At 38.1% G+C, this 288,358-nt stretch overlaps 1 protein-coding gene across 1 annotated transcript; it reads left to right on the plus strand.

The window, feature by feature from the left end:
- Positions 1-29,138: 29,138 nt before the first annotated feature.
- LOC137769941 (contactin-associated protein-like 3) lies at positions 29,139-199,847 on the plus strand. The gene is made up of 24 exons (XM_068552128.1): positions 29,139-29,232; positions 42,216-42,409; positions 86,873-87,020; positions 99,550-99,753; positions 100,719-100,894; positions 101,950-102,093; positions 105,541-105,802; positions 111,066-111,212; positions 120,990-121,161; positions 129,061-129,167; positions 132,356-132,475; positions 142,944-143,141; positions 146,753-146,909; positions 152,599-152,726; positions 160,575-160,745; positions 162,090-162,308; positions 164,810-165,049; positions 165,617-165,844; positions 167,108-167,241; positions 168,059-168,146; positions 180,519-180,749; positions 180,987-181,058; positions 184,973-185,268; positions 199,836-199,847. The coding sequence occupies exons 2-23, from the start codon at positions 42,284-42,286 to the stop codon at positions 185,164-185,166; spliced, it is 3,666 nt and encodes a 1,221-aa protein (XP_068408229.1). The 5' UTR covers positions 29,139-29,232; positions 42,216-42,283; the 3' UTR covers positions 185,167-185,268; positions 199,836-199,847.
- The last annotated feature ends 88,511 nt before the right edge of the window (positions 199,848-288,358 follow it).

Here is a 288,358-nt window from a genome sequence, read left to right on the forward strand (position 1 = left end):
AGGTCCTGGTTCCTGTTAATACAGTTCTAAGGAATGGCTGGTAGGATTTTGATTTAAAGGCGAGTAGATATAATAAAGGGAATCTGATTAGCATGCGAAAATAATTCAGTAATTTGATTCAGGTCAAAGAAAGTAATTTTAATATAAACTTCTATTATGGAAGAAAATATTTTAAGAACTGTTAACTATTTTAATGTCTCAGATTTGGCTGATGTAAGAAAAATAATATGTTTCTATAGACATCTGTTCAAATGTTTGGAGATTATCAAAATTAAGGATTTGTCATATAGCTTTACGTTTGCTGTGTCTTTGATGATTAGAAACTTGAGAATAAGGACATTGCGATACACTAAAAGTATAATAATACAACATAAAAAGAAAAATATAGCTGTGTAATGTCATCAAGCTGGCTAGCTGCTGTGTGTCTGTGATTCTTAGGCTTCTCTGCAACGTTGTGTTAATTCATGGAAGTTTTCTTTTTTTAATTAATTAATTAATTAGTTAATTTTTGGCTGTGTTGGGTCTTCATTGCTGCACTGAGGCTACGGGCTTTCTCTAGTTGCGACCAGCGTGGGTTACTCTTTGTTGTGGTGCGCGGACTTCTCATTGAGGTGCCTTCTCTTGTTTCGGAGCATGGGCTCTAGGCGCAAGGGCTTCAGTAGTTGTGGTGCGTGGGCTTAGTTGCTCCGCGGCATGTGGGATCTTCCTGGACTAGGGATCGAACCTGTGTTCCCTGTATTGGCAGGCGGACTCTTAACCACTACTCCACCAGGGAAGTCTCGATTCACGGAAGTTCTGATAAGAAAACCTGTGAGCCTTGACATTTCAGAGCACATCCTTTTCTATGGTGTGAACCATGCCGTCATTGCGAGGGGTTAAAAAAATTGGGGGACTGAAAGAGGATATGTTGACTAGAGTTTAGTTAAGGTATGCATAAGAGAGTTTAAGGGAGAAAACGCCAAATTACTCTTTGCTTTCTTAAAGTGACAAGGAACATTTCTGAAAAATATTTTTTCTGGCATAGAACACAGTAGAATTGACAGATCTCAGAGTCAATTACCTATTAGAGGTAAGTCAAATGATCTATTTTGAACTATGGTACAAGGTTAACAAACATAATATTGATTTTCCAGATTATAAGAATAAATTTTGGATCATAATTATTTACTATTCTTTTGTCATGATGAACTACTGATCTATTTTAAGAAACCTGAAAACCTGATCTTTGGGAGATTTGCATCGCTATGGACTGATTTCACTTGTTCTTCTTCTAAGTGATAGGATTCATTTGTTGGAAGATAGGCTGCATGTTTGCCTAGGAAAAGTTCCTTTTCCTCATGAATATTGCTGCAAGGTGAAGCAGGAGTGGGGAGATACATCCTGCAGGCTATTGCGCATTTGAGCATGAAAAGGACATATGTTGTATCTTATTCACCATCCCAATTCCCTAGGGATGAGACTGGCTTACCCACCCTCCCAAGGCCTCCTTCCCAACCCCCAGCATCAACATGCCCAGAGCCTTCATGAGCATCTTCTTCCATTTTCTTAGATGGAGGTGATGCCGAATGACTTCCTGGGTTGACTTGCGTGGATTTGGCCAGCCAAAGAGGTGTCCTTCCTCCTTCACTACTTCCTGTGGGATCCATCCCCCTGAGGTCTTCCACTGTTATTCCATTTCTCAGGTGTAAGAGGGACTGAAGTGGGAGGGTGGCAGTGAGAATGAAAAAGTGACACAGCACACAAAGAACACTTTCAGGACTTAATGGTTGTTTGATTATATGTGGAGTAATAAGAAATGGGAGTGTGAAGGACTGGGGTACTGGCAAGTGACTTAAACAAAACGGGGAATTGTTGGTTCACATCATTTCATTTCAGGCAAGGTTAGATCCAGATGAGGCTGTGCCATCAGGATCAGCCTCTCTTCATGTTTCCGCTCTGTCTTCCCAGTGTCAGCTTGATGCTCAGGCAGGAATCTGCTTGGTAGCTCCATGTCCAAGGTCGACCTTCCTAATCACAGTGATAGAGAGAATGCTTTCCTCTATTTGGACTTTGGTTCTTATTACCCTGAAGCACTAAGCATGTATTTATTTGTTTATTCCCCCAACTCAAGCTCCAAGAAAGCAGAGACTTCCTCTTTCTTTTTTGTTGTTATTCCTACTTCCTAATCCCCAGAGCACAGGGATGGTCCTGGAAGACAGTGGGTTCTCAATACATATTTGTTGGATAAGTAAAAAGGTGAATGATTCTCTTTCCCCAAACATCCAGCAAGATCCCCAGATCTGACTTTCACTGTTTTGTCTGTGTTGTGACTGCTCTTATCCAGCTACTGTGACAGGAAAGGTTGGCCCTCATGACCAGTGGTGGAGCCAGGAAGTGATTGCAACTTGATCCTTGACCAGGTGCTTTGACTGCATCACTTTGACAAGAAAGCAAAATGCACAATCCATTTAGGTAATTAGTTTAACATCTATTATGAAAAGCACTAGCTTTCAGGCTCTTACTGGCTTCATAGAACAGATGCTTGGTTACATGTCTCCCTCCTTAATCAGATTTTAAACTTCCTGAAAACAGAATCACGCTTCTTTGTTCCTGCAGTGCTTTGCTGATGGTACTCAGTAAGTACCAAATAAATGGAGAAATTAATATATTTTAACTATGCTACCTTGAAAGTATATAGAATATCTGCAGAATCCCCCTGTGTATTTTATGATCATTTTTTAGGTGGCCTAATAAAAATGAATTTTTATGTGACTATCCCTGAGCTCTCTACTAGCCAACTGATTTGTTCATGGAAGGATCCATTGGCTGATTTTGAGTGTTTTGTTTTCTTCCAGTAGGAAAATGCCTGACATAACTTCTGACCCAAGGCTTTGATAAAAAGCATGGTGCCTGTTCTAAAAGTTGCTGGGAAGCCCTGAGGGAGAGCTTGAAAAGGCCAGGTGTCAGGGGAACTACCAAAGACCAACAAGCAGCAAAGAGGAGGCCTTCTGGCAGGTATTATTAGGCAAGATGACTGTTATCTAGGGAGATCTTGATCAAGTCTGATCTCAGCAAGGCTCCATATTCAGGAGGAGCCTGAAACAGAGGTGCCTGGGGGCAGTGTGTAATTGGCATTCTCCACAAGCCTGCTTCATAGTGTCTACCTGATACTTGAAGCAGCATCTAATCCAGGTGGGAAAGGCTCACTGCACATCAGGGCAGAGGGCCTGCAGGTGCACAGGTGGCCATTGCACTTCAGTGTAGGTGTCCAGTTGTCTCCTTGACACCCATGAGGCTAAATTCATTTGGGTCACAGCTGCCTCTGGGAGTGAGAACCATGGACTCTGTGTCCAGTAACCTGCAACATCAAGTGGAAGCTCCCATTGTGCTTGCAGACTTGACCCCCTGGTCTAGGGTGAGGCATTTCTGAGTCTGTTTATGGCTGGCCATTATTGTCAACAAAACCTGTTACTATCTTTGAGAAGTTTTATGACTAGCTAGCTCAAAGGCATGACAAAATGCACATGCTATCACTTAAAGACTACCTCTATTTTCAAACAAAGATCGTTCATATTTTCAGAATTACATAGAAGGGCCCAGTGGAGGTATATAAATGAAGATGATTCCAGCAGCACTCCTTCAAACAGCATAAAACTATAGAATTCAACAAGATGTACTAACATAATGAGTCACACTTTCAGATAGGCAGTGGAGTGGAGTGGCTATGAAAGGAATGTTTGGATTAGGTTTCTGCTTCCACTGATGAATGCCAGCTGTGTGACCCTGGGTAATTTGCTTATCCTTTCTGTGTCTCAGCTTCCTTGTCTCCAAAAATATAAGTAATAATTATAACCCATCTCATAGACTTGTTATGAAGATTAAATTAATTAATATATATAAATAATGCCTGGAACATAGTAAGTCCTCAGTGAATTTTAGCCATTACTATTGCTCCTGTTGATCTCAAGTGTAAAATCAGAAATGTGACTTTGGTCCATGACTTTGGGTAGAATAATCAGATAAGGAATTTTAGGGAAAGGCATTTATACTGGGTATTTCCATTATTCAAAGTATTATCACTAATACTGCAAGATTAAGACAATATTACAAAAGAAGAATATTTAAAAATAAGTTTATGTCATAGAATTAGAAACTCTAACAGTACATTGATATGTTTCAGCTTTCTGTAATATTATATCTCTCTAAGCAATAAAGCTTTTCAGATTAAGCTATTTGGATTAAATTGTCACTAGCAACTTTGACTTCTTTTGGTTTTATATATTTTTCCATTAGCTGAAAAGGACTCCCCAGATCAAGACAATATGCTCCTGAAACATATACTGCTTGTTATCTGGCTGTTTTTTATGAAGTCTTCTAAGACATATAGTATCTGACCATCAATATGGGTTGTTTGACATTTATGATAGTGAAATGAGTGTTAGTGTCCAAGTCAAACATATTTTGTATGCTTTGGAATGTCATCTCACTTAGAATGGGTATGAAAACTTTGGTGTGGATCCTTGGAAAGAGAGCATTACTGTTTGATTGTGAAAGGTTAGGTTTAGCCCCATCTCTTGAATTTTCTCATGTCCCTTTTCTTCAGTCATCCCATCACTGACTTATTCAAACCCTCTAAATCTCTGGCATTTACTATTGTTGTCTTCATGATTTTCCTGTCTCTACCTCACCTCCTTCTGATCCATTTGCTATCCTGCTGCCAGAATAATCTTTCTAAAGACCACTTACCTGATGATCTTGCTTTTCTGGGTAAAGATTTTCGAATCTTCCCTCACATCACACACACACACACACACACACACACACATTTATTCCTTGAAAGGTCCCTTCCCTTCACTTACTGTTCCTAGTCCCTCCTTTAACTGACCCTAAACTACAACCACCACCTAGCTACACTGGCATTCTTCCATCAGGACTTTCAGTTACCCCTCCCTCTACTTCTGGCACTTTCTCTCCATGTCTTGTCTTCCTGTTGAATGTAGTCATCTAGGCTCTTACAGATCCATTTCCAGGAAACATATGCTCACAATAAAAATAAAAACATAAAATGCAAGAGGAAGAATCATCAGAAATAATAAACTACAGAATTAGACCAAAATAAATGTATATATTGAAATAGATTTAGGATATAAAATTTGTTTTATATGTGTAAAGAAATAAAAGAGTAGAAGAATGGAAAGAATAAGGGACTATCAAAATGATCAAGTAGAATTGAAAAAGAGTAGTATTGAGAAATGAAAAATGTAATCACTGAAATAAAGAATTTAGTGAATGCTGAAACAGCAGATTAGACACAGGTGAAGAGAGACTCAACAAATTAGAAGACACATTTGAAATAAATAAGCAGCATGCACCACAGAGAGATGAAGAGATGGAAAATATGAAAGCCAGGTTAGGGGACAGGGTAAAGCGATTGATTTTTGTATCTGATCTGAGTTCTAGAAGGAACAGCATGTGGGAAAAAGAAATACTTAAGAGATAATCTATGGGAATTGCCCAGAATTGAAGAGAGTCACCAATGTTTAGATTCAGGAAACCTCTCAAATCCCTAGTAATACAAAGGAAAATAAATTCCCACCCAAAACAACACTTTATATTGGAACTGTAGAACACCAGAATCAAGAGGTGTTAAAAGCAGATAAAAGATAAGTATAACAAATAAACAAACAAAATCAGAGACAAGAACTGTTAAAGTTCTGAGAGGGAATAATTACCAACCAAGAATTGTAGACTCATTGACTTTTTCTTTCTCTTTCAAGAATGAAGGTAAGATAAAGCCATTCACAGAAATATAAAATCAAAGAGCATTTAAGGCCAATTAACCTTCACTAAAGAAGTGTTAATGGATATACTTAGCAAGAAAGAAAATTATTACAGAGGGCAGTTATGAGTACTTATAATCTAGTAGCTAGAAACAAATGGCAGGTCCTCAGGTATAATCACATATTTGAACAGTAATAAAGCTGTTTGTACAACAACATCTTTATGAAGTTGATGGAATTCAAAGGAAGAAGACAAGATAAATCTAAGTGAACAATTGAAAATATAGTTGGAAAAGGCTTACCAGACTTAAAGCATTCTAAGGTCCCTGCATTATTTTGTTTAATTTTAGGCTTTGTTAAATTGTTAAGCAGAATGCAGTGTAAAATTTTAAGGATGACCACTTAAAGAAGAGTAATAAGACGTATACATTTCAAACCAGTAGGAAAAATGGAATGGGATGGGGGTAGATTTCAGTCTGTTCAACAGAAAGCAAGAAGAGAGGGGAGGAGAAAATAACTGAGAAAAATAGACAAATAAGCATAAAATAGAATAAAATGAAGTGATAAGGATATAGAGATTTGAATAAATTATTTCTAACTTTGATTTTAAGGATATATATATAACAGAAAATATTATGCAGGCTTTTCAATTACATGTGCAGTATTTACATTTTTACTTAACCATAAAACCAGTTTCAATAAATTTAAAAGAATTAGTAACATAAAAATAAAATTTCTTAAAACTGAAAAGCAATAATGTATCTCACTTACAAAAGCTCATATTGTGCTGAGTTAGATGAATGGAAAACAATAATTTAAAAAAAAATACCTAGAAACATGGTCACATTTTAAACCACCAAAAATAATGATATAAACTTATTTGCTATAATGGAATGAGAGCTAGTTTAACTTCAGCAGAGCTGTAATACAAGAAGCAAAAAGAAATATAGAAATAAGTATAAGTTCTGAAGGAAAATAACTTTTTTACTAGAAACTATTATTTAAACCATTGTAAAACATGAGTGGAGAGGATGAAGAGGGAGACTAAAATCTTGCTAATATTCTTTGAGAAATAAATAGAATTTAACCATGGACATTGTTTAAAAATTGAGATAAAGTATTGCGTTATAAATAGAAGGATGATCAGGAGAAAATAAATTAAATGTGATATTTTGTGTGCTTTTCAAAATCATGAAACTGATTTTCCTCCTCAGAAATGTCCTGTTTTCTGTTTCATGTTTTAATATGATTGCATGTTTTTTCATTAATTGTTCTTTCATCTGATAGTGAGAATATTCTTGGTTAAACAGTGAAAGTTTGTTTGTACTTTAGAATAGGTGTATGAGGCTATTTAAGCATGTGGATTTTTTTACCCAATCTATTTTTTTTATAGACTACTGTTGGCTTGCGGAAGCAGACCTGTGAAAACTGTTAAGGATGATGAGTAGCACCACTGGGTGGATTTGGGTGACACAATATAATTCACATCCTTAACATCTTACTATTATTATACGTAGAAACTTTCACCAATTATTGTTGCTGATAAATAACTGAAACATTTTCCTGTAAGTGATTAAAATATTTGTCGAATTCTCAGATTTTTAAATAGAATGAAATTGGATCTTATGATGCATTTTCTATAGAAATCTGGAGTTCCTTTTAGGTTAACAGATTTGTATCTTTTATAAACTAATTTTAAGTTCTATAATCTTATATAATGCTTATATGTAGTCTTATGTATAATATACATATAGTCAGGTTTACGAAAGAGAAGACCATTTCCATACCTGGTATAATTCAACAAATTCTGTGAATTTTTAATTTCCACTTGCTGCGGAATTAAAATGTTTCACCTTCTATTTGACATGAGTGCTGTACACCAGCACAGTTTGGAAGTTTTGTACAGAAAGGGAAAAAAACACCCTCTTCAGAAAAATTTTTAAAGAAATGTTTAGTTGTACGTTGTGAAAATAATACCAAATAGCTATTTTATCTTTTTTTTTTGCAAATATGGACATTTTTTTTAATCATCTTTTTTGGAGTATAATTGCTTTACAATGGTGTGTTAGCTTCTGCTTTATAACAAAGTGAATCAGCTATACGTATACATATATCCCCATATCCCCCATATCTCTTCCCTCTTGCGTCTCCCTCCCTCCCACCCTCCCTATCCTACTCCTCTAGGTGGTCACAAAGCACTGAGCTGATCTCCCTGTGCTATGCGGCTGCTTCCCACCAGCTATCGGTTTTTCATTTGGTAGTGTATATATGTCCATGCCACTCTCTCACATTGTCCCAGCTTACCCTTCCCCCTCCCCGTATCCTCGAGTCCATTCTCTAGTAGGTCTGCGTCTTTTTTCCCGTCTTGCCCCTAGGTTCTTCATGAACATTCTTTTTTTTTTTTTTTAGATTCCATATAAATGTGTTAGCATACGGTATTTGTTTTTCTCTTTCTGACTTACTTCACTCTGTATGACAGACTCTAGGTCCATCCACCTCACTACAAATATCTCAATTTCGTTTCTTTTTTAGGCTAAGTAATATTCCATTGTATATATGTGCCACATCTTCTTTATCCATTCATCTGTCGATGGACACTTAGGTTGCTTCCATGTCCTGGCTATTGTAAATAGAGCTGCAATGAACATTGTGGTACATGACTCTTTTTGAATTATGGTTTTCTCAGGGTATATGTCCAGTAGTGGGATTGCTGGGTCATATGGTAGATCTGTTTTTAGTTTTTTAAGGAACCTCCATACTATTCTCCATAGTGGCTGTATCAATTTACATTGCAAGAGTGTTCCCTTTTCTCCACACCCTCTCCAGCCTTTATTGTTTGTAGATTTTTTTTATGATGGCCATTCTGACTGGTGTGAGATGATATCTCATTGTAGTTTTGATTTGCATTTCTCTAATGATTAATGATGTTGAGCATTCTTTCATATGTTTGTTGGCCATCTGTATATCTTCTTTGGAGAAATGTCTGTTTAGGTCTTCTGCCGATTTTTGGATTGGGTTGTTTGTTTGTTTGATATTGAGCTGCATGAGCTGCTTGTAAAAAGTGGAGATTAATCCTTTGTCAGTTGCTTCATTTGCAAATACTTTCTCCCATTCTGAGGGTTGTCTTTTCGTCTTGCTTATGGTTTCCTTTGCTGTGCAAAAGCTTTTATGTTTCATTATGTCCCACTTGTTTACTTTTGTTTTATTTCCATTTCTCTAGGAGGTGGGTCAAAAAGGATCTTGCTGTGATTTATGCCATAGAGTGTTCTGCCTATGTTTTCCTCTAAGAGTTTGATAGTGTCTGGCCTTATATTTAGGTCTTTAATCCATTTTGAGTTTATTTTTGTGTATGGTGTTAGGGAGTGTTCTAATTTCATTCTTTTCCATGTAGCTGTCCAGTTTTCTCGGCACCACTTATTGAAGAGGCTGTCTTTTCTCCATTGTATATTCTTGCCACCTTTATCAAAAATAAGGTGACCGTATGTGCTTGGGTTTATCTCTAGGCTTTCTATCCTGTTCCGTTGATCTATATTTCTGTTTTTGTGCCAGTACCATACTGTCTTGATTACTGTAGCTTTGTAGTATAGTCTGAAGTCAGGGAGCCTGATTCCTCCACCTCCGTTTTTCTTTCTCAAGATTGCTTTGGCTATTTGGGGTCTTTTGTGTTTCCATACAAATTGTGAAATTTTTTGTTCTACATCTGTGAAAAATGCCAGTGGTAGTTTGATAGGGATTGCATTGAATCTGTAGACTGCTTTGGGTAGTATAGTCATTTTCACAATGTTGATTCTTCCAATCCAAGAACATAGTATATCTCTCCATCTATTTGTATCATCTTTAATTTCTTTCAACAGTGTCTTATAGTTTTCTGCATATAGGTCTTTTGTCTCCCTAGGTAGGTTTATTGCTAGGTATTTTATTCTTTTTGTTGCAATGGTAAATGGGAGTGTTTCCTTAATTTCTCTTTCAGATTTTTCATCATTAGTGTATAGGAATGCAAGAGATTTCTGTGCATTAATTTTGTATTGTGCTACTTTACCAAATTCATTGAATAGCTCTAGTAGTTTTCTGGGAGCATCTTTAGGATTCTGTATGTATAGTATCATGTTACCTGCAAACAGGGACAGCTTTACTTATTCTTTTCCGATTCGGATTCGTTTTATTTCTTTTTCTTCTCTGATTGCTGTGGCTATAACTTCCAAAGCTATGTTGAATAATAGTGGTGAGAGTGGGCACCCTTGTCTTGTTCCTGATCTTAGAGGGAATGGTTTCAGTTTTTCATCATTGAGAAAGATGTTGGCTGTGGGTTTGTCATATATGACCTTTATTATGTTGAGGTAGGTTCCCTCTATGCCTACTTTCTGGAGGGTTTTTATCATAAATGGGTGTTGACTTTTGTTGAAAGCTTTTTCTGCATCTATTGAGATGATTATATGGTTTTTATCCTTCAATTTGTTAGTATGGTGTATCACATTGTTTGATTTGCGTATATTGAAGAATCCTTTCATTCCTGGGATTAACCCCACTTGATCGTGGTTTATGATCCTTTTAATGTGCTGTTGGATTCTGTTTGCTAGTATTTTGTTGAGGATTTTTGCATCTATGTTCATCAGTGATATTGGCCTGTAGTTTTCTTTCTTTGTGACATCTTTGTCTGGTTTTGGTATCAGGATGATGGCGGCCTCGTAGAATGAGTTTGGGAGTGTTCCTCCCTCTGCTATATTTTGGAAGAGTTTTAGAAGGATAGGTGTTAGCTCTTCTCTAAATGTTTGATGGAATTCCCCTGTGAAGCCATCTGGTCCTGGGCTTTTGTTTGTTGGAAGATTTTTAATCACAGTGTCAATTTCAATGCTTGTGTTTGGTTTGTTTATATTTTCTATTTCTTCCTGGTTCAGCCTTGGAAGGTTGTGCTTTAATAAGAGTTTGTCCATTTCTTCCAGGTTGTCCATTTTATTGGCATAGAGTTGCTTGCAGTAATCTCTCATGATCCTTTGTATTTCTGCATTGTCAGTTGTTACTTCTCCTTTTTCATTTCTAATTCTGTTGGTTTGAGTCTTCTCCCTTTTTTTCTTGATGAGTCTGGCTAATGGTTTATCAATTTTGTTTATCTTCTCAAAGAGCCAGCTTTTAGTTTTATAGATCTTTGCTATTGTTTCCTTCCTTTCTTTTTCATTTATTTCTGATCTGATCTTTATGATTTCTTTCCTTCTGCTAACTTTGGGGGTTTTTTTGTTTTTCTTTCTGTAATTGCTTTAGGTGTAAGGTTAGGTTTTTTATTTGAGGTGTTTCTTGTTTCTTGAGGTAGCATTGTATTGCTGTAAACTTCCCTCTAGGACTGCTTTTGCTGCATCCCATAGGTTTTTGGTGATCGTGTTTTCATTGTCATTTGTTTCTAGGTATTTTTTGATTTCTTCCTTGATTTCTTCAGTGATCTCTTGGTTATTAAGTAGTGTATTGTTTAGCTTCCATGTGTTTGTATTTCTTACAGATTTTTTCCTGTAATTGATATCTAGTCTCATAGCGTTGTGGTCGGAAAAGATACTTGATATGATTTCAGTTTTCTCTAAATTTACCGAGGCTTGATTTGTGACCCAAGATATGATCTATCCTGGAGAATGTTCCATGAGCACTTGAGAAGAAAGTGTATTCTTTTGTTTTTGGATGGAATGTCCTATAAATATCAATTAAGTCCATCTTGTTTAGTGTATCATTTAAAGCTTGTGTTTCCTTATTTTTTTCATTTTGGATGGTCTGTCCATTGGTGAAAGAGGGGTGTTAAAGTCCCCTACTATGATTGTGTTACTGTTGATTTCCCCTTTTATGGCTGTTAGCATTTGCCTTATGTATTGAGGTGCTCCTATGTTGGGTGCATAAATATTTACAATTCTTATATCTTCTTCTTGGATTGATTCCTTGATCATTATGTAGTGTCCTTCTTTGTCTCTTGTAATAGTCTTTGTTTTCACGTCCAAATAGTTATTTTATCTTTATATATGTATCTAATGAGATACCTGAGAATGCACTGCTTTATTCAATAGTAATCTCATTTTTTATTTACTTGTTAAATATGTGCGTGCACGCATGTGTGTGCATGCGCACACACACACACACACACACTTCCTAAAATGATTGGGTTTTCTACTCTTGTAACAGCAGTGGCCTGTATTTTTGAATAAACATGAACAATTAAACATAATGATTGTTTTATGGAAACTTTTTGGTCAGAGACCCAAGTTTTCAGTGAACTGTTGCTATTAATAATTAAATAATTTTTAGGTAAACATTACATTAAACAGCAATGCTATATTATAATAGTGTACCTCAGTAGATTAAACCTGAAAATATTTACCAGGAATTAATTGTTTTAAAACTTTAGGTGTCATTTGGATCCAAATTCTAAAATATAAAATTTTCCTTTTTCCCCTATATGTTTTGTGTATATTCTTGGAACTCTACAAAGAAGTTACTGTCTTGTTTTTTTTCCCCTCTGGCAAAATGAGAAAAGCGGTATTTTATGGAGGGATCATTAACAGGTACTTGTGCTTTGAATGGATTGATTGTACTTGCTGCCTTTAGCTATGAACATCTTTTTGACAACTGTCCCCTGTTGAATATCTTGGAGAAAAGAAGGAAGAGAGGAAAGGAGGAAGACAAGGAAGAAGGAGAGGGTGGGAGGAGGAGAGATGGATGGACAAAAGGAAAGTATTTCCAAATTGCAAGACAGCGTATGAATGGAGTTTTATCCTAGTTAGACAAGCTTTTTGAAACTCCCAGTTGATTATTTAAAGCACCAAATACACATTTCTTTGCAATGATGTGTATTCTCTTTTCTCATTCTACCACAAAGCAGTGAATCTTTAGCTTTGGAATATGTTGGTTATTTTATTTTAAATTTTTTCCAATGAAAATGCCCAAATTACCAAACATAGTGTAAAAATTTCTTGTGTAACTTAAATCTTGTCCTAAAATTTTAACAATTGTTATAGTATTTATGGATCAAATATTATAGTATAGGTGTTATTTTTTTGGTAAATTTTGTAAGTTTTTAAAGTTACATGGACTTTTAGAAGAAGCACTCCTGTAAATATAAAGGAACATCTAACCCTTTCATGTTCATCACAGGTTTTTAAAAAATTTGTGCAGCAGTTTTTAACTCTTCTACAATCATATAATACAGAAAGAAATACATAATTTTAATACACTTTTTTTTTTTTTTTTAAATTTTATTTATTTATTTATGGCTGTGTTGGGTGTTCGTTTCTGTGCGAGGGCTTTCTCTAGTTGCGGCAAGTGGGGGCCACTCTTCATCGCGGTGCGCGGGCCTCTCACTATCGCAGCCTCTCTTGTTGCGGAGCACAGGCTCCAGATGCGCAGGCTCAGTAATTGTGGCTCACGGGCCTAGTTGCTCCGCGGCATGTGGGATCTTCCCAGACCAGGGCTCGAACCCGTGTCCCCTGCATTGGCAGGCAGATTCTCAACCACTGCGCCACCAGGGAAGCCCAGAAATACATAATTTTGTCTCCAGTTTTTAGTGGAGAAAATTGAAGGATAAAAAAAATCTCTAAAGTTTCAAAATAAATTATTCACTCAAAAAATATTTATTAGGGGGCTTCCCTGGTGGCGCAGTGGTTGAGAATCTGCCTGCCAATGCAGGGGACACGGGTTCGAGCCCTGGTCTGGGAGGATCCCACATGCCGCGGAGCAACAAAGCCTGTGAGCCACAACTACTGAGCCTGCACGTCTGGAGCCTGTGCTCCGCAACAAGAGAGGCCACGATAGTGAGAGGCCTGTGCACCGCGATGAAGAGTGGCCCCCGCTTGCCGCAACTAGAGAAAGCCCTCGCATGGAAACGAAGACCCAACACAGCCAAAAATAAATTAAAAAAAAAAAATTTATTAGGTCCTTGCTCCATGAAGCAACTTATATAGCAGCAACATTTGTAGAAGAAAATTATGTGATTTTGGCAATTACAGTAATTTGGTAATTCACGTGAACAATGTATGAACAGAAAAATATAAAATTGCACACTTTTTTATTGAGTAAATTTGACTTGTAACATTGCATATGTTTAAGGTATACAGTATGTTACTTTGATACATTTATATATTGTTAATGTGATTGCTGAAGTAATATCACATTATATAATTATAATACACATGATCACGTTATATAATTATAGTACAGTATTACTGTCTATTTATTATACTGTTCATTAGATCTTCATGGCTCATTTACCAATTCTTACAAGTTTGTACCCTTAAAGACCATCCTTCTTGTCCCTGTCCCTGGTAACCACCGTTTTATTCTGTTTTTCACAGGTTTAACTTTTAGATTTCACATGTAAGTGACATCATACAGTACTTGTCTTTCTCTATCTGACTTACTCTCTTAGCATAATGTTGTAGCAAATGGGAGGATCTCTTCCTTTCTCATGGCTGAATAACATTCCACGGTGTATGTATACCACATATTTTTTTACCCATTCATCCACTGATGGTCTTTTGGGTTGTTTCCGTATCTTGGCTATTGTGAGTAATGCTGTGATAAACATGGGAGTGCGTATATCTCGTCAAAATCCTATTTTCATTTTCTTTGGTTGTATACCCAGAAGTGGAATACCTGGAGTATACGATAGATCTACTTTTAATTTTTTGAGGAGCTTCCATCTTGCTTTCTATAGTTGTTAGACTAATTTACATTCCCACATCCTCACCAGCATCTGTTGGTCCTTGTCTTCTTGATGATAGCCATTCTCACAGGTGTGAGGTAATGTCTCACTGTGATTTTGATTTGCAGTCCACTTATGATTAGTGATGTTGAGCATCTTTTCATGTGTCTCTTGGCCATTTTGATGTCCTTTTCGGAGAAATGACTATTTACTTCTTCTTCCCATCTTTTAACCAGATTGTTTGTTTTTTGTTATTGAGTTGACTGAGTTCCTTATATATTTTGGATATTAATCACTTATTCGATAAATGGTTTGCAAAATTTTTCTCCCATTCTGTAGGGTGTCTTTTCATTTTGTTAATTAATTTATTCTTTTGATGTGCAGAAGCTCTTGAGTTTGATGTAGTCCCATGTTTTGATTATTTTCTTTTATTGTTTGTTCTTTTGGCATCATGCCCACCAAATGATTGCCAAGACCAATATCAATAAACTTCTCCCCTAACATTTTCTTTTAGGATTCTTATGGCATCAGGTCTTATGTTTAAGTCTTTGACCCATTTTGAGTTAATTATTGTGAGTGGTGTGAGATAGGGGTCTACTTTCAGTGTTCTGCATATGTTTCTCCAATTTTTGCAGCACCATTTGTTGAAGAGGCTATCCTTTCTCCACCGGGTATTCTTGGCTTCCTTGTTGAATACTAGTTGACCGTATATGCCAGGGTTTAATTCTGGGCTCTCTATTCTGTTCCGTTGGTCAATTTGTCTTTTTTCCCCCCAAGTACAATACTGTTTTTCTACTATGGTTTTGTGGTACAGCTTGAAATCCAGAAGTGTGGTATCTCTGGCTTTGCTCTTTTCTCTCAAGATTGCTTTGGCTGTTTGAGGTCTTTTGTGGTTCCACACACATTTTAGGATTGTTTCTTCTATTTCTGTGAGGAATGCCTTTGGTATTTTGGTGAGGACTATGTTCAATTTGTTGATGGCTTTAGAACTATTGATATTTTAACAATATTAACTCTTTGGATCCATGAACATTTGTTTGTGTCTTCAATTTCTTTGATTTTGTTTGTGTCTTTCCATTTGTTGGTGTCCTTGATTTCTTTCAGCAGTTTTGCAGTTCTAATTGTACAGATCTTCCACTTCCTTGGTTAAATTTATTCCTAAGTATTTTATTGTTTTTGATGCTATTGTGAAAGGGATGGTTTTCTTTATTTCTTTCTCAGATGCTTTATCATTAGTGTAGAGGAATGAAATTGAGTTCTGTATGTTGACTTTGTATCCTGCCAATTTACTGAAATTGTTGATTAATTTCAATAGTTTTTTGGCTGATTCTTTGGGATTTTCTATATATTCAATCATATCATCAGCAAATAATGACAGTTTTACTTTGTCATTTCTGATTTGGATATATTTTAATTCTTTGTCTTGCATAATTGCTCTAGCTAGGACTTCCAGTACTATATTGAATAAGAATAGTGAGACTGGGCATCCTTGCCTTGTTCCTGGTCTCAGAGGAAACACTTTCCATTTCTCTCCATCAGGTATAATGTTACCCTTGTGTTTGTTATACATGGCCTTTATGTTGAAGTATGTTCCTTCTATACCCAGTCTGTTAAGGGTTTTTATTATGAAAGGATGTTGTTTTATGTCAAATGCTTTTTCTTTCTCTATTGAAAAGATCATGTGATTTTTATTTTTTCTTTTATTGATGTGATGTGTTGGATTTATTGATTTGCATATGTTGACCCATCCTTTCATCCTAGGAGTAAATTCCGCTTGGTCATCGTATATACTTCTATTAATGTGTTCTTGAATTTGGTTTGCTAATATTTTGTTGAGAATTTTTGCACCTATGTTCATCAGGGATATTGGTCTATAGTTTGTTTTTCTTGTGGTATCTTTATCTGGCTTTGGTATCAAGGTAATGCTGGCCTCATAGAACAAGTTTGGAAGTGTTTTCTCCCCCTCAATATTTTGAAAGAGTTTGAGGAGGATTGGTATTACTTCTTTAAATGTTTGATAGAATTATCCAGGGGAGTTTTCTGGTCCTGGAGTTTTCTGTGTTGGGAATTTTTAAATTACTGATACAGTGTCCTTACTCATTATTGGTCTGTTCCTACTTTCTATTTCTTCCTGATTCAGTCATGGTAGGTTGTGTGTTTCTAGAAATGTATCCATTTCTTTTAGGTTGTATAATCCATTGGCATATGATTGTTCATAGTAGTCTCTTATGATTCTATGTATTTCTGTAGTATCAGTTGTAATGTCTTCTCTTTTCATTTCTAATTTTATTTATTTGACTCTTCTTTTTTTTCCTGAGTCTAACTAAAGGTTTGTCAATGTTGTTTATCTTTTTGAAGAAACATTTTGTAGTTTCCTTGATCCTTTCTATTGTTTTTCTGGTTTCTATTTCATTTATTTGCATTCTGATACTTACTATTTCCTTAGTTCTGCTAACTTTGGGCTTAATTGTTTCTTCTTTTTCTAGTTCCTTGAGGTATAAAGTTAGGTTGTTTACTTGAGATTTTTCTAACATCTTAATGTATTTATTGCTATAAACTTTCCACCCAGATCTGCTTTTGCTGCATGCCATGATATTTGATATGTTGTGTTTTCATTTTCATTTGTTTTGAGATATTTTTTATTTCCTTTTTGATTTCTTCTTTGACACAATGGTTGTTTAGACGTGGGTTTACTTTCCACATGTTTGTAGATCTTCTCATCTTCCTCTTGTTGTGGACTTCTAGTTTCATACCAATTGTGGTCACAGAAGATAGCTGATATGATTTCAGTCTTCTTAAGTTTGCTAAGATTTGTTTTGTGACCTATCATATGATCCAGCCTTAATGTTCTATGTGCACTTGAGAAGAATGTGTGTTCTGCTACTGTTGGATGGAATATTCTATATGTGTCTATTAAATCCATTTGTTCTAAGGTGTGGTTCAAGTCCAACATTTCTTTGTTGATTTTCTGTCAAGACAATCTATCCATTGCTGATAGTGGGGTATTGAAATTCCTGCAATTACTGCATTGTTGTCTATTTGTTCCTTAATATCTATTATTACATACTTGTATATTTCAGTGATCAGGTTTTGGGAACGTACATATTTATTATTGTTATATCTTCTTGATGTAGTGACCCCTTTACTGACCTTCTTTGTCTCTTCTTACCTTTTGTGGCTTGAAGTGTGTTTTGTCTGATACAAGGATGGCTATACCCACCTTCTTTTCATTTCTATTTGCTTGGAGTATCATCTTCCATCCTTTCACTTTGAGCCTATGTGCCTTTAGAGCTGAAATGAGTTTTCTGTAGAGAGCATAGAGTTGGACCTTGTTTTTTCAGCCATCCACCCACTATGTGCCTTTTGATCGGTGAGTTCAATCTGCTTACATTTAGGGGTGATTATTGATATGTAAGAATTTACTATTGCCATTTTATCTTTTGCCTTCTGCTTATTTTGTCTCTCTGTTGTTCCTTTTTTCTTCTCTTTCTGTCTGCCCTTATAAGTTGGTGGTTTTCCATGGTGATTTGCTCACTCTCCCCTTTTTTATGTTTATGTTTCTGCTCTAGATTTTTGCTTGTGGTTACCATGAAGTTTACATAAAACATCCTACAGGTAAAATAGCCCCTTTCCTGCTGATGCCAGTTTATCTTCATTCACCTATAAAGGTTTCATCTGCTTACTCTTCCCCTTTTATATTTTTAATGTTAGAAATGATCTCTATGCTGTGATTTCATTACCAAGTTGTAGTATCTATAGCTATTTTTAATGCTCTTTTCCTTTAACCATTATATTATAGTTAAGAATTTAATATACTGTTCTAGAAAAGATTTACAGTATTCTAATTATGAGTATTTATCATCTTAATCAGAGTTTTGTGTACTTTTGTCGTTTTGTTTCAGCTTGAAGAGCTCCTTTCAACATTTCTCATAAGGCAGGTCTAGTGGTGGTAAACTCCCTCAGCTTTAGTTTGTCTGGGAAAGGCTTTAATTCTCCTTTATATCTGAAGGATAACTGCCACATATTCTTAGATGGAAATTTTTATCTTTCAATATTTTGAATATGTCATTCCACTATCTATCTATCTCCTGACCTTCAAAGTTTCTGCTGAGAAATCTACTGTAGCCTAATGGGGGTACCTCTGTAGGTTGCTGTCTTTTTTTTTTTTTTCCCCCTGGCTGCCTTTAAAATTGCTTCTTTATAATTGAATTTTGACAGCTTCATTAAAATGTGTTTTGGAGGTCTTTCTGTGATGAGATAACAAGATATTCTGTTAGCTTCGTGGATCTGTATATTCATCCCTTCCCCAGATTTGGGAATTTCTCAGCTATTATTTCTTTAAATAAACTCTGTCCCCTTCCCACTCTCTTCTCCTTCTGGGATGCCCATTATTCTTACGTTTCCCTTTCCAATAGAATCAGATATTTCTCATAGGCTTCACTTTTTAAAAATCTTAGCTCTCTCTTTTCTTCCACTTGAATTATTTCTATATTTCTATCCTTGAGCTTGCTAATTCCTCTTCTACCTGATTTGCTCTATTTCCAGTGCATTGTAATGCATTCTTTATCTCATTTATTGAGTTCTTCAGCTCCAGAAATCTGTCTGATTCTTTTTTAGAATTTTAATCTCTTTGGTAAAGTATTCCTTCTGCTTGTTATTTTCATTCCTAATATCATTGCATTGCCTTTATGAGTTTTCTATTGAATTTCTTCATAACAGCTATTTAAAACTCTTTATCAGTTAGATCACAATATTCCATACCTTTGGGTTTGGCTACTGGAAAATTGTCTTTCTTTTTTTTGCGATACCGTATTACCATGATTCCCTAAATAAAAAATGGAACACCATTTTTATTTAGGTAAGACTTTGTTTACTTTGATCCTAAGAATGCAACAGGTTGGTAGTTAGGAGCCTTCCTTTCCAGAAGGTGGCGCTATGGCACAAGTTTTTGGTTTCTCTTACCAGCGTTAACTAGCGGCTTCTAAGATTGGGAACCCACACAGTTAAAACAAAACAAAACAAAAACAACAACAACAAAAACAACGCATGGTGGCAGAATGTGGGCGCAGGGGAGAGGTGTGTGTACTTAGCACTTGGGGCTTTGTGGGTGTCCATGGCCTGGTAGAGGTATCCTCAAGTTGGGATGGGGGCGGTGTCCCAGGGGTCCTTGGGTGGTCGGTCCCCTTGCCTCCAGGGGCAGACAGCAGGAGACATTTTACTTCAGTTCTCTTTGTCTGTCTACTTACCTTTCCTTTCCCTCTCCCCATTCACTGCAGTCTCTCCTCAGAGAGAGCAACTGGTCCCGCCGGCTGTAACACACGTGGCTGGGCAGACTTCCAGTCACTGCCTTCATCCTCCAGCTCCTCTGCCAGAAAGGTGGTGCTGGCTCGCTGCCAGAACAGCAGCCGCCTTCTGTGCTGTCACAGCCTCCTGCCACCAGCTCTGCAGCCACTTGCCTCAATCCCTGCTACCTACTCCATGGTCCAATCCACCCACTTTAGATGCACAGGTGGATGGATCTCTTGGATGTCGTTGTATGCTGTGGATAGGTGCTTTTTTTTTTTTTTCTGGTTATGGACGTCCTAATAGTTGTAAATCAAAGGAGAGAGAGAAAAAAGGAACGATTCACACTATCATGATACTGACGTCACCCCAAAACTGCATATTTCATTGCTCTGTGACTATTTCAACAATTTGAGTAAGTTGTGTGGAATATTAGACTTTGCCCCTTAAATGGATATTTCAGATTTATATACAAGCAAGGAAGTTTTCCAGTTAATGAGCTATGGATAGTGAAAGTCTTTTTAAACTAAATATCTAAAGTAATATCAATACTAATATGAGTCAACAGCTGAGTTTCCCAAGTGCATCTTTCTGGGCACTAGCGTGATAGGGCTTCAGAGTTTTGAAAGTATGTCTTTTACACTGCCCAACTCTCCAAGTCTGGTTTAATAACCACAGAACATAATACAGATACCAGGGCTACTCATATGAAAACTGCAATTTAGTGCACACTCCTGGTGGCCACGTTGAGGGTCTCTCCTGGCACAGTTGAGGTTTTCATCCACTGCAGAGATCTCTCAGCTCCTGTCCCGAGTGTTGTACATTTCCTTCTCTGAAGAACAGAATGTGTCTGCCTTAAGTACACAAATAAATCCTCTCACTAAATCAGAATTTCAGGGGCAGGGATGGGGAATTGCCCCTTGGGTATCAGTGTCTGAAAAACTGCTGTGTCTATTTCTCCCCTGAATTTCATTGCACAAAATTATACAATCTTGATAAATCTAGAGATGTTACTTCTAACACAGACATGTTCTCATCTTTCCATTTGTGAATTATTTTTGAAAAATATCTGAGTGTGTTGGATTGCTGAATTTTACTGACATGCCCTGTTTAAGCAGGAATGAGAATGCCTTCTGAAATGAATACTTCATTGGCAGTCCCTTCCTATTAGTGAGAACCCCTCTTCTCTATCTATATTTTCCTGGGTCCCACTATCACATACCTACCCCACACCCAGCCTGGAAATTAAGACCGCATGATTTTTCTGTTAGGATGAACTTGGCTGTTTCAATGTTTTAAGCTCAATATATGTCAGGGTTGAAATATAACTTAGATATGGAGATTTAAGAAAGTTGCTCTCGGACTTGTGATCAATTTAATTCAGCAAACATTTATCAAATGCTTACCATGTGCCAGGCACTGTGATAGAAGCTGAAGAAATAAAGATAAATAGTGGTTCTTTAAAAAAAAAAAAAGTGCTGTTCTTGTATGAGAAGCAGTATGATTCATTAAACTGGCACAAGTTATAATTTTAGAAACACTCCCACCACTGGGAATCTGTTCCTTTTGTCGAATATAATTTTTCAGCAGTCATGAGTGAATAATAATTGGGATAATTAAAATTGACCTTTAAAACAGGTCTAAATCCTTGTCTGCTTAGGGTGCTGAAGCAGGACAATCCATGAAAAATGACAACCATTCTCCCTCCAGATATTTGATTCCTCTGAAGGCTGGTAGAGTCACACACCCTTGCACAATTTTAAAACCATGAAGGGATAGAACTAAGTTTTATAAATGGGCTCCAGGATGTATAACTGGGGGGAAAAAAACCTGAAAGTTTCTCTTCTTTCTCAGTAAGTTATTTAAATCATAGCACTTATTTTTAAGTGAATACTCAGGGTAGTTGATAAAGAGAAAGCCCCCCTGCCCTTTTTTAAAAATAAACTTTATTTTTTGAGCAGTTTTAGGTTTATGTAAAATTGAGCAGAAAGTACAGAGATTTCTCATATACCCCCTTCCCTCACACATGCTTAGCCTCTGCCATTACCAGCATCCTTCTCCAGAGTGGTGTTGATACTTTTTTTATTTTACAATTGGTGAACCTGTGCTGACACATGATAGTCACCCCAAGTCCATAGTTGATGTTTCACTCTCGGTGTTGTACATTCTGTGGGTTTGGATAAATGTATAATGACATGTATCCAGCATTATATTATTGTACAGAATAGTTTCACTGCTCTTAAAATCCCTTGTGTTCCTCTTATTCATTCCTCTCTCCCATCTAAACACTGGCAACCACTGATCATTTTACTGGCTTCACACTTCTGTTTTTTCCAGAATATCATATAGCTAGAATCGTATGGTATGTAGCCTTTAAAGACTGGCTTCTTTCACGTAGTAATATGCATTTGGGTTTCTTCTGTGTCTTTTCATGGCTTGATGGATCATTTCTTTTTATTACTAATGTTCCACTATATGGATGTACCACAGTTTGTTTATCCATTCCCTACTAAAGGTGTCTTGGTTGCTTCCAAGTGTTGGCGTTTAATGACTAAAGCTGCTATAAACATTTTTGTGCCTGTTTTTGTGTAGACATAAGTTTTCAACCCCTTTGGGTAAATACCAAGGAACAGACTTTGGATTGCATGTAGGAATATGTTTAGTTTTGTAAGAACCGGCCAAACAGTCTTCCAAAAAGGCTGCACCATTTTGCATTCCCACCACCAATGAGAGTTCCTGTTGCTCTACATCCTTGCCAGCATTTGGTGTCATTCGTGTTCCAGATTTTGACCATTTTCACAGGAGTGTAGTGGTATCTCATTGTTGTTTTAATGTGCATTTCTCTGAAGACATATGATGTGGAGCATCTTTTCATATGCTTCTTTCTCATCTGTGTATCTTCTTCAGTGAAGTGTCTGTTAAAGTCAGCTTAGGACCATTTTGTAATTGGAGTTGTTTGTTTTCTTATTGGTAAGTTTGAGTTCTTTGCATATTTTGGATAAAAGTCATTTGTTCGATGTGTATTTTGCAAATATTTTCTCCCATCCTATGGCTTGTGTTTTCATTCTCTTGACTGTCTTTTGCAGGGCAGAACTTTTTAATTTTAATAAAGTCCATCTTATCAGTTCTTTTCTTCATGGATCGTGGCTTTGTATCTACAAAGTCTTTGCAGAACACAAGTTCATCTAGATTTTCTCCTATGTTATCTTCAAGGAGTTTTATAGTTTTGTGCTTTACAGTTAGATCTGTGAACCATTTTGAATTAATTTTTGTGAAGGGTAAAAAGTCTGTGTCTAGATTCATGTTTTTGCTTATGGAAGTCCATTTGTTCCATTACCACTTATTGAAAAGACTATCTTTGCTCTATTGTATTGCCTTCGCTACTTTGTCAAAGGTCAATTGATTATATTTGTGTAGGTCTACTTCAGGGCTCTCTGTTCTGTTTCACTGATCTATTTGCCAGTTCTTTTGCCAATACACTGTCTTAATTACTGTACCTTTATGGTAAGTCTTGAAATCAGGTAGTGTCATTCCTACCACTCTGTTCTTCTTCAATATTGTTTTGGCCATTCTGGGTCTTTTGCTTTACCACATAAACTTTAGAATCAGTTTGTTGATATCCACAAAATAACTTGCTTGAATTTTGATTGAGATTGCCTTGAATCTATAGATCAAATTGGGAAAAACTGAAATCTTGACAATATTGAATATTGTCCATGAAGATGGAGTATCTCTCCATTTATTTAGTTCTTCCTCGATTAATTGCTCAGAGTTTTGTAGTTTTCCTCATATAGATCTCATGCATATTTTGTTAGATTTATACCTAAGTATTTTATATTTTTTAGGTGCTAATGTAAATAGCATAGTGTTTCAGATTCCTAATTCCACTTGATCATTGCTGGTATATAGAAAAACAATTGACTTTTGTATTTTAACCTTGTATCCTGTGACCTTGCTATAACCACTTATTAGTTCCAGGAGTTTTTGCATAGATGATCTTGTCATCCATAACAAAGACATTTCTTTCCTAATCTGTATCCCTTCTATTTCCTTTTCTTGTCTAATTGCATTAACTAAGACTTCTGGTAGGATGTGGAAAAGGAGTGGTGAGAGGGAAAATCTTTGCCTAGTCTTGATCTTAGTGGGGAAAGTTTCCAGTTTCTCACCATTAAGTGTGGTGTTAGCTGTAAGTTTTTGGTAGATATTCTTTATCAATTTGTGAAAGTTCAACTCTATTCCTAGTTTACCAAGAGTTTTTACCATGGATGGGTGTTGGATTTTGTCAGATGCTTTTCTTCATCTATCGATAGCACCATGTGATTTTTCTTTGTTAGCTTGTGGATGTGATGGATTACATAAACTGATTTTTGAATGTTGAACCAGCCCTGAATACCTGGGACAAATTCTACTTGTTTCAGTATGTAATTCTTCTTCTATTTTTTAAAAATCTGTTAAAATTTTTATTTTATTTTACTTTATTATTTTGTTTTTGGCCACACCGTGTGGCTTGTGGGATCCTAGTTCCCTCACCAGGGATTGAGCCCGGGCCCCCTGCAGTGGAAGCATGGAGTCCTAACCACTGGACTGCCAGGGAATTCCCTATAATTCTTCTTATACATTGTTGGATTTGATGGCTAATATTTTGTTGAGGATTTTGCATCTGTGTTCATGAGAAATATTGGTCTGTAGGTTTCATTTCTTGTAATATCTGTGATTGGTTTTGGTATTATGGTACTATTAGCCTCATAGAATAAGTTAAAAAGTATTCCTCTGTTTCTATCTTCTAAAAGGGATTATGGAGACATGGCATGATTTCTTCCTTAAATGTTTGGCAGAATTCACCAGGGAAGCCCTCTGGACTTTGTGCTTTCTGTTTTGGAAGGTTATTATTATATTATTAAAATAATTATTTGAATTATTGTTTTAAATTTTTTAATAGATATTTGTCTTTCTCCATCTGACTTATTTCACTTAGTATGATAATCTCCAGGTCCATCCATGTTGCTGCAAATGGCATTATTTCATTCTGTTTAATGGCTGAGTAATATCCCATTGTATATATGTAGCACATCTTCTTTATCCATTCATCTGTCCTCAACAAAATACTAGCAATCCAAATCCAACAATACATTAAAAGGATCATACACTATGATCAAGTGGGATTTATCCTAGGGATGCAAGGATTTTTCAGTATCTGCAAATCAATGGCTGTGATACACCACCACAAGTTAAAGAATAAAAACCATATGATCATCTCAATAGATGCAGAAAAAGCTTTTGACAAAATTCAACACCTATTTATGATTAAAGACTCTCCAGAAAGGGTCATAGAGGGAACATATTTCAAAATAATATAGACCATATACAACTAACCTACAGCTAACATCATACTCAACAGTGAAAATCTAAAAGCATGTCCTCTAAGATCAGGAGCAAGACAAGGATGTCCACTCTCACCACTTTTATTCAACATAGTTTTGGAAGTCCTAGCTGTGGCAAACAGAGAAGAAAAAGAAAAGGAATCTAAATTGGAAAAGAAAGAAGTAAAACTGTCACTGTTTGCAGATGATATGATATTAGACATAGAAAATCCTAAAGGTGCTACCAGATAACTACTAGAGCTCATCAATGAATTCAGTAAAGTGACATTTTCTTTGCTGAGGAATTTTTAGTCTACTTTAGAACATAATGCATATTGAAAAGATGCCATTTATATACAGTTGTGTATAAACTGGATTTGAAAGTTCTGAAGAAACTAAGAGCATGCATCACCAAGGAGCTGTAGTAATCCAAAGAGGTTTGTCTGGGACTGTTTTTTATTTATGGAGGGGGTAGATTTAAGTAGTTTTAGGAGGAGTCAAGGGTCTGGAAAACACTCAGATAGTGTCACTTAGATTGAGAGGATTAAGGCAACTATGTTTTCCCCAGCTATGGGAAGTTCCAAATTTCTAAGATTTTACCTGGAGAAAAGAATATATATATAATTTTTAAAAACAGAAGCTGAAATATTGTTTAATAATTTCAGTATAAAGCTGTTCTGTTGTCAGGACAAACAATAGGCTATTGATTAAAATGATGTTACAATAGGTACAACTACTGAGACAATGTTTGCTCATTTAATACATAAGAACTTATTATAGAAGCATGCACACAAGGATGTTCCGAGCACTCTGATCTGAATCATACATAAATCATGAACAATTACGGTGTGTTTGTATTTTCTATAAGACACGTTACAATGAATCATCAGTTTTTACCCTTTAGAGTTCCTAAGCTTTTCTGAGAACATTTGAGCTTCTGAGTACATTTGAACTTTTGAAGGAATAAGTGCATTTCAAAACTGAGATTATTTCATAGAATAATTTCTTATTAATATGAGTGTTATTATGAAGAGAAATAAACTTGCTTTAGCCTATTTAACTGTAATATTATCTGTCTATTTTCATTTGTTAATTCTTACAAGATTATTACTTGTACTCACCTCATTTTCCCCCTAAGCGGTAAATAGTTGTACTTTTCAGTTGTTTTGCCATCTCGTTTGTTAAAAACAATTATTTATGAATAATTGTTGTAGCTTTGAAGCATTTCAGGATTCATCTTTTTTTTTTGGATAGAAATAGTATGTATCAGACTATTGATAAGAATAATATTCAGGGGAAATCAAATATTTTTTAATGATTCCAGAAAAAGAAAATTAAATTGTGTCTTAACAAGTTTGGCTCCAGGAATCGTAGTATAAAATATAGACATTTCAGATTGAAAACAATGGTTAAGGAGATTTTTGGGTGGCATCTGAGACTTCACCTTACTTGAATGTAATTTAGTTAAAAACACAGTGAATGTACTGAAAACACTGTCCAAACACAGAGCCGCTCTTTTCCAAGTACCTTATTGGACATGGTCACGTTTTTTGATCACGTGCATTCTCAAATTTGACTGTGTGGAAGTGAATTGGAACAACCAATTAGGGTTGTAAAGAAAATGATCACTTTTAAAATTGTTTCTCAAAGGCAAAGATGACTTCATAAGAGCGAGTACATCTTACTCTTTTTTTTTTTTTTCTTTAAAGACTAAGATTCATATGCCTTCTTTTGAGGAAAGAATAAAAAATGAGAATATGGCTTGGAACGTTGAATGCTGCCTTCTATATCTCTCTATAGGGAAAACGCCCTTATAGAATATTTTGAAGAAGCTTATGTGATGTCTTGTCTTACCATACTGAAAATAATAAAAGCAAACACTATTAATCCTCATAGAAACCCTGTGAATTGTGTGATTCCCCTTTGTCCAGTTGTGTGATTCAGTTGTGTGACATCCTCATTGTACAGATGAGGTAACTGAGGCTTAGGGAGGGCCAGTGACTTCCCAAGAGTAGGCAGCTTGGTAAATGTCATGCCCACACCCTGTCTGGCTCCAGAATCTACACTTGGTCCTCACTGTTTCCAACCCAGAAAGGAGAGACCCCAATACGGTGAGATGAGAAAGATGTGAGCAGAGGGGACTGAGTGGGGAGCGTCTAGGGAGACTCAGAAAGGAAGCCGTGCTGAGGGGGGTGGGGGAGGCTGGGAAAGGAGCAGGCTTCCCAAGCTAAACAGTTGATGGAGATAATCTTCACTTACCCTCAACCAGCTCTGTGACTTTGAGCAGGTTACTTAGATCCCTGGGACCCCTTTACCTAAAGGGGGAATGATGCAGGCCTGGTCTGCTCAACAGGCAGAGAAATTGTCCCCTGAGAAATTGTCACGTTAACATTCGAGTTAGCACAGCTGACTGTGGATTGTGGATGATCCCAATCTTCTGGAATTTTCTGAATGGCTAATAATGCCCCAGTAATGTCTCAACAGCTTTGTACTTGCAGTGCACACACTCACAACGGGTGTTTCTTTGCTCTTCCTTGTGCCAAGGACCCTTCGGGCACTTTGCTGAAGCCTGACCCCTTCTCACAGCAATGCTTGTAAATGCATAAAATGTATACATAGGGTTACAAAGTAAATAGTTATATTGAAATGCTGATATCAATGTACTAGAAATTGTAACATAGTGTCTTCTTAGTTATTAGCGCATTCAAAAACAAGATCTAGTGGTGACTTTAATAAATACTGTTATTTTGAAGTAAAGGGGACCATAAACGATATTTCTAGATGTCTGTGACAACGATTGCTATTAAAATATCTGTAACTTATGTTGGTAACATATGCACGGGCACTGGTGAATGTAGTCTGGTTTGTCTACATTTGTGACTGAAGAATATGCTAAATTTTAGCTAGAGGTTAGTGAAAATAAAGATGTAATTTTCTTCTATTCATCTCAACAGACCCCCTATATCATATTTGTACCACACGTTAAGAACCCCTGAGCTGTGTGGTTCACTGCTTCAAGTTCTGTGAAAAACCCTCCTGAGCTTTGATTGAACTTCTAATGAATCTTTAGATCAAGCTAGGGAAAACCAGTACCTTAAAAGTAGTCTTCCTATTTGCAATCATTGTAGTCTGAATTTATGTAGTTTTTCTTTAATGTCTTTCAATACAATTTTTATAATAATCTCCATAAATGTCCTGCAAATTCTGTAAGATTCATTCTTAGATCCTTTATATGTTTTGTTAGTATTTGCTATTCTATTTAATTTAATTTCTAACTATGGATAAGTTTAGAAATACTATCAGCTTTTGTATAATGAATTGTTAAGCTAGCCAATGACTTTCAGAATTTCTACCTCCATAATCATATCATCTGGAAACGATAACGGTTGCTCTTTTTTATCCAATTTTGTGCTTTTAATTTTTAAATTTTCTCTTACGTACTGATAGGACTTTCAGTGCAATGTTCAATAGAAACGGTGGTGTCTGTGAAAGTGTTCTTTCTGATTTTCAAGGAAATACTTTTAATATTTTCCCATTTAGGAGTGATGTGCTGGAACCAATTTTTAGCAGCTAGCAAGAGCCAATCATTAACTTTTCATGAATTTTGCATGAAAATACAATCATTATTAAAAATTAAATTATATAAACATAATTAATTAAATCATATTAAAACAAAAGTAATACATTCTGAAAACTCACCACTTCCTACTTTATTTTATGTCATCTTGCTGTTATCAGTGCTCTTGAGGTTATTTACATACCTTGTGTCTGCGTGGTGAAAATACTATATAATGATTCTTTTTCCAACTTCCTGGTCAGTGACATCACGTTGATAGCTGTGAATTGGCCATGGTACGAGTACCATGTTTGCCACAGGCTCTAGCATTTTCCTAGCCTGTTAACTAAAAAGAAAGGAAATTAAGGAAGAAGAGAAGGGAGGGTGGCAGGGAAATAGGAAGGAAAGGAAAGTAAAAGGGAAGGAAGAAGAGAGGAAGAGAGGACAGGAAAGCTTTAATCAGTGTACTAACCCGCACGTGGTGTTTCCCCCCAGATAGCTGTGACGCTCCTCTGGCGTCTGCCCTGCCCCGGGCTTCCTTCAGCAGCTCCTCAGAGCGATCCAGCAGCCACGGCCCTGGCTTTGCAAGCCTTAATCGCAGAGACGGTGAGTCTGCAGCTGTCTTCTTGTCAATCCACGCTGATTCTTTCCCAGAGAGAATTATTTTCATTTTTAGTTCATATTCCTTCTTATAGGTCAAAACTTAATTATATTGAGTTTAATGAAATTGAAGAAAGCAGCAGGTTCATCATATCTGCTAGTATTCCTCTGCTAGCTTTCTTCTTGCTTATGATCCATTTTTTGGTTTGTTTTGATATCTTCCTTCCCTATTGATTGCCAGCAAATGATCATCAATAAGATTTATGAGAAGGGAATTATTGGAGTCTAGATTTTTTCCAGGGTTATCATCCCTTTTTAGTTTTAGGACCGGCGACAGAAGGGTGACTAGTCAAGTGCGCTGGTCATGAATAACTAAAACAAGACAAGAAGGAGCCAGTGCTGCAGCCACTGGGGAAACCTGATGTTTGCAAGATGTGAAGCTGCCAAAGGATGTCATGGGAAAATGACTCCATTCCCAGGACTTGGCCTGGGAGGAGACCAGGTGAAGGCTGCTACTGAAAATAAAGATTCCCTTCCTATTAGTGGGAAGGGAGTTAATGACTTACTTTTTGGAAAGGTCCATTTTTGCTACTTGAATGTTGTCGAGTGAATTACCTCTTCTATTGCACAAATACTAATTCAGTGGATTAAATAAGTGAATACATACACTTCAAATTCAAATGCTTTGCTACTGTTTTTGATTAACTTTTATTGGAGTATGGTTGCTTGACAATGTTGTGTTAGCCTCCACTGCACAACAAAATGAATCAGCCATACCCATACAGATATCCCCTCCCTTTTGGACTTCCCTCCCATTTAGGTCACCACAGTGCATTAGGTAGAGCTCCCTGTGCTATACAGTATGTTCCCATCAGTTGTCTATTTTATACATAGTATCAATAATGTATATATGTCAATCCCAGTCTCCTAATTCCTCCCACCCCACCCCTTTCCCCCTTGGTATCCATACATTTGTTCTCTACGTGTGTGTCTCTATTTCTGCTTTTGTTTTGCTACTGTTTTAAGGGATAGATTTTTTAAATGAAAGATTAATTCAGAAAGTAAAAGTTAAAATTAACTGTGTCCCATGTAAACGCACTGCTGTAAATTCTGGAGATACTACTAAGGAATTGAGTGTTTTCCTCCCTTTCTTTGACATTTCTAAGATCAGAGTTAAAGTCTAGCTTGAACTTTACTGTGTCCTTAAGGATCAAATTTGGGAACCTAGTAAGTGATCAAATAGATTGGCAGGGAAGAGTAAGAACACAGGTGAAGAAATTCAATGAGCTCAGGATGGGAAGGCATGTCCATTAATTGTCCACCTTCATGGTCTTTTCCCAGGAAAAAGCATTTTGTGGCCAGATATTTACTCCTCAAAGCATCATTCATAATCATTTTTAGCACCCCAGTAAAAATATATATTCTCATTGAAACCAGATTTCAATGAGATCAGTTATCAGATTACCCATTTTCGGTCTGGTGGTTATTCTAATATCAGCTTAACATCTAAACTTTCCAGTGGTTTCCCTAAAATTGTAAAAACTAAATAAGCCATATTTAATTAGTTTAAAGAGGCCCGAGGGGCTTGTGTGTTGTGTTTCTAATTTGCATGTGTAGAGTATCTTTATGATTCAGGCCTCCAGTGCTATCAATATGGTGGCACTGGGAAGTTTATAAACATTAGAAGGGAAAATCCTGAAGCTTAAGATGAACTTATTTCCATTATATTTAATTAAAAAACTAATAACTCAGAATATTATAAGCCATCATTATAAAATGGTAAGTACAAAGCTTATCTTTTATATTTAAACTAGTCTCTTTGCAAATTTAAATTAATTATTTTAAGAGTGGCAATCAACTGATGAGGGTTTTTTTTTCATGGTTGTTGCTACTCTGATTGCATATAGTGTACATTTCACTAAATATCCCTAGATATTACCACCTGATTTCAGACCCATTTCTAAAGCATGCTTTAGACAGCACAATTTATCAATATTCCTTCTGAAGGATTATCTATATGTGTTTTCTGTTAAAAGCCAGCATCCCAGAGTATTGACATTTCCTTTGCCTTGGTAAATGCTGGAGAACATATTAGTTCACTTTAGTTTAGATGATTATGATGTAAAATGTGGATAGTATGAAATGTGGATGAATATAATGAGGGCGATGATTCTTCATATATAGTAGTTTTAGCTTTTTGGAATATTTTGTGTATGATCTAGTGAGGAAAATCATGTTAGACTCCCTGATTGTATGGTTAAAATTTCCTTGGTCTGTGTTGTGGTATTTGGAAGTTTTAAAGAAGGTGGTCTGTCTTACACCCCTAGTTTCTTATTTTGCCCATAAGTCATTGCGCTTCTAGAATGTTCATTAAGAATTAGAAATGTCTCAAATATCACAGCTTCCACCAAGAACTTTATACATAGCAGCTGATCAATTCATCTACCTGATACATAAAGGTAGTAAGAGAATAGTCTATACGTAATTTTTGATTGTATGTGTGTGCATATATATAAATTTGACCCACTGTATAACCCCCCAAAGCCAAATAATTCAAACTTTAAGGCATTTTATGATTTTAAAGTACTTCACTGATTCAACACATAACAAATGTTAATTAATTGACTAGAACTTATTGCACATTTCATGTTTTCTCTTTTACATATTTTTTACTTATGCAGTTTATGTATTTATTTTGTTTTCTATTAATTTATGAAAAGTAGTAAAATATTTCTTAGAAAAGACTTTGCAATAAATAGAAGAAAGAAGTCTATGAAGGATATTAAGAGGAATGAGCAGAGAAGTTAGGAGGGATCCAGGCGTTTCTAGGGACAGGTGGGCCAAAGCAGAGAGATGCAGACCTTGCATCTTTGAAAACCATGATTCCTGAGCATGTTACCACCTGTTTGCCAGTGTTTTCTGTGAGCTCCCTAATGGAAGTGTTGGTTATTGTAGAGATAGTAATGGGCTAGTATCATCACTCAACATTGGACTAAGTGCTCCTGGAGTTTACTTTTGAAATTTCTAGTCTGGTTCCTCTAGCATTCCCATTTTGAAGTCTGGGATTGGGTTCCAGATAATACATTTAACAAAGTATCCCCTCTGAGGTCATACACCTTACCTTTTTATACAGAGAAACACAAATTACTGGAAATGCCTGAATGCATAATTTTTCAGAACTGATGGGTTTTTTTTAAGGGGTAAACCACAGACACGTACATGTATTCATATACCTATTCAAGAAAATTGATGCCATTAGATAAAAATGTAAAGTTCTTGAAGCTTTACATCTTTACAGTCAAATTGGGTTTCACTATTCATATTAGCTGAATTTGTTTCCATCAATATTAAATTGATATTTCCTAGAATTACAAGTGACCTAATATTTCTCATATAAAATCAAGATTGCTGAAATCTGTGTATTCTAAATAAGAACATGCTATAATATTGACTTCATTTTTTTCTTCTCAAAAATCTCCTAAAGGAACTTTATGCCGTTTATCCAAGTTTATTCAAAACAAAAGTTAAAAAACCAAAACCAAAAGTAAAAAAACTACCTTAGAGTAAACCACGCTGGACTTTCATTCTAGATCTTGCATGTGAAAATAACCTTTTGTTTTTACAATTATTGTTACTGTAGGTGACCCTTCATGAAACTGGCTTTAGCATTTCAGATGCTGCTTTCCAACTCCGGATAACATGTTCTTTTTAGCCACGTGACGTGTCCTCTTTAGTCACCGCAGGCATGGTGGTGAGATGAGTGGTCTGGCCAGAGCTGATTGAGATTGATTAGGAGGAAGTGTACACACATTTTGTTCTCCTTTTTTGTTCCCCCAAAGTGCTTGCATAAACAATCATCCCCAGAAAGAGGGACAACTCCATTCATGGCCCAGATGCTGAAAATCACGCCCTCTAATGCGGCAAGCCACTCATCACTGACAGTGCAAATGAGACTGCTTTGAATTTAACTTGATCAAAAATGGCATATCAGATTACTATATTGTGTATTGCCAACAGAAAGTAGATGGAGACAAGCTGAACTGACTGGATGTTTTCTTTTCTCTTTGTAATTCTTCACCTTTCCCGTACCGAGACATTGATCATATTTCCTCACAAGAGACTTATGTGTTGGTGGAGCCAGGAAAGATTTTGTCTAATGCTCCCAATACAATTGATGGCTGAGCATATTAGCAACAATTCTCAGCGTTAAGATATTTATTTCTCACTTTAGGAAGTACATTTACTAGTACAAGTTAATACTCCAGGTTTTAGCAGGAAATAAATACACATGATTAGATTAGGAGAAAATGCTTAGGCCTGGGCATCAGACACTAAATATTTTCTTATAACCTGGAACGTCTGATTATTTGGACTCTGCAATATCCCCAATAAGCTGTGATGTAAAATTCACTGTTTTTTACAAAGAAATGTTAGAAAATGGAAAGAGTGAATAATAATTTAAAATATCTAGACGTATATCAACTCCTGATATAAATCAGAATATTACTGAATACATCAAAAATGTTTGATGCAAATCTTATAATAATAAACTTGTCCCTCATATTTTTTCATAAAATCGTAGTTCTCCAGTATTTCTATCTTTTATTCACAGGCTAGGTGCCTGGTAGAACTGGTCAGTATTCCCAAATACTAGTCTGAGCAATTCAGATGGCAATAAAAGGGCTTGCAAACCAGATTTTTATAAAGGCATATGAATGTACTGGGGACTTTTTGCCTCTGGATGTCAGATTTTTCATTCTGTTTATCTGTGCTTCCTAAAAGTTTTTAGACCTATTAGGGCCAAGACACATTCTTTTTCTGATTTTTCTTAACAAATGATCCTGCAGATGCAACTGTGGGTATTGAGTGCAGTGGACAGGCCAAATGTAATAGCATCCATGTAAAATACACCCATGTACTAAAGCACAGAGCACTGTCTTGGTGACCATGCAACTTTATTAAATCACGGCATGATGGTAGCATGTGAGAGGAGAAGCCCCCAAATCCCAGGGTTCGTGCAGACCCTGCCGTACAGTTGTCACACAGAACTCATCTGCTTAGGTTTTCCCATGGTCCTTTTCAAGGTCTGGAGTCTCCAGGTTACCTCCATAGAACCTAAGATGCTAGATGAGACAAACCAGAGCAAACCAAACGTGTTTTTCAGCGTTGTCAACAACCTTCAGGGAGGCAATGTTGTCATTTCTCTCTACCAAGTAGCCCAAATTATAGCACTACCCCCAGAATAAGGCAATCCTCAGTCTCTTTTGGATTCAGTGGACTCTTTTGAATGGGTGAGCATCTTCCAGGGATGCTCAGATTTCTTTGTTCCTGCTTCTTTCCAAGACAGTGTTTGGGTTTACAGAAGGGCTGGTGCCCTCATGGAGCTGGATGGTGGGGCTTCTCACGTTGCGGCTCAGCTCCTTGCTATCTGCTGAAGGGAGTTTGTCTGCTTTTAACGCTGAGGGTTACTTGGCACCTGCTCCTGAAGCCTGTGGCGGATTTACCTCTTGGTAAGACCGTGTTCCCAGGGAACAGGTCATTGTCCCTTCCGGGATCTTTGCGATGTCACTTCTTGCCTCCCTGAAGCCTGACCATGAGTCTCATTTGGTTTCCAGCCTGAGCAGCCTTGGTTACAGGTTTAATCTGCCTTTGCCAAGTTGACCTTCTGTTCAGATCCAGTCAGACTCTCATCTCACTTCTGTGCCCCCTTTTGATGGCCTGTGGGCAGTCTGGTTCACCATGCCAAGGGGAAAAAGATCGTCAAATGGTTTTGTCCTGGCAGTTTAGTCCAGAAGTAACCTATCACTTCCACTCAGAGCTTGTTGGCCAGAGCTGGTCACATAGCCCCACCCAACCACCAGGGGGCGTGGAAATCGCAATCCTCCAAGTGCCTGGAAGGTAGAAGAAGGGAAATAGTTGGCAACCATTAGTAATGGCAATCATTACTAATGTGCTAAAGCACTAGTGTGCTTGCCCCCTACAAGGTGATCTCCCAAAATTCCAAATGGAAGCCAAGACAAAGCCTTTCCACAGCTTGCTTATTCCTCTCACTTTTCTGATCCCCCTGGGACTTCGTTCCTGAACAAGGTGTCTGAATCACCCTCCCACCACCTTTTACCCTTCCTCCATTTCCTCTCTTTCCCACGATCGTCTGGGTTCCCATCTCTTCTTCCTGCCAAAGAGGGAGACATCACACGTCCTGTTTCCTATTTTCTTAGTTGGTCTTTGCCCTCCCTGGCTTCTCTAGGGCTTCACGGGATAATGATCACTGGCTAACAGGATTTACCGGAGAGGAATGAAAAACACAACAGTTTATCCTTGCAAAATTATGTCTGTGTTTATAATCTGCCCAGTAAGTATCTTATGGTGGCCACAATTTTGCCATAGTATTTTTCCAAGAGTAAGTACTGCCTATGACGTACTTGGCAACTTCCCAAAAGGTATGTGGAAGCCCTTCTAAGCACTATCCAAATTCAAAAATAGTTGTCTAGCAAATTCTACTCTGTTCTTTTCCAAAGTAATTCACTTTTATATCATGTATAATATACAGAAATGTTCATGAAAGTTATTTATTTAACAGTATGTATCCTTGACATACACCATGATGTCTTTGTTTACTCCACTTTTAATAAATATTATTGGCATCCCTATGGAGATATATTTTGTCCCATCACATATTGCTTTACTCATCCAATGCAATTGGATTTTGTCCCATCACATATTGCTTTACTCATCCAATGCAATTGCATTACCTCTTGTAGGGATATTCCCTTTTTCTTGTTTGGAGTCACTGATGAAAGACGTACCAAGTGAGGTGACCTTCAATCCTGCCAAAGGGGTGAGGTTCAATTAGCAACCTTTCATGAGGCATCTGGGATCACTAATGATACATGGATCCTATGTTAAATCAAAGCACACAGGAGTCTTGAACTTCTGGTTTAACTTGTGGCACAGAGACTGGTCCAGGAAGACCACAGCCAGTGACAAAGGCTAATGGACTATCTCAGTGGACCCTGTGGTCAGCTACTCCCACCTTTGCTCTGAACATTAATGAGGAGCTTCTGGACTAGGGGCTGACTGGAAGATGGTATTTCAGGGGTTCCCTGTTCTCTCTGTCCTGTGAACCTTGCAGTAGACTCTTCCCTTGTTGCCATGTTTCCTCCAAGGAAATCCAGTGGAGCAGGCTTTTCTCCGACACAAAATAATGCCATACTTTGCTGGGGATGAATGCCTACCCCCCAAAAAATGCACCTTTGTCAGTAGTATTTACATTTTGTGATGCTCAGACCTCATCCTTTTTGCATTCTCATTTTACCACTCTATTTTGTATAGCAGCTCGTCTGTACATATCTCTTTTTATCCAAGGCTTTCACAGTGTGCTTACAAATTGTAATGAATTCAGCTACATAACATCACTAAAGAAAATGTAAGTTTTACCATCAATGGACTTTTTTTCCAAAGGCTTCTGGCTAACTGAGCAGTCAAGTATGGATGGATAATTTAGTACTCATGGTTTTATTTCTAAGCATCTCACCCTTGCATTTCCTGACATGATCCTACACTGAATTTAATTAAAAAGAAAAAGGAGCTATTGCCTTAAGAAGAGTAACGGTGTGTCCCTGGGAAGTGGTGGGGGCCTTGGAGCAGAACGCCTGGCCTCCTGCCTTTCTGGGCATCCTGGATTCCCCACTGTTCTCTACATATCAGAGGGAGATGCAGCTATTCTGAGTGGCCTCAAGAATGATCTGGAATCATATCTGTTCTGAATAACTCAGGGGGCCTCTGAAAGATGCACAATGATGCTTTTATAGAATTAGACCAGATCTCAGAGCTGCATCTCTCATAAACATGAAGATTTCACGGGAGATGCACAAATAAACTTGGTCATACATTTTATTCCGTCATGCATGAGGTATTTAGTACATGTTCGGATGGTTTATAGGCTTGCTGGGCAATTCGTATTTTATTTCTAAGGTGAGAAATTAGCAAAATCATCTTATAGTCTTGTCAATACAGAACTTCAAACACATAAGAACTGCAAAGCCTGAGATCAACTCAGATCTGAATGCCTCGCTACTGTGTGTTTCTTTAAAACTTGGTCAGGAGTGTCTATGAGAGAAGCAAAACAAAACACACAGTAGCAATGGATTTTTGTTTATTTTATGCAGAAAGAGCTGCAGCGATGAATGTTAATTGCCAAGGGCATTGAAAGTTGTCCCTCGGGACACTGCACACACAACTTAAGGGAGTCACGTGTGAACAGTCACACTGTACTTTTTTTCTTTAATATCACTGGCATTTAATTTGAATCACAAATTAACAAGTATACACTTATTTTTTATTTAATTTTAAATTGTCTGTTTACAAAACCATTATAGGGTATGTCTGCATTTAGTACAGGAATCTGTTTTACAATTAGGCAGCTCTGTGTGATTTTTTCATTATGGATGCACTTTTTGGAAAACTACCTGTTGTCTCCTGCTCAGGCTGCTAGCAGACTGCAGGAAGCACAGCAGAAAAGGAATCAGAGGTTATCTAGACAGGTCCAGAGGGAGGATTTCTGCATTTTTTACATCCTGATAGCCAGAAATGGTATATGTAGATAGTTGGAATTGCTCCTTAAGAAATCAGAGCTGGAGCAAATGCTTAAATTTCCCTCAGCAGTGTAGGCAGGGTTGTGACAAAAACAATATGTAAATCCCAGAGATCTCTGAGTGGGATGGTCAGGGAGCATCCCCAGGGCCTGCTGCCCTATGGCCCCTTTTTCCTGGGAACATCTGTTACTCCTGCTTATCCCACCCTCTCCCCACTCACCCAGCCCCGCCTGGAATCTGGAATGAATTTTCTGTGAATTAAGATGCATTTAAGTGAGGAAAGAAATACACGGAGCTTGATGAGCTCCCATTTGAGACAATGTAGTGAAGATCTTGGAGGGAAACTTCCCTTGGTTACAATTTCAATTTAGCCATTTACTTGCTTGACATTTAGATGCCCTGGAGATAGGTTAGTCTGTTCACTTCAAATTATCCCACTTGACTTTGCTCCCTTCGGTATCTTTCTGCTCTGGACCTTGTTCCAACTTGAAGAAGGCATGAGCTATTCTCCTTTTCACCTCTGGGTAATTTCCACCTCTGGGTAATTTCCCCCTCTGCACAAAGCTGACACTCATTATGACAGTGCATGCCCCGTGGCCACCAGGGGCATGGGTCATTTTCGTCTTGATCAGTGACCAGAATAATTAAGGCCCTAGCTGAGAGTTTCCTGTTCAGCCTTTCCTCTCCCCAAAGACACAAGTCACTGCCTGTGTCTGAGCCAACGAAAAGTGGAGGAAACAATCACACAGGCATAGCTAGAGACAGAAACCTTCCAATATATCTGCCAGTATATCAATATAAAAGACAGTCCGGTATTGATAAGCAAACAATACTGAATAACTGACAAATCGCAGGGATATGTTCTTAGAAGGGGTAGAGAATGAAAAGGGAGCTAAGCTTTAATAAAATACCCTCACCCGAACCTAAAATGATTGTTTTTTGCTTGTCTGCAAAGCAGAGACTGTAACACCCGTCCCACTTGCCGGGTGCATGGAGGAGTTGTGAGGTAGCACTTAGAGCATCTGGGAGGGTCCTGAACACATCACATGCTTGTGACAAGTTTTGGCTTTCCTCATTTTCTCTCCTTTATCTAGTATAAAGTGGCAGGTAACGGGCCATTCAGTAATGAAAAGACTGCAATGCCCCACACTCTGGATGTCACCCCTCTTTCACCATGACTGTCTCCTGACTTGCGATCGTGTGTGGGAGAGAAAGTATTGTGCTAGATGCTCTAACACAGCTTCTTGTTGAATTCTCAGTGCAGCCCTAAAGCATACCTATCACACTTTGCTGGGAGGGATGTTTTGTGTTCAGTGTCCTAAGCTGTGGAACCTTGTTCTGTGCAAGTCAGACCCTCTGGACATGTTTTCCTTTGTATGAATTGTGACACTTTATTCAACTAAGGGGCTGAGGCAGGAGACAGGACGGTGACAATGGAAAAAGACAGTCTGTGGTGTGGTCAGGGGAAGAGCTGGGTGGGAGGGCAAGTGCCTTTCTTGTGGGTTCAGCACTGGTGACTCCAAAACAGTAATTGCAAATCCCTGGGCTCTGTTTCAGGGGGTGTTGGTTCCCAGGGGGAATTTACTGAAGATTTGCAACATTGAATAATGCAGGCTGATCAGTTTCAGAACCACTGCTCTGCAGCTAAGAGCTGGTGGAGTGGCTGTGCTCAAGCGTACCCACTTTAATGTTGTTTCAGTGTATTTTGTTTGGTTTCCATTACAGAACAGTGATCTCCCTTACCCGTCAGTAAAACTGTTCGGGGCTCCCTAACAGTCCTCAGGTTATATTTGTGCATTTCCCACTTTTTCCAGTCATTAGAAAAAAGGGCATATACCCCTGTGGACTGCGTGCATGGGCGAATGCACAGTAATTCAACATCATCACCCTACAGGGGTCTGGGGATTACGCCGTGGCTGTGTTACCCAGCTGAAATGAATTGCTTTGCAGCACAGGGAATTCTGCAGTTTCATTACTTTATCAGAGTACCTACTTAATCAGATAGCTTAATTTGCATACCAGTAGCACCTTCTCACCACAGGTAATGAATATGAAATGTTCAAGGTTGATTACCTGCAGATGGTGAAGAGTGGTTGACAGAGATGTGGCTGCATCTGTGGGAGAGGCTGGTCCCAGGGCAGATGCTGGAAGCATGCTGATGCTTTTTACTCTGTTGCATTTCTGTACATGTGGTACCCGTGTTGATGATACTTCCCGCTTCAGGAGAGATTAAAGATGACAGAGAAAGATTGTGAAATGCAAAAAGAAGAAGTATCTTCAGTACATTCTTTACAACCTTGATACTAAGAATACAGGACATTTAGCAGTTTCTCAGAGATTGAAACTGATTCATATAAAACTTCAAATGTAGAACCTTTAAGTTAAAATGATCAGCTAAAAGCCAACACCTAATTTCTGACTTCTTTTGGCAATTATTATAAAATTACAGGCAGTTGCAGAGTAATGTTACTTGGGACTGTTAGTTAACCCTCAGCTAGAACCCAGAAGGACTTAGCATTCATCAAACATTAGATGGGACCTTTGCACAAATCAGTAGAAGTAGCAGGGAGGTGTTGGGTGGTGATCAATCTTGTTATTAAAGACAAAGAAAGACTGAAAACTATCACAGGTTGGAAGACACTAAGGAGACAAGGTGACTAAATGCAATGTGGGATCCTGGAACAGAAAAAGGGAGTTAGTGGAAAAACTGGAGACATCAAAATAAAGTTTGTCGTTTTGTTACCATTGTACCAGTGTTAATAGCTTAGTTTTGATCAAAATACCATGGTGATGTCAGATATTAACATTAGGACACACTGAGTAAAAAGTAGACAGGAACTCCCTATCCCATCTTTGCAACTCGTTTGTAAATCTGAAATTATTTCAAAATAAAAAGTTTAATAATGCATTACAGAACAGCCAGAGTTGTGGCATGTTTAAGATGTGGATCAAAGGAAAAGACATTGTGCTTGTGGTTGAGAGGAAATTTTGGAATTTTGGAATAAAGATTGCAGGAAATGAGGAAATCTTAGAAAGAATTTGAGTTTTAAAGAATTTGTAAGCTTTAAATTTTGCTAAGGGTTATACACGTAGTGCCGTTAGCGGAGGACATAGTGAAGCAACGGATGTGCCCACTTGCTAGTTTCACCTCCACACCCTGATGTAAGCGCTCCACTTCCATTTTCCTTTGAGCTGTCTTGTAACCATGTCACACACCTCCTGACATGTACTTGGTCGTAACAGCTTTTGTAAACAGGACATGGATGTTAATAATAGCCCCTAATAAAAAAGATAATAAATGTTGTCTAAAGTGTCAGACCTTATTATGAGAGCCTCAAATTAGATGTCAGGACAATGGGGAAAATTTTTTTTAAAGCTAGTTTTTTTGTGTTAGGGACTGTTTACATGACACTGTGTTTTCTAGACATGGATAATTAGCAAAATATCAGTTCCAGAATGCATTTCAAACCTGTTTCCCAATTTTTATATTGCATAAAAATTTAAATTCAGAAAATTTAATATGACATCTGAATCCAAATTCAAAACTCATGTTTCTGTTAAACTAGAAGAACAAAATATATCAATAATACATTCACAGGTATCCCTAATTCTTCGGTGTCTCACAGGCACTGGAGAAAACAAAGCACAGTAATTTCCACTCTGCGCCTATTGTCTTGAATACCTGAGAAACTCCTCCCCATTCACTTCCTCTGGGTTCTCGCTCACCCTCCTTGCTGACTTTTTAGAACTCTCCCTCCCTGCACAGAAATCACTTTCACCTCCACCCCTCCCATATTGCATTTCAAATTGTTCTTTGAAATGTCTGCTTCTCCTATGAGTCTGTAAGCACCATGAGTATAGGGCTATGCCATAGCCATCTTTGTTATCCCAACATTCAACATTGTACTTCCTCATGCTGGGAATCCAGAATTAAGGTTTTCTAGCTTTATTTTCCAACAAAGGAAAGTTTGTTATTTTTCAACAAAGGAAAGTTTGCCCTTTGTTTATGTCCAACAAAGGGCAAGTCATGCATTGAAGCCAGTAACGACACTAGTTCCAAGCACTGATGTAATGGCATGGTGTTTAGTTGTCCACCTGTTACATTAAGCAATTTCACTTAGCGGGACACCCCAATACCAGAGAGTCAGGGGTTATGAACTAAGAAACAAAACAATTAATATAGGCTTCATCCATTTACATTTAACCTGTGTTTTTATTTTGTGTTTGCGTGTGTGTATGTGAGTGTGTTTGTATAATTATGAGGCATTATATAATGCAGAATTTGAAACTATGATTTTCATAAATCTTATTTATGACCCCATTCTTACAGGTTAATATAGATTTCAAAGATTTCTCTGTCTTTACCGGTTTTCTTATTTTTATTCCCACAAAAAGGAGCTGGTGGCTGGTCTCCCCTTGTGTCAAATAAATACCAGTGGCTGCAGATTGACCTTGGAGAAAGAATGGAGGTCACAGCTGTGGCCACCCAGGGAGGATACGGGAGCTCCGACTGGGTGACCAGCTACCTCCTGATGTTCAGCGATGGCGGGAGGAACTGGAAGCAATATCGACGAGAGGAAAGCATCTGGGTATGTGCTTTATTGAAAAGCAGTCTGTCGGAGTATGAATTATGCCAGTTACTGCATGTTGCTGCCCATCTGTCAGATCAAGTATAGAAACAGAGCCTCCTAAGTTACTTGAAAATGTTTCCACTGAATGTAAGCCACATGTGATGTTCCAGAATACACCGTCCATGGCTAATTTATGAAATAAGTAAAACAATTTTATAATGTAGGGAAATATTGAAAATGTCTTCCCATTATTCCTTTAAATAGTGTGAAGTCTAAGGAGTAAATAAGTCACATACGACTGATTTTATTTTTGTTTTATAACAAACACAATAGTTTATATTGCCTCAGCATTTTTAAATAAAGCGAATTCATTTTCTCTGTGCCCTCTGATAAACTGAAATTTCTGAAAGACCCTGAACATGTAAAAATAGATGTAATGGAGAGTCTCTCTGTGGAGGACTTGTTGAGGGATATGTTGAGTTCCTGCTCCAACAGGAACTTGGGCACCATGTGGCCCCTTGTAATTTATGGACAATAGATCCCTAGGGTTCTTTGGAATCATAACTATTTTACATCAGTGACATAGTTCCTACTTCTGATTACATATCCATGCTTCTTTTAGAAGAATTAAATTTTGTTTGCTTAACTTTTTGAATATTAAAATTTATGTAATTTATTCTTTATTTAGCATTTCATATCTTTAAATCACAGTCTGCTCTGAATGAGAAGCTCTAAAAGTAGAGTGTTGTAAAGGTCTGCAGCAGGTTTGCAATTGGCTGATGGGGTGTGGCCTGAAGAAGATTCATCAGGTGGAGAAGAAATTACTTTTTTCTTCTTATTAAAAATATAATTTAGATGGTTGCCAAGAGCCAGGGGAAGGGAGTAATGGACTGTAAGTGTTTTAATGGAGACAAAGTTTCAGTTTGAGAAGATGAAAAAGTTCTTGAGATGGAAGGTGGTGGTGTTTGCACAACAATGTGAATGTTAATGTCCAGAACTGTACACTTAAAAGTGGCTAAAATGCTAAACTTTTTGTTATGTATATCTTACCACAATAAAAAATACACAGTGTATCTTCCATTTAATTTAGGCTAAGAATGTTGTATAACTTAAAAAAATTTTTTTCTTAATTGTCAGGGTAAGAAGAAAATTGTCAGCTAAAAAGCCGTTATGTCTTAGCACATAGCTTATCTATAAAAGTAACAGGCAACAAAATAATAATATTCGTTGTGTAACAAACTGCCCTCATTTAAATTTCCTTAGAACTCTGCAACTTATTATAACTTAATAGATTGTGGTCTACTTAATTTCTTATCCCTGGAGGTTTTATTAGTTAGTCAATAAATGTTGATGCAAATTGAATCAAGAAAAACTAGTTAGTTGTCTAATACTAGATAAAAGAACAAAGTGGGAAGGGCTATGTGAGTGTTTTTAGGGCTGGCTGACCTAAGGTTTCCAAACAAGTAATTGCCATGTGTATGATCCGAAGCAGATATTAATGTTGTGCTTATTCTAAGAACACCAAGTCCAAAGCAGGGTTAAGGTCAATATTGCTTAAGTAAGTTAAAGCTTAATGAAACATCTACTTACATAGAGAACTTTTGTTCAAAATTAAATATTATTTTTCAAAATTAGTTAACTAATAGTTAATGCCTACTTATTCTTCATTGTATTAATTAAGGTTCATATTTTCGCCCCGCTCCAATCCCATTTGATTGAGCAACTCTAACAATTCTTGTTTTTAGTTAAGCAGGTTGGAGAGGAATCATATGTAAGCATCACCCTCTGCTGATTTCTTTAAAGGTCAGGCACCCTTGGGGAAGTAGGGTCAAGAATATAGTGGCATTATTAATCCTAGATCATGCAGGTGAGGACAGAAGTGGACCCCTCAATCCTATCCATCCTATCACACAATAAACATGGGTAAAGTGGCCTGCCTTACACTCCTGCTGAGCTTGCATCCCTCCCTGTGTCCCCAGCACTTCATGGTGCCTGGGGCCGAGCACGTTGGTAAATGTTTGCTGAATTAAAACGAATGAGTGGAATCTACGTTCTGGCAGGATGCCTTCCTTAGCTCCCTGCTCTGTGCTTCTCTGTAGCCCTTGGTCTCAACTTAGTGATCCTTGAAGCTCCAGTGGAGGTGTTTCTCCTCTCTTACATTTTGAGCTCCTTTAGGAAAAGGGCTCATCCTCACATCTTCTGCGTGCACCACCATGGGTTAAGTGAATTCATCTCCTAATCTGGGCCCAACTATACACAACTGGCATTGACAGCAGTAAATCACACTAGTTGATGATTCTGACATTATACTCACAGTTTCTTTAAAAATTGGGCTGGTTTGGCTGCTTTCCAGACCTCTCACAAAATGTCAGCTGCTCTTAAAAATCAACCATACACTTTACCAGAGGTTCTACCCCTTCTTCACGTGGTTGTTTTAGATATGAATTGCTGATGTTAACTTGAGAATGAATTTAAATTTTAAAAAATGTCCTTGAGATATTATACTCTTCATTAGTGAAAGTAATATGTTTATTCATGGTGCCATTTACTTAATTTCCTATCACTGCTTTAACACATTTTCATGGATTTAGTGACCTAATACAAGACAGAGTTATTATGTCATAGTTCTGTAGGTCTAAAGTACAGTAGACCTGGCTGGGTTCTCTGCTTAAGGCATTTTTCCTGGAGGCTCTGGGGAAGACTTGTCCTTCAAGGTGTCTGGAGATTCCCAGAACCTTCCCCAGGTTCCATGATTTGCTGGGAGGATTCACAGGACCAGTGTGTAGTCATACAGCTATGATTTAGCACAGTGAAAGGACACAGAGCAAAATGAGCAAAGGAAGAGGGTGCTTGGGGTGAAGCCCAGAGGAAATCAGGCCCAGGTTTCTACAGTCCTCTCCCAGGGAAGTCATATGGGACTAGCTTAATCCCCCAGCAGTGAGTTATAGAAACCCACATGGAATATTACCAACCAGGTGAACTCATGTACTGGGGGCTGGTCATGTAGGCACCCTCTGCCTTGCATGTAACAAAATCCCAGACTCCCAGAAGGAAGGCAGGTATTGAGTATGAACCACAGTGTTTGAACAAACATTAGGCACAGTAAGCCACCTTTATCATTAGAGTCTTGGGAATGGGCCAGCCTTGCAAGCAGGCCTTTCAGAGGGCAGCAGTCAGGACTGCCCTCCTGATGCTTCTGCATACACACTCACTCACTTCCTTGTGGGTGTAGGACTGAGACACTGATCTCCTGTAGGTTGCCAGCTGGGGGCTGGTCTTTGCTCCTAGAGGTTTCCCACATCCCTTATGCTTTCTGTGTGGCCTGTTCTTGCAGCAGCGGGTCAAGTCCCTTTCATCTTTAAATTGCTCTTTGTTCTTTTTCTCCTTCTGCTGCACCTCTCTGATTTCCTCTTCTTCTATCTGGAGAAAGTCCTCTCCTTTAAGGGCTCATGTGGTTAGACTGGATCGACTTGGGTAATCCAGGACAGTCTTCCTAACCATAATCCCATCTGCAGAGTCCCTTTTGCCATGCAAAGTAACATATTCACAGTTCCTTTCTTTAGGGCCTGGACATCTTTGAGGCCTTTCTGCCCACCCCACTGTATTTATACATCTCTGATTTTTTTTTCTTTCTGCATTTGGTATCCTTTCCTAGCAAACACATTTCTCATTGGATCTGAAGATGTTTTCCAGAGTCATATGAAGTCATGTTGCAGGGGTATCTGAGCACCTGCTCGCAGTTGGTGTGTCACAGGTGTCCCCCCTGAGAGGCTGCTGCCCTGCCATCACTAGTGTAGCTCTCACCCACAGCAGTGTCCCCAGCTTGTGGCCTCGCTGATGTAACCTTGACCCCCAGCAAGAAAGACTGTGTATTGGCTTTCTTCTCAGGAAGCCTCCTTCTACTTTTATAAGAAAGTCCAAATCAAGCACTCCTTCTCTGGCCTTAAAAGTTTTGTGGATGTTCTCCCTGTCATAATTATTTTAACTTTTCTTGTTCTTCTGGGTCTATCTGCTGTCTGTGCTAACTTTGTCCACTAATACATGTTAACTCTTTCCAAATTCCAAAAACTCTGAGAAAAAGGTCTATCCTAACTCCTTACTGAAAATGGACATGAGATGATAATAAGACAGAAGATCTTTACTTATGTTACTTTGGGCAAGTTGTCCATATGCTTTGCCACATGTCTGCCATGGAATATTAATTAATATGTGAAATGCAATGTATACCTCTCTAAATTCTCAAAATTATAAAATTGAGACATGGCTGGCCACAAAGTCTTTGACTAAAGGATTTGAGGACTGCAGGTCCAGTTACTGAAGGCTAGTTATCCAAATTGATTTTCTTAAAAAAAGAAATTATGTTCTTCACTGGTGATATGTTCCACTTTAATATTTTTTCTTAATGAGTGACTGCTTCCATGGCTGAACTGGATTTCTATGTGAAAATAACCAAAAAAATTAAACAAATACTCAGATCTGTGAAATACATTCCAAAAGGGTTTTATTTAAATGGAAATATAGGCATGTGTCTTACATGACAGAAAAGGCATCACCATCTCTCACCAAGGGATGCACTACATCTCAGGACATACAAACTCTTTTGATGTGCAGAGTAAATGTCCTCACTTGAAATGTAGTGGAAGAAGTATCACTGTTTGAACAAGTTTAGAAGGGGTGCATTTCCTATGCGATGTGAACAATCATGGTTTATATCGGTCATTTAGTAAACCAGGTGGCTTGACCAAGCTTGGTGCTAAACGTCCATAGGACTTAGAAGATGAGTTTGCAACTTCAGCCCAACTAAATCAGGAAGTGGCCAGAGTCTTAGGACACTGAGGATCATAGAACAGCATTGCAGTGAGCAGTGCAGCAGATCAGTGATCACTGACAAAGCTCACTAATGTTTATTTTCTACTGTTTCCCTGAGAATATGTCAGCCAACACTTACATCAATCTACTGTGACTCTTAGATTCATTACAAGAATTTTGTGGGGCAGCCCTTGCGAACCAGGATTCTTACCTGCAAGCTAATGTGAGCTCTGAGCTCCCTGGGGGCCTCTGGACCAGGCTGGGGAGAGGTGTGGGCGCCAACCACTGTCCTGCTCTGAGTCTGGGTCTGTGAGCATCCCTGGTGGGCAGGAGAGGTCTGTGAGTGGGCAGCCTAGAGCGCTGGCAGTATTCTAGAGGGGTGTTGGGGCAGCTCCATCACCACCCTCCTGGGCACCTATTTGGTCTTCTTGGGACCCTATAGCAAGCCTTGTCCTTCCCAGACCACCTGCCTGCCCTGACTCTGTCTCTTCTCCCTCCCCGTTCCAGTTGTTTGGGAACAATGGGCTGACTCAATGAGAGCCAGGCCAATACCCACCTCTCCTCTCGGGAGACCGTGCCTAATGGTGTCCACTGCAATGGTGTCCTCTGTTGAGGCTTATCTGGCCCAGGGACCACTGGGTCCCTATTGGCCATGGGGACCTTTCCTCCTGCAATTCCTGGGTGTTTTTTCTTCTATTTTATCAATACTTTGTCTTCATTCTCATCTCCTTACTATTTCTCCCTCTTCTCCTCTATCCTTCTATTCTTTCCTTAGGTATTTTTTTCACCTATCATTAAATACTTTTCTCCTTATTTCTCTCTTCTCTCTTCATTTTTCCCTATATCCCTCTTCTATCTGTATTGTTACAAATTCTAGAAAATCAACTTGAATCAGTCTAGGTAATTTGGGAATCCGACCACACGGAGAAGGGGAGGATTTAGCTGGGTCTCTGGAATGGCTGTAACTAAGAGGCAGCCCTGCCCTGTGCCTTCTGTGGATTAGCTTCTGGCATTCATTTTCCTATATTGGTTCAAAAATCTGAGGAAATGCTCGGACTTACTTGGCTCTGGCTGAGGGGAGTCTCAGATCTCACCACCTGTGAAGAGCTGATCTGATCAGGACGGCTCCCAGGCCACCCTACACTTAGCACCGAAGCCCCTGGATTGGGGGGTGGGGCCATGTAAAGACTTGATGTCCACCCTAATGGGGGCACTTAGAAGGGAGGGATGCTGGGAGTGCCATATTATCAAATTTCCTGTTCTTTGTCTCTCTCTCTCTCCATGACCTTTTTGCTTTCTTTTCTATTTCTCTGCTTTCCTCTTCTTATACATCTTATCTTTCTACTCCTCGCCTTCCCTTTTTCTCTATGAATTAAAGGACCTAGATTGCTATGAGTCCTGCTACTCAACATGTAACCTACGGACCAGCAGCATCACCCGGGATCTTGATACAAATATGGAATCTCAGCCCCCACCCCAACCTATTGAATAGAATCTGCATTTTAACAAGATGAGCAGGGGATTCCAGTACAAGCTAGATTGTGAGAAGCACTGACTGGGATGAACCAAGTCCCATCTGTGGGGGAAATTGTTTTGCCCCTTAACTATCCTCCAGCTGCCTGGATCAGAGGAGACTGTGCCGCCTGCTCTAGGATGCAGCTTATCCCACGCACGTGTTAGCCTGAACAGGTGATGCTCTCTGTAACAGGGCCTCAGGAAGCTTGCTCCAGTGCCCTCTGACTGCAAGACACCCTCTTTCTCCTTGATAGTCACCAACCTAGGGGGGCGGAGCCCAGGTATTTTCTCATTGTTATCAGTGAATAACAATCAAGTGGTTAAAGTTAGTCCTATCTTTGAGAACTATAATATTTCCTGAATCGCTATACTCTGCATTCATTAGGAGTTTATTCTTCGTATTAAAAACTCATCAGAACTCTAATTCAGAAGTTATATCCTTTATGAATTTAAGGTGGAAATTGTTATTCAAAATGCATTGAATTAAACTTAGAATTTAAGTGCATTTTTCTTCCTATGCAGGCCCTTTGTGTGAAAAAGGCATTCTTCTAGGAAAGGACTGGCAAAATATATTTGAGAAAAATAAGAAAAGAAATTACTTGAAATAAACATAAGTTCTAGTATAAATAATTCTATTTAATAGATTTCTTTCGCCTTGAAAAAATAGGTAGCAGTAGGTCCTTAAATGAATATAAAATAGACATAGCAAATCGTTTGAACCTTTGTTCTTCTTTAGATCATTTCCAACCTAGAACACCAAGTAGACTAATTAATAAGGCTAATTAATATTGTATTGAAAGATTCACAACAATCTCACAGTGCTCTAAGAGAGCAACAAAGGTGACCCCAAATTTGCAGGGCAGAAAAAAGACACAGAAATACTGGAAGCATGGGGGTTGGGAAGGGGGACTGTTTGTTATACCTGCACCACTTCATTTATTTAAGAGAAAGAGCTGATGCACATATGGCAAAATATTTACCTTGTTAAAATAAATCTAGATTATCAGTACATGCATATCTGTTTTGGGGGGATGTTTGAAATATTGCATAATCAAATTAATAAAGAATATTGGATTCAGGTTTAAAAGAATTACGTTTACTTGGTATAAATAGAAAGATCATATGACTGTGTAGTTTCAGAATAAAGAGGGATAAGAACAGTGTCAAATCATAATAAGAAAAACTGGACTCAGAGATAAGGAGGGTTTGTATGTAAGGAAGCAGACACTCTGCTAAGTGTGAAGCTCTATTGGTAGAAGGAGCGGAAATTCTCTTGACAGAGATTCCTGCTAATTCAGTCATTTAAATATATGTTGGTTTATTTCAGGTCTAGGTTAATACATTTATTGCTAATGAGTTGATGACTCAACAGAGCCAAGCCCCACATCAGGTAGGAGGTTGCAAAGAAGGGTCTGCAGAGTGTGCCTTGGCTGTCTGAGGCTTGTGCCAGCTCCAGGCTTGCCGATTTCAAGTTTGGCTCTGAGACTGGGTGGTTTTGGGCAGAATAGGAGCAGCATTTCAATGATTCTGTATCGATCTCTTCCATGTACTTGGCCTTGTCAGGGACACGGCCCTCTCCTTCCTAACCGTTCACCTCATTACGTCAAGCGCATTGATCCCCGAGGCAGTGACTTTGTACCATGGACAGTCTTGTTGATTGCACTTACCATTGTGGACCACAGTTGAATTTTCTGTACATGTCTCCCCCTCCTGGGCTCTGAGAGCCGTTAGGTCAGGGGTTAATCTCCTCAGAGGGCCAGGCCTATTACAGATTCTCAATAAGGAGTTGTTAGATTGAGTTAAGGAAAAGTTGCTGTTCTCAAACAGACCTCAACCCAGATGGTTAGTTAAGTTAAAACTTAGCCAACTGTGTGATGCTGCTTGTGTGATGGGAGCCTTTCGGTGCCAAGCCTAAGTGTAACAAGAGGCTTAACATTTCTTCCCCACAAAGTTGTACAAGGACGATGCCCTACTGAACCTGAGAGAGAGGTGGTTCCATTTGCCCTTCATTGCAGGTCTCAGTGACAATAGAGATAAAAGCTGGATTTGGTCTGTCGAAAACTCTCAGAGCAGCTGAAAAGGTTGAGGCAGAGAAGTGAATGAGACACCTGAGCTGCTACCACAAAGTAGCTGATGGGTCCCTGGAAACCCAGGATCCAGTAACAACTGCCTCTTACCAGGGCCAGCTGCGTTCGGTGGGTGTGGAGCGTCCTTCCTTCCATTTGTCGATTACAACCCTTCCCAACTTGAAAACCTTCACTCAAATCCCTTTTACTCTGTACTAAAATTGTGTAGACATGCCCTTCTTTTTCTACTCCTAGGATTTTTCATTTTTATTTCTCAAGTATTACTTTTCTTTTGCCATATTTATTCACCTCGTGCTTATTTCCCATCAGTTCTGGCCTCAGGGACTACAGCTTGTTCATCCCGATATCCTTTGTACCTACTTTATTGCTTTGCAAAAGTAACGATTTTGCTCATTTGAATTGCCAGGTGTTATCAGGTTGGGAGGGAGGGGTGTGGTGGTGAGTAGAATTTTTACTATGCAGCAGGATAAATAGCAACTCTTGAGACATCTTACAAATTACAGTTTTACTTTTCCTGGAATGAAGTAGTTCCAGAAGTGGTGTTATTAGAGATATATGGAAATTAGGATATATTTTATGAAAAAGGTAAATCTTAAACAGTAATATGAACAGAGTATGGCAGAGTTGTGGGGGAAACAGCTTTATAAGTAGACTTTTTTATTCATTTGGGAGATGGCAAAAATATTGTTTTTGATCAAGAAGAGTAAATGATGGAAAAAGTGAATTTTTACAAAAAAAGGTGCTCCGGCAGCAGACTCATTGAAAGGAAGTGCTGCAGAGCCAAGTTTTGGGAAGGGGGAAGGCAGGACAGCCCAGGGAGCATCTCACCAGGGTTTCATGGAAATTCTTCCTCGTGACTGCAGTTCTGGCAGCTTAGCTTCATAGGATGTTGTACTAATAGTGGGTCTCATAGGGAACGACAGTCAAAGTCTACAAATTCTACAATTTGCACACATAATGTAAATGTACAGAAGGCACAGATATGCTATGTACTTCAGGCTATTCATGGGTGATTTCCTGGGTCTGTTGTTTTGACATAAAAGACTCAAGTGGTTTGGTACCAAACTAATTGGGATCTTGAGAAAATGGCCCACAGCAGAGGTGGAGTGTTTAGAGCACTGCTGTGTTCACAGCCCTTGATAACTCCTATGGTTTCTGCACTCTGCAGTCCTATGCCACTTAACAGTTAGAACAATTTTCTGCCTTTGATGCAGACCACATTTTATATATTTGTATAGACAAAAGCAATGATGAAATTTTAAAATTTTGCAAAACAGGAAGACAGGCTTTGAGTACTTTTTTAATATTAATATCACAGTCTCAAAACTCTGAGATGTTGAGAATTTCTGATCAGCAAACCTCAAACTTTCAGAGTGGCTAAGATTAGGGCAGCAGTTGAGAAGCTGGATGCTGTTCAAGCATGTTTAAGGGTCTCAGACAGAGAGAAATATTGGTTTAGACCAGGGGCCAGCCAAGTTTCTCTATAAAGGGACAGATAATAAATATTTTTGGTTTTGTAGACCATGCAGTCTCTGTTGTGACTGCTCAACTCTGCTATTGTGTGAAAGTAGCCAGAAGCAATATGTAAATGAACGAGTGTGGCAGTGTTCCAATAAAACTTTATTTATAAAGCCACACAGGCAAGACGGGAATAAAGACACAGACCTACTAGAGAATGGACTTGAGGATATGGGGAGGGGGTGGGGTGAGATGTGACAGGGTAAGAGAGTGTCATGGACATATATACACTACCAAATGTAAAATAGATAACTAGTGGGAAGCAGCCACATAGCACAGGGAGATCAGCTCGGTGCTTTGTGACCACCTAGAGGGGTGGGATGGGGAGGGTGGGAGGGAGGGAGATGCAAGAGGGAAGAGAAATGGGAACATATTGTATATGTATAACTGATTCACTTTGTTATAAAGCAGAAGCTAACACACCATTGTAAGGCAATTATACTTCAATAAAGATGTTTAAAAAAATAATAAAATAGAATAAAAAGCCACACAGCCAGCTGGTTCTGGGTTTAGGTTGCTTACCCCTGGTCTAGTCCACTTTGTATCTATTTAAGGTATGATGTACGGATTCAGTATGAAGAAATGAAAATTACAACGTCTGTGTGACACAATGTAACCTCTCCCACTTGAACTCCACAAAACCTTTGCTAATACTCTTGCTTAGGACAGTCCTTTTCAAACTGTGTCCTAGAAAAACTTTCTTTTCATTTTCAATGTATGCATGTAATTTGATGTCTTTCAGAATAAGATATAGATAGTATACATCTGATCTATGATATTATTACATAGCATTTAGCATAAAACTAAGGTTAAAAAGAGAATCAATTTAAAGAAAACTATTAAACCAATAAGAAGTGTTATACTGAGTACTTAGTGAGTGCCTGACACTGCTTCATGCGCTTTATACATATTTATTAAACACATCCTCACAACAGCCTTCTTATGCCCAGTTTACAGAAAAGGACACTGAGGCATGAAAAGTTCAAGTTCACTATCCTCAAATCACAGAAATAGTTAGTGATGTAACAAGGATTTGAACCCTAGCTGTCTGGCTGCAGGGCCCACACTCAAACCACCTTACCACAGTACAGAGGATTCATGTTGGAGGTGAATAAAGTGATGATACAGGATGGGGATCCTCTTCCTCAGGGCGTGGGAAGCAAGCACTCTCAGACAGTGCTGGTAGGAGCATAAAATGGCATAAGATGGGGATATGCCCAAAGCATATACCCAAAGCGGGATCTTGAAGAGATGTTTGTACACCCATGTTCATCACAGCATTATGCACGTCCTTGGAGGACAATTTCTATAAACTTAAGTGTTCAAAAGCACCCGCTATTTAGAGCGCTGAAGATGACAGCCCAAAAGGAGTAATGCTTTTAAGTCCTGTCAATATATCGTCTACACCAAGTAACAATTCCACTTCTAGGAGTTAGTCCCACAGGAACACTCAGAGGTGCACAGAAAGTGCCTGTAAGAAAACTAAGTGCATTGTTTACAGTCAAGATCCAGTTTTCTGTCAATAGGTGAACACAAAGAAATTACGATACTCCATTTTATGGAATAATATAGTATTATATTGAATTCATTCCTTTGAAAACAATGAGGTTATTTAATTAATTGATCTGTTTATTTATTTGAGGTAACGTTGGTTTAAAACATTATATAAGTTTCATGTGTACAAGATTATCAAATGCATTTATTCATAATGAGATTTAAGAAACATTTTTTTTTTTACAGCTAGGAAAAGGGATGTATTTATTGTGCTTCCATTAGAAATTTCCAAGATGAACATATACGTATATGTGCATGTAAATATATATAGACTATTTCTGGAAGCATACAAGATAAATTATTAATAGCATTTCTCATTCTGGGTAAAGATATGCCATGAGTACGCGATGAATGGTATTTTTAAACTACATGCGTATATTGCTGTTCAATTCAATACCAGGTTTTGAAAGGATTAGAGGAAAAAAAGCAAAGGAAATACAAAATAGTTTTTTAATTGTGGTAAAAAAAACATAACATTAAATTTACCTACCTTACCATTTTTAAGTGTACGGTTCAGTGGTGTTAAGTATATTCACATTGTTGTGGAATAGATCTCTAGATCTTTCTCATCTTGTAAAGCAAACTTAAACCCACTAAACACAAATTTCCCTCCCCATCCCCTCAGTCCTTGGCAACCATCTCTCTACTATCTGTTTCAATGATTTTGACTACCTTAGATACTTCATATTAGTGAAATCATACAGTATTTGTCCTTTCGTGATGGTTTATTTCAAGTAGCATAATGTCCTTGAGTATCCATATTATAGTGCATGACAGAATTTCCTTCTTTTTAGGGCTGCATAATATTCTATTGTATGTATATCCCAGATTTTGTTTATCAGTTGCTATGGTCTGAATGTTTGTATCCCACCAGAATTCATACGTCGAAATCCTAACCCCTTAAGGTGATAGTATTAGTAGGTAGGGGGTTTGGGGAAGTGACTAAGTCTTCCACTAAGAAAGGGCTTAGTGACTCATAAAGAGGCTCCAGAGAGATCCCTACCTGATTCCAACATGAGAGAATGCAACAAAAGTCTGAGACCCAGGGCTTCCCTGGTGGCGCAGTGGATGAGAGTCTGCCTGCCAATGCAGGAGACACGGGTTCGAGCCCTGGTCTGGGAAGATCCCACATGCCGCGGAGCGACTAGGCCCGTGAGCCACAATTGCTGAGCCTGCGCGTCTGGAGCCTGTGCTCCGCAACAAGAGAGGCCGCGATAGTGAGAGGCCCGCGCACCGTGATGAAGAGTGGCCCCAATTGCCGCAACTAGAGAAAGCCCTCGCGCAGAAACGAAGACCCAACACAGCCATAAATAAATAAATAAATTAAATAAAATTAAAAAAAAAAAAAAAGTCTGAGACCCAGAAGAGGGCCCTCACCCAAACTTACTGGCACCCTGACCTCAGACTGTCAGCCTCTAGAACTGTGAGCAATAAATTTCTATTGTTTGTAAACCACCCAGTCTGTGGTATTTTGTTATATCAACTTGAATGGACTAAGAGATCTATTCATCCATCTACGGGCAGTTGGGTTGTTTGCACCTGTTGGCTATTGCGAATAATGCTGTGATAAACATGGGTATACAAATATCCCTTCAAGATCCAGATTTCAGTTGTTTTGGACATATACCCGGCAGAGGAATTGCTGGAGCTTATTATGCTAATTCTATTTTTACTTTTTTTGAGGAGCCTTCATATTGTTTTTTATAGTGGCTGCACCATTTTGCATTTCCACAAGGGTTCCAATTTCTCTGCATCCTCCCCTAAATAGTGTTTTTATTTGGTTCCCTTACCCACTGAAATAGCCTCAAGATATGTGGGGAGATGCAATCCACATGGACCCTGAGTGCTTGTGTGCTCTTTCTAGATAGGCTAAGAGTGAAGGCTCTAGCTGCATTTTATCCAGGCCATTCTCAGGGTGTGCTAGAGAAACAGCGGTCCTGAGAGATGAGAGGCCAGCCTCCCCCAGACAAGGAGCAGGTCTGCATCTTCTCATTACAAGAGCAGTGAATCCCCCGAGCGTGGTGCTTGATCCTCTAAGGCAGCCCACTGCCTTCATCATCATCCGTCCTGGACCCTTTGCATTACCTGTAGCACATAGGGAGGTTCATGGGAAACCGAGGCAGTATTCACTAAGCCGTGTCTCTGCCACGTGAACAGCTTCCAAAATGGTGCCATTTCTCAGATGTCTTTCTGGATGACCATGAACTATACGACGCTCAGTCTCTCTGTGCTGGTGTTTGGAATGCTTTCAGTTATCGTCTTTTCTCTTTCATGGTGCTTTTGTGCTGATCTTGTTTCCCAAATTATACACTCAACCTAAATTATGTCAAATATAAGATCTGTGTACTAACTGTTAGAAGTCAAACCATTTATATGGCCTTTTTATTAAACATAAAAAATATAAAAATATGCTCATGACTTACTTGAGATTTTCAGCTCAAATTGGGATTTAGACTTAAGTTTCCTTCATGTAAGTAGATTCTAAGTCATTTCCACAGTGAATATATTCCTAATACAGGCTTTTAGATGATATAGATAAGAGTAAGTACTATTTCAACTTAAGAAAAACCTTTTTGGGTGACTTTCTTCTTTTTTAAAAATTAATTTTATTGAAATAGAGTTGATTTACAATGTTGTGTTCATTTCTGCCATGCAGCAAAGTGATTCAGTTATGTATATATACACATTCTTTTTCATATTCTTTTCCATTATGTTTTATCACAGGATATTGAATATAGTTCCCAGTGCTATACAGTAGGACCTTGTTGTCTATCCATTCTATATATAACAGTTTGCATCTGCTAATCCCAAACTCCCAATCCATCTCTCCCCCAGCCCTCCTCACTCTTGGCAACTTCAAGTCTGTTCTCTATGTCTGTGAGTCTGTTTCTGTTTCCTAGATAAATTCATTTGTGTTGTATTTTAGATTCCACATAGAAGTGATAGCATCTGATATTTCTTTTTCTCTATCTGACTTACTTCACTTAATATGATAATCTCTAGGTCCATCTGTGTTGCTGCAAATGGCATTATTTCATGCTTTTTATGGCTGAGTAGTATTCCATTGCATATGTGTACCACGTCTTCTTTATCCATTCATCTGTCGATAGACATTTAGGTTGTTTCCATGTCTTGACTATTGTAAATAGTGCTGTAATGAACATTGGGGTGCATGTATCTTTTCTAATTATAGTTTTCTCTTGATATATGCCCAGGAGGGGGATTGCAGGATCATATGGCAACTCTATTTTTAGTTTTTTGAGGAACCTCCATACTGTTTTCCAGAGTGGCTGCACCAGTTTACATTCCCAGCAACAGTGTAGGAGGGTTCCCTTTTCTCCATACCCTCTCCAGAATTTGTTATTTGTAGACTTTTTAATGATGGCCATTCTGACTGGTGTGAGGTGGTACCTCATTGTAGTTTTGATTTGCATTTCTCTAACAATTAGCAGTGTTGAACATCTTTTCATGTGCATGTTGGCCATTTGTTTGTCTTCTTTGGAGAAATGTCTATTTAGGTTTTCTGCCCATTTTTCAATTGGGTTTTGTTGTTGTTGTTATTGAGTTGTATGAGCTGTTTGTATATTTTGGAAATCAAGCCCTTGTTGGTTGCATCATTTGCAAATATTTTGTCCCAGTCCGTATGTTGTCTTTTCATTTTGTTTATAGTTTCCTTTACTGTACAAAAGCTTGTGTGTTTGATTAGGTCCCATTTGTTTATTTTTGCTTTTATTTCTATTGCCTTGGGACACTGACCTAAGAAAACATTGGTACTATTTACGTCAGAGAATGTTTTGCCTATGTTCTCTTCTAAGAGTTTTATGGTGAGGTGGCTTTCTTCTGGCATATATAAGGGTAAGCTAGGGCTTCCCTGGTGGCGCAGTGGTTGAGAATCTGCCTGCCAATGCAGGGGACACAGGTTCTAGCCCTGGTCTGGGAGGATCCCACATGCTGCGGAGCAACTGGGCCCGTGAGCCACAACTACTGAGCCTGTGCATCTGGAGCCTGTGCTCCGTGATGGTGAGAGGCCCACGCACCGCGATGAAGAGTGGCCCCAGCTCACCGCAACTGGAGAGAGCCCTCGCACGGAAACGAAGACCCAACAAAGCCAAAAATAAATAAATAAATTTATAAAAAAAAAAAAAGGATAAAATCAATCAGTTCAATTTAAAAAAAATAAAATAAAAAAAAATAAAAGGATAAGCTGTCTCTGAGATTATATTACATTGGTTTGGATGCATGGACAGGAGTGCATCTGTCTGCCATGCACCCTAAATACCTATAGGGTGAGCTCCGGACCTGAAGCACATGACTCATCTTCCAGTCATTTTCCCAATTACCCTGTGGTATGCTTGAAAACCTCTGCTTATTTTATTGGCATACTCTACCTTTCACTTTGTCCTTGAGGAGGGATCAGTTAAGAGCTAAGGAAGAGCAGTTTTGAAGAAGAGTCGAAGGTCAGGGCATTTTTCGAGAAGGAGCTGTGCATAAGAAAGAAGAAGGGCAGGTGGTGGAAATATCAGAACTTAGCCTCACACTACAGCTATGGCCAAGGGAGAGAAGTTCAAAATAAATAATGTTTGATGTGCATTAGACAAATGAAGTTTATTTGGATTTGAACCCCTGCCTTCTCTTTTGTGTTTTTTAATGTTCTTAATCATTCAACCTGAATGGCTTATCTTCCTCTCAGAGCTTTGAACATTTTAATGATTCAGTATCCTTCTTTTTTAGAAGAGAGAGAAGAGAAAAATCACTTGAGCAGTGGAAAGAGATCCCTGGGGAGCTCTTGTGTATGCTGCAGCAAATGCTTTATTAGCTAAAGTTCCCACTGATGGAAAATTCAGACATAGGAAAAGCTCCTACATATTGGAAGAAAATTTGAGAGTTACCAAAAAATATCGTCAGAATGGAATGCAAAATTACTGTGGCAACACTTTTTCATCCATATATACCCAAGTAATAATAAGTGAAATGGTCAGTGAATTACATCGCCAATAAGTTTTCTATCCTTAGATTAAATAAATAATAAATACATGAATCACTTATTAAAGGAACCTGACTGTGATATCTAGGGTCTTTTGAAAACCCTCCCCTGTCAAACAGTACAGGGCACCTTTAAACTGAAAGGAATTAAATCTCTCCCTGTATTAGTTTCCTAGGGCTGCTGTAACAAAGTACTGGAAAATGGGCTTAAAACAACAGAAATTTATTCTCTCATAATTCTGGAGGCTGGAAGTCCAAAATCAGTGTCTTGGCAGGGCATGGTCAGGGCAAGGGTCTCGGGAGAATCTCTTCCAGGTCATTCTCTTAGTTTATGATGTTGTCAGTAATTCTTGGAGTTCTTTGGCTTGTAGATCATCACTCCAATCTCTGCCTCCACTGTCATGGGGTGTTCTCCCTCTGTGTCTTTATTTCATCTTCCCTCTGTGCATGTCTCTTCTCTTCTTGTAAGGACCCAGGTCATATTGGATTAGGGTCCACTGTCATGACCTTATCTTAACTTGATGACTTCTGCAAAGACCAGATTTCCAAATAAGTTCACATTCACAGGTTCCGGAGTAAGAACTCCAATATATCTCAACATGAACATGACAGTGGCCTGGAAGGACAGAGGTGGCTATAGTCAAACGATGCTTATCGTAAAGGAAAAGAGGCACTTTCTCATTTTGTTTGTTGTGCCCACTTTTTGTAAGGGAAGAAGAAGATTAATCTGGAATTGATGAGAAATTGATAAGAAATGCTCTGGACACCAAGGCAAATGGAATGTGAGAAAATGAGCAAATAACACCCCTGAGTACTACAAGGAGTGGCATCTAGAAAGGGAGGCTGGAGTTTGTGTCAAGGTGAAGAACCGTGGTTGGTGTCTGACATTTACTGAGTGTTTATTGTGAGCCAGGCATGGTTTTAAGCATTTCAGGTGCGTCATATCATTTAATCTTTCTCCATGAGTGTCTTCATTTTACAGACGAAGAAACTGAGGCTCAGAGTTACACAATGGTCAATTTCTGTGTTACTCTGGAATATTCTAAGGTATGATTGAAGTAGCCCTTTATTTTCCTGTTTATTATTATTATTATTAATTACGTGCAGTGAGATAGATTCCCAGAGCACACAGAAGAAAGAGAGGATGAGAGGGAGGAAGACTTTACAACGCAATCGTGTTCTTGGTGGGGCAGAGGCAAGTCTGGGTCACCTTAGGGCTGGGTTTAGGAGGTGAGGGTGCACCCAAGGGCAGTGGTCAGAAAAGACCTGGAGAACTGCTGACCTCAGGATCCTGAATGGACACCTATGTGCTGTGGTTTTGCTGTTGTCCCAGCCCAGGCTGTGGCTCTGTTCTTAGGGATCTGCCATCTTTGCTCAAGGTTCCACATAGAAACAAAGATGCTGGATTGTTTGGTGCCTTTGTGAATTCTGTCTCCCTACTGGGAGTAAGATGTAGAATAGACACAGATGTTCCTGCCAGGCTTGGAAGCCAGCGATGAGGAGTTCAGCGTTGGACAAAACGCATTCCCTGCTTCATAAAGGGGTGTGGACTTGCTCAGCTCAGGACCTGGGGCGTCTTGGTTCAGGGAAATGAGAGGCAGAGCAGTTCCAGGCCAGGCTTTGCTTTTCTGCCCTCTTATCTGGACACAACCTCTCTGAGCATCAGTTTTTCCTGAGTCTTTGTCCTTTACTGCTCCTTTCCTCAGTCATAGGAAGCCCTCAAGATGCATCAAGATGTATATTATTCCCTAAATCGATCTGAACCCAATGCCTGGTCCTCAAGAACTACCTTAGGCCAAGAATCAACCAGGGAAGGGGAGAAAGGATGAAAGGAGGATGCAGGGGAGAGGTGCACAGGTAAGGGTCCTAGCTCAGCTGTCACCTGCAGAACAGAAGCAAGTGGCCTTGATTGTTCACACCTCACTTTACCTGCCTCCAGGTTGGAGCCTGAAGAGCTTGACTGGATTCAGTTCTATTAGAAAGTTGTTAGGTCATTTTCAAATTTCATTTTAATTTATTTTCTCATTTACACTTACTTTGGTTTTGCTTTCTGCTTTTTTCTCCTGATTTTGGCTTTATTACTTTCAAGTAACACTTTTCTTTCAATCACCATTTTCTTCTTCTTAATGCCAGTTTACATTGTTTGCTAAGGGCTGATTTTGTTACCTTCACTCCTGTTTTGTCTATTTGACAGCCCCCTGAGATGATCTGTTTACTGCACTGTGTTCCCCAAGAAACAGTGGGGAAGCTGCCTAACAGACAGTCTCCTGGGAGACTTTCCGCTACCCGTTTTCAGTGGGAAGCAGTTTCAGTCAGAACTGGCTCGCTCATCATAGCTGGGTAATATAAGCATCCAAATCACAGGGGGTGGGAGCACGTGGCCTCTCGGCGTTTATCTTGATTGAATCATGGGTGTGTAACTTTCCGTCGTTCAGCTCTTGATTTGTATTAATGATTCAGAGTTCATTACCTTAAGATAAAAAAGGTGTTCCTGCTGGCAAGAGCTAGATAAGATTGTGGGCAATTTGAGACTCTCACTGTGTGAAGTTGATGATGACTATATTCCCTGGTAAGAACTGAGAAATTCTGTCCTGTCCTGCCACCGCGTGACACCAAACAGGGTACAGTCGCAATGGGCTTTGTGTCACTGACATGAAATTGAGGATGGGCCTGGTGGCACCCACCCAGAGTGCCCAGGAAATCTGCAGCAGTGGCTGGGACGAGTAGAGTTTCCCATTACCACAGGGAGTTCATAGGCAGGAAACTTTCTGTTTCTCATTGTATCAGTCTGGGTCTCATTGCTAACACTTCACCTAAATGAAAATGCACTTTTACTTTGTTTAAATTTTTCTTGTGGTAAAATATACATAACATATAATTTACCCTTTTAAGTATTTTAAGTGGCATTAAGTACACTCACATTGTTGTGTCACTATCACCCCACTATTCATCTTCAGAATTTTTTTGAGAGGTAAAACAACTAATATTTACTGTGTATATTTTTTATACAATTTTTAAAGGTTACACTCCATTTTCAGTTATTACAAAATATTGGCTCTATTCTTCGTGTCGTACAATGCATCCTTGTAGCCTCTCTTACACCCAATAGCTTGTACCTCCCACTCCCCACCCTTTTTTTTGCCCCCCTCCCCCCGGTAACCACTAGTTTGTTCTCTATAGCTGTGAGTCTGCTTCTTTTTTGTTATATTCACTAGTTTGTTATAGGTTTTAGATTCCACGTGTAAGTAATATCATACAGTGTTTGTCTTTCTCTGTCTGACTTCTTTCATTCAGCACAATGCCCTCCAAGTGCATCCATCAGAACTTCTTTCATCATCCCAAACTGAAACTTGCTACCCATTAAAAACTAACTCCCCATTTCCTTTCTTTCTCCAGGCGCTGGCAATCACCATTTTACTGGCTTTATAAATTTGAATAGATAGCTCATATAAGTGGAATCATATAATTTTTGTTCTTTTGTAACTAGCTTATTTCACTTAATGTAATATTTTCAAGGGTCATCCATTTTGTGGCATGTGTCAGAATTTCCTTCATTTTAAGGCTGAATAATATTCCACTGTATGTATATCCCAGATTTTTTTAATCCATTCATCTGTTGGTAGATATTTGGATTGTTTCCACCTTTTGGCTATGGTGGATAATGTTGCTGTGAACATGAGTGTACAGATATCTCCTTGAGACCCTTCTTTCAACTTTTTTGGATATATACCCAGAAGTGAAATTGCTGGATCATATGGTAATTCTATTTTTAATTTTTTGAAGAACTGCCATAACGGTCTTGCAAGTGGCTGCACTGTTTTACATTCCTACCAGCAGTGCACGAAGTTTCCTATATATCCTTGCCAACACATCTTATTTTCTATTAAAAAAAAAAAATAGCCAATCTAAAGGGAGTGAAGTAGTATCTTACTATGGTTTTGATTTGTATTTCCCTAACAAACATCTTTTTCTATGCTTATTGGGCATTTGTGTATCTTCTTTAGATAAATGTTTATTGCAGTACTTTGTGCATTTTAAAATCAGATTGATTTTTTTGTTGTTGAGATGTACAAAGTTCTTTATATATTCTGGATATGAACCCCTTGTCATATATATGATTTGCAAATATTTTCTGTTGTTCCATTGGTTGCCTTTTTCACTCTATTGATAATGTTCTTTGATGTATCCAAGTTTTAAATTCTGTTGTTATGTTTTGATATTTCTTCTTTTTCAATGTAAGTATTTATAGCTATATGTTATATTGTTATCTATTTTGGCTTATGTTGTCTGTACTTTTGGTTTCATATCCAAGAAATCATTGCCAAATCCAATGTGATGAAATTTTTATACTATGTTTTCTTCTAAGTGTTTTATAGTTTTAGGTCTTATGTTTAGGACTTTGATCCATTTTGAGTTAATTTTTGTATATGGTGTAAGGTAAGGGTCCAATTTTATTCCTTTACATGTGAATATCCAATTTTCCCAGCACCAATTGTTGAAAAGACTGTCCTTTCTGAATACATGGTACCCTTGTTGAAAATGATTTGTAGATCACTTTGTGAAACATTGACATCTTAAAAATATTGTTTTCTAATCCATGAACACAGAATGGTTTTCCATTTATTTGTGTCCTTAATTTCTTTTAGCAATGTTTTGTAGTTTTCAGAGTACAAGTCTTTTGCCTCCTTGACTAAGCTTATTCCAAAGTATTTTATTCTTTTTGATAATGTTGTAAATGGAATTGCTTTCTTAATTTTATTTTTGGATTGTTCCTTACTAGTGTATTGAATTGCAACTGATTTTTGTGTATTGATTTTGTATCCCGAAACATTGTTCCCTGATTAGTTCTAACAATTTTGGGGGGGAGGGGGTGGATCTTTAGGGTTTTCTACTTATAAAATCATGTTGTCTGCAGAGATAATTTTACTTCTTACTTTACAATTTGGATGTCTTTCATGCCTAATTTCTCTGACTAGGACTTCCAGTATTATGTTGAACAGAAGTGACAAAATCTAGCATCCTTGTCTTGTTCCTGATCTTAGAGGAAAAGCTTTCAACCTTCACCAAAAATTATCATGTTCAGTGTGGGTTTTTCATATATGGCTTTTTATTATGTGGAGGTAGTTTCTTCTATTCTTAGTCTCTTGAGTGCTTTTATCATGTAAGTGTGCTGACTTTTGTCAAGTGCTCTTTCTGTATCAGTTGAGATGATCCTGTGCTTTTCCCCTTCATTTCATTAATACTGTATATGACATTGCTGGTTTTCTATATATTGAACCACCCTTGCATTCCAGAAATAAATCCCACTTGGTCATGGTGCATAATCCTTTTAATATGCTGCTAAATTTGATTTACCAGTATTTTGTTGAGGATTTTTGCATCATTGTTTATAAGGGATGTTGGTTACAGTTGTCTTTTCTTGTAGTGTCTATGTGGCTTTGGTATCAGAGAAATGCTGGCCTCAGAATGAGTTAGAGAGTGTTCCTTCTCCTTTAAGTTTTGTAAGAGTTTGAGAGGATTGGTGTTGGTTCTTCTTAGTTCTTCTAAATATTTGGTAGAATTCATCCATGAAGTCATCTGGTCCAAGGCTTTTCTTTGCCAGGAAACTTTTGGTTACCAATTAAATCTCCTTACTAGGTCTATTCAAATTTTCTGCTTCTTTTTGATTTAGTTTTGGTAAGTTATGTGTTTCTAGGAATTCATCCATTTCACCTGGATTATCCAGTTTTTTAGTGTACAGTTCATAGTAATCTCTTATAATCCTTTTATTTCTGTTAAATATGTAGCCATGTCTTTGTCTTTATTTCTGATTTCAATTATTTGAGTCTTCTTTTTTTTATTTTCCTTAGTCAATCTAGCTAAAGATTTGACAATTTTGTTGACTTTCAGAAAACTGACTCTTGGTTTCATGGATTTTTTCTATTGTTTTTCTAGTCTCTCTTTGTTTATCTCTGCTCTAATCTTTATTATTTCCTTCCTTCTTTGAGCTTTCAATTTAATTTGTTCTTCTTTTTCTAGTCCCTTAAGGTGTAAGGTTAGGTGGCTGATTGTGATATATTTCTTGTTTTTCAATGTAAGCTTTTACATTATATTTTCCTCTAAGTACTGCTTTCCCTGCATCCCATGAGTTTTGGTAAGTTGTGCTTTCATTTTCATTTTCATTTCATTGTTTTCGTGATTTCCTTTAGTTCTTTGTTGGTGTATTCCTTTAACGTTTTGAGCATACATAAGATAGTTGTTCTAAAATCTTTTTCCAGTAAGTGCAAAACCTGTTTCTTGAGGTATGGTGTCTGGATATTTATTTTGTTCCTTTGAATGAGCCTAGTTTTACTGTTTCTTTGTATGCCTGGTGATCTTTTGTTGAAAACTGGGCATTTTAAAAAACAGCCACCTCTCCCAGTCTTCTTATACTTGCTCTACACAGGGGAAGACCTTTGTAATCAGCCTAATGTGATGTCTTAGGGTCTTTTCAGACCTGTGTTGTCTCTGGACCAGTGCGTGTGTTTTTTTTCCCCAGTTCTCCTATTTATACATCTGCTTTTAAATGTCTTGCTTTTCTAAGAGTCTCACTCTTGCTTACTCTTGGGGCCTTAGCTGTCCTATTGTACTCCTCAATCAGTAATCTCTTGTCCTTGGTGTCTGTGGGTCTATAGTTACCTTTGCAACCGTTTTTACAAATCATACCCGCTGCTTCCCATGGCTCCCTTATTCTGAGATCTGAGCCATTTTTGTTTGTCTGAACTCTGAGTTAGGTGTCAAAAGACCAATCCTTAGGCAGCCCACAGACAGGTTAGAACATTGCAGATCAGTCTGCTCTCTCTCAGGTTTGCAAAAGGGGGCTGGGGATCTGGCTGCCACTTTCCTCAAGCTGCACTAAAAGGTGACTAAAAAATGCCACAGGTTTCCTACCCTTTTAAATGTGACATTTTTTTGATGGTACGTTTGCTTGGTTGTTGTAGATCTTTGACTCATTTCTATAGTTTCTATAATGCCTTTTTAGTCTGTTTCTGGTTATGTACTTAAATCAAAACAGGAACATATTCTCGTCACTGCTGGAAGAAAAGAGTCTTTACTCTGCCAACCTGTCACGTGTGATGGATAAAAGGGCCCTTAGGACTGCACGTGGACACTGTCACTTTTTACAGAGAACCAATTGACCTTGTATAACTGGAGATGCTTCCCCTCAAACACAGCTCTGCTCCCTCTGCTGAGGGTGGTGTCAGTCTCTCCAGATGCTGCTTGAAATGGAACACTGCATGCCTGGACACCCCACAAAAATAAAGGGTACTGACGTGCTCCCAGGCCAATACTTGTTCAGGAAGTGAGAGAAGTACTGTAGATATAAAAACATGCCAGTTTCTAAGGCAGCCTTCACTCCACATAGGAAGTACATGGCCAGGATTTGATTTGATAAAAGATTAGTATCACAGTTAGAAACCAGACCTGACCCTGAGCTCCCTTAATGACTTCATCTAATGTCTCCCTGTTGACCCACCCAGGCCTTATCTTATCCTGTGTCTGGCTATCATTGGCTCTGCCGGTCCCCTAAGCCCCTCCCTGCCCTAGGATCTCCTCTCTCTAGGTGCATTTCAGGTGACCTACACTTACCAATTTCTATCAGATGTTTCCTGAGGGCCATCTGGATGTGATCCTAACAACCCGGGCTGAGTGATGCCACTTTGTGGATTCACTAAATGACACATTTCTGTGGGTCACGTCCTCCCAGCCCAGCGGCCCTAACAAGCACCAGCACGGAAGCTGCTGGCAAACGCTGGGAGGAGCCCTTAGTACTGCAGGGAGCTGCCGGGGTCAGCCTCTCAGGGCCCCACACCCAGGGCTCATCCCAGGAGACACTCCTGAGGAGGGGAAGGCAGGGCTGTGCCCTTGAGGAAGGAGGGACCGCTCACCTCTCTGACCTCGGGCTGGAGAAGGACGAGGGCTCGGGACCGCGGAAGACGGCAGGGAGCTCGCCCTCCTCCCTGAGAGCTCGGTGAGCTGCATCCAGGCGAGGAGGTGAGACCCTGCTCACTGCCCCTCCCTCCGGAATGCAGTCACTGCTACTGAGAACTCTACCCCAGCCCTGATTTCATTGTGGCTGGTTAGAAAAAAGGGAAAACAAACAAAACTAAAACCAAAACCTGACTCTGCACCAGAAGATAAATGAACTTCCATGTGTATGTAGCACCTTTTAAGGATTTGTCTAATTCCAAATGAAATGATCTCTATTTTAACTCATTACTGATTACTAATTTTCTTCATTTCAGATACAGTCTATAACAATAGATTCCCGTCTGTGTTCTGAAGCAAATCCCCCAGCCTCGCCTCCCACCCCTGTGGGGCCTGGGGAGAGGGGAGGCATCTTCCCCCAGAGAAGGTGGGCATATTCCCCCCTCTCCCCCGTGCCTCCCTGGGCACCCCCTTGCCTGGGGACTGCGGTCTCCCTTCCTTACTCTCACACTCAGGGCCCCTCACAGAATGGCCCTGACCTGACTCCCCAGACTCTTCTCACCATCCTGTTTCCTAAACTTCAGCCAAGTTCCGCCCAGCATCCTGCTTGTCCGGAGAGTGTACCACCTTCTTCCAAGTCCAGGCCTCTGCATGGAGGTTTGCTCTACCAGAAATGCCCCTCCTCTTGTGGCAACAGTTTAAATTCCTCGTTATTAAATTACAAATCTGCAGCCTCCTCCTCCTTGAGCATTGCCTGATTTCCCAGCAAACGTATCTGCTGCAATTCCCTGCAGAATCACGTCAGGTCAGGGGCCCCTTGGTGCTAGTTTCGGTTCCTGCATCCCAGCCCGTGCATCCCTGAATGCACAGCTCCGTCTCATTTGTCTCTGCCTTGGGTGTTTCCTCATCAGTTAGTCTCCGTAAACGTTGTGAGTGAAGTATTTTCTACATTTCCAGGTATAAGCAGCTGCCATCTCATAAGATAACTTTCTTAAAGGAAGTGATTCACGGTGTATAGAGCATATTGTAGTTTAACCAGTGGTGGGGGGCAGGGTTGATACAAGTTTCTTCTCATTATTCCTAATACCAGCTCACCAGAGTGATGCTTAAAGGCAAGGACAGTTATGCTAATTTTTGCAGAATAATTTTTAATTCACAAAAACCATTAATTCTAAGACTGAAAAGTTGTATGTGAGATAAGCGTATGGTTACTACATCCACAAGCAAATTTTTACAGCCCTGGGACATTAAGATGCCCTTAAATCCTCTTGGAACAGGTTGAAAGTTAAACTGCATTGAGGATTTCTGAATTGCTGATACTATGATATACCACAGTTCTATAGTTCATCTAAATTAATAAAATGAGATTTAAAAATCACATTCAAAATTGAGCAAAAGCCAAACTAACTCTTCGTATTAATTAAATGATAATAGTGAGAAGTATGATTATCCCTTTTGTAAAACATACCAAAATTATATGTTAGATTACATTCACTTAGCACAAAATGTCTTTCAAAAATAAATTGTAAGCACTAAACAATCTGAGGGATACACCTGCACAGTTTTAGTTGCATATCTGCGTGTACATGACTGACATCCCTGACAGCTTGTAATTCATGTTTTAAAAAATGATTCAGTATTTTAAAAGAATATAGCAGAAGGATAGCTTCTTATGCCTAAATCACCTGTTGTGCAAGGTCCTCACTCTAATGCATTTTACACAATAGGGTTTTATTAGTCATAAACCATGGCTGACAGTCATAAGCGCCAGTGTAAATGGGGAGAATGAAAATAAAGATGGGGCCTGAGAAACTGAGCTATTGTGAGCCAAGGTCCGGGAAACAGACTCTCTAATAGCTTATTGGGTGTCTAGGAGCCAACAGAACCTTCTAGATAGTCTGTATAGGAAATCATCTAGCTTTCCCAAACTGCATACATTTGGAATTAAAATTCCATTTGCTGCCAGTATCATTGTAAATGGGGGAGTAAGTCCCCCTTGTAGGGTCTTTAAGGGCCACTGCAATATTTCTGCAGAAGAAATTACAGGGTTTATTATACTCACAGGTCCTAGAGGAGAAAACAGGGCGCACCTCACCATTCAGCAGCCACCCAGCAGGTGGGGAGTCGAGAGAGACTGAGGACCTTGGGCAAGTCTGGGTGGAGCAGAAACAAGGCTTGAGGAGATTTCATTGTTTCTTGGAATGTCTAGGTCACAGTCGGGGAGGGCAAAAAGGGAATCTTGCGGCAGGAACCAGCCTGGGCACACCCACGCACCTGGTCCCCTGGGTGTTGAGGCAGCAGGAAAATAGGAAATAAAAAAAAAAAAATTACAATCCAATCATCTTCACTCTTTATTCTCATTTTCAACCTTATTTTCCAAAATATGGAATCCTTAGTTCTCCGAAAGTTAGGGAGAGGAAACTGGCTTCCTATTAGTTAACGGTGATGCAACATTGAAACACTGGACATCCCGCTGAGGTTTCCATGGTGTCCGCTGGGCTCTGCAGCACCCAGCTCCTGGAACTTTTCAGACTCCTCAGTGAATTCATTATTGTTTAAAAGAAAAGAACACCCCGTCTTTCTGTTTTTGTTCCTTCTGTCACTGTTTTTATTCTACCTTGCCTCATTCTACAAACCATCGGCCATGGAACTCCTGTATAGTTTTTCATTGTACATAAAACACCAATACATCTTCCATCGTGGAGGTAGTCAGGGCAATCACTGTTACCTCTCTTTTGCGCAGAAAAATGGAGGTTCATGGAGATTAAGAGAGGTATACAAAGTTGGAATCACAACAGGTCAGGGACTCTAATTTAGTTCTTTGGACTTAAAAAAATATTGTTTTCTCCACAAATTCATCACTGCCTCACTAAGTTTATATGTGCAGCAAACATGGACAGAAGGCTCTTAGGTCTGGGCATTCATCACTACCTCCAGGGAGGGAGCCCAGGGGCAGCGGTGCTGAGAGCTCTCACTGCCCTCAATCTCCCCCTTTGCTCCCCTGAGCTCAGGTAGGACCCTGTGGGCAACTCATATGGTCCCCCAGGGCTCTCCTAATGGGTCCAATATTGAAGCCAGGACACAGACCCCATGGGGCCTGTAAACTGCCTGCCCATTTGCACAAGGATGACAGGCAGACTCAGTGATAGGACAGGCAGAGCCCACACAGAAACAGTAAGGAAGTCACCTGCTCCTCTGTGCTTCATTGAACCTTTGAGAGACAGACACGGAACTGAAAATGCCATCCTTGTATCAGGACACTTACCACACTTATGTCACTTTCAAACACAAAGTCAAAGAGACTTTATGTCACTCAAAAACACAAAGTAAAAGCTTCTTCAAGACAGGAGGTGAACAGGAGAATTCTATCTTTGAATATTCCTACAATATTTGTAATGAGTATTTAACATGAAAAAAGTAGTCAAAGTATTTTTCTTAAAATCACCTCCTATGCAGCTATAAAAATCTTTAAGAAAAATAGTCCAGGATAGAAATATAATAGAGACTGCACACATTCATGAATTTATCTGCCTCCTAACGAGCCCAACTTGTGAAGTGTAGAGCATTTTATATGTTAGAGGCATAATTATAAATCGCTAAAATACCCGCTTGATCACACTGCAGTACATTTTCATTGCTTTACTTGAATGCTCACCTAAGATTTTTCTCTGAAATGTACTCAGAGCAGAGACAGTTATACAATGAAAGTGAGAAATTGTAAGAGCATAACACTGTCTTAGAAATAGTCCATGTAGAAACCACTTACCCCAGCACAGTCTTTCCACATGTTTTATGTTCTGTCCACAGAGCCAGCCCATGGCAGCTCATAGTAAGGCGGTCAAAGAGAGTGTTCTGTCCTTTCCCTCTTACCTACTCAGACATCAACATTTTCTCCTGCTCTTTCTGTGTCAGCTGCTCTCAGGTGAGAATAAAGGAGGTGAAAATGTGAGCTTTCCTAGGAAAGCTCTGCCTCTGTCTCCCATCCTCTTCAGAGCCTTACACGGCGCCTGCTGGCAATTGTGGTTCAAGTAATATTGTTGGATGAATAAACGGATGAGAGACCCTGACTTAAAAGATTCACTTTGTTGTACAACAGAAACTAACACAGTATTGTGAAGCAATTATACTCCAATAAAGATCTATTTTAAAAAATAATTAATTAATTAATTTTTTTAAAAAAAGAATGCCACAAAGGGTAGTTCCATTTCAGAAAGACACTTCTTAAGATTGAAAAGTCTTTGAGATTCACAGTAAATCAATATTTCAATGCCATGGTGGCCCCTTAGACACTATGGGGAAGACTAGAAGGGATATTTTGAAAGACACTGACCATTTCTAGTATATTTCAAATCGTACCTCATGGTTTGCCCAGTGATTATAAATTTGATGCTGTTCATCATATAGTCCTTCTTTATAGTGAGGCGAGCGGGGGCTACTCTTCGTTGCAGTGCGGGGGCTTCTCATTGCGGTGGCTTTCTCATGTTGCAGAGCTTGCGGGCTCTAGAGCACAGGCTCAGTAGTTGTGGTGCACGGGCTTAGTTGCTCTGCAGCACATGGGATCTTCGTGGATCAGGGCTCAAACCCGTGTCCCCTGCATTGGCAGGCAGACTCCTAACCACTGCGCCACCAGGGGAGTCCCTGTAGTTTGTCTTCTATAGACGTTTATTCATCTGTAGTAGCCTGTAGTAGTCAGGTGTTAAGTTTAAAGCATTAATTCTGCTATCTTGCTTTTTTAGCATTTTTGTGAATGAGATAAATCTTTGCTTTTACTTATTTGTAAAGAGTATATTACATTATATTACATTATATATTTGCATTTCTGAAATTTTTATAGCTAAGACATGATAAAAACATGGGAAGATCTGCTAAACTAAAATGGGGAATTTTCTTCTAAAACTTCGATCTAATGTCTGTGAAATAATCCAGAAGAGAAGTAATAACAAGCAGTTTTCTTTATAAACCAGGGAACATCAGTGAACTCTTCCTTGCATTTCAACCAGTCAGACTGATTGAATTCATATTTAGGTGAGAGTGATTACGCTGTCGAGACAATTAAGTGAGGTGATCTAAGCCAAGTGCTTGGCTCAGGGCGTCATTTATGGGAAGCTCTCCACAAACACACAACATCATTATCATTATTATTTCATGAATAATTTGATAATATATTTGCTCCTGGCTTGGATTCTTCTCTCTTGGATACTTTTGCTAGCACAAAATTTTTTTTCAATTATTGTAAATTTCACTAAATTTTGGAAACTGATGATCTTTTGTTGCCTAATGGTAAAATACCATCGGATTCTGATTTGAAATGGTACATAGAAAAACTCCTCTCTCATGCAGTTAAGAAGTGATTAGTTAGCAGTGTGCAAAACATTCAGGTAGAAATAGTGCCTCCAGGAGCCTCTATTTCAGAATTCCCCAGATAAGGGTAAACTCCCTACTCCCTCATGTAAACCGACATGTTCATGTTATTGTAGCATGGTTTGTCATCCCGTTGGTTTGGAAGGAAACTAGGATGGTAGAAAGAAACATGCAGAAAGATGCAGTCCAACTTAAGTAGAACCTGTTTTTAAAAAGTGACCCTGTGATACTAGCCCATTAAAAGCTCCCTTAGAAACCTCTGACATCCCCAGGGTCAAACGTGCCTCATTCAGTGGCTGTTTCATTATCTCAGTCCAGTGGGTGTCATCCTAGGCACAAGCTCCACCATCACCTTTATTTTTGTTCTTCACTCTGCCCAGATCAGAAGCTGCAAGTTGTTAGGGAACCAAAAGTGCAGCCCCACTAGAAATGGGTAAAAAAAAAACCCCAAATGTTTGTTTAGATGATATTATCTATCAGAGCTGGAGAGACAAGAAGCCAATCATGAGAGAAGAGTCTCTGCTGTATATTAATGTGAACTTTTCTGGAACAACATGCTCTCTTTAGCTTTTCCACATGTCTATAATCACTAAGGGCTTGTCTAGCTACATGAAAAAAACAAAACCAAAAGCCCCACAACTGCCTAGAAGCTTATCAATATCAGAAGGGTACATCATTTTAAGTCCATTCAGTATAACACCATGCAGCTGTTAAAAAAGAATGAGCAACACTGAGATGTTCTGACATGGAAAGAGCTATAAGACTTGAGTGGTTTAAATGGAAACAGGAGGTTGGAGAATAATTTGCAAAATATGATTCCATTTCTGTTAAAATGCATGAAGACAGCTCATGAGTGTTTGCACAGATTAAAAATATGTATGACTATGATGGTAAAGGACTAGAAACACATCCACTGATGGTGACCCGTGGGAAGAGGGTGGGCAGGTGGGTAAGAGATGATTTACGTGTTTTATTCTGTACACTTAGTCTTGGAATATTTTATAAGAATGCGTTGATGTCTATAAAGTAAATAATAGTAAGAGCAGATACTTAGCACTTACTATGTGCCTGGCACTGTTCCTCAAAGCATGGTTCTGAAGTGAGTACTGTAATCATTTTACAGATGGAAAAACCGGGACACAAATGGGCTGAGAAAATTGTCCAAGACCCCCCATTTAGTGATTGACAGTGAGGTAAACAAATTTATTCAATAGCATAAAGAGGGTTGGATCACATGAGCTCTAAGATCTCTCTTATTTTTTTTAAACGTTTGTTGTTGTTGTTCTATTTTATTTTTGGCTGTGTTGGGTCTTTGTTGCCACTCATGGGCTTTCTTTAGTTGCACCCAGCGGGGACTACTCGTTGCAATGCACGGGCTTCTCATTGCAGTGGCTTCTCTTGTTGCGGAGCACGGGCTCTAGGCATGTGGGCTTCAGTAGTTGTGGCCTACAGGCTCAGTAGCTGTGGCCCACGGGCTTAGTTGCTCTGCGGCATGTGGGATCTTCCCGGACCAGGGCTCGAACCCGTGTCCCCTGCCTTGACAGGCGGATTCTTAACCACTGCACCACCAGGGAAGCCCTCTAAGATCTCTTGAGTGATCATGTCTCAAAGGGCTAAGAGGCTGGGCTATGGATTCAGATGTCCCTTGTAATAAACCAGCTCTGAAACTGGCTAGTTGTTCACCGGGGGCAGGTAACTGAGTCCTTCTGAGCCAGTTTCCTTATCTGTACAAGGTAGAGTAGGCACTGCCTCACAGCATTACAAGTGAGGACATATAGGGAGGAACGCCTAGAGACCCAGTTGGACCCTCAGAGTTGGTATGGAGATTATTTTAATCTCAAAACATTTGGGAATCAACAGATGCAGAAAGAGCTTTCCTTATTTGACTAAAAGCAGACATTTCTGAGAAATGAGGCTTCTATGATTCCCTCTTCAAGACAGGTCTACTCCCAGGAGAGAAATCAAGAGTAAACCTACCACAAATCCCCTCTCTGGGGAGATTCGCATAGAAGAAGGAAAGACCCCTTGAACGTGCAGACACAAAATCACAAAATTACTTATCGTTCATTTATTCTTCTAAAAGAATAGAAGTTCTTTCTTCCACTTTCCTTTTCTCTGCTAAGTTAGATATATAAACCTCTAACTTTAAACATTTAGTGAGATAGTTACTTCTCTTGTTAGCTCCCATATATATGAATAAACTTCTTCTCCTGTTAAACTATCTTTTGTCATTTTAATTTGCAGGCCCCTAATTACTAAACCTAATAGGGCAGAAGAAAAGTCTGCTTCCTGACACTAGCAATTGGTTGGTGAATGATACCATCATTGCCTGTGACTCTGAAATCACAAGATCATAGATTAATCTGCATATCTAAAGAGTCCAACCTGTACTCTGAGGTTAAAAATAAGATCATCAAAGCATACTGAAGTATGGATATAAACATTTCGAAATGATAAAGATCTGGCTGTACACATAACATGTTTCTTCAATTCTGTAAAATTTTATGTAGGTGGAAATTTTACTGCAGAAACAAATTCAAAGACTGAAATTACATGAATAGAATATGGTGTAGCAAAATTTAGAGCTGAGCAAATGTGACATATAGTTAACGAGATGCATGCTTTTTATTATGTCACATTTTAATTAAAAATGAATGGTAATCAGTCCACAATAGTGACTTCAGTTGATCCTGCTTCTACATGGTTAAAGCAAAAATAAGCTCCTGATCTGCTCTTCAGAAGAAAACTATGGCCATGGTAGATCTTTTTCTCTTTCCCTTTTGGAAGAGAAAAGGGGAGGGTGTCCCCAGGTGACAGGGACTGGAGTCTTGTGGGCCCAGCACACTTCCCTGTTGGGAAGAGGAAGGAGGAAGTATTTGCTTACGTTTCCCCCAGTGCCTGGAACCTAAGCTGCAGCTTCCCTAGAACATTGTTAATGATGAGAAGGATCTCATGGCAGAGGGATGGTGGCCACCGTGCCTAAACCAGGAACCTGATGCCTTCCCTGTCTTAGATTGTGGAGTTTCCTACCAGAAAATCTGAAAAGAAAGGATTTATGGGAAGCAGTAAATGCAGAAGTAAAAGACAATTTTTTTTAAGCCGATATTCATTTTTAATTATTTATTTATTTATTTATTTTTGGCTGTGTTGGGTCTTCGTTTCTGTGCGAGGGCTTTCTCCAGTTGCGGCGAGCCGGGGCCACTCTTCATCGCGGTGCGCGGGCCTCTCACTATCGCGGCCTCTCTTGTTGCGGAGCACAGGCTCCAGACGCGCAGGCTCAATAGTTGTGGCTCACGGGCCTAGTTGCTCCGCGGCATGTGGGATCTTCCCAGACCAGGGCTGGAACCCGTGTCCCCCGCATCGGCAGGCAGACTCTCAACCACTGCGCCACCAGGGAAGCCCAGACAATTTTAATAAACCATAAAAATGGTTAAGTTGGTGCTGGGTTGGAAAGAGTGGCTTCTGTGTTCTTTAAGCTTTTCTGTACTATTTGAATTTTCTAGCCAAGTGTGCCTATGTCTATTATTTATTTTTTATGTCACCAGGGATTTTCTGACTAGTGAGACCACAGACTACATTTTTTTTCATTGTTATTTTCTATCAAAAAACAATGCAATACATACCATTTTTAAAAAGGAAACAAAGAAGAATTTCTAATCATGCATCAATAAAAAACAAAAGAGCACAAACATACATATATATTTTAACATATTGAGCAGATCAATATGTTAAAATATATAAATGTTTGCATAGTGACCTGAAATAAATAGATTATTTAGTCATAGACCTTTTCATATGCATTCTATAATAAGTCTTCTGAGAGATGAACTTTAATCTTTCCATCCAGAACTTTGGAGTATCTGAGATTTTGCCCTATTTGCAAGAAGTTAAGCTGCCATTTTCCATGGATGCAGGTAGAAGACAGAAGACTTATGGGTCAGAAACAAAGGACTCTATTACTTACTTGGTTACTCATAAACCACTGCAGCCAGCATGGGCATCCGAATATTTGCCTTGGTTCTCCTTGACCCTGAGTCACACAGGGGCTGTGTGGATAGGCCCAGATGGATGCCTGCACACACAGTGGGTTATAATACAAGAGTTCAGGGAATCAGAATCTTTTGGGAGGTAAGCATGCTTGCCCTTACCTCTGGAAGAAGACATTATCTTACAAGGCTGTTTTCTATATAAACATCCTTGGAAAGATAGCTGAGAATAAAGGGCTGTCGGTGCTTCTGTTTGTAAGTTGTGCAGAAATGTGAGAAACCCATGGAGAATTGTCTTACCTCTGCTCTGACTAACACACAGCCTTTTACTTTTCTTATGAAATGGCAATTATATGTTGCAAAGGACTTATTTCACATTTACTTAAACTTAGTTTTCAAATATATATTTCTTTGTCCTATTCTAAGATTAACTTCTCTTGTGTAAGAGTTAATTTTGAAATTACAGTGTGAACCGTATGACCCTAATCATTTTGGTTTAACAGTATTGCTAACTCAAATTTAAAATGCTGAGAAAAAAGCATCTCTATTTTGTCACTAAAACTACCAAAACAGCTTTAAATACACAATTAGTTTAAAAACAGCTGTTTGATCTTGACATATTTTTTTTAAAGAGCTTTTTGATGTGGACCATTTTTAAAGTCTTTATTGAACTTGTTACAATACTGCTTCTGTTTTATGTTTTGCTTTTCTGGCCCTGAGGCATGTGGGATCTTAGCTCCCTGACCAGGGATCAAGCCTGCACCCCCTTCATTGGAAGGCAAAGTCTTAATCACTGGACCACCGGGGAAGTCCCGATCTTGACCTATTTTTAAACATATTTGGCTAAATCCTATTTAAGTTAACACTTCCTCTGAAATCGGAATTGTGACAAACACTGTAAGAGAGCTACTATTTTTTGCATAAATGAGAGCAAAATCTTGTGGTAGTAAGTATGTTTCCCTTACAAACATAGTGTAGGATAAATCTAAATATTCTGATTTGAGAAGAAAATTTTGAATGGAGGAATTTTTCATTCCACTGTTGCAGGATTGTCTACTTTTCCCTAATATTAAAATGGACAGTTAGCCTCTTGAAAGAGGTTAAAAATCCATACGGAATGTCTCAGAAGGGTTTAGTTGTTCAGTGGCTTTCACTCTTCCTCACAAATTATTTAAAAATGGAGTTTTTGTTCAAGATGTCTACCATTAGCGTGAAATTTATTTTCCAGTTTTATTGAGACGTAATTGACACATGACACTGTGTAAGTTTAAAGTGTACAACATAATGATCTGATGTATGTATATATTGTGAAATGATTACCACAATAAGTTTAGTTAACAAACATCACTTCACATTGTTACACATTCTTTTTCTTGTGATGACAAGTGTGAAGTTTGATGCTTACCTGGTTCTCTTCTTTTGGACTTTGGCAAATCTAAGAATTAATCCTACCACACATAGCCTATACTAGTCTACCCAAATCTAACAGTTAGTAAAGACATTAACACATTTATCTGTTTGTATGTTTTATTGAGCACAAGATAATAATCTCATTCTCAGAAGCAATGAAATCACCGAAAGAGCCAAATCTTGAGAAAGCCTCGTAGAGTTGCCCTGTTACTAGATAAAGCGCTTGGAATATATAAGTATGTTGTGTCACGCGTCTTCCTGTGACCTGTGATTGTTACTTGAAAGTGTGGAAATGCAGAACAGATCTCCTGTTATTATGAAAGGCCCATCTGTGACAGGTGGAAAGGAGGACGCTATGTTAAGAGCTTGTTCTGTGCAGTTCTCATGGAGGTGACTTGTGTCCTATAGGGAATGTCTCCAGGCTGCATTCCACTCTGGGTTCTTTGCCTCTGGCAGTTCTCCGTGATCACTCCTGTATTGGGGTCCCCCACGCCACTCCCAGGCTCCATGATTCACTGGAAGGACTCATAGGAGTCAGCCTAGGGTTATATTCACAGCTGTGATTTATTACAGCAGCAGGACACAAAGTACAGTCAACAAAGGAAAAGGCAAGTGGACCAAAGTCTGGAGGAAACCAGAGGCGAGCTCCCTCGAGTCCTCTGCCAGTGGAACCACACAGGACACGCTTAAGTCCTCCAGCCATGAGGACAACATGTGTGAAATGTTGCCAACCAGGGGAGCTTAGCCTCAGCCTAGGAGCCCAGGCTTTTATGGGGGATGGTCATGTAGGCACCCTCTCCCTGGTACATATCAAAATCCCAGATTCCAGAAGGAAAGCAAGTGTTCAGCACCAACCACGTTGTTTGCATAAACATCTTAGGCAGTAGTGAGCCACTCTTATCAATTCTGGGAGTGGTGAAAGCCCTCCCAAAATTCAGGTGCCTAGACACCAGCAAGCCTTTCTCAGGATGGTGACTCAGGCCTGCGATGTTATCACTGTTATCTCTTTTGGTTCTGATTTTTTTTCTTCTTTTCCTTCAGTCTTTCTTACCTTCCATCCTATATTCTATTATTTTAATAAGATGATCTGATTTAACACCCTTAGTTTCTTACATGAAAATACCAGCATGGTCCTGCGCTAAGGTGGACAGAACACACCAAGTCCTTCTGAAGCTCTGGAGGCTCTGCTCCCGAGGAGGGCACGACCAAGGCCCTTCATTCATTACCTAAGAAATGGTCATTCCCTAGTAAGGCGCTTAATCTGTCACATTTCAACAATAAGGACTCAGGGTAATTTCCCTGAGTCCTTAAGAGTGATGACTGATAGAGGACACCTCTGAACTGGCCCTCTCTATAGGAGCAAACAAGGAGCCTGCACTGGAAAGAATGGAAAGGCCTAGAAATGACCAATTGGCCCTGAAAATTGAGTCAGTGAACAAGTGTCTGTTAGGCCCGGACGGTGTGGAATGTGGTTAAGGATGGTCTGAGTTAGCTAGGAGGTACCATCGTGGTCCTTCTCAGACACATACTCTTCCGGGAATTCAACTGGCAGACACAATTAAACTTGAAAACTTCCTGAATTTCAACAATGCCACCGAGTGCCTTCTGCTTGCCAGAACTAGACTGGTCAGTGATGGTCTGAGGAGAAACTTAAACTACTTTGGAAATAAGGCCGACTTAGAGAGTGGTAGCGAACATGGCACCCACCTAGCATACAAACCTTGTGAGACCCTGAGGGTCATGAGTATAATGGATTGTGGCTGAGCCGTAAGGGACTCACCGATCCAAGTCACTCAGCAAGGCCACCACAGGCCAATCCAGAAGCTAAGAGTATTATTTTCCTCGGGCTGCAGTAACAAAATGCCACATTCAGACGGTTAAACAACAGAAATTTATTTTCTCACAGTTCTGGTAGCTAGAAGTCCCAGATCGAGGTGTTGGCAGGGTTGGTTTCTTCTGAGGCCTCTCTCCCTGGCTGACAAATGACTGTCTTCTTGCTGTGTCCTCACATGGTCTTTCCTCCGTGTGCACACTTCCCTGGTGCTTCTCTGTGTCCAGATTTCCTCTTCTAGTAAGGACACCAGTCAGATTGGATTAGGACCCACCCTAATGGCCTCCTTTTACCTTAATCACCTCTTTAAAGACCCTTTCTCCAAATACAGTCACATTCTGAGGTACTGGGGGTTAGGGCTTCAACATAACAGTAGGTTAAAGGAATTCCCTACCATTTGAAGTAGTTTAATGTTGAACTAAACACGTATTGGGATCACTTTAAGTCAATGGAACGTCTTAATGAGAAATCTTCCTAAATTTTGTACAAATGACCCAATTTGCATATTACTATTTTCAACATATACAGGAGGCCACTGGGTTAGTGCTATTCTCCCAGTAGTCCTGAAACAGTCTAGACTCACAGTTAAATACTTTAATTCCTTTAATTTCATTAATTTATTTAATTCCTTGAAGCTGCTAATAGAATATGCCCACTACCCAGCACTCCTTTGAGGCATTCCTTAATAACACTAACCATACTTCATTTTCTTCTTTTGTGTTACTCTTGAAGTTTAGAAGCCAATTCATTTGTCAGAACTAAATTTGTGCCATGTATCAAATAACATACTTTTATTTGCAGTGTTCTAGTATTGTTTTCAACAGCCATATATTGATTTTGAGACAGGCTGGGACCTGGGACCCTTTGCTGGGACCTGGGGCCCTTTGCTGCAGTGTTGCAGTGCTTGCACCTCGACACACCTCTCCTCGAGCAACAAAATACAAAGAAACTGTATGGGACTAAAAATAACGACGTGCACGCCCAGTTGGGGCAAATTCTGGACAAAAGATACAAAGAGACCAAAAAAGCCAACTGCCACTTTTGAAGATGCCAGAGCAAAAGCAGGGTACTGCACGTGCCCCCTGTACACAACACCACCTAAGCGGTGGGCAAACCACCTAAGCCACCCTTCTGGCCCGACCCCTGGACACACCCCTGCCCTCACGCCATATAACAGGGGTCCCCAACCCCCAGGCCGCAGCCTGGTGGGAATCAGGCTGCACAGCAGGAGGTGAGTGGCAGGGGAGCGAGTAAAGCTTCATCTCCTGCTCCCCATCGCTCACATCACCTCCTGAAACATCCCCCCACCCCAGCCCCTGCCGGTCCGTGGAAAAATGGTCTTCCATGAAACCGGTCCCTGGTGCCAAAAAGGTTTGGGGACCACTGCCATATAAGCAGCAAGCTCGCCCCCGCTTAGGGAGCACGCAAGCAAAGGAACCTGTTGCTTGTTCTCGCTCCCCGCTGCTGCAGCAGGGGCCCCAATAAAGCCTTGCCTGAATTTCTTGTCTGGCCTCTGATCAATTTTTATTGTTTAAGGACGCCAAGAACCCTGGTCGGTAACGATTTCAAAATATGGTCTTGATGTCATTGGAAGTAATTTTTTTCTGACTTTTTCTCTGTTTTCAGCATCTTTGCCAGCAAAAGATATGTTCCCAGATGTCTTCTAAAATGTTTTCTTCCTGATCATTTAGAAAGATTGGGAAAGAAAGAGTATTGAGAAACTTGAGCTGTACTTTTGCTGCACAGGAAGGGTGAGCTGTGTTCCATCCTAGATTAATAATATTTCAAACAGGGGGGGAAAAAAAAAGTAAAAGCCTATAACTTTAGCAATGTGTTTGAAAAATACTTGATTTCAATAATATTTCTATCATGCTTACGTTGCAGCTGTCTAAACAATACAGATAACAAAAGCATGTCAATTAAAAGCAGCATTTAGGACCCAGTTTCACAGATATGCATTGGCCCTGGGTTTCGGATGATTTCAGGGCCAGGCGCTGTGAGTTCCTCTGTGGTGTAGTTGTGCTCAGCCATGGGGCAGGTGGGTTCCCTCTTGCTGTAGGAGAAGGTGGTGGGACACACGGAGATGGTTATCTCTCTCTGCTTTTGACTCTCCTGACTTGCTTCCACCAAGAGGCCATAAACCCAAACTGGAAATACTGATTAAGTGCATACTTTTTCCAACACATTGACCACAACTTGAGATTTTCCTGGCGGAATATATTACATAAATGTCTGGAAAGCAAATTATTTTACGTGCACTTTAGGTAGATGTTTGCTTACTTTAATCAAGCAGAAGGAGAGATTATTCTTTTACCTTCTGGAACGTGTTGAGGTAAACTTATCTACAGAAGGGAAAACTTTAGAGTTCACCTGGTACAAAGCACCCGCATCTGGATAAACTGAGGGTGTTACCGAGTCCAAGCTCGTTCTGCTCACCGCACAACAGGCCAATAAATCGGAGATGACGCGTTGAGGGAAAGAATACGACTTTATTCCGAAAGCCAGTAGACCGAGAAGATGGCGGACTAAAGTCTCAAAATAACCATCTTATCGGGGTTTGGATGCCAGTTTGTTTTATAGCACAGAGATGGGGAGGAGATGAGGAGGTAAAGTAAAAGGGCCATAAGTTTTGCGAATATCCCCTGGAATGGCCAGCCTCAGGGAGGGGATGTGTTAATTTCTTCTTAATTGCAGCCCATCCACCGGTGGACAGAGTCCGTATGTTTCCCTGAACAAAGGCACTTTGGTTTAACATTCAGGCAGAGGGGCAGGGTTCCCCGAGGCAGGCCATTATGTACAGACAGTATCCTTTTAGTGAACAAAAGCAGCGGAAGGCAAAGGTTAAAGTAAAAGAAACAGATCCAACGTGTAGTCAGATTTGGTTCTTCCCTGTAACAAGGTCTCAAAGAGTGAGTGACTCACTCCAGGTCACATATTCGGCATCACAAACCGTATTACTGAATTTTTAGTTCACTCGATAAAACTAAAGTGAAAGGATACTTTCCTCAAGTTTATTCATGTATAAATGTTGTAGTATTTTGCAGTTCAAGAAAATATTAAAAATAATTAACAAGACCATTTGCTTTAAAGCAATTTAGTACAACTTTTTCATTGTCTAATTATAGGAAGTAATCTTAGTATACTTTTTCATGGTCTGTGAACCTCTGGAAATAACAGGAACAGAGTATTATTATTTTTAACAATAATACTTATTATTGTTCCCACATTACTCATGAAGAAGCTGAGAGTTGGGAAGATAAAATGTTTTGTCTAAGATCTTCACGGTCCAGCAATTAAAAAGGCCAGAATTAGAACATGGGGATTTCTGTGTGCCCTTTTAATCCCAAAAACATCCTACCCCTTACCTCAGAGGTGGTAAAATACTCTTTTAACAGTGTGCTTGAATTATGAATCCCTGATTTCCTAGTGACAGAGAGTAGAGACAATCTTCATTAATTTTTAATGCATTGAGACCTATTGCTATAAGCAGTGCCTCTCACATTTTGAAGTAAAGAATTGATGTAAAAGTCTTAAGTCACAAATACTTCAAACTTAAACTGATAAATGCATTATAGGCATCTTGAAGGTCGTTCAGTACAGCATTGTGATGACTCAACATTACACCAGAAACCATGGCCTCATACCGATCCTTTCTCATGATTGTTTAGATGCCACTGATGTGATTGCTAAACAAGCTAAATGAGGACTTGGCAGCTTTTCAGAAGCATCATCAATTTCTAAATAAATTATTTTGGAAATACATTTATAGCATGTGAGTGGACCACAAGCCACAGACTCTAGTCACTTTCGCACGTAGCTAAAAAACATGCTTGTAGAAACTGAAAACTTTATCAAACAATATTTGTTCTTAATAGTGGATAAAATGTTCAATTGTGATGTCCTTAAGCTATTGACTATTGAATCTACATCAAACTGAAGTGGTTCTGGTGATCAATAGTGCGAAGAGTTTTGTTGCTTTGTTTTTTTAATTCTGTAATAGCTAACAGAGGAATGCTATAAAGGAAATGGTTAGATTTAAGCCTATAAAATTCCTCACACTAACTCATCAAAATTCCAGGATAGAAGAGTCTTGTTCCTACTTCACACATGAAAATGCTGACTTCCCCAAGGTCACAGAGGTAACAAGATGGAGAAGGATTTTGTGGAAGCTGGTTGCCACAGGTTAGCTCTGCATAGGACTGCCTAGTCCACTGTTGAAACTCTGAACCTAGAGTACGGCTGCTGAGGAAGCAATGGTGGCTCTTGGCTTCCATGGAGGACTTTTCTTCCTGCTCCTACGAGCTTCATTTTTTCACTTGTTAGAACAAAGCAAGAGTGGGCCTTTGTTCCTGACATTCTATGCTCAGCCTGTACATTTATGTCTGTTCTAGAAACACCAAAGCAAAATTATATAATCCAAATAATAGATTATGCCACATTTTTAAAAGATAAACATTAGCTTAGTAAAAAATATGAGATTATTTCAGTAATAAGCCCCAAATGTCTGAGTGGCATGCTAGTAGAGATCCCTTCTACTCCAAACTCATTTCATTTAAATTTCTGTATCTTTAAAGAAATGTATCATTTATTTATATTCAAAGGAACTATTGATAGTTCTGTATAGGACAAAAATAATGTAATTTCTTGAAATTAGAATTAATTAAGATAATCATATAGGTATACATATATGTATACATAGGTACATACATTTCAAATATTTGATTGTGATTAAAATCACATATAATGAATGTTTTGTGTGCAGATCTCAGAAGTTGTAGAGTGTGTTCTTCATCTCCTCTATTCATATACTATTAACATCGATTATTCTCACCTGAAATATTTCTTGAAGCGTACTCTGTCTCAAAAAAAATGAGTATTCTGTCTTAAATATCATTAAAACAAAAAGAGAAACTCCTTTTGCTGTAGGGCGTTGTCATCACACCAAGCTGAAGTACAGTTTTCAGAGTTTGTATTCAATAAACAAAATACTTCAGAAAGAAGTAATATTATATAAGGAACATAAAACAATTTAAGTAGCATTCCTAGGAAATAATTTCATTATGTAGTTCATGCTGAGGTTTACAAGTTTTGTCAGCTACTAAAATAAATATCAATTTTACTTCTTACCTTGAATTATAACCTTAGAATTGCAGCAAATGTAAGAGGCAATGTTCCTCTCCTGACTGTTTATCTGGAGGTCTTGGACATTGAACCTGAGATTAAATGTAAAGACGGGATGCAGAGTCTGACAGATGAGCTCTCTCTACCAAATGCACCAGTAATAACCAAAACACCAGCCACGGCCACAAGCAGGGCATCCACCACTCCTGGAGCATTTACCTCCAGGTGGGCAGTGGGTGGGTTACATTTCAGACATTATCTCACTTAATTCGTACTCAAATCTTTAAAGTAGGTTTTACCAAACTGGTTTTGTAGACGAGGGAACTGTGACTTGCAGCAGATATTACCAGCTTAAGGCCACGCCTTAGGCAGCGGTGGAGCTGGGAAAACGCTGCTTCTACCCACATCAGCCTGGGGTCCAGTGTAAAGACAGGGAGTGGACATTCTTGAGTTCTTCTTTGGAGCATAGAGGCAGTGAAAAGAGCTTACTTGATATTGGCACAACGGTTGTTAACACTTGAAAGAAAAGATGATGTAGGTCAAAGATTTCACTTTCATTGAACAAGAGAAATGATTGAGTGCCTCCATGGTGGTGTTTCATTCATTAACCAAGAAGTTCGTTCTAACACGTGAAAAAATGAAGCTCGTAGGAACAGGAAGAAAAGTCCTCCATGGAAGCCAAGAGCCACCATTGCTTCCTCAGCAGCCCTACTCTAGGTTCAGAGTTTCAACAGTGGACTAGGCCGTCCCATACAGAGCTAACCTGTGGCAACCAGCTTCCACAAAATCCTTCTCCATCTTGTTACCTCTGTGACCTTGGGGAAGTCAGCATTTTCATGTGTAAAGTAGGAACAAGACTCTCTATCCTGGAATTTTGATGAGTTAGTGCAAGGAATTTTATAGGCTTATAATCTAACCATTTTCTTTATAACGTCTGGGACACGTGCTCTCATTACATTTGAGTTTTCTGGGTTTTTTTAGTTCCATCTATTTATACCAAGGAAATCTCCCTGGTGGTCATGATTCACAAACTTGATTACTGGCTTTGTTTGGTTTGGTTGTTAAACCTGGCTCAGCATTTCACAAAGCTAAATAACTAGGCAAGCATCATTTCTTGTAGAACTAAAGAGTCTTGCTCCTGGGCTGCGTAATTGTATCTGGCTCTTTGTATTAACTGCATGGCAGGTAGGTGGGTTTGTCCCCCTAGTGCAAGTGAGCATGAGAAAGCATCGACCCCTTTTGTTCCCTAGTTTTATTACTATTAAATGGAGAACTATTATGTGAACACCTTTGACTTCTGGATAATAAAAATTTGTGAAATCAAAGAGTGCAGAACTTGAAGGTGACCCATCCCAAAATATACTGCATTTTATGTTTTCACTGTGGGTTCCAAAAAATTGGTGAAATTTAGATAGTTTTTACATTTGACAGTAGATTTCAGAAGAGACCCATACCTGAGAGCCCTTACTCTGTTTTCGGAGCTTAAACTGGTCAGGTCTTGGATGGGGCAACGTTTTCTGTTAAGATGCTATATGTACAACAACATCATGCATTCTTTGTTTTCCCTTCTTGCTGATATTTACATTAAAAAGAACACCATGAAAAAGAAGTCACACTCCTTATAACAAGTTCCTTTGCTCTCATGCTGACCCCTTCTAGCATGAAGCCAGATGACTACGGCTAAGAAAGCACACCTCTGTCTTGTAGCAGGTGGCATTGATGTGTTTCTCCCAAGCACCCCCTAAATGCTGATGACTTGGGGCAGCCTGACAACACACAATGAACACAGGGATTGAAATCCGAAGCCCCAGGATCTTGTCCTGGCCATGCTGGATAATAGCTGTCCTGCCTCCACAGAATCTTTCCATTTTCTCAGGCTTGAGTTTTGCATTTATAAGTTACAGGTTTTGAACTAGAACACTGATCAGGTTCCCCCCTAGATCTCAAATTTTTGGATCTAGGATTCTTATTGCAAAACCTGCAGGTTACCATTGTGCTTGATTGTCCTGGATGTGAGGTTGCTTGTGAGTGTCTTGATTGCTTGGAGGTTAGGAAATGATTTAGGGGATGAGTAACTTTCTAAAAGCAAGCCTTCAAAAGTAGCAGGTTTATAGCTGGTTTAATTTTGCCATTGAAACTTAAACTACCCTGCAAATAAGGAAAATTTAGATGATGGTCACTAATCCAGGCATTGAAGAGAGGTTGTTACATCCCTCTTAAATGTTAGCAGAGTTTCTCAAAAGCAAGTATCCATTTGCATATTAACAAAATGAAGCACTGATCGCTCATTAGCATGTGAAGTGACAACAGGAAGAAGATATTCTGCAGACACATTGACGCCTTCTCCATTTTCTCCCAGGGTTTCCCAGGAAACACAAATGCAGACAGCGTGGTGCACTACAGACTCCAGCCTCCCTTCGAAGCCAGATTCCTGCGCTTTCTCCCCTTAACCTGGAATCCCAAGGGCAGGATTGGGATGAGGATTGAAGTGTATGGATGTGCATACAGTAAGTGGTGTTTATTCCCCGATGGAAATCGATGACGGAGTGATGTGTTCTAAACACCAAATTGAAAACTGAACTTGACTTCTTCAACCTTTTAAATACCTGTGCATGTAGAACTGGGTTTATGGAAAGTCTTGATAATATTATAGTTATTTTAAGGTTGAATTCAGAGGAGGACCTGAAATGAGCCTTAGAATCTTAGATTCGCAGAGCTTAGCAGAATATCTGTTTCATAGCAGGGAGTTCATAAAATGAACAAAGTTCAAATCAAGAACAGTTACATATTGTGATTGATGGTGCCGTCTTCTGACACTGGGATGATCCTGTGGGAACACAGGTGAGTGCGTGTTCCCTGTTCCCCATGATGACTCACTTTTCCCTCTACTTTACTTGCATCGCTGTGGAACCTTCTTTTGAACATCATTTATGTATTATGTCTTCCCTCTTTTCCCCACTGATGATAAAAGTAAAAGAGCTGGCAGCCAATGTGAGCATAACGTGAGCATAAAAGCATTCAGTGAAATATATAGGGGATCAACTCTACAGCTGCCATTTTGAAGGTCCAGAATATACTGGTATTTCTTAAATTAACACAAAATGAAAAAATTAATTTAAAAAACAATATTCTAGAAAACTGGAGAATAACCCAAAGAATGAGTTGGATGGGAACATCTTGGGTTTTTGATCACACCTCATTCTGTACCTGATCAGACCATTAACTTTGCAGAAAAGTGTAACCATAAGATCTACCGTATACAGGATATTTAATGTGTCAGATCCTACCTCCTACGGACATTTTCTCATTCAACTCCCACACCAACCAAATGAATTCAGTATAGTAGTAATCTCACTGCTTCAGAGAAAGAAGAAACTGAACCTTGGAGAAATTAAGAAGTTTCTGGAGCTATTACATATTGAATCTAAGATTTAAAACTATCTGTCTTTTTTCCTCATTTTGTTTTCATAACTACCATACTCTTCAGACATTGATTTCTTTATTCCCTCACTTGTCATATATGAATTTATTTATTTGCAGAGAACTGTATTAGATGTGGGGGATGCTTCTAAAATTATTTATTTCTTTGTCAGGATTTTATGAGAAGTCATAAAATTGTACAAAACAAATATAAAATGTTGTAACATGAACATGGGGCATGGGGAATAGAGTATTCAGTCAGTTGGGTGAGAAAAGGAACCTTTCCAGCAGTCGGTTTTCAAAGTAGAGGGCATGGGCAGTGAGACAGGAGGCAGGGATGGTGCTTGTAGGAAGAAATAGCATATATAAATTGTGGGAGCAGGAATTTAGTGTTCTCGTGGTACAGGGATAGGGATAGGGGTGGACATGAGTTGTTTAATAGCAATGGTATCATTTCCACTTTGGTAACCCAACAGACAATGGGTGGTTCTGGAGGTGAGTCTCACCAAGCCACCCATCCCATATTCAAGGGTCACCTTCAGCCTCTGTTTCATACCCCTTCCTAATGACCTGTCCCACTTTGGCTCTGCTTCCTAACCCCACCTCTGCTCTCTAGTGTTTATGAGTCCATGGAACATTTAGCATAGATCGTGTTGCATTGCTATGAATCTATTTTCCCTCTTTCCATTGATCATTAACTTTTATTCTTTTGTTTCTGGGATCTTTTGGTGTGCTCACTGCTGCAATGGCTAGGACACCTGATATTTAGTGTTTCTCTTTGATCCCATGAAATTAGTGTCTCCTTTTACCATTACTCTGGAAATAACTTGAGGTTTACTGACTTCAAAGCAGAACGTGCTGTTTGATGGGGATTTGCCATTAGCTTGACGTTCTTCGTGAGGAGATATTACTCTAGTTTCTTGGGTTAGAGGTCGGTACCAGGAAGATCAAAGCTGCGTGTCTGATCCCCTGAAGGGCCAGTTGGCTGTACAGCTGTCATGGAACCTGCGTGCATCCTAAATTGAGCAAACACGAGCTGTTGGGCATAAGGGACTCCTAGCATAAAAATGCAAACAGAAAATAATCACCACTATTTGTAAAACAACACAAAATACATTCCTCAATAGTAGTGGCTCTGTTTTGTCTTCATTCTTATTATTAATAATTATTCAAGTGCAGCACTTTTCATTTTTATTTTTGGCAGTAATTTACTGTGATATGGTTTACAGCTCAAAGTGATAATTACTATCATTTTTGATGTGTATTTCCACTGCTCTGTTGATAGTGAGAGAATGTCCAAATTGCTTATCTTGGCATTTAATGTCTCTTATATGCAACTTCTCTTTTCAGTTTCATCTCTTTACATTCCATTTATAATGATATTTACTATTCCTGTAAAAATTGCAGATTTTCATGGCTTCTTGGCTTGGCATATATATTTTCACTAACTGAAAAGCCCTTCCCCCATTTCTAGAGTAGAAATGGAGTGCATGGGGTCTTCTTAGAGCCCCTGCTGACCTGCATACCAAGGCTAGTGTCTGGCATGGGGTTCCTCACTTTCCCTCACCCCGCCCCTCTCTAGCAGTCCCCTCCATCCAGTGTCAACATTCCCTATGTACTTGTTCTAGGCTTTGTATTCCACTCTAAAAGGGTTTCTCTTTGAGTTTTAATCCACTTTCTTAAGTTTTCAACAACATTTACATACTGTGACCAATTCCAAGCTGACACCCTTGACACAGGTATCTGAAGCCCCGCACATCTGGATAATTATCCCCAGTTCCACCCTCATTTCTTTAACGAGGTTGTTAGTCATCTTTTGGGTCTCTTCTGTCCCTTCTTTTCTGCCATCTACTTTGTCTCCCCATGTTCGTGCTCCATGTCATTCTCAAGTGTTCCTTTGTCATATTGTGTTGTATTAGCCCCACTACTGTAATGTAATTTTATGTTTATCACTGTGTTTATTGTTTGAATAAGAGAGGGAAGGAAGGAAGACAGGAAAGGAGTAGGGAAGAAAGGAGAGAAAGAGTGCATAAATTGTTAGAAACGTGGACTAGATAGGCACAGAATGGTAAGCCCCGTGGGGGTCTACCAGTCATCCATGTGGCACTGTAGTCCTGTGTCAAATCAGGCATTGAAAATCAAATTGGTTAAGAGGGAATAGAAGAAGGGAATAGAACATATAATTGCCTGTTTTAAAATCTTGTGTTTATTTAAAAGAATACATAAATCACAGCAAGATCTTTTTTGACCCACGTCCTAGAGCAATGAAAATAAAAACAAAAATAAGCAAATGGGGCCTAATTAAACTTAAAAGCTTTTGCACAGCAAATGAAACCATAAACAAGATGAAAAGACAACCCTCAGAATGGGAGAAAATATTTGCAAACGAAGTAACAGACAAAGGATTAATCTCCAAAATATACAAACAGCTCAGGCAGCTCAATATCAAAAAAACAAACAACCTAATCCAAAAATGGGCGGAAGAACTTGACATTTCTCCAAGGAAGACTTACAGATGGCCAAGAGGCACATGAAAAGATGCTCAACATCACTAATTATTAGAGAAATGCAAATCAAAACTACAATAAGGTATCATGTCACACTGGTCAGAATGGCCATCATCAAAAAATCTACAAACAGTAAATGCTGGAGACAGTGTGGAGAGAAGGGAACCCTCTTGTACTGTTGGTGGGAATGTAAATTGATACAGCCACTGTGGAGAACAGTATGGAGGTTCCTTAAAAAACTAAAAATAGAACTGCCATATGACCCAGCAATCCCACTACTGGGCATATACCCTGAGAAAACCATAATTCAAAAAGTCACACGTACCCCAGTGTTCATTGCCACACTATTTACAATAGCCAGGACATGGAAACAACCTAAATGTCCACTGACGGATGAATGGATAAAGAAGATGTGGTACATATATACAATGGAATATTACTCAGGCATAAAAAGGAATGAAATTGGGTCATTTGTAGAGATGTGGATGGACCTAGAGTCTGTCATACAGAGTGAAGTAAGTAAGAAAGAGAAAAACAAATATCGCATATTAACGCATATATGTGGAATCTAGAAAAGTGGTACAGATGAACCTGTTTGCAGAGCAAGAATAGACACACAGACGTGGAGAACAGACGTGTGGACACAAGGAGGGAAAGAGAGGGTGGGATGAACTGGGAGATTAGGTTTGACATAAATACACTACCATGTGTAAAATAGATAGCTAGTGGAAGCCCTGCTATATAGCACAGGGAGCTCAGCTCGGTGCTCTGTGATGACCTAGATGGATGGGATGGGAGTGGGGAGGGAGGTCCAAGAGGGAGGGGATATATGTATACATATAGCTGATTCACTTCATTGTATAGCAGAAACTAACACAACTTTGTAAAGCAATTATACTCCAATAAAAAAAAAAAAAGAATACATAGACTGTTGCAGTGAAAAAAATGTAGGTTTTACATAACAGCATCAACATGTGTCAATATTTATAAATCTGTTGTTAACATTCTATAAAAATAATGTGTATTTTGAAATATTTAGGGAGGATATCAAGAGAAAAGTCTGCACATGGAACTTCCTTCTGTTCAGTACTGGTTCTGCTCTAAGTAGATTTCAGCTTTGAAAATGCATTAATAGGAACAGAAGAACATAGGATGAAAGGAGAAATAGTCACCATGACAAAGAAAAACTCTGGAAGTTAGTAATGGTCTTTAGTCATATGAGAGAACACTGATCTGTATTATCTATTCCAATTATGGCAACAGTAGAAAATACTCAAACTCAATTAGAAAAAGTGTCAGTTCAATTCAGTACGTGTTTACAGAACTTTAACCCCATTCAAGGCCCCCCACTGAATAAAAGAGTAAGGCACAATTTCTGTCCTCCAGGTGCTAAGGAGCCAGTGCAGGTGAGGGGAAATGTCAATATTTTGTAGACCAGCTAAACTTGGGCATAGGTTTCTCATTCTCAATTTATGTTCAAGTATAAATAGACGATAGATTTTTATCTAAGGGTAAAAACGATAAATTTTGCTAAACTTTGATAATATAGCCTTATGGTTTTATCTGATATTAAGTAGAAAAATATTAAAGTTAAAATAATATTAACCCTAAAATCTTATGAAACAGAACAGCCTCTCATATTTTTGTATATAATAGACATTTGTTTAGTGCTATTTTAATTTATTTAATTTCAATTAAAGTTATTACACAATTACTCACTGATTTATTTTTAATCACCTCCCAAATTATTGCATCTAAAGGAATACATGTAAGGCTTTTGCTGAAAGTAAATATTGAAAGACATACCAATACACACCTAATAAAGTGCAGCAGAACAAAGTGGGTTATAGTAACTAAATTAGTCTAAAGGAATAACTTCTAGGCATTTAAAATGTTATAATTTGTTACCAGAATTTTAATCCTGAAATGACCTGTGATGTTTGAAAAACCTCAGAGTTGGACAATAGGACCAATTATTAAGAAAACGGAATCAATCTCTTATCAGGAACATTGTTCTTTCACAAGTACATAAAACTTAGTGAGTTTCAAATTGCTTTCTTGACCTGATTCACCCCACCCCTTAACCTATTCTTCTTCTAGTTTTCCCGGTCTTGGCTAATGATTCCATCATTCGCGGGAACTTACACTAGAGACATGGGAGTCACCTTTGACACATGTGTCCCTACACATCTAAAGAATATCAAATTCTGAATATGCTCTCTCCAAATTATACCCTAAGTAATCTCAAATCTCTCCAACTCAAACTCACCCACATAATGCAACTCAACACTTGCCAACAAACTCTTTTCTTTGCGTAAGTGGTTTACTTGGCTTGAAATGCTTCTTCCCAAATTTTTCACCTGTCTGTCCACATCCCATCATTCAGGTCTCCACTTAAATATCTCTTCCTCAGAGATGTATCGCCTGACCACTGGTACAAATTTGGTTCCTCCAAATTCCTCTAAATTTGTTAAGTGTCTGGCTGGTCAGCCTGTCAGTGCTTTACCCCCAACAGCATTGAACTCTCAGGCTGGCTGCAATGTTGGCCTTCCCTTATTGCTTGTCACTGAGATAGCTGTTGTTGGCAGTGTCCCTTGGGAAGGAATTTTCCACGTGCTTGGCTACGCAGCCCTGGTAGAAGTTCAGTGCCGAGGGGCTGGGGGTGGAGCAGCCTCTAGCTGAAAGAACACAGATTCCCACTGTCCTTATTGAGGTTCAGTAGATTTTCTTGAATGTATGCTTCTAGATCTGTTGTATGTCTGTGGTCAGTTTCCAGTGTCCTTCAGTTGTTATCCTTAACATTTTTTTTTCAAGTTTTATCATTGCTTTTGAGAGGTAGGATTTGCCGGGCTTCTCACTCAGCCATTTTAGATGTCTCACCCTTTCAATTATTTTTAAAAGACATTTAAAATCTACATGATAATTTCCTTGTAAATTCTGGTATTCTTCATTCCTTTGTATTAATCCATATTTCCATGTATCCTTTTCCTTCTGCCTCAAAGACTTCCTTTAATATTGCTTGTAGTGTGGATCTGCTGGTGAGAAATTCTTTCAAATTTTGTATGTCTGAAAAAAGTTGTTATTTCACCTTCATTTTTGTAAATTGTTTTCACACAATATAGAATTCTAGGGTGACATTTTTTCATTTAGTACTTTCAAAATATTGCTCTGCTGTTTTTTCACTTGCTTTTCTTCTGGTGAGAAATTTGCAGCCATCTGTGTCTCTGTTTCTACGAGTGTGACATATCTTTTTTTCTCTAGCTGCTTTTAAGGTTTTGAGCAATTTGTTTCTGATGTTCTTTCATTTTGTTTTATTCTGTTTCTCGTGTTTGGAGTTCATTAGGCTATTTGGATTGGTGGTTGTATAGTTTTCATCAGATTTGGGAAGTTTCAGTCATTGTTTCTTCAAATATTTTTTCTAACGTCCCCGGTCTCTTCTTCTTAAGGGACTCAGTTACCACATATATGAGTTAAAGCACATATTAGGTTGCTTGATTTTGTTTTGTCACACACCTCACTGATGTTTTATTTATTTTCTTAAATTATCATTTTTCCCTTTTATTTCCTTTCAGAATATTTCTATTGCTGGCTTCAAGTTCACTAATTTCTTCTTCTGCAGTGTTTAACCTGCCAGTAATCCCATACAGTGTATTTTTTCACCTCAGACATGGAAATTTTCAAATTTTAGTATCTTTTGTGTATCCATTTGACTTGTTGAACATATGGATGGATGTTGTAATAACTACCTTATTGTCTTTCTTTGCTAATAATAATCTGTGTCAATTCTGTGTAAGTTTCAATTGATTTTTTTTCCTCAGTATGAGTCATACTTTTTTGTATGCCTGGAAAATTTCAATTAAATGCCAGACATTTTGATTTTTAGCTTATTGTATATTTTTGTATTCTTATATGCTTGAGCTTTGTTCAGGAAACATTGAATTGAAGGGGATTTGATCCTTTTAGGTCTTGCTTTTAAAATTCGTTAGCTCACACTAGAGCAGTGTTTAGTCTAGGGCTCACTACTGAGGTAAGACCCTTCTGAGTACTCTAACCAAGGACAGTGAACTATGAGGTTTCCAGTCTGGATGATATGAATGGGCACTATTCCCAACCCCATGTGCATGTTAGCACTATTTCCCAATTAATCCTTTCAGATGGTTCTTTTCCCAGCATTGATGAGTTTCCTTACTTGCATACACTGATCAGTGCTTTGCTGAAAGCTCAAGAGGGGTGTGTTGCAGATCACCAGTGTTCATTTTTTCCTCTCCAACCTCTGCCTATGGACTTCACATGCTTTGTTCTTACCAGGCTCTTGACTCTGTCTCCTCTACTCAGGGAATCTGCTGGGCTTTCACCCAGTTTCTCCTTCCTGCTCTGTGAGATGGAAACTCTCTAATGCAGTGCCCCAAGGAGTTGTAGGGCTTATCTTGTCTGTCTCTCTTCTCTGCAACATCACTCTCCTTTATTGCTTGAAGTCAAATATCTTGAAAACTATTGTTTTATGTTATTTCCTTCTTTTTTTTTTTTTTGTTGCTTCAAGTGAGAGAGTAAATCTGGCCCCTGTTACTCCATCTTGGTCAGAAGCAGAAGTCATAAATGCAGTTTTAACTGTTGTTGCACCTCCTTTTCTTTGCCTACTGCTCTAACAATACTCATGTAGCTAATGTCCATTGTGGACTTGCCATGTTTCAGGCACTGCTCTACACACTGTATAGATATTAAGTTGTTTCATAATCATATTAGTGTTATGTGGGAGAGACTTCTTTATCCTTTTACAGTTGAGGAAACTGAGACACAGAGAGGTTAAGTAAGTTTTCCACTATAGAACCAGTATTCAAACCCTTATAGGACAATTCCATAGTCCTTTCTCTGAGCTACTACTCTGTGTTATGCAGGGCTATTTGTGGGAACAGATCCAGAGGCTGTAAATATATCAGCACAAATTTAGTCTCACTACTGGTAAAATAGATTTCCTTCCCTAACTGGCAAGTATGTGTGGGGTTTACTTTAATAATATTGTTAGTGATGCAGTTATCAAAATATAATCTCAGTTAATAAAACTAATGATTATAAATTAAAATCACGTAAAATTGGAAAAACACTTTCTACTTTCAACTAAGTATCACATTTCCTGCTACTCTTTTTAGAATGTAAGTTCTGTACTCTTACAATAGGGGAAACTGTCGCTTCCTATTTCAGTGCATAATAAGTGACTTCTGTGTCAAGTACCCCAATTATTTAAATAGTTGAATTACATACAAGAACATTTTTCATGCGGGTTTCTTATAAAAGTTAAGTATGTTGCTAAGTGGTAGTTTAATGCATTATTTTGGTGGTTGCATTCAAATAAATATGATGGATTATTTGTATTAATTATGGACATATAAAATTTTATTTGTTCTTACAACAGTCCAATAGCAAAAATCTCATGCTAGTGGACCGATAGAAACAAGGTCACCTTAGCATTCATTACCAGTGACCTCTGAGACTTGAAAGTTGGCTTCTCTAGGTCATTCCATGGTCAATGATATGAGGGTCAAGGAAGCCTCTACTTAGTGGAGATTAAACTCAAAGGGGGCCACCTGGGGCTCTCCCCCATCCACACTTGGAGAGCTCACTGTTGATGACCTACTGAGCAAAATACTCTCTATCCCAAAATATGAGTATATTTTTTTAATTTACATTTTTTAATCTATTGCTTTTACAAATCATGTTTGAGTAAATAGCGCTAATTTTTTTTTAATTGTATTTACTGACTTGCCAATTTGTTTTCAAATATTCGGGTTACTTTATGAACATTTGTAAGTAAATGACATTTTATAAAATGGATTCTCTATGATGAGGCCTATAATTGACTTTCCAATCTAAACATTCCTGTTAGAAATCATCTTATGATAATGCATATTCTTATTTATTGTGTGGGCTTAACTGGAGAGCTTCTTGATTAACAGTGTAGCCCATTTTTTGAAGCATTGTTGGCTACTTTCCGATGACTATGTGTAAATTTTATGTGAAGGGTATTGTGTGATGATACGATACCTAGATTACCTTGATATTTTGCATTCTTTTCAAACATTTTCACTAGAGAAGAGCCTTTCTTTCTCCTACTTCCATCCTAGGCTGTAAGCTATTTCCTTGTCACTGTAGTTTCCTAGCAACCCACAATAAGACACTAGGATATCACAGGTGCAATATGTTTTTTCACGACAGTAGAAGTGAGAAAGTGAGGGAAGAACCATCAGCTCCAGGAAGGCTGGGCCATGTCTGGCCATGTTTTATCCCAGCATCCAGCAGAGTTTGTGATACTTAGAAGGTGCTACATCAATATCAACTGAAAATAAAACTGTACTTGTGGAATGGATGGAAATTGGGTTGGGGTTGGGGGAGAGGGAGGATGGAAAGAAAATGGTCTTTTAATAACAAAACTATATTACTCCAAAGCAAAATGCTTGCCAAAGTAGAATTTGAAGCTATGGAAGACTGTCTATATAGAAACCAATCTTTAATATTATACAAAAATTATGTAGCCAGGATCTGAAGTATTGACCTATTCTTTACCTTATAAAATACATATTCAAGAATAGCCACAAGGTGTATTGAATTATGCAACACGAAGGTCAAAAAAAATAATGAAATTTGTGATTTCCTATATAAAATAGGGTTTTCGATTTTTCAATCATAGAAAGATGGCAAAATGTCTGGTTGTGAGCTCATTCTTACTGCTTAACAATCAAAAACCAAGCACATCAACCATCACTGGATGGTTCTGCAGATTGGGGGATGGCAAACTTCTTCTGTAAAGGACTGGCCAGCAAATATTTTAGGCTTTGCACAGGCACGTGTGCTCTCTGCCGCCTACTCTTGGTTTTTAAGCTCGTTTTTCAACAAATCTTTAAAAATTAGCTCATGGGACTGTACAATAACAGGCTGCAGAGGGATACGGGAAGCTTAACATTCCGGACTTCTAAAAGCAATTCCTGAATTTTATCTATCTCTATTAAACCTCTTGAATTGAGCTTAAGTTTATTCTCATTTAAGATTTTAGTTTAAATCTCAGGACTGTTACAAAGTACATTATTTTTAAGTGGCTTTGCTTTACTCAGTTGGCTACCTATCTATATTATAATTTAGTCACTTTAGGCTTAAAAAATCTGTCAAAATACATGTTGAACCTGCCTCATAAGATATAATTTGATGACTCACATGTGGTTAATTGTTCTAGGTACAAGTGTTAGTGATCACATTAGAAGGAAAGTCAAAACATTAGGACAAAAGAGTTTTTTTAAGGCCATTCTTTTGTGTTTCTGTCACCTAATAAATGTTTCACTACTCCATTTTGCTTGAGGGGAATATTCCAGGGAATATAATTTAGGTGCTTTAGAGCAGTGGTTCTCAAAATATAGTCACAGACAGGCAGTATCAACATCACTAGGGGACTTGTTAGAAATGCAGATTCTCAGGTCCCACCCCAAACCTGGTTAGACAGAGACTCTGAGATGGTGCCCAGCAATCTGTGTTTAACAAACACTCCAGGAGATTCTGATCCCAAGAAGATCAATATTACTATTGCAAAGCAAAAGAGCAACAGGGAAGATGAGGACAAAAATTATTCGATCAAAATAACCCTGGCAAAATCATTTACGGAAAAAAATTTATTAGCTAACTGCAATAATAAGCCTTAATTATTATCATTGCCTTTCAGTGACACATAAACTGTACTGCAAGAATGTGAAAGCATTTAAATTCTTTATTATCAAGTTTTTATTAGTTTGTCATCTAATACTCTAAGGGACATCATTTGAATTTGACAGAGTTATGTTTTTATCAGGCATGTTTATTTCATTATGCAATGAAGAATAATTATTTGCTTACACAACTTATAGACAGAGTGCAGTGTTTATATATTTTACACTATGTATGTGAATCAAACTTCTGAATTTTCAAAAGGTAGCTGCATAAATGGATGATTCTTCTAAGTTGTGAACGTAAAGGGTTTTCTGGAAATATTTTAGTTAATCTCAATAAAATGCAGGTCCAAATATACATTAGTCACAACTTTTTGTGAAATTAAATAAACAACATCCTATCATTGGCTTGAAAGATATCAACTTCATATTTTATTGGCTTTCTCTTAGACCTTTATTTATGACACAAATGTATTATTAATTAAAGAACAACTATGTCTTTTCTTTTTACTTGTGAAATAGGAAAAATATGAGATTTTTCTGGGTAATAAAAATGACTTTGTGTGTATCTTGTTCTGCCTTCAGTTGGTTTCACTGTCTTTTTTGTACTAATGATAAAATATAACTACTCAATATAAACTGAGTGCAAGTGACCTTGATAGTTGGAAAGATAAGACACTGTCAGAAAGTCGAGAGAACATGGCAGCAGTGTAGCAATGGCCTGCTGCAGCAGAAGAATTTTCATAGTATGCTTAAGGTACAACACAAAATAGGTGTGCCCTTTTGTGCTGTCACTGGGCCAAAATGTTGGGAGAAAAATACATCCTGTTAACTGAAGACATTTTAATATGAGTTTAGAGTAGTATTTAGTATGTCTGGCGTCTTTATGTGTGTCTTTTATGGACAGACAAAAGTATATCAAAGTGACTGCTTATGTGGAAATTGTTAAAAGTCAAAGCTGCTTGTTCAGAAACAATTAAGCCATTTACATTGAGTGACACTGGTATTTTACCTCTTACCAGTGTGTGAGAACTATTATAACTTTTCAGAAAAACAGAAATGTTGAATGATTGTTAAACATGCAAGGAGACTTTATTCAAGGGAGATTGACTTCAGCTTTTTTCCTGATCTTTATTATTTACAGGATGAAAATAGGCCAATAAAAGACAGGAACAATTAGAATTATTCAACGAAAGTATTTCTAGATGATACATTTTGGGGACAATGTCAGAAAAGATTAAGAGTGGAGTTTAGATATATCAACTACCAGTATCAAGAGAAAATTGGCAGTAGAGTTTTTTCCCCCTGCATTAAACAAACCAGAGATATGCTATGTACGTGTATGTGTATGTTGACTTACACGTTTCAATGCACTAATAAGAATATATTATACTTAGACCACTTTTTAATGTCTTCCACTGTAGGATCTGAGATGGTTCATTTTGATGGGAAAAGTTCCTTGCTGTACACATTTAATCAGAAATCCATGAATCCAACAAAAGAAGTTATTTCTTTGAAATTTAAAACCAGAGAGAACAATGGGATTCTACTCCACAGAGAAGGACCAAATGGTAAACATATCACCCTGGAGTTAGTTAAAGGAAAACTCATCTTATTCCTTAATTCAGGTAAAAAATTACAAGGTGGTGTTTTTGGAAATACTATTTAGACGAAAGTATCTTTTTATGATGAATTCTTTCACAGTTAAGTAGTTAATTTAAAACCAAAATACTTTTGGATGTGAGGGCGATCTGGCTGTGACATCTGTCACCCCATTGATCGCCAGGGTTGATTCGGCTGATCTGGCTGTCCAGGCAGGTGTCCCCTTCCTCCCTCACTGCTCCATGTGCGTCCCTCCCGAAGCTGCGGGCTCGGTCGAAGAGGACGACCTTCCCTGATAGAGAAGGACCGTTCTTCAGTCAAGGCTATACGAGTAGCTGTGCTCCCCTGCTAGAACCTCCAAACAAGCTCTCAAGGTCCATTTGTAGGAGAACATAGGGTAGTCAAGCTTCCAAGACTCCAGACACATCCAAATGAGGCACTGCATGTGGCAGTCTGCTTTTCTTTAAATTAAAAAAAAAAAAAAAAAAAAACTTTTAAGAAAGAAAGCAGACCCTATAAATAATTACTCTGAAGACCGGAACTGTCCAGGCAGATGGAAACATGGTCACCTACAAGTGAGCTATACTAAGAACAACATGTGTGTATCTTGAGTACGCCTTTACGTAAAAAGTTTTATAGCTTGATAATTGTATAAGATCAGTAGCAGATGCTCAATAAATAACCTGATACAAGAGTGGCTTATCGTAAATTTTTGAAGTAGTCTTGTGAATGAGGTCCTAGAAAGAAAATATTTTCAAGAAAAATGAAAATTCAGTGCATAATAATAATAAAACAAGTAAGATAGAATATGTTACTCAAGATCAAAAGAAGATTGTATTTAAGACTAAGATAAAAGCAGCTGACCAGTTCATGGGATAAAAGGATGTCAGGAAAGTGTAATTGTTGTGAGAAGTGCTGAACTTCAAAATATTGTAGAAATCTTGGTATTGAACTGGATGGAACAGGGCCTTTACCCTTCCTCTCTTTTCAGGCGATGCTAACCTGCCCTCCCCTGATGCCCTCATGCTGGGCAGCCTGCTGGATGACCAGCACTGGCATTCTGTCCTCATTGAGCTCCTCGATACAGATGTCAACTTCACCGTGGACACGCACACTCATCATTTTCGGGCAAAGGGAGAGTCCAGCTATGTGGATCTTGATTATAAGGTGTGAAAATGACTTTTTAAGTATTACAGATTTTATCATTTAAATGCGAAGTAACCTTCTAGAGAAAATACTACTACATAGAGAAATTTCCTTTCCTAGTAATTCAGAATTCTGGTAAAATATTCCCTATGGGTGATAATTGCACAGTGGGAGATGCATGCTTGAGCTATTGAGACATTTTATCCCTTACAGATGTTAGTCTTCACATGAGAGTAAATAGTCATTAAGTTTAGGAAATCTATACCTGAAGAGCTACCAATAAAACAAGGAACGTTTTTAAATGCAATTGTTTGCACAGTTCTTCTGTATTCCATCTGGTGTTTGGCTGTGAATATTACCTTGGAGATTTTTGTGTTTTAGGGCAATCCTAAACAGGAATAGCTACCTAGGATAACTTGGAGAAGTAATCACCGTATATTCCAACCTGATTTTTTAAGTAACAAGAAAACCAAATGCACACAACTCAGAATACTGTTTCTTGGGATTTTTAAAGGCCTAACAATATTTGCAGCATGTTGCCTATGTGTGTCTAACCTACACTGAAATGCAGCATTTGTTCAGCCAGTTCTGCTCAGTGCATCTCTCAGCAAGCCAGATTTCAACATTCATTGTCCTCAGCAGCAAAGATCAGCTGGAGATTCTGGTCTTGAATGGTATTATCAATGGCTTTATTATTCTAACCTATCAGAGTTATGGCAAAGACCAGGATCCTACAGGCTGGTTTATAAAGTAGAATATCATCACAGTAGGCTGCATTGTCACACAAATCAAGATTTACCATGGACATAAGGATGCAGCATTCTTTATCAACAAAAATGACAGAGCCATATGAGCAGCAAATTGTAAGAAGGATATTTAACTTATTTATCTAAATGTAATAAATAAAACATTGGGAAATCTGCATATGAAGCTTCATTTGAAATTAACATGATAATGTAAAATAATGCCAAATAGATTTGAGACAATTGTCACTATACCTGCTAATCATACATGTTTAGGCAGATACTCAGAAAATCATTAAACAATATTATTTATGTCATTTTTTTCTTTCTAAGATCAGCTTCGGAGGTATTCCTCGACATAGAAAATCAGTGGCGTTCCCACATAAAAACTTTCATGGCTGCTTTGAAAATCTCTGTTATAATGGGGTGGATATCATTGATTTGTCCAAGAAACACAAACCACAGGTCCTCATCATGGTAAGAAAGTCTATATGCAAGTTCAAGAGAAAAGGGAGCTGTAAGTTTTTTGATTGATTCAGCTTTAAAATATACCTCTTCTGAAGGCAGGGAAGGTACAAATCATATGTACAAGTATCCTTGGGGAATTGGTTCCAGGACCTCCCTATTGGAGCAATCCAAGAATGCTCAAGTCCCTTGTATAAAATAGCACAGCATTTGCATATAACCTAGGCACATCCTCCCACATACTTTAAATTGACTCTAGATTACTTACAGTAACTAATACAATGTAAATGGTTGTAATACAATGCAAATGATATGTGAATAGTTGCTGGTGCAGGGCAAACTCAAGTTTTGCCTTTTGGACCTTTCTGGAATATTTTCTCTAAATATTTTCCTGGTTGGTTGAATACGAGGATGCAGAACCCGGCATAAAGAGAGCCTACTGTACTTTTTCGTTCATGTTTGGTTTAATTTTTATATAGGTATGGAAACAGATGAATACTTTCACAAAGATGTTAAAGTACAATCATATAAAGCTTTTTAATGCAGTGTCTTTTTTTTTTTTTTTTTTAATTTATTTTTGGCTGTGTTGGGTCTTCGTTGCTGGGCGTGGGCTTTCTCTAGTTGCGGCAAGCGGGGGCTACTCTCCGTTGCGGTGCACGGGCTTCTCATTGCGGTGGCTTCTCTTGTTGCGGAGCACGGGCTCTAGGCACGCGGGCTTCAGTAGTTGTGGCTCACGGGCTCTAGAGCGCAAGCTCAGTAGTTGTGGAGCACGGGCTTAGTTGCTCCACAGCATGTGGGATCCTCCCGGACCAGGGCTCGAACCCGTGTCCCCTGCATTGGCAGGCGGATTCTTAACCACTGCTTCACCAAGGAAGCCCATGTCTTTTTTTTTAATTAATTAATTTATGTATTTACTTTTGGCTGCATTGGGTTTTTGTTGCTACATGCAGACTTTCTCTAGTTGCCGAGAGCGGGGGCTACTCTTCATTGCGGTGCATGGGCTTCTCATTGCAGTGGCTTGTCTTGTTGCGGAGCACATGGGCTTCAGTAGTTGTGGCACGTGAGCTCAGTAGTTGTGGCTTTTGGGCTCTAGAGTGCAGGCTCAGTAGTTGTGGCGCACGGGCTTAGTTGCTCCACGGCATGTGGGATCTTACCGGACCAGGGATCAAACCCGTGTCCCCTGCATTGGCAGGCGGATTCTTAACCACTGCACCACCAGGGAAGTCCATGTCTTTCTCTTTGATTGGTTTCCTCTTCCTTCTTTCTCCCTTCTTTCCACATGGCTAGTCCCTCCATCAAGCTGAGATGTTACTAAGCTAGCATTTGTCCTTCCTTCTTTGGTCCATAATATTATACCGATCTATAAAGGAATCCTCTATAGATAGGTAGACTCATACTCACACATGTATTTATGAATTTATATGCCTCCACATTTGGCATTGTTTAAAAAAAATCATTTTATATAAGCTTTTCTCCATCTTGATTTTCTGATTCAACTATACCTTGTAGGAATTCTTTTCAGTTATCAGGAATAGTTCCACGTTAGAATTTCTACGTCACTTTCCATTATGAAAGTGTACCATTATTTATCTAGTCATTTCCTACCCAAGGCATCTGCTTTATCTCCACTTTTTCACAACTGTAAGCTCACAATTGCACATGTGTTTTCAGATACTGGGGGCTTTCATTTTGATGGGACAAAGTTCCAAAAGTAGAATTTCTTGGTTGAAAGTTTGAAACAGTTTTAAATTTTAATAAATGTTTGGATTGCCTTCCAAAAAGCTATAACATGACACTCCCCACCAGCAACGTATGATAGAGCCCTTCCATTACATCTCAGGCAGCCACATGTTCCACATCTGTTAGACTCTTGCCAGCTCAAGGAACATGAACTAATATCTCATTGTTACTTCATGTTTATGTGACTACTGGTGAATTAAATAATCTTTTCACCTGTTCCTTGTCCATTTGGATTTGCTTTTCTGATCATTGTTCAGTCTTACTCTTTTCCCTATTTTTTATTTTATTTTTTAACTTTTTGTTAATTTATAAAAGAGTTTTATATTTGATAGATAATCCTTTGTCATTCATAGTCCATATATTTTTTCAGATTTATCAATTTTATATTAAACATTATATGATATGTTAAGTATATAAATATTTTTCTTTGTATGTGGTCAGTAGGTCAGTGTATTTCTTTATAGCTTTGGAATGTCTCTAAAATCCTATAACCTATACATGGTCTCATGGATTTTCTTGTAAGAATTTTTAATTGGTTTTATTTATCTATTTATTTTTAATTTTTTAAAAATTAAGTCTTTGTCTGAAATTTATTCTTTATGTGATATATGATAAAGTTTAATTTTTATATGCTGCCTTATTGATGTCCATTTGTTCCTACACTATTTAGTAACTAACCCAAACTTTAGCCCACATAGTTGAATTTCATTACATACTTACTTTACATATATTCTCAGATCTTTTTGTGGGTCCCTTATTCTGTTCCACTGCTATGTCTATTCCTGTAGTAATAACACAGTGACTTGATTACAGTGACTTCAGAGTATGCTTTGCTATTTGGTAAGTTAAGTTCTGCCTCACTGTTTTTCTTTGCATTGTATTTTTTGGCGAGAAAGGGCAATGTTTGGGCATTTATTCTTCTATCTGAAATTTATGAAAGTTTTTTTAATCCCAGGGAAAATTTTTGTAGAGAGCTTAGTTGGAGTTACATTAAGTCCTTCCCATCCAGACACTATAATTAAAAATAGTTTGTTCTTGGAGCAATAGAGGTATCCTAGGGATTAAAAGTGTCTTTAAAAACAGAATTATATAAAAAATAAAAACAACCTGCTAGGCAGGTCAGATCTTAGGCTGACTGATCGCCCTGGGTGACTTGGTTTGTGAGAGCTTCGGAGACAAAACCAGCCTGCCTATGGCAGGACCAGCCTGGCCATATCCTTTTCTTCAGACGCACAAAAGCACATCTCCTCCCTAGAGTAAGATGTATCTGTTACCTGAGTGACACACTTATAATCTCATTTACATAACCAAGGCAAGTACAAGAAAGTTCCTGGTGTAAGTTATGCTTGGTGCTAGCCTTCACATTGGATAAAGACATCTATCACCTCAAGGGAAGAAAACTGTCTCTTCTACTCTTGTATCCCACACCCAGCATTAGGCCTGGGAGAGATGTGGCTTGGGATTCCTTTGCAAATGCTGAGAAATGGAGAAGATGGACAATTTCTAAGAGACTCAGAAATAGGTTTGCCCAGCTGAACAGTGCTTAGAGGGACCTATAAGGTAAATCTGGATTTAAGTTTCATGGGGAAGCCTAATTTTTAAAGGCCTAGATTGCTGGATCATTGATAAGAAATTCTGTAAATTTTGGAAAATCTGTTGTCAATGAAATGGAAACATCCCTCCTATGCCTTCCTAAAGCCTCTTTCACTGTATTCACAGGGAAATGTGTCCTTCTCCTGCTCGCACTCTCAAACTGTCCCCATGACTTTTCTGAGCTCCAGGAGTTACTTGGCTTTGCCAGGCACCCCCGGAGAGGACAAAGTGTCTGCCATCTTCCAATTTCGAACGTGGAACAGAGCAGGGCTGTTGCTGACCAGTCAGTTTCAACACAGGTCAGGAGCTTTCATCCTTGTTCTTAATGATGGAAAACTCAAGCTGAGTCTCTCCCAGCCTGGACATCCAGTAAGGGACGTCACAGCAGGTAATAAACGTCTTCTCTGAGATGATGTATAGGTATTTGCCATGACTGTACCTTCTTACATGTAAACCTAAGATTGGTGATCTCTAAAATAAATGAATGACTGAATCCATGAGATATTCATAATCCTACTAGAGGGAACTAGATTCTTTTTTCCTTTGAAATAGGTAACTCTAGGCTGTTGGTGTGTCAGTCAATGTGACAGAAGTTTACCTACATCAAAGCATAATTATCAAAAAGTTTAAAAATAAATGATTATCAACTTATGGTTACCAAAGGGGAAGGAGAGGGAGGGATAAATTAGGAGTTTGGGATTAACAGATATGCACTGCTATATATAAAATGGATAACCAACAAGGACCTACTGTATAGCACAGGGAACTATACTCAATATTTTGTAATAGCCTGTAAGGGAAAAGAATCTGAAAATGAATATATGTATTTATATATGGCTGAATCACTTTACTGTACACCTGAAACTAACACATTTTAAATCAACTATACTTCAATAAAAAAGTAAAATTAAAAAAAAGAAAAAAATTTATTTATAAGTTTGTGGTCAGTAACTAGCAGTAAACTTGAAATAGTAGAAGACATTAGCCTAATCCCAAGTAGTCTTGAGAAAATAGATTTCTTTGAACTGCCTTTTAAACCTATATACACATTGATTTTCAAAATAATGTAAGTTATTTTTCCCTCTTACATCAGAGCCACTGCTTCCTTTGTACCTACTTGTTTTTGATAAGGCTTCTACTAACTGGGTGAATGTTCTGTAGTTTTCTGAGAAGAACCTGTTTATTTCTAGACTCACTTCTGAGTCATGTTATTTTTGAACTTTGGGGACTGCTTTGCATTTAAAACTGGTAAAATTTAAACCCAAGCAGGATCATGACATGTCATTCCCTGAATGTTGAATGTGAAATGAATATCTTGCCTGACCTATGGTTATCAGTTTTGGACTGAAAAGCTGGGAATGAAAATTAAATTTTCCCTTCTTTTTATAAATAAAAAATATATGATGGTCAGCATGCAAATGAACTGAGTTGATAGTGTCAACTCAGATTCAGTAAATTGCCTAAATCTTGGTTTGTGTAGATTTATAATTTATATGTAATATGAGCTAAAAGAGATAGCTTTTTAGTGTTGTTTCACGTGGGTACACACCACCCTTCCTCCCAACACACATATATATTAGTTATTGAATTTTTTGTAAGCTGGCACTGACACATTACATAAATATTTTATTGCACCAATTTTTAAGGTTTTACAGTGTAATGTGCTATTTTTCAGAAGCAAACCAAAGAGAAATTTCTCATGATGCTTGCTGCTTGCTTAAGTAGCATTTAAAGGGGAATCTTTTATGCATTTGAAATAGTTGAAAAATAAAACAGGCTGCAGTTTATTTCACTTTAAATCTTGTATCAAGTACCCAACCCATGTATCAGATTGAAACTTAAATTTCATTCAATGACATTGAAAAGACATCTTTTAGCGTATTTCCAGGTTTTAGATAATTTTTCCCAATAGTTATCTCAAGATAGTTCTGAAGAGATTGAGAAATGTACCAGGAGTGGATAATCTGGTGCATGTGTGTTCATATGGCTGGGCCCAGGTGGGGGAGGGTCGTGGAAATAGAGGAAAAGTGGGAGCAACAGAGGAAGAGGGAGAAAATGAGTGTGCGTGTTCACCGATGGAGTTCCCTTTATGTAAGAAAACACACAGTTCTACCCTTTGCCAAATTGTCTCTACTGCCGTGGTCATTATCTCCTTTTATCAGAAGAAATTACGTGACTTAAGCAAGTGAGCGGGGTGTATGAGAGGACTCCCGTCCCATGCATGTTTCTAAGTCTGCCTCTGCTCCTTTGATATGTAGCCCACTTCTTCTCCTGAAGACTCAGTGTCTTCATCTTTAAAATGACACTAATATGAGTTATGGTGAGAATCCAGGGATATAACATGTACAAACCCTTAGCACAGCACTGTTTATTAACAACTTCTGGTTATTAGTATTTCAACACTAGTCCCACAACCATGGCATCCCCCCAGATTGAAGCCTTTCGAGGGGCTGGAGGATTGTGATAGAATTAGCATCATCTTCATAGTAGCACAAATCAAAAATACAAAATCTACTCTCTGGTCTCCATGCAACCTTTGACAATAGTGTTGCTTGGGAAACAGGCTGTCCTTTCATCAGAAGTGGGCCGAGTTGAAACCACACTAAAGAAAAACAAAGGATGAGAATTATAATGGATAGATGGAGAAAATGAATCTAAGTGCCTGCATTTTATTTTTAAATTAGGATGACCACTTTTTCTAAGAACAGTCTTGTATTATATAGGCGAATGGCATCTATTCCAAATTCAAGGAGATATTCTGAGGGCTTTCTGCAAGTTCTCCCATGAAATAACTCTGTATGCTAGATAAGTAGAGAGGGAGAGAGGGAGACAAAGGAGGGGCGGGAAGGGGAGAGAGGGGGAGAGAGAGAAAGAGAGGAAATAGTTCGCAAAGTGAAACTAAATACTGGGTTTTAATGACAGATTTTAAGTGGACATAGTTATCATACTGACAGGTGTACTATGTAGCCTTTAAGAGAAACAGCAAATGATAAGACTGGAAGGAACATTTAGAGATTTTTGTTGTTGTTGTTGTTCATTCTCTTTAGATCTAGGATTACAGAACTTCTTTCAAAACTTTATTTCAATTTCATAATATATGTTTTAAGTGTCTAACCTAAATCCTCCATATTCTAGTTCTCGGCTTTTCTCATGATCTTTCATGAACCAGTGTTGAGTCTTTGAAAATGTTTCTGGCTTCACAAATATAAAACAAAAAGCAAGAGTCTAGCATTTGTATTGTGTGTACATGTGCACGTGGTAGAAGTAACTGGTGACTTTAAAACTGTCCCCTCCCTGAAAGTGAGAAAGTGTTGGGAAGTATCATAACTAATATTTCTGAGAAAAACAAAGTTATAGCTGTTTTCACAACAGGATCTTTGACCTTCTGGGTCATGTTAGAAAATTACCCATTCAGGTGGATCTTGAGTCCACATCAAAGTCATTAATGAGAGATCAAGCAGAAAAAAAAAAGCTGGTTTGAAGAGCATTTGAGGGACATGGATTCGCACGGTCAATTGGACTATACATACCAAAATATGATATTAAATTAGATAGGATGGGTTAACTTTCTACCAGAAATACCACCATATTTGGGGGGGGGGCTAACATCCCCATTGGACTCTAACATAAATTCCCACAGGTTGACTTTTAAACTTATAGAGCTGTAAACAGTCTGTACCTTTATCATTCATAAAATATATTAGTTAAATATATTGGGACATTCCCGAAGATGCTCAGATTAGAGTCATGCCATCTCACTAGCATGCTCACGCATGGCATCAAAAAATCAAGCAGTCTTCCCACTGTTGTTTTTCAGTGAGTGAAAGTATTTCTTTATGACCGCCTTCCCTGTTGACCAACATAATTTCTAAAGATTCCAATTATTCCCCGCCCCCCTGCCCCCTTAATTGAAACATGCATCTCTTGGGACTGCTGTGGGAGTTGCAGTGGCTTCCTTAAGGGGAGGAATCCCTTGCCCTTGGCCAAGTGACTCATTTTGGCCAATGGCACGTGAGCATAAGGGGCCTGGGCCACATCTGAGTAGAAGCTGCCAACGCCATAGCAAGATTCTCCCAAGTGCCATTTTCTCTAAGTCGTGAGACAGGGATGGGGGCTGTGCATTAGCCTTGGTCTTGCATGAATAAACACCTGGAACACAGAGGAAAGAGATCCAGCTGGCCTAGGGCCAGAGCAAGAAACAAACCCTAGTTGTTACTCATTGAAACTTGGTGGTTGTTTGTGTCCACAAAATAACCTAGTAGAAACGAACACAAATTGTCTGGGTGAGTGTACTGGGACACACATTGCTTATTGATTTATCTGCATGACACAGCATTGGTTTTTCATTCAATAGAAGACCCAGCAGGTAAGTCTGTAGGAGAGTCATGCACAGTTGGTAGCTGGTCAACAATTCAACTAATTGACCATTCTCAACTCCACCACTTGAAGAAAATATAGATATTTCTTCTCACGGATTCAAGAGACAGTGCTGCTTTTAAAGGACTGATAATCTTTTTTTTTTTTTTAAATAATAATGTAATAATAGCTTGATATACTGTATCAAATTTGGAAAAAGAATAGAAAATGTAAAAATGACATAAAATGAAAAACACAATTCCCTCATCCAAAAATGAAGGTTAATATTTAAGAATATTTCTTGCCACTCTTTTCCATGTTTATGTAATGCTTGAATATATACCCACACACATACTTTAATGTAATGCTTTTATAACTTTATATTCTATGAATTTTCATGTTTTATTAATACTTAAATTATTATTTTTAAAGACTGCCAGTATATTTTTTTCTAAATAGTCTACCCAGATGATTATAGATAATGACAATATACGAAAGTAAGAAAAAGTTTTTATTTTTGTAACTTACATTTTTGGAAAATACCTGTACTTCTCGACATCTCAAACGAGATGGACTAGGTGAGACTGAAATACGTCCGATGCCATGCAATTGGAAATATTTTATCATTTCATGATTGTTCAGGGTCATTCATGGAAATTATATTCAATTAAGGCCCTAAGACTTGAAGAAACCAATGCTGCACTTTCCAAGGCAGAATGTTTGGGCGATCCACTCTTGTTTCCTCTTTACCCCTTTCATTCTGATTTCTTTCTTTTCTTTTCTATTTGCACATTTCTGACTAAATTGAGTGGTGAGAAAGTGAAAAACACCCCTGGCAGTGTGCATATAGGCCATAATATTCCTAACTGAACATAAAAATTTTTGTCATTACATAAACAAGTACCAGACAGGCCAGTCCGTGACTGTGGTGGATAAGATGCAAGGACCCTCTGCAATTACAAAATTTATTCAACAAGCCCCTCTTCCTACTGACATGGGTAGCACTTTCCTCTAGATTAGAGTGACCAGCATACCACATCACCTAATTGCCTACTTAGAGCCCCCAAGCCAAGCCCACATCTACCCTACACCTCTCTCTGTCTCTCTGTGTCTTCCGTGGTGCATTCTCCATTGCCCAGCCAGCCAAATGACCTGGGTGGGCTTCAGGTGAGTTCTTGGTGGTCTGTGGCAGGTGGTCCAAGGTAGGTATCATATTGTTTTCAAGTACTTGCTCTGTTTACAGGCATCTGTAGGGTTTATAGGAATCTCTTTTAACCCATTTTGTTTACTTCCAGGTGCTGGATTGAATGATGGGCAGTGGCATTCCGTGTCCTTATCTGCAAAAGGGAATCACCTGAGTGTGATGGTGGATGGTGAGGCCGCCTCCATGGCTCATTCCCTGCGTGGGCAGATTGATTCAGGTGACACCTATTATTTGGGGGGTAAGTGAAAGGAACTGAGCTACACTGGCAATCAAGCCATCTTTATCTTTCTAGCTCCTGCCTTCTAACCCATGTTGTTAAATGAAAATTATTACCGAAGAATGATTTTTCTCTTTCAGTTATAGTCATTGGGAATGCTGAATGGACAAAGATGATAAATTATGGTCTAAAATGCAAGTCTACTTGTTGGCTTTGTTTAAAAGTGCACGTAATAAGATTGGTTTTAAATTCGGCACTTGTTTACAACTATGGCTGCACATTGCACTCACCCGGAAAGCTTCAAAATTCTGATGCCTGGCTGCATCCCCAGAAATCCTGATTTAATTGGTCCCGAGACCTGGACAACAGGTTTCCTGATGCTCTCTGGGTGATTCTATGTGCTGACAATATTGCAGGTCATTGCTCTCTCTCTCACCCTTAATACCTTGCCATAGGGAATTTTCTTAATGCCAAGTGACCCTTGTAACCTTTCCTTCAGATTTTATGTGCCAAGTTTATTGCTGCATGTGGGTGTTCTTCTTCTGTCTGTTGGCTTCTCTTCTGCCTGGAGCCTGGCTACTCAAAGTGTGGTCCACGGACCAGCAGCATCAACATTACCTAGAAGCCTCTTAGAAATGCAGATGCACCGTCCCTGACCTCCTGACCAGAATCTGCATTTCACCAAGATCCCCAGGTGGTCTGTTGCACTTTAAATTTAAGAAACATTCTATTCCCACTGCCTGTACAAAGGGCATCATTATATACAACAGAGGAAGAAATTAATTTAATGGCTATTAATATGTCACTCATTGCTTAGTGATGGATTTTACCAAGACCGCACCAGGCCATCTCCCCGGGGCTGTAGTGCATGGGTGTTTGCTTGCTTAGTGGACCTTGATTGAGTCCATCCAGGATCTTTTCCACCAGGGAGGGGGAGCTTCTGAAGGTAATAAATCTCCATCCCTGGGGCATTCAAGTGAAAAATCCTGAGCCATTGGAAGCTTAGAACTGTCACCTGTAAGATTTATTTTTTAATCTTGGCTTGAAGTCCTCTCTGACGTTATTGCTGTTTTGCATTCTATACTTGTTTTTTTCTAAAATAAGTTTGGAATCATGGTGGAGATAGCTTGATAGCCCAACAAGAAAGTATAAAATTCTCCCTTAAGAACTGACAACAAGCACATCAACCATGAATCAGGTTGTTTAATCTTTCAAGTCCCCTAAAGCAACCTTTACTGTGAAAGGTGGAATTGTGCCAGCAGCTTTAAAAGATCAGATTGCTTTCTTTCCTTGCTTGTTAAATGTGACGCATTTCTGACCCAGATACTCTTTTAAAACTTTACACTTCTGATGGATTTTGTAGCTCTGGAGAGAAACAGATTCCTTCAAAACTAAATAAAGAATTTATCCAAGAGCTATAATTTAGAAGTTAAAAGATTTTGAAGTACTAAAAGATATAGAAAGAACAATCTGTGCTCTAGTGTTTAATGACACAAAATAAAATACCTTTAACATTTTGTATTGAAAAGTAAAAAAAAAAGTACTTTTCGAATCATCTTTCATGTTGAACATTCTACATACTCAGAATGTGGAATGCACAGCTACATGAGAGTAGGTACTTGCCATAAATATTTACATACTGATGTGACATGAGTCAGTCGTTACTATGAAATAGATCATATGCACACATTTTAAGAAGACTACTATTGTTTCCTAAAAGAATATATGTGGGTGTATCCCCTCATCTACAGAATTAACCACTACAACACATTTGAATCTTCCCTTGCTCCTCCAGACTTTCATTCCCCTCGTTAAGTATTACCCTGCTTTTATTAAACCAATCTTTGTATTGCTTTTCTTTGTAATCTATCATGTATGTAGGTAACTTTAAACAATAAATTGTCTTGTGTTGCCTTGCTTTTAACTTTATGAATAGGATAATCCTGCATTCATTCTTCTGTGACTTGCATTTTTTTTGTTCTACATTAGTTTTTGAGGTCCAGCGATGTAGATATGAATAGCTAATCAATTTTCATGGCTGTATGCTTTTTGATGCATATTATACCATGTTTTACACATCTATTTCACCATTTTATGTTGATAGACATTTTGATTGTACCCATTTTTTATTATAAAAATGTATAAATATTGGTACAGCTGCTAAGAACCATCTTACCAGTGATTTTTAAATTTTCCTTATGCACAAACTATCTGACTTTCCTAACAAGTACAGTCAATTCAGTGAAACAACAGTCAGTATCAAGGTTTTAGTGGCACGCTCCAATGGTTAAGATGAATGAATGCTCAAGAACCCACAGTTGTCACATTGGTTGTGCACATAGACCCAGCCATTGGCTCCACTAATATCTATGAAAGGACCCTAGAGCTCTAGAGGAAATGTGTTGAAAATGTATAAAGAGCTTTTCTTGTGTATTTTCATAAAATTGTGCTGATGTGCAGGCTGTCTTGTTAATATAGTTTCCAAGAAGAAAGTGTCCCTAAGATGAGTGGAATTACAAAGTTTAAACATTCCATGAGACAGTATAATGACTTTTCTTCGTTACAACTTTCCTATTTTTCTGATGTAATTCTGTGTTGGCACTGAGTGGCAAAAACAGAACTTGCAGTCACAGCACTTTCTTCCTAACCAATGTATAAATTTAGAGTGACCTCTGTATGCATGGCTCTAAATATCCAGTTGATTCCTACAGAACAGTTTCAGCCACTGAGTCAAACGAACTTAGTCAACCGTACATTTTATATCGACACAGCAACATCTTTTTTTCCTAGAGAAAGAATATATACTATTTTAAAAATTCAAGTAATGCCTTTGCCAAACTAAAACAAACAAAACCAAAACACACTAATTTACTAATGTTAAATAAAAATGCGGATACTATTTTTACTCAAGGAAAACCAGGAGAGGCAGGTCTAGGACCAACAGGCATGGAGTTCTGATTCTCAATAGATTTATTATATTCACAAGTTTTATGCACATGTAGAACCCTTGCTCAGGGCCCCTTTGTCTACATAATTCATTGGATGTTCCAGCCCTGTTCTGGGTAAAGTAGGACAGGTCAGCTACAGCTTGAGTGGAAGCTCTACCCTGAAAACTCCAATGTCTGGGTAATTTATTCAATCCAAAGAGTAACTTATGTCAGCATCTGTTTACTTATCTTTTTGATTAGTGTCTGTCAGTACCAGAATATGTGTGATGTTGACATGGAAGTGAACTTCATCCAATCCATGCTTTCTAGCAATATTTGGACTAATAAAGCCAGTGTTCCTGGGTCAACTAGGTGAAAGCCAGTTAATGATATCTGATTTTTCATGGAAAACAATACCCCGTGTTCTGAAATACTCCTTGACCAGGTTTCCTTCCCATTACTGGTTTTCCTGATGGATAGTCAACTGCAAGTTTCCAATTATTATATGATCAGTCAAATTTCGTTGCAATGCTTCACTGTAAAAGCAGACTAGTACGGCTTGCTGTTAGTTAGGGTGACCGTATAATTTCAGGACACTTTAGCAAATGAAGGAGATGATCTCAGTGATTATTGCAGGACAGAAGCATAAACCAGGGCTCTGTGGCTACCTGGAAGTCTCTATTTTGGCCTGGCAGTCTCAGAGCACAGCTTTCTTACCGTGAGAAGGGTCATCTATATACTAATAGCAACATTTCTTAAACGTCCCATGAGAGATCTGTGATCTAGATATCTCATTTTCCTTTTCTGCCTTTTCTTAATCTGTGCTTTTTTTGTAATTTGTCTTTCAACAGCAGTTTCACTATAGTATACTGTACACAGATTTTTGGTGCCTGCTATTAAGGGTGGTGGAAAGTTAAGCTCTTAATAAATTCCCTTTTATGGAATCTTTGTACTACTCAATAGCATACTTGAACTGCGGAGTCAGGGAATATTAAGCTATATTCAAGATCCCCCAAGTGTCCTTCTGTGAAACATCAGCAGGCCAACAAGCCTATGACAAGTCTAATGAAGTCTCATCTGAGGACCCATTCTGGTGCAGTGACATAGTGACAATTTAACTGTCGTCCTCAGAGGTACTTAAACTTCTGAGTCCCTCAGTCATGATGGATATCTTTCATTAATTTAGCAATAACTATTCAATGTCCATTTCACTCTCCATCCCAAATCAGGTCATTGATGAATGGCCCTCTGCCATTTTACCACCAGGGCTTCAGGGCAGCCATCTGTACGGAAAAATGAGTGTCTCCTACCCTGAGCTTCTCTTGGGCTCTGATACCCTACTTCCTGACCTTTATGTCATAACTGAGAATTGAGCACTCAGGGCTCAAACTTTCCTTCTTTAAAGTTTCGCTTTCAGAAAGCTTTCCTCGTGACAACTGGATATGGTTTTGTTTTCTCCTAACAGATATAGTTAGATACTACATTGTATTTTGGATGAGTTTGAGGCTGGTGATATGGAGAAAAGGAAGAAAACAGAAAAGGAATAACAGTGATTCCACAAAACTATTTATTGACTTATGTTTCCTATGTTTTATCCTAACATTCTTAGTTACTAAGTGCGGTAAGTACAAGTCACCTATAAGATATAAAGATATACCAAGTTTCTCCATTTCCACTAAGATCAGGAACAAGACAAGGTTGCCCACTCTCACCACTATTATTCAACATAGTTTTGGAAGTTTTAGCCACAGCAATCAGAAAAGAAAAAGAAATAAAAGGAATCCAAATCGGAAAAGAAGAAATAAATCTGTAACAGTTTGCAGATGACATGATACTATACATAGAGAATCCTAAAGATGCTACCAGAAAACAACTAGAGCTAATCAGTGAATTTGGTAAAATAGCAGGATACAAAATTAAGGCGCAGAATCTCTTGCATTCCTACACACTAATGATGAAAAATCTGAAAGAGAAATTAAGGAAACACTCCCATTTACCATTGCAACAGAAAGAATAAAATACCTAGGAATAAACCTACCTAAGGAGGTGAAAGACCTGTATGCAGAAAACTATAAAACACTGGTGAAAGAAATTAAAGATGATACAAACAGATGGAGAGATAGATATACCATGTTCTTGGATTGGAAGAATCAGTATTGTGAAAATGACTATACTACCCAAAGCAATCTACAGATTCAATGCAATCCACATCAAACTACCAATGGCATTTTTCACAGAACTAGAACAAAAAATTTCACAGTTTGTATGGAAACACAAAAGACCCTGAAGAGCCTAAGCAATCTTGAGAAAGAAAAATGGAGCAGGAGGAATCAGGCTCCTTGACTTCAGACTATACTACAAAGCTACAGTAATCAAGACAGTATGGTACTGGCACAGAAACAGAAATATAGATCAATGGAACAGGATAGAAAGCCCAGAGATAAACCCATGCACATATGGTCACCTTACCTTTGATAAAGGAGGCAAGAATATACAATGAAGAAATGACAGCCTCTTCAGTAAGTGGTGCTGGGAAAACTGGACAGCTACATGTAAAAGAATGAAATTAGAACACTCCCTGACACCATACACAAAAATAAACTCAAAATGGATTAAAGACCTGAATGTAAGGCCAGACACTATAAAACTCTTAGAGGAAAACATAGGCAGAACACTCTATGACATAAATCACAGCAAGATCTTTTTTGACCCACCTCCTAGAGAAATGGAAATAAAAACAAAAATAAACAAATGGGACCTAATGAAACTTAAAAGCTTTTGCACAGCAAAGGAAACCATAAACAAGACGAAAAGACAACCCTCAGAATGGGAGAAAATATTTGCAAATGAATCAACGGACAAAGGATTAATCTCCAAAATGTATAAACAGCTCATGCAGCTCAATAGTAAAAAACAAACAACCCAATCCAAAAATGGGTAGAAGACCTAAATTGACATTTCTCCGAAGAAGATATACAGATTGCCAACAAACACATGAAAGGATGCTGAACATCACTAATCATTAGAGAAATACAAGTCAAAACTACAATGAGGTATCACCTCACACCAGTCAGAATGGCCATCATCAAAAAATCTACGAACAATAAATGCTGGAGAGGGTGTGGAGAAAAGGGAACCCTCTTGCACTGTTGGTGGAAATGTAAATTGATACAGCCACTATGGAGAACAGTATGGAGGTTCCTTAAAAAACTAAAAATAGAGCTACCATATGACCCAGCAATCCCACTACTGGGCATATACCCTGAGAAAACCATAATTCAAAAAGAGTCATGTACCACAATGTTCATTGCAGCTCTATTTACAATAGCCAGGACATGGAAGCAACCTAAGTGTCCATCGACAGGTGAATGGATAAAGATGTGGCACATATATACAATGGAATATTACTCAGCCATAAAAAGAAAAGAAATTGAGTTATTTGTAGTGAGGTGGGTGGACCTAGAGTCTGTCATACAGATTGAAGTAAGTCAGAAAGAGAAAAACAAATGCCGTATGCTAACACATATATATGGAATCTAAAAAAAAAGAAAGGTTCTGATGAACCTAGGAGCTGGACCGGAATAAAGTCACAGACATAGAGAATGGACTTGAGGACACGGGGAGGGGGAAGGGTAAGCTGGGACAAAGTGAGAGAGTGGCATGGACATATATACACTACCACATGTAAAGTAGATAGCTAGTGGGAAGCAGCCACATAGCACAGGGAGATCAGCTCGGTGCTTTGTGTCCACCTAGAGGGGTGGGATAAGGAGGGTGGGAGGGAGACGCAAGAGGGAAAAGATATGGGGATATATGTAAATGTATAGCTGATTCACTTTGTTATACAGCAGAAACTAACACACCATTTTAAAGCAATTATACTCCAATAAAAATGTTAAAAAAAAAGATATATCAAGTTTTTCCAGATACATCCAACCCTTCAGTAATTTTCTTACAAATTAAATGTGTGCATTTTCACATAAGACAAGAAAATGGTAAAGGAAAGCTGTAGAGTTAAACAGTTTTTTATGACATAACATTAAATTTGAAATGTCAAAATCCCATTGAGGTTAATTTATGAGGTTTCATTGTGCCTTTAATGGTTTCAACCTGATGCAGGCCTTGGCTTGTTTTGAATTCTATTTGTCAGAAATACAAAACATTAAAGCCTCAGTCACTGAAAGAAAAGTAAAGATAAACTGTGTGTATTTTATGAAAATTCTTAGGTAGAAAGCTAGTATCTATTATGCAGGAACAAGAAGAGGCTCTATCTTTAGTTTTTGTTCTTTGAAAGTACACCAGTGATTTCAAGACAGAAGTACAAAGAGAGATGAATGAAAAACACATAAGTACAATGAGCAAAATCTTATTCCATTCGATTTAAAAAATAAGAATCTGATAAAATAACCTCAAACCCCAGGCTGTAAATATTAACATAAGTATTCCTGAATATTTAAATTATTGGAAAATACAAAGCAAAAAGACAAATAATTATGACATTGTATCTAAAAAGTTAAAACAGTTCTGGAAATGATATAAATGAAACATAATTTTATAAAGCAAAGCATAAATAAAATAGGTAAATTTCGTGTGGAACAAAATTTACTTGACAATTTTTGGGAATTAAAACAATGTTAATTATTAAAAATGTTGTGCTTCTTTCATATTTGCACATGAAAATGAAGTATTCAGTTCAGTAAATGCTTTGACCTTTTGTCCTGTGTAGGGCTGTTGGTGTGTTCCCTAGGAAGCTGCCTCTGCATGGGAGATTTGCGTGTGGGTGGTTGAGTGGGGTTAATTCTTGGGAACAACACCTGGAAGGTTGAAAGAGCAGCTGGGATGGGCAGAGAGACAAGTTGAACTGCAGTGCAGTTGCAACAGAAGTCTCTGAATACCCCAAGGGGGAGTCTGAAGCAGGGATGCCCTTCAGGGAGGTCCCAGTTGAGAAAATGGGTCTCTGCCACTGCATTGCATCACTCCATTGTATTCTTGGGCACTGCTGTCCCTGGGGAGGGGCACAGCCTTATGAGAGTCAGCTCCCTTCAGCCTGGCAGATCCTGGGGAGAACCTCAGTCTTGAATAGGGGGGAATAATGGAATCTGGGCTCTGTACAGCAGATTTCCCTAAATTGTTGCCTTTTACAGAAACGTTTCACAATGACAGCATTCTCTTACCCTAACTTTCTTTTTTTTTTTTCTTTATAAATTGTTTTCTTTAATCCAAAAAGGAGTGGGAAATGGGGAGGGGGGGTTCATTTAATTATTTAATTTTTTGAGGATCACCTAAGCCCCTCCACCACTTTCTATTATGAAAAGTTTCAAGCACACAGAAAAGTGGAAAGCAAAGTACAATGAACACCCATACGCATACCACTGAGTTTCAATAATTAACATTTTGCTATATTTGCATTTTCCCCTGAACCATTGAATATAAGCTACATACATCATGACACTACACTTTGAGATATTTCAACATACATGTCCTAAAATATGGATATTCTCCTACATGGTATCATTTTTGCTCTTAACAAACTTGACAGTAGTTTCCCAAAATAATCTAATACCAAATCTGTAATCATCCCAATTGTCCCCAAGATGTTTTTATGGTTGTTTTAAACATTTGAATCAAGATCCAATCAAGCTTCATGCAATGCAAACAGCTATGTCTTTTTAGTTTATTTTTATCTAGAAAAGTCTCCCATTCCACCTCTTCCCTCTGATACTGACTTTGAAAAGCCTGAGCCAGGTGTGTTGTAAAGTGTCCCATATTATGCTCTTACCCTAACTTTCCCCTTCCTCTCTTACATTGCCAATCTTGCTGTAGGCAAATTTAAGAACCTGTGATTCCTTTAGGGGACAACTAAGTGGAGGGTAGGAGGGCGTTCAAAACCCTGCTGGCCCCCCATGTGGAGAAGGTGGTTCTAGACCCCATCTTGCTTTGATTTTGATTTCAAAGCCATGTGCTTGCTCATAATCATTATAAGAGCATTGTCTCTTGGGAAACCTAGGAGGATAAAACAAAACCACTCTATGAGAATTGTGGTGGGTGAGTTACAGCAAACCAATTAATGGCTGTAGCAGAACTTGTAAAATTTAACTCTTATTATTGAAATTAATCAAAACTCATTTCTTTTTTTTCATAGAATATTCTGTGTTGCTTATTTTTCTCCATTATTTGCAATGCCATATCATTATGAGATATTGTTAATTTGTCGACGTGTTAATGTTGAAAGATATTTGACTAAAGTGCTTAATTAAAAAAAGAAAAGTAAATATAAATTGCTATTAGATTTCTTAGACCAGTTATTATCAGAAGTGTTTTAAAATATGCCTATGCATGCACACACATGCACATACAGAGTGGATATTTAACAGTTTTTAGATGAATGGAGGGTGTCCAGGTCAATTCTCAATTTAAAATTATTTTTCAAGCATTTTAAATTTAGCAAGTCCTATTATGCCTGTAACTTTTTTTCTGATTCTACTATCACATGCCCTTAGTTCAGCTAATTTAACATCATGCTAAAAGGAGTGATTTCTTGAGAATGCTTTCAAAAAAGAAATCAAACTACTTAAATTAAATGTACAGTAATTCTATTTGTCAGATTTCACATCTTCCCTTCCTTTCATCTCTCCATAAGCCTGGCTTTAGTTATTATTTTTACACGTTACCAATACCAACAAATTTTGTTCTTGTCAGCTCTCCACCACCCTATCCATGGGTAATGTGACCTTCCCAAATGGTGTAGGAAGTCTAATCTTCAGGTGTCTGCAAACAGGGGGAGGTAGCAATTTTTGCATATCAGAAATACCGTACAATATTTTTTCATAACTATTTATTTTCTCCTGTGTGTGTCTCCATGTTCATTCAGGCTGTCCCGACAACAGCTCTGACCCTGGATGTGCAAGTCCCCTGGATGGATTTCAGGGCTGCCTGAGGCTCATCTCCATTGGTGACAAAGCGGTGGATCCCATCTCCATACAGCAGGGGGCGCTGGGGAGTTACCGTGACCTCCAGATAGACACCTGTGGCCTCACAGACAGGTAGGCAATCTCATGTCAGCATGCCTGTTTTCAATTTTTTTTTTTAAATTTTTATTTATTTATTTATTTATTTTTGGCTGTCTTGGGTCTTCGTTTCTGTGCGAGGGCTTTCTCTAGTTGCGGCAAGTGGGGGCCACTCTTCATCGCGGTGCGCGGCCCTCTCATTATCGTGGCCTCTCTTGTTGCGGAACACAGGCTCCAGACGCGCAGGCTCAGTAACTGTGGCTCACAGGCCTAGTTGCTCCGCGGCATGTGGGATCTTCCCAGACCGGGGCTCGAACCCGTGTCCCCTGCATTGGCAGGCAGATTCTCAAGCACTGCGCCACCAGGGAAGCCCTCAATTTTTTGATAGTAGATTACAAACAAATGAACCACTGGTAAAGAGCATATTCTTGCCCCTTCTCCATTACTGATATCCATTCCATAGGGAAAAATTATATTTACATTGAAAACAAAAATGACAAACTTTAAATAATTGCTTCTTTCCAATGATATTTTCTTAGAAGACACACTCTAATGAATTTTCCTTGTGTATGCCTCCAAGCTCCTTAATTCACACAGAATACTATTGATGCTGTTATAATTATTGATTAGTATATACTTAAAAAAATTCGAACATTGCACAAAACAGATTAGAATATTCTAAAGAGATCATTGAGGACCCGGAAATAAAAATTCTATGTGGTCAGCTGCATTCACCTTACACTCCCTATTCTACAGGAAAAGTGAAAAGTAACTCTTCCTTTGAGAAAGGTTGAAGCTTTGGGGATTTCTAGTGATGTTGTAAACACAGTAAAGAATGGAGAGAATTCAGTTACCACATACTGAGTATGGTACCACTTCACTGAAGAAGACAAGAAAGGCAAAGCTTTAAAACAATAGCATATTAAAATTGCTAAGCATTGCAACTTCACTGCAGTTATTTGTTAGTCATGTCTGACTTTTAAGTAATTTTGGCTAAAAGGGATGGCTTAACCATCACACATTCAAGTTTTTTTCTGTGACTGGTATGTCTGACTTCTCTGCAGTAGGAGTGCATTAAGTTCGTGTTGAATAAATATACACACTCCAGACATCCTCACACATCCATACACGGGCACCTTTCCAAAGTTCACACTGCACAGAGTCCTTTGTGGAGTAAATCTAATCTAAATTTAACACTAATTGAAATTCCCTGTCATGTCCAATTAACTACAAGTTATAGTGCAATCTAGCAGTGTATGAGAAGATCATAAATTCCCAGTATGTAAAATATTGACTCACAAGAATTTGAGTTCTTTAATGCAAATGTCCATGGCCATATGTTCACATTCTATTCATTTGTAGAGGAAAAAAAATGATTTAAAGAATTTAGACAAAACTCTCTACCCTAATTTTCAGATTATAAAAATTTTTTTTGGCATGGAAAGTATAACATCATCTGCAAGTTATAATTGCAGCCAGCTCTGGCATCCTGAATCTTGGTATTGGGAGAGGGTTAGAGATGCTCTCTTGGAAGTAGAGCACATCCTCTCACCCATGGGAATGGCTTTTAGTGGGTCAGGAGGGTGGGAGGTCACAGCTCACTGCCAGTAGCCTGGTTGTCACTTCGGTTGCGAAGCTCACAGAAAGTTATATTAGTGCTTGGAGAATTCCATCACACCACGTGTGTAATCACAATATTTATCTCACATAAAGGTTGCCCCTTTGTGCATAAAGGTCTTTATTTCAAAAACAGAACAAAAAACCAACATATCTGTGTGTGTGTGTGTGTGTGTGTGACCAAAATAGAAAAATAAAATAAATTTCCACATCACATTTTTAAAAGATTTTCAGGTATCTGTGCCAGTCTATGGAGACATCTGTGGTATTAAGTTATCTTCTATAAAACTGAGGCTCATGGCAACTTTGTAAGTGGTTATAAACATAGCTATTGGCACTTTGGATGGCCTATATAGTCACTACTTGTAATTTTTTATGGTTCAACATCTAAAGACATATCCTTACTCTCCATTCTTCTTAATACTAAAAATATTCATTTTTTCTCAACCCTTTAGTCCATACCTACTAACTGCATGTCCAATGCACCATGAAATAGATTCACTTAAAAGTGCAGCAAAGCAGACACTCACACCTGGGCTGCCTTCGGGAGCTGGGCACTGTACACAGCCATCCACCCAGCCCACCACCCTGCCTGCCCAGAGCAAGTCCTAATGTGCTCACGTGAATCTGAGATTTATTATTAAAATGCAGCTAGCTTTATAACTTCTATCCATCGGGCACAGGGATTAATAATTCATGATACATACCAGCGTTCCTCACACTGCAAATGCTGAAAAGATGTTTGAAATCCTAGGGGTACTTAGGAAACTTTTCTGAGCCATATAAGGACTTGTGCATGATGCTCTGTCTTCCTGTGGCTCAGATGACACTTTATAGGGAAGGCAGCGCAGTCCTTTGGGACAAGGCTATGGGGAGGGGAGAGCAGTGAGGAGGGATCCTGTCTTACACCCTTTGGGTTTTGGACATTAGGATTTCATGTCCTGTGACTCAGGCTACATAGCTCTTTTCAGGTTCCTTTTAGGCTCAGGTGTTTGCTGTCTAGAGCACCCCCAGCCATGGATGGTGCTGATGGGGTCACTTTTCTCACTTCCACTGCCTTTGGCCCAACATTAATCTTCTAGATGCTAAATGTGACACTGTGCATCATACATCTTGGGGTTCTTTTTAATAGAAAATAACACATTTAGAAGAAAATTAATTACCACAAACTTTAAGTTCTTATTTATGAAAAAAAAAATCTTATCCCAAAACATTTCTAGGCAAACTATGATATTCTTTATCACAGAGCAGTCATTTTCACTGCGTTAAAAAGTATGGAATCTATTCTAGTATGATTTTAGAGAGTTCCAACGTGTCAAAATGAAAGGCATGAAGTTACTTTGTTCAAACGAGGGGTAAAGGGGATGGGCCCTGCTCGGGTCAAGCCACCCTTTCAGTCCAATGGGGTTCTTCGGTAACATGATCTGAAATGCCACCACTCCTAATAGTCTGTGACTTTGCTATAGACTGTCCTGTTCTTTGACTGTTGTAGTAATTTGCTGACTGTCAAGGTTTGGATGCCCCATCGTAAACCTCTCCAGAAAGATAAATAAGTCGGGCACCATTTATTCCACACGTGAATCCCAACTGGCCCAAGCTGATTTTGAAATTCACAGTCTTAAGGTTGACAAACTGTTCTGAAATTTGTCAGAAATTAAAAATAAGCAGATCCAGGAAAAATTTCAAAAAATCTATTATGTATCATTTTATTTCTTTTTAAAGTAAAAGTGAGTTTGCCTATTTCCAGTTCTTACTGACAGTTGAAATTTTTCCATATTTTTCCAAAGAAAACCAAAATAGTTCTTTGGTTAGATCTACTGGAATTTCAGTGTCTGGGAGTGTAATTTGTGCAGTATTAGAGGAGAAAAAAATATCATACAATAGCCAGATGCTCCCTTTCATCTTTTGTTTTTCCTACTTTCCTTTTAACGATGTTTGTTTTACCTTTTCTGATTTGCAGATAAGTGGCTGTTGGGGAGCCGACTGGGATGAAACAGGGGTGTACGTTGCTCTCTGGGCATTTCTACATGTTCATACTCTCCTGTTTTCTAAGCAGAGATCCTATCATTGGTGTGAATCTCTCTTTTTCTTAATACACTTTGTGGTAGTTTGTTATGGCAATAATAGAAAAATAATATAATATTTATATAAAATTATGTATAAATTTATAAATCTATACACACACATATTTTCTTTCTCTAAGGTGAGATTTTGAATACATTTTAGTTTTATATACTTGCCTGTATTAAGTCCCTCACAATGAACATTTTTTAATTAATACACTATTTTTTTTTAATATTTTGGGAACTGGTGGGTTTTTTTTTTTAAGTATTTATTTATTTATTTATTTATGGCTGTGTTGGGTCTTCGTTTCTGTGCGAGGGCTTTCTCTAGTTGCGGCGAGCGGGGGCCACTCTTCATCGCGGTGCGCGGGCCTCTCACTGTTGCGGCCTCTCTTGTTGCGGAGCGCAAGCTCCAGAGGCGCAGGCTCAGTAATTGTGGCTCACGGGCCCAGCTGCTCCGCGGCACGTGGGATCTTCCCAGACCAGGGCTCGAACCCGTGTCCCCTGCATTGGCAGGCAGATTCTCAACCACTGCGCCACCAGGAAAGCCCAATACACTTTATTTTTTAGAGCAGTTTTAGGTTTGCAGAAAGTATAGAGAGTTCCCCTTTATCTCCTCTCTTCCCAGTCTCCTCTCACACAGTTTCTGTATTATTAACATCTTGCATCAGTGTTGTACATTTATTACAATTGATGAACCGATATTGATACATTCTTATTAACCAAAGTTCCATAGTTTACAAGTTCACTCTTTGTGTTAAACAGTTCTATGGGGTTTTACAAATGCATAATGTTATGTCTTCACCATTACAGTATCGTACAGAATAGTTTCACGGCCCTAAAAATCTCCCATGCTTCACCTACTCAATCCCCCTCCCTTCCCCCAACCCCTGGCCTGGAAATCACTGATCTTTTTACTCTCTTCATAGTTTTGCCATTTCTAGGATGTCATATAATTGGAATTGTGCTCTACGTAGCCTTTCATTTTGTAATATGCATTTAAGGTTCTTCCATGTCCTTTGTGGCTGGACAGCTCATTTGTTTTTAGTGCTAAATAATATTCTGTACCACAAGTTCGTCCATTCACCTACTGAAGGACATCTTGGTTACTTCCAGGTTTTGGCAATTAACAAAGCTGCTGTAAACATTTACGTGCAGATTTTTGTGTGGAAGTAGGTTTTCAACTCATCGGAGTAAATACCAAGGAGTACAATTGCTGGATCATTTAGTAAGAAGATGTTTAGTTTTGTGAGATACTGCCAAACTGTCTTCCATTTTGCATTCCCACCAACAGTCAGTGAGAGTTTCTGTTGTTCCTCATCCCTGCCAGTATTTGGTGTTGTCAGTGTTTTGGATGTTTGCTATCCTAATAGGTCTGTAGTGTTATCTCATTGCTTTAATTTGCATTTCTCTACTGACATATGATGCTGGGAAGCTTTTTATATTTTTATTTGCAATCTTGATACCTTCTTTGGCCAGGTGTCTGTTCAGATCTTTTGCCCTGGGTTTTAATTGGTTATGTTCTTATTGTTGAATTTAAGAGTTCTTCCTATATTTTAGGTACCAATCCTTTGTTAGATATGTGTTTTGCAAAAGTTACCCATTAGTCTATAGCTAATCTTTTCATTCTCTTAGTGTCATTCATAGAAAAGAAGTTTTTAATTTTACTGAAGTCCGAATTATCATTTTTTTCTTTTGTGGACTGTATCTGAAAAGTCATTGCCAAACCAAGGTCACCTAGATCTTCTCCTATGTTATATTCTGAGAGTTTAACTGTTTTGCATTTTACATTTTAAAATTCTAAGATCTAGTTTGAGTTCATTTTTGAGAAAGATGTAAAGTCTGTGTTTTTATTATTATTTTTTGTGCATGTGGAGACCCAGTTGTTCCAGCAGTTATTTGTTGAAAAGACTGTCCTTTCTCCAGGGAGTTGCCTTTGCTTCTTTGTTAAAGATGAGTTGACTATTTTTGTGTGAGTCTGTTTCTGGGCTTTCTAGTCTGTGCCATTAATCTATTTGTTCTTTTGCCAGTGCCGCACTGTCTTGATTTCTGTAGCTTTGTAAGTCTTGAAGTTGGGTAGTGTTATTAGTCCTTTGACTTTTTTCTTCTTCAATATTTTGTTGGGTGTTTTGCCTTTTCATATAAACTTTAGGATCAGTTTGTTGATATCCACGAAATTACCTGCAGGGATTTTGACTGAGATTCCCTTGAATCTATAGATCAAATTGGGAATAACTGAAATCTTGCCAATTTTGAGTCTTACTATCCATGAACATGGAATATCTCCACTTATTTAGATTTTCTTTGTTATACTTCATCAGAGTTTTGTAACTTTTCTCATATAGATCTTGTACATGTTTTGTTAGATTTATGTCTAAGTATTCTATTTTTTTGCATAATGCTGTGTTGTGTTTTTCATTTTAAATTTCAATTGTTCATTGTTCATTTATAAGAAAGAATCCTGCAGCTTTGCTATCATCACTTATTAGTTTCAGAAGTTTTTTGTTGATTATTTGAGATTTTCCACATAGACAGTCATGTCATCTGTGAACAAAGATGGTTTTATTTCTTCTTTCCCAATCTTTGTACCTTTTATTCCTTTTCTTGTCTTATTGCATTAGCTAAGACTTCCAGTATGATGTTTGAATAAGAGTGGTGAGGGCAAATCTTTGCTTTGTTCCCATACTTAGAGGAAAGCATCTAGTTTCTCACCATTAAATATAATGTTGCTGTAGGGTTTTGGAGGTTTTGTTTGTTTGTTTGTTTAATCAAGTTGAGGAAGTTCCTCTCTATTACTAGTTTGCCAAGGTTTTTTGTTTGGTTGGTTTTATTTTTATTTTATCGTGAATCAGTGTTAGATTTTGTCAAATACTTCTTCTGCATCTATTTATGTGACCAAATTGTTTTTCTTCTTTAGCCTGTTTATGTGATAGGTTATAATAATTTTCAAATTATTTTTTTCAAATTTTGGAGCAGACTTGCATACCTGGAATAAATTCCACCCAGTTATGTTGTGTATATTTTTTATACATTTTTAGATTCAATTTGCTATTATTTTGTTGAGAATAGCACTTATTTTTGATAATGAAAAAATTAAGTAACATTCTTGCAATTAAAAATTTTAATCTTATAAACAAACATTAAACTCTCACTTTCAGTTTCAAAAAGTGAGATGTAACAACGTCCATGAGATATAAGTGGTTATCTGGTTTACCTGAGTGATTTTGTGGTTTATTCAATTAAGTGGGGGAAAAAATAACAATAAATCCCGTAGTCTTAAGTGATCTCTAAATCTAATTCCTAGAGGCATCATCAGTCTGATCTAAAGTACATGACATTCAGAACCCCTGGCACTGTGATGCTATATGGATAAAGAGTTTCTTCTTTTTCCTGACTTCCTTCCTTCTATTTAAAATGTTTCCTTATGTACTAAGTCAACATGGTAACATATTACAATGTGGTATACATATGTCAGTTAGCTTTGGCTGTGCAATAAATTATCTTTAAAACTTACTAGCTGAAAACAACAACTGTTTGTTTATCTCACAATTCTGTATTTGCTGCTGGGCTCTCTCTCATGCATCTGTGGTTGCCTGGGGGATCAGCTGGCAGCTGGTTGACTTATAATCCCGTCAGTCACTTGTCCTGTGGTTTGAACCTACAGGGGTGACTAGACAACCTGAACAAGCCCAGGTTTCTTCATGTGGTTGTGCTTTCAGGGTTCAAAACTCAATAAGAGTGCAAGCCCACTGCCCAAGCACTTTTCTAGCCTCTGCTGTGTTAGTTTGCTAATGCCTCATTGATCCAAGCAGGTCATATGCCCAACCCAGATTCAAGGTGAAGTAAGCTATACTTTTTGATGGAAGTATCTATAGGTCACACTGCAGGGACATGGAAGCAGGGATGGGAAATGTGCTGTCTATGGCCATTGCAAGCAATTTATATCCCTGTCATGTATGAAATTAATCTTGCCTTATTTGTGAAAAAGCAAACACATTTTCTGATGTAATGAGATGTGTAAAAAATTTGTCTGTCACAAATACATGACAGTTGGTAGCATCTAATGGATTTTTTAGTCTATGATTGATATTACATTTGGAAACCTTGATGACAGACACAACAATTTTTGTTCATGTTGAAATTTTTCTGGTCAAGTCACTGTTTTTATCTGTCTTTCATTACAACATATTAATATTAAGATACACACTTATCATGACCAAGTGTGGGAAATAGTGCTGTGTCTGTCTTCTTCTAGGTGTTTGCCCAGCTATTGTGAACATGGGGGTGAATGTTCCCAGTCCTGGGACACCTTCTCCTGCAACTGTGCACACACTGGTTACACCGGTGCAACCTGCCATTCCTGTAAGCCTCACACTTCATTCATTCTCCTTTCTGTTCTGATTGCCATGTAGTTCTATTTTTCTTTCCATTATTTTGTGTATATGTGTGTGTGTGTAACCATGTGCTAGAAAGCAACAACAAAAAATAATTATTTTAGACACTAATTTTTGTCTGGTTTATTTTTAATCAAATTTATTTCCTATTGATGATAAGGCAGCTAACAGAAATACATATATCATAGGATAGAAAAAAATAGTAGGCAAAGGAAAATAAGTATAGGAAAATAAAATATAGTCAAAGTATAAATTAAATCTAGAACTCATGATATTATATCTTGTTCTCTTCCTCGAGCAGAATCCAATTTTAGTTCTCAAGTCCTGTCTGCCTAAGTAAAAAGCATGAGTTAGTAGAGTCTCGATATTTATAAAATTAAACAAGAAAAGTCTCAGAAGAAGTGCAGGATGGGAGCTAACGTGGTAGGGCTTCTAGACATCAGTGACAAGCCAGGCAAATGCTCAGGTCCGTTGCAATCTTGATGTTCTCTGATGATGATGGTGGTGGTGATGATGATGATGATGGAACTTACTGGAACTTACCATGTACTTGCACGATTCTAGTTCTGTGCATGTTTCAACTCCTTTAGTCCTCAGAACAACTCTAGGAGGTAAATGTATTTTTATCTACATTTTACACCTGAGGAACGAGAGAGGCTAGGTTGTTTACCCAAGGTCACATTCTCCATCTCCTCTCAGTGTTGTTTCTTCTGTCTAGAACACCAGTCTCTTTTCTGAAGAATTATTCTTTCAACTTTAAAGCTAACAAAACTTTAGTGACCGCTAATCTATTAGCTTATGACAGAGCCTCTGAAATGCCCTTGGTCTTCTAATTATTGGCTCTTGTATATGTTTTTCTTTTAGTTTTTCCCTATTTGTGTGTCACTGCTGATATTTCTGAACCCCTTCTCTGGTAGCACCCCTCTCTCTGGGTCTTTAGAGAGAGAGAGCATGATATGAAAATTCACAGATCTCACCATGTTCAGTCCCTCCTACTGGGAGAATACATTGCACTTTTAAAAACTTCCCTGTGAATTATTTAATTTTATTTCCACATATGGGAGAAAAGCAAGAGTTTGGACTGACATAAATTTGTCTTTATGGGAAGTGAATCCCAGCGAGGCAGGCATCGGTGTTGGGATGAGAGCCCTGGGTCCTCAGCCCTGAAGGTTCCACAGAGGAGCTCAAAGCATCTTAGAAGACAAAGGGAGGTGACTTATGCCCTAAACATCCCATAAGTTCAACCAGAGCAATTCCAGTTGCAACTCTATTTACTGTACTAGTGCCAGGTGAGAATTTCCCTGGGTAACTCTTCATTTGAAAAGAGCTGGACATCTGGGAAACTTGAGGCTAAGTGACTTGGCCAAGTCACAGTTAGGAATGGGGTGATCTCTTCCTTAGAGTGTCCTCCATCATACTTAGCAAGGTGTCTTCTATGAAGCAGATATCTGCTGAATATTAATAAGTAAGAAATATGGCTAAAATGCTATCAGTAACTGTGATCTAAACATCATTCTAAACAACTCTGATTTTAAAACTAACATATATATATATATCTGTTATATATATGTAGGGTGTTTCATTTGTGCCCCATGATTTGGTCTAATAACTGAATTGACTTTATTGGGATCATCTAACTGGTAAGCTACATGAAGATGAGATATTGCCAAATCAAAATAAATGATCACGAGACCATTATTTTTGGGTCTAAGTGCACAATTAATACATGTGTACATTCGTGTTTAAAGCAAGCTTTCTCCTAGTCATTCCTCCTCTAGTCTTGTTTCCTAGGCAATTCCAGCCCGAACCCAAACACAAACACTGCTATCAATTTTCGTGTATCCCTCTGGACACTTTTCTAGGTGGTGATGAGCATATGTATTTATAGAAATGTAAACATGAGCAGCCAAAATGCATGCATGGTGGAAAAGCAATCCATATTGTCTCTGTGTCCATCAGTGTAGATGGTAGTAGCCGTGACATTGATTTGGGACAATCTGATACATTTGACACTTGGCCATGTTTAACAAAAGGATGTTTACCTTTGTAAAACCTCTGGACAAAAAGCATTCCCTTCATGTTCTTTTACTTTGAGATGAGAGAAAAACAACCCCTCGATCTCTCCCTGGGTTTTTGTTGATTATTTGAAATAGGCAAAGTTAGAAGTGTAGATAATCCAGTCATTGTAGGATGGCATAAAGCCATATCCTACTCGGATCGCTCCATTTTGTGGATCTTGCCTAACCACCACCTGAGTCTGTCTGTGTGGATGCCAAATCTGATTGTTAGAGCTGGCTTAAAGATCCAGTCCATCACTCTGCCAGAATCAGTGCTGCACTTCTGTCTCAGCAGCCATTAGCGGCTTTTCGGGTTTTCAAAGGGTTTTTCCTGTCAAGGCAGCGAGTGATGCACACTGGAGATGTTACTTGGTTGATCACTCACTTAAATGTCTTCTGAGTCTTAACTGAGTCCATCATCTGCAGATGCTAATCACTTGCCTTGTACACAGCGAAACATTTATTGTACATGTAGAAAATTCAATTATGAATTAAGATAAATTGAAACTATACAGAGATATTTCATAGATATTATATATATTTCTTAGAATTTCAATTTTCTTGAATTATTTGCAAAGCATTTAAGGATGTTTCTTTTTAAAGCAAACTTTAAAAACTGAATGAAGAAGAGTTGCTGATTTGTGAAATTCATCTCATGGAAAAAAATGCATTTCACATGTAAATTGTTTTAAGTAAACAAAGGGTATAATTAGAGTAATTTATGAAATAACATGATTATTTAGATAAAAGCAGATGATTTAGGGAGATTAAGCCAATGCACTTCAGGTGCTTAGGTATTATGAAACAAAAAAGAATTAGACAAGAGTAAATCCAGTTACCACAATTTTGAAAAGAATCCTGTGTTTCTAGAACATACAGGATTCAGATCCACATGTCCCACAGTGATACCTCCTAAAATCTTTCACTCTGTGCTTCAGAATCTTCACTCTATCTGATTGAAACAGGGAAACACTCCTCTAAAGAAAACGTCCCTGAGAGCAATGCAGAATGAGTGTCACTGGGGAAAGTATCACTTAATTCACAACATGGAGGGATCCATCCCACTGTAGCTCCTGTCTGAGACCCGTGTTCTTTGCAGCTCTCTACGAGCAGTCATGTGAAGCCCACAGGCACAGAGGAAGCTCTTCAGGGCTCTACTATATCGACTCAGATGGAAGTGGCCCGCTGGGACCATCCCTTGTATATTGCAACATGACAGGTATGCTAATAAGCCTTTTTTATGACAGTTAAACTCATGTAAATACTTGCTGTGCATGAAAAACCCAGATGGGGAAAGTAGAGTTTACCTACTGGCAGCTTTATGTAGATGTGTATTTTGATTGTAATTGTAATATGATTGCTCAGAAGTATTAAACATAATGTTCTAAAATAGTTAAGAGGTGGCAATTAAACGTTATGTTCTTTCTTTGTGCAAAATTAACAATAACTCTTTGCTTATTAATCTGAAACAAAAAAGGATAAACTTTATTTCTTAGTTCATGTCAATAAATGCCAAAGACTTAGGAGAATATTCACTTTTCAAATTTATGAAAACATCCATTTGTATACTTTTGAATCTGTAATCACATGAGTTTATCTAGGAGATAATAAATGTTTCTAAAGTGTATATACTTCAAGTAATAATATTATTCTTGTGCAACTGTATAAATAATATTTTATTTTCCTTCGAAACCTAATTATATGTTAAAGGACTTGTTTACGACATATTGTTTATGATGCCTTTAATTCTTTGAAACTTTAATTTCACATCTCCGCCTAAAGCATAGGACCACAAAGGACCAAAGCATCCACTTTAATGAATGACAGCTGCCCTGATGGAATTGATACAAATTCTTTATACCTCTTCTGCACCTGTATCTATGTGTGTCTGTACCCATAACTTTTCCACCATGCTCGCATAACATTTTACCAATAAAAAGAGGACAAACCTCCAAGAAAACTTTCTATTACTCTAGCTGTGTAGACCTAACAGGTACTTCAACAACCACAGAATTGGACTCTGCAAATTCTGAGCTAATGATCAGAAAAAAATCAACTATAGATGGTTCTAAGGCAACTATAACTTAGTTATAATTTTGTTCTTCTGTTATTATGGCTACATGTCACCCTTACAGGGTTGCAATTCTCACAAGGAGGGAATTATTTATGGGTGAATTTATGATGATGCTTTGTGAGTAGCTTACAATCCTGGTGTGGTTTTTTACCTACTACCATTTCATACATGAAACAAAATCTGAGCATTTTGGCAGTGGTTAATCATATGATTAGATCAGAATTCAGTCAAATATATCTTCCAGTCCCAAAACTACCCCCAAAGTTGGTACAGAAAATGCAAGAACTACCTAGTGCAGGGCATTGCACTAGGTGTGAGTATGGCTCTTTTGGGCTTTGGGGTAAACATTTTATCATAAATACTGACCAAAATATTGCAGTGTGATGACAGAGTTAAATACATTGGCTTACCTTTACTGAAAAATGTGTGATCAGTGAAATATGTTAGGAAACAGCCCAGGGGATCATTCTAGATATACTGCACTCCAGTGGTTTACAACAGGCCTTCAAGTGATTTCAATTCCTGCTTTGATTTTCTTTCATTACCATGGCTCAAGCGAATGCCAAGAACAAAGAAAGCTAAATAAGGTTGCTAGCATCCCAATAAAACATTTCCCTTTATCAATTAAGTTCTTAATTATCACAGAATAGTCTAGGGCATGTTAAAGATTTTCATACATTTTATCATGGGTTAATTCTATGAGCAGAGTTCCATACACACTGAAAAATTCCAAGATTCTAGAAAGGTGGAAATAATCCCAACTGGCACATTCCAAAATGAATGAAGTTTCAATGACTGAAGCTATTTTGTTAATAGTTAACTATTGGCAGGCTGAGGTCAAGTTTATAAGGAAAGGTATTTGCTGCGAAGAGGAATAACCGAGAGATGAGGGCCCGATCTTCTGCAGTTTATGGTTGTAATAAAAGAAAGATATTTTAGTCATGCTAGTGAACACGCGGTCTAGGCTTTCCCCATGAAGCTTTAGTTGTGCATATTTATAAAGCCCCTTTGGAATGTGTAACTATCTCAAAGGTGTTTTGTTTTAATGCTAATTTGATACCATAGCTGATGTATTTTGATTCGCTGCAATTGCTGTTACCTTTTCAGAGCGAACCTTGGCCCCTACCACCAGAGACAAGAGTAGTTACCATCAAAATGCAAAGAGCCAGTAAAAACAGATGCCCAGCTTTTGATTTCAGGTAACTTAGAATAATACCTGATGATATACAAGCAGGTTTTTCTTACATTAGAGATGAGAAAGAACCTCTAAATAAGGGAGGGAAAAGGCGAAATCTACTGATTAACCCTCCTGGTCGGTTTAGACACACGATGGCCTTGAAAACTGTCTGCTGAGGATGTGAATCATTTCCTTCCCCGGGTGACCTGAAGAAACGTCCAAGTAAAGGCACAAAACTGAAGAGCTGCAAAAAAGCTTCTGACAACATTGAACACATGTGTACTCAGCGCCTGTCCCGAGCCAGGCACGGCTGTGGCCACAGCAGGGAGTGAATCTGAACACCTCCCTCCCCTGGTGGGGGGTGCTTTCTGGGGTGGGGAGCCAGATCATTGACAGAAGCGAATCAAATACTTGGCATGTTGGAAGGTAGCAGGTGTTGTGAAGAAGAACAAAGCAGGGAACAGGGTCACAGACTGTAGAAGGATGGGTTACAGTTTTAAATAGAGGGATCAAGAAAGGACTCAGTTGGAAAGTGACATTTGTGCCAACCACATCAAAGAAGCGACCCTGAGAAAACCTGAGGTGGAGCCTTCAAGGGGAGGGAGGAGGCAAGTGCCGAAGGCCTGCAGCCATGGGGAGCTGGCATGTGGGACAGACTCAGGTGGAAGGACTAGAACGTGGCCTTTCCTCAAGTCACGTGGCTGGAAAGGGGCTGGTGCAGGATTCACACCAGCTGTGCTGTTTGGGCCTTTAACCATCACGGTGCACCAAGAGGAAGCAAGGAGACTAGTTAGGACGTTGCTCTAGTAATTGAGCCAGGATGGTGGTGGTGGGTAGCAGGCTGGGAGCAGAGGAGGAGGAGGAGAGAAATGTTGAGTTAGAGCCCGTGGACTAACCGATGGAGAGAAAGAGAGGCATCAAGCAGGGCTCCTGTATTTGGATCCGAGCCCTGGAAAGAAGGTGCAGGTATTATTCACAGAGACGGAGAATTCTTGGGAAGGACCATGTTTGTAAGGGAAGACCAGGATTCCAGTTGTGAATAGGTGAGGTTTGGGTTGCCTATTGGTCATTTAGTTAGATAGTGGAGATCTGTTGGTTATAAAACAAGTGTAATGTATCTTCTTGAAGCCTACTGGGTGGTTATAACATCCTTGGCAATACAACCTTTTAAAAGTATAATTTGGAGTGTGACTTTACAAATTAATTTAACCTGACCAGAGGGCTCCTGTTTGCTTTACTGTCACTATCCAGCAGGATAGAGCTTCTCCGGGTCCCTACGTGTTTGTTCCCCAAGGGGAAGCTCTGCTTTCCACAGCCAGATTCTGCGGGGCCGTATCCCAGGAGAGGCTGTATTATTATTAAGCTTCTCTAGAGATGCTTATGTGCACATGGGTTTAGAAAGCACTGTCGTGTAGCTGAGGATCTTTGGTTTTAGCGGGCACAGGCTACTCTATCGTCCGAAAAATTAAAATGGAAAGGGAACAAAGGGCATCACAGAATGGAGAAATAAAACCAATGCAGATGTAAAATTTTGGTGCTGCTACTCATTTCACGGTCCGAGCAATTATCCTGTTGTTCGTATTTATATAGGTTGCTGTGGGTGAGTTTAATGATCCATCACTGAATCCCTGTGGCTCTGATGCATCCACAAATGCAACAGGAATGGTTCACATATATTAAGATAAAGTATGAGACATTAATTCTCTAAATTAAATATCTTCTAAACTCTCTAACGTAATCTTGGAAACTTTTAAGAGCTGTAAGATGTGTATGTGTGTGTATGTGTTTGTGTAGGGATTCATGAAAATTATTGCTAATAATTTAATGATTTATATTGATGTGTAAATGTCTATTATTAAAGCATACTTAATAACTATATATCTTCATATTACATTGCAAATGAACAAACATGACATAGAGATTATTGTATCACAATGCATTTTGAGTAATTAAAGGTTTTTAGAGAAGTTTATAGTTGCCTAGCTCTCATGTAAAACTCCTGAAATTAGTATATTCTTGTTCTATGTGAAAAGATCAATGTCGTAAGGGTTCCATAATTATGACTGAGATGGAACATCAAATGGATCATGAGACACACACACATACCCAAGATGGAGAGCAGGAGTTAACTACTTCAGTGACGATTTCCAAATACTATTAAATACCAAGGATTTTTATTAAACTCAACACCGTAAGGAAAGCAATGTGCTGAAGACAGAGAAACACACAGGCCAGTCCAAAGACCAGTGACTACCTCCAGCAGCTAGACAACAAAATATTTAATGAAAAATTTTTTAAAGCCAGATTTTTCCTGGGGAAAATCCAAGGAATGAACCAAAGTTACATCTAAATGGTCCTCACTGCCCAGGGGTCATATGAGGTGCCCCCTGACAAATCTGCTTATTGATAGAGGAAGATCTTAGGGTCCTGATTCTGTTCTTCTAACCTGGAAATATGTCCACTATGAAAAATTTGCCTTCTCCATGATGCTGTGATGCCTGTGGACAATTAAACACCCTCTAATTATTAAAAAACAAGTACTAACACTTGGAAAAATATACAAAAAACAGAATTCTAAACCAATGGTTAAGATTATATCCTTGGAATAAAGATGCAGATGTAGAGCATGGACTTGAGGACACAGGGAGGGGGAAGGGGAAGCTGGGACGAAGTGAGAAAGTGGCATGGACATATATACACTACCAAATGTAAAATAGATAGCTAGTGGGAAGCAGCCGCATAGCACAGGGAGATCAGCTCGGTGCCTTGTGACCACCTAGAGGGGTGGGGTAGGGAGGGTGGGAGGGAGATGCAAGAGGGAAGAGATATGGGGATATATGTAAATGTATAGCTGATTCACTTTGTTATACAGCAGAAACTAACACACCATTGTAAAGCAATTATACTCCAATAAAGATGTTAAATAAATAAATAAATAAACTTCAACTTGCCTAAAAAAAAAATCAGATTTCATAATGAAAAAAAAAAATTATATCCTTGGTAATAGCCTTCAAAAATGTAGTACTAGGACACACTCTGCATGTATTTTTTAGTACCTTTAGTACAGAGACAACCAAAACAAGACAAAATAGTAAGCTATTTTGAATGGACTGCTTGTGCAATTTGTTGACGGACCTGTTCCCTTTCTAAACAGAAGAAACAAAACATAACTTCTTTGATGGCAAGATGAGGAAGGCCAATGGCTCTACTCACTGAGAGAGATAGAACTGTTTGTGCCCACCCTAAACCCAGGGTAGTTGTTTGCTATTTTCATAGTTGTGAGGTTCAGAAACTGCTTCTCAGACCTTGCATTGTGAGAATGATCGTCACAGAAAGAAGATAGGTTGCAGTCAGAGCAGTGATTCAACGTTCAGTCCATAAAAATCACCTGGAGGCTTGATGAACAAGCTGAGGGCTGGGTCTATGGCATCCCTGCCCATTGCGCCTTCGGATCTTGATTTATTGACTCAACAAGTTAATAATCCAGATTTTTTTACTCATTATTATTGCTGAGTCACTTGCCTTTATGCAAACCAAGCAATTGTGTTTCTTTTCTTTTTTTTTTAATTGAGGCATAGTTGATTTACAATGTTGTGTTAGTTTCAGGTGTACAGCAAAGTGATTTAGTAATACATACATATATATCTATTTTTTCAGATTTTTTTTCCCTTATAGGTTATTACAAAATATTGAGTATAGTTCCCTGTGCTATATAGTAGGTCCTTGTTGGTTATCTATTTTATATATAGTAGAGCGTAAATGTTGAATCTAAAAAAAATGATACAAATGATCTTATGTACAAAACAGAAATAGACCCGCAGACATAGAAAACAAACTTATGGTTACCAAAGGGGAAGAGGGGGGGATAAATCAGGAGTTTGGGGTTAAAATATACACAATTGTGTTTCTTAAACATCCTTTTCCCTGTGTCAAAAATTGTGTCAGGCCTCCAGCACTGTGGTTTAGCAAAGGGCAGTCAGCCCAACTGCTTTACACATAACTCATGTCATTTTTTTAAAAGCCCTCTATAGAATGGGTATTGATTCATACACCATGAACCTGCATCTCTTTTATCCTGGCTTTTGCCTAGGAAGAACCCTTCCTGCCCCCACTGGGGGTACATTCTCTGGCCGGCCTCCTGCAGCTTGTAAAGGTAGTTCCTAAAACAGGCAGCCTAGTGTGGTTGGCAATGCAGAGTTTCTAGAGCAGGTCCTGTCACTGTGCCCAAAGGGAAAAAAGACAAATGCTTCAGGAAAGTTTATTTTCCTGCTTTTCTGTCAGCCACACAGTCTGCCCTGGCCTTATGGGTGGACAAAGTGAATGGTCTTGATGAACAATAAACATACAGATGTTCAGAGAGCAGTTAGGCCAGCAGCATGCTTGGTTCATTGCCTTAGCATTCAAAGGCGGCTAGACAATAGCGTTCAGTCTTTAGATGCTGCCTGGTCCACTTTCCCCATTTACCAAATATGGAATTGGAGGCTCAGAGGATTTTTTTGACTTTTCCAAGACCATCGATTGTAACCCATATCTCTTATTGACCATGACCCTGTACTCTGTCCATATCTAATTTTATAAGTGCATATATAATGTACTCTCTGAGGAAATTACTTTGCTCTTGTGCTGTGTGGTAGGCTGATAAACAAGGGAAAGCACTAATAATATCTCCCAGTAACTGAGCTCTTGGGAGGTTTCAGGCACGGGGCCAAGCACACATACATGTTGCCTCAAGACAATATATGTCGTGTTGAGTAAGTGTCAGTTCATGTTAAATAGCAGATGCCTACCCTTATGAATGAGCAGACACACAAAATTGTATTCAGTGTGACCTAGTAAGTGAAAAGATCACCCTCTGAAATCCTAGGGAAGAAGGCTGTGAAGTAGCTGCATTCCCTTGAGGATATCCAGTTGTATCTTATAGCATTTTCTTGTGTTCAGAATATTAAAATAAATCATGAAAAGCCTCAAGGCCCCAGATCTGTGGCAGCCCTTATGAGGGTCTTCATACAAATAGTGATCAAGAGGGCCCACAGGTGTGGAGCTGGGATGAGTGCCACCTCCGGGCCCTCCCAGGGCCTGGAGACTGTCTGCTTAGAGCTGTCGTCTCTCCCCTTCAATAAAACACACACACCAGTTATCCTTGGCTTTGACAAACAGATGACATGGCAGGGCCCAGGGCCTCTGAGATCTAGGGCAGGGCCAGGTGAGAGCTGACCATTGTCTTCCTCAGGGCACCCATTGGACATTCAGAGCAGCGCAGTTGGCCATTCCCAGCACTATGGGCACATAAATGCCCAGGATCCAGTTCTATTTTCTTCTGGAGTTTTTTCATTGGAAATATAGTAGAGGGCTCAGATGGGTAAGGCACTCTGGGAAGGTTACAGAGCTCAGCACTCTTTGAAAACTTTACCTACTCAGAAAGCTCAGCGACTCACGCTGGGTTGCTTAGAAATGTGTGGCAAAGTTACATAGTTTTGTGAAGTTGGGCACGTGAGTTTTTCTAGACTCCCATTTCCCTTATCTGTGTGGCCAGAAGGTTGGGCTGGATAAAAGGTTGTAACAGTGTTTCTCTCTGGATAGTAACACAGGGGGAGAAATTCTGAGAAGGCTGTTGTGGGTCTCTTTTGTAATATTCAGATTATTTTTGTGGATCCAGGAATGGCTGCTAGTGTTTACATCAGTCTGTCCTTATTTATCATCCTGAGTGCATCTTCTTGACCAGCTTTATCTGGAGATAGATGTGACAAGTTAAATCATTTGGCATACTGCCTTCCCAGTCTTCTCAGAATGTGTACCCTCTTCCCATCAGAAGAAACAGAGGCAGCTGGCCTCATTTCCAAAGAGGTGGTGTTTGGACACAAATTGGACTTCATTTCAGGCATCTGTGGGAGAAGGGATTTTTGCCTTTACTTTCCTCGTGGTCAATTTCCAGATCATGAGCGATGGTCCCACAAAGTATAAAGGCATCATATTTTTCGTGAAGTCTTTTTTTCTCAGGGAGATTGAGATAAGCATAGCAGATATGCTTTCAATGTGTGTTTACCTGAATCTGTGGAATAAAGATCTGGTTCTTTTTCCATCCAACCACTTGTTTTGCTATGAAAGACTCCTTGTATAGTTCAGAGGTCTATTATGAAGTGTAGGAAGCGTTGCCAATTGCAAAGTGGATCTAAGTTGGCAAAACAAACAGAAGGAGGAGGATGTCATATGATATGGTAAGTCAATGTCATTATTTATATCCTGCTTACAAAACCAAACCAGCAAGTTAACTTGGCTGCAGGTTCATTTGTCCGAGCAAACGGTCAACCAGGTGCCACCAATGGTCACCCTGCTCCTGTGCAGAGGAAAGGCTCCAGTGAGTTGGATGAACACGTTCTGATAGGGTCTAATTCAACAATAGTTCAAAATTCCTGTGTAAATTTGACCACTATTAAAATTAATTACCTCAGATCCAAACTTATGCTTCAGACTACCGTGAATAACAGCTAAGTATTTTTCCATCATGCTGGTCACTTAAATTCCTTAGTCTGTCTCCTCGTGCTTGAAGGCTAAGATTATGTGTCATGTCAAAAGGTTCCTTTCTACTCATAGTTTTGAAATAATATGTTGTGGAATATTAGGGAAACATAATGTGTCTTTGTTGGGGTCTTTTAAATAATATTTCTAGAAAGGGCAACCATTTAAAGTATTTTTTCAGAAGGGCAGTTTTGAGGTTCTTTTCAACCTTTCCCTTCTCTCCACTTCAAAAGATTTCTATTATTACACCTTAGCCATGCAAGACCATAAATTTATCATACTGACCACTAGCCTGTATGAACTATTCAGGCACATCATTTTTCTTCGTGCCCTAAGCCATGAAAAGAAATGACACAGTGGCATGGGAACTGATGAACTCCTAAGCCTAACACAGTCTTCTGCATGGCTCCCTGTACCCTCATTTCATTTGATGGAAGAAACCCTGAGGGTGAATGGGAGTAGGTAATTACCAAAAATAATGCCAGACGCATTTAAGTAATTTTCCAGGAAAATGTTGAAATATAAAATGTCTAGTGAAAACATGATTAAGGGAGAAACACAATCTATGGATTTCAAGTTGCCATAGGAACACACACAGCGCCCTTTAGTGAGCAGAGAGGCAGGTGATCTGTTAAGTCTTTTTTCCTAATTGAATATAAAACTGCATTAGTCATGCTGACTCACAGTTTGTTCCTTTTCTTGCTAGCTTTTGCATATTTTGTGATGTTCTTTTCCATAGGCTTTGAATCGGAGGTTTTTCCATGGCCCTTAGCGTTCTTTTCCCTGGATCTCTGGATGTATTTGATGTGTTAAGGGTTTGCAAACTCCAGCATGGCTGTAGGTTTTTCCCAGACCCAAACTCTCAGGGCAGGAAAGGAGCTGGGGACCCCTCACTGAGTTCCATTCAGCATTGTTTTGATTTTTGAACCTTGCTCATGTATTAGCTATTAAAAAATAATAAAAAATAAACTCCACAAGACTGTTTCCTGCCCTTGTAATATGGCAAGTTTGTGTGGATACTGATCATTTTATCAAATACATATTACAGAGGAAGTTATATGATATGACATTATAAATATAGTTGAATTAAGGCAGCTTGAACTCAGCCTTTTAGCCACTGAGCCATGGGCCTTTTATACTGTGGGAGCTTCTATACATTCATGGTGGGAGGTTATTTTGGGGAAGATAAAAGAAGTCAAGGTGTTTTTCTTCTGTTGTAAATATTGTGGAATGTGCATTGTTTTTTAAATCTCTTTGAAAAATATAGGTAATCAATGTAACAGAAATATGCCAGAATTTTCCAGCAGGCATTCATGTAGCTATGGTTACTGCTAGGAATTGTTATATTAGATACCCCAAGGCACTGTGTCTTTTAGTGCTGGCCATTGAACAAGTTGCTGACACACTATTAGTCAATTTTTGTCAAAAATACTTATTTTCCATTATTTTGCATGATCAAAATAATGGTTTTGTGGGCTGCTTGTTCCTCAAATGTGTCTTTTACACATTTCTTTGATTATCAGAGGAAAAGACGCTCAGTGAGATGAGGAATATGCTTGTTAAAAACGTAAGTACATACGCGATAATCTTTCGCTTTCCTCTTATAGTAATGGAAAGACAAAAATAAAAGCCAAAAAGTTCTGTTTATAACTTTGAGTGTTATAATACAGAATTTAAAAAATTGACCCCCTGACAATGTTGACTATAGTAATGGTAATGCAAATTTCAATAAAGAGAATCCCTACTGTTAATATTTTAAGAATTCCACTCGCTGATTCCGATGTCAAAGAGATCTGAGTGCTCCAAAAATAAAAACCTTAATTCAGATAAAAGATGCTTCTGATTTCCATATTTATGTTTAATGATTCCATTCTCATCACAGTCTCCTTTCTCCCTCCCAACCCCTCTTCTGCCCACCAGACACTGCATGGACCTCAGTGCAGCACAATGGCTCCCACTTGGTTAGTGTCAAAAGCTCGAATGGAGAAAGCCCCCATCCTGTGTTTTTCAAGTACACAGCCAGCATGGACCAGCTCCAGGCCATAATTGACGATGCGGACCACTGCCAACAGAAGCTGACTTTCCACTGCAAGAAGTCAAGGCTTTCAACTCCCCATGGTGAGTAATCAGAGTAATCAGACATTGTGGGCTGTTGTCCCCACAGGTCACAATGGCCTGCCAGAGATGCATGAGAATCTGTGCCCATAGTGCCCGGATCACATCTGAAGTGACAGGGATACTCTTCTTTGGAGCTAAGACCAAGGTCTTTGCTCAAGGCCAGGAATGATCTGAAGTTTCTCCCTAGACTCAACTGGGCAACTGAGCAGTCAAAGCCTCCTGCGGAGGCCCCTGGAATGCTCGGTGCTCATCTGCCACGAAGGGCAGGGACATGTTAATTCTGTTTTATCTTGGGAAGGATCGCTAACAACAACATGGCTTAGTTATCTGGAGGTGATTATCCCATGAGATTCTTTTTCATAGACAATGCAATTAGTGTCTGGGCTAATTGTTAATTAGGGAACAATGTTGGTATCAATGGCTCTTTCACACAACGTAAGTGCTAATAGTTTATTTCTCATATCTTTTTGTCTTTTGAAAATTCTTATTTTTAGTTTTATATTTTCTTCCTTTGAAAAATCCCATTTCGTTGGAATGTGCAACCTCACTGCCTTCATGAAACTGCTCGGTTTTCTGGAGGCTGGCCTGCCCCTTCTCTGGTTAGGCATCTGGGGAGTGGAATGAGTAGGGGGCAGTAGGCAGGTCCTCTGAGTTCAAGCTCTTCGGACTTAGACAAGTCCCTGCCACTCAGCAACTATGGGACTCAGGAAATCATTTTCTCTTTTTTGAGTCTTCAGAGCTAAGACACTAACCTTGCCAGAACTTAATTGCACCACGTCTATAAATGGCATGAAGTAAATGCTATTTATTTGCATCTCTCCAGTTTATTGAATTTATAGTTAGTGCTAGTGGGTTTAGTAGTTACTGTTAGTTGATTGATGCCAAATAGATCACCGAGCTAAAATTGTATGTCCCCAGAAGAATGAGAAAGCTGCCTCCAGGGGAGTAAATTATTGTTATGGGTTGTCTAACCAGGGAAAACAAGGCAAAGACAGAGTAGTGTTGGAACCAACCACTAACAAAGTCATAAAACAAAACCACCCAGTGAGTCATGGAGCAAACTCATACAAACTAGCAGATGGTCTATTCCAGAACCTGGACATGACCCAGATCAGCAAAGGATTCCCGCCTGGAGGGCCAGTGTCTGCCTATTGATTTGCATGTGGTTGCTCAATTGTTAGCCCTTCGATATGTTAATAAATATATAAAACAGCAACAGCAGCAACAAAAACAAATATTTCAACAAGTATTTAATTGGGGCTAGGGGGGAAAGATGGAAAGAGAAAAGACTTATAAACTTAATAAACACCTGCTAAAAAAAACAAAATAAGGGACTTCATTAACTATACATGCTCAAGTTATTTGTATTTCTTATATGCTGCTACTGGAGGATTGTTAGTACAAACTTAATTTAAACAAATTCACTACAGACCTATATATTTCCAGAAGTGCTTAATTAAGGTTGAGTTGAGGCAGGCAAATAGTGTAGCCCAATACACCTTAAAATTGTTGCACTAATTTGCTCGGTATTATCAATAGACACAAATGGGTGTGCAGAGCTTTGATTCTACTCTTGTGCGGAAGGAGTGAAAACAACAAAGCCTGGGTCCCTCATTAGAAGGTTGCAGTGTGAAAACAGTACAAGGGGACTGCAATGTGGGGAACAAGTAGCTTAGGAACTTTCTAGGGTAGGTTGGGGAATGTCAGTCAAAATTCAGTTTTCTCTCAAGAATTTTCCACTGTTCGAATTCTCAGAAGTTATCAGGAGACTGAGGTGGTGGTAATCTTGAGAGGAGATATAGCAAGTCTGGGGCCTCAGTGCAGCAGCTCTTGTGTAGGTTTTGTTTTCCAACAGGGCCAGGGAGGGGCAGAGGGCCTAGGATCTTGCTAGGGTTCTGAAACATGTTTCCTTCAGCATCTTTAAGGTCTCTGTGTTACATATAGTTTCAGGGGATATGATTACAGGTGGCTAAAGAGGAAGTTGTATGACAGTTAAGTGTTGACTCTAGGAAACCATTTGGTTACCATACTATGAATGCTTAAGGTCATTGAGGATTGTAGCTGTGGCTGGAGAGAAGGACAGTGAACTACGGGCTAAAATAATTGAGGAAGTGGAGCCGTGCACCCTGGTCATTGATATCTCTCCTATTCCTTTTCATTTCAGCCTCTAATTCTTCTTCATATTATGCCTAATTATTTCTTATGCAAATTCTTTAAGTTACTCAAAGGAATCTTGAATGGAGCCACATGCATTTTGTACCTTTAAAAACACTTAATGGTTTTCACTTTAGAGAGAAAAATGTAAACACACAGTAACACATTGGCATATAATGATTTCTCTGCTCTTCAAATTGATGAAAGAGGATGTTGAATAATTACATTTTTAAGATGGAATTTTGAAAAATATCTATTAAGTACCTATTAAATAATACATTAAAAAGATATTCCACCCCCTAAAGATAAGTTTTCAACACATTAAAAAAAAAAAGATGGTTGATATTGATTTCTTGGCACACATGGCACCCACTGGGCCTGCAGTGCGTGGTAATGAATGCAGTCCATGTGTTTACCAGCTGAGAGGTTGTCAGCAGAAGCAGAAGTCTCATTGAACAGGGAGCCGTAATGAGCAGTGGCGATTGTAAGTTAGGGAGAAGTTGTTTCAGATTCTTAGTGGGGGCGTGATGGGGACAATTTAAGAGATTGAAAGAGCACATGAAAATGGAAGGGCATCTTTGCAGAATTGATGTCACTTCCGTTTCCCCTCCTGCCCTGATTCTCTGTTTACTAGGGACTCTTTCCCCTCCACCCTCCCGTGTGCGCCCTCTTTCCTGATCATCCTGCCCCAGGTGTACTGTAATCCCACACTGGGGCTTCAGCAGCATCTTTAGTGTAAATGAGCAGTCCTGCAGAGCGGAGGCAGCCTCTGGCCCTGTCAATTATACGTTGCACTGAGGAGGGGAATGTGCTGAAGAACTGGGTGTAGTTGTCTCGGACTTGCTCAAGCCGAAGACACCTCAGGCATGAAGAAGGCTTATCAGTGCCATTTCTTTAGTTTCCAAATACAGAGCAACCCATTCAGTGTAAGAAGAAGCACGTCTCCAAGAAACTTTTAGGACATGCTAGGAAGTACATGTCTTAAACACATGCCAGTGTTTTTAGCTAATAAATAAAGTGAAAGAAATCCATATTTTGCATAATAACAGTAAACGTTTTAATGGCATTTTAGGCTCTCAGATTTTAGATTCAGTGTGTAAATTACTGTGGTTTTTATTTTGATGACAATTCTTTCTTGAATGTTATTTCCAAAGAAATTATGTAAGTGGAGTCCTCAAGAGAAGTTTGTAAATATCGTGCCAGAATGAGTTAGGGACTACGTGCTCATTTTCTGATAAAAGAAAAAAATTTGGTGACAACGTAAGTTTTGACATTAAAATATATTTTTTTAAACAGTTGGGAGTCCTCTTAAAAATGATCCTATTGCAGAGTTAAAATATGCTTACTTCTAAAATAGTCTCTCTATGTTTTAAATAGAGGGAAGTAAAGGAACTATATTGGGGAGGCAGGTAGTGGGGGGCAAAGTAGGTGTCACCTTTCTCATACTTGTCTTTCAGATGGAACCCCAGTGAGCTGGTGGGTTGGAAGAACCAATGAAACACACACTTACTGGGGAGGTTCTCTGCCTGATGCTCAAAAATGTACTTGTGGATTAGAGGGAAACTGCATTGATTCTCAATATTACTGCAACTGTGATGCTGACCGGAATGAATGGTGATTTCCATATAATTTCCCTGTGCAAACTGTAATTTTTTTATTGCTTAAACTATGTACCTTAGGCAGACATTGGACACAACAGCATAATAAAGAGAAAAAATTAAAGTATTCCCTAGCAAGTTAAAAGTATAAGCTTTGATGTGTATGATATCATTAATCTGAAGCCTAAAATATTAGGTAGCTATTTTTGTTTACTTGTGAGTAACTAATCATGTCCATTTTATTTTTCTAGTAAGACAAAATAGGAATTAATGTTTCCCATTCACTGAAAGTGAAATATCTGACTTCTTAAAGTTAAGTTAAACCAGTTAATAAGATGACCACCCCTTGGCTGACCCAGGGCTGTTTGCTGACCTTCCTAATTTCCAGTTTCGTTTTCTTAAATGGCCACACAGGGGAAACCAGACAAGGCCTTGAGTCCATGAAAGGGGATATACAGAATACAAAACTCTCCATGCAACTGGAGGTCTCAGAAGGCTGCAAACCCAAAGAAAAGGTAGACAAGGACGAATCTTCCAGTAGGCACTCTGGGTAGAAAAAACTAGCTCCCTGAAAACTCATGTCTACAGACTTGCCCTCACACAGATTTGGAGCCCAAATTTATATAACTTGGATGGTCCTCAAATTAAGTTAACATAGCCACAGGTTGGCAGCACCACTGGCTCATCATAGGATTACATGAGATTCTCACTGGAGGCCTGCCCTCCCCCTTCACACAGACCTCAAAGGATTCCCACAGATAAAATGCCACCAAACATGAGCTCACAATCCAGGGTTATACAACACCAGAGGACAGATGTGGGAGGCAGAAGAAACTGCTAAGTGTAGATGAGATGCCTAAAAGTCTCAGATCATGGATGCATTCAAAACATAAGATAAAATAAATATGTGAGCTGCTTGAAAAATCAAAACTGGAATTGAAACATGAGAAAGTGATCAGATCCTATTAACAAAGATGATTGTGATTTGCAAAAGAATATTAGCCAATGATAATATTTACCCAATTTAAGATTTGTTGGATCAGATATTAGACACAAGTGATCAGAAAATTGGTGAAATGGAAAATATGTGTAAATAAATGACACAGAACAGATAGAACAGAGAGAAGCAAAATGGGATCGAGAAAAGCAGTGACATGGAGGACTCATGTGGAGAAGGTTGAAAATGTGTCTGATTAAAGTTTCAGAAGAGAAGATTTGAGATAATTAAGAAGAGGCAATATTCAAATAGCAGAAAAATGTCCAGATTTGAGAAAACGTTAGAATACCAAGCAGGATAAATAAAAGTAGATCCATATCTAGACACACCATGGTGAAATCAAAGAACACCAAAGAGATTGTTAAAAGGAGCAGAGATGAAAGCAAGACTCTTAAAGGAAGGACAGCCAGCCAGCAGACCTCCCCTGAACAGCCCAGGACCCAGCCCACAGAGGGTGGGGCACACCCCTCACAGGGCAGAAGTGAAATAACTGTCAAACTCCCAGTGTTTACCCAGCTGATATATTAAAAAGTGGAATAAAATTAAAATCCAGACAAACAGACACTGAAGAAATTTACCACTAGCAGACTCCACAAGAGGGATTTTTAAGAATGTTTTCAGAATGAAAGAAAGTGATCTTATAAGGAAGGTTCCAGAGGCAGGAGGAAATATTGAGGAAAAAAAATTGTAAACTCAAAGGTTAAAAACTAAAAGAAGAAAATACTAGACACTGATAACATGTAACTATATGTATGGATTTGAAACATGAGAAAGCAGTCAGATCCTGTTAACAGAGATGATTGTGGTTTACAAAAGAACTAAAAGAATGTTTAGAAATAAAAATATTATTGAAATTTAAAACTTGTTTTGTAAATATTTATTAGAATTAAATTGCTTAAAGTTTATGTCTTAAAATTTGTGTAGCCTCTAAAGAATAGAAACAAAGCATGTAATATTAAAATCAGTAGAGGGAAGAAAGAAAAAATGGGATTTTAAAAACTTAGTTAATACAAAAGAAGATAGAAAGTGAGACTTTAAAAAAAGAGAAAGCAACAAGTACAAGATAAAAACTGTGTGAGTAATCATGCACAATAAATGTGACAAAAATAACCATTTAAATCCAGATGTCATATTGAATTAAAAACAAATATATCTTGTTTGTAAACCTAGGCATATTGAAAGCAAAATGCCAAAAAAAAAAATTACCAGGCAAATATACGAAAAAGTAAGTAAAGTTTTAAGGTTTAATGTGGACAAAGATCACTATTACTATAAGATATTGCTTAATTTCACTATAAAAAACCAACAATGCTAATAAACTTGTATGTTTCTAATAAAAATGACTCAGAAAGTATACAGCAAAAAATTGACAAAACTGAATGAAGAAATTTACAAATCAACCATGATAAGAAGAGGTTTAAATGTACATCTGTTTGTAATTGGTAATCAAATGAACAAAAATTAGTAAGATAGAATATTTTCAAATGAAATTAACAACTTGATTTGTTGGGAACATAAAATTGTAGAATACATAATTTTCTCAAGCACATGTACTGCGTTTTTGCAAACTGATTTTCCCAATATTCCATAAAGCAAAACTCAAAAAATTTTACAGTAGTTGTTATCCTATGGGCAGTTTCTCTGATTACAATGCAATTAGGTGAGAAATGAATAATAGAAAGATAAAAAAATATACATGAGGCAATTCAAAACCACAATTGGAAAGACTGGAAACAAGGAAATAAAGATACATTACTCATAGAAAATATGGTTGTCAACAAAGAAAACCTAAGAACATACAGAAATATTATTGAAATTAATGAGAGTTTGGTAAGGCTACTTACTGAACCTTAGAATAACTGGATTCTTATCAAAAATGTGTTACTATAAGAAAATATAAAAACCACTAGCAAAAGGAACAAAAGGGTATAGTACCTTGGAATAAAGATAACAAAAATATGCAAGACTTTTATAAAAAAGACATCATAAAACTTTATTATGAAAATACAAGAAGACCTAAATCAGTGGAGACATCACACCACTGCCATGAATAGGAAAACTAAGCATCTCTCCTCCAAATAATTTTCTTGATTCCATTTAATTCCAAACAAATGCAAAACATTTGTTTATTTTGGGGGTAGTGACAAACTGGTTCTAAAATTTATTTGGAAAAGAATGGTACATGAATAGCTAAGACGATTCTGAAAATGGAAACAATGTGGGGAGACCAGCCCTACAAGACGTGAATAAGTCTTACGATGCCGCAGTAATTAATACAGTGTGAGTTTGCCAAAGGGATGAGCCAGTAGAACAGCTAACCCCAAAAGAGAGCCTGGGAGCTTTCAAAATGTGTAATTCTGGGTGATGAAAATTATGCTGTCGCCAGTCCCTCTTTCTCCCCAGCAATTATAAAACTTAAAGTTGACCCAGTGCTTCTCCCCTGCACCTTTCCCAACAACTCAAAGTAGTCAAAGCTCCATTATACCTCAAAAAAGTCTACTGAAAAACAAACAAACAAAAAAAAACCCAGAAGAATTTCTAGAGCATTAGAAACTAAAACCAAAAAAGGTGGATTTGGAAGTTCTCTTACTGAATGTTTAAAACTGTTTGTGAGAAATTTTCATACCTAGATATTCATGCAATCTTTACAAATTTTGGAAAAAATTGAGAAGCAAGAAGAAAACAGATATAACTAAAAATTAGGCAGTTTTGAATGAGTCTGGTGAACATGGCATATAATATCTTGCATAAAGCATGGACAGTGGGAATGACCTGTACTAATAAAGAATTTTTAAATAAGAAGAGTTTAAAATTTTCTCAGATTCAGGAAGGTACTTTGCAAACAACAAAAGGACAAAAAGACTTTATGATGCTATCTGCCTTAATGCACACTACATGCATTATGATTTTTTTAAAGTTTTTTTCAGGGCTGTGAATGCATTGTCAATGTTAAAAACAGAATTAAAATGCAGCTTTTTGCGATATAGAAAGTGTAGCTTTTGAAAGGTTCCTTAAAATTCAGAGATCCTCAATGAAGAACTTACGCACTTGCATTTTTCCTCTAAGATGTTCTACCAAAATAGCAATCACGGGAATTAAAATACTATTTGTAATGTTTACTGATATTTAATACCAGGAATTGATTTGGTGTGCTCTCCCTGTGTTTATAACAAAATAAGTTTCCAGACTGACCCCCTCCCCATAATCCAGTGACACCTTCTAGCTTGTGAATACTGTTCCCAACAAAGTCAGGTGTTATGTGCTTGGGATGAAACCTGTGTACTTCTAACAGCAGGAGTTGCAGGGGCTTCACCAGATAAAGCCATGTTGTTTAATTCAGTCTGATTTTTTGACACAATCTGATTTTTAAAAATTGTTTCTTAAATGTTAGGGCTTTATTTCATATTTTTCATATCTTACCATATGCACTGCCAGCCACTTTGTTCAAATTTTTAAACAAAATAAAAATCTTAATAATTTTACATTTTCTAACTTAAAAGAATATTTTGATATTCTGCCTAGCAGAATTGGAATGATTAACTATTAAGTTAGGAAGATTTTTCTGCAGGAAAGCTGTCAGGTTGAACCGTGTGAAACAGCTGATTTTTTGACCTGCAAAAGTGGCAGTTTCAAATGTTTCAACTTGTACATACAGAAGTGAGTGGTGGCTTTGTAATTATTTGGAATTAAAACTTACCAGGTTCTACACAGAACAATAAATTAGACAATCTAGTATTTGTTCATAAATCAGAAGCATGTATGTAATTGAAGTATACAATGAAAAATATGAACAGCTTCCAAGGTATAGAAAAATCTTCCTACTTTGTCCAGAGAGGACGGTGGTGGTACAGCCAACTTACCAGCCAGGTCCTCTGGCTCCTGTTCCAGTCCTATTGTATTAAACCATAGATATTAATATGTCCCCAAATAGTCACTTACATGATGATATTATTAGTATTGTTATTGTTATTATTTATAACATCCACTGGGGGGCATTGATGGTGGGTTTTATGTTCACATCCCCAACACACAGGGCCTGGCAAATAGAAGATGCATAATAAGTGTTTGTCGAATGAATGGATGTTGACAATCTTTGGCAAAGCACTTTCCCATGCATTAGCCCATTTATTAATTTTAAGAATATATTGTATCATATCTTCATCATGGTTTTGAATCAGTATTTTGTTTTGATTTTGTTTTTAAATTTACGGCTTCAACAAATAAGGAAATGCCTCATAACCACAGTAGGAATTTCTGGAACTTTAGTAAAAAAAAAAGTCCAAGAATTGAAAACCTAAGTCTTGTCAGTCAGGTGGTTTTGTTTTTTGTCTTTTTTTTTTCTTTTAATGAAGGAAGATAGCTCTTGCTTCTGTAAATTCTGCATTTAAGTATTACACAGTGGCTGAATTGGAAAGAGCAATGAGCTGCTAATTGCACTGAAATGTAATCTCATGCCTGTATCCATGACCATAATTTTGGACCTGCCTGCTTTCTTCTCTATGGTCACGTAGATGAACAAAAGTCTCTGGTCCTCAGAAGACCTCATTCAATATATTAGTATGTTTGTAAGTGTTCAGATGAGATGTTTGATTTCCCTACTGTTAGGTATTTACAATTTAGCTTCCTACCCCTTGAACTGCAATCAAAGACTATTACTTTTCTGTACATTATTCAGAATAATGTTAAGGTGGTTGTATTTGTTTTCTAGGACCAGCAACACAGTAGTCCTTTCCCATAAGAAGCACTTGCCGGTCACTCAGGTTGTGATGAGAGACACAGGGCGACCACATTCTGAAGTGGCTTATACATTGGGGCCTCTGCTCTGCTCTGGAGACAGTAAGTAGTGGCAACGGGAACTGTCTTCATCCCTGCTAATACATTTCAATGTTTTAAGAGAAATCGAACTGCCTGGGTTCATAAAAACACTGTCTATACTGATAATCTGTACTTCATTAGGAATGTATTAACTTTATAAAATAAGTGTATATTGTTAATGTAATTGAGAAAAAACATATTACCTCTGGGTTATGTAGAGGTATCTTTTATATGACATTTACATGAGACTGTGCTGCAAAGATCCATGGAATCATCTGAAATATCATATCGCTTGTTCAGCAAACATCTAATATGTACCTACTAAGTATAAGGCACTTTGCTGAATGCTGAGATGCCTGAAATTGGTAAGATAATGAGAGGACAGAACCCATCAAGTGTATCTAGTCATTAATGCCTTCTGGCAATTCTGAATTTTTACACAGGAAGCCTCGATGCTTCTAACTCCACTTACCCCTCCAACTGCATCTGGATTTCTTGCGTATCCTTCATGCCCCCAAAATAACTGAAATAAAATATATGAGTGCTATCTTTAATTTTCATCCTTCTACTCTCTCTTGAATATCAGGCCTTCTCCTCCATCTCGTCCATTGCTCCCCAGAAACTGCTTTTTCCGGGTCACCAATGAGAACTCAACATTTCTAAATCCAGTTCTTATTCTCTGATATCATCTGGGTTGACCTGTCAGCAACTTTGGATTCCTCCCATGATTCAAACTTCTTTAATTCACTTTCTTTACGTGGTGGCCAGCATACCACAAAATTTTCCTACCCTCCTCTCCCCAACCTTCCTTCACCTCGCCAGCGGGATAACGTTGGAGTTCCCCAGGGCTCTATCCTCCGCCCTCTCTCCTCTCTGCTCTCCATTGGTGATCTTCTCCCATCATCTCATGGCTTTAAATACGGCATGGGCATCAATGACCTCCACGCCTATACCTATACCCAGTCTTCCTGAACTCCCGACTCCTGCATCCAACTGGCTATTCTGACCTCTTCATTCCAATTGGCATTTCAAACCCAACTTGTCCAAAAAATGAGAAAAGAAAAAGAAAGCATTTGCACACCAACCTTCCTCAAATCAGTGCATAGCAACTCCATTCTTCCTGTTGCTTCTTAGACTGAAAACATTACAGTCACTCATAACTTCTCTTTTCTATCATAACCCACATCTAATTCATCAGCAAATCTTATTGGTTCTAACTGCAAAAATGGATCCAGAATTTATCTCCATTACCACCTGTACCTGGATTGTTGCTGAGGCCCCATAACTGGCCTGCCTGCTACTGTCTCTGCCCACTTAGCTGATACTCCATACAAGACCCAGAGGGAATAAAATCAGGTCATTGTCAGTCCTCTGCCCCAAACTCTCTTCTGGCACTCCTCTCAGAGGAGAGGCCAAAGTACATTGTCCACCAAGGCCACAGTGGCCATGTTGCCCTCTGAGCCAGGCAGGACCACAGTGGGGCCTGTGGAACCACAACCCTCCCTGGGGCCCCATAGGAGGTGTTGCCATGTGAGGGACCCCTGGCATTTCTGAACCTTGCTATTGGAAAAACAAAAGAGGGTCCTATTTCAGATAATAAAAATACTGAGATGCAGATAGTCAAAATGTAGAAAGCCTATGAACGTGCCTTGACTCGATGATAGTATAGTTATTTTTCTCACTCATAACATAAATATGCAAACCACAGTTCTCTTTCTGGATAAGGTGAAGCAAGTACAACCCACCCCATCTCTCTCACTGAACTCACCCATAAAACCTGGACAGAATGCATGAAGCAGTTATCTCAGGACTCTGGAAAGCAAATAGCAGCAGGGAAGAGAAAGCAAAATTCACCATTTATGTTTTCCTCCAGTATCTCTCAGCCGCTGGGTCCCAGAGGGAGAGAGTCCCAGGAGAAGTCCTCTAGTCCTGGTTGGAGGAGGGGACAGGGAACTCCTAACTGTGAGAGAGCACAGTAGTCTCATTTCTCCCCTTCTCTCTGTTTTCTGAGGTTCCAGTTCCCAAGCAGCCCCATGGCAATAGTGGTAGAAGCTGCCTCAGAAACACACAAGAGCCAGAACTCCGAGGAAAGGCATCTTCTGCTCTGGACAGGGGAGCCCTGACTCTACGACAGTGGCAGACTCATGTTACTTTTGTTTTCTTTCTCTGTTCACCCATCACTAGGCAATGGACATATGTACAGGTGCAGGAGTGAATAGGAAAGCACAATAAAGCAGGCTGAATAGAGCCCTAGTTTTCTGGTTGTATGATTGAAAAGGGAGCTGCAGGGAACTGGAAAGTATCTGGAAGAGCACAGGGAGGGAAGAGTTCAAGAGAGTGATGCCACAAGTTGTCTATGAAGCCCTGGGTTCACCTCAGAGCTACACGTGCCTGGATCTGGTCCTAATTATAGACCAAAGTTGAGAACTGAAGAGGCTACCATCCAGGGCTCAGACTGGCCACTGAGTGGTGCAAAAGTGAGGCAGAGCTGAATAGTACTGCAAAAGCTTTGAAAACTGGACAGCCATAGGAGCCATGGACCATGCACGGAGGGCAGGTTGGAATGTGTGGCCAGATCCTAACCAGGACAGCTGCCTGCAAAATAAGAAAAATATCAACATGCACTTTGAATTTAAGCAAAGTCCAGAGTTTGTTAACATAATATTTTAAAGATCTAGGAAATAGTCCAAAATTACTTGGCATACAAAGAACCAGAAAAATCCAAGTTTGCATAAGCAAAGGTAATCAACAGATACCAGTGACACAGAGGTTAGAATTATCTGATAAAGACACTAAAACAGCTATTACACAAAAACTCTAACAAGTAATAATAAATGCTTTTGAAACAAATAGAAAAAGAGAAAGTTTCAGCAAAGAAATAGGATATATAGAGGAGAGCTAAATGGAAACTTTAGAAATAAGAAGTACGGTGATGGAAATGAAAGATGCACTGGATGGGTTAAATAGCAGATTTGAGATGAAACAGTCAATGACACTGAGGATAGATAAATAGAAAGTATCCAATCTGAACAAGACAAAGAAAAAAGGTTGAAAAAAAAAATGAACAGGGCCTCAGGGACCTGTGGGTTAATAATAAAAGATATAACATTCATGTAATTGAATTTCCAGAAGAAGAGAGGAAAGAGTGCTGGTGCTGAAAAAATATTTGAAAAAATAATGGCTGAAAACTTTTTAAGTTTGGCAAAAGAGAGACTTGAGAAGTTGAATGAACCTGAAACAGTATAAACTCAAAGAAATTCACATCTAGACATATCATAAACAAACTGCTGTGAAAACTAAAGACAATGAGAAATTTTTTGAAATCAGCTAGAGAGAATAATGATGCATTGCCTATAGCGAAACACCAATTCAAATGACAGTAAGTTTCTCATCAGAAATATAGAGGTCAGAAGGAAGTGGCAAAACATTTCTCAAGTGCTGAAAGTAAAGAATTGTCAGTCCAGAATTCTATGTTAAGCAAAAATATACTTCAGGAATGAAGGTAAAATTTTTAAAAATTTCAAATGAAAGAAATCTGAAAGCATTCATCGCCTGAAGACATCCTTTAAAAGAATTTCTAAAGGAAGTTTTTTTTAGATAGAAAGGAAATGGTATCAGAAGGAAACTTTGAACTTTGGGAATAAAAAACTCAACATTAGAAATGGTAAATAACTGGGTAAATTTAATAGATTATTCTCCTATTGAGTTATTTTAAATATATCTGAGCATTGAAAGCAAAAAATACAACATTATTTCACAGGGTCACAGGGTTTTAATTTTATGTAGATATAATACACATGGCAACAACAACATAAACAGGAGTAGGTAAAAGGACAAAATTGTTGTCAAGGTTTTTACAAATCACTTGAAGTGGTTAAAACATAGATTCTAAGCATACTAAGAAAGGTAAGTATATATATTGTGATCCTTAAAAGAACCAATTAAGAAACTGCTATACAAATAGAATACTGAAAAATGTTTAAATAACCCAAAAGGAGATAGAAAAAGGAAAACAGAAGAACAAAAAAACAGAACAAATAGGAAAAAATAATAAAATGATAGAACTAACATATCAACATTTGTATTTAATGTAAGTGGTCTAAGTAAACCAATTAAAAGACAGATAGTTATGACTCAACTAAAGGCTGTCTATAAGAAATTCAATTCAAATATAATGACATAATAAAAGAATATGATGGAGAAAGATATACTACACAAACACGAATTTAAAGAAATCTGGAGTTTCTATATTAAAATTTTTGCTTGCAAGCAAAGAAAATTAATACATATAAAAAAGGACCAAGAAGACCGAAGAATCTTAAATGTGTATGCTAATAACTGAACTTCAAAATACATAAAGCAAAAACTGACAGGGTGGAAAGGTGAAATAGAGAAATTCATAATTATCATTAAAAAGTCCAATACTGCTCTCTCATTAACTTATGGAACTAATAGAGGGAAAATCAGCAAGGATATAGAAGACCTGAATGTCACCAGAAAACAAATGAATCTAATTGACATTTATAGAATACTCTACCAACAGTAGAATACACATTCTTTTCACATGCACATGAATCTTTAACCCAGATACAGCATATTTTGTGTCATAAAACAAACTTTAGCCAATATTAAACAATTTAAATCTTAAAAATGCAAGATTTGACATAATTGAATTAAATTAGAAATAAATAAAAAAGATAGTGAGAAAGTCTCAAAACACTTAGAAATTAAACACCAAACTGTCAAATAATACCTGAGTCAAGGACAAGGTCTCAATAGATATGATAAAATATATTGAACTGAATGAAAATTAAAATACAGCATATCAAAATCGGTAGTATGCAGTTATAGCAGTGCTTAGAGGGATATTGATAGCAATAAATGCTTATATTATGAAAGAAAAAAGATCTCAATTCAATAATGTAAGGCTTCACCAAAAAAAATCAACTGGAAATAGAAGAGAAAAATAAACCTAAAGCAAGCAGAAAGAAGGAAATAATACAGAATAGAAATCAATTAAATTAAAATCAGAGTATATAGAGATCTATAAAAACCAAAAAAAAAAAAAGATTCTTTTAAAATATAGTAAAATTGATAAACCTCTAACAAAACTATCCAAAGAAAAGAGAAGATAAAAATTATCTATATGAGAAATGAGAGTTGGGATAACAGTACAGACCCCACAGACATCAACAGTATAGTAAAACTACACTACAGACAACTCTACACGTATTAATTCTACAACATAGATGAAGTGGACCAATTCCTTAAAAACCGCTAACAGCCAAAACTTTCTTAAGATAAACCAGACAACTGGGATAGACTTAATAGTATTAATGGAATTGAATTTGTAGTTAAAAACCTTCTGAAAAAGAAATCCAGACCAAGATTGTTTCACTGATGAATTCTACGAAAGAAATAATACCATATCTACACAATCTCTTTCAGAAAATAAAAGAGGAGGGGCTTCCCTGGTGGCGCAGTGGTTGAGAATCTGCCTGCCAATGCAGGGGACACGGGTTCGAGCCCTGGTTTGGGAAGATCCCACATGCCATGGAGCAACTAGGCCCGTGAGCCACAACTACTGAGCCTGCGTGTCTGGAGCCTGTGCTGTGCAACAAGAGAGGCCACGACAGTGAGAGGCCTGTGCACCGCGATGAAGAGTGGCCCCACTCGCCGCAACTAGAGAAAGCCCTCGCACAGAAACGAAGACCCAACACAGCCAAAAATAAATAAATAAATAAATAAATAAATTTATTTTTAAAAAAAGAAAATAAAAGAGGAAATTCTTTCCAACATTTTAAGGAGAGCATTGCTTTGATATCCAAACTAGACAAAGAAAGTGCAAAAAAATGATAACTGCTGATAATGTTATTACCAACATAGATGCAAAAATCCTCAACAAAACATTAACAAATAATCCAGGAATATTTTTAAAAATGCACCACCACCAACTGCAGTTTATCCCATGATGCAAGGCTGATTCAGTATTTGGAAGATGATCAGTGTGATCTACCACGTTAACAGTCTAAGGAAGAAAAATCACTCCAGATGCTTTTTCTGTATCAATTAATATGAACATTATAATTTGAATTATTATGATAACAAAGTCAACATGATAATTTACATCATAATAGCATTTATAATAAAATTCTTAGCAAACTAGGTATAAAAGGAAAATTCTTAAGCTTAATAGGACAGTATCTATACAAAACAGCTAACATCATAATAATTGGTGAAAAACTGAATGCTTTCCCCCTAAGGATGGGAACAAAATAAGGATATCCAATCTCACTATGTCTATTCAACAACTTTGATCATATGGGAAGTCCTAGCCACGGCAATAATGTAAGAAAGAAAAGTGCATACAGGCTGGAAAGCAAGAAAGAAAACTCTATTCACACGTATATACATACAATTGCCTACATAGAAAATCTCAAGGAATGTACCCCCTCCCCCCCCCCCAGCAAAAACAAAAACAAAAACCCTACTAGGTCTTATAAGTGAGCTCAACAAGATCACAGGATACAAGGTCAACAGCAGACAAATCAGTCATATATGCTAGCAATGTATAAATGGAAACCAAAATTTACAAGACAAAGTCATTTTCAATAGCTTGAAAGAATATAATACTTAGGTAACAAAAACATGTATAAGATCTGTAACTCATCAAAAAATGACTAAATACTGAATAAAGGAATCAAAGAATCTAACTAAAGGGAGAGATATACTGTGTTCATGGATTGGAAGACTCAATATAGGAAAGATGTCAGTTCTCCCCAAGTTGAAAACACACTTCACCAAAGAGTATTTAAGAGTGGCAAATAAGCACATGAAAAGATGTTCAACATCATTACCTATTAGGGAAGGCAAATTAAAACCACAACGAGATACTACTACACACCAATTTGAATTGCTAAAATAAAAGAAATATATACTCACAATATCAAATGCTGGTGAAGATATGAAACAACTGTATCTCTTATACATTGTTAATGGGAATTAAAAATGGTACAGCCACTCTGGAAAACTGTTTGGCAGTATTTTGTAAAATTAAACATATATTTACCATATGATCTAGGGATTATACCCCTGGGAATTTACCCTAGAAAAATGAAAACATATGTCCACACAAAAACCTTTACACAAATGTTTATAGCAGTTCTATGTGTAATTGACCAAATCTGGAAAGAACCCTAGTGTTCTTGAGTGTGGACAAATAAACTGTGGCAGATCCATATGATGGAATATTACAGAGCAGTAGAAAGGAATAGATATTGACATGCAACAGCTCGAATGAATCTCAAAGGCTTTATGTTGAATGAAAGAAGCCGATCTCAAAGGGTTGCATACTGCATGACTCTATTTATATGCTATTTGGAAAAGGCAAAGCTATAGGGACAGAGACTAGTTCATGATTGCCAGGGCTTAAGGGTGGTTGGAGGTTGTGACTTAAGGAAATAGCAAGAAGGAGGTTTTTAGGGTGATGGAACTGTCTTTTATTCTGATTTTAATGATGGCTATGCAAATCCATGAATGTATTAAACGTTATATAACTGTATGTCCCTAAAAAGTCAATTTTACTTGATGATAATTCAAAAAATAATATTGTTTTTAAAAACACACGGGTCATTTCCAAAGTGATTGTCCCTCCACTCAGTTGCAACCATGTCCAGGTTCTTAATCCTCAAAAGAATCACTGTTTGGACATTCATGTCATGGCTACATGTTCAGAAGAACCACAAAATGAAGGCTTTTAAAGATAAATAATGCACTGGATGGTAAAAATCCTAGAAATATAAAAAGTAATTGTTGTTTGTTTTGTTTCATTGTTATTTTCACTGTCTTTTTTTTTCTTTTTGTAAACAGATTCATTTTGGAATTCAGCGTCCTTCAATACTGAGACTTCATACCTTCATTTCCCTACGTTCCGAGGAGAGCTTAGCGCTGATGTGTCTTTCTTTTTTAAGACCACAGCTTTTTCGGGGGTGTTTGTAGAGAACCTGGGGATCACAGACTTCATCAGGCTAGAGCTGCGAGGTGAGTTGCCCACCCTGGGCAAAGCCATGGGGTACTCAGTTATTAACGATAACCTCGTTAGTAACGTAATTTCTGATGTATTGCCATGCTTCCTTTGTCAGTTGTATTTCTTGATTAAATGCTAAAATTCTATGATTTTAAATAATTATTTTTAATAGAAAGTAAAACAGTGATTCACGAAACATACAACAGTCTATACAATTCCTTGTTGTCTTAATTCTATATGCAATCAGGATATTAAACCAAACTGGTCAAATAACTGCTGACTAAATCACAAAATTATGTGATTTAATTGACTAGTCATATTGTTTATGTATGCAGGCAAAGCTTAATTTCTTACTATGTGAATTTCACATAGTGCTTTTAAAACTATATTAAGATTTAAACCACCTTTAAATAAACTCACTTATACCTATGAAGTCAGATAAAATGTTAGTTTTATTTCTATAGGTAAATATCTCTGTTGCTTAGGGCTTAGCAAGATGAATAGTAGGTGGATGGAGTTAGAGTCTGTCATACAGAGTGAAGTAAGTCAGAAAGAGAAAAACAAATACAGTATGCTAACACATATATATGGAATCTAAGGAAAAAAAAAAAAGAGTCATGAAGAACCTAGTGGCAAGATGGGAATAAAGACACAGATCTACTAGAGAATGGACTTGAGGATATGGGGAGTGGGAGGGGTAAGATGTGACAGGGTGAGAGAGTGGCATGGACATATATACACTACCAAATGTAAAATAGATAGCTAGTGGGAAGCAGCCGCATAGCACAGGGAGATCAGCTCGGTGCTTTGTGACCACCTAGAGGGGTGGGATAGGGAGGGTGGGAGGGAGGGAGACACAAGAGGCAAGAGATATGGGAACATATGTATATGTATAACTGATTCACTTTGTTATAAAGCAGAAACTAACACACCATTGTAAAGCAATTATACTCCAATAAAGATGTTAAAAAATAAATAAATAAATATGTGAGGTGATGGATGCATTTACTATATGGGGAAATCCTTTCACAATGTATACATATAACAAATCACCATGATGTACACTTTAAATAACTTACAATTTTATATGTTAATTATACCTCAGTATAGCTGAAATTTAAAAAAAAAAAATTCTCTAAAAAAAAAAAAAAAGATGAATCGTAAACTCTAAGAAGAAATATGTTAAAGTCAGCTTTGCTTTTTGCTTTTGCTTTTGCTTTTTTTTTTACCAACTCAGAGTGACATTTGTCTGCATCAATATCATGGTCTTCTTTCATAAGGAGGATGTCATGTCTACTCAAGACCAAATTTTCTCCCCTGTGAATGAACTTGACCAACTCTCATATCTTTATTTCCAGCCCCTGCAGAAGTGACCTTTTCCTTTGATGTGGGGAATGGGCCTTGTGAGGTCACGGTGCAGTCCCCCACTCCCTTTAACGACAATAGATGGCACCATGTGAGGGCAGAACGGAACGTTAAAGAAGCATCCCTTCAAGTGGATCAGCTCCCTAGGGAGACCCAAACTGCCCCAGCTGATGGGCACGCCCGCTTGCAGCTCAACAGCCAGCTCTTCGTGGGTGAGTGCTGCTAGCGGCTTGTAACTGAGCTGTGCTGTGAGTGCAGAGGTGGACCGAGAGAAAATCACAGCTACAACAGTAGTGATAATAGCAATTGCCACAACGACTACTATCAGCCCTGGTGGGAGGCAGAGATATTGAATAAAATCCTCTGAACTGAGAAGGAACTTTGGGACTGAAAATCGAAGCAGGCAACTCCATAAAGTGCAATTAGGAAGTTTATTGTGGGTAACTTACATCCAGGGGACGATGAGCCAGAGACATTCACAGCTGCACTTCGTGCCATGGAAAAGGCTCCTGGGGGATTTAAAGGGGCCAAAACTAAAAATAGAATCTGACTACCGAGTGAGAAGCACCCATGGTCAGGAATCGGGATTTTTTTCCTCCCCAAGGGGGTCTCATGACCACCTGCATCAGCAAAAGGCACTCTTCCAGTTTTCCTATCAGGTGAAGGCAAGGGTAAAGGTTGATAAGGAACTTATCTGGCTGGGATGCATTCCTTGTGAATAAGCTAAAGCTCAGTCACCCAGAAAGAGGAGGGGGTGGGACTGCGGGCCTAAAATGGAGCTGACAAAAGGGAGTCAGTGTGGTTCAGCCACACAGACACTATGCACCAAGAGCTCATGTAATATAAACATCTCTGCTATAGATTATTGTACCCAATTTGCAGATGAGATCATGGAGGCTCAGAGACATCAAGGGACTTTTAACCATAGAAACCCAACTGGAAGGAAAATCCAAACTCATGTTGGACTGATTCCCAAGCTTGCACTCAATATCATAGACGATTCATGTTTGTTTCAATTACTTCGTATCCATACTATTTATAAAACAATTAGCCATTTTTATCCATTTCTCTCACTTCACTTCTCAGTATAGTTAGAGAACCAGCCCTGTAATTGGGACAAAATCCTCCAGAGTCCCCTCAGAAACAGACCATAGGAGCCCAGGTAGGCTGAGGCCGCCTCCTGTGACTGGGCACAGCAGGGCTTTCCCCAGCCCAGCACCTGGTTCTTCTCAGTCCTGCACCCCCTCTGCTGCTCTCTTATTGCAAATGCCTTGTTTAGACCCAGAGCTGGCTCATTATTCTGCTGTCCATTCTTTAAAGATTAAAGCTCTGGGTAGTGGGAGTCTTCCCTCTAACTTACCTGCTTATTCTTTATTATTGTTTGTTTTTCCCAAAGGGAGAAACAAGTTTTGCTACATTACTTTTTAGATAACTCTATTCTAATTTGGAAACTAAGCAGATTAATGAAGTAGCTCTCACTTGGTCTTTTCTCACATATTTTAAAGTAAATAAGGACACAGTCCAATTAAAACTTGATATAAACCACAAATTAGCACACAGTCTGCTTTGCCAGGTGATACCTACTGCCGTGTCCAGGAACTAATGCTATTCAGTGAATTTAAGTGTGTGTGTGTGTGTGTGTGTGTGTGTTTGCGTGTGTGTGTGTGTATACAGCCCATGGCATCATAAAACAGCTTCAAGCACAGTTAGTTCTTACTGAGTTGAGGCTTCATTTTAAATTATCAAACTGCAAATCAAATTAAACAACTCTATTTTCTGATTTATAATCCCGAGGATTAATTAGCAGAATTTCTAGGAATAAAGGTTGGATGGAAATCTACCTAGAACTAGTGTTTCCACTATGGTAATGTTTCTAAAGCCTGAGGAGTTAGTTGAAAATTCAGATTTGGGGTACCTTCCCCAAGCCCACTGAATCAGAATCTTTTGGAATAAATCCAAAATCTGTTTTTAGCAAACACTCCAAGTGACTCCTGTGCTCCCATATTTATTATGCTCACATGAGAAATGATAGAAATATGGGGAGATATATATTATTTGGTTAATGTTATACCACCTGACCTCAGAGCCGCCAGGATGGAGTATGAAAGGCCTGAGGTCCTAAATTTTGGTTTTACCCCTTCTGCCTTCTTTTTCTTTGTTCTCGCCTCAATTCCTTTTCACAGCTTTATTAGTGAGAGCTCTTCTAAGTAAGAATTAGTATTTTATATATGTGTAATACATATACTATACAAATATATATACAAATTTGTAATATATATTATATTAAATACATACACAAATTTATGTATTACAAATTTATAATATATATTACATTGCAAAGATTTTCAACTGTGTAACCTTTATTATGCATGTCATTGTTTGTAAAGTTAAACTTTAAAAAGGATCAATGGTGTTTATTTTGTTCTTTAAGAAAGAAACAAATGTAAAAAAGTCTTTCTAAATATAACTTGAAGAAGTATTTTTAGAACAAATATTTACCAAGTTCAACTTAAAAAATATTTTCATTAATGGTTTATTCAGTGCCATTTGATGATTCTTAACTTTTGACCACAGCCAACGTTTTCAGAATTATATTTGTTCATAAAACTTTGGACAGATGAATTTTCGTTATATGGCCTCAGTTCAAAGTGGAGATGAAATCCCGAAGAAGACACCCAGGAACGTGTTTGCATTTGCAGTGTTTCCTTTGTAGGTGGAACAGCAAGCAGACAGAGAGGCTTCCTGGGATGCATTCGGTCTCTGAGGTTGAACGGGCTGGCCCTGGATCTGGAAGAAAGAGCCACAATGACGCCAGGAGTGGAGCCAGGGTGTCCAGGACACTGTAGCAGCTACGGACACCTGTGTCGCAATGGAGGGAGGTGTAGAGAAAAACGCAGAGGGATCGAGTGTGACTGCACCTTCTCTGCGTACGATGGGCCATTCTGCGAGAATGGTGAGTGTGGGAAAGGATGGAACATTTGAACTCTATGAAGACGTTTCTGGCATTTGACACTGTAAAGAAAAGATAAGGAAGTTCTCTGTAATTAGCTGAAATAGAATTGTTTCTGTCCCAAATGCCTCCATTTCACATGGCAGGAGGTATGATTCTATTCTTGTGAAGGCCGTTGACTGCTTCTGTTAGATCTGATGTCATCCCCTCTGGGTTTCTCAGAGGGTCATCAATGCAACACTTTGAGGAGAGCAATAACCTTTTAACTATATGTTTACACTGGACATTTACTTTTCTGTAAACTTAAGATGAAGCCTTTTGGAGGTAATAATAAAATATTGTTACTCAGTTTTGGGTTACGGGAATATGGAGAGATTATCTTTTTATTTATACTTTATTGTTTTTCATCTTAAATTTTTAAATTAAAAAACAGCAAAGCATACCATTATTATTTTCTCTTTTGAGATATTTAAGGATTAGAGATATTCTTTAAATATACAGAAATATACATAAAACAAGACACGTGCACTTACATATTGCTAATATAACCAAAAATGCATGTCATTCCAGAAATTTCTGCCTATTTTGGAGCTGGCTCCTCAGTGATTTACGATTTTCAACATTACAATGACACCTTCAGTAAGAACTCTAGCTCCTTTGTGGCTTTATTTCATGAGGATCTGACATTGACGGGAGAAATGGCCACACTGAGCTTCCGGACCACAGAGATGCCCAGCTTACTGCTCTATGTGAGCTCCTTCTATGAGGAATACCTTTCAGTTATCCTTGCCCCGAATGGTGAGTATCTTTACCAGTCGAACAAGAAGACCGACTTAGGAGAAATCAGGACCATAAGGAGGGGGGGTGCTAAACTACAAAGAAGAAAACACAAGTGCATCCCTGTGACACCCATGTTATTAGGGCTGGTTTGTTTTCATGATAACCCCAAATGTTTCTCACTAGCGTTACCATTTCAGTGATTAAATTAAGATGGCTTTCTTCTATTAATGTCTGATCATTTCATGTATCTGATGTTCAACTGTGCTTCTTGTTATTGGTAGGGAGTCTTTCCTTCTGCATGTGAATAAATTAGTGTCACAGTTCATTTTGAAAGAAGGTATTTTATGCATGGAAAATATTTCCTCCTTCTTGGAAGGGAAGTAAAGAAGTGCATTAAACTATATAAAAGCCAATTTCCATGAGCATCAGATAAATATGATTGTTCTTTACCCATCAGTGTTTGGGAAGTCAGTTATGCCCTATCTGCATACAAAGAAAAGTGGGAAGAGAGTTACCTAACCCATGGTCACCAGTAAGAGAACAGAACCAAGACTTTCCAAGTTAGAGAGCAAAACCAAGCTTTAACCTTTTCTCATGGAGAATAAAGGGAGAAACTTAACTTCTGGAAAAGATTTCTATGATCGCTGACTGATAGGATCCATTACAGGTGGTACCAGAGTTACCAGGTAGAGGGTGCATCTATGAAGGAGAGCAGTGTGTGGACTGGAAGATTTGGATATTGTAGCAAATCACTCACTTCTGTCTTTTTGCTGCTTCTTGATTACGGCAGAAACCTTAGAAAACATTTCTGGTTGTGCAAAAAAATATGTATATATATGTGAATGTCAGTGATACTTTAAAATGCATTAACATAAGTCACATTAAAAGAAGTTATGCTTATAGAAACTGAATGTTAATATAATCTTGCTTGAGGTTTTACCATTTAATAATATGAATGCCACATGAATAATTAACTTCAAGCCTAGCTTGGCATTTTCATATGCTTAACTTAGACTTTTTCCTCTGGTTAAGGAAAATGGAAGAACTTGGAAAAAGACCATTTGGTCTTGACTTTTAAGACTGTGTAATTGAATTCTGAATTTGGCCCCAGAACATCACATAAATGATTACTAGTCCAGGAAAGGTGACTATTGTGCACTCAAGTAAAAGCTCCATAGATTCAAGTTATATTAATTTTTTTTAAAATGTGCCTTAGAACCTGCATTGGCGGTTTTTATAAAATTCTATTTCAGTTTAAAATGTCATTTTTCTCTCCTTTAGGAAGTTTGCAAATCAGCTATAAGCTAAACAGACACCGAGAACCTGATGTTTTTAACTTTGGTTTTAAAAACCTGGCTGATGGACAGCTTCACCAGGTGAAGATTAACAGAGAAGCAGCAGTGGTCTTTGTCGAGGTAAGGTTGTAAATTCAACAACAGCAACAGTAATCAAAATTGTGATGCTCAGAATGTATGACCTAAAGCAAAAATTTGATAATAAATCCTAGTAAAAGAAATGCACATCTGGCACTCTTCTTCCATAAGTCTTGCTAGGTCAAGGTGTTTTGTTTTGTTTTGCAATGTCTGTTTGTTTAGCAAGAGACTGTCAAAATTATTATTAATATTTGACCATTTAAAATGCCAAGCTGTCCTCATTGGTTTTACTTTATTTGGTTGGGAAATATTGCCTAGTTTATCATAGTGACTACTGGAGGTATTTCAGTGGGAACCTATTCCCATTGGGTTACAAACGAACAAATGCTACAGAAATTTAAACACAAGGGAAAAAGCAAGATCTTGCTTAAAGTGGGAATATATTTAGAAAAACATCGGAGTCTTTAAGTCACACATTGTCACTGGGTTTTGAAGAATAATCTTTTATACTGAATCTGTATGAATAATACATTTTTCTGCTCATGTTACAAATTTCCTCTAAATAAGTAAAAACTTTGAGGTTCAAAGTAGCTCTTGCATTTCTTTGTGGATTGTACCAATTATAGATACTTAAATCATAAAGACAAATGTAGGGGAATGGGATGGGCGATGAGGTGGAGTTGAATTTGAGGTGTTACAAGAATTGTTTATAATACACTTTTCTCCTTTAACCTTTGTGATAGCAGGAACATATGGCTTATTTTTTAATCATTTTTCTTGGTCTTCCTTTGATTCCCATCCTCTTATCATCAAAATTGCTTGACATTTTGATGTTTATATCATGTGGAACATTTAATAGGTTAACCAGAATGCAAGGAGACAAGTCATCCTGTCTTCAGGGACAGAATTCAATGCTGTCAAATCCCTCACGTTGGGGACAATTTTAGGTAAGTGGAAGAAAGAGAGCCCCCTCCCCCCACCGCCCAGTGACTGGGATTGGAAGTGTTAGTTTGCAAACACGGGAAGCATTCATCATGCTGAAAGAAGCTCCTTGATATATGCATGATTTCCCAGTGAGTGACAGTCAAGGTAGAAGCTTGTACTCTTGTCTGAGTGCGCATATAATCACGAGTAAGTGCTGCTTGCGAGTTGAACAAGGGCGTTCCTTGAAAAATGCCTCCACACTTACCCTCTCACTTGGCTATCAAGCATAATGAAACTTTGCATTTTTCTAACAATTCAGGAAAGAAAAAACCAAAGCAGATATAAGTACACAAATTCTGTAGTAATCAGGGGTCAAATGCAGAAATCATTTTAATGATAAATCTAGATTTATGTTTAAGAAGGAAGAGAAAAGGCTGCTTATTTTCTGTTAGCAAACAAGCTTTGGGCTGTGGTCTGGGCCCTGTCTTGCCTGTGGGCTGAGGTGAAATGTGTTCATTGCTCCCAGCTACTCTTGGAAAATCACAGCCTAAATATCCTACAGACATCCTTTATGGCTGCCAGTTATTAGACGTCAAACTCTTGACGCCTTTTTTTTCCCCTTGTCACCAAGAATTACATTGAAATAAAAACAGATATTGAAAGTCATTTCTTTTATTTTTGATTATATATAAACTGTATGTTTTATTGCTATTTAAATGATATCTAGGGGAAATCCTCTTGTGGCATGTTTATTATTCCTCCTCTGGTACTTGATACTCATATGGCTATGTTTTGTCCTAAATAATCGATGGAAACTTATTAGGTGTTCAGCCATTTATACATTGATTCTTTCGGTCATTTCTTCTACCCCACAGATATATATTACATCACCAACTTGAGAATGTTAGAAAAGGCACATGAATGGATGTTCAAAATATGTCGAGAATCACAGTAACTATTAAAACTATCACGTCTTTCAAACAGATGATGGGCAATGAAATGATGACTTCTTATTTTTCAGACAGAGGAAATGTTATGAATGCTAGCGCTCTCCAAGGGTGCTCTTGTAAATGGTAATAACAAAAGTGTAACATTTAGACGCTGCAGCCTAACTGTTAAAGCAGCCCAACTGTTAAAAAGGCAGATTAAGCCAGTGCTCCTTCACTGGTAAGAATAGAGTTTTAGCATGGTACGGTGAATAACAACTTCAGGCTGAAGCGGTGGTGGTCCTGCCTTGTAATCATGCCTTAAAGGTAGATAGAGAATCTGGCCTTGACGATGTATTGACAGAGTGGTAGCTTGTGCTGAAGGTCCTTTCCTGTGGTTCATTGTTCTAGTCGCGCTTCCCACATGTGGGATAGTAATGGTTCGGTTACCACAGAGATAAAATGAGAACATTTGTTTCCCACTGAGTGCTGGGAGATGTTTATACCTACCACAGCCCATTGTAGAGGTGAGTATTCCAGTCTCCAATGGGTTGTCTTGATGTTTCTCAGGCATTTCTGACATCCCTGTTTTCATGATATTAGATTTTTTTATTCTATTTAAAATTGTGGCATAATCTTAAAAGAATTGGAAAAACAAACAAACAAAAAAACAAACCCCCCAAAAAACAAAAACGAATTGGAAAAACAATTCAAAGGAATACTGCTCCTTCAACTTTTGTCCCTGAGAATAACAGTATATGTTTAAATAGAGATTATGAAATTCCTAAAAGTTCAAAGACCATGTTGAGCTTTAGAGAACAGTGAGATAGAACCCTATCCTTGGCTGTCAGCCCAACAGTTATAATTGTTTTTAATATCCAAATGGAGAAGAATTTGCTCTCTTTTTTATCTGATATTGAGCTGTACTCTCTGGCCCGACGGATCCTTGGTCTGAGCAGTGAGTAATTGATCACCCAAGGGGTGTGCAAGCTGCAGAGCTGAATTTTTGTCGAGTGGGTGCAAGCTGTGTGTGGAATGATGGTTCTGTGTGCCCCCAGATCTGATCCCTCCTCCACTGCCAGACAGAAGTCCGTGTGTTCTCTTTTTCCCAACCCAGAGGACAGATATGGTCAATAAACAAAACAAACACAGACCACACACAACTTCATGCCCTCAGTGACTCCAGCATCTGACAGGAGAGATGAGGCATATTCAGAAATGTCTGTCACCCAAAGTATGAATAGAAAGTTGCCATCAGTAAGTGTGAAATTGACAAAGGAATATTTTTAAGAACAATTCGGCTTCAAACGTATGATCTATAAAGAAATAGGCAATAGATTACAGAAATCGACTTAATCACTGAACTGCATTATATGAAGGGGATTGTTTTAATAAAAAAGTAGAATAATAAATTTTGTTATATAAATTTTTATTTTCCTATAAGTTAATATATAGAGGACAGTAGCATGGGACTGAAGGTGTTAATGTTTTTATTCAAGGATGATATATTCAAAAACATCTCTCTCAGGCCACAAAAATTAAAGTTGAAACTCAGCAATGAAGTTTATAGCCTGAAGCAATTGAATCTAATAAAATTATAAATATTCATTTCATCTGTACCTAGAGGTATATATCTTGATCAAAGGCTAATAAAACGTTTCATGTTTTGGACAACTTTATTTTAGGATGGCTTCTGTTCTGCTGCCACTCTCAAATCAGTTACTGAGTATAAGAGGACTACAGTTTTGTGTTCAGATTTGGCGAGTGTAAGCAGAACTGCCTTTCACTAACTTATAGTAAAGTAGACCAACAGATTGGCTAATAAGGAGCTATTAATTTCCCAAATAAAGTAGTCCCAAACTATGACAAGTCATCCAGTACTTATTTCTTGTTAGCTATTTTGACTCATTGACTTATCCATTCATTCAGAAATGTTTGGTGGTCCCTAATATGTACTCATATTTCATTGGACATTTCAAATGCCTCATAGCAAAATATACTACTGTACCTGCCCTCAAAGCACTTGTGGTATAACACAAGATATAGACAATAAAACAGTGTTCTAATGATTAACTAATCTAGTTAGTCATTATTATTATTTACCCTAGTGTGCTATGGAAAAATGGTTCAGCATCATCTTCTAATTAACATGCTCTTGTTCTTTCCATTCTTCAATGATCTTATTAGTGATGACCAATCAGGTTAAGTTTTCCCGATTACTATAAAATAATTTTAGTATAATCCTACTTTAATGTAAATCTTTAGATTTCTAGTGTTCTATGTAGTTTTAACTCTGATAGGATTTATACTCCCAAAGTATGAGAGCTTTAAAATACCAAGTAAGGCGCCCTAGCATTTTTGCTAAATTTTGTTTCTCTAAAGACCTTTGTATATTTGGTATTCTATTCATTTTGGTTTTTGTGCATTTAAAAAAAAAACAACAAAAATAACAAACCCAAAATATCAAAGCAAAACAAAAATCTGTTTTTGAAGTGTGCAGACTAAAGATATGTCTTCCTATCTCTTCCTGGGGGAGAATACAATTCACATCAATATAGTCATGTGAGTAAACCTTAGTAGGCCAATTATCTGTGGGGGAAAGAAAATCCACTGAAGGATTGTGTGTTGAAAAAGAGCTCCATATATGATAATTGGGTAATAAATCATTCATGGAAATTACCTGCTGAGATCTGCATAGAGAGACTAGAGTTTAGATATTAAAAACTCCATTGACTTATGTGACATATATTAGTCTTTCCTATGCTCTGCCTAAGAATTTATCTCATTTAGAAGAAATTCACATAGAAAGACACAAAGAGTTTATAAAATTTCAGGAATATGAATGTAAATGCAAAACTCCTCAACAAAATATTAGCAAATCTAATGCAGTAACGTATAAAAATTATTATATGCCATGACCAAGTAAGATTTATCCCAGGAATTTAAGGTTGGCTCAACAGATAAAAATCAATGTAATGCACCATATTAATAGACTAAAGGACAAAAACCACATGATCACCTCAATAGACACAGAAAAAGCATTTGAAAAAAATCCAGCATGCTTTCATAATGAAAACATTGAACAAATTAGGAATGAAAGGAACTTCCTCACATGGAAAAGGGCATCTGCAAAAACCCCACAGCTATTATCACACTTAATGGTGAAATAATGGAAGTCTTCCCCTAAGATCAGTAATGAGATGACGACGTCCACTCTTACCACTTTTGTTCAAGACTGTAGTGCAGGTTTGAAGGAGGGCTGTTAGGCAAGGAAAAGAGTAAAAAGTATCCAGATAAAAAAGGAAGAAGTAAAATTATCTCTATTGGTCAAGGACACGATCTCATAGGGAATCCATGAAAAAAGCTATTAGAGTTAATAAACAGTTTTGGCAAAGATACAAGACCAACACACAAAAATTTACTATATTTCTATATACTAGCAATGAACAATACAAGAATAAAATGAAGAATGAAATAATAGAATAAATATTCTATTTACAATAGTATCAAAAAGAATCAAATGCTTTGGAATAACTTTAACAAAAGAAGTGCAAGACATGTACGCCGAAAACAACAAAACATTGTTGGAAGGAATTATGTAAGACTTACATAAACGGAAAGGTATCTGTGTTCATGGACTGAAAGACTCAACATTGCTAAGATGGCAGTGATACCCAAGTTTTTCTACAGATTCAACACAATTTCTATCAAAATCCAAATGGCCTTTTTTTCGCAAAAATTGACAAGTTGAACCCAAAATTCATATGGACATGCAAGACAATCTTGAAAAGAAGAATAAAGTTGGAGGTCTCACCCTTCATGATTTCAAAAATTAGTACAAAGCTACAGTAGTAAAGACTGTGTGGTATTGGCATAAGATAGACATATTGGTCAGTGGGCTAGATTGAGAGTCAGGAAGTAAAACTATATATTCATGGTCAGTTGACTTTTAACATTGGTGCCAGGACCATTCAATGGAGAAAAAATAATCTCTTCAACAAATGGTGCTGGCCCAATTGGATATCCACAAGTTTAAAAAATCAGGTTGGACCCCTACCTAACACCGTATACCTTGGATTAGGCAACGGTTTTTTTAGAGAAGTTTTCTTAAAAGCCTTGGGTTAGATCATGGATTCTCAAAAGCACAAGCAGCAAAGAAAAATATACTGGATCTCATCAAAATTAAAAACTTTTGTAATTCAAAGGACACTCTCAAGAAAGTGAAAAGACAACCCACAAAGATGAGGAAAACTATTTGCCAGTCCTGTGTCTGATAAACAGAATACATAAAGAATTCTTATAACTAAACAGTAAAAAGACATAACCCAATTTAAAAATGGCCAAAGGATCTGACTAGACATCCTTCAAAGAAGATATACAAATACGAACATGAAAAGATGTTCAAAATCATTTGTCACCAGGGAAATGCAAATCAAAACCACAAGATAACCATTTCACAACCAATAGGATGGCTATGATCAAAAAGACAGACAGTAACAAGTGTCATAGAGGATATGGAGAAATTGGAACTCTTGTCCATTGCTGGTGAGAATGTAAAATTGTGCAGCTGCTGTGGAAAAACAGTTTGGCAGTTCCTTAAAACGTTAAACATAGTTACTAGGTGACCCAGAAATTCCACTCCTAGGTATATACCCAAGAGAATTGAAAATATATATCCATACACAAAAGGTGTACACAAATTTTCAGAGCAGTATTATTAATAATAACCAAAAATTGGGAACAACCCCAGTGTCTGTCAACTAAGGATTAGGTAAACAAAAGTGGTGTACAATGAAATATTAGCCATAAAAAGTAATGAAGTACTCATACATGGGACCACGTGGATGAACCTTGTAAACATTATGCTAAATGAAAGAAGATAAACACAAAAGACCACATAATGTATGATTTCTTTTATATGAATGTCCAGAATAGGCAAATTCATAGAAACAGAAAGTAGTTTAGGTTTTCCAGGGGCTGGGAGGGAGGTTGGAGTGGGGAGTGACCACTAATGTGTACGGGGTTTCTTTTGGGGTGATAGATTCAGCAATTACATGCTGGGAAAGGTTTTACAACTCTGTAAAAAAAACCCACTGAATTGTACACTTTAAAAGGGTGAATTTTATGGCATCTGAAATGAATCTCAAAAATAAGGAAAAAAATCCATTAGAGATTTATTTCTTTTGCTAATGCCTTTTCTGCACATGTACCTGGGAGAGTTAGAACACTGAGTCATAACTGGACATTTATTCTCTAGTGTGAATGAGTTTATTCAAGAACAGGGTTTGATGGGAAATAGAGGGGGAGAACTGGAAAGGCCCAGGGTTAAGGACCTCTGAGATGGAGTGAGGGCACATCAAGAGAAGCCTGGACAAGCCTAGTCACAATTTTAAAAAGAGCTGATGAGCTAAAAGCAGCAAACATGTAGATTCTGACATTATTTCCTTGTCATGTGAACGGGTGGCAGAGACTATTGAAATGTCATTATAGGAAGAGTTGATATAATTTACTAAAGAATGTTCTTCCAGTAAATACCTGCTGGGAGTGCTTGTTAAAGTGCTTAGGGTCCCAAATCACCCCTGATTTCTTCCCAGGTATTGGTTGCAAGTGCCAGGGATAGTTTGGTGTGGTGGGGTGGGGTGCAGGGAAGGGGGAATAATTCACTTCTTTCTGACTCTGAAAATCAGGTCCCTCCAACCCTGAATTGTTGGAAAGACAAGACTGAAAAAGTCTGTCTAGCATGATTTTCTAATTAGGTCATTTATTTAGCTAGCATAAAGGAAGTTCACTCTGGTTTCATCAACTCCAAAATAAATAGCAGGTTGATATTTATATTCAGTCTAGCCAATTTCATTCACTAAAATGTTTTTAACATTCATCCGTGTTGTTGCATGTAATAGTAGTTCACTTGCTCTCTTTGCTGGATAGTCTTTTATTGCATGAGTATACCACAGTTTGTTTATTCTTATATTGATGGGCAGCTGGATTGCTTCCAGTTTGGGACTGTTAATCTCCTGTATTAGCTTTATAGTTGTACCTCTTTGTATGTTTTTATCAGTTACTCTTAAGATTAATTATTCATTCTTGATTTATTATATACTACTTTGAATGTACACTTCCCAAACTATGGAAAAACCTTATTTTTTTTCCATTTTACTTCCTCTTCCACCCCTTTTGCCATTGTTGTCATGTATTTTACATATTATTTTTTCCACAAGACATTATTATTGCTGTTGTTTTAAACAGTCGATATTCACTTCAGTTATCTACGTATTTACCCTTTCTGATACTCTTCATTGCTTCCTGCAATTCCATGGACAATTCACTTTGTTTCCTGATTCTTGTTTGCGGATGAGAGACTCAGGGAATCTTGGAAATGCTCCTTTTGCTGTTCCACTGTTTACCGCCGGTGCCTTTCAGAAACACTGCTCATTGTGGGTAGCAGAAAGCTCTTCACACACATTTTAATTCTTTGTTCCTTCCTTTTCCTTCTGAACCTTTTGTTAACATGCTTGTTCCTCACAAAACCAGAAATCATCTCGTGTGTTGGAATGCATGGCCTTGGCAATATATTTTAAAGGCATCACTACCCAATACCTGAGACAGTTGAGAATGTCTATGTCCTGAATTGTTGGAAATTTGATGGTGCTCTCAAGATTTCATACCACAGACATTTTTTAAGAGAAAAAATATATTAAATCTGTTTTTATCCAAAGTGATTTAAGGGGTTCTACTCAAAATTACAGTAGAAGTGAACTTTATCCTCAGCCCTTAGCTCACTTTTTCCTAAACATGACTTTTCTTCACATTCACGCTCAAACCACTTTCCCTTCCCCTTCTTTCCTAGCATGAAACTGCACCTGATTTCCCCTTACTTTCTGTTGATGCCTGTGTTCTCAAGCTAGAGGTTTATCAGACATTTTCATCCTGACGTGTAAATTTCTAATAATGCACTAAGTATTCTCCTAAGGTTCTTCCCCCACCTTTTTTTTCTCTTTACACTTTAAAGGGAAGAAAATTTTTGAGCCAAAAGGAAGGAACTTAATGATGGAATTTCAGGAGTCAGCTAACAGGGAAGATAGATTTGCACTCATTGTCTTTCTAAGCACAGTTCTGTTAATTCGGATGCTGGCTTTGTGTGGACCTGTTTCTGGGAAATGCAGCTTGGACCATAAGACTTGCCTCTACTCCCAATGCAACTTGCTTGTGCCCCTGAACCTAGGAACTATAGGGCCAGCCCAGCAGGCAAGAGGAGGCAGGAAAGTGTGAATGAGAGAGCTGGGGTAGGAGTTTGCCCTCTGGACTGGAGGAGAAGTACATAGCAGAGTCTTAGGGTGGTGTGTGAAGACCGTGGATCCTGGGGAAATTTTGCCTTGCAGAGAACTCAAGACTTCCAAAGGGAAGGTCAACATTGCTCCACATTACCGTCCCCATCCTCTCTGCTCCTCCTGGAGCTGAGAAAGGGATGGATTATCGGGCCACAGCCTTCCTACCATGGTGAGGCTGAGGGTGAGAGACCTCTTCCTATGCTTTATAAGAAGTCAGATAGTCTGAATGCAGGTCTGCTGCTGACTATAGAGCAGAGAAGCTGCACTGTCCACAGTTGTCAGGACCTGTGTATCGTATAACACCCTTAACCATGGAGTCCCAATAAGCAGTCCCAATAAATAAATAAGGAAATAATGATGCCACCACTAAGGGAATCTAAAAGCAAGAGTAAGGGTAGAGAAAGAAGAAAAAGCAACAAATAAAATTTCTTGCATCAAAATAGAGCTATTGAAGAAGACAGAAGACAACTAGGATGAAACTTGGCACTCAAAGAGATTTTAATAAAGTCACACACACAGACACAAGTACCAACTCTGGGAATTAAAATAAATATGATTTTTCAAAATTTCACTGGGTGATCTAAAGGAGAGAATCATCACCGGTGATCCTTAAATAGTGGCACGGAGTATCATGTAGATGAAATGTCTCAAGCCACAGAGCAAAATGATTAAGACGTAGAAATTAGGGGGGAAAAATAAAACAGATTTGGAAGTTAGATCTAGAAAACCTAATATGAATAAATAGAGATCCAGAAAGAGAACTAGAAGCAAAGACAATACTTATGTATTAAAAAAATTTCTCTGAGCTAAAGGACAACCTGAGTTGCAGATTGAAAGGACTCATTGATTCTGATGAGAAAAGACACACATCTGGGGAAATTCTGGGAAAATCCGTGAATTACAAAACCATAGAGAAAAATCTTCCAGACTTTGTAGACAGAAGTTACTACAATGGAAAATAATGATATTGACATCAGCATCCAACTTCTCATTTGCAACAATAGAATAAAAATGGTAGAATGATATAGTTATACTGCTAAGAAGAATGGTTGCAACTCATGCATCTAATATATAACTTATCTGACAAGGTTAAAAAAAGATATTTTGGATAACAAGGAAAGATTGAGATTAAATACTAATCAAGCTTCCCATCTTAAGAAAATACTAGAGAATTACTCCAATCAAAAAATGAATCAAAACCATGACCTCAGGATGGAAAATTGACAGGAAACTATGAGCACCAAACCTTTACATATATTTATACCCACATGTACATGCATAACATAGTTACAGCTACATGATTAATGATAGGCTATCCAGGTACGTATAAATTCACCCATACACACTCACAAATCCACATATATGTATAAATATTAAGTACAGAGTCTTGAAATACAGGAAAATATAATGTGATATGATATGCTACTGATGTTTCTTTCCTTAGTAACAACACTAAAGACATGAAGTTAGGTTATCTTTAAAAAATAAATTCCACAAAATTGGCCTAATTCATTATGATAAATGTCTGCCCGAGATTCCTTCTGTTACCCTTGCCTAGTAGTGCTCAGGTCAGACTTTGACCAGGAACAGGAAAGCTAGTGTTTGTCCAACAGCTAAAACTTTTATTTTACCTGTAACTTTTTTTTTCATATGTTAGCCTTGCAAAAGTCCTGTGTTACTATTGCAGTGTCTCCCATTTTATTTCTTCTTGACATTGTCTCAAGTATACATAAGCAAGGGTGCCTTTCTTTAAGAAATAGATAATATCTGAATGCAAAATTTAAAAAGTAAAGTCATCTTTAACGTACACTTTTGATTGATAATCCTTTAGTTGGGTTGTGCCTATCTCATTTTACGTCAGTGTACTTAAGGAGCTACCTGAAATTCCACGTGCATAAAGCTCTTTGATGTCTCGTATAATCAACTTGGCCAAGGTAGCTATGTGTGTCAGACAGATGTCTATTATGATTATAACAATGCATGCCCCCAATTTTAGTTGTTTGTAGAGGTCTTTTCCATAGCAAACATTTACTTTTGCAACTTTAAAATCATGAACAGAATTTTGTAAGCCCAAGTAACTCCCAATACATTTGCTGAAAATCTCAAAGTTAGGCCATTTTTCTTGAAGGTACAGCTCTTTTCCAAGCCAGAAGAAATAAGGATACAGAATATTTGGTTTTCCGGAATTATAGACTGAAATAGTGAGATGAAGTTTAATAGGAAAACGGTGAGACCTGTAATAAGAGTCAGGAAATCTACCCCATGAGTTTGTATGGGAGACAACACTTGACCTCTCCTCTCTTAGGGTCTATGGCTGGACCTGAGAATTAAATTGACATAAGACAGATTAACAGGGGGAAAGCATACAGATTTTTAAATGTACATGGGAGTCCCTACAGGAAAATGAAGACCCAAAAAGCAGATAGGCCCAAGTGTTTATATATGAGGTTGAACAGAGAGTGGTGATTGTGAAAAAGTAACTAAAATGTATGAGGAGATGAAAGGAAGATAGGGGTTATTTTAACAAGGTTTGTATGTACAGATTTCTCTGGGCTGGTCTCCTCATCTCTGGTCATAAAAATGTATTTTTCCTCCTGGTACAAAAAGGGCAGCTTTCCCATAACAGTTTTATCTCCTGCTTTCAGGAACAGAAAGCAGATGTCAGTGTCCTTGTACCTGCTGTTTTTCAAGAAAATAATCCTTATGCCAAAATGGCATATTTGGGGGTGGCATATTCTGCTACCCTTCGAATAGAAGCTTCAGGGTATGTTGTTTAACTTTAGCGACAATGAGGATGTGTTTAGTTACCATGACATTCAGTAAAACTCAGTGCCATAAGATGGCAGCCAACTATGGACGTACATTTTTAGCTGGAGCCAGTGCAAATAATCTTTTATCACAAGGTCGGTCCTCTGAATTTCTCAGGTCACACCTTGAGAGTGACACATTTTTAAAAATTCCAGTACCCAAACTGTCCACAGAAGGGTGGTAATGGGACTAAATTTATTCTTTGATTATAAAATATATATTGCATGCATCCTATGTAACAGACATTAAGCTAAGTGCAAGGGAAGGCAAGAATAAAACACACTGCCCACCAAGGGCTTTCCACATGTTTCATGAGAGAGGGATGATACAAGGAGAGTGACCTTCTGCAACTGATGCACCAGGCAAGGCTAGCTGGAAGTGTGGTTACACACCCCTGGCTTCAGAGTTCAAATGCCACTATTCAAAAGTCTATAAATCGCTTAGCACAATGCCCAGCCTATGGGAATCATTTGGTAAATTCTTGGTAGCTGTTTATGATTGTTTGAAAAAGAGGAGGCAACGAGCCTTTCTACACAAGGTGAAGTGAGAGGGAGTTTGACAGCAGATGCCAAAGTTGCCTCATACTGATGTGGTTTCCTCTGTGGGGGACATGGAAGCTTCCCAGGCTGGCACATTTAAACTTGAAGTCTACAGCTAAGGGCCTTTGGTCAGATTTCGTGCCCACAGAGCAAGCGCACTGCGGGATGTAATCATAACTGAAATGAACGGATTGATGTTCTCTCCTGTGTCAGTCGCTGCTCTTCTTCGGTCTTAATAACCAACTTCTGTCAGTTGGGGATGAGGGCGGGGATCAGGAGGGGGTTGATGGGGGCAAAAGCCTTGATTTATGGACCCGGGACAGAGACCACCTTTGTGAAGAAGGGTAAAGGAAGTGTGGTGCGGAGTTCCCAGGGCAGCACTTGCAGTTACGGAGAGGCCCTCTCTGTGGGGGTCAGAACAGTCAGCCTGAATAAAGTGTTAATTGTGAGGGAACTGCAGAAGAGATTCCCAGAACGCTGCTGTCCCCCAACCCAGGAGACCTAGATTACCGGCCACAAATCCTGTTAAAACTATTTTGAAAAATGCATTGGCGGAGGATTTCATTCGTCAGTGCCCCGTGACTGCATCCAAAGGAGCTTCACTTGACTCACACGGGGAGTGAGCACCCGCAGGGCATCAACCAAGGCGGCAGGTACCGACTCTGGCTCTTTCCTAAAAACGAAGGACTCGGAGGGAAGCTCAGTTCATCACTGCTGCGCAGATGCAGGCTATTCCTGCGTCCCCGCCAGTCGCTCCTGAGCCCTAACGGTGTGTCCTACTTCTTTGCCCGCAGGGCCTCCCGGCGCGGACCGCGACACGCTGCGGGCTGGCGCGCACGGCTTCACCGGCTGCCTCTCGGCAGTGCGCTTCGGTCCCACCGCCCCGCTGAAGGCGGCACTGCGCCCGGGCGGGCCCGCCCGGGTCACTGTCCGCGGACACGTGGCCGCCGCGTCCCGCTGCGCGGAGGGGGCGGGGCCCGGAGCTCCAGCGCGGGAGGCGACCCGACCGCTCGCAGGCGGCGCAGGTGCGTGGCCCTCAGCCCGCGGTCACTCTGCGCCCGCGGTCTTCCACCCAGTCTTCATCCCAGAGGTTTCCAAAAGTCCTCTGTTCGTACACCTTCCCATTCCCTGGTCTTTCCATTCTCGGGTCTTCGTTTCAAGTTCATTTCTGTCACTGCGTTGTCTGCTCTTCTTTCAAATGTGGATTTCTCAAAAGTTCTCCTTTCCACTCTCCTCTGTCATTCTTCCTTTTTCTACTGTAGGTCGTTCTGGAGCAACAGATGAGGGAGAGCCCTTAGTTAATGCGGACAGAAGTGACTCCGCGGTCATCGGAGGTAACGAGGCCGCGAATGACCTCGTCCTTGGCGTTGTTGTCACTGTTAGCAAATTCCAAAAAATATCCGTGAGAATCCGTGCTGATTGTGAGGTCAATGGCAGTGGCAGGCCACATACAATTGCTCATGTTCTTGACGTGATTGTACCGAATTCAGCTCCTTTGGAGATACCTAGGAGAAGGAATCGATCGCTCCACTGAAACACTCTTTAAAGGATGGTTGCCAAACTATAGAATAATAAGAGGATTTTCGTTTGCATATAGCCATTAGTATCTCTCAGGATATATACATATTTAAGGTGCATTTACTTTTACTTCTTTGATTTAAAATAGCCATGGACCTCTCAGTCCCTTAGCCCAAAACATTTAAAAATAAGATTAAAAATAAAACATATATTGGGAGAAGCACCTAAACTATGCAAATTGTCATTTTCCTGAACATAAAGATATAAAACTGTGTCTGGCATCAAGCTTATCTTAGGATGGAGAGATAGATAGATTAGATAGATAGAGATATCCATCAAATAAATCCATTCATCTATATGTATATATGTGTATATATATATATATTTGAAGAAGTAAAAGTAATCGCATCTTAAATATCTTCTAATATATCCTTTGAAGCAAAATTTATCCAGGTCTGACTAAAAAAATTAATATTCAATTCTCCCTCCTTATCATTCAAAGAACGTTTTAATTTGTTTAATTAGGTTATTGAAATGTGAGTAAGTTGCAAACTCTGCTTGGTGAGTAGAAGTAAACTGCTCTCCATTCCTTGCTACCTCAAAGTGAGGTAATTACTGCTAGACCTGGGTGATAGGACTGGGGGTCCACTGTTCAGGCCGGCTACACACCTGCTCACATTGGATCTGTTCATTTTGTCTGTATCCATCCAGACACCAGTATTCTCCAGACAATTAGGAAAGTATTCAGACATTTTAAAGTGCTGACCAAATCTATGTAAGAATTTTAACATTTCCAGTTCTGTCTCAACTACTTTTATTTTTGTAATGAGTGAGGAATATGACCTCCATTTTATAACTCCAAGAACAAATAAGAACCATAAATGTTATTTAGAATGCATATCTAAAAGGAATAACTTTTTGTGTTAAAATTTAAATTAAACCTTAATCCTAAATCATTCTAATTTATTTTTAATGAGAAGACTTCACTATAATGCCAAAGCTAAGTGAAAATAAATCAACTTAAATGTGATTAACATTTACAAAGTAGGAATCCAAGTTCAAGATTTCACAAATTATCATAGTTTGTTCCCTTTTATTAGCAAGACCAGAGATAATAGTCAAATTGATGATAGAACAAAGATGTGGTCCTTAGAGTTTTTTTGCTCTTGCTGAATATCATTGGCAAGATGTAGTGTCATTCTCCTGAGAAATCCTACTTGGTTCCTGATACATGGGATGGAGAATGAGGGCACAGAAGGTCTTAGGAACAGGATGGCTCATTTTACTAGGCACACAATTCACTTGAACCTGCCTTCCATCTGTGTGGTGGCTGGTTGCTGGGTGGTTTGTCAGTTACTGAGTATATAGACCTCCAGTGTATTTTTCCAAAAAGAATTATCAGACTTTTTTCTAATTGATCACAGACTGCACCCACGTGTGAAATATTTGATCTGTTTAAAGGATTATGCCAATAGGTGGATTTCTTCATGTTCTGCATTTTGCATCATTATTTTCTCCTCTTGTAAACAAAGGGAGTGTTATAGGAGAGGAGAATCAACCTAAACAATATTCAAACTTGGTAAACCAGAGATCACAGAGGGTTTCTTGCCAAGGGATCCATATTGTAGATGGGCAGGTGGATGCATAGAGAAGGAGACAGATGTAGATAGACAGAGACACAGGCAGACATGAGCGTTTGTCAAAAACACCCTTACACTGGAGTTGCTGATAGGAAGGTTATGGAAGGCGTCAGATGCATTATTCAAATTATCTCAATCTCTTCAGATAGGGGGTAGAGATAGAAGTTTTGCTAGGATCCCACCAAACCTCACGAAACAAAAACAAGCTAGAGTTAGACGTGATCAATCACATACAGAAAACCCTGGATGTATAGGTGGGTCAGTGTAATGGTGAGAGTCATAATATAATCAAGTGGCTTGATCAATGTTATTGAGAGTTACTGGTCCCTGACACTAAAATTGGTTATGATACAGCTCTTAAAGCAAGGTTCTATAGCTAAACATAAAAATAATTAAAGTAACTGTGCTGTTTGTTCCCAAGTGAGATGCAAAATATATTGAAAGTAATGAATATTCTACTTATGAATACTTAAGAATATTCACAAAATAATAAATATGCTACCTCCTCTCAGGTAAGAAGGGGTCTGGGTTCCTGATATCATGTGCCCAGGAATCTCTGTGGCCAGTTATACCCAACCAAGCTTTGAGTTTGTTGGGCTCCATTACACTTGCTTATGTCTGTCCCAGAGTATAATGAAGAACCCTCATTTTGCAATACAAATTTTGATTTATACAACTAAGCAGTAACATATGTTGGCTTACATTTGTTAAATGGAGATATTATTTAATGCCTGTGTCCATCATCTTAAAACTATATTCACTAGTGAATGCTTCTTTTTATCTATTTGTTTCAGAATGGATTCCTTCTTCACTAATGTGATATGGCTTGAGTAAACATTCCTATGGCTTAGCTTGACAGTCTCAACCCTGATGGTGCATTAAAATAATCTGAGGAGCTTTTAAAATAATGCTGATACCTAGGCCTCCCACCAAAAGATTCTGAGTTATTGTCTGCTATGCAGCCAAGGTTGAGAACCGCTGGCAAACCTAATGTCTTCAGTACATTTCCAATAAGAAAAATGTTTTCCTTTTACTTTCCAGATAACTGAATGTTATTAATATGTCTACAATTTTTTATAAAATGGTATATTAGTTATCTGTTGCTGCATGACAAATTACCACCTATTTAGCAGCTTAACACAATCCACATGTATTATCCTTCAGTTTCTGTGAGTCAGGAGTTTGGGCACATCTCAACTAGATCCTCTGCCTAGGGTCTCACAATGCTGAAAATCAAGGTGTCTCATCTGGGGTCTTGGGCTGGGGTCTCATCTGAAGATTCCACTGGGGAAGGAGCCACTTCCTCAGTTGCATGGTTGTTGGCTACATTCAGTGTCTTGCAGAGGTAAGACTGAGAGCTTCTGAATTTTTGCTGGCTCCTGGACAGAGTCTTTCCTTAGCACTTGGAAGCCATCTGCAGTTCCTTGTCATGTGGGGTTTCCCACCATGGCTCTTGCCACCTCATAGCCAGCAGGAAGAAAGAGACTCTAGCAAGACAGATGCTACAAGCTTATATAACATAATCATGTAATCATGTACAAATAATCAGGTACAGCCCATCACCTTTGTCGTATTGTTTCGGTCAGAAGCAGGTCACAGGGGCATCACACAAGGGTGTGGACCCCCCAGAGGCAGCAATCACTTAAGACTCTGTCGGTCTCATAGAGATAGATGGGATACACACCACATTACTGTAGTTCAACTATGTATCAGCATTAACATTTAATCGAATTTTCATTAAAATACACATAAGCATTTAATCACTCTGTGGTGGGGCTACACACTCTATACTTTTAAAATAATAAAAACCTGCTTGCTCAATTAGCATGAAGTGTAAGCATAATCTAAGAGACCTCATTGTGTTTCTGCATTTTAGTGTGAAAGCATTAATTGAAATCCAATCATGATACGTCTTTAGGATGAAGGCATAAAACCGCTGTGTCTAAAGCTTGCATGGACTTAGAAGTACACTTAATGTTATAATACCACTTGGTTTCAAATTTTCTGATGATAAATGATGCTAGGGTAGATTCTAGCTAGGCTGACATTGACAGTTTATAATTTGACTTTGTGTTTTCCTTTCTCTCTAGGTGTGATAGCAGTTGTGATATTTATCTTGCTCTGTATCACTGCCATTGCTGTACGCATTTATCAACAGAGACGGCTATATGAAAAAAATGAGTCGAATATTCCAAAAACTGGAGACAATGCTGAGACTGCTCTGAAAAGTGAGCTCAACGTGCAAAGTACAGTCAGTGAAAGCCAGAAAGAGTATTTCTTCTGATCAGCAGTGGTCGTTTACTTACTACTATGATGATGTGACCGTCTTGCTAAGCCACAGGCTTGCAGTGGATGAAGCCCCCCTCTTGGCCGCCTGGGACAGACGGTAGGTGTGCAGCGCCATCAACTTGCTCACGCATGGTCCCTGGAGGCTCTGCTCAGTGCTCCTTCTTGATCTACTTACGTAACAGTGACTTAGGTGTGCTCATTAATCACTGTAGGGCAGTTTCTGACTGTTCTGACTTTATCTCTAAAATTGAAATGTATTTTGCATAATTACTTTGGGTTTTAAGTGAGAGTAAGAATTTGAGCTGTGGCCCTACTCTTAAAAATTCAACACAGAAGTTTATGAAAGTCAAAGTTGGACTCTGATGTTTTGTGTTACATGGAAACCTACATTATGCTTCCTTTACCAATCACCTACTGACATTTATAAACCAGGAAGTGCTTCTCGGATGGCCTTCAGCTGCATTCCCATATTCCTGTGAACCAGAGCCCAGGGGCCAAAAATGCATTAGAAACCTGAAAAACATTTTTTTGGCTGATTGTTTTTACTATTTGTCTCTTTTAAATCAGTTTTGATGCATTTTAGTGATGAAATGAGTGTTGAATGTCAGCTATGAAATTCTGCTAGTAAGTTCAGATACAGAACAGAGAATTCATAGGTAGAAAAATGTGTAAATGATTGCAATCTGTGATAATTTGCTTATCTTTCTTCGTAATTTGTCATTATACTCTTTGTAAATTGTAATAACGATCACCTAATGAGCTCACAAAAAATGTATATTTTCTAACTAAACTTGTGCCCATATATAAACTCCATGTTTAACATTGGAAATGTATCCTCCATCCACATCTGAATGAAATATAATCCTAAATTTATTTCCTTTATATATGAGGTGATTAAGTCACTTCACTTTTCTTTGTAGTCCTGTGATTTTTTTTTCTGAAGGTTATGTGAGCAACCCTTTGATTTCCTGTGACTCTCTGGCCATTTATTAGGGAAGAAGTCACATTTTGAACCAAATATCTTCATTTTCCTTTCTAAATTTTGAGCCGATCTAGGCAAAACATTCCCTGAGTTATCCTCTCACCTTGTTACTACTTGGAATATCAGCAGAAGGATGCTTATGTTAAGGGAAGATACAGGTTATATGATTTGAACTAAATTTGTCATTCCAGTCAAGATTCTAGGATCTTGAGATACGTTTCCAACAGAGCACCTAAAATCAACTAGTTCATTTTAAGTAGGGTATATTTGAATACTAGGAGAGCAAAAAATTCATATTAACTCTGGGGATTGATCCAATAACTACTTTTGTGGCAGTGGTCATTAGATAATTGCATGGAGTCACCATTTGTGCTGAAAAGCCAGTTATATTGAAAATGCACTGCCTTCTCTATATCCCACCTGCCATGTGGCTGCCAGGTACTTTGACCACAATAAGACTATCTGGATTTATATGCATTTTGCCTTGCTATTACATTTGAGTGTATATCTACTTTTCTGTGTTCTTTTTAAAGAATGGGAAAAGAGATCCTTTATATTGTCTTTTCTCAAAAAAAATTTTCTTATGGTTTTGTATTAATTTTCTACACAGTGTAACAAACTACCACAAATTTACTGACTTAACACTACACACATTTATTATCTCACAGTTTCTGTGTGTCAAGATCTGGGCATGGGTTCACTGAGACTTCTGCAAGGTTGTAATCAAGTGTCTGCCAGGGCTGTGTTTTCACTTGGAAACTCAGCTAGGGAGGGATTTGCCTTCTTGCTCCCATGATTACTGATAGCATTCCATTCCTTACTGCTGGAGGATTGATGGAAGCTTGCTTCTTCAAAGCTAACAGAGGAGAGAGAGGGACTCTAGAGCAAGTCTGCTAGCAAGAGGGAGTCTTGTATAATGTAATGTGATCATGGGAATGACATCCCATACCATGTGCCATATTCTGTTGGTTAAAAGCAAGTCACAGGTCTCACCCATACTCAAGGGGAGGGATTATTATATAAGGACCTGAACCAGCAGGCTGAGATCATGGGGACCCCTTTAAAGTCCATCTACCATGGATGGTATAATCCATGGTAGATAATATTGTATCTATATTCAGGTTTCTTTAAATAAATGATGAAAAAAGTTTAGGATGTCACTATAGCAGTATATAAAGGACCTACCTTGGTAAATGAAAAACTACATATATGTAGTTTTTTTCCCAAAGGAATGTGCAGTTTGGGGAAGGATTCAACACAAAAATTATAGGCTCCATTAAATGCATAGCTGAGTGTAAACATCATTAAATCACTGCAGCTTTAACAAGTGATCACCTTATGTTCCAAAAGAATGCACCACTTTGGTACCTGAAATTTTACAGATTTATAGATAGTGAAATCCACTGCACCATGCTCTCTTTTCTAAAGGGAAAACTTTAAAATATTTTTACCAAACTTCAGTGATGCATCATCCACTTTCCCTGACTGATTTGTAAATTTTTCCTGCTTATTTATTAATAAAATAACATTTTTGAATTAAATTAGGAAAATATTTTAAGAAAAGTTGAATGAAATTTGAATTATGAAATTATATTGTTTCTCCCTTAAAACATTAAAAAATGTGCAAATGTATACATTCTGTAGTGGTGTGTATATTACTTTATCTCTACTGTATATATAGGGAGTACCGTGATCTGTTAATATTATTTATGGTGGTATTTAACTTATCATACGAAAAGTGAAACACAAAGTAATGGATATTTACTGACTACTGCTACAGCTTAAAATACCTATCAATATAGATATTTATACCTTTGCCAGAGAACAATAATTTATCAATCACTAAGTTATTTGTTGAATGTTTACTATATACTCATGACTAGTTAAACATGATTTTCCCCAGACAGTTGGGTTTCTAGAGCACTAATTATATATACAGATTCCAGCAAATAGCATCCTTCTATGAAGTAAAAGTTCAAACATAATAATTCCTCAAGTTTTACTTTCAAATAGAAAAGGAAAATAGCATATAATTAACACTCATTATTGGGGCTAGAATTTAGGAATTTCTGTTTACTTCCTTATGAAGTGAACCCTTCCCCCCACTACCTCCCCAGTATTATTTAGTAATGTAGAAAAACATTGGGGAATTTCTATTCTGTTTGTCTAAATAAACACTGCTTCTGGAATTGTTTTTCAATTTCTTTCATGTAGAACATTTGATGGATAATAGCTTTCAATGGATTTTTAAAAATAAAATATGATGCTCATGGTCCTTGCCTTGAAAGAAGACAAATATGATTGAAGCACTTTCCATCTAGTGTTAAGTCTGACTATGCAGTTGCATTATCAAGCCATTCTTTAAACAAAGGAGATGAAATGGACATATGTGAAATAAAAGCATGTTTATTGGGTTACTTAATCTACTGTTTTGCAATCCACGTACAAAAATGTTTGAGTCCCTCTGTACCTTCAATAGATCCTGGCTGTCTCTTTCCCTTTTTAAGTGTGTCTTATGGTGAGTGGCAACATGGAAGAAAGAATGAAAAAGAAAGTGATAGACATAAAATGGTCTGCACACAAAGTGGTGGGGGAAATGGATTTGGTGTTTATGTATACCCACAGCCTCACAGGTGCCCATGGGCACATTTATAGGTTGGGGGATATTAACAGATTTTGTGCACATTGAAAATAACTTACTACTTCAGCTGAAAAAAAATATTATTAATGATAGATCTGTGAACTACCTAAACCTACATATGACTATTATCACTTTTTGAAAGGATGAAAGTATTCATAAACAATGGTTTAGCAAATTTAAGTTCAGAAAAAAAATCAAATTTTTATCAAAAACAAAAAACAATTCATATTCTCAGAATCATAGAGATTGTCTATTGGCAGGATCATTAAATATCCTGCCATCCAATCCTTTCCTCTCCCTTCACAGGCCTTCTAAGCCAGTCTAAGTTGCTTCGTCCAGGGTAACAACCATTTATCAGTAGTTAAGTTCGGTTACCTGAGCCTTGTTTTGCTCTACACGTTCTCACAGGTGCAGCTCTTGCTAGTTACTGCTGAAAGTTTCATCAGAACATCAGCCACTAATATGTGGTGTAAGTTTAGTACAAGTATGGGTGGTGTTTTAGGAAGATAGGTGTGTGTGCCTAAGATGTGTGGCTGAATTTATCATATATAGATCAATCACATTGCTGGGAAAATCAGCTGCTACTTCCTATGAAACCTCTGTTTCAGAATTACTAGTAATGCAGTACATTTGCCATCCTTTGATTATGACTGAAAAATGACGTATATTCACTTTATTGTATTATTGTTTGTGTTAAAAGTGTTACCAAATGCAAGTTTGTGTGCCCGATGCACAGTGAGGCCAAACAAACTGAAGTTTTGGAGTAGATAACCGTTTATTGCAGGGTCATGCAAGGAGATGGGTGGCTGGTGCCCAAAAACCCACAACTCCCTGAAGGGTTTCAGCAAAGCATTTTTAAAGACAAGGTGAGGGAGGGGCATGGTTAGTTGTTGCAAACTTCTTGGTGTTGGAATCCTTTGTTCCTGCAGCTGTGCATGTAGGTCAGGTCATGATGTTCCTACAAACAGCTAACAAGACAAATGTTATCCTCTCTTCTGCAACTTTTTATCTCTATATAAATGGAGAAGTGTTATACTTTTAAAGGTCAAAGCCTTGAGAATACAGGCTATCCTGTATATTTCAGGCTATAGGCAACATTCTTTTACAAAATGTGCAGAGCCAACATGACTAAGCACAGGCAACAGGGCACATAGGTTAAAGTAAAAGGAACAGATATAATATGGAGTCCGATTTGTTCTTCTCTATTACAAAAGGATGAGATGCTGGATCCAGAGTTTATCACTGACTTTGTAAATACACATGCTCTCAGGTCTAAACTTGCCCTTTAGATTTGAAAAATGAAATTTTATAAACTACCTAACATTTAATAAATTTCTTAACATAGAACATCTATAACTGAATGTAGCACTTTGCATAACTAATCTTTGACTTTAATTCTTAAAAGCAACCAATGAGGTAAAATGTTTATAATTATCCCCTCTTTACAGATCAGACACCTGCAGCACAAGGGCTTTCATTGCTTAGATGAGTGTCACACAGATAATTAATTCCTGATAGACACAGTGGAATGCAGGTCCTGACATTTCTAACAGTTGACTTGCTCCCATTTTCTGCAGCAAGTAAATATAAACCGTGGCTAGATTTATCTTTTGTTTCAATCTTTGAAGATATGATTTATATGTTTAAAAATATGAAATTCAAACTGTTCTGCCTAGGAACACACTCACACTGACACACAAACACACACACACACACACACGCAAGACTTTCTACCTACCGGTGCCGGATTTATTCTTTGATGTTTCCTAGAATGTTTAATGTGTATAGAGAAATACCCATGTTTTCTTTACTGCTCAAAATTTTAAGCACATATGAATCTATCAAATAGAATTTTTCTGAACATTTTCTATACTTCCACAATATACAAATTAGCTTATAAATATTAGCTTTATAAACAAAATTACTTTAAAAAATTAGCTTTATAAATAAAATCAGGCTGACTAAAACCATCATCAAATTACCTTAAACATTTTATTACTTAGAATGTTTAATATGTCAGTTTCTCCTAAATTTTTAAATTAACTTTAAAATCAGAAAAAAGAACACTCAAATTATGAATGTGATTACAAAAATTTTTGTAACACTTATGCCCAACCTATTACAAAACCATTGGCAATGTGGTTTATATTCATTTGTATTGTTTTCAGTGTTTCTACTTTGCTGAGGTTATAGCAATATTTATGCTCATACCTTCTAGGGGATTTAACAATTTGCTTCACCTAGAATAAAAATACATCTCTCAGACCAGCCAGGGTGCGAGGTTTCAGCTGCCAGCCAAGGATTCTTGGCCAGGACGTGTACTGGCTGTATCTTCCAGTGTCTTATGAATAGACTGTGAATTCATTATTTTGCCATGCTGTTTGACCTGATAGCTATTTGGTTATTTTATGTGATTTTCAGAACCTCTGTTTGGGGGTAATAAATTACTTTTTTTAAAAAACTCATCATAATTTCATTTATTCAGCCTTTCCTACTTCTATACATAAGCCTATAACAATTCCTTAAATACAGAGATAAACTAAATTAAGCAGAAAATTCACTGATTGGTAATCTAATTCTAATTAGAATTATTTCTACAATAATTTTTAATAACAACTATATTTTATCTCCATCATATCAAGTTTTCATTAAATGGATCTTTACAGTCTCAACTTGTTCAAAGATCTATAATTAGTATGATAATTGGTATTCTCTCTTGTCTCATCAAATTGAGTCAAATGGAGTCACCTGACTCCATCATTCTTCCAGAATTCTTCCAGACTTTTTTTTTTTTTAAAGGATCCTTGCTTTCTGTTCACAACATGATGTTCCATAACATCTTGCTTTACTCTGTCCTAAGACAAGAAATTAACTACCCTCAAGGAGTTATCTTTTCATTTAGTAAAGTATTAGAAACTGAAATAGAAACAATATGAGAATGTTTCTCATGCATACTGCTGAAAGGTAGGATTGCTAAGTCACTTTAAAGACAAGGGTGGAAAGAATATTTTAAGGTAATCAATTCAAAGTGATATTCCCAGTTTAAGGTTAATGATGCACATAGATTTTTCTAGCGAAAAGTTAAATTAACCAACCTATATGAAGGGCTTAGCACAGCCCCTCACCCATAGTATATGCTATTATAATTTACTGCTTTGGTTGAGTCAATTGATACTTTGGGGATCTCATATATATCAAGTAAGCTGAAATGGAATTTAAAATGATTATTTGGCTATTTTTTCAATATGAGCCGTGGATTCAAATATTTTAAGCCCCATGGGGAAACTGCATCCACTGAAAGTAACTAGTGGGACTTCCCTGGTGGTGCAGTAGTTAAGAATCCACCAGTGCAGGGGACATGGCTTCAATCCCTGGTCCAGGAAGATCCCACATGCCATGGAGCCACTAAGCCTGTGCACCACAACTACTGAGGCTGTGCTCTAGAGCCCACGAGCCACAACAACTGAGCCCGCATGCCACAGCTACTAAAGCCCGCGCACCTAGAGCCCATGCTCTTCAACAAAGGGAAGCCACCGCAATGAGAAGCCCATGCACTACAACGAAGAGTAGCCCCTGCTCGCTGAAACTAGAGAAGCCCACACACAGCAATGAAGACCCAACGCAGCCAAAAATTAATTAATTAATTAATTATAAAAAATACACATTCATTGAAAAAAAAGAAAGTAACTAGTTAATTGCAATTTTATCTCCATCCTGGAAACATTTGGGCCATTATCCCTATGAGCACAGAGAAGTAATAGAAGTAATACAATGCACTATTACTCAGCCATAAAAAGGAACAAAATTGGGTCATTTGTAGAGACGTGGATGGTCCTAGAGTCTGTCATACAGAGTGAAGTAAGTCAGAAAGAGAAAAATAAATATATATTAATGCATGTATGTGGAATCTAGAAAAATGGTACAGATGAACCTATTTGCAGGACAGGAATAAAGACACAGATGTAGGGAATGAACCTGTGGACACGGTGAGGGGGGTGGGATGAACTGGGAGATTGGGATTGGCATATGTGCGCTGCCATGTATAAAACAGATAGCTAGTGGGAACCTGCTGTACAGCACAGGGAGCTCAGCTCAGTGCTCTGTGCTGACCTAGATGGATGGGATGGGGGGAGAGTGGGAGGGAGGTCCAAGAGGGAGGGGATATATGTATACATACAGCTGATTCACTTCATTGTACAACAGAAACTAACACAACATTGTAAAGCAACTCTACCCCAATTAAAAAAAAAAAAAAAAAGAGAGAGTGATGTGGTCCTCCACATCAGGAGAAACTCACAGTTACAGGAGCAAGGACACCTGAGGGCCAGGCCCTGATTGCCCCCCACATTTGGGGCCTGCACACCAGGATCAGATTTTTAAGCTGCATGATTACTAAAGTACCAACCTTTCTCTTGTATGCAAATACAGGCATTCAACCTAGAATTCTATACTCAGAAGATTTTGAAAAAGGAGGGCAAAGTCAAGATATTTTGGATAAACAAAAAATGAGCAAGTCTGTCCCATTAAGAGCCTCATTAATGAAATTTTAATTAATTGTGCTGCTCAGTAGAAATTTCTACGAGGATAGAGAAGTAGTTACCAGCCACACTGAGCATGTGAAATACGGCTACTCTTGTAAGCAGCTGTTCACAGGAAACCGCCCTCAGCAGGAAGCCCCTTTCGTTGCCACTTTAGCAAAGCTATATTGTAACTAACTTTTAACCAGTCACCCCCACGCTCTACTTTTCTCCCGCAGGAGCACTCCTTTCAAATCTTTTAATCACACAATACCTTGCCTATCTTGTTGGTTCTTTCTGTAGATCAAAAGAAGTAGGAAGGAAGAATAAGTAATTAACAGAGGACCACATCTCTTCCCTAGGTTCCCGTTCAGTAATCTCAGGAGCAGACTGTGTGACCAAACTGTGTGAACAAGGTAACATCTAGAGGAAGATCACAAGAAGTCCACGAGCCTGCATGCAGTGGGGGATGGCTAGGGCTCTGACCCTCTATCTAAGTAATTAATTGAGATTACTTCCCTCCTCTCCTTTAAAACTTTCATGGCTGAGCAGACTCTTCGGAGGTGGTTTTTTGGAGACGGAGTCCGCCATCTCCCCAGATTGCCGGCATTCTGATTAAAGACAACTTTCCTTTCTACCAACGTTTTTGAGTTTGATTTTGTAAGCAGCGAGCCGCAGGACCCGATTCATTCGATAACACTCTGACTTAGGAAGTAAATTTTAATTTTGTTTAATGTTAATTACTTTAAATTTAACTAACCACATGCGGCTAATGGTTACCATACTGGATGGCACCAAAAGATGTAAAACAAGCACAAAGAAAGCGTTCCTAGGAACTGTAGGGTCTGAGATGCAAGAAGGAATGAGGTGCACAGAGTTAAATATGTGAATAAATCAGAATAAGAACTGAATATACAAAATAATAATAACAATAATAATAATGTTCTTGTAGAACTTTTAAAAAGAATGAATAACGTCAATAAGATGGTGAATCTATTAATATTCAGATAAACTTAATAACATGGTAATTGCATACCGTTCAACTTAATTTGTTCTAGGTTCTTACATTGTTAGGGAAGAGGGTAAGGGCATGGTTAAAAAAGAGAGACTCTGCTTTAGAAGACCACTAAAGAGCCAAAGGAGCATGGGTGGGAGAAAATTATCTTAGTATTCTGGATTGAGCCCTTTGTATTTAGGGGCAGACTGCTGGCCACTGGCATCTCCAACTATCCAGCAACCCTTTTTAAAAGGGATTAAAGGGTTCAGGGAGCAGAGACACATGAGACATTTATACAAAAGCTATCCTTTGTATCTGATTCTTCCTTCCCACCTGAGCAGTGGGGTGTTACAGAGTGTTTGGAGCTGTGTGGTCCTTTCCTCTTAGATAAAGTGTCCCAGGCAGGAAGAGGATCCCAGACATCAGCAGTCAAAAACCTTTTCACAAAATGTCTAAGTCCTGGTGGACTCAAGTTCTTCACTTACTCAAGGAACAATTCCTCCAATGTAACACAAAATATTTCAGGATAAAGAAGCACATTTGTGATAGCAAAGCCAGACAAAGATAATATAAAAGATAGGTTTAGATGATGGCTTGTTGAAGGCTGTACCCAAGGAAAGAATGTTGAATCTTGTCAATGCTTTTTCTGCAACAACTGAGATGATCATGTGCTTTTTGTCCTTCATTCTGATAATGTGGTATATTATACTGATTGATTTTCATATGTTGAATCATCCTCGTATTCCAGGAATAAACCTTCCCTGGTCAAGGTGTCTATCCTTTGAACATACTGTTGAATTCAGGTTGCTAGTATTTTGTTGAGGGTTTTTGCATCAAAATTCATCAGGGCTATTGGTCTGTAATGTTCTTTTCTTGTAGTTTCTTTATCTGGCTTTGGTATCATGGTAATACTGGCCTCATGGATTGAGCTTGGAAGTGCTCCCTCCTGTTCAATTTTTTTGAAAGAGTTTCAAGAGGATTAGTGGTAATTCTTCTTTAATTGTTTGGTGGAATTCTCCAGTGAAGCCATCTGGTCCTTAGCTTTTCTTTGTTAAGAGGTCTTTGATTACTGATTTAATCTCCTTACTAGTTGTTGATTTGTGTAGAATTTCTAGTTCTTCATGATTCAGTCTTGATAAATTGTGAGTTTCTAGGAATTTTTCCATTGCTTCTTGGTTATCCAATTTGTTAGCATACAACTTTTCATAATATTCTCTTACATTTCTTTTTATTTCTGTGGCATTTGTTGTAATGTTCCCTTTTTCATTTCTGATTGTATTTATTTGAGTCTTCTCTATTTTTTTCTTACATAATGGAGCTAAAAACTTGTTGATCTTTTCAAAAACTCAGTATCATTGAAAAATTTTGTCATGTGTTACAACATGGATGAATCTTGAAGACATTATGCTAAGTGATATAAACCAATCACAAAAAGATGACTGCTGTATGCTTCTGTGTATATGAAGTGTCAAAATTATTTAAATTCATAGAAACAGAAATTATAATGGTGATTACCATGGGCTGGGGAAAGGGGGAAATAGGGAGTTTTTTGATGGGTATAGAGTTTCAGTTTTATAAAATATAAAAGTTCTGGAGATCCGTTTCACAGCAAGGTGAGTATACTTAATACTACTCACTCTGAATGCTACACTTAAAAATGGCTATGATGGGAAATTTTATGTTGTGCTTTTTTTACGATAATTAAAACACACACATCCCAATGAAAGCCTATTCTCTCTAGCCAAAGGACACAGGATGGGCAGCCTACAAGACAGAAAGCTTTTAGACAAGAACTGCTCTACTCCAGACAACACCACAGAAAAATCTGTAGTCCCATCCTCAAACATGCTACAAAATATCACATGGGGATCCTAGACTTCTACCCTCACAAAGCTATAATGAATTACCCCAATCCATGTTCCCCACCAGTGTAGTGTCAGAGAAGGTTCATTAAGCAGTCCTGACATTCATCCCCACCTGTTGGTATCATGGAAAGCACATGGGAGGCTGGATTTTCACCCCTACCCAGTAGTAGTATGGTGCCCCTACAGGGGTGATGGTAAAAGAGGTCTGGTGGATAGTCAGGACTTTCCCTACCTGCCTGTGAAAACAAGACCACTCCCCACTCCCAGCAGTGTTGTTGGAGGCCATAGAGAGAGAAATCACAAGATACTTCTACCTGTCCCAGCCAGGGAGGTATCGTAGAGACCCTAGTGTGGAGTCAAAACCCCACCCCTGCCTAGGAGTAAAAAGAACCCCTCATGGGAGATCAAAGGAGGCTGAGTGGAAGCACTTGTACCCCACCTGCCAGAACTAAGCTGGTATTCCCCACTTCCTCTATATGACCAGTGTGAAAATAAGCTAGCTAAAATAGGAGGTTTAAAGAAGATGCACATTCTCATTATATTTATGAGGTATTATATTTATACCCCAAATATTCAGTTTCAGTAGAAAATCATTCATCCTATCAAGAATGAAAGAAGATCCCAAACTGAATGAGAAAAAACAATCAATGGATCCCAAGACCAAGGTGGCAGACATGTCAGAATTATCTGACAAAGACATTAAGTCAGCTATCATAAAAAAGCTTCAATAAGCAATTATGAGCAAATAAATTTGACTATTCTATGTAGATGTGTAAATCTTCTTGAGGTTATTATACTTGGAGTTTGTTAAGCTTCTTGGATGTGTAGATTTTGATTGTTTTAATAAGATTTGATGAGTTTTTAGCCAATATTTCTTCAATAAATTTTTTTCTGTACCTTTTTCTTTCTTTTCTCTTGCTGGAATTCTTATTATGCATATGTTGGTATACTTAACAGTATCCCACATCTCTCTGAGGCTCTGTTTATTTTTATTCATTTTTTCTTCTTTCAGCTCCTTAGATTGGATAATCTCACTTAACTTATCTTCAAATTTAATTATTCTTTCTTCTTCCAGTTCAAATCCATTATTAAATTTTTTTGGTGAGTTTTTAATTGTAGTGAGAATTTCTATTAGTTCTTATTTATAATTTCTATGTCCTTATTGATTTCTCAGTTTGGTGAGACACTATTATCATACTTTCCTTCAATTCTTTAGATGTGGTTTGCTTGGTTTACATTCTTTGCATGTATTTATAATAGCTGATTGAATATTTTTGTCTACTAATTCCAACAACTAGGTCATATCAGGAGATTTTCTGTGGTTGATTGTTTTCCAGTTTCTTTGCATGTCTCATAATCTTTTATTGAAAACTGAACCTTACAGATACTATATTGTAACAAGTCTGGTATCAAATTCTTTACTCTTCCCTGAATTTCTTATTATTGCAAGGTTTCTGTTGTTATTGTTTTTGTTTCTCTCACTGATGCTTATTTATCTAGGTACTTTTCTAATTACTGGACTAATTATACAGATTCTATATTCCCTGGAGTGTGTGGCCACTGAGTTCTCTTCTCACTTTTTTTAAACTTTTGTTTTTACTTTTAGGCCAATATTCCTAGGGGCCACTGCTGGTTAGTATAATTTATTGGTCAGCCAAAGATCTACAAGATTTCCTCAAACTCCTCATTTGTATGTCTTCCACTCTTTGACAAGGGAATGTATGTGAGAAGGCTTGCCTTCAAACTTCAAGCAGTTTATAAGGCAGCCTTAGCTTTCACTTCCTGCTTGTGCAGGGCCTCAAGGTTGAGTGACTGGTTTCTTCTCCTTTCCCAGGTCTTTATTGGGCATGCACAAATTATTGCACCTGTACCCAGCTTTTTAGATACTCAGGAATATATGAAGATTTTAATAGTTCTTACGGTTATCTTCTTTTCCAGAATTTCCTTTAGAAATGCCGGCTAAGCTCTTGTTTGCCTCAACTGAAATAATAGACTTAAACAGCTGCAATGTCCCCAAAAGATTGTTATGGTTTCAGAAATACACTGGGGATAGGGCATATCCTTCCTTGCTTCCCTCTCCCTTTTGATCTGAGCTCTGAGTTTAATCAAATAGTCACGAAAGCCTGGAACTAGAGATTTTCCAGAAAGCTGGACATTTAGAAAAGATTTTGACTGTGCCATTGGGGATGTTTTAAATGAAGTTCCAAAATAGGTCAATCCTCTCCATTGGCTGTGAGACTGTCAGTGACTATCATGCCACTGAGCTGGGGGTGGGTTGGGGGGAGGATGGGAATTAAAACACTCTGAATACCATTATCATACCAAGGTTCAGTAGTTTCTTTTGGACAGGTGGTTTTCAGTTTGTTCTGTGGCTTGGTTAATTTTCAGAGCTCAAAAATAGTTAAATTTAAATGTCTCACTGTCATTTTGTTGTTTTTTCATGGGAGAGCAGTTTGCCAAAGTCCTCACTCTGTCATTTAGGAAACATGCATTCCAGTGTGTTTTGTGGTTGGACTAGGTCAGTGGTCCTCCTGCAGTGTTCCCACAAGCTGCTCTGGTTCTCCTGGTTTCTGACAGTTTGTGATCGTGACAAAAGTGCTCTGCTACTAACATTGAAAAAAGTGATATTTTCCTAATTCATAGGAAAAATACATTTCCTCTGTTAGGTTTAATTTTGTTATACTTTTGGCATTTAACATCACCTTATTATTTAATATCAGCTGACATCTGATCTAGCACAAATGATATATTAGAGTTACTCCTGGTTTACTCTATCAACGATGCATGTACTCTTCAAGAATATTTTTAGAGGTGGGTGAGCAGGGCGTGCAATACGACTCATTATTTCATACCGTCGAGCATATATCTTAATAATTTGTATTTAGTGGAAGTTCAATTTGTAAAGAACTATACATAGAAACAGAAAGAGGCAATTATAATTCATTGTAGGAAGTAGAATGAATCGACACTTTCTGGCTGAGAGAAGTATGCAGACAAAATACAGTGAGGCATAGCTTGAATTCAAGGCATCACAGGAAGTATGGTTTTAAAAAATAATAATAATTGTGTGCATTCATAAACATATTAGTCCTGGTCTTTGGCTGTAAAGATTCCAGGAAGTTGGAAGATTCCTGGGGTGTCCAATGTGGGGATTCCAGAGCATGATTTGGAGGGATCCTTTTGTTCACCAAGCTACTGAGAACCCACGTGACAATAATGTCACTAAAGAGACGTGGAAACCACTTGAAATGATGGTAAATGTAGCACAGCAGTATGGACAGAAACACGGGAAGAGAACCAGAAAGCAGACCAAGAAGCCCGAGAACCTCCAATGATTATTTCCATCTTTGTTCATCCACTTTTTCAAAATACCTGGCATTTTTTCTTACTGTCATCTGTTCTGCAAAGATTCTTCAGAATCTTTATGCTGCTGATGATTTGGAAAGTTCATGCCCCCGTGAAAGAGAGAAAGAGGTCCCCCTTCTGGAGCTGAGGTTTATCTGCATCTTTTCTGATAGACCATTGGTTGTCTAAGCCAGAGAAGGAGAGGCAGAGCAGGGCAGGTGCTTGGTAATGCAAAGCTGACCATCCACAGTATAAACATATTTCCTGCTCTTTGTTTTCCAAATTGTGACAATTCGTTCTTTTTTTCTCATAAACAGGTGGAAGCTGCTTTGTTTCCCTTCCCTCCAACTCCGTGTCTCACAATTACTGGTAGGGAATTTACATTTTAAATTTGGTCTGTAAAATATGGTTCATAATAACCATTTTCTCTTGCAAACCGAATTGTGTCCATGTGGCTGTGACCCTGAATGGTAGCAAAGGAAAGGAATGGTCACTTTACATTTCTAGACCTCAATATTATTATTGACTTGGGCTTATTTATATAATGAGTTTAAAATCATTTAAACATAGGTTTTGTGTGATCGACTTCCTGGTCATAAAGCACTGCTTATTTAGAATAAAACTTTTCTGTTGGAAGGCTTTCTGATACGTTCCTAGTCATCAGTCGAACATATAATTTTATTTTCTTCCAAAAAAACTGTAGGTATCCAGACAAAGGCATGCTCTCATGCATCTCCTCTACTCTTGGTTTTCACATCTGCAGAATGATTAGCAACTCAGTACTGAAGAGACTAAGTAAAGTACAATTTTAACACTAGTGCCCCCCCCTTCACCCCCAGAACATATGTGTTAATTATTCTGATTTTTAAAAAAATCCTATAGTATGTCTTCTGAACACATGACCTAGACATCTGTGATAAAACCCTGGGGAATGAAAGAGCTCATTGTGAGGCCATCATATGGTCTGCATGCATGTGAATATTTCATACATCATCATCTGCATTTTATAGCTGTGCTATGCATATGTACTGGTGCATTGCTGCTAATACTCTCTGCACACTGAAGTCCAGTCTGTAGTTTTCTTTATTCACCATGAGGATGTTATGCTGGGAGAAACTGCATGGAGCCTTCCTTCGAGAGACTGATATCTACAGGAACTAGAATTTCCTTCCATAACAGTGACCAGAACTAAAAGCAGAAGCGCTTCTGATGTGCCATCTGGAATTGTTCAAACATCTGTCATCTGAAGGGACCCCAGGAGCTTCTCACAGATTTTGGAGGGTCTCTGTGGAAGACTTCATACCCTGCAGGCACCAGCCTGTCATCTTTAAAGCCTGGCGGGCAGGCAGACAAGACCCACTCAATATCACACCTGTTCACTGCTGCACTGGCCACCTGCTGATACCTCAGCCAAGGGATACAGGAGGAGAGGAAGTACAGAGGGCAGCAGATTCCACATGACATCCTAATTAGGTTCACTCATGAGCATTTCTGAGATGTGGGCTGTGTAGGGAAAGTGTGTGCCTCGGTGGAAAAGTGTGCATTGCCTGCATAGGACAACTTTCTGGGTAATCTGATGCTGACTCTGCAGGAGCTATTGTACAGCTCTGCAAGTTGTAGGTAACTGTCACCAATGTAGAATAATTCTTGCCTATAGACATGCAAATGAAATGTCTGGAGGGACAGCCCTCCTATGAAAAAACTGTTTTGCCTCCATTTGTGCATTCTGCTTGGTTCTTTCATTTAATTAATAAGTTAAACAGAATCTTTTTAAAAAATATCTTAATTGGAGTATAATTGCTTTACAATGTTGTGTTAGTTTCTGCTGTACAACAAAGTGAATCAGCTATATGTATACATATATCCCCGTATCCCCTCCCTCTAGCCTCCCTCCCACCCTCCCTATCCCACCCCTCTAGGTCATCACAAAGCACCGAGCTGATCTCCCTGTGCTATGTGGTTGCTTCCCACTAGCCATCCATTTGACATTTGGTAGTGTATATATGTCAATGCTACTCTCTCACTTCGTCCCAGCTTCCCCTTCCCCTGCTGTCTTCAAGTCCGTTCTCTATATCTGCATCTTTATTCCTGCCCTGCCACTAGCTTTATCAGTACCGTTTTTTTAGATTCCATATATGTACTTTAGCATACGGTATTTAAACAAAATCTTTAATGCATGTTTATTTTATATGTTTATGAGAGTCATGATTTTGTCCTTTCCGGAAATTATCTTTAATAACTGCCAGGAGTGACGTCACCAAGAGGGAGATATGGGTTGCTTCTGACTTCACTCCCCTTTGCAAGAAGAACAACTAACAACTATTCATGAACAAGATATGACTGAGAGAATCCTAGAACACTGGAATGAGGCTGAAGCACCCCCTGTACCACAGAGACCAAGACCGACTGTGTTAGAAAGTTAAGAGGAACACTGACTGCATTGCCCCTCTCACAGGACAGGGCAGCCTCACACAGAGAGGTCTACCCTGAGCCTATGGTTCCTCTAGTGGCAAAAGAGTCCAGGGGGGTCAACCAGCACACCCAGCATTGTGGGTTGCTTTGTGGGAGTCCCTACTGTGGTCTCACCCCCATGGGGATTGTAGGGGATTTGCAGAGCTCAACCACTGGGAATCTGGCTATGATCAGAGAAAGGGGGTAGGGGCTTACAACAACCAGCACATGGATCTTGGCAGACTGAGTCCATACCTGCAGTGCCTAAGTAATAATCCCAACAAGTGGCTTTGCTAATCTGCAGAACCAACTTGGTGGCAGACTCTGACCAGAGAACTCATTGGGGTGCAGAACTGCCTGCTTCAGGTCCTCGAAGGAAGAATTTTGCCAGCCCTGGAGCCTGGTTTGCCCATCACCCAGCAAGGAGCTGAGTCATAGTCCCATCCACTAGGGAGAGTATCTCCTGGCCCCATCTGGCCAGAGGGCTGGTGAAAGCCTCTGGAAGCTGTGTAACCAGCAATGCAAAAGCCAAGAAGTGGGCAGGCCGTGTTGATCAGTCCCAGAATAAAGCCAGTACTAGGCGTGGAGGGTTCCGTGGCTATAACCAGAAGGGAGATTAATTTATAGTCAAGGCTGAGGGTAGCTCTTGGCTCCCCCAAATGGGAGAGGCCTGGAGTGGTCTTTTTCCATCCTGCCAAGGGAAGGGAACTTACACAGCCAGATATATACTTATACTGTAAGTCTACTTATACTCACAGTATAAGTATAACTTATACAGCCCCACTTGCTGTGGAGAGTGTCTCCTGGACCCACCTGATCAGAAGGGCAGGTGAGAACACCTGAAAACTGTGTAAGCCAGCAACACTCAAACCCAGAGACATGCAGGCAGAGCTGATAATGGGCAGACCAAAGCCAGTGGCCCTGTTCCATCAAGGAACTTGGGGCATGGATTGGCTTGAGGTAAGACAATAAAAAGCTTTACCAGCTTTAGAGCTGCTTCTCCCACTGATTTTACTTATTAGGGTTTATCCTTTTTTTTTTTGATGAGTCTGGCTAAAGGTTTATCAATTTTGTTTATCTTTTCAGATCTTAGTTGCATTATCTTCTACTTTTTTTAGTCTATTACGCTCTGATATTTATTATTTATTTCCTTCTACTAATTATGGGTTTTGTTTCTTCCTTTTCTAGTTCCTTCATGAGTAAGGTTAGGCTGTTTATTTGAGATTTTTCTCATTTCCTGAGGTGGGCTGGTATCACTATAAACTTTCTTCTTACAACTCCGTTTGCTGTGTCCCATAGGTTTTGGATTGTCCTGTTTTGGTTTGCATCTTCCTCCAGGTATTTGCTGCTTTTTTCTTTTATTTCTTCAGTGACCCAGTGGTTGTTTAGCAACATATTGTTTAGCCTCCACGTGTTTGTGTTTTTTTTAACAGCTTTTTTTTTCTCATAATTGATTTCTAGACTCATAGCTTTGTGGTCCGAAAACATGTTTGATATGATTTCAGTCTTGTTAAATTTACTGAGACTTGTTTTGTGACCTAGCATGTGACCTATCCTGGAGAATGTTCCATGTGTACTTGAAAAGAATGTGTATATTCTGCTGCTTTTCTATAGAAGTTCTACTTTTATCTATTAAGTCCATTTGGTCTAATGCATCATTTGAAGCCAATGCTTCCTTATTGATTTTCTGTCTGGCCAATCTATCCATTGATGTAAGTGGGGTGTTAAAGTCCTTATTATTATCGTGTTACTGTCACTTTCTACCTTTTTGTATGTTATTTATTTGCTTTATGTATTTAGGTGCTCTTATGTTGGGTGTATATATTTTTTCAATTGTTGTATCTTCTTGGATTGATCCCTTTATTCCTTCTTTGTGTCTTGCTACAGTCTTTGTTTTAAAGTCTATTTTGTCTGATATAAGTATTGCTACCCTGGCTTTCTTTTTTCTTTTTGTGTAGAATACCTTTTTCCATCCTTTCACTTTCAGTCTGTGTGTGTCTGTGTGTGTCTTTAGGGCTGAATTTAGTCTCTTGTAGGCAGCATATATATGGGTCTTGTTTTTGTAGCCATTCAGCCACAATGTCTTTTGACTGGAGCATGTAGTCTATTTACATTTAAAGTAATTATTGAGAGGTATGTACTTACTGCCATTTTAATAACTATTTTGGGATTGTTTTGTAGTCTTTTTTGTTCTTTTCTTCTTCTTTTGCTCTCCTCCCTTGTGATTTGATGACTATCCTTAGTATTATGTTTGATTCCTTTCTCATTTTTGTGTATGTATCTATTATAGATTTTTAGTGTGTCATTACCATGAGGTTTATATATAGCAATCTACATATGTACACATGTGATTATTTTAATCTACTGATCTCTTAAGTTGGAATTCATTTTAACAGCCCTGCATTTTTACTACCCCTCCCTCCCAACATTTAATGTATTTGACATCATATTTTACATCTTTTTGTTTTGTGCATCCCTGAAATGTTTATTGTGGATATAGATGATTTTACTACTTTTGTCTTTTTAGCCTTATAAGTGGCTAATCTACTACCTTTACTGTATAATTGCCTTTATCAATTAGATTTTTCCTTTGTAACTTTCATATTTCTAGTTGGGGCCTTTTCTTTTCCATTTAGAGAAGTCCCTTTAACATTTCTTGTAAACCTGGTTTCATGGTGCTTTTTAGTTTTTGCTTGGTGGTAAAACTCTTGATCTCTCCCTCAAATCTGAATGATAGCCTTGCCAGATAGAGTATTCTTAGTTGTAGGTTTTTTCTTTTCATCACTTTAAATGTATTGGGCTGCTCCCTTCTGGCCTGCAGAGTTTTTGCTAAAAAGTCAGCTGATAGTCTTATGGGAGTTCCCTTGTATGTAGCTAGTTGCTTTTCCCATACTGCTTTTTTTTTTAATTTTTAAAATATTTTTATTGAAGTATAGTTGATTTACAATGTTGTGTTCCATCACTGCTTTTAATAGTCTCTGTCTTTAATTTTTGCCATTTTAATTAAAATGTGTCTTGGTGTGGTCCTCTTTAGGTTGATCATGTTTCAGGTTCTCTGTGCTTACTGGACCCAGATGTTGGTTTAGTTAGTGATGTTTTCAGCTAATATGTCTTCAAAAATATTCTCTGCCCCTTTCTCTCTCTTTTCCCCTTCTAGGACCCCTATAATGTGACTATTAGTATACTCAGTGTTGTCTCAGAGGTCTCTTAGCCTGTCATAATGTTTTTAAAAATTCTTTTTTCTGTTCAGCTTGAGTGCTTTCCCCTCTTACCCATTTCATTGTAGTTTCTTCTTTATATCATTTCTTTCTGCTAGTCTTCAGGTTGTTCTCATTGATAGTTTCTCTGTAAGTAGTTGTAGTTTTGATGTGTCTATGGGAGGAGATAAGCTCACAGTCTTCCTGCTATGTCATTTTGGCCTTTCCTCTCCTTTTGCAATAACTTCTTTGATGCAATAAATAAAATACATTTTTCATTGTTGATATACTCATTTTCTATGTAGATATAATAAAATTTAAAGTATTTCCTTATTAGTAAGGCTTCAAAATTTTTTGGAATTTATTAATTAATAAGCAGATTATTTATAGTTTCTATTTAGTGCTATTCTCTACTTACAGGACACTATAAAATTTGCATTATTTGGGTCAGGGAAAGCAGTATCTAAACAATAAACTCAGATTTAGAAGTAAAGATAACATATACATTTCTAAATAGCATAACTGCCCTGGTTAGCTATTGGACTGGGTCATGAGTCATGGAATGCATTCAATTGGTTGTGTTAATTACAGTTTGGCTTACTTTACTTTTTAATGAATGATTTGTATTCCAACATCTTAAATACTTTCTCTACTCCTGGAATGTGAGTTGCAAAGGACTGTAATTTCTAATTAAGCTCTCAAATATTAGCAATTCTTCTTTTTTTTTTAAATTTATTTATTTATTTTTATTTTTTTATTATTTTTTGGTTGTGTTGGGTCTTTGTTTCCGTGCGAGGGCTTTCTCTAGTTGCGGCGCGCGGGGGCCACTCTTCGTCGCGGCGCACGGGCCTCTCACTATCGCGGCCTCTCTTGTTGCGGAGCACAGGCTCCAGACGTGCAGGCTCAGTAGTTGTGGCTCATGGGCCTAGTTGCTCCGTGGCATGTGGGATCTTCCCAGACCAGGGCTCGAACCCGTGTCCCCTGCATTGGCAGGCAGATTCTCAACCACTGCGCCACCAGGCAAGCCCAGCAATTCTTATAAATTATTTATAGTATGCCTGTTGGATGCAATCTGGATTGATGAGATTTTAGGAAACACTTGAATAATATTATTACCAGTCATCTGAAACCTGGGTTAGGCCAACAGAGATGCTAAATTCTAAGTGATAATACTCACATCATCTGGATTCAGCAAGTCCAGAATAACTTGCTCACCAGATTCTGGTTTTCATATTAGAGTCTTGCTGCTCCTTCTAAGTTTTCTTTGCTGAGTCCCCTTCATGTAACTGCTGAGTGTCAGAGGCCCTCAGTGCCACTTGTGAATCTTCTCATGTAGCTATACTCTCTCCGTGGGTAATTCCACTGCCTCTCAATAAATTCAGTTTGAACTTCTCCAGACAAGTGTGTTCACTTGTAAGTCAAAAAGATAACTTAAAATATAAAAACATCCAAATGGAACTCTTGGCTTCCTCTTTCCCCTGTCCTGACTTCCTCAATATTTTCTAGACCAGTCAACACCACTGCTATCTACTGAGTTACTCCAGTCCAAGACTCACATCATTCTTCTTTGGCCTCAAGTGTCTGGCTTACTGTTGCTTTGTGGTCCTAGAATGTGCATGGCACATAGGAGGTGCTCGCCCCTCTGTCACTGAAGCATTCAATGGGACATATTCCCTGAAAAGGCAGGAGAGATGAGGGTCCTGCACTCCATGGTGGGACATGTTAGGACTGTCCTTTGACTGAGATGAAATGTTTCTTTTTATAAAAGTTGGAAAAAGGGAGAGGAAGGTAAAGGCACACATAGATGTGTTATTGTGCTACTGAAAATATGACAAAGTCTTTTCTCAGTTAAGTGTGAACCAAGGACAGCTCATGTAGGTAAAAGTGACTTTAGGTTGGGATAGTTGAAAAAATTAGACAATATATCAAAGTGTATTCTATATTAATAAGAGATAGAGCTTACTAGAGCAATGTAGTAGGATTGCTGGGCACTTCTGAGTGCTCATTTAAGATGGTTGTGAATTAATTACAGTGATGTCACTCAGCTTTTCTAATTTTATCCAGTAAAAATCAGCTACTTGGAGCTGGCATGAGATAGTTGGCTAAGTTCATTTTGATAGGAACTTGCAGAGTGAGCTTGAAGGAAGAATGAGGGGTGAGGAGCAAGCCTGCCCTTTGCTGATTTTACTGTTAACCAGTCAGTTTTATTGTAATTGAGTGGAAGTCTATATTTTCAATAATTTAAAATCATACCTCTGCAGAGTGCTGGGTCTTCCATAAATCCTATTATAGACTATAATATATAGATCATAGAATATTCAATAGTAATTGATAAGGTATCATATCAGGGTTCCTGCTGACCATTAGGACCTTAGCAATGAACCCTATTAACCTGGCTTTTACTTGGCTAGGTGCTTTCTTTTCTGCTTTTGAATAGTTATTAAAGTAAGAGAATATGGCATATTAAGGTGTACTAATCAGCTTTGCTGTCACAATAAACCACTCACAAACCTCAGGGCTTACAACAATAAACGTTTATTTCTTGCTATCTCTTTGGCAGTGGCTGTGGGTCTGCTCTTCACATGTGCTTTTCCTCTGACTCACTCATTCTCCTGCCTCCAGGTCCCACTGGTACTCAAAACCACCAGCCATGGCATGGGAAGAATTCAAAGTGACCCAGCTTATTGCCTGTTCACCTGTGCACAGACTTGGAACACCTTCTTGTTTGCCCACACATGGAACAGGAGGTAGATCTAGATCAGCCCTTCCCCATTCACACAACAACTCTTACCCTATGCAGTGGTAAGGGAGGGGAATTTGAGATAAAGTGTAAGAATCTTGCAACTCCCCTGGAACTGTGCTAAGTCAACATTCACTGTGGCAGTGCCACATCCAATGGATGTTTCTTTGACTTTACGTGGTGTTTCTGCTGCATTTAATTATTAGATGTCAATTTCATCCTTCTTAAAATTTTCATTTCATGACATCATTTTCTTTGACAGCACTCTCTCCAGATTTCTTCTTCTTTTCTGGTCTCCCTTTTTCAGGACACCTACAGCCTTCTTTCTCCTCTGTTTTCTATCTTCAGCCTTCACAGATACTTTGAGTCACCAGATTTATAGCTGAACTTTCAATCACCATTTCTTTGCTGATAACAATAAAATTATCTATCTATCTATCTATCTATCTATCTATCTATCTATCTATCTATCATCTATCTATCTATGTATCTCTCCAGATCTCATTCCTTAGCACCAAAGCCACATCCATTATTCGTTTATTGAACAGGTACTTTCGAAGCAGTAACCAATAGGAACTGTAGTGAGCATTGGGGATAGAGCTAGGAACAAAACAAAACTTCTCACCTTATGAGGCTTATATTGCAGTAAGGGGAATGATATAAATTTAAATAAACAAATGTATAACATGTCAGACAGCTATAAATACTTTGAGGAAAAATTAAGCAGGATAAAGTAAGGGCTGGACAGAGTGTCCTGGGATGCGAACTGAGGTTTGTCGTTCAATTTGGGGTGGTCAGCAGAGATCTGATCCCTGTAGAGCATCATATGATGGTAAGGAACACCGTAAGAATTAGCTTTGATCTTACCTTTGTTAGGCAGTTCAGAATCCCAGATCCTAAGTATGGAAATTTTATGACAGTGAGGTGAATAAAATCACAAAAAGGCAACAATTCATTCTGTGATTCAGCAGGCATAGTACAAGTGATTAGACCTTTGTTTCAATATTAAGATACTTAGGGAATCATCATTTTATCATGTAATAATAAATGCATTAGTCTAGCATTGATACATACACCAAAGTTGAATAAACATAAAAATATAGATATTATTTAATGTTATGTAGAGTAAAAACATCATAATTATTTAATAAATAAATTATAAACATTACCCAGCTAGTCCCAATGGCATGACTTTCTCACAGTGCAGATAAACAATATTTTTTATTTCAAACTAAGCTCCTGTATTAGTCAGGTGGGCAACAGGAAACAGATGACACACACCAGGGAAGATTCTTCAAGGAGTGTTTATTTACAAAGAATCTAATTACAAAGTGTGGGCAGGCTTCAGGGAAGCCACTGAGGACAGTACAGGGACCCAAGGCTGGAAGCAGTAAAGCTGCCATGACCCCTAGTCAGAAGGCACATGGGGAGAGATTATCAGAATCTGGAAAGAGGAAGAGTGCATAGAACAGGCGACCTGAGAACAACAGTGACCTTCTATCTTGGGACACAGCCTGAGAAAACCATACAGAGAGAGAACTAGGAAAATGACACCTAGACCTCTCTCCTCCTCTCTTTATTCTCCTGACAGAGCTCCCCACTGGCCAGAGGGCACAGAAACTCATTGCTGTCATCCACACTGGTTATTCTCAAGCAGAGGGCAAGGTGCAAAAAAGTAGAGAAGGTACCTATAAGTCCAAGAGCCTCCAGGATGAATCAATGAGATGGAACTGCGTAAAAGTTGTGGGCTCACTTTTTAATATCTAGGCTTCGGAAATTGTAAACTTGGAAATTTATGTTTAGAAAAATACTAGTTGGTATCTTTAAACATAAGTTTATCTTTTTAAAATCCAAGTAAAATTTAACTTATGGCAAATTCACAAACTCTGGGCCCATCACTGAATAATCTGGTGGAAAATGGTAGAATGAACACCTATGTATGTCTTCTCATTCTGCCATGAACATATTTCTGTGAAAATGTATTCAAAGAGGAGTTTACCTTTTACAGTGGTGATCCTGTAATTGGGGCTCAGCAGTTGAGTTTCTGCAGCATAAAGAGCAACATGGTGAAGGGGCTCCCCTGGTGGCGCAGTGGTTGAGAATCTGCCTGCCAATGCAGGGGACACGGGTTCGAGCCCTGGTCTGGGAAGATCCCACATGCCGCGGAGCAACTAGGCCCGTGAGCCACAACTACTGAGCCCGCGCGTCTGGAACCTGTGCTCCGCAACAAGAGAGGCCGCGATAGTGAGAGGCCCGTGCACCGCGATGAAGAGTGGCCCCCACTTGCCGCAACTAGAGAAAAGCCCTCGCACAGAAACGAAGACCCAACACAGCCATAAATAAATAAATAAATAAATAATTCCCATTAAAAAAAAAAAAAAAGAGCAGCATGGTGATGGAGATGACCTAGTGGGATATATCCATCCAGAATTTGCAGGATGGCTGTAGTGGATCAGTGAGTCATTCAAGAAGTTCTTAGAATTCAACATAAAATTCATTGCAACTTTTATCATCCTGGTCAAGGGTTTCTTGGAACTACGTTGATGAAGACAGTGGAATAGTGAAGGCACATTAATGTAGACAGTAAGATGGGCTGGGTAAATAGTCTTGGTTTTCAGGTGTAGTATTTCCAAAGAGTTGGTACCTCAGTTAGAGAAGTTAAGGCAAGCCTTATTATTGCTATGTCCAGCCTCTATCAACAGGGTTTCCAGGAAGACTTATAACTTGGAGAAAGGATTCTTGGGAAAAATTCTCCCTTCAGAACAGCAAAGGAAACCTGTGCCACCTCACTTATAATTATTCAGTGGCAAATCTCGTGGGGGACTTGGGGACCATGTCTCCCCATTACCTGCATAAGCCATCTTCTGCATATCAATCTTGTGATGTGCTGGGCAAATGTAACTTCAATTCTTCTCTTCTCAGTTTGATTTATAATCCTTGATTAAAAATAAATAGGGCTTCCCTGGTGGTGCAGTGATTAAGAATCCGCCTGCCGATGCAGGGGACATAGGTTCGAGCCCTGGCCTTGGAAGATCCCACATGCCGCGGAGCAACTAAGCCCCTGTGCCACACTACTGAGCCTGCACTCTAGAGCCTGAGAGCCACAACTACTGAAGACTGTGCACCTAGAGCCTGTGCTCTGCAACAAGAGAAGCCACCACAATGAGAAGCCTGCACACCACAACGAAGAGTAGCCCCCACTTACCGCAACTTGAGAGAGCCCACGCGCAGCAATGAAAACCCAATGCAGCCAAAAATAAAATAAATATAATAAATAAATTTATAAAAAAGAAAAACACTGCAGCAAAATATTTTAAAGATAAATAAATAAATAAATAATGGTACAACCAGAGATTACTAGATATATGCAGAAAAGATGAAAGAGAAATACAAAGGTAGGGAAAATAAAAAACTAATTCCCTAAGGAAAGATCAATAATCCAGGAAACAGAAAGAATTGTTTTATTAAAAATTCGAATTAGTATTTTCAAAGCGATTCAAAGAAATATTGCATATATAAAATACTTTCCCAAACAAGATATTAAGAAAATGAAAATAGTTAGAAATTAAAATTGCACTTGGAAAATATTTTTAAACATGAATTTACTAGTTGAGCTGGAGGATAAAGTTGAGTCAATTGCCCAGGTTCTCTCACTGTCAACAAAAACAATAAAAGGCCAAATCTGGAAAATTTGATATTGATTTAAGAGGTACCAACTAAGGAGTGATACTCACCATTCAGCTCAACAAGGATTGAGTCATTACTGGAGTTGCTGACCTTCAACACACCCTAAAAGGAGTTCAGGGTGAAGATCAGGAATGAGGCACACTGTTCTAGGAAAACTGGCAGAACAGGTCTTCAGATAGTTAGATATTTTCAGGAGAAAATTTTATGAACCCAATTTCTTGCACCTTCCCATACTTAGGAAAACACTAAAATCATTAACTAAGATACCTGTGCCTTGTGACTAGCAGCATCTTTCTACAGAGATGTGTGCTTGATTGCACATAGCCCTTCTCCAAAATCACATGTATGCTGATTTCTCCCTCTACCTTTTTCGAGCAGTTCCTCAGAGCTATATGAGAGGCTGTCCCCCAGGCTGTAGTCTTCAGTAAGTTCCCAAGTAAAACTGAAACTCACAGCTCTCATGTTGTGTGTTTTTGTTTCAGTCAACAGAGGTGACAGTGTTGAACCTATCTAAGACTGGTACTCTAGATACCAGTTATAGTTGAGGAATTCCCACTCTTTTTGCGTACTGAGAAATGACTAACTACAAATAACACCCTACCCTTCCCTATCTCCTCTCAGAAGAATGAATGAAAAATTTCCCACATCTTATTGTTGTGGTTTTTGAAATCTCAACATCCTCATAAAATTTCAAAACAACAAAGATACGTGAAGATTAGATGGGCCCTCCCTGGAAAAAGCATCTTTAAAAATTAAGTGGATGATATATAATAAAAAATGGGATTGAGAGGCAGAATAATTTTGATGATGTGTTGAAGTCATAGTAATCTTTGTCAAAAAGAGAAAAAGAATAATAATTAGAAACTCTAGAGAAAAAAAATCTAAAAAAGAAAATAGTGGTGCAAATGTGATGCAAATTAAAATGAAGTGTAATTTTGAGTAAGTAGTAGAAAATGAGAAAATCTAATTTACCTTGGTGCTAGAACCATTTTTCTCTGAGTAGCCAGGAATCATGACCTTAGATTAACATAGGAGTATTTGATGAGGCTCTATAGCAGAGAATGTTTACATGCAGTTGTAATACTAATAACTTGGTTTGGATCAGAAAAAAATAATTACCCTATGCTTATATAATAAAATAGATTTTAAAGACTTTAAGTAAAGTCTAAGATATAGTTGAAAGAAGTTGAAATGTGTGGCGGGGGGAAAGAGGAAGAAGGGATTATAAGGGCACTTGTGTTCTTTCTCATCTCACCTTCTGGGATTTCAGAGGTCTAGAGATGAGAAAAACAGATACGTTTATTACTTAAAATTATAAAAATAAACAGTATAAATGTGTAATAAGGAATATGGCTTTTCTCAAAGAGAGGCATGGCCTTTGTTCCCAACTAAACTCTACTCTAATAATTCACTGAGTGACGGGAGCATTTTTGTTATTCATGGTGGCCTCCTGAGCTACACTTCATGGTTTTTCCTAACAAGGTGATTTAGGGTGGGTCCCTTGGGCCCTGTGATAAAGATGACCTCCAGGGAGGGGAAAGGGGGTGAAGATTTAGTTCAACAAGATGGGCAATGAATAAATCAATTATGCCTATGTAATGAAGACTCAATAGAAACTCTGGACTCAAAGATTGGGAGAACTTCCCTGGTTGGCGATAGTCTGTGTGTATTGTCACCATTGTGGCTGGGAGGGAGTGTTGTCATCCATGACTTCATGGGAGTTATGGAGTCATGGCATTCTGGAAAGCTCTGCATTTGGACACCTCTCAGATTGCTGCCCTGTGCATAGCTCTTCCCTTGGCTGATTTTAATTTCTATTTTCTGCTACGCTTAAAACTTTATTCATTAGTATAGAGCTTTTCTAAGTTCTGTGAATCATGCTAGTGAGTTTTCAAACCGGAAGGTGATCATGGGGACTCCCAAATTTGTAACAAGCTGGTCTGAAGTTGAAACTGAGCAGGTGGAGGATGACAATTTCAGGCTCAACAAAAGATCCTAGAGCACCAGCCTCTTTACTCACCACCAACCAATCAGAAGAAAGTCACACACACCTTGCAGTTCTCACCCCAAATTTCACCTATAAAAACTTCCCCCTGAAAACCATTGAGGAGTTTAGTGTTTTTGAGCATGAGCCACCCGTTCTCCTTGCTTGGTCCTGCAATAACCTTTCTCTGCTCCACACTCTGACATTTCCATTTGTTTGGCCTCACTGTGCATCAGGCACACGAACTTGCATTTGGTAACAAAATGAGGGTGGTCCTGGGCTTGCTCTGAAGTGAGGGTGTCTAAAGCCTCGGATATGTTAGGGGAACCACTGACCAAAACTGGCCCCCCTGGCCAGGCAAGATAGTAACCACTTGCATGAGTTATCTTACAACAGGAGGTCCTGGTAAGGAATGTGGAACTAACAAGCTACCACCAGCCAGAAGAATTCGGGAAAGGTCAAAAGGAGAGCGGAGACTCTAGTCCATATGTCCTACCAACCTGCCAGAATCCTCCTCACTGGAATCCATCTTGGCTGAGCGATGCATGCACCACCAGGAAAGACCCTGAATCAGAATTGGCCAGAGACAACCCAGAATCTAACCCCATTACCATAAAATCCGAGACTGCAAGCCATGTGGCACAGCAGTTCTCCTGGGTTCCCTTACCCTGCTGCTCTCCACCCAGGCACCCCTTCCCAATAAAGTCTCTTGGTTTGTCAGCATGTGTGTCTCCTCAGACAATTCATTTTCGAGTGTTAGACAAGCCCACTCTTGGGCCCTGGAAGGGCAACAGACAGACTTGGCAGACATGAAGATTGTGTCCTTGAGTTTGGCTAACTCTGAGTAATAACTAAAGAGAAAATAAGTCTCAAATTTTAGGAGAGAAGTTTCAAAGTTGTCTAACGAAAAAAAAATTAAGAAATAGTAAAAGAACCAAATTATTTTAAGCTGCATTTGTAATCACTAGAAGACCTAAGCTATATATGTTATAAAATGGGTTTAAAGACAATTTTCAAAACAAGGTGAAAAGATAAAATCATATATCTAGTGAAGATATAACATAAATATGTGTTAAATATTTTATTTAACTTAGTATTAATGAGTAAAGTAGGAAAATGTTACAACTGGTTCAAAGGAGAATCCCAAAATAGACATATTCATACATCAGGAATATTGAAATAAATTTTTTACTGGAGGTAAAACTGGCTTTTTCCACTTTAGGGGAGAAAAATAATTTTCCCTCTACCCTTCTAGGTTCCTAACTAAACTCCCCACCGACAAAAAAAAAGACAGATTAACAGGAGAAAAACAAACAGAAGTTTAATGACATGTATACCTCCTCTATACCTCCTTTCATACTCAGAAAAACAGTAACTCCCCCAAATGGCCCAAGTTACCTCCTAAAATACCATCTTCAGCTAAAGAAAAAAGAAAGAAAGACGTTGGAGGGCGGGGGAGGCCAGTTATGGGAGGTTATCAGGCAAGGCACAGTAAATGAGGGCATGGTTGTTATGCAGATTTTTTTGTTTGTTTTAAATTAATTAATTTTTATTTTGGACTGCATTGAGTATTCGTTGCCGCGTGCGGGCTTTTCTCTAGTTGCGGCGAGCGAGGGCTGCTCTTGGTTGCGATGCACGGACTTCTCATTGTAGTGGCTTCTCTTGTTGCGGAGCACGGGCTCTAGGCGCGCAGGCTTCAGTAGTTGTGGCAGGCAGGCTTAGTAGTTGTGGCTTGCAGGCTCTAGAGCGCAGGCTCAGTAGTTGTGGAGCACGGGCTTAGTTGCTCCGTGGCATGTGGGATCTTCCCAAACCAGGGCTCGAACCCCTGTCCCCTGCATTGGCAGGTGGATTCTTAACCACTGCGCCACCAGCGAAGTCCTGTTATGCAGATTTAAGTCCTAGCCTTCTTCAGTGATAAGAGTTTCTAGAGATTTAGTCATCCTCCTCTTCCCTTACAAATGGAGATTTCCCTTGTAAATGTAAATGTCTCTTACAAAAGGGTAACTTTTACCAGTTTTCAGAGCTTTTCCGGTGTCTGCAGTTTAAAAAAAACAAACAAACATCAGCTCAAGATAAACCTTATGCCAAAGAGGTATGTTTTGGGTGGTATATTTTGTTCCCCTTCACCACAGTGGGTCGGTCAATTGAATGCCCACCTTAAAAAGTTTATTTGCATGTCTATAGACGAAAATAATTTAACATTGCTATTAAAAACTTTCCCAAATGTTAAGTAGTTGAGAGGCTATAAAAGGATCAGAGCAAGCACAGAATTAGTCGCATAACCTGGAAGAATGTGCTCTAAACAACACCTAATTTTCCAATGAAGCACAAATTTTTACCATAATGGGTACATCTGGCTGGAAGAACTGAGAGTAGAAATTTATGAGCTTGGGGAATTTCTCTTCATTATAAGCATAGCAGTTCTAATTTATTTTTTTTTTACATGTCATTGTGAAAAAATTTCATGTGAAAAGCCTAATGCAAAAAATATGAAATAAAGGAAACCTTATCTCAGACTTTGCAGCTAAGAAGTTAAGTGAAGAAACAGGTAAACTTAATTTCTACAAGCTCCCTAGACTGTATTTTTCATAACTATTCCTTGAGCAATTATGGATAGAGTTAAACCCTAAGCAAAACAAGGTATTTAAAAATCTCTCTTTCTTGTATGTCCTTGCTTCATGTGCGTGTCTTTATCATAAGAATTGTGTTGTGAGCTTTACCTATGTAATTAAACAACCCAGTTGATGCAAAGAAAAAAAATCAAAACTCTCTCAAAGCAGTGACAACCTTGCAGCTGAGCTCTGGAATTGTCATTATAAACAGTGAAGAAGCAATGAAAAGAGTGGCCAGAAAAATTACAAGTTAGGAATTGCGATTTACAGGAGCTTAATTTAATTTCCCTAATGCCTTTTTCTATTCTAATATTCCTCTCCAGACCACAGGAGAATATTCTGTATTTGAGATAACACAAGGACAGTTCTGAATGTTGCCTGGCAAGACATTTTGTAAAGTATAATGAGCCTTCCAGATTATAAAAAATAAAAATGAAAAATAAAAAGAGCTCTGGGACTTTAAATATAGCATTGGAAATGGAATCCAGTGAGCTCAACAAATTGTTTAATGCATCTGCTCATGGTATGGCTGCACCTCTTGTCCCCTAAGAGATTTTTTTCAAGCAGGATCCCGGATTGCTGCTCAGTGTTCTGTTAAAAACACAACAGACTCGGGCTTCCCTGGTGGCGCAGTGGTTGAGAATCTGCCTGCCAATGCAGGGGACACGGGTTCGAGCCCTGGTCTGGGAAGATCCCATATGCTGTGGAGCAACTAGGCCCGTGAGCCACAATTACTGAGCCTGTGCGTCTGGAGCCTGCGCTCCGCGACAAGAGAGGCCGTGACAGTGAGAGGCCCGTGCACCGCGATGAAGAGTGGCCCCCACTTGCCACAACTAGAGAAAGCCCTCGCACAGAAACGAAGACCCAACACAGCCATAAAAAAATAAAAAAAAAAACAAAAAAAAACACACAACAGACTCAAAATGGAGTCGTTTGTGCTAAGCCCCATCTCACCAAACCAAGACTTAACTTAATTACAGTTTCAGCTCTCCCAGAAATGGAATCTTAAACCAGTCAGTCAGGAACTGCCTAGTCAGCACTAGGGGTAATCTGCCTGATAACACTCTGCCATCCCCTTACACCTTACTATAACAAACCTGATTTATTTATTTTTTTTTTGTCTATTATAACTTCCTTGTTTCCACTTCCTTCTGCCTAGAAAAGTCTTTCACTTTGTACAGCTCCTAGGAGCTCCTTTCTATCTGCTACACTGGATGCTGCTGGATTCAAATTGATTTTTGCTGAAATAAAGTCTTAACAGTTTTAATATGCCTCCGTTGAGTTAAACTAAGTTTAACTCAAGTGAAAAGTTTTAACAGTTCCTAACACTGAAGCTGTCGGCTGTGAGGGACATGCTACAGTTTTACAACTCACCTTTGCCATCAACAGGTGCAGAGACAGATTCACCTGAAGGCTAAGGAAGCTTAAGCTTGAGGCTCCCAAGTGTGCCAGCCTGTTCCAAGGCCTGTATACAAATCTCTATTGCCTGCTTCACAGAGAACCCCAAATGGCTTTATAAAACCTGGACTTGCTACATCCATAGTCCGACTAGCAAAAGTCACGTTGCATTAATCGCCCCCTCCTATCCATTCTGATACTGAGCAGGACCCTGTAGGGCTCCTGGGCACAAAAGCCTTTCTATGTCCCCCATTTCTTGATTACAGGAAATAGGCTTCATTCAGCCTCCATGACCTTCCCTGAGTTCCAAGGAGCAGATTGAAACAATTACTAATTAGGGAAGGTGGGGTGGGGGTGGGGGATGCAGAGACCAGGGAGGAACAGTCAAGAGAAACAATAGTGCAGTCTTAGGGCAGGGTCCTGGTTCCCCCTAGGGATATACATAACAGTATCTTTGGGCTGTTTTGCAGATACTGAAACCCACACCAGGTGGGAGAAGTTAACAGTTTGCTGCCCACAAGCATGTAGACCCCAGACAGGTTGGAACCAGGTTGATAACGCTGACTCCCATTTACCTCACCACCAACCAATCAGAGGAATATCCACAAGCTGATCACACCCTCTTTGAGCCATTACTATAAAACTCCTCACTACCCCCTGCAGGTTGGGACACACAGTTTTGGGGGCAGTAAACTGCTGCGGCCCCCTTTGCCTGGCAAAGCAATAAAGCTATTCTTTTTTACTTCACCCAAAACTCTGTCCCCGAGAATTAATTCAGTGTCGGGGTACAGAGGCTGGATTTGGCTTCAAATTCATCCCCAGAACAAATGTTTTACTTTTCTACTTCCTTCTTCCTTTTACCTGCTTTACCTCAGTTAGGTAAAACAGGCCAACGGCAATTGTTTCTTTACTCTTAGGAATCGAAAGACTTAAGAATGCAGAGTTCTGGATTCTCAGTCATGTGTGTATTCAATCGCTCAGCAAAATTTATTTCTCACTGCTTTGGCATGTGCTGAGCATTAACAATGCCAAGGTAAATTAGACATGTCCCCAGACAGCAAAGGAGCAAGCCATCTGGTAAAGAGAAACAGACACACGAACAGGTCCTAAACTCCTCTAAGATTCATCATCCCAATGAGAACAACCAAAGGCTATTTATTCAGTGCTTGCTAGAGCAAGGAGGTCAGCCGCCATCACTTGTATTTGGCACAGACTCAAAGTCAGACAGAAGAATGGAGACTCTTGAGAGTGGGAAAAATCAAAACTTCCAGGTAAAATGTTGTAAAAAGTTAATAAACAGAAACCTCAATTAAAATAGAGTTGGAGACCAGAAAGGGGAGCTCTCACACCCTACAAGGATAGCAGAGCCCAAGAGGAAGAAGAAATACTTCCTCTTTTTGCCCTGCAAGAGCTCAGCCAATGAGAGACTGTCATAAACTCAGCCAATGAAAAGCAACCATACTTTCAACTCTCAATTCCTCCAGTGCACTCTGTTTACTATGGCCCTCCCAACTTCCTTTTCCCCTCTATAAAAGAGTTCTCCTCTTCATTTTTGCTGCTAGACTTTCACATGGCTTGCCATGGTTACTAATCCTAAATTGCAATTCTTTGTTGATCCCGAGTAAACCTAATTTTTTTCTGGAAAAATAACTGGACATCTATAGGTCAACATTTTCGTGGCCCATACAGGAATCCAGAGAAGACCCCCAAACTCTCCAAGGCTGGTGAGCAAACAGGTGCAGTACCCACATTGAGCCCTTTGTTGCTCACTGTTTTTCTTGCCAACCCTGGGGTTTGAAGGTAAATCTTTCTCCCGGATCCAAGCTTTGGCCCTCATTGCATCTTGAAGCTTTTCAGGTTTTATTCGGGATGTATTTTAAAGTTTTTTCCTCTCTGGTTAAGGCTTTGTTCTATATGTGAGTATTCATTTGACACTTTGACCTGATTTTGAAATCAGATTGTTCCAATTGGACCTTGCTAGCCTTTGGCGCATTCCTTTTGGAACAGGGGCTGTTCCTCTGGGAGCTGGCTTGTCTTCAACCCATTCCTTTGGGAACAGGGGCTATTTCATTGAACTGTGCCCTTTCAGCCTTAGGCCAAATTCCCTTTGGAATAAGGGCTGTTTTATTAGAACCGTGCTGAGCAGTTTCAGCCTGGCTCCTCTGGGATCAGACTGTTCCCTGAAAACTAACTGGTTTTAGGCCTCAAGGCTATTTGGCCTATTTGAGCTGTTTAGGCTATTTAAAAATTATTCTCTTACTGTAGAGAAAGACTTCTGAGAAGCTGGATTCTAGTTATATAAATATTTTGAGGGTGCCCACCCCCCTTCAGGGACCATGACCAGTTTTTGTGTTTGAAAACCATTGTCCTTCTTCATGTTCATTTCTTACTAAATGGACTGACCTGACCAAAGGCAATTTAGAATATCAATGGCCATTATGAGGGACTTTCGAAATCCCTAAACTTACTTTAAAAAAATAAGTAAATTGAATAACCATAGCTCTCAAATTTCCAAAACTGAATGGAATGCCCATTTCAATGCCTTCAAAAAAGGTTTCCAAATGTTATTGAGCCTAAAATTGCCTCTCTACAAAATAAGATTTTAAGATTAACTGAGGCAAACAATTAAAGAAAGATAAAATGGCTTCTGAAGTGTCATGCTCCCCTTCCTTGGTTTCTTTGCCTCAGGCTCACCTCCAGCACCATCTTCCTCCTTTCCTTCTATGCTGCTGCCACCTCATCTATACACTCAGTTCCCTGATACTAATTCTTTTATCAAACTTCCCTTTTTCTCTGAAACTCTCCCCACTCCCTTTTCCTCTGAACTTATCAGAACCTCTCCCTTTAACATAAAGCCTTCTGAGGACCCAGAGGCTAAACCCTTCGTTTCTTATATTTCCTGGAGTAAAGCTGAACTGTGAGCCAGAGTCAAAGATTTTCCCAAAGTAACCAAAGATCCTCGCAGACTTGCTGAGGAATTTAATACAGTCATTCACACTTATTGACCTGGTTTCTTCGACTCATATCAGCTGGTTCATATGCTTGTCAGTGAAGGTCAGGCCCAGCATTCAGTGAAACTGATCACTGGGAAAATTCTGAAAGGTCTCTAGAATTATTTACAATCGGGAGACCAGCCTGGTTACATGATCAGGCTTGGGCAGTGCCAGGCAGTTTCATCAGGAAATTCCCAGGGTTTTTCCAAAGCCTGATAACTAGAACAAAATTCAGGCTTGCACACAAAAATCTGATGAACCTGTTCATGACCATGAGAATTGACTTCAGATTGTTTTTTTTTTTTAAGTTAATTAATTAATTAATTTATTTTTGGTTGTGTTGGGTCTTCGTTTCTGTGCGAGGGCTTTCTCTACTTGCGGCAAGCGGGGGCCGCTCCTCATCGCGGTGCGCGAGCCTCTCACTATCGCGGCCTCTCTTGTTGCGGAGCACAGGCTCCAGACGCGCAGGCTCAGTAGTTGTGGCTCACGGGCTTAGTTGCTCCGTGGCATGTGGGATCTTCCCAGACCAGGGCTCGAACCCGTGTCCCCTGCATTAGCAGGCAGATTCTCAACCACTGCGCCACCAGGGAAGCCCGACTTCAGATTGTTTTTAAGGAAAATTCTGGTCTTCCTTCAGACGTTGATTCCAGCCAGGTAGCTTTTAACTCTATGTTTATTAATGGACTGAACTTGGACCTCCCCTATTTGTAAGAAGGACCATGATGGAATGGGAAACCATATCCACTGAAGATTTAGTTAATCTGGCAAATCAGTTCTCACAGTCTAGATGAGTCACCTCAAAACAAACAAACAACAACAAGAAAAACACTGCTAAGATTCTTAATCTTCAATTCTAGCAAATGAAGGTTCCTAAACAAATCAAAACCCTCCCAGTTTCTGTTATTGTTGCAAAGGACATTGGTAAAGAGATTGTCACAAATTCAAGTGCTTTATGTGCCTTCGGCCCTCTAACGAGCCTTTCCGATGTACTCCCAATTCTCAATGGAGGGGCTCCAAGGAACTATAGAGTCTCTTCCAATCCTTCCTCTTAATCAGTTTGGAGAAATATTTCTCCAGATTCGGATGAATCTCTTCCAGTTCTAATTGACATTGGAGCCACAGTCTCCGCGCTCAACCCCACTACTCTAAAACAGCCCCTGACTCAGAGTACTAAAACAGTTCAAATGGTGGGGATCTCTAATGAACCTCAAGAGGTTCCTGTCTCTGAACCTATTGCCTTTTGTTTAGGCCCTTTGAGAGATACATGCCCTTTTCTCCTTTGTTCCTCTGCCTGTACTTATTTATTAGGCTGACACTTCTTAGAGAAGTATCATGCCAAAATTTCTTTCTCCCAAAGGGGGTAAATAATTCTAGAAATTGATAGTAGTCATCTAAGTAACCAACCAGGTGACTTAAATGATCCTTTGACATCTTTTATTTTTTCTGTCTCTGATGGTACTAGAGCTGATTCTGGAAACACTGATCATTTGTCCCTATTGAATCAGCTACCATTTTCCTTAGAATGAAAATCTCCAATTGAGGTTGGCAAATTCCCCAGTGCACCTCCCATCCAAATTTAAATAGACCCCTTAAAAATTTCTTCCTAGAATTAATCAATACCCAGTAAGTAAAGAAGTCCTTCAAGGGAGGAAGCTAATAATAGAAGATTACAAGGCTTAAGGTCTCATTTTACTTTGCACTAGTCCCTGTGACACTCCCATTTTACTGGTGAGAAAACCTAAGTGCCAAGGGTAGAGGTTTGTCCAGGACCTCTGAACAATAAACAACATTGTTGTCCCATGACACCCTGCTGCTCCTAACTTTCATATGCTACTAACATCTATTCCCACTGGAAGCCAGTTCTTTACTGTAACTGACTTAGGCATTTTATTCTTTAGTATTCCAGTTGATGAAGCTAGCCAATACCTTTCTGCCTTCACTCGGGGAAGAAAAACAATTTAGCTGGACATTAATGCCTCAGGGATTTACTGAGAGTCCTTATTTCTCACAAGCCCTGAAGGCTGATCTGGATGATACAAAGTTCCCTAGAGATTCTACTTTGTTGCAACATAGGATGATTTGCTTCTTTGCTCTCCTTCTCAAGTCTCCTCACAAGAAGACAGTATCCACTTGCTAAAAATGTTTAGCCTTAAAGGGACATAACGTCACCAAGGAAAAATTACAGTTTGCCCAAATCCAGTTTTGATATTTAGGGCATCTGATATCAGAACAAGGGCTACACCTAGATCCAGATAGGCTTCACTGTGTCCTAAGTTTCCTAAAACCCAAACATGTGGTTTTCTCAGGTTAGGTGATGATTGCTGAAATTGGATTCCAAATTCTCTCTTATGGCCAAATCTCTGTATATTTTACTAAAGAATAACAACCCTGGCCCAATTTTATCTGGAAAAATCAGATGACATTGACTTTAAGGCCTCAAAGGAGAGTTTGATGAACCCATGTGCCCTTGGGCATTCCAGTTATCACATTTCCTTTTCCTTTGTGTGTATGAAAAAGAAGGAAATGTCCTTGGGATACTCACCCAAAAACATGCGGGCCACCATCAACCCCTAGGATATTATAGCCAGCAACTGGACTTGTACATGGGGATACCCCTTGCCTTAGAGTCATTACTGTCGCTGCCCTTTTGGTCAAGGCCACTGAGAAAATCATTGTGGGAGCCCTTTCAACCACGTTTGTACCTCAGGCAGAAGCCTTCCTGAATTCTTATCACACTCAACATTTCTCAGTCAGGTACCTCACCTCCTATCAATTCCTCTTGTTAACTGTTCCTCATTAACTCTTTTATGTTGTAATAACCATAACACTACTAATCTCCCCTGCATCCTGCACCACTGCATAATCCTGATAGATCACCACCTGACTCATCAGGATCTGCAGGAAATTCTTTTCAGTAATGCTGACTTCTCATAGTTCACTGATGGTTCTTATTTAAAATGTGACAATGGCAAATGAGCTGGGTAGGCTACTGCAACTTCTTTTAAGGTTGTTGAGGCAGCATATTTACCTACAACGCCTTCAGTCCAACAGGCTGAATTATACACTTCTATGGGCCTGCACTTTAGCCAAGGGCAAAACTGCCAATATTTATACTGATAGTTTTGTATATATGCTTTTGGAATAGCTCATGATTTTGGAATGTTGTGGAAGCAATGTGGCTTCCTTATTTATAGTGGAAATTAAATTTAAAATGGTCCTTATGTTCAGGAATTATTGGATGTAATATTTTTACCTGCCATTTTAGCTACTATTAAGATTCTGGAGCATTCTAAACTTGACTCTCTGGAAGCTAAGGAAAATCACCTTGCTGACATTTCTGCAAGGATTTCTGCCCTTAAAGGAACTGACAGCAGCCAAAGCTCTGTCATGGTCCAAAGGGATATTTCCCCAAATGATAACTTAAAAAAACTGGCTATAGAAGCCTAGTTGGCCTCAGAAAAGGAAGAGCAATATTGGAAATTCAACAACTGTTTGATAAAAAAAGAAAGCTCTGGTTCTGACCAAATAACAAGCTAGTCCTACCAGAGAATTTAATATTCCCATTCTTCACCACTGTACATACATTAAACCATTGGTCTACTGACAAAATGATAGCATTCATGAATCAATATTGGTGGGGAAACATTAACAAGTGCCTATCTCAGTTGTCCCATTTGTCTGAAATTCAAACCAGGGAAACCTGTTCATACTGCTCCCAGATATTTTAAACTGCCTAATGGACCGTTAGACCACTAGGAATCTGGCATATGGATTTCATACAATTTCTTCTCTCTCATGGATATACATATCCATGTCTGTAAGTTTTCACACTAAATTGAAACCTTCCGTTGCAGACAGGCCACTGCATCTTCTGTGGCCAAAGTCCTTTTGGAAAAGATTATCCCTGCCTGGGAAACTCCTCTCAAACGTCATAGTAGTCAAGGAACTCATTTCACTGGCCAGTTGCTTCAACAAGTCTGTGCTGTTTGGCTGGTTTTACAACACTTTCCCTGTGCTTACCATCCTCAATCCTCTGGTTTCGTTGAACACACTAGTGGCATTATTAAGACTCAACTGGCAAAAATTGTGAAGGCCTTCCAAATACCTTGGCCAAAAACAATGTTGTTGGGCCTTCTAAATCTCAGATCTACCTGATCTACCCATTTTGGAACTCATAAACTCTTGCCCTTTGACATAGTCACAGGGCACTTGATGCACTTGGCTCCTGCTTCTTTTGACCCATAGTTGATAAAAGAAGAGATACTCCAGTATTGTAAAGGCCTAATTGCTTCTACTAAAAATAACCATGCTTTGGTAGAACAATCTTTTCACATTGTGCTTTCGGAAGATGAAGTACTTAAGCATCATACCTTGTACCTGGTGATTTTGTCCATTGAAAAAGAGACCTCCAGAAGGACTCTCTTCAACCTCTTGCTGGAAAGGCCCCTATCAGGTACTGCTAACCAACCCTTTTGCTGCCAAACTCCAGGGAACAAACTCTTGGATTCACATGACACAACTAAAGAAAGCACCAATCTCTGACTGTACATCACCTGGTGACCTGAAAATAAAGATTTCTCAGAATTGAAGCAGATGCCCTCTGATGAGACAGATTTCCCAAGATATCCGGACCAGGTCTGTTGGAAGTTAGTCTGCCAAATCATTGATGATGACATGATGTAATTTAGATGATCTCCAATGTCTATGATCTTGATAACAAACGGACTTTAGAAAATAAGTACCTGAGAGTTTTTTCTTCTACCCGTCCTTGTTACTCTAATGTAACCCCAATATATTTCCAACCTGTGCACTTTCCCTCCAGTGTGGGATGCTACATGGAGGAAAGTTCCTTTGTGGAATTGATGGACAAAAAGCTACTGAAATCAGAATACCTGTGGCAACTGACAATCTGTCCTCTGTATCTTTGAGCTCTCTCTCTCTCTCTTTTTTTTTTAAGATTCCAAATATAAGTGAGAGCATACAGTATTTGACTTTTTCTTACTTCACTTAGCATAATGCAGACTTACCTCACTTAGCATAATGCATTCAAGTTCTATTCATGCTGTCACACATAGCAAGATTTCACTTTTTTTTAAGGCTGAATAATGTTCCATTTAATAGATTTATATTTCCTTTGTCCATTCATCCATTGATGAACACTTAGGTTACTTCCATATCTTGGCTATTGTGAATAAAACTGCAATTAACACAGGGGTGCCAATATCTTTTTGAGTTAGTGTTTTCATTTTTTTTTCTTTTTGAACAAGTACCCAGAAGTAGAATTGCTAGATCAAATGGTAGTTCTATTTTTAACCTTTGAGAAACCTCCAAACTATTTTCCATAGTTGCTGGTACCTATTGACATTCCCACCAACAGTGCACAAGGGTTCTCTTTTCTCCACATCCTCACCAATACTTATTATCTCGTCTTTTTGATAACAGCCATTCTAACAGGTGTGAGGTTACATCTCACTGTGGTTTTGATTTGCATTTCCCTGATGTCCCATGATATTGAGCTCTTTTCATGTACCCATTGACCATTTATATGTCTCCTTTGGAAAATTTTCTATTCAGGTCATCTGCCCATTTTTTAATAAGACTGTTTGAGAATTTTTGCTATTGAGCTGTATGAGTGAATGTGAATTTCTTTAAAAGAAATTTATATTTGAATTTCTGACAGGGCTGTTTAAAAGACATATTTATTTGAGTGATATTTTTCTTAGGAATTGAATCAGCTCTTTAAGCAGCCAAACAATGTAATTTGTTTACGCTAACATGATGATTAATAGTTACAAGAGCAAGGTGTCAGGAAAATTGTAAATGGCTTTGAATTGGCTGTCCTGACGGCACCTCCATTGGAGTTTCTGCCTTCTTTCATTCTTTTGAGCTATTATGCATTCTGTGGGCTGTAGATAACTTATAGCAATGCAAATGATTCTTGTTCATAGACACACAAATGAATTGTCCAGTGGAAATGCAATTGATTTTCCTCAGCCAGTTTTACATCTATTAAGCAAATTCCTTTTAGCATTCTTAATATTCTTTATATTGTCCGCTCTTTGGATTCTTTTTCAAATTGCTTATTACATTTTGCTGGCTCCCTTATTAATTAATGAGCTAAATAAATCTCTACCACGTGTTCACTTTGTATTCCTATGAGAAAAATAATTTTACCTTTTAAAAAAAAATCCTGGGGCTTCCCTGGTGGCACAGTGGTTGAGAATCTGCCTGCCAATGCAGGGGACGCGGGTTCGAGCCCTGGTCTGGGAAGATCCCACATGCCGCGGAGCAACTGGGCCCGTGAGCCACAATTACTGAGCCTGCGCGTCTGGAGCCTGTGGTCCGCAACAAAAGAGGCCGCGACAGTGAGAGGCCCGCGCACCGCGATGAAGGGTGGCCCCCGCTTGTAGCAACTAGAGAAAGCCCTCGTGCAGAGACGAAGACCCAGCACAGCCATAAAAACAAAAACAAAAACAAAAAAACCTGTAACAAAGGGAATTTCATAAATACAGAGATAAAGTACTTCTTTTTAGATAGAATGACTTTCTAAGTTGGTGCATTCTCTTGATATAAACACTGGTTGTGAGTCTTGACAGTTACAGGTAAATGAAAATGGCTATATTCATCAATCAATGAGTAAAAATATACTTGTGAAGAACCCAACAGATGTGTTTAAGTGTTTCAGGCAAGAAGATAAGTAAGGAGCATTCCTTTCACATCAATGCAGCATATGTGGTGTATAAATATTGAAATGGCCAAGAGAAAATCTACACACAGATGCCTTTTGAGATCTGAACAGCATTATACACTTTCCGTTTGTAGCACAGATGTTTCATCTAAAGAAGTTCCAATTAAACTTCAGGATATGCTTTAAGCTTTTAATATATTTTTTTAGAAGTTCAAGGCAAGGAAAATAAATTTTGTTCTTTTATTAGTGCTACCCATATACCTAGATGAATTTTTATTTTCAATTGAAATGGCTTGTTTTAAACAGATGTTAAGTGCGTGTGACTATACATTGCTTTATGCAGCCGGTATAAATATTGATGCATATTCTAAATTATGGAATAATGAGGAAGATGATAGTTTTAGATTTTTGATCAGAAATTTATTAGTAACCATTTCTATGGGTGATGTAAAAGTAAATATTCCTGGGGTTAAGGTATTTTTCTATGTAGACTATTTCATGCTGCATAACAAGTCTGATGATTTATATTTGTTAAAAATAACATGGCAATTATAAAACGTGAACATACATAAGAATAAATTTCAAACAAACCTAACTCAGTGTAAGTTAAAGTGTATATATTTAGGAATTCAGATTTAAGTAGGACGTGGTTGGTTATACACTTGAACAAAAAAGAATAGGGGGTGCAAAAAACTAGTAAAGAGTTACTATTGGTTGATTTGACAAGGGACAGATACACACAGAATCAGTCTTGTCACCATATATTACTGATCACTTTTATTACTGTCATATATCAACCATACTTTACAAGCATGGAACCAATTTGTAGTGAAAATGATAATGTTGATGTACAATTATATTTTTCAATAAAGCATTGATCTTAGGTTGAACCACAAATTGCTTAACAATTGCGTGATAATGTGCACGTTTCCTCAAAGAGCTGACATGTTGATAGTTGTAGGAAAGTGTAGCATGGGAGTACATGATATCTACTTAATTATTTTTGTATGTTTTTATATGTTTTTTCAAAACATCTTCACAGTTTAATTATATTACCATAAAGATAAATGACACTTCTTGAAAACTTTCTTTTCAAATTCCAGGAAGCGTCCTGGCAAAGCAAACAAACAAAAAAGAAAATATCAAGGTCAATAATTTTAAAAAAATGCTTCTGCTTTTTTATGACTACCTGTGGGATAGAAAAGACTTATTTACTTCCAGCTCAGCAGATAATATGAATGGAAACCATTTAATATAATTAAATCATCTCAAATTGATTTAGCCTGGACTTGGAAGGAAACAGGGCAATTATAAAGTTAAACAATGAACCTCCATGGAAAACAGTAATTCAGGCTCTACTTTAAGAATCTTTTCTCATGTTTAGAGGAATATGTGGCATCTTAGTGGCATCAGAAAGGTATACAGATGAGCTTGTGTAGTGGGGTCACTAAAAGAACTCATATTGCTTTATTTGTCAAATATTGATTTGTCATCTTAGCCTCCATGCATTAGGTAAGCAGAAAACCCAAAGCTAGTAACTTTGGACAGTCCAATCAAAGTTAGTAACTAAATGGACAATCCAATCCATCTCTGGTCTGCTCTGATTACAAAGTGCTCTAGGCAGTGAGGTAATGTTCAGACTCAAGGCAGTTTCCCTTTCCCCCACACTCATGTGTGTATTTAAAGCAGGAATATGAATCTTCCATATGTTACCAGGGTTGTGGACATGAGGAGGGGCCTCCAGTGTCACTATGTCCTGGGATGTCCCCTGGGACATATCCTAGTCACTGGGTGCCCTGGTAGCTTCCAGCATCCAGGGCTTCACCATATTTTGTTGCTTGTTCTTGGGTTTGGGAATATTTCTGGATGGTGCCAACCACAGTTCCCTACTGACTCAGCTTGCCTTTCCCTCTTGCTGAGTTCAGACCACTGAGACTTTGCCATTTCCCCATCTGGCCAACTGTCCCCAGTTTCTGCTCTGGGATTATCTCTCCCTGCCATGGCAGGTCCTGCAGAAGCAGGTCTCACATGCTCATACCTGGGCTAAAAGACAAAGCCAGTCCATTGAATGGTCAATCTGTTGAATGACTCATTTGCAGAATGTGTTTCTTTTCACTAATTTTCATATTTTCTTCATATGAACATGTTAAAGAATGTCTAATTTATTTGCACCAGCTCGCTGTGATTGTAGCTGGAAGCTAAAAAAGAGAGAGGCAAGCTGATGGGACATAAGAAAAGTCTGTCCATATGAATGTGCTGGTGAAATAGATCATTTCTTCTTAATACAGTTTTCCTATGAATATATTCTTCTCACTGCTGAATGCTTATTATAAGTCTATTCACAAATAATGTATACACTAGGAATATATTCTTAAAGAACATATTCTTTTGCATATATGTATATGTATCCTTGAGTATGTTCTTCAATAGAAAGAATATTATATGAATGCATTCTGATGAATAAGAATATATTAATAAAAAGATAGTCTTAACCTTTCATCTTATTCAGTAATCTTATGAATATATTTCCATTCTCTAGCTCTCTTTCTATTCCAAAGTCTCCAGAATCAGGATCAAGGAGGCAGTGACAAATCAAGTGTTCTATAAAATGCTGTTAGGAAGGAAAAATGAAAACTGGCTAACTAAAACTAAAGTGAAAAGAACTTAGTGAAGTTGGGATGGTGCTCATTTGATGAAGGGCCTATAAGACTCTATTGCTGAGCTGAGCTTCGTGTTGCCTGGGAAGGAAGAACCAGGGAATTCTCTCTGGACTCTTCCTCTGTGTTCCATAGAGTAAGAGCTGGATGTTTCCCAATGTTTCTCTTCTCTTTCTCTTGTGACATTCTTGATGTTCTTCCCATCCCAAGAAAACAGAGACTCTAGACCTATTTGGGTGAAATTCACACACTCATACAGTGAAAAGATGATAATTGTTAAAAATTGACATCACAGGGGGATTAACCAAGATGGCGGAGTAGAAGGACGTGCTCTCACTCCCTCTTGCGAGAGCACCAGACTCACAACTGGCTGCTGGACAATCATTGACAGGAAGACCCTGGACTTCACCAAGGAGGATACCCCACGTCCAAGGACAGAGGAGAAGCCACAGTGAGATGGTAGGAGGGGCGCAATCAGAGTAAAATCTAATCCCATAACTGCTGGGTGGGTGACTCACAGACTGGTGAACACTTATACCACAGAAGTCCACCCACTGGAGTGAAAGTTCTGAGTCCCACGTCGGGCTTCCCAACCTGGGGGTCCGGCAACGGGAGGAGGAATTCCTAGAGAATCAGACTTTGAAGGCTAGCAGGAATTGATTGCAGGACTTCGACAGGACTGGGGGAAACAGAGACCCCACTCTTGGAGGGCACACACAAAGTAGTGTGTGCATCGGGACCCAGGGGAAGGAGCAGTGACCCTGGGGGAGATTGAACCAGACCTACCTGCTGGTGTTGGGGGGGTCTCCTGCAGAGGTGGGGGGTGGCTCTGTTTCACTGTGGGGACAAGGACTCTGGCAGCGGAGGTTCTGGGAAGTGCTCCTTGGTGTGAGCCCTCCCAGAGTCTGCCATTAACCCCACCAAAGAGCCCAGGTAGGCTCCAGTGTTGGGTTGCCTCAGGCAAAACAACCAACAGGGAGGGAACCCAGCCCCACCCATCAACAGTCAAGTGGATTAAAGTTTTACTGAGCTCTGACCGCCACAGCAACAGTCAGCTCTACCCACCACCAGAGCCTCCCATCAAGTCTCTTAGATAGCCTCAACCACCAGAGGGCAGACAGCAGAAGCAAGAAAAACTACAATCCTGCAGCCTGTGGACCAAAAACCACAGTTACAGAAAGATAGAGAAGATGAAAAGGCAGAGGGCTATGTACCAGATGAAGGAACAAGAAAAAACCCCAGAAAAACAACTAAATGAAGTGGAGATAGGCAACCTTCCAGAAAAAGAATTCAGAATAATGATAGTGAAGATGATCCAGGACCTCGGAATAAGAATGGAGGCAAAGATTGAGAAGATGCAAGAAATGATTAACAAAGACCTAGAAGAATTAAAGAACAAACAAACAGAGATGACCAATACAATAACTGAAATGAAAACTACACTAGAAGGAATCAATAGCAGAATAACTGAGGCAGAAGAACGGATAAGTGACCTGGAAGACAGAATGGTGGAATTCACTGCTGTGGAACAGACTAAAGAAAAAAGAATGAAAAGAAATGAAGACAGCCTAAGAGAACTCTGGGACAACATTAAACGCAACAACATTCGCATTATAGGGGTCCGAGAAGGTGAAGAGAGAGAGAAAGGACCCGAGAAAATATTTGAAGAGATTATAGTCGAAAACTTCCCTAACATGGGAAAGGAAATAGCCACCCAAGTCCAGGAAGCGCAGAGAGTCCCATACAGGATAAACCCAAGGAGAAACACGCTGAGACACATAGTAATCAAAGTGGCAAAAATTAAAAACAAAGAAAAATTATTGAAAGCAGCAAGGGAAAAACGACAAATAACATACAAGGGAACTCCCATAAGGTTAACAGCTGATTTCTCAGCAGAAACTCTGCAAGCCAGAAGGGAGTGGCATGATATATTTAAAGTGATGAAAGGGAAGAACCTACAACCAAGATTACTCTACCCGGCAAGGATCTCATTTAGATTTGATGGAGAAATCAAAAGCTTTACAGACAAGCAAAAGCTACGAGAATTCAGCACCACCAAACCAGCTCTACAACAAATGCTAAAGGAACTTCTCTAAGTGGGAAACACAAGAGAAGAAAAGGACCTACGAAAACAAACCCAAAACAATTAAGAAAATGGTCATAGGAACATACATATAGATAATTACCTTAAACGTGAATGGATTAAATGCCCCAACCAAAAGACATAGACTGGCTGAATGGTTACAAAAACAAGACCCATATATACGCTGTCTACAAGAGACCCACTTTAGACCTAGGGACACATACAGACTGAAAGTGAGGGGATGGAAAAAGATATTCCATGCAAATGGAAATCAAAAGAAAGCTGGAGTAGCTATACTCATATCAGATAAAATAGACGTTAAAATAAAGAATGTTACAAGAGACAAGGAAGGACACTACATAATGATCCAGGGATCAATCCAAGAAGAAGATATAACAATTATAAATATATATGCACCCAACATAGGAGCACCTCAATACATAAGGCAACTGCTAACAGCTATAAAAGAGGAAATCAACAGTAACACAATCATAGTGGGGGACTTTAACACCTCACTTACACCAATGGACAGATCATCCAAAATGAAAATAAATAAGGAAACAGAAGCTTTAAATGAAACAATAGACCAGATAGATTTAATTGATATATATAGGATATTCCATCCAAAAACAGCAGATTACACCTTCTCAAGTGCGCACGGAACATTCTCCAGGATAGATCACATCTTGGGTCACAAATCAAGCCTCAGTAAATTTAAGAAAATTGAAATCATATCAAGCATCTTTTCTGACCACAACGCTATGAGATTAGAAATGAATTACAGGGAAAAAAACGTAAAAAACACAAACACATGGAGGCTAAACAATACGTTATTAAATAACCAAGAGATCACTGAAGAAATCAAAGAGGAAATAAAAAAATACCTAGAGACAAATGACAATGAAAACACGATGACCCAAAACCTATGGGATGCAGCAAAAGCAGTTCTAAGAGGGAAGTTTATAGCAATACAAGCCTACCTAAAGAAACAAGAAAAATCTCAAGTAAACAATCTAACCTTACACCTAAAGAAACTAGAGAAAGAAGAACAAACAAAACCCAAAGTTAGCAGAAGGAAAGAAATCATAAAGATCAGAGCAGAAATAAATGAAATAGAAACAAAGAAAACAATAGCAAAGATCAATAAAACTAAAAGTTGGTTCTTTGAGAAGATAAACAAAATTGATAAGCCATTAGCCAGACTCATCAAGAATGAGAGGGAGAGGACTCAAATCAATAAAATCAGAAATGAAAAAGGAGAAATACCGCAGAAATACAAAGCATCCTAAGAGACTACTACAAGCAACTTTATGCCAATAAAATGGACAACCTGGAAGAAATGGACAAATTTTTAGAAAGGTATAACCTTCCAAGACTGAACCAGGAAGAAATAGAAAATAGGAACAGACCAATCACAAGTAATGAAATTGAAACTGTGATTAAAAATCTTCCAACAAACAAAAGTCCAGGACCAGATGGCTTCACAGGTGAATTCTATCAAACATTTAGAGAAGAGCAAACACCTATCCTTCTCAAACTCTTCCAAAAAATTGCAGAGGAAGGAACACTCCCAAACTCATTCTATGAGGCCACCATCACCCTGATACCAAAACCAGACAAAGACACTACAAAAAAAGAAAATTACAGACCAATATCACTGATGAATATAGATGCAAAAATCCTCAACAAAATACTAGCAAACAGAATCCAACAACACATTAAAAGGATCATACACCACGATCAAGTGGGATTTATCCCAGGGATGCAAGGATTCTTCAATATACGCAAATCAATCAATGTGATACACCATATTAACAAATTGAAGAATAAAAACCATATGATCATCTCAATAGATGCAGAAAAAGCTTTTGACAAAATTCAACACCCATTTCTGATAAAAACTCTCCAGAAAGTGGGCATAGAGGGAACCTACCTCAACATAATAAAGGCCATATATGACAAACCCACAGCAAACATCATTCTCAATGGTGAAAAACTGAAAGCATTTCCTCTAAGATCAGGAACGAGACAAGGATGTCCACTCTCACCACTATTATTCAACATAGTTTTGGAAGTCCTAGCCACGGCAATCAGAGAAGAAAAAGAAATAAAAGGAATACAAATTGGAAAAGAAGAAGTAAAACTGTCACTGTTTGCGGATGACATGACACTATACATAGAGAATCCTAAAACTGCCACCAGAAAACTGCTAGAGCTAATTAATCAATATGGTAACGTTGCAGGATACAAAATTAATGCACAAAAATCTCTTGCATTCCTATACACTAATGATGAAAAATCTGAAAGAGAAATTATGGAAACACTCCCATTTACCATTGCAACAAAAAGAATAAAATACCTAGGAATAAACCTACCTAGGGAGACAAAAGACCTGTATGCAGAAAACTATAAGACACTGATGAAAGAAATTAAAGATGATACCAACAGATGGAGAGATATACCATGTTCTTGGACTGGAAGAATCAACATTGTGAAAATGAGTATACTACCCAAAGCAATCTACAGATTCAATGCAACCCCTATCAAATTACCAATGGCATTTTTTACGGAGCTAGAACAAATCATCTTAAAATTTGTATGGAGACACAAAAGACCCCGAATAGCCAAAGCAGTCTTGAGGGAAAAAAATGGAGCTGGAGGAATTAGACTCCCTGACTTCAGACTATACTACAAAGCTACAGTAATCAAGACAATATGGTACTGGCACAAAAACAGAAACATAGATCAATGGAACAAGATAGAAAGCCCAGAGATTAACCCATGCACCTATGGTCAACTAATCTATGACAAAGGAGGCAAAGATATACAATGGAGAAAAGACAGTCTCTTCAATAAGTGGTGCTGGGAAAACTGGACAGCTACATGTAAAAGAATGAAATTAGAATACTCCCTAACACCATACACAAAAATAAACTCAAAATGGATTAGAGACCTAAATATAAGACTGGACACTATAAAACTATTAGAGGAAAACATAGGAAGAACACTCTTTGACATAAATCACAGCAAGATCTTTTTTGATCCGCCTCCTAGAGTAATGGAAATAAAAACAAAAATAAACAAATGGGACGTAATGAAACTTCAAAGCTTTTGCACAGCAAAGGAAACCATAAACAAGACGAAAAACAACCCTCAGAATGGGAGAAAATATTTGCAAACGAATCAACGGACAAAGGATTAATCTCCAAAATATATAAACAGCACATTCAGCTCAATATCAAAGAAACAAACACCCCAATCCAAAAATGGGCAGAAGACCTAAATAGACATTTCTCCAAAGAAGACATACAGACGGCCACGAAGCACATGAAAAGATGCTCAACATCACTAATTATTAGAGAAATGCAAATCAAAACTACAATGAGGTATCACCTCACTCCTGTTAGAATGGGCATCATCAGAAAATCTACAAACAACAAATGCTGGAGAGGGTGTGGAGAAAAGGGAACCCTCTTGCACTGTTGGTGGGAATGTAAATTGATACAGCCACTATGGAGAACAATATGGAGGTTCTTTAAAAAACTAAAAATAGAATGACCATATGACCCAGCAATCCCACTACTGGGCATATACCCAGAGAAAACCGTAATTCAAAAAGACACATGCACCCGAATGTTCATTGCAGCACTATTTACAATAGCCAGGTCATGGAAGCAACTTAAATGCCCATCAACAGACGAATGGATAAAGAAGATGAGGTACATATATACAATGGAATATTACTCAGCCATAAAAAGGAACGAAATTGAATCATTTGTTGAGAAGTGGATGGATCTAGAGACTGTCATACAGAGTGAAGTAAGTCAGAAAGAGAAAAACAAATATCGTATATTAATGCATGTATGTGGAACCTAGAAAAATGGTACAGATGAGCCGGTTTGCAGGGCAGAAGTTGAGACACAGATGTAGAGAATGGACATATGGACACCAAGGGGGGAAAACTGCGGTGGGGTGGGGATGGTGGTGTGCTGAATTGGGTGATTGGGATTGACATGTATACACTGATGTGTATAAAATTGATGCCTAATAAGAACCTGCAGTATAAACAAACAAACAAACAAAACAACTAATACTAAACTTTCATTGGGTTATTTGCATGGAAATATGTTAATATAAATGTTTCAGACATTACATGAAATATCTAAAAATCTTATATTTGTATTTGTATGGAAATATGTATGGAAATATGTTAATATAAATGTTTCAGACATTATATGAAATTTCTAAAAATCTTATATTTGTATTTTATGGAAATATGTATGGAAATATGTTAATATAAGTGTTTCAGACATTACATGAAATTTCTAAAAATCTTATATGTTCTGGTATAATGTTATAAGTAATAATCCTAGTTATTACTTTAAAATGTATATCTCAAAAATAACTAATTTTCTTGTCAACTGCATTATTATGAACTTTCATCAAATCTTTAACAGTGGTCATTTTTAAGTCTTTTGTCATTTACAGACAGTTCTGGGTGTACTCTGATGCTTTTGCAAATATGTTCCTATAAAAGGCTTTCATCTTCAAGAAATTCATGGAAAAGACTCTGACAAGTACAGGTTTCTGGTAACTGACTGTACTGCTGAACTGAATGAATAAGCATTTTCAGAACTCTAATGAAAAACTGATGAACTCATGAAAGTGCTAACAAAAGATCAAGATGAAAAAAAAATTAATTACATGGGACTGAGTGAACTGATGAGGATGAGTATAATTTTTGTGACTTTCTGTCTGAATTAATTAAAAAAAAAATCCCACAAGGACTCAGAGGCAAAGAATATAGAAATCAATTTTCACTGCAAAGTAAAGGAGCTGTTACAGTGGAGGATTACTGGACTGAATGTCAATATTATGACATAGTATGAGTGTGTTTCATGTTTGGTAATTGCAATCATTGTTGCTTTTGTTGTGGTCATCCATGTACAATGTTTGGTGTCAGTCTATTTATCTCTTGTAAAAATAAAATACAGTGTGTGTGTGTGAAAAAAAAAAAAAGATGGATGAGGACATTTCCTCAAAAAGCACCAGGAGTGGAGATGTTTCTCTTGAAGAAGCAGTAAGCATGGTTCATGATTATTTTACTATTTACAAGTGTTAAAAAAAAAACACAAAACACTCTATTTAGACCACAGGTTCTTAGCTATTAAATCCAAAATAAGGATGAAAAAAAAAAAAATTGACATCACAATCCTTGGTTTCTAAACTTGCAAATCTAGGAATGTTCAACTCTATCACCTACAAAAATTGGAAAGTTTTATGTATCTGGTGAGCCTTGACTTGAATATTTTCAAAGATATCATTTTTTTGATATGCATACTTACTATAACTTTCTCTCGAGCTGTAAACATTATGTTATCCATTTTCATCTATTTGAATTTCCTCCTATTCATAATGTAGACATTTTAGTCATTCCTATGACATGTTAATGTGTGTCACCAACAGAAACCCCTTTTGAACTACTCAAACAATTACATCCTGAAGTAACCAAGACAATGCATCATATAAAATTTAAACTATAACAAAAATAATATGTGCTTTGAATGTTCATTCAAATGTTTCTGATCTTGAAGGAAAACCATTGGGTTTAAGCCCAGGAAACATAAGTTCAGACAGAGGAGGATATCAGGACTGCAAGGAAGGATCATTCCAGCAAGTGACCAAGAGAAAAGATAAAGTAGAAATATCAAGGAGAAAAAAATGTGTTTCTTCAAGGAAGGATCCTGTGGGCGGTATGGAGGGCACTCCTCACCAAGCACACTGGTTTATTGGTCAGGACATTTATTTTTTTCATTATACCCAGAATTTATCAAATTTTCACAGTTGAATGTGAATGGAACTAAAGAGAGAAGGGTAGCGACCATAATACCAATTTCATAATTTACATCAAAAAAGCAAACCATCAGGTAGACAGTATATTAATATTCTCTTATCAGAAGTTTTCTCTCCATGTAGGCAGTGGTACCCAAAGTCACATTATCATCATGAAAACCTTGGGGAGGGGAGCAAGGAGAGGTGGTGGGGTGATTGCAGAGGCAGATGCCATCAAGCAATGTTAGTTGATGTATACAAAGGCTTAAGTCACTAGGTCACTTGGAACAGACAGGACAAGGTTAGATTAAAAGTGCGAAAGTATGCCTGTCCTGGAGAGATGGTGTCTGACCTAGATGATCACGATCCTTATTATGCAAGGGGTACACTTTCCTGGGATCTCTGTTCCTTAACATGATTGTGCACTGGAGGCACCAAGACTAAAGTGTCAGACCAGATGTACATTTTGAGCTAAACCAAAATAAGTCCAACACTAGTACATGGACATCAGGACACACTTTTTATTTTCAACTGACACGTCCATGAGATCAAAAATGATTGAATCTGCAGGAAAAGCTTAGCATCACCTTCATTTATCTTTAAATGAGGTGTTTATTAAATATTTACCAGATATCAGACTTGAATATCATGTCAATAAGAAACATGGTAGAAGACAAGACCAGAGAGTGACTCACAAGTTATATCATGCAGACCTTGAAGTTCAATGTAGGTGGTATGGATTTTAATCGTAACTAATACTGTTAGCAATTGAAGAGTTTTCAGCAGGGAAGTAAAGCATGTTCATTTTTAGTAAAGTAAAGCAATAATAATAGGATTAAATTTCCATACATGCAAAATTAACTCTTTAGAAAAAAAATTTTTTTCTTTTTTCTTTGGCCGTGCTGTGCAGCTTGTGGGATTTTAGTTCCTTGACCAGGGATTGAACCCGGGCCCTTGGCAGTGAGAGCATGGAGTCTTAAACACTGGACCGTCAGGGAATTCCCTAGAAAAAATTTTAAAAGAAAATATTTTAGAGAGAAACAATGTTACTAGTTGGTAGAAGCTTTCAATAGATTTCAATCTCAAGCCATGTACAAATATAAATTTTAAATTAATTGCAACCTTTAATGTAAACATAAAACTGAACAAAAAGTAAAGAAAAATATGGTAAAATAACTTTGTGATATTGTGTGGGGAAAGATTCACTAATCAAGACCCCGAAGCACAAACCAGAATAAAAAATATAATTAGATTTGACTATATTAGAACTGTAGCTCCTATTTAGTGAAAGGCACGATAAACTCAAAGGTGTCAGGTCGAGAGGACTTGCTCAATAACTAAAACTAGTAAGTGGTTAATACAAAGAATTCCTACAAATCAGCCAGAAAATCCAATAGAAAAATTAAGAAAATATACAGATAGGCATATTATAGATGGGGACACTCAAGAGAAAAATGAGCATATAAAAATGATCTAACTTACAAATAATTCTCTCCATCCTAATGGAAATAAAAGTGTAATGTCAAATCATGTTAAATATCGGTAAGAATGTGGGGCAATAAGGACAGTCCCACATGACTCGTGAAATTGCTAACTGGTCCAGCCTCCCTGGACAGGAAGTTGTTACACCCGGTCAGGATATATGTGTATTTATCAACCCCACTACCCAAAAATCTCACAACTAAGCATAGAGGTGCAGCTGTTATGGCCCAGGGCCCACAGAAGACCTGGCAAAGATTTTCAACACACTATTTTCTTTTGTAGGGAAGACTTGGGCCAACTTAGGATTTTTCAATAGTAGAATAAGTAAGTAAAATAGGGTCTGTAGAGAATAAAGAAGAAATGATAATAGCTAGTAAGTACACAGTGCTTAATATATACTGGGCACTGTTCTAATACATGTATTTATAATATGTATATTATTAGTATATATATGTGTATCTTCACATATATAATATTATAATACGTATATGTATTATGATATATATAATACATTCATATATGTTCTAGCTCATTAAAAGCAATATATTACAAATCTTCCCATATAGGGAAAGACACAAGAGGTACAGAGAAGTTAAGTGAATAGTCACAGCCACTGAACTGGCCAGAAGGGAAGCCCAGGTGGGCACCGCACACTCTGGCTTGGCACCGATGAGCAACGCTGAAGGAATAACTAAGAGTATGAAATAAGATGCGAATTAATCCTAAAAACACAACCTAAAAATTTTTTTAAATTTTATTTATTTATTTATTTATTTTTGGCTGTGTTGGGTCTTCGTTTCTGTGCGAGGGCTTTCTCTAGTTGCTGCAAGCGGGGGCCACCCTTCATCGCAGTGCGCGGGCCTCTCACTATCGCGGCCTCTCTTTTTGCGGAGCACAGGCTCCAGACGCGCAGGCTCAGTAGTTGTGGCTCACGGGCCCAGTTGCTCCGCGGCATGTGGGATCTTCCCATACCAGGGCTCGAACCCGTGTCCCCTGCATTGGCAGGCAGATTCTCAACCACTGTGCCACCAGGGAAGCCCTAAAAATATTTTTTTAATGAGGTTTATGTATATAGCACGGTGCTTTTCCAAAAACATGCACAAAACAATATACTCTTCAAAAGTAAATTCACATCTAAATAAGCACAAGAGTAGGGATGGGTTAGGAGAAAGAAAATGCTTTGGTAAGGTGGCACAGAGGCACCTGTTGGCCCCTGACCAGTACAGAAGCTCGGATGATTGGTTCCCAGGCCCGGGGGAGATCGCCTCCTCTACCAGAAAGGTCGACAATGTCATGACCTGAGCAGTTGATGGCATTGGTTACAAGGGGACGCTGGCTTCCTGGAGGCCGGGTCATGGTGAGCCTGGAGAAAGGCGATGCTGTGGTCCATGACTGCCTGCATCACTGAAGAAGATGCTTGTGGACTAGGACTGAGGCCACCTCCCCACCCACTGGACCTCTGGGCTGTGGGGTCCAGGGAGGATCCAGGGATATAGAGGACACCTGTCACTGCTGCCTTCCCTTTAAGTGGGGGGGGGGCACTGGCTGAGAAAAAAGGGAATTAGGTCACCCGAAAGAAGACAAAACTATAGCAACACACCAGTAAGAAAACTTGGAGGGTCAGTGTAAACTTCTTCCATCTGTGAGTCATGGTAATTAGAGGCTTTGCTGTGAACAGCTTCTCAGGGACACCAGAGATGACCCCCTTGCCCCTTTTGCATTGCCTTGTGTTGGTCACTCTATTGGTAGGAGAATGACAAAGGCCAACAGAATGTTGACCTTGGCTCAAGGTGGCATTGGCCCAGGGATTTTCCTTTTGTACCTCCAAAGGAGATGACTATGTATATCCAAAGGGAATCTCTATGTGTCCATCATCTATGTATCTATGTATCTATCTACCTATCTAACATCATTCTCTGTCTCCTTCTCTTTCTCTGTTATCTATTTAATAGAAACTGCAGACATTTCAATGATTCCATATTAAGAAACTTCATGAGGATCACAGAAAAAAAAAGAACATTTATTTATTCCTTTGTGTTCCTTCCTAATCTCTCAAAATCCAAATAATCAAAAACCCAAACTCTAAATATATTTCTATCAACCCCTTGATATAAATATAAGGCATATAATGAAATTTACATGTCTTGTGTCGCCCTGCCCTTCAATTTTTCATGTGTTTCTGAAGACATTTGTACCATTTAAAACTATATCAGCATTTAAATTTACACAAAACATTCTCCTTGCTTTCCTGCCTAGGACTCTTATCTCATTCACACTGACAAAAGAAATATACTGGGGAATATGACTGCTTACTAATGTTTAGGATTTTTTTTTTGTACTAATGTTTTAGGTATGTTTCTCACTCTAATGATAGCTCCATGAGAATTAATACCTAATTAATTTTTTTTAGTGAATAAGCAAAAAATAAAGAACTGTTTTGGATAAAAGCATTTTTTCTATTGGGTTCTGGGTTGACTTATTCTGAAGATAAAATCATAACTCATAAGCAATTATTTCTAATCTAGGTTATATATTTTAATTAAAAGAATAATTTGATATATTGGAAAATTAGTTCAAGAAAAATGAAAATATGGAAAATTCAGAAACATCAAATGCCAACTTACCAATGCATGTTGCCTTGAATTTATATTCCTGTACCTGGAGACAGTTGTGGAATAGAGTCAATTCTCTGTGTCAACACTTATAATACATTTAATGTTAGGATCTGATATTAAATTTAAACCCTCATTTTCTTTTTATTCAAGAGTTGTTTAAGGAAAGAACCTGGGCTTTCATACAGGATAAATAGGCTACTATTGTGCTCAATTTTAGATAAACATCTTTAGTGTCCTATAACACACATTTTTGTATCAAGTTTTTCAATTTTGTGAAAAACAAGTAATCTTAGAAAGCCATTACCATCATGTGCTCGGTGTCCCCTGAAGGCATGCTCTGATTTTCTGGCTTGGCACTGATGTCTAAAGGAATTGCATTAACATGGACCAGGCTTGTTGCCTAGAGAAAAGGATTTAGATGTGCTGTGAAAAAATGGACTTTGCGTGATGAATTTTCTGGTTTGATAAGCAAAGCGGTATGAATATATCACTCTAATATAAAACTTAGTGATTTGAAATAAGGCAAACATATCACTTAATTTACCAGTGTAATGATAACATGTGCATTGTACAAACAGATATAAGAATGCTGGCTTGCTGCCTGGTGCCTGATGGGCAGGATTTGGAATAGATTTCTTTTTTCTATTTAGCAAAGCCCTTACTTTCTCAGATTTTCTCTTTCATCAAATCTTACAGCCAACACCCAGCTTAGCTAAGCTCTTACCTGTTAGGAATATGTATACATGCCCTAACTCAGAGGCACCTCCGCGAGCTGTTTGTGGCCAATGGGCCACCAGTTTCATTGTGCTCTGGGGCCAGATTTTGTGCCTCTCCAGATCCCTCAGTTGGTATCAGTCTTAGGGGCCACCTTCCAGTCTTCAGTCACTCCCTGCCCCTTCCTCTACAAGGACTATGCTCTGCTGACTTTTCTGTTTAAAATTCTATACCGATTGCCATCCATCCACTCCTCTGTGTTGATTAAAGCCTCCTTATCCCTCAGATATGGGCTTAGTAGTCAAATCTCAGAGCAGCCTTCCCTAACCCTTCAGTCCTGTGCTTTATAAAACCATCCTTATAAGTTCTTCTTCTTTTTCATCAGAATGAGGGTTTCAGTCCCCTGGAACTGTCTTACATCAGCCTGTATAAATGCAAATGCATGAATCAATGGACAAATAGACTCTCTAGCTTTCTGTAAGCATGTAAGAGAAATGCGAAGGCCAACACGAGGGCCTTCTAATTTGGGGGCAGATATAATTGCATATATAAAAACGAATCCTGATATGTTGCTTAAAATATCCCAGGTATTGTTCTAAACATATAAGGTATTTCAATTTGCTTACCTCATGTAACAATTCTATGAGGTAAGCTATTATTATTATTATTTCCTATTTTATAAATGAGGACCCTGAGGCAGAGCGAGGTTAAACAGAGTCCAAGGTTGGTCATTTTAAGTAGGCACTGAATCTTACTTGGTATGATCAAATTTTTCACTGGGGAAGTATTTTTATTTGTTATTATAAAAAATTGTGCCTGGTAACATGATTATTTGCTGTCTTTGATCTTTTGGCTCAGAATAAACTTGCGCGAGCAGATAGTAAAATGGTCAACAATAGGCTCATCCAGGGAAATTGACTGGTTCCTGCCCTTGTGTCTAATCCTGTCAGCACGGGTGAGGACAGGCCTTTGGGCTGGACTCACCTGTTGGGCAGCACCAAGGACAGATGCTTTTGGGGAGAACTGGCCATGATCTTTAGAAGAAGAAGAACATGGGGAATTTCATGTTTCTGTCTTTCTGTTCTCACCTGCACCTTCCTTTTTCTAACGGGTCTGTTCTTTTAATGCCAGCTCCTCTCTTTGTTTTTCACTTTAAAGGGTTTACAGCACTTGGTGGGAGGAGGAGTTTGGGTATCATGACATGAGCTAGAAGAAATGTGGACACTGCTTTGAGATTTACCCCTTTTTTGTTCACTTATGAAGTAAATATTTCTGCTGAGAAGATTATGCCTTCTTTTTACAATATTTTAAACTATAGCTATCATGCTGTACATTATATCCCCATGGCATATTTATTTTATAACTGGAAATTTGTACCTTTTGTCCTCCCACCCCCATTTTTCTCACCACCCCAACCCCTGCTTCTGGCTACCACCAATCTGTCTGGATCTATGAGTTTGTTTTTGTTGTTGCTGTTTTGTTTCATTTGCTTTTAGATTCCACATATAAGTGAGATAATATGGTATTTGTCTTTCTCTGTCTGACTTATTTAACATAGCGTAATGTCCTTAAGGCCCGTCCATGCTGTTGCAAATGGCAAGATTTCATTCTTTTTTATGGCCAAATAATATTTCATTGTGTATATATACCACATTTCTTTATCCATTAATCCATCAATAGACAATTAGGTTGTTTCCATATCTTGCCTATTGTGAATAATTCTGCAATTAACATGGGGGTGCAGATATTTTTTTGAGTCAGTGTTTTTGTTTTCATCAGATAAATACCCAGACGTGAAATTGCTGACTCATATGGTGGTTCTATTTTTAATTTTTTGAGGAACTTCTATACTGTTTTGCATAGTGGCTGCACCAATTTACATTCCCACCAACAGTGCACAAGATTCTTTTTTCTTCTCATCCTTGCCAACACTTGTTATTTGTGGTCTTTTTGATGATAGCCATTCTGTTATGCCTTTTTTTTTTTTTTTTTCACACACACACACTGTATTTTATTTTTACAAGAGATAAATAGACTGACACCAAGCATTGTACATGGATGACCACAACAAAAGCAACAATGATTGCAATTACCAAACATGAAACACACTCATACTATGTCATAATATTGACATTCAGTCCAGTAATCCTCCACTGCAACAGCTCCTTTACTTTGCAGTGAAAATTGATTTGTATATTCTTTGCCTCTGAGTCCTTGTGGGATTTTTTTTTTTTAATTCAGACAGAAAGTCACAAAAATTATACTCATCCTCATCAGTTCACTCAGTCCCATGTAATTAATTTTTTTTTCATCTTGATCTTTTGTTAGCACTTTCATGAGTTCATCAGTTTTTCATTAGAGTTCTGAAAATGCTTATTCATTCAGTTCAGCAGTACAGTCAGTTACCAGAAACCTGTACTTGTCAGGGTCTTTTCCATGAATTTCTTGAAGATGAAAACCTTTTATAGGAACATATTTGCAAAAGCATCAGAGTACACCCAGAACTGTCTGTAAATGACAAAAGACTTAAAAATGACCACTGTTAAAGATTTGATGAAAGTTCATAATAATGCAGATGACAAGAAAATTAGTTATTTCTGAGATATACATTTTAAAGTAATAACTAGGATTATTACTTATAACATTATACCAGAACATGTAAGATTTTTAGAAATTTCATGTAATGTCTGAAACATTTATATTAACATATTTCCATGCAAATAACCCAATGAAAGTTTAGTATTAGTTGTTTTGTTTGTTTGTTTATACTGCAGGTTCTTATTAGGCATCAATTTTATACACATCAGTGTATACATGTCAATCCCAATCACCCAATTCAGCACACCACCATCCCCACCCCACCGCAGTTTTCCCCCCTTGGTGTCCATATGTCCATTCTCTACATCTGTGTCTCAACTTCTGCCCTGCAAACTGGCTCATCTGTACCATTTTTCTAGGTTCCACATACATGCATTAATATACGATATTTGTTTTTCTCTTTCTGACTTACTTCACTCTGTATGACGGTCTCTAGATCCATCCACGTCTCAACAAATGACTCAATTTCGTTCCTTTTTATGGCTGAGTAATATTCCATTGTATATATGTACCTCATCTTCTTTATCCATTCGTCTGTTGATGGGCATTTAGGTTGCTTCCATGACCTGGCTATTGTAAATAGTGCTGCAATGAACATTCGGGTGCATGTGTCTTTTTGAATTACGGTTTTCTCTGGGTATATACCCAGTAGTGGGATTGCTGGGTCATATGGTAATTCTATTTTTAGTTTTTTAAGGAACCTCCATATTGTTCTCCATAGTGGCTGTATCAATTTACATTCCCACCAACAGTGCAAGAGGTTTCCCTTTTCTCCACACCCTCTCCAGCATTTGTTGTTTGTAGATTTTCTGATGATGCCCATTCTAACAGGAGTGAGGTGATACCTCATTGTAGTTTTGATTTGCATTTCTCTAATAATTAGTGATGTTGAGCATCTTTTCATGTGCTTCGTGGCCGTCTGTATGTCTTCTTTGGAGAAATGTCTATTTAGGTCTTCTGCCCATTTTTGGATTGGGGTGTTTGTTTCTTTAATATTGAGCTGAATGAGCTGTTTATATATTTTGGAGATTAATCCTTTGTCCGTTGATTCATTTGCAAATATTTTCTCCCATTCTGAGGGTTGTCTTTTCGTCTTGTTTATGGTTTCCTTTGCTGTGCAAAAGCTTTGAAGTTTCATTAGGTCCCACTTGTTTATTTTTGTTTTTATTTCCATTACTCTAGGAGGTGGATCAAAAAAGATCTTGCTGTGATTTATGTCAAACAGTGTTCTTCCTATGTTTTCCTCTAAGAGTTTTATAGTGTCCAGTCTTATATTTAGGTCTCTAATCCATTTTGAGTTTATTTTTGTGTATGGTGTTAGGGAGTATTCTAATTTCATTCTTTTACATGTAGCTGTCCAGTTTTCCCAGCGCCACTTATTGAAGAGACTGTCTTTCCTCCATTGTATATCCTTGACTCCTCTGTCATAGATTAGTTGACCATAGGTGCATGGGTTTATCTCTGGGTTTTCTATCCTGTTCCATTGATCTATCTTTCTGTTTTTGTGCCAGTACCATATTGTCTTGATTACTGTAGCTTTGTAGTATAGTCTGAAGTCAGGGAGCCTGATTCCTCCAGCTCCGTTTTTTTCCCTCAGGACTGCTTTGGCTATTCAGGGTCTTTTTTGTCTCCATACAAATTTTAAGATTTTTTTGGTTCTACTCCTGTAAAAAATGCCATTGGTAATTTGATAGGGATTGCAATGAATCTGTAGATTGCTTTGGGTAGTATAGTCATTTTCACAATATTGATTCTTCCAATCCAAGAATATGGTATATCTCTCCATCTGTTTGTATCATCTTTAATTTCTTTCACCAGTGTTTTATAGTTTTCTGCATACAGGTCTTTCACCTCCTTAGGTAGGTTTATTCCTAGGTATTTTATTCTTTTTTTGCAGTTGTAAATGTGAGTGTTTCATTAATTTCTCTTTCTGATTTTTCATCATTAGCCTATAGGAATGCAAGAGATTTCTATGCATTAATTTTGTATCCTGCAACTTTACCAAATGCATTGATTAGCTCTAGTAGTTTTCTGGTAGCATCTTTAGGATTTTCTATGTATAGCATCATGTCATCTGCAAACAGTGACAGTTTTACTTCTTCTTTTCCAATTTGTATTCCTTTTATTTCTTTTTCTTCTCTGATTGCCATGGCTAGGACTTCCAAAACTATGTTGAATAATAGAGGTGAGTGTGGACGTCCTTGTCATGTTCCTGATCTTAGAGGACTGCTTTCAGTTTTTCACCATTCAGAAAGATGTTTGCTGTGGGTTTGTCATATATGGCCTTTATTATGTTGAGGCAGGTTCCCTCTATGCCCACTTTCTGGAGAGTTTTTATCATAAATGGGTGTTGAATTTTGTCCAAAGCTTTTTCTGCATCTATTGAGATGATCATATGGTTTTTCTTCTTCAGTTTGTTAATATGGTGTATCACATTGATTGATTTGCATATATTGAAGAATCCTTGCATCCCTTGGATAAATCCCACTTGATCGTGGTGCATGATCCTTTTAATGTGTTGTTGGATTCTGTTTGCTAGTATTTTGTTGAGGATTTTGCATCTATATTCATCAGTGATATTGGTGTAATTTTCTTTTTTTGTAGTATCTTTGTCTGGTTTTGGTATCAGGGTGTTGGTGGCCTCATAGAATGAGTTTGGGAATGTTCCTTCCTCTGCAATTTTTTGGAAGAGTTTGAGAAGGATGGGTGTTAGCTGTTCTCTAAATGTTTGATAGAATTCACCTGTGAAGCCATATGGTCCTGGACTCCTGTTTGTTGGAAGATTGTTAATCACAGTTTCAATTTCATTGCTTGTGATTGGTCTGTTCATATTTTCTATTTCTTCCTCGTTCAGTCTTGGAAGGTTATACCTTTCTAAGAATTTGTCCATTTCTTCCAGGTTGTCCGTTTTATTGGCATAGACTTGCTTGTAGTAGTCTCTTAAGATGTTTTGTATTTCTATGGTGTCTGTTGTAACTTTTCCTTTTTCATTTTTAATTTTATTGATTTGAGTCCTCTCCCTCTTTTTCTTGATGAGCCTGGCTAATGGCTTATCAATTTTTTTTATCTTCTCAAAGAACCAGCTTTTAGTTTTATTGATCTTTGCTATTGTTTTCTTTGTTTCTATTTCATTTATTTCTGCTCTGATCTTTATGATTTCTTTCCTTCTGCTAACTTTGGGTTTTGTTTGTTCTTCTTCCTCTAGTTCCTTTAGGTGTAAGGTTAGATTGTTTATATGAGATTTTTCTTGTTTCTTGAGGTAGGCTTGTATAGCTATAAACTTCCCTCTTAGAACAGCTTTTGCTGCATCCCATAGGTTTTGGATCATCATGTTTTCGTTGTCATTTGTCTCTAGGTATATTTTGATTTCCTTTTTCATTTCTTCAGTGATCTCTTGGTTATTTAGTAACGTATTGTTTAGCCTACATATATTTGTGTTTTTTACGTTTTTTTCCCTGTAATTGATTTCTAATCTCATAGCGTTGTGGTCAGAAAAGATATTTGATATGATTTCAATTTTCTTAAGTTTACTGAGGCTTGATTTGTGACCCAACATGTGATCTATCCTCGTGAATGTTCCATGCGCCCTTGAGAAGAAAGTGTAATCTGCTGTTTTTGGATGGCATGTCGTATAAATATCAATTAAATCTATCTAGTCTATTGTGTCATTTAAAGCTTGTGTTTCCTTATTAATTTTCTGTTTAGACGATCTGACCATTGGTGTAAGTGAGGTGTTAAAGTCCCCCACTATTATTGTGTTACTGTCGATTTCCTCTTTTATAGCTGTTAGCAGTTGCCTTATGTATTGAGGTGCATATATATATTTATAATTGTTATATCTTTTTCTTGGATTGATCCCTTGATCATTGTGTAGTGTCCTCTCTTGTCTCCTGTAACATTCTTTATTTTAAAGTCTATTTTACCTGATATGAGTATTGCCACTCCAGCTTTCTTTTGATTTCCATTTGCATGGAATATCTTTTTCCATCCCTTCACTTTCAGTCTGTATGTGTCCCTAGGTCCGAAGTGGGTCTCTTGTAGACAGCATATATATGGGTCTTGTTTTTGTATCCATTCAGCAAGCTTGAGTCTTTTGCTTGGAGCATTTATTCCATTCACATTTAAGGTAATTATTGATATGTATGTTCCTATTACCATTTTCTTAATTGTTATGGGTTTGTTTTTGTAGGTCGTTTTCTTCTCTTGTGTTTCCCACTTAGAGAAGTTTCTTTAGCATTTGTTGTAAAGCTGTTTTGGTGGTGCTGAATTCTCTTAGCTTTTGCCTGTCTGTAAAGCTTTTGATTTCTCCATCAAATCTGAATGAGATCCTTGCTGGGTAGAGTGATCTTGATTGTAGGTTCTTCCCTTTCATCATTTTAAGTATATCATGCACTCCCTTCTGGCTTGTCAAGTTTCTGCTGAGAAATCAGCTGCTAACCTTATGGGAGTTGCCTTGTATGTTATTTGTCATTTTTCCTTGTTGCTTTCATTAATTTTTCTTTGTCTTTAATTTTTGTCAATTTGATGACTATGTGTCTCGACATGTTTCTCCTTGGGTTTATCCTGCCTGGGACTCTGCGCTTCCTGGACTTGGGTGGCTATTTCCTTTCCCATGTTAGGGAAGTTTTCTACTATAATCTCTTCAAATATTTTATCTGGTCTTTTCTCTCTCTCTTCTCCTTCTGAGACCCCTATTATGTGAATGTTGTGTTGTCCCAGAGGTCTCTTATGCTGTCTTCATATCTTTTCATTCTTTTTTCTTTATTCTGTTCCTTGCCAGTGAATTCCACCATTCTGTCTTCCAGGTTACTTATCCGTTCTTCTGCCTCAGTTATTCTGCTATTGATGCCTTCTAGTATATTTTTCATTTCAGTTATTGTGTTGTTCATCTCTGTCTGTTTGTTCTTTAATTCTTCTAGATCATTGTTAAACATTTCTTGCATCTTCTCCATCTTTGCCTCCATTTTGTTTCTGAAGTCCTGGATCATCTTCATTATCATTATTCTGAAATCTTTTTCTGGAAGTTTTTAGTTGTTTTTCTGGGGTTTTATCTTGTTCCTTCATCTGGTGCATAGCCCTCTGCCTTTTCATCTTGTCTCTCTTTCTGTGAATGTGGTTTGTGTTCCACAGGCTGCAGGATTGTAGTTCTTCTTGCTTCTGCTGTCTGCCCTTTGGTGGATGAGGCTATCTAAGAGGATTGTGCAAGTTTCCTGATAGGAGGGACTGGTGGTGGGTAGAGCTGGGTGTTGCTCTGGTGGTGCTCAGTAAAACTTTAATCCGCTTTTCTGCTGATGGGTGGGGCTGCGTTCCCTCCCTGTTGGTTGTTTGGCCTTAGGTGACCCAACACTGGAGCCTCTTTTCTGGGGCTAATGGTGGACTCTGGGAGGGCTCATGCCAAGGAGTACTTCCCAGAACTTCTGCTGCCAGTGTCCTTTTCCTCACGGTGAAGCACAGCCACCCCCTTCTCTGCAGGAGACCCTCCAACACTAGCAGGTAGGTCTGGTTCAGTCTGCTATAGGTTCACTGCTCCTTCCCCTGGGTCCTGGTGCACACACTACTTTGTGCGTGCCCTCCAAAAGTGGAGTCTCAGTTTCTCCCAGTCCTGTTGAAGTCTTGCAATCAAATCCTGCTAGCCTTCAAAGTCTGATTCTCTAGGAATTCCTCCTCCCGTTGCCAGACCCCCAGGTTGGGAAGCCTAATGTGGGGCTTAGAACCTTCACTCCAGTGGGTGGACTTCTGTGGTATAAGTGTTCTCCAGTTTGTGAGTCATCCATCCAGCAGTTATGGAATTTGATGTTATTGTGATTGCGCCCCTCCTACCATTTCACTGTGGCTTCTCCTTTGTCTTTGGATGTGGGGTATCTTTTTTGGTGAGTTCCAGTGTCTTCCTGTAGATGACTGTTCAGCAGTTAGTTGTGATTCTGGTGCTCATTAATTTTCTTTTATTGGAGTATAGTTGCTTTACAATATTGTGTTAGTTTGTACTGTACAGCAAAGTGAATCAGCTATACATATACATATATCCTCTCTTTTTTAGATTTCCTTCTCAGTTAGGTCACCACAGAGCACTGAGTAGAGTTCCCTGTGCTATACATTAGGTTCTCATTAGTTATCTATTTCATACGTAGTATCACTAGTGTATGTACGTCAGTCCCAGTCTCCCAATTCATCCCATCCCCCTCTTTCCCCCTTGGTATCCATAAGTTTGTTCTCTACATCTGTGTCTCTATTCCTGCTTTGTAAATAAGATTGTCTATACCAATTTTTTCAGATTCCACATATATGCATTAATATACAATATTTGTTTTTCTCTTTCTGACTTACTTCACTCTGTATGACAGTCTCTAGGAAAGGTCTTAATTTTTTTGTACCATGTTTTCCAGTATTGGTATTAAATAAAGGGAGAAAGGTACAAGTAAATCTAATGGAAATTCATTCATAAATTCAATATTGAACAAATGATTATAGAACACTAAGTGTTCCAAAATTTGGGGCCATCATTTTGAATAAAATGATGTTAGCAGTATATATATATATATATATATATATATATATATATATATATATATATATATAATGTATACGTATATACTCTTTGTATATTTATTATATAATGTATAAAATATATATTATATAGCATATAGTAAAATCAAGCCATCATCCATTTTAACTTTGATTATTCTAGTATAAGTTTATCAATGTAAATTAGTTTATTTCTATACAGTGCCTCAATTGAATTATATTTGCTAGCTGTATCCACCAATAGGAATGTATTTATTAACAATAGATCTATCACCATATAACTAAATGGTTAATTTGAATCAGATCAAATGTGTTGCCATTGAATCACTTAACATTCAACCTGTAGTCAACTCTAGTGATTATTTACAGCAGATTTAAGTCAATGAGTGTTCGTTCTGGGGAGTGAATAGTCCTATATATTCTGATTTTAGCCAAACATAAGGTATACATTGTATCAGGATAGCTTCTAAACCTAAAAACACAAATCATGGATAATTGTTAGGTTTCTCTGATACATTTTTTCTAGATGTTTTATATGTGATAGAATAAGGAGCTTATTAAAGATATCTGATTCTTCAAATCCAATTGTCAAAAAAGTGACATAACACATTAGCATTTTCCCTGATAACAGAGCTTCTTTGCTAATACTTTTTCTTAAATTATCTTTTAAGCAATTTCCCTCTTACACATTGCTTAACAGTCATTTATGAGGTATGTCAAGGCAAGTGAATATTTGAGAGATAAGTATCCATTGCGGGTTTTTAAAAGACTGCATTATTATTCTGATCCTTTACGTTGGCATTCATTGAGCAATAACCTTTTTATCTTGTGAGTCTGTGTGGTGGTTCTGCTGTCTGCTTGCAGTTGGTATTATTTCATGTACTAGAGTTGCAATACTGCCTAAAAGCCCTACACAACACATTTGGAAGTGGAGTGACTGACAGCTGTTATACTGCAGATACTCTCTGAGAGGAGTAGAAATTTAAGCTATTAGTTCCCACTGACATTAATTCAGTTTATTTTGTGCCATTAGCATGTTAATTAACTTATGATGATCCAAGAAAATGGGACACAGAAATTTTGAGACGAGGGGAAGGAATGGCTCCTGTTACTGTAGGCAGATCAAGGTGGAGCCCTCCATGTAGGGCCTCAGGCTCCAGTGGGCTGTGGCATTTGTCACTGGCCATTGGTGTGAGAGGGTTGAACCCCAGTGTACTGAAGAGTTGAGAGAGTGAAAGAAAGTACAAGAGAGAGACTCCAAATAATCCTCACATTTATATTTGGAAAGACCCTTGATGTGTCTAATACATAAATGTACACAATCACACATCACATCGGGCAGTTAGGAAAGTGTCTGCTTGATGGTAGGAATTGTGTTAACCCACATCTTCATTCTACACTTGGGTCTGAAACAGCAAGTGTTAAGTACATGACACAATCTGAATATGTATAATTGACCTCAAAAATTCCTCCACAGTAAACTCATGGGAGTCAGTGATGTGACTAAACCTCTCCAATGCACACACATCCTACTCCTGCATGTGGCATAAGTAGAGTGCTCAGAAATAGAGGATGGAATCCTGTCTACTCAGCACCAGAACTCATCCCACTCAGGGATCTGCATATGTGAAGGCTCTAGAACAGTGGGGACAAGTGACCAAGATGGAGGAGGTCTCAGAACTGGGTCAGATGAAGGTGTTTGAAAAGTAAGCGGGAGGGACAGATGGGTGGAGCCAATGATCACCAGGTACAAAGGTAAAAAAGTGGCCATGAAGAAGGTGAACTGCATTCATTTACATTAGTTGCAAGTAATATATTAAAAATGCAAGTTACTTTATGATTAAAAATGTAAAATTTTGCTTCTGTTTGACTTTAAACCATGCATACTGTCACAAAAAATAAAATTTGTTGACAACACCACCATTTAAAATCATAAGGGTAAAAATATGTTTGTGTAGTGAGTTGAGTAAGGCCTCCCCATTATTGATGTTCACCCAGAACCTCAGAATGTGACCTTATTTGGGAATAGGGTCTTTGCTAATGTAATTTATGTAAGGATCAAGATGGGGTCATACTGGGTTAAGTTGGGATCTAAATCCAGTGGGAGTGTCCTTATAAGAGACAAAAAAATGGCACATAGAGACAAGAAAGTAGGCCACATGAAGGTCAAGGCAGAGATTATAGTGATGCTGCCATAAATCAGAGAATAACAGAAGCTGGAAGAGGCAAAAAAGAATCCTTTCCTAGAGCCTTTGGAGAAAGCGTGGTCTTGCCGGCACCTTGATTTTGGACTTCTGGTCTCTAAAAATATGAGAATAAATTTCTGTTGTTTTAAACCACCTGTTTTGTGGTAATTTGTGGCAGAAGACCTAGGAAACTGATATAGATAACTTCTATGATAATTGACAATAAACAGATATTCAAGAAAAATAAAAATAATACAGGCTGGATTATTTTAGCCTTTATATCAACACAGCCACAAAATATAACTTTTTGTATTTTTTGTGGAGAAAGGGGCCCAGAAAAGCAAACGTTCCTAGGGCCCATACAAGTCATAATGAGACCCTGCAGATAATAAGGATAAAAATTGTCTACCAACCAGAAATGTACAGACATTTCTACTAAATACTACAAGTGTTACTTAATACTATTTGTTTTTTCTCCCTCCTCCCATCATTTTTTGCCTTCTGGCACTGAGTTTGTTTAGACAGCAGCAAACTATTTGCTTTTTCCATAACATGTAACTCTAGTACCAACAATCTTTTATCCTTGAAAGAATCTTGAGCCCTGTCATTCGTTTCTCTCTCATCTTCTTAGTGGGCAGGGCTTAAAGAAAACAATCTAGGTAGCAACATTAAGGCTTTTGATATCTTTGGCCCTTTACTAGGGTTGTTTAAGCTTCTGTATGTGCCCCACCCCTATTTCTTTTTGTTTTAAATTTGACTTCATAAGGAATGCACATCTAATAGGAGGAAAGACATCTATTTGAAGCACAGATATATCATACTGGAGGACACACAAACCTAATAGAAGTGCTAACATGTATAATTAGAGGACAGATATAGCTAATTGAAAAGGATGCATTTCTAACTGGAGGGCATGATTGTCTACTGGAAGAGTATGCATATTTAAAAGGTAGAAACAGATATCTAACTGGAGGGCACACATATATAATTGGAGGCCATAAATATCTAATAGACTGACTGCATTTCTAATTGGAAAATAATGGATTAAGAAAATAATACCTGGGTATTGAGTGTGGAAGTTTCTATGGAAATGAGGATTATGTGGGCTAAGGGAGGTACAGATAAAATGATTGTCCTCAAGGAGATATCTCACCCAGAATAATGTGACAACTAAAGCTATAAAAATCAGTGAGTTCATATACATTAATTTACTCTTCCCTAACATATTTATTATTTTGTTATACTCAGCATGAACACTTCATTTAGCTTTTAGGTTTATTTTGACTTTAGTAACTTAACTTATCATCTCATCAGTTAATGAATAAAAGCAATAAGTAGTCACAAAATTCTTCATGGTCAGGGCATTTCTGATCTGATCTATTAATTATATGTACCTGCATCTGTATTCTGAAATGACTTTTCTCCATATCTTAAAATTATATCTTAGTTCATAATAAAAATATCTCAAGATGTCAAAAAACATTTAAAAATAATTAAACTGACAATGTCCTTTGGAATAGTCCTGATAATTATATAAATATGAGCAATTAAACTGCCAATATGCTTTGTAAGATTTCCAGGAGTAATATGAATTTGAAGTTAGTGACATTATGAACAAACATGTAAACTTTGACATTCATTGACTTCATTAGATGTTCAAGCTTTGAAAAACTTGACTCTCTTCAGCTGTTAACTTTGATTTTGTTTATTTCTTGGCTTGTTTTCATTTTATTTTGGTTCTGTTCATTTATAATAAGATTGACATTGAAAATGAGGTTTAACTGCCCCATTTGGGCAAGCAGCCCTTTAAAAATACCCTGGAGGACATCATCCCATGGCTGGACATGCATGTCTGGCAAGCTGAAAAGGCCACTTAAAAAAAGGAATTTTATTTTGTTATTCTTTGTTAACTCCTATCATATTCTTTTATCAAAAAAGTTGATTTTCAACAGAGTATTTTATTTATTACTAGAATGTACCTATTGTGTGCTGGTATGTCCTGAACACCTACAATAGAACATGGTGTATGGTAGGCCTTGCATACATATTTTGTAGGCATGGAGGGAAGGCAAAGAGAAAGAAAGAAACGGAAGGAAGAAGGGAGGAAGGGAGGGAGAGAAAGGATATTTTTGAATATATGTTTATGTATGTTTACACTATTGACAGAAAATCAAGAGAATTAAACTTCATCTATTTGGAATTGTAACAGCATGAAATGTACATTTGTTTTACCTACACATTAACAATACACAGCTGGTGGTTTGATTGAAAATACTTTTAAAATTTTAGTTGTGATTATATTATATATTGCAATTGGACAGAAAATTTTATTCTGAATAAATTTTCCCAGGAAACAACTGTATTATATTCCATAAAATAAAATAAGAATTTTTATAATTTGTAAAAACCAATGTCATCTATCAACAGCCATGAACAAAGTGACTCGCTTGAAAGTCATTCTAGATCACTGCTTCTCAATAGAACTTTCTGCAATGATGGAAATGTTTTTTATCTGTGTTGTTGGACACAATAACCACTAGCCCCATGTGGCTATTGAGCTCTTGAACTGTGATTAGTGTGACCAGATAACTGAGCTTTAAATTAAATTTAAATTTAAATTTAAATATTAACATGTAGCTAGTGGCTACTATATTGGATAACACAGCTCTAGATACTGACTAGAACAACTCTAGATGATTGATGTGTCAACAATTACTATGCTTACCCTTAAAAAATCATTTTTGGTTGTGGTAGACCTACTCTAAAGGTGGCTTCTATGAGCCCTGCTTCTTGGTGTTTATTTCATTGTGTGATCCCCTCCCCACTTAAGTGAGGTTGGGACCTGTGAGTTGCTTCTGATAGAATATGGTAAGGGTAATGGGAATCTGTGATTACTGATATGATTACATCGTATAAGATGCAAACCATTTCACTAATAAGCTCACACTCTCTTCCCTGCTGTTTCTGATGAAGGAGGAAGCTTTGTTGAAGAGCCCACATGGCAAGGAACTGGGGGTGACCTCTAGGAACTGAGGCAACCTCCAGCCAACAGCCTGCAAGGGCTTACACCTGACAGCCAGCCAGAAAATAGGGCCCTTATTCCTATAACTACAAGGAATGGATTCTGCAAACAAATTGAGTGAGCTTGGAAGCAGACCCTTCCCCAGTCCAGAATTCAGGTGAGACAACATGCCTGGCCAACATCTTAATGAAGGCTTGCAGAGGGCCAGCTAAGCTGTGCTCAGACTCCTGACCCATAGAAACTGTGAGATAGTAAAGGTGTGTTTTTTAAAGCCTGTAAGTTTGTGGCAATTTGTTTCTCAGCAGTAGATAACTAATACAAATGTCCTTCAATATATGAATTTAGGAGACAAGAAATCTTTAGTGTAATAAATCTTGTAATGATTACTGCTGTGGCTTGTGTTAACACACACGATGAATTACTAATAGATATATTTTCTGTAAGTCTTTTAGTTCTGTCAAGTCTTTCTGTTTGTGTTTTTTGCCTGTGCTCTTGGAAAAGGGTGAGTCTGTAAACTTTCATTCTGATGTTGCAGTTTTTGATGGAGTAACTGTCAGCCTTGGCTCAGCTGAGGCCAAAAAAGGGATACTCTAGTCACACCCCCTCACTGCTGCTGTCATGCCATGTGCTCTGTGCCTGTTAGTTTGAAGCAACTTCAAACCCCATTTGAAAGGTTCCAAGTCAGCTGAGCCTTTTTAACAGAACTGTAACTGAAATAAAAAGAGTGAGGATCTTGTGAGGATCTTCCTTCTTCTAAACACTATCCAAACCATTTGTGATTTAAAAAGTGATAAGCCAGACTGTAAAAAAACTTCACATTAACATGAAAGAGATTTCAAATATTCTTTACTCCCTATTTTATCAAATGAGCATTTTTTGAAATCTATAGATATAATCCACGCAATCTTTAAAAAAATATCGTTCATGTTCATTATCTGGGTTCTTGACACTAGAACCAATCTTTATTGACTGAATTCAGTCAATAATTCAGTTTTTAAATGACTCAGTTTTTAAACTGAACTATCAAAGCAGTTTAGGTGTGCAGGCAAGTCCACATTCATACACAAGTCCTGTCTCATCCTTGAGCTGGCAGAGAAAATGCTGACTGTCCAGTGCACAGCAATGGAGTCAAGTTCTCCCCAGGAGACTGGCCCCATTAGAGTTTCCTATGTAGTTATAATGTGTGACAGTATCCCACATTTCTGGTCCCTCAGACTGAAGGAAGCTTATCAGGCCTTCCTGAACAATCCAAAGCCAGCTAATACTTTGATCACTTTACACTTCATCCATCACCAATCAGTTCAGCTCCTTTTCCTTTTTTTGGAAAGAAGTAAAAAGACAGCACATACTTTGCAGAAATGATGTGAGTGTAATTCAAGAATCAGAGAGTGAAGGATATTTTAAAGAAGTGTGCAGCCAGCCAGCTGTAAAAAGAGGAAGTATTGGCAATGTGTTCATAAGCCAGAAAATTATTTAGAGATTACTATGAAGGAGCAATGTAGTTCCAAAATTCTATACAGAGCAGTTTTAGAAATTCATTCATTAAGGCTCAGAAGCTCAACTACCTGGTTATGAAACACTTTGTCATCTTCAATTATTATTAATTATTAGTAGCTTCAGTTATTAATTAAAATCATGTCTTGAAATTATGACTGTATAATACCTACTAGCTCACTCTTTTTTTTTTTTTAAATGAAGTCTATTTTTTAAATTAATTAATTAATTTATTTATGGCTGTGTTGGGTCTTCGTTTCTGTGCGAGGGCTTTCTCTAGTTGCGGCGCGCGGGGGCCACTCTTCATTGCGGTGCGCGGGCCTCTCACTGTCGCGGCCTCTCTTGTTGCAGAGCACAGGCTCCACACGCGCAGGCTCAGTAATTGTGGCTCATGGGCCCAGTTGCTCCACGACATGTGGGATCTTCCCAGACCAGGGCTCGAACCCGTTGTTCCCTGCATTGGCAGGCAGATTCTCAACCACTGCGCCACCAGGGAATCCCCCCAGCTCACTCTTTATTGAGTACAAACAGGTAGTAATTTAGGACAAATGAAGTTACAACCACTTGTTTATAAAATGCACATGCCTCTTATATTGAGAAGAAAAAAAAATGGCAGGATTTCAGAGACAACTAAGTAATCATGCTTCGGCAAATATAACCATTCTCAATCAGGATTTGTTCTCTTATTTCCTGAATTTCCACAAGATCCTTTATGCCAAGCCGTTACCAGTGAGCTTTCTTTTCCAGATATGCCCTTCTCTGACTGCCTGGATAATTTAGTCTGATCCACATTCAGAGAAAATTCCTTGAGTTAAAACTTTATTTTTTAAAGCAATTTTAGGTTCACAGCAAAATCGAGGGGAAGGTACAGAGCTTTCCCATAAATCACCTTCCCCACACATGCATAACCTCCCTCATTATCAACATCCCCCACCAGAGTGGAACATTTGTGACAATTAATAAACCTACATTGACACATCATAATCACTCAAAGTCCATAATTTATATGACAGTTCACTCAATGTTACATGTTCCATGGGTTTGGACAAATACGTAATGACAACATCATCCTATGGTATCATACAGAGTGCTTTCACTGCCCTAAAAATCATCTGTGCTCCACCTATTCATCTATATAAAACTCCTGGCAACCACTGATTGTCTTACTATCTCCATATTTTTGTCTTTTCCAGGATGTCATATAGTTGGAATCATATAGTATGTAACCTTTTCAGATTGGCTTCTTTCACTAGGTAATATACATTTAAGAGTCTTCCATGTCATTTCATGGCTTGATAGCTCATTTCTTTTTAGAGCTGCGTAATAGTCCATTGTCTGGAAATGCCACAGTTTATTTATCCATCCACCTACTGAAAGATATTTTGGTTGCTTTCAGCTTGGGAAGTTATGAATAAAGCTGCTGTAAATAACTGTGTGCAGGTTTTTGCATGCACATAAGCTTTCAGTTCCTTTGGGTAAATACCAAGAAGCATGATTGCTGAAGCATGCCGAAAGAATATGTTTAGTCTTGTAAAAAAGCACTGAACTGCCTTCCAAAGTGGCTACACCATTTTGCATTCTCACCAGCCATGAATGAGAGTTCCTGTTGCTATAACATCCTCTCCAGCAGTAGGTGTTGTCAGTGTTCCAGATTTCAGCCATTCTAATAAGTGTGTAATGATATTTCATGTTGTTTTAATTTACATTTCCCTGATGACATATGATGTGGAGCATTTTTCATTTACTTATTTGCCACCTGTATATCTTCTTTGATGAGATGTCTGTTAAGGTCTCTTTCCCATTTTCATACTGGGTTGTTTGTTTTCTTATTCTTGAGTTTTAAGAGTTCTTTGTATATTTTGGATATTTCTTTATCAAATGTGTCTTTTGCAAATATTTTCTCCCATTTGTGTCTTATCATTCTCCTGACATATTTTGCAGAGCAGAAGTTTTTAATTTTAATGAAGTCCAGCTTATGAATAATTTCTTCCAAGCATCATGTCTTTGGTGTTGTGTCTAAAAATGCATCACCATACCAAAGGTCATCTGGATTTTCTCCTATGTTATCTTGTAGGACTTTTATAGCTTTGCATTTTATATTTATGTCTGTGATCCATTTTGAGTTAATTTTTGTGAGGTCTGTGTCTAGAGTGGATATCCAGTTTTTCCAGCACCATTTGTTGAAGACAATATCTTCACTCCATTGTACTGCCTTTGCTCCTTTGTCAAAGGTCAATTGACTATATGTATAAGGGTCTGTTTCTAGGTTCTCTATTCTTTTCCACTGATCCACTTGTCTATTCTTTTGCCAGTACGACACTCTCTTGATTTCAGTAGCTTTATAGTAGGTCTTGAAGTTAGGTAGCATTAGCCCTCCAACTTTGTCCTTCTTCTTCAATATTGTGTTGTCCATTCTGAATCTTTTGCCTCTCCATATAAACTTTAGAATCAGTTTGTTGATATCCATGAAATAACTTGCTGGAATTTTAATTGCAATTGCATTGAATTTATAGATTAACTTGGGAAGAACTGAAATCTTGAAAATACTGAGTTTTCCTATCCATGAACATAGAATATCTATAATTTATTTGGTTCTCCTTTGATTTCATTAGAATTGTGTAGTTCTCCTTATACAGATCTTGTACATATTTTGTTAGCTCTATACCTAAGTATTTAATATTTTGGGGTGCTAACATACTGACATTGTATTTTTAATATCAAATTCCATTTGTTCATTAATGGTACATAGGAAAGCAACTGATTTTTGTATATTAACTCTGTATCCTACAAACTTGCTGCAATCACTTTTTAGTTTCAGGAGTTTTTGACCAACTCTTGTTCATCTGTGAACAAAGAGTTTACTTCTTCCTTCCCAATCTTTATATTTTTTATCTTGTCTTTTACATTAGCCAGAATTTTCCATACAGTGTTGAAAAGGAGTGGTGGAGGGGAAATCCTTCCCCTGTACTTGATCCTAGTGAGAAAGCTTTGAGTTTTTCATCATTAAGTATAAAGTTAGCTGGAGGTTTTTTGCAGATATACTTTGGCAAGTTGAGGAAGGTCATCTCTGTTCCTAGTTTACTGAGAGTTTTTATCATAAGTGTTGGACTTTGTCAAATGTTTTTTCTGCATCTACTGATATCATCATGTGATTTTTCTTTTTAGCATGTTGATGTGATGGATTATATTAATTGATTACCAAATGTTGAGCCATCCTTGCATACCTGAGATAAATCCTACCTAGTTGTGTTGTATCATTCTTTTTATACATTGTTGAATTCAATTTGCTAATATTTTGTGGAGGATTTTTTTTTGTGTGTGTAGGATCTATGTTTATGAGAGATATTGGTCAGATTTTTTTGGTGGCTGGATATGTCCATTTCTGAGGAAGGAAGGTTGAAGTCTCCAAGTATGATAGTGGATTCATCTCTTTGCAGTTCTATTAGTTTTTGCCTCACATAATTTGATGCTCTGTTGTTAAGCACATACAAGATAAGGATTGTTATGTCTTCTTGGAGAATTGACCCATTTATCAATATGTAACATGGTACATTTTTTTCTATGTATTTACATTTGTTCTATATATAAAGTGAGTTTACATATAGAATACCTAAAGTGAGTTTTTTATTGGCAAAAATATAGTTGGGTCCTGCTTTTTGAGCCACTCTGACAATTTCTATCTTTTAATAGATGCAGACTGTTGATATTCAAAGCAATTATTGACATAGTTGGATGTGTAATTTACCATATTCATTACTGTTTTTTTATTTGTTGCCCTTGTTCTTTGTTCTTATTTTTGTCTTCCACTTTATTCTGCCTTTTAAGGTTTTAATTGCACATCTTATATTCCATTTTCTCTCTTTTCTTAGCATATCAGCTTCATTTTTTACTTTTTTTAAGTGAATGCACAGGAATTTACAATATGCATTTATAGCTAATCCAAATCCACTTTCATATAACACTTATACTACTTCATGCATAGTGTGAGTACCTGATAACAACAAAGTAATCCTAATTCCTGCCTCCCATCCCTTGTATCCTTGCTTTCATTTATTACACTTATACAAATGTGTGTATATATAAATATATACCCATAAACATATGTATTTGAATACACTGTTGACATTATTATTTTGAATAATTGTTATCTGTTTGATCAATTAGGAATAAGAAAAACATATTTTTTACCTTCACTTTTCAATGGTCTTCCTTTTTAATATAAATCCATATTTCTGATGCATGTCATTTCCCTTCTTTCTAAAGAACTTCTTTTAATTTTTTATCAAGGCAGGTCTACTCACAACAGATTCCCTCAACTTTTGTCTGTCTGGAAAAAGTCTTTATATTTCCTTCACTTTTAAAGGGTAATTTCACAAGGTAAAGAAAGAGTTCTAGGTTGGTGGTTTTATTTTCTCAATAATTTAAATATTACAATCCATTCTCTTCCTTTTTGCATGTTTTCTGAGAAGGTGGATATATTTCTTTGTTCCTCTATAGGTAAGGTGATTTTGTTTCCTCTAGCTGTATTCAGGACTTTTATTTTATCTTTTATTTTCTGTAGTTTGAAAATAATATGCCTAGGTGTACTTTTGGAGGCATTTATCCCATTATTTGTCTCTCAAATCTTGTCTCTCAAATCTGGGGGCCATTATTTGTCTCTCAAATCTTGGGGCCAATCCAACTATTGAGCTGCATGAGCTGCTTGTAGATTTTGGAGATTGTGTCCTCCTTTTTCTTACAGATTCAAGAAGAGTTGTTGACTTTTTAGTCTGTCCACCTTTTTATTTGTTTGGATGGAGTGGTAACTTCTAAGCTCTTTAGATGTGGAGAATATCTGAACTTTATAAGAGAACAGGAGTTATATCTGTTTTCATTCCTGTATCTGTAGCCTCCTGCCCATAATTGGTGTTTGATAAATATTTGTTAAATAAATAACCAGCTGCTGATCAGTTTTTCATTTCAATCAGTGAAAGTCATCATGAACCTCAGTAGCTGCAGGAAAAGTCCAAGGAATGAAGAAATCTGATTCTGCTCAGAATTTGGAGAATGTGTTATTTCTTATTCTATAACATATTTTTTATTTTAAAATATTAACTAATTTAAATACCTAAAGTTTTAAACCTAAAATAAATTTAAATACTACCAGAGCACTTTGATGATATAACATTTATTGACTCCAGCACAAAAAGTTTAAAAATCTTCCTCATTGAATTTTGAGAATAAAAGAGTTATCTAATATTTAGAAATAATTCTGGTGTACATACTTTGAAATATATAAAATTTTAATCAAGTCATAATATGTTACAGTCATTCTAATATATGAACAAGAACATAATCTAGTCAGAAATGTTATGGCCTTTCCATGAACCTAAATTCTACAGGTGATTTAATAGGACAAAGATTAGTTTCTGACAGTTTTATTGGTGTTTAATTGACATATAATAGTACACTGCACATATTTAAGGTGTACAAGTTAATATTGGCAAATGTATATACCTCTGAAATCACAACCACAATCAAGATAGGTCTTGAATTCATATTGGTAATAATGGCTTTCTTTTTAGTCCAAAATCATCCCAGGTTCTCATAAAGTTGGAATTTTTATTGCATTGTAGTATACAGACCTATTTCCCTTTTTTGGCCACATCTTTATTGGAGTATAATTGCTTTACAATTTTGTGTTAGTTTCTGCTGTACAACAAAGTAAATCAGCTATATGTATACATATATCCCCATATCCTCTCCCTCTTGAGCCTCCCTCCCACCCTCCCTATCCCACCCCTCTAGGTCGTCACAAAGCATCGAGTTGATCTCCCTGTGCTATGCAGCAGCTTCCCACTAGCCATCCATTCTACATTTGATAGTGTATATATGTCAATGCTACTCTCTCACTTTGTCCCAGCTTCCCCTTTCTGCCCTGTGTCCTCAAGTCTGTTCTCTATATCTGCGTCTTTATTCCTGCCCTGCCACTAGGTTCATCACTACCGGTTTTTAAAACTCCATACATATGCGTTAGCATACAGCATTTGTTTTTCTCTTTCTGACTTACTTCACTTGTATGACAGACTCTAGTCCATCCACCTCACTACAAATAACTCAGTTCTGTTCCTTTTTATGGCTGTGTAATATTCCATGGTATATGTATGCCACATCTTCTTTATCCATTCATCTGTCAGTGGACATTTAGCTTGCTTCCGTGTCCTGGCTATTGTGAATAGTGCTGTAGTGAACATTGTGGTACCTGACTCTTTTTGAATTATGGTTTTCTCAGGGTATATGCCCAGTAGAGGGATTGCTGGGTCATATGGTGGTGCTATTTTTAGTTTTTTAAGGAACCTACATACTGTTCTCTATGGTGGCTGTATCAATTTACATTCCACCAGTGGTGAACGAGGGTTCCCTTTTCTCCACACCCTCTCCAGCATTTATTGTTTGTAGATTTTTTGATGATAGCCATTCTGACTGGTATGAGGTGATACCTTATTGTGGTTTTGACTTGCCTTTCTCTAATGATTAGTGATGCTGAGCATCTTTTCATGTGTTTGTTGGCAATCTGTAGGTCTTCTTTGGAGAAATGTCTATGTAGGTCTTCCACCCATTTTTGGATTAGGTTGTTTATTTTTTTGATATTGAGCTGCATGACCTGCTTGTAGATTTTGAAGATTAATCCTTTGTCAGTTGTATCATTTGCACATATTTTCTCCCATTCTGAGGGTTTTCTTTTCATCTTGTTTAAGGTTTTCTTTGCTGTGCAAAAGCTTTTAAGTTTCATTAGGTCTCATTTGTTTATTTTTGTTTTTATTTCCATTCCTCTAGGAGCTGGGTCAAAAAGGATCTTGCTATGATTTATGTCATAGAGTGTTCTGCCTATGTTTTCCTCTAAGAGTTTTATAGTGTCTGGCCTTACATGTAGGTCTTTGATCCATTTTGAGTTTATTTTTGTGTATGGTGTTATGAAGTGTTCTAATTTCATTCTTACATGTAGCTGTGCAGTTATCTCAGCACCACTTTTTGAAGAGGCTGTCTTTTCTCTATTGTATATTCTTTCCTCCTTTATCAAAGATAAGGTGACCATATGTGCGTAGGTTTATCTCTGGGCTTTCTAACCTGTTGCATTGATCTATATTTCTGTTTTTGTGCCAGTACCATACTGTCTTGATTACTGTAGCTTTGTACCATAGTCTGAAGTCAGGGAACCTGATTCCTCCTGCTCCATTTTTCTTTCTCAAGATTCGTTTGGCTATTTGGGGTGTTTGTTTTGTGTATGCATACAAATTGTAAAATTTCTTGTTCTAGTTCTGTGAAAAATGCCATTGGTAATTTCATAGGGATTGCATTGAATCTGTAGATGGCTTTGGGTAGTATAGTCATTTTCACAGTATTGATTCTTCCAATCCAAGAACATAGTATATCTCTCCATCTGTTTGTATCATCTTTGATTTTCTTCATCAGTGTCTTATAGTTTTCTACATATAGGTCTTTTGCCTCCATAGGCGGGTTTATTCCTAGGTATTTTATTCTTTTTGATGCAATGGTAAATGGGAGTGTTTCCTTAATTTCTCTGTCTGATTTTTTGTTGTTAGTGTACAGGAATGCCAGAGATTTCTCTGTATTCATTTTGTATCCTGCAACTTTACCAAATTTATTGATTAGCTCTAGTAGTTTTCTGGTGGCATCTTTAGGTTTCTCTATGTATAGTATCATCTCATCTGCAAACAGTGACAGTTTTACTTCCTCTTTTCTAATTTAGATTCCTTTTATTTCTTTTTCTTCTCTGATTGCCATGGATAAAACTTCCAAAACTATGTTGAATAATAGTGGTGAGAGTGGGCAACATTGTCTTGTTCCTGATCTTAGAGGAAATGCTTTCAGTTTTTCACCATTGAGAATGGTGTTGGCTGTGGGTTTGTTTTATATGGCTTTTATTATGTTGAGGTAGGTTCCCTCTATGCCCACTTTCTGGAGAGTTTTTATCATAAATGGGTGTTAAATTTTGTCCAAAGCCTTTTCTGCATTTATTGAGATGATCATTTAGTTTTTATTCTTTAATTTGTTAATGTGGCTTATCACATTGATTTGTGTATATTGAAAAATCCTTGTATTCCTGGGATAAACCCCACTTGATCATGGTGTATGAACCTTTGAATGTGCTGTTGGATTCTGTTTGCTAGTCTTTTGTTGAGGATTTTGGCATCTATGTTCATCAGTGATATTGGGCTATAGTTTTCGTTTTTTGTGACATCTTTGTCTGGTTTTGGTAACAGGGTGATTGTGGTCTCAGAGAATGAGTTTCAGAGTGTTTCTTCCCTCTGCTATATTTTGGAAGAGTTTGAGAAGTATTGGTGTTATCTCTTCTCTAAATGTTTGATAGAATTTGCCTGTGAATTCATCTGGCCCTGGGCTTTTCTTTGTTGGAAGATTTTTAATCACAGTTTCAATTTCAGTGCTTGTGCTTGGTCTGTTTATATTTTCTGTTTCTTCCTGGTTCAGTCTTGAAAGGTTGTACTTTTCTAAGAAGTTGTCCATTTCTTCCAGGTTGTCCATTTTATTTGCGTATAGTTGCTGTAGTAGTCTCTCATGATCCTTTGTATTTCTGTGGTGTCAGTTTTTACTTCTCCTTTTAAATTTCTAATTCTGTTGATTTGAGTCTTTTCCCTTTTTTTCCCTGATGAGTGTGGCTAATGGTTTATCAATTTTGTTTATCTTCTCAAAGAATGAGCTTTTAGTTTTATTGATCTTTGCTATTGTTTACTCCATTTCTTTTTCATTTATTTCTGATCTGATCTTTATGATTTATTTCCTTCTGCTAACTTTAGTTTTTTTTGTCGTTGTTGATCTTCTTTCTCTAATTGCTTTAGGTGTAAGCTTAGGTTGTCTATTTGAGATTTTTCTTGTTTCTTGAGGTAGGATTTTATTGCTATAAACATCCCTCTTAGAACTGCTTTTGCTGCATCCCATAGGTTTTGGGTCATCGTGTTTTCATTGTCATTTGTTTCTATGTATTTTTTGATTTCCTCTTTGATTTCTTCAGTGATCTCTTGGTTGTTTAGTAGTATATTGTTTAGCCTCCATGTTTTTGTATTTTTTACAGTCTTTTTCCTGCAATTGATATCTGGTCTCATGGCCCTGTTGACAGAAAAGATGTTGACATGATTTCAATTTTCTTAAATTTACTGAGGCTTGATTTGTGACCCAAGATGTGATCTATCCTGGAGCATGTTCTGTTTGCACTTGAGAAGAAAGTGTATTCTGTTGTTTTTGGATGGAATGTCCTATAAATATTGATTAAGTCCATCTGGACTAATGTGTCATTTAAAGCTTGTGTTTCCTTATTTATTTTCTGTTTGGATGATGTGTCCAAGCAGAAAATTGGTGTAAGTGGGGTGTTAAAGTCCCCTACTATTATTGTGTTACTCTGGATTTCCCCTTTTATGGCTATTAGCATTTTCCTTATGTATTGAGGTGCTCCTATGTTGAGTATATAGATATTTACAATTGTTATATCTTCTTTTTGGATTGATCCCTTGATCATTATGCAGTGTTCTTCCTAGTCTCTAGTAATAGTCTTTATTTTAAAGTCTATTTTGTCTGATATGAGTATTTCTCCTCCAGCTTTCTTTTGATTTCCATTTGCATGGAATATCTTTTTCCATCCCCTCACTTTCAGTTTGTGTCCCTAGGTCTGAAGTAGGTCCCTTGTAGACAGCATATATATGGGTCTTGTTTTTGTATCCATTCAGCCAGTCTCTGTCTTTTGGTTGGAGCATAAAATCCATTCACATTTAAGGTAATTATTGGTATGTATGTTCCTATTACCATTTTCGTAATTGTTTTTTTTTGAAACTTAAAAATATTTACTAATTCATTTATAATAACAATAATCAACCTATTACGTGTCAGCATAAATCACATTTTTAACAGAAAATATCTATATTTTCCAAAACAAGAGAAAATATATGAGAAGAGTGGCATGTTTTACGTTAAGTTCTTTTTACATAAATTTACATCACTTTTTTTTATTCACACAGAAAGTCACAAAAATTATAATCATCCTCATCAGTTCACTCAGTCCCATGTAATTAATTTTTTTTCCATCTTGATCTTTTGTTAGCACTTTTATGAATTCATCAGTTTTCCATTAGAGTTTTGAAAATGCTTATTCATTCAGTTCAGCAGTATAGTCAGTTACCAGAAACCTGTACTTATCAGAGTCTCTTCCATGAATTCCTTGAAGATGAAACCCTTTTATAGGAACATTTGCAAAAGAATCAGAGTACACCTAGAACTGTCTGTAAATGACAAAAGACTTAAAAATGACCACAGTTAAAGATTTGATGAAAGTTCATAATAATGCAGTTGACAAGGAAATTTAGTTATTTCTGAGATATACATTTTAAGGTAATAACTAGAATTATGACTTATAACATTATACCAGAACATATAAGATTTTTAGGAATTTCATGTAATGTCTGAAACATTTATATTAACATATTTCCATACAAATAGCCCAAAGAAAGTTTAGTATTAGTTGTTTTTTTTGTGTTTTTGTTTGTTTTTTTATAGAGCAGGTTCTTATTAGTCATAAATTTTATACACATCAGTGTATACATGTCAATCCCAATCACCCAATTCAGCACCCCACCATCCCCATCCCACCATGCTTTTCCCCCCTTGGTGTCCATAAGTTTGTTCTCTACATCTGTGTCTCAACTTCTGCCCTGCAAACTGGTTCATCTGTACCATTTTTCTAGGTTCCACATACATTCGTTAATATACGATATTTGTTTTTCTCTTTCTCACTTACTTCACTCTGTATGACAGTCTCTAGATCCATCCACGTCTTTTTATGGCTGAGTAATATTCCATTGTATATATGTACCACATCTTCTTTATCCATTCATCTGTCAATGGGCATTTAGGTTGCTTCCATGACCTGGCTATTGTAAATAGTGCTGCAATGAACACTGGGGTACATGTGTCTTTTTGAATTATGGTTTTCTCTGTGTATATGCCCAGTAGTGGGATTGCTGGATCATATGGTAATTCTATTTTTAGTTTTTTAAGGAACCTCCATACTGTTCTCCATAGTGGCTGTATCAATTTACATTCCCACCAACAGTGCAAGAGGGTTCCCTTTACTCCACACGCTCTCCAGCATTTGCTGTTTGTAGATTTTCTGATGATGCCCATTCTAACTGGTGTGAGGTGATACCTCATTGTAGTTTTGATTTGAATTTCTCTAATGATTAGTGACGTTGAGCAGCTTTTCATGTGCTTCTTGGCCATCTGTATGTCTTCTTTGGAGAAATGTCTATTTAGGTCTTCTGCCCATTTTTGGATTGGGTTGTTTGTTTCTTTAATATTGAGCTGCATGAGCCTTTTATATATTTTGGAAATTAATCCTTTTTCCATTGATTTGTTCTTAATTGTTTTTGGTTTGTTTTTGTAGGTCTTCTCCTTCTCTTGTGTTTCCTGCCTAGAGAAGTTCCTTTAGCATTTGTTGTAAAGTTGGTTTGGCCATGCTGAATTCTCTTAAATTTGCTTATCTGTAAAGCTTTTGATTTCTCCATCAAGTCTGAATGAGATCTTTCCTGGTAAAGTAATCTTGGTTGTAGGTTTTTCCCTTTCATCACTTTAAATATTTCCTGCTACTCCCTTCTGGCTTGCAGAGTTTCTGCTGAAAGATCAGCTGTTAACCTTATGGGGATTTCCTTGTATGTTATTTGTTGCTTTTCCCTTGCTGCTTTTAATATTTTTTCTTTGTGTTTAACATTTGTTAGTTTGATTAATATATGTCTTGGCACGTTTCTCCTTGGGTTTATCCTGTCTGGAACTCTGTGTGCTTCCTGGACTTGACTGACTATTCCCTTTCCCATGTCGGGGAAGTTTTCGACTATAATCTCTTCAAAAATTTTCTCAGACCCGACCCTTTCTTTTTTTCTTCTTCTGGGACGCTTATAATTTTGGATGTTGATATGCTTAATGTTGCCCCAGAGGTCTCTGAGACTGTCCTACAGTGTGCTTAATGTTGTCCCAGAAGTCTCTGAAGCTGTCTTCCATTCTTTTCATTCTTTTTTCTTTATTGTGGTCTGTTTCAGTTATTTCCACCATTCTATCTTCCAGCTCATTTACCCATTTTTCTGCCACAGTTTTTCTGCTGCTGATTCCTTCTAGGGTATTTTAAATTTTTTTTATTGTGTTGTTCATTATATATTCATTATATGTATTTGTTCATTATATATATTTGTTTGCTCTTTAGTTCTTCTAGGTCCTTGTTAAATGTTTCTTGTATTTTCTCTATTCTATTTCCGAGATTTTGGATCTACTTTACTATCATTACTCTGAATTCTTCTTCAGGTAGTTTGCCTATTTCTTCTTCATTTTTTTGGTGTTGTGGGTTTTTATCTTGCTCTTTTGCCTATAAGATATTTCTCAGTCTTCTTATTTTGTCTACTTTACAGTATTTGAGTTCTCCTTTCCCTAGGATGTAGTGTCGTAGTTCCTTTTGCTTCTGTTCTCTGCTCCCGGTAGTGGCATTGGTCTAGTGTTTGGGTAGGTTTCCTGATAGGAAGGACTGGTGCCTGTGTTCTGGTCAGTGGAGCTGAATCTTTTCCCTCTGATGAGTAGGGCCGTGTCAGGTGGTGTGTTTTGGTGTGTCTGTGAGCTTAGTATGACTTTAGGTAGTCTGTGTGCTGATTGGTGGGTTTGTGTTCCTGCCTTGTTTATTTTTTGGTGTGAGGTGTCCAGCTCTGGGAATTGCAGACATTTAGGTGGAGCTGGGTCTTGGATTCCTATAGAGGCCTCTGTGAGAGCTCTCAGTGATTAATCTTCCTTGGGGCCGGGAATTCTCTAGTGGTCCAGCGTCCTGGACTTGGTGTTCCCATTCCAGAGCCTCAGGCCTGACTTCCAGTCATGGAACCCAAACCCCGAAAGTTGCTCATCCCGGCAATAAAGGGGATTAAAAAAAAAAAGGATTAAAAAAAAGAAGACTAACAAAACCCCTGACAAATTGTAAAAAATAAAATCAAACAAACAAAAACAAAAACAGGGAAACATGCACACACACAAAAGAAACAAGAACAGAGTCAAATTAAACAAAAAGCAAGAGAACAATTAGACAAACAAAAGAACCCAAGAACAAATCAAACAATTAAAAAAAAACTAACAATAACACAAAATCAAAAAACAAAACCAAAGCAGAGTGCCAGTTGAAGAATTTAGCAAAGAAACAAAACAAACCAACAAAAATGATTTAAAAAATAAAAGAAAGAAAAAGAGAAAAGGAAAAGAAGACAGAACAAGAGAAAAGCAACCCAGAAATAGAAATATAAAAAATAAAACAAAAAATATATTAAAGAATGGAAAAAAAAGACAAAACCCCAGAGAAATGGTAAAAACAGAATCAAACAAACAAAAAGAGAAACAAGGAAAAACACATGCAAAAGAAACAAAAACAGAACCAAATAAAATAAAAAGCAAGAGAACAACCAGACAAACAGAAGAACCCCAAAACAAAATCAAACAATTAGAATCAGAAATAAGAAAAACACAAAACTTAAAGACAAAACCAAAGTAGTGTGCCAACTGAAGAATAAAGCAAGGAAACAGAACAAACCAATAAGAAATGATTTAAGAAATATATATATATATAATATATTAAAATAAAATAAAATAAAAATGGAAAAAATACAGGACAACAGAAAAGCAAAATGGAAATGGAAATATAAAAAATATATATACTAAAGAAAAAGAAGGAAAAAAATAAGGGAAAAGAACACAGAACAACAGAAAAGCAAAGTAAAAACATAAATATAAAAGAAAAAAAGTATGTTATAAAACATGAAGATCCCAAAAGACTAGATAAAAAGAAAAAAAATACTAAAACAACAACAAGAACAACCAACCAACCAATCAAACAAAAATCAAACAAACGAAAAAAAAAAAACCCAAAAAAAGTCAGAACAAACAACAGAGTGAATCAAAACGTGATAAAATTAATAGTAATAATTATGTTTCCCTGGGGTCTCCCCTGTAAGTGTCCTTGCATATGCCATGAGCCACAGCCCACCTCTGCCTCCCCGGCTGGCACTCCTCTGCCTCTAGGCTGGTCTCTGGACCTGTGGGGAGCACTCAGACTCTGATGTGGCCCAATTCCTGCGTGTGCTGCCCCAAAAGTCCACAGCTGCCAGAGCTAGACCGTTTTCATTTGTGGGAACACTCATTGTCTACTCAGATATTCCATGGATGCAGGGTCTACCTAGCCGATTGTGGGGATTAATCTGCAGCTTGTAGAGCTGATGGAAAGATTTTCAATCCTCTTCCTTAGTCACCCCATCCCTGGGGTTCAGCTTTGGTTTTATCCCCACCTCTGCGTGTGGTCCACCCACAGGAGTCTGGTCCTGAGGCTGCCTTGGAATTCTTGGGTCTGCCCCAGTGAGGCCAGGGCGCAGAGGTGGTATGACTGCTTGGGTCGCAGGAGGCCTGGGGGCACCAAATGCACAGGGAAGCCTGCAGCCACAGGTGCAAAATATATGGCCCTAGTGAGGGCCTTTTCTGGCTCTTGGGATGAGGCACGTGAGGGGTCACCCTGAGAGGTCTTCTTTTATTGTTTGTCAGCAGGGGCCAGCATGTGGGGAGAAAGAGGCTACAATAGTGGCTCCTCTCCCTCTGTGTGACTCAGCAGTAGTGCCCTACTTCCATGGAAGTCGGTCTTCCCCTGTAGGCATTCCCTGCTGTGGATTTCCTCCTTCCCATCTCCCTACAGCCAACAGTAGTTCTCGCTCCAGGCCTGTTCTCCAATCCCCATGCTCCAGCTCCCAGCCCCCTTGCACACCTGTGAACACACGTCCCAGTCCAGGGCACATAGGGCTGTGGTACAGACCTTCTGTGTATTTCTCACTCTATCCTGCCTGCCACAGATCAGCCACCTCACCCTCTTTTGACAACTTCAAATGCTTCCTTTCTGTCCCAATTGATTTCCCTGTCGGAGAGGGGGTTTCCCCAAATTTGGGAATCTCTCCTCTGCTTCAGCTCCCGTGCTCTGGGCTGCGGGTCCTGTCCTGCTTCCTCTCCTCCTCCTTCTCCCTTCTTTTTTGTCCTACCCACTTATGCAGGGATATTTATAGTCTTTTCTTGTGTCCAGTGTCTTCTGCTAGTGTTCAGCAGGTGTTCTGTGAGAATTGTTGCATCTATAGATGTATTCCTGATGCATCCATGGAGAGAGATGATCTCCACATCCTCCTACTCCTCCGCCATCTTAACTCTCCCAATTTCCCTTTTAACGAGGCAAGGGGCTTTCCTTTGGTGCCCCATCACCCTACAAAGTGGGCCAACATAGTGTCTGCTCTCCAAGGGCACAGGTAACCATCACTGTTCCTTCCTGGGCTGTATGTAAGTAAATGTGTGAGGGGACAGTGGGCAGTCTCCAGGGCACCCTGAGTGTTACTTACACCTGGATGCTTATTAGATGATAGGCTGGTGGCCACCTGGAATAGCAGCATGAAGCAGCCTCTGGATGCTGTATCAGCTTCTACTCAGCTCCAGGGATTTGTCTGCAGAAGGGTCTTACCCACAGCTCTGTGCCCCCAGGTGACCCTGGTCAAACCTCTTCTGTAGGGCTCACTCTTCCCCAGTAACCTTCAGGAGCCCATCTCCCGATCATCTGCTGTCACTCACTTTAATAACTGGAGTCCAGAGAGACTCAGGCTGTAGTTTCATTCATTGTTCTGAAGATATTTCCACTGTCCATGGAGATATTAACTGTTCTTTAACATAAATATGTGTTTTTGTTATTCTCTGTTAAGATTTTATCTTTTTATGTGGTTCTAACACTAAAGGCAATACTTAGTGCAGAGCAGGCATCTAATAATTAATTTTTTGGAAAAAGCATGAATGAGTTGATGAGTCTTTAAAATATCCAAACCTCTTAAAATACAACAAAAATTTTCTTTTACACTTTTTCATAATCAGACTTTTGCTGACGTTTTATGTGGTATCATGCGAATTTACAACCATAAGCTGCTGGTACTGATTAACTCATCATTTGGGTCCAGCTTTGTCTTGAGCACTTGAGGTGAATTTCTTTATCTAATTTGATCTTCACAACACCTCTGTAAGGCAGGTATTTAGGACAGTCACCAAGGGGCAGAGGTTAAGTGACTTGCCAAGGTTACCTGTCTAGTAAGCACTGAAGTGAAACAAGTTTTGTATTCAGGCAGTTTGAAGTAGGAGATGAAACTTTTAGGCTGTGAGTTATAAAACCTCTAGCTTTTTAACTTGAACACCTTTAATATTGTGAAAGATATTTTTCCTTGGTAAATATCAAATACTCTTCAATTGAAAAACTAAAATTATCATGTATTGGCATGTAAAAATTGTCTCTTAGTACATTTGAACCACTAGTATATGAAAATATCGTTTCTATAAATGCTTACATCTAATGTAAGAAAGCACTCACGACTAGTGAAAATAATATTAAGAGCTAAAGAAGAGAATATACTTTCTGGGATGGCAAAATTATGAAAAGAAGTATTGATATGACGAGGCTTCATCTTTTAAGCCAAAGAGCATATTGGCCTCAGAGATGATGAGAGACCAGTGATGGGTTCTTAGCTGTGGGCACTACCAGCCTGACCTCCACCACAATCCCCCGAGGTCTTTCATCTCTAGAGTTAGGTCCAGAAACAAAGTCATTATAAGTACAATGATGGTAAAACCAACATTGCCTTTTGACACCCTACAAACAGGACAGTGGGCTGAACACTAAACCCTAATGCCATGATCTAGTTGTCCTTGTGCACAGCTCAAGCTTATCTATGTGAAGGATCAGGGCACGCTAAGAGAAAAGCCACATGGGGGTGATTAAGACTGTAGCATGGTCTCCTAGGTGGTAGTCAGGATGCTCATTGATCTGGGATGATTGAAGGACAAAATAATGTATTTTATTTTCTTTATCTATCATTTTTTTTGTACATGTGAATCTAATACTTATTGGAAATTTAAATTTAATATTGATCTAAATTAATATTAATTTAATATTTAAATCTAACATTTATTGGAAATTATTTATTTTTATTAAAAAATCATGCAAATTATGTAAATTGAGTTCTGAAGGTCACATATTAAAACAGTTTGCCTCAGAGCTGCAAAATTATTTCAAACAATGGAGATTCTGGTTTCTCCCATAGACTCAGATTAATTGGAATGTTGCTAGACTTATCATACCAATAGTGGTCATAGTCATTGGGTATCCTTTATATACATGATCTAGGTTTATTTATATCAGACTGCCTGTTTCTTCCTGTGTTTGGCCAGTTAATTCATGTTTAAAAGAATCTGAAACTCAGAGTCATTTGCACTCAAAATCAAGAGGGCTTCATGGCAGCAAAACTTTGAATAGACTGTAATTTCTCTTGACTAGCAAGTATGAACTTACAAGTTATCATAATTCTTTTGAGAGAAATAATTATATTTAGTAGTTTATGTTTGTGTCTAGAACAGAATAGCTAAATTTTATTAGAGCACTCGGTAGAGTTTTGACGAACTGTTTGACCACTTTGTTTTAGCTCTTGGCATGAAATGATGATTTTCACAGACACAATCCATTTCCTGATGGAGCTGATTATCTATCGGTGAAATAGCAATTTTGCGGGAGCCAAGATCTTATACATGAGCCACAAATACCTCAAGGTCTCATTTTACTTGAGCCACAGATGAACCTAAAGGCTGACATTGAAGTACGTAAAGGAAAGTAGTGGGGTGGGAAAGCAGGCAGTGGGGAAAGTGGCTTGGAGGGAGCCCCACAAAACAGGCACTTGTTGTTCCTACAACTGTGAGGAGCAGCAAATTAATGTTCACCTCCAAACACCAGCAAAAAATCCAACTTTGTTTTCAAGTTTTTCAAATTGTAGACCTCTCACCCAAATTCAACTTCCCCATTTGAGATTCTATGAAAATTAAAGCAATTCATTGACTTTCTGGATTTCAGTGAGCTTTTGGACTTCAAGAATGGTTAATTTTACCCAAACATGGTAGGCAATAGAACACTTTCAGGCTTTTATTTTATCAGAAATAAAATACCCTCCTACAAAATGGTTTTAATTGAAATAAAACACTAAACTCTATCATTATATAATCATAAATCTGAAGTCTTAAATTAAGCATAAGTTTTTGTGAAATCTTTGTATAAAGTGGCATGTTAACCACAGGCATTGAACTGACCTTTGCTAGGGCTTATCACACCTCAATGGAAGTGACAAAAAGAGGATCAAAATATGGATAAACTTTAATTATCCTTAGAAAAATGAGAAAAATAAAGACAGTGTTACAAAGTGATTTTTAAAAAAATTTTAAAGACTCCTTTTTTTACTATTAGGTCTATTTTTTATTTTATTTCCACTGACGTATTTTTCATTTTGAAGTAGTAGTAATAACAGATACAAAAGGCATAGGCTTGGAGGTGGGATCATGATGGCAGAGTAGGAAGCTCCTGACCTAACCTTATCCAAAGGACACCCAAGATTACAACTACATATAGAACAACTCTCTTTGAGAATGACCTGAGCTAGCAGAATGGCTGTTCTACAATTAAGGACATAAAGAAAAACAAAACACATTGAGATTGGTAGGAAGGGCAGAGACACAATCTAATCAGGACCCACAATCCCGGTGCAGCAACCCACATGCAGGAGGGGATATCACAAACGTGGGGGTCCTCCCTAAGGAGTGAGAGGTCTGAGTCCCACAGTGGGCACCTCAGCCCTGGGGACACGCACTGGGAAGATGAGCCCCCATAACATCTGGCTTTGAAAACCAGCAAAGCTTAAATATGGGAGACCTGGAGGGCTATCAAGCACCTAGAATTTGCTCTTAAAGATCTTGAGCACAAACGCACTCACTCTGAGTCACAGCACAGAGGCAGCAGTCTGAAAAGCACCTGGTGCTTTAGCCATCTTGTCAAGCTCACTCCAGCATGCCCCCAGCCTGCGCCCACTTCAGCCCCAGCCAGTCCACCAAAGCCACTTGGTACACACAGTCTGCATAGCTACAAAGCTCCTACACAATGCCATACCTTCAACACAAGAAGTAGTAGTTTTGCCTGATTCATAGAAACAAACACAGAAAGTCAAACAAAATGAGGAGACAGAGGAATACGTTACACATGAAAGAACAAGATAAAACTCCAGGAAAAAAAAAAAAAAAACTAATGAAATGGAGACAAGTAATTTACCTGACAAAGTGTTCAAAGAAATGGTCATAAAGATGCTCACTGAACTAGGGAGAAGAATGGAGAAACACATTTATAACTTCAACAAAGAGTTATAAAATATAAGAAAACCAATCAGAACTGAAAAATAGAATAACTGAAATTAAAAATTCACTAGAGGGAAGCAACCACAGATTAGATGACACAGAAGAATACATAAGTGATCTGGAAGACAGAATAGTGGAAACCACTCAATCAGAACAGAAAAAAGAATAAAGAATTTTAAATACGAGGATAGTTTAAGGGACCTCTGGCACAGAATCAATTGTATTAACATTTGCATTATAGGAGTCTCAAAAGATGTAAAAATCCTCAACAAAATATTAGTATACTGAATTCAACAATACATAAAAGAATTATACATCATATTCAAGTGGGATATATTTCAAGAATGCAAGGATGGTTTCACATTCATAAATCAATCAGTGTGATAACCACATTAACAAAGCAAAGGATAAAAACCACATGATCATCTCAATAGATGCACACAAAGCATTTAACAAAGTCACCATCCATTTGTAATTAAAAAAAACCTCTCAATAAAGTGGATATAGAGGGAACATATATCAACATAATAAAGGCCATATATGACAAACCTACAGTCACCATCATATTCAATGGTGGAAGGCAGAAAATATTTCCTTTAAGATCAGGAACAAGACAAGGATGCCCACTCTCATTACTTTTATTCAACGTAGTATTGGAAGTCCTAGCCACAGCAATCAAACAAGAAAGAGAAATAAAAGACATTCAAATTGAAAAGGAAGAAGTAAAACTATCACTATTTGCAGATGACGTGGACTATATATAGAAAACCCCAAATATTTCACCAAAAAATTATTAGAACTAATATATGAATTCTGTAAATTTGCAAGATACATAATAAATATACAGAAATCTGTTGCATTTCTATACTCTAATAACAATCAGAAAGAAAAATGAAAGTAATCCCATTTATAATTGCATCACTAAAAATAGATATCTATAAATAAGTTTAACCAAGGAGGTGAAAAGACATATACTGTGAAAACTATGACATTGATGAAATGAATTAAGAAGACAGTGGAAAGATATACCATCCTCATTGATTGGAAGAATTGACATTATTAAAATGTCCATACCAACCAAAGCAATATACAGAGTCAAGGCAATGCTAATAAAAATTCCCATGCTATTTTTCACAGAAATAGAACAGTCCTAAAATTTGTATGGAACCACAAAAGACCCTGAATAGCCAAAGCAATCTTGAGAAAGAAGAACAAAGCAGGAGGCCTCATGCTCTCTGATTTCAAACTATACTACAAAGCTATAGTAATCAAAAAAGTATCATATTGACACAAAAACAGGCACACAGATCAATGGAACAGAATAGAGAGCCCAGAAATAACCCCACACTTATATGGTCAATTAATCTATGAAAAAGAAGGCAGGAATATGCAAAGAGGAAAAGACAGTCTCTTGAATAAATGCTGTAGTGAAAACTGGACAGCCACATGCAAAAGAATAAAACTTGACCATTTCTTATACCATATGCAAAAATAAACTCTAGAAGGATTAAAAACGTACATGGAAGACCTGAAACTGTAAAAATCCTAGAAGAAAACATGAGCAGTATGCTCTATGGTATTGGTCTTAGCAATATTTTTTTGGATTTATTTCCTCAGATAAGGGCAACAAAAGCAAAAATAAATAAAGGGGACTATATCAAACTAAAAAGCTTTTGCATAGCAAAGAAAACCATCAACAAAACAGAAAGACAACCTACTGAATGGGAGAAGGTATTTGCAAATCTTATATCCAATAAGAGGTTAATATCCAAAATATGTAATAAACTCATACAACTCAAATAACAAAAAAACCTAATAATCAGATTAAAAAATGGGCAGAGAATCTGAAGAGACATTTTTCCAAAGAAGACATACAGGTGGGCAATAAGCCCAGGAAAAGATGCTCAACATCACTAATCAGAGAAATGCAAATTAAAACCACAATGAAATATGACTTCACACTTGTTAGAATGACTGTTATCAAAAAGACAAGAAGTAGCAAGTGTTGTCAAGGATGTGGAGAAAAGGAAACCCCGTGTACTGTTGGTGGGAATATAAATTGGTACAGCCAGTATGGAAAACAATATGGAGGTTCCTCAAAAAATTAGAAAGAATTATCATTTGATCCAGCAATTCCACTTCTGGATATTTATCTGAAGAAAACAAAAACACTATTTTAAAAAGATATATGCTTCCCAATGTTTACTGCAGCATTACTTATAATAGCCAAGATATGGAAGCAACCTGTGTCCATCAGTAGATGACTGGATAAAGAAAATGTGAGATATATGCATATATACGTATATATATATATATATATATATCTCCATGTCAACATGGATGAATCTTGAGGGTACTATGCTAAGTGAAATAAGTCAAAGAAAAATACCATATGATCTCACTTACATGTGGAATCTAAAAAACAAAACAAAGAAACACAACAAAGTAAAAACTGACTAGTAATAGATACGGTAAACAAACTAGTGGTTGTCAGAGCAATGGGGATGAGGGGGATGGACAAAATGGGTGAAAAGGATTAAGAGTTTTAAGCTTTCAGTTATAAAATACATAAGTCACAAAGATGTAATGTCCAGCATAGGGAATATAGTCAATAATATTATAATAACCTTCTATGGTAACAGATGGTAACTAGGCTTATCGTGGTGATCATATGGTAATGTATAAAAAGATCGAATCATTATGTTGTATACAGAAACAAATATAATATTGTACATCAATTATACTTCAATGAAAAATTAAATTAAATTTAAAAAACAAAGAGTCATATGTTTGTGTTTAAAGGCCTTCTATGGCCTTATTTGGCCAGAAAATTTGGCAGTGCTATGTTTCTCCAGGGTGTGTGTGCTCTCTCTATTTCTCTGTGTGTTTGCGTGTGTTTTATGATCTCTGAAATTTATAAAGTCTGATGTAGGCAGTGATTCCATGCTTTTAATTCTGAATAAACCAGGAAGTATCATTGTTTCCATAAAGTTTTATGGAAAATTCTCAAATCTAATAGCACATCTGTTTGCTTGCACTCATACACGTCTTATCGGACTGATACTAACAGCTACCCCGTATGGCACATAACTTGCTTGTCTCGGTCCCCCATGTAATCCTGCTCTGAAGCAGCTCTGCAGTTCCTGTTTTGCAGAAAATCTTGGCTCTGCCTGCAAGCTCTCAGACGTCTCCCATGCACAGGTCTGAATCATTGTCTGGTATTCACCTCTTATAAGAGCACCTAGTCTTTCCCTGAGTTTGGCCACCTGATGGGTCATATGGGTCCTATCACCCACTGCAGGACAATAAATGCTGTAGTGAAAACTGTGGCATGTCAAGTTCATTTCAGGGTACTTGACTGTGAATTCACTTTTGTTGTTGTTTTTGAACAAAATTAAAGTTGATTGAAAAAATGATTGTTAAGGGTGGTCTATAGGAATTTTAATTCCTCGATTTCTCTCAATCCACTAATTTATTTTTCTATTAAGCCAGATAAAGTGTGAGCTTAAATGTCACTTTCATCAGGATGAAATAAATAATGTGTGAACCATTCTTTAGCCCTAGCAGAGACCAGCTTTTTCTGAAACACACTTTTGCATTATTACCATCATCTAACTTTGAGGGATTTTTAAAGGAGCAACCCCATGAATACACCGTGCTGTTTAAAATGTTGCTTAGTGTCATACTCAGGGTCTACTGTATGAGGTCCTAGTGGAGTACACTTATCTGAGAACAGACCAAGAACCTGGTACCACATCTGGGGATCTGGTCACATTACAGGTCAGCCTTGTGGCTGGGACTCATTCCTCTGCACTGAATCCTAAAAATCTGAAAGACAAATTAATTGGCTACTTCTGCAGCTGTCATAGACCAGGTTTATACATCTGCCTTACCTTTGTCAGATTTTCATCACTTAGATGGGGTTTGCTGTTGCAATTGTTTAAATATAAGGCAGAGTATGCATCAGAAAACATTTAAAAGATGCCTGTCTACCATGTGGGCATACAGTGCCATACAAAAGAGCAGCGGATATAATGCTGAGATAGGAAGGAGGCAGGCGCAGAGTCTCAGTTAAGTAGAGACAGATTTTTAAGGAATTGAATACATAAAAATCAAATATTTTCAGTACACGAAATGACAAATTTTTATAAAACATAATGGTATCAGAGAGAGGAAATATAAGAATTTTATTACAATATCTTTTCTGCTTCTACTCCTATAATTTAGTGAACAGAAATTTTATTGAAAGATGTTATTGGGTTTTCTTTTGGAAATGTATTTAATGGACCCTTCTCTTCAGGCAGGGAGTTTTTAAAACCTCCTGACACCTCCCCCTGACCTTCTGCCTAATCACAGGCTGTAGAGCAACAAAGTCTGAGGGGCACCAGTGTCCTGGAAGCAAGTCACCGCATGACTCCAACTCCCTGGACCCTCAGAACAAATGACTCCTGGATTGGAAAAAGAAATTAGGAAGGTCACATATCCCTCAGTTGACTGGAATACAGGAATCTCCTGAGAACTAATTTATTCACTCGGGGAAAATGAGGGCTTTGGAACCATATTGTTTTGAAGTACTACCATGGAGAACTATTGTCTGTGGAAAGAGTGCTCTGAAAAATGCCTCCTACCCTGTGACTATGACCAGTTCCATGAGCTGGACTTACACCTCTTTCAGGCCTGGACACCCTCAACATAGAAATTCCTGAAAGTATAGCTGTGGTATTTTTCATAGGAAATTAAGAGCTACTCAAGTTTTATAATGTACATGAGAATTGATATTCCATAGTGATGTGGTAGAAATATTTTTGAGTCTTACTTTAGTTAGTTTCAAAGAAGATTGTCCATATTTTGCCTTTACTGAAACTGACAGCATGGAAATAGTGGTCAAATGAATTGAATTATTTTACCATGGCTAGATGCACAGGGCCGTCCTTTACTCCTGTAAGATATTTACTATAAAATGCAGGTATAAGTATATGCAATTTGGATCGACTTAACAAAGCCTTATAAAATATTGGACTTTATATTAGTAAAATTGTCAGTCATGAAAGATTAAAAAATTGCATGGCCAAGGGAAATATTATAATTTATGAAAACTTAGCTTGAGCCATAAACATGAGTCCCCAGATGTAAATGTCAAGACAGTTGAAACTTAATTAACATGAGTTAGAGGAAGGAAAGTTTAGAACATGTGTTTGTGTCCCATTTCTTGGCCATTTCTTAATGCAAATAAAATACTTGCTTAGAGCAGTTGTCACAATGAAAGATTTGATCCTTAAATTAAGAATTGCTTAATTTGTTCTCCTCTTGAATCATAAATTTTACAAGTAAAGTTTGTAATTTTGGCATAAAATAAATGCTAGAAATAAAAATAAATTCATTTGAGGTTGATTAACCATTGGCGCTATTTTTAACAATCTGATATTGGCCTGTCGTCAATACATTTTTTTCAGGCAACCGAGTTGAATTTTTCATATCAATCTGTTCATTTCAGTGGATTCAGTTTGCTAGTTGTGTCTCCCTTGTATGCCTTCGGATGCAGTAACACCAGCACCAGCCTGTTCCAACCATGGGACACAGCGTGCTCAATCCCACACATCTCAGATTTCTAGAAAATCAACAGTAGCAAATGTTCCTGAGATCAGGCTATCCTGCCTCTGGGATCGCTGACTTCAATGAGATTAAGTTGGCTCCATAAATTTACAAATTTTATGTCCATTAGCTATTGCTGCAACAATAAACAACCCCAAAGCTCAGTGGCTTAAAACAGTGCTCCTTATTATGTCCCGAGCTGTGAGGCTGGGGATTAGCTGATGTCTGGGCTTGGCTCATTTCTGTGGGGCTCACTGTAATTGGCTTGTTTTCTGGTTTTAGTCTCTTGTAAATGCCTCTGTGGTCAGTTATTTTCAGGTTGAAGGAAGTGAATGTGGTGATGTCACAGCAGATTCATAAACAGTCCTTTAATACCTCCATGGTTTCTTCCCTTCCCCATTAGCACAACCCACACCTGCTTCTTAGGCATGAGGTGTGTGTTGGGGTGTGAGGGTTGGGGTCCCTCCCCTGCTTCAACTGTGTCCTGTGCACTTTCTGGCTACAACTTCTAGTGTGTACCGGGAAATCATCAATACTTCAGCTGTCAGCACAATTACAGACTCTATCCCTCTGTCCATTGTTGCTATCATTTCAATAGGACTTTGGGAGGAAAACGAGAAAACAAACAAACACATCCACATACATATTTAGTTCACCATTTTAAATTAGAAAGCCAAGATTGAACTTCAAAAAATAAGTTCATTGTTAATCATTTGGATTTAATAAATGTTAATATTATGACAATCAGTACTTTTGTACCTAAGCTTTCAAGTAATGTTTTTATAAGGTCACATCTGTTATTTCTGTTTTCTTATTAATTTTATCAAAATGGACTTTAAATTATTTATAATATTTAGTCACCACATTTCTTACTTTATCAAATTAGAAATTTAATTAACTTCTCATACAAAGACTTCCATGAAAGGGTTTTGTGTGTGTGCAAAATTATAGAGAGAATGAACTGAATTAAAAAAAAAGTTTCCAATTCATAAAGCACACTGGGGAAAGTAGATCCCTATGTAGCATTTAAAGTACTGCTTCCATCCTTCTACCTTTATAATATCTTCTTAAGTCCACTTGGAAACATACCAAGGTTTAATGTCTCTGTAACTCTATTGCCAAGATAACATCTTCACAGTCAAATCACAGTCTATTTCAGCGTCTCTTCACATAATTAATAATTCCTTGCAGATATTCAGAATGTTTTACCCAATTTAAAAAAATGGTTTGCATGTGCCCATGCACACACACACACAAACACACACACACCCATTTTAAAATGAGTAATAATTACATTACTCAGCAATTTGCTGAGGTCATTTGCAATATCTTTATGAAAATATAGCTCTGTTGAGCATCAATGATGTTTTACAATAAGTAAAACAATTATGCTATGAACATATTCTATTATACATAAAATAAATTTCTAATAGAGAATCAATGGCTATCTTTAATATTTTAAACCTGCATTAAAGAAACCACTTTCTTTAATATTTTAATTCTGCATTTCAGAACTGTTTCTCAAATTCATCCTCTATTTCTCTGTCTAGGGTATTAACTGCTATTAGCTGCTTCCAATGGTGGCCTTATTCCAGAAATGAAATTTTTTATTGTTTAATTATAATCATTTATCTTTCTATGCATGTGTTTAACAGAGAGACGCCCTGTATTGAAGGGAATATTAAGATCAGATTTCACTACTCAGGGGAAGTTGAATGTGATGAACATCTGCTCTCAAGGACCAGAGTAGAAATCATGAGCACATCTACCTGCCCTCCCAGATCAGGAGGCTGACAGTTGTGTGTTCATATGTTGTAACCAGTCCTTTTGTAACCGAAAGTGGGGTCCGGCTGCTCGCCGCTCAAAAGCAAATAAAGAGACCAGGTTGGTGGAAAGGAAAGTTTGCTTTATTTTGGATGTTGGCAACGGTGCAGGGGGAGGGGGGCGGGGAAGCCTGTCCAAAGGCCGACTCTCCCCCCTGACAATCAGGGAGCAAGAGCTTTTATAGAGAGAGGGAGGGGGTCACGTGCAGAAACAGCACATTCATCTCTGACAGGCATCTTGAAATTGCTCATCGGTGGTCTAACCTGGGTGATCTCGATTGTCTTAGGTACAGTTAATCTTCAGTTCCAGGGTCGGTTTGTTTCCATTTCTTTGAGGCCAATTCTTGGAACTGTGGCAGCTTATGTCATGGCTACCGCCTGGTCATCATACAGTTAACTTCTGCCACCTGGTAGGGGTTTCAGTATCCATAAGACAGCTCACAGGATATGGCTCAGGATATTATCTATAGCCCTTCAGGAGGAACTAAAGGTCCTTGACTCTATTTAATGACTAAACTATTATTATTTGGTCTCCTTTGACTGGTTTCCTTTGTTTCTGCATTTTCTCACTTCTCTGATTAAACTTATTATTTGGTTAAAGTTTTTCCATGGACAAAAGGCAAGCTGAGGACATGGTGGGGGGGGGGGTCAAGGACCATAGGGCCCTGCTCCATTTTACTTGTGCCAAGTATTCATCACACAGGGTTGTTTTTTGTTGTTTGTTTGTTTGTTTTTTGAAGATCTAATTGGCTTTATTCATTGATTCATGACCGGGGCCATCTAGCAACTAGAAGGGCCCTGTAAGATGTTATACAAAATGGAAACTTTTTATAAGCAAAAGCGTGGGGTAAGGGAGCTATTAGCAAAAGAAAAGAAGGGATTATTTTTAGGCCAAGACATCTCTTTTGTGCGGGGCTGGACCCTGGGGAAACTCACTGCAGGACATTCACAAGTCACAAATGGACGGGCTCTCCCAGCCTAGTGGTACTCTTGTTTTCTAGCCTGGTTTTTGGTCTCGATTTGATGGGCTTGTTCTGCTAGTTAGAGCAGTGATTCTTAACCTTTTCTGCCTGTTAAAACCACTTGGGGGAGCTTTTTAAAAAGTACTGACACTGGACTACATCCCAAACCAAGTGAACTAGATTCTCTTGTGGGTGGGGCATAATGTCATTGTGTGTTTGTGAGTAAAATTTTATCCTTGTGAGGCCACTTAACTTTGTTCAGCCCAGACTTTATCACTCTTTAAGTATTTCAAAAATGCACCCCCGTGATCATAACAGACTGATACCAAGAGTTAATGTTTGTATGTAGTGCTAAAGAGAAAGCTACAGGACCAAAATAGCATCACCTGTGCTAAAGCCCATGATACCAAACACAGGGTCTTATTTATTTTTCATGACAACACCCTGGAGAGAACAGACTTCTCTCAGGAGATAATGTGAAGACTTGGAGAGCTAAGCCATTTATCTAAGTCATGGACCTGAAAGGAGCTGAAGTGGCTTTAAAACCCATGCCTTACTGACTCAAATGCTAGTATCTTCTAAAATAATGTTTTTTTAGTAGCATGTGTTTCAAAAGCGAACTTTCTAGGTCAGCATATTATTTCTCACTTTCTTTGTGAGCATGTACTTCTCATAGGTTCAATATTGACATCTTTTCTTGATATTCACTTTTTTTAAAAAAATAGATCTTTATTGGAGTATAATAGCTTCACAATACTGTGTTAGTTTCTGTTGTGCAACAAAGTGAATCAGCATATGCATACATATATCCCCGTATCCCCTCCCTCTTGAGCCTCCCTCCCACCCTCCCTATCTCATGTCTCTAGGTCTTCGCAAAACACAGAGCTGATCTCCCTGTGCTATGCGGCTGCTTCCCACTAGCTAACTATTTTACATTCGGTAGTGTATATATGTTAATGCTACTCTCACTTCGCCCCAGCTTCCCCCTCCCCTGCCCCGTGTACTCAAGTCCACTCTCTATGTCTACGTCTTTATTTCTGCGAATTACAAACATCCCACTTGAGTGAAGACCTCCTCCGTGCCTTTAGATTGCTAGAACGGTGACGGGATCAGAGCCCGAGACTGGAGAGCAGGTTAATGTGAACATGGGGTCCTCATGGCTATCTGAGGTTAAACGGTATTTCCTTAATCCTTTCTTCTCCTCGAAGTATGAGATTAACTTACAATAATTCAGTTATGTTGGCATGTGGCTATGAGTGAAGGTCCTTTCTGCTCTGATGCCTGCCTTAGGAGTAACTCAGAAAAAGGCTTCAACTGAGCTGAGCTGAGCTTGCAGGTCAAAAAATCAAGATGCGCAGGAAATGTGATTCCAATACATAGTCGTGGAGTGTTACACCGCAGGCGCTCAGAGAGGAAGAGTTTCTCACACAGAATTTTGCCTGAGTCTTATCCAGTCCCTGGTACTTGTCCCTGGGTATCTCTGACCCAGAGTGTTGGAGAGCATCTTTTTCTTGCACTAACTTGAGCTTCTCTCTTGGCTTCTAATGGGACTGAGAAGCAGATAATAGAGGAAGATGGGTTTGCTATTGTAACCTCCTCCTAACCACCCAGAATATATTTCTGCAGCTTTCCTGCTCCCAGGTAAGCAGCTGTCAACAATGGTCTCCCAACCTCCCCTTCATACTTCCAGGTATATCACTTTCACTGAAGATTTACGTGTTAAATTACTTGTGAGATTATTGATCAATACTTGTTACTTGAAAAGAGAAGCAGTATTGCTCCCTTAAGTCTTGGGCTCATTTCTCACCTCCAGTTGCTGATGTTGAGGATTTCTTTCTTACTGAGCATTTCCTCAATATTTACTGATGGTTGGGGCGAGCACCTATGCATTATCACAGCATTTGCCTTCTTCTGCCCAAACTGAGGGCTTGCTTATCATATAAAACTGAATGGTGTCTGGTAAGATTGAGAGGAATACAGGCAACCTTTAACGCTCTATTTTTCCATTTAAAAATAATGGCTGGCAATTCAGAGACTAAACTCTAGAAATCACTTAGGACAGTGTGGGTTAAACTCTGAGAAGATGTTTTTTTGAGGAAAAATGTCGCAGGGGACAATTGCCTGGAGAGAATGATGAAGTCATGGGAATTCTCCTGGAGGTCTGGGCCAGGAGGGGCAAAGGGGTGTACGGCACACT

The sequence above is a fragment of the Eschrichtius robustus genome, chromosome 10 (assembly GCF_028021215.1).
Source record: "Eschrichtius robustus isolate mEscRob2 chromosome 10, mEscRob2.pri, whole genome shotgun sequence".
Lineage (NCBI taxonomy): Eukaryota > Metazoa > Chordata > Mammalia > Artiodactyla > Eschrichtiidae > Eschrichtius > Eschrichtius robustus.

What these genes read in the sequence shown, in the direction of transcription:
- LOC137769941 (XM_068552128.1), top strand. Translation starts at nt 42,284, where the DNA reads ATGGAGGTCACAGCTGTGGCCACCCAGGGAGGATACGGGAGCTCCGAC. An exon ending in TGGGCCATTCTGCGAGAATG is followed by an intron (nt 165,050 to 165,616) that starts GTGAGTGTGGGA and finishes ATGTCATTCCAG; the next exon opens with AAATTTCTGCCTATTTTGGA. An exon ending in ACCGCTCGCAGGCGGCGCAG is followed by an intron (nt 180,750 to 180,986) that starts GTGCGTGGCCCT and finishes TTTCTACTGTAG; the next exon opens with GTCGTTCTGGAGCAACAGAT.